Source organism: Mercenaria mercenaria, chromosome 2, assembly GCF_021730395.1.
Source record: "Mercenaria mercenaria strain notata chromosome 2, MADL_Memer_1, whole genome shotgun sequence".
Classification (NCBI taxonomy): Eukaryota; Metazoa; Mollusca; class Bivalvia; order Venerida; family Veneridae; genus Mercenaria; species Mercenaria mercenaria.
Window position 1 is genome coordinate 7711642 of NC_069362.1, and position 267398 is coordinate 7979039.

The 267398-nt window shown below is 35.1% G+C and overlaps 7 protein-coding genes and 1 long non-coding RNA gene across 14 annotated transcripts in view; 5 read left to right on the plus strand and 3 right to left on the minus strand.

The window, feature by feature from the left end:
* The window catches only part of LOC123562543 (neurotrypsin-like), a 19401-nt gene extending 15949 nt beyond the window's left edge, over nt 1–3452 (plus strand). Inside the window, exons 7-9 of the mRNA XM_045355171.2 lie at nt 2239–2516; nt 2727–2866; nt 3238–3452. Coding sequence (XP_045211106.2) covers nt 2239–2516; nt 2727–2866; nt 3238–3432 — 613 coding nt within the window. The 3' untranslated portion in view covers nt 3433–3452. The remainder of the gene's footprint in view (nt 1–2238; nt 2517–2726; nt 2867–3237) is intronic.
* A 6522-nt stretch (nt 3453–9974) lies between these two features.
* LOC123562544 (kelch-like protein 24) lies at nt 9975–13299 on the plus strand. Its single transcript, XM_045355172.2, has 2 exons — nt 9975–10103; nt 10416–13299. Exons 1-2 carry the CDS (start codon nt 10101–10103, stop codon nt 12102–12104), a joined length of 1692 nt encoding a protein of 563 aa, XP_045211107.2. The 5' UTR covers nt 9975–10100; the 3' UTR covers nt 12105–13299.
* A 95-nt stretch (nt 13300–13394) lies between these two features.
* Nucleotides 13395–38345, minus strand: LOC123563115 (U7 snRNA-associated Sm-like protein LSm11). The gene is made up of 3 exons (XM_053524334.1): nt 37756–38345; nt 24547–24686; nt 13395–20483 (listed from the first exon to the last, which is right to left on the minus strand). Exons 1-3 carry the CDS (start codon nt 38135–38137, stop codon nt 19587–19589), a joined length of 1419 nt encoding a protein of 472 aa, XP_053380309.1. The 5' UTR covers nt 38138–38345; the 3' UTR covers nt 13395–19586.
* Nucleotides 38346–48485, plus strand: LOC123562546 (coiled-coil domain-containing protein 153-like). The gene is made up of 7 exons (XM_053529033.1): nt 38346–38569; nt 40504–40557; nt 41313–41367; nt 42094–42238; nt 43188–43267; nt 44042–44218; nt 47726–48485. The coding sequence occupies exons 1-7, from the start codon at nt 38424–38426 to the stop codon at nt 48017–48019; spliced, it is 951 nt and encodes a 316-aa protein (XP_053385008.1). The 5' UTR covers nt 38346–38423; the 3' UTR covers nt 48020–48485.
* An 8230-nt stretch (nt 48486–56715) lies between these two features.
* LOC123563116 (IQ domain-containing protein E-like) lies at nt 56716–130404 on the minus strand. Of its 7 annotated transcripts, XM_053529068.1 has the most exons (24): nt 130060–130404; nt 127777–127830; nt 127052–127129; nt 125054–125105; nt 118802–118840; nt 117407–117502; nt 115735–115806; nt 104190–104279; nt 102917–103057; nt 102110–102297; nt 96831–96952; nt 94304–94426; nt 92885–93039; nt 91532–91579; nt 80944–81002; nt 79874–79949; nt 77541–77694; nt 76844–76918; nt 73101–73380; nt 70216–70956; nt 62021–62205; nt 61271–61407; nt 59340–59377; nt 56716–57018 (listed from the first exon to the last, which is right to left on the minus strand). In XM_053529068.1, exons 6-24 carry the CDS (start codon nt 117432–117434, stop codon nt 56941–56943), a joined length of 2790 nt encoding a protein of 929 aa, XP_053385043.1. In that variant the 5' UTR covers nt 117435–117502; nt 118802–118840; nt 125054–125105; nt 127052–127129; nt 127777–127830; nt 130060–130404; the 3' UTR covers nt 56716–56940. The 7 variants fall into 7 exon arrangements, with proteins under 7 accessions (XP_053385043.1, XP_053385019.1, XP_053385016.1 ...); XM_053529044.1 differs by lacking the exon at nt 127052–127129 and having other exon boundaries at nt 70216–70953; XM_053529041.1 differs by lacking the exon at nt 127052–127129.
* A 162-nt stretch (nt 130405–130566) lies between these two features.
* Nucleotides 130567–180409, plus strand: LOC123563118 (sorting nexin-8-like). Its single transcript, XM_045355716.2, has 13 exons — nt 130567–130623; nt 130756–130880; nt 153012–153144; nt 153451–153644; nt 155689–155806; nt 160217–160338; nt 161730–161810; nt 165154–165314; nt 171332–171464; nt 172253–172321; nt 174009–174119; nt 174565–174753; nt 176095–180409. The coding sequence occupies exons 1-13, from the start codon at nt 130602–130604 to the stop codon at nt 176212–176214; spliced, it is 1578 nt and encodes a 525-aa protein (XP_045211651.1). The 5' UTR covers nt 130567–130601; the 3' UTR covers nt 176215–180409.
* Nucleotides 137939–144972, plus strand: LOC128550293 (uncharacterized). The gene is made up of 2 exons (XR_008368208.1): nt 137939–138500; nt 143167–144972. It is a non-coding gene; the product is annotated as an uncharacterized LOC128550293 (long non-coding RNA).
* Nucleotides 180410–201950: 21541 nt separating the features above from the next.
* On the minus strand, nt 201951–203492 carry LOC123561940 (RYamide receptor-like). The gene is made up of 2 exons (XM_045354602.2): nt 202761–203492; nt 201951–202371 (listed from the first exon to the last, which is right to left on the minus strand). The coding sequence occupies exons 1-2, from the start codon at nt 203490–203492 to the stop codon at nt 202036–202038; spliced, it is 1068 nt and encodes a 355-aa protein (XP_045210537.2). The 3' UTR covers nt 201951–202035.
* Nucleotides 203493–267398: the final 63906 nt, after the last annotated feature.

Genomic DNA, 267398 nt, shown 5'->3' on the forward strand with positions numbered 1-267398 from the left:
AGAAGGTATATAGTGCAATGTGAAAATGAGATTGTATCAAGCCTGTATTTTACTGACATATAAACTTACCATTGCGCATGACCACCGGAATGCAATGGTACGATGGTGAAAATGCGACGGTACGATGGTGAAAACGCGACGACACGATGGTGAAAACGCGATGGTACGATGGTGATAATGCGATGGTACGATGATGAAAACGCGATGGCACGATGATGAAAACGCGATGGTACGATGGTGAAAACGCGATGGTACGATGATACGATGGTGAAAACGCAATGGTACGATGATGAAAACGCGATATTACATCGACATTTCACCGTCGTGTCATCGAATCATCGCTATTTCATCATCGTGTTATTGCGTTTTCACCATCGAACCATCGTTGTTTTATCATCGTGCCATCGCACCATCGCGTTTTCGTCATCGTAACATCGTACATCGCGGTTTAGGATTCAATAAAATGTCAGATTGCCCAAACGGTACACCGTAATGAGAGCATGTCACTTCCAGCAGTAAAATGACCAATGAAAACAGTTTTTGAGTTTTCTATGTCTTACTGGCAGCAGTCAAATGGTTTACGATTTAAACATATTTTATTTCAAACATATGTGCATTTTACATTTTACAATTTACAACATCGATATTATACATGTTGAAAAAGGATAAGATCCGAAAGCTAAGCTTATAAAGGTCTTCTCTTAAATGGTTTATGAGACCAGTATACCAGTTTTTATTACATGTAACTACCAGCGATTAAATGTTTACAAGGCTCCTCTTACTGCTAGCAGTAAAATGCTTATGACAGCAATAACAAGGCTCATGTTACAGCCAACGAGAGCAATTTACCAGTTTCCGCTTTAATATGATAGTGCTACGTCTGGTCAGCCCGGTGTCAGTATAATGTGACTGGGTGGAAAATCATGCCACGTGTCTACGGCGTGATATCCAGTGAGGCAGCACTATAAAGTTGGGCATTGTGCTCACTGCTACAAGTAGACACCGTCTTTTATATGACTGAAGAAATGTTGAAAAAGACGTTAAACTCGAACACACACACACACGCACGCACGCACGCACGCACGCACGCACGCACACACACACACACACACACACACACACACACTGCGATAGATGGAGTCCTAAAACCTAGTTTAGTGTCTTTACGGAGCCAGGAAATTTGATTCCACAGCAAGCAACTGTTTGTTAATATTTATTCCTATCTTCACGTCAATAATCTTAAGATATATCTCATTGAATAGATATGCCTCTAAAATAGACGTACTCCTTTTATTTAGAAAACGTGCCCGGGCCAAATACGAAACCATAATTTATCATATATGTATCTATCTAGAAAAACGCGCGTTTCTCTACTTTCGTTTTCATAACATGCAAATCAAGGGAATTAATTACATCAAACTTGTTGAAACTACTTTACCATAGGCGTAGGAGCAAGGAAGGGGGAGGGGTGGGGGTGGAGGGGGGTAGGTAGTGCACCCCTCTCTCCAATTTTGTGCTTGAAATAACAGTACAAAAAGGAAACACTTAGATGCACTGAATGTACTAATATAGGGATTTATTTGATGTGATGTATATTGCAAAGAAGGTGAAGGTTTTAATTTACAAAAAATACTTGATGTCAGCAACATCATCAGACTAGTGTAACAGCTTATTAACTGCTGTAACTGCTAGCAGTAGGAGCAGTTAACTGCTGTAACTGTTGGCAGTAGGAGCAGTTGACTGCTGTAACTGCTGGCAGTAGGAGCAGTTAACTGCTGTAACTGCTGGCAGTAGCAGCAGTTAACTGCTCCTACTGCTGCTACTGCTGTACTGCCAACTTCACGCCGATCTTTGTTGACAGTTTTCATCTATTCTATACAAATGAAAAGAATATGTGGTAATTTGAAAATTGCACCAAAAGCAATTCGGCCATCCCGCTTAGCTCAGTTGGGATCATGCACATATACGGATCGAGGAGTCGTGAGTTTGATTACCGGGCGAGGTCATTTTCCCCGTGACCATTTGATAGATTACATAATGCCTAAAATCGATCATTGCCTACTTCTGATTCATCTGGAGATGTAGGCAATTACTCTTCGAGAACAGGGTTAGTACTGGTAAAGAATGTAGGATCATTTGGTAAGGTTAACTGCCCGGCGTGACATAACTGCAAAAATGTTGAAAAATAATGCTATTCATAAGACCCTAACAAGCAAAAATATTGAATATTCTTTACAGGTACAGGCCAAAATCTTCGTCCTTACGGGTGGTTGTCGGAGACCAAAATAACATCCATCGTGATCCTACGGAAGAAACTATTTTGATTCAGCGGGTTGTTATACACACAAACTATAATCCCGCAACACACGAAAACGATATAGCTTTGATAAAACTAGCACATTCTGTAGACACGAGTTCCTCCTATGTAAAACCAGCTTGCCTGCCAACATTTGGTGACAGTGAACTTGATCTTGCTTCCAAATGTTACGTTACAGGTTGGGGCGAAACAATGAAAGGTAACAAGCAAATTTGGTAAACTTATATTTTATAAAGATACGTTTTTAAAACAAATATGGATGAAATACAAGAATTTAAGTTGCCAAGCTTTACCTTCACAAAAGTTGTAACGTATTAATGTTTTAGGCCAACACTGTCAACTTGATTAGTGCCCCTTTCAAAGTTCCTAACCGTTATGTTCAAACTCCATACTTTGTATCGCATTTTAGGAACGGCCTGGAATGGAATGCTGCAACAAGCGATGGTTCCTTTATTAAATAAAACTCTCTGTAACAGGTGGTATAACCACACAGTAAAAGACGATATGATATGTGCAGGATATCAGTTTGGAGGCATAGACTCCTGTAAGGTAGATATATACATATATTTTTGTGAACGGTTTAATTTTGGTACCAGGCAAGTATATTATCTTCGTGTGTACAACCTACCATATAGATGCATTTGTATGAGGTACTACAGGGTACCATTTTTGCGGCGTTGATCATAATGCGCACGAACTATGTCCTGCACGTTAATTTGTCCATTGTTTGATGGCACTTATATAGCATTTTGGTAAAAGCAATCCTGCAGTGAGAAAGGTTACTTCGTGGCAAAGTTTTGTTCCAACCGTCTATTTCAATTCGCCATGACTATACCGTAACCAATTCACACTTGACATGTCAATCTCTGAGCTTTTGTATTACTTTTACTACGTACAACATTTCATAATATTTTTTTCAGGGCGATTCCGGGGGACCTTTGTCTTGTGAGAGAAACGGCCGTTGGTACGTTGCTGGAATAATATCATGGGGAGAAGGGTGTGGGCAGGCGCAACATCCGGGTGTCTACACAAACGTTGCACATTTTGTGTCATGGATTGCAGACGTTTTACAAAGAAACAATTATACAATAGATGCTCAGAATATTGTTGGGTGAAATAAAAGCAATCTAATCAAAATCTGTCAGTTACTATTTTTAAAGTACCTGTACTGAAATATACGTTTTTGTTACAGAAATATTTAGCTGAAATACTAAGAATTCATAACATACAAATGTGTAACATAAAAAGGACATTTCCCATTTTAGAAGTTGTAAATAAAGTTCTTTAAATATCATTCCATTCCCGGTTATACTGTCTATACTTTTCGGGAGTTTTTTTCCTCAATTTTTAAATGAAAGGAATATATTTCGCGTCATCATTTTCTCTGTATGTACATACGTCAACTCTAAATAGCCCCATCAACAAGAGCATGTTCCCATAGGTATGTATCAGCGTAAGCAGTGTCTCAACTATAACATGTGACAACATCTCAACGACAATTGTTACGGTGTCGCTCCGTGTGACCTTGTTGATTCAGTGTTAAGTGTAATAAAAGTTTGATTCTATGTTTTTATGAGTAAAAAGTGATTTTGATATGAGATAGATATATTGGCTACTACTAGCAATCTTGAAGATCGAACGAACCAATTACTAAAAAATTAAAAACTCTACACAAATGTTGCAAACTTGCAACGATAACAGAAAATATGTGACAGGTTTTCACATATGTAGTGCTATAAAGTCTAAACGTAGTAAGTGTCATTTTAAATGGTAGAAAATATATATGTAAATCTCCTCTTTACGTCGAAACCACCTCTTGGACACTTGCATAACTAGTTTGATGATGTTTGAGCAAGAAACAACAACTCAGTCAGTACGATTATTGTTTTCGTCGTTCGTATGCTGAACTGTTATTCTATGTTATAGTCATATGCAGATTGGATACTACTTCGTAATGTATGCATACAGATAAATTAAATAATATATCTATTCAGTTTAAGCATAAATTAAGCCATATCTTTAAAGCCCTACGACAAAAACAAATATAGTCAGGGGCTTGTAAAAATACTTCAATTTTAAAGACCATAGACTGCTGCCGTCATTGTCGGTGACTCCTGCACAAATGTGTTATAAATCTGAAACGTTGTTTTTACAATCAGTTTTAAACAGGCACGTGTCCAGGTGGGGGGCCAGGGGGCCCCCCCCCCCCCCCCCCCCAGCTGGCTGCCTAGTTACGATTTTTATTACTATGGGCCCCTCAATTAACAAATTTATACACCAGCGCAACTGGCTTGATTTGATAGCAATACACATGCTAAAGAGGCATAAAACCGTGTCCGGTAGTGGAAATTAGCCCAAGGCATGTCACAGGTAAAAGTTTATCTGTGCATGCTTCATTGATCGCTTGATCGGTACTTGATTGGGTAGTGGAGAAACTATTATGTTTTTTACTCTTTGGAAGTGTTATAAAATGATCAGAACATTGTTGGTTTTGTTAAGTAAATCTTAAAATGAATCTGAAAATTGAAACATTATGATGGTTGTATTTTGTTTCTACATTAAGGCACATTCCCCAAATTTATTAAATTGATCTTTTTATTTTACAACAATTTTGAATTTGAAACTACTGTATTAATTTTACTCTTTTGGGCCCAGTAACCTTACTTAAAAACTCTCATAGTTTTAAAAGTAGTTTCTCAGTAAATCTCACAAAACGCATCTAAAACTCGTTACTTATGAGGGGTTTTATACATAAAAATATCACTTAATATGTGCTGTGATGTTATAGTTTGTACAGTCAAAGAAGTATAAAATACACATCTATTTATTTTTATAGATCTTTGGTACAGTTAACAGTTCATTGTCATTTGAAATCTACGATGTAAATAGTAATTGTCATAATATTTCGTTTGTTTTGTTGGAAATCTAAAAACATTTGGCCATTTTGCAAATAGGATACCCTTAATAATTAGACTAGCCACTAGACTGATAATTACGACATTTCTATGATTTTTTTTCTTTTTTATGTTCATAGAGACAAAAGTCAGTCTACTCTAGAGATTTTCTAAGAAGACTGATGTTAAAATTGTAATATTGGACATAGTATATAGACTGGCTCAGTTCACTACATGAAATCATAAAAATGGGAAAAAAATATCATAGCCTAGGAGCTAGTCTTCTTAATAATCATTTTAAAACTTCAACATTTTTTTCAACTGTGTATCATACAGAAAAATAAGTCCATACACTGTGACTGTACAATCATACATACACTGAAAAAGGCTCGATGAAATGATTAAAAAGTAGACTTTTCCTTAAATATATGATACATTCATGCATCCTTAAAGGTGTTTCAGGTAGCAGGAAAATGCATCTATTCATGTGCCATATTAAAAAAAATTCGCAATCGGGAGGGGATACCCCTCCCGAACCCACCCCAGGTTGGGCCCCCCCAGCAAAAAAATCCTGCACACGGGCCTGTTAAAGTGCATGCTAGTAATGCATTTCTATGTTAAACTTTACATTTTACAAAGCGGGGGGGGGGGGGGGGGGGGGGGAATGAACAAAATAAGTTAAGTTCTAGATGGTGGTATTTGGGGGAATGAAAGTTTTGTTTAAAATTACTTTATTGGAGTTTCAGTTTTCAAATTAAGTCAATTTAAAGTTTGAATACTAGGTCAGACAACTAGATGAACTATCAAACTTTCACTGTTTCACTGTTGGTATTCGTGTTTATAAATTTCAAGCATTTCTTTAGCCTCTGATATTTGTTTTTATTTTACTGCGTTTCGTTCGCTTCCAATAACTACAAGAGCTGTCACAGGAGACAGCGTGCTCGACTATTTCGATGCTGGATAGTGAAACTGGGCACATCTGAGGAAACTAGAGCTGTCACTGGAGTGTTTAATGACTCCGATTGTGGATGAAGATATTGCACAATAGCCTGAGTCTCTGTCAAAAATATCAACTTAAAGTAATAAGAGAAGTAAAGATAAAATGTATCAAGTAATAGAAAGAGCATTGAAACTTGGGGGTAAACGATTTGTACGAGGGGGCATAGCCCCCGAGTATAAATTGTTTACCCGAGAGTTTTAATGTTCTTTCTGTTTTGTATCATAGCAATCCATATATGGTAGTTGTAGGCGTTCCACATTGCCATATACAGCAGTTCAGTGAGTACTTAAAACCCTTGCTTTACAAATGTGTAAAGCCCAGGTAAAAGAAACCAACGCTAGAGCAAAAAATCAATAAAATACACCTCGCTGTCCACTGTTCCAGACATGCTGGCATACTTTCCTATCCAACAGTGCGGTAACTAGCGTGCGGGTATTAAATACCTGCACACTTCAGTTACCGCACCCTGTACTCAGTGTATACGAATTGCCTGCACCAAATTTGTTAAGAAAAAACACCGAGCTATGATACAAAACACTATTTGTATCATAGCTCGGTGTTTTTTCTTAACAAATTTGGTGCAGGTAATTCGTATACTCCAAGTACAGGGTGCGGTAACTAAAAGTGTGCAGGTATTTAATACCTGCACGCTAGTTACCGCACTTTTAGATAGGAAAGTATGCCAGCTGTCTGGAACAGTAGACAGCAAGTGTATTTTATTGATTTTCTGCTCTAGCATTGGTTTATTTTACCTGGGCTTTACACATTTGTAAAGCAAGGATTTTAAGTACTCACTGAACTGCTGTATATGGCAATGTGGACCGCCTACAACTACCATATATGGATGGCTATGATACAAAACAGAAAGAACATTAAAACTCTCGGGTAAACGATTTATACTCGGGGGCTACGCCCCCTTGTACAAATCGTTTACCCTCGAGTTTCAATGCTCTTTCTATTACATAAATATGTCCTAAGCAAAAAGGGGCATAATTCATTAAATATTGGTGCCAGAGTTATGCACCTTGCAACATAAAGTGTGGGTGATGATGTTGAACAACTATTTTAAGTTTGCATCAAATCCATTCAGTAATAACAGAGACAGAGTGAAAGTGCATCAAAACTTTAACCTAAAATTCTAAGTAAAAAGGGGAAATAATTCATACAAAATTGGTCCCAGAGTTATGCACCTTGCATCATATGATAAGGGTAATAATGTTGAACAATTGTTTAAGTTTGAATCAGATCCATTCAGTAACAACAGAGATAGAGTGAAAGTGCATAAAACTTTAACCTGAAATTCTAAGTAAAAAGGGGAATAATTCATGAAAAATTGTGCCAGAGTTATGCATCTTGTGTTATATGATGTGGGTGATGATGCTGAACAACTATTTTAAGTTTGAATCAAATCCATTCAGTAATAACAGAGGTAGAGTGAAAGTGCACCAAAACTTTAACCTGAAATTCTAAGTAAAAAGGGGGAATAATTCATTAAAAAATGGTGCCAGAGTTATGCATCTTGTGTCATATGATGTGGGTGATGATGCTGAACAACTATTTTAATTTTGAATCAAATCCATTCAGTAATAACAGAGGTAGAGTGAAAGTGCACCAAAACTTTAACCTGAAATTCTAAGTAAAAAGCCTTAAAGGGGGAATAATTCATGAAAAAATGGTGCCAGAGTTATGCACCTTGTGTCATATGATGTGGGTGATGATGTTGAACAACTATTTTAAGTTTGAATCAAATCCATTCAGTAATAACAGAGATAGAGTGAAAGTGCATCAAAACTTTAACCTGAAAATCTAAGTGAAAAGGGGGATAATTCATGAAATATTGGTGCCAGAGTTATGGCCCTTATGTCAGATGATGTGGGTGATGATGAGGAATAAGTATTTCAAGTTTGAATCAAATCCATCAAGTAATTACAGAGATATTTTGAAAAAAGAGAAAGTGCACCAAAACTTTAACCAAGGTGGGGACGCGGAAAGACGCCGACGCCGACGCCGACGCCGGGGCGAGTAGGATAGCTCTCCTTATACTTCGTATAGTCGAGCTAAAAATCTGTAAATCGCACATATATCAGAATTATTTGGCTTTTATGTGTTTAAATGGATGTAAAATACACTGGTACTTTTTTCAAATCCATGAATCGCGATTCTAAGATGATTTACAAGAAGACCAAAATTGGGTGTAAATAAGAACAAGAGCACCGCCTTGCGGGTGCTGACGCTCATCTGATTTTTTTTGTATAGTAGAAATATTGTCCTACCCATGATTTTCTAAGTCTAAAAAGGGCCATCATTCTTGCAAAAAGCAGGATAGAGTTATGTTTCTTGATGTACAGTGTCCACTTATGATGGTGAAAAACTGTTGCAAGTTTTAAAGCAATAGCTTTGATAGTTTATGAGAAAAGTATACTTAAACATAATACTCAACCAAGAAAATGATTTTCTAAGTCCAAAAGGGGCAATAATTATTGCAAAAAGCAGGATGGAGTTATGTTGCTTGCTGTACAGGGTCAGCTTATGATGGCGAACAAGTGTTGCAAGTTTCAAAGCAATAGCTTTGATAGTTAAAGAGAAAAAGTTCACCTAAACATAAAACTTAACCAAGAAATCTGATATTTTCTAAGTCCAAAAGGGGCCATAAATCTTGCAAAAAGCAGGATGGAGTTATGTTTCTTGATGTACAGGGTCAGCTTATGATGGTGAACAAGTGTTGCAAGTTTTAAAGCAAAAGCTTTGATAGTTTAGGATAAAAGCTGACCTAAACATAAAACTTAACCAAGAAAACTGATATTCTAAGTCCAAAAGGGGCAATAATTCTTGCAAAAAGCAAGATGGAGTTATGTTTCTTGATGTACATGGTCTGCTTATGATGGTAAACAAGTATACCAAGTTTCAAAGCAATAGCTTTGATAGTTTAGGAGAAAAGTTGACCTAAACATAAAACTTAACCAAGAAATCTGATATTTTCTAAGTACAAAAGGGGCCATAAATCTTGCAAAAAGCAAGATGGAGTTATGTTTCTTGCTATACAGGGTCAGCTTATGATGGTTAACAAGTATTCCAAGTTTCAAAGCAATAGCTTTGATAGTTTAGGAGAAAAGCTGACCTAAACATAAAACTTAACCAGGCAACGCCGACGCCGACGCCGACGCCGACAACCGCTCAAGTGATGACAATAACTCATCATTTTTTTTCAAAAAATCAGATGAGCTAAAAATGCTTCTGTTTACTTAATAACAAACAAATTCTTATAGTTTGAAAAGTTAAATGTTTTAATTAATTTATGCTTTAAATGTTTTAATTTGAATGCAGTTGAATGCAAGAACACAAATAAATGTCAGTGTATTTGTTATACACGTAAGTGATCTCAGTCGATACCGTAACCAGTTGTAGTTGAGATGACCTACGCTTGAACGTACCTCTCCGGAGTGACTAACGTAAAAGTGAAGAGTTAAAGAAGATAAAATATTCAGTTTTCATATTTTCGTTAGTTTGTCAATGAGATGAATAGCTCATGATTTTTTGAAAGTGCTATGTGAGCCTATAAATAAAAGTGTCCACATGTTAAAACATTTTTTTGCTATATTTATAAAATGCCCCGTTTTTTTTCTGATAAAGGCAATGGGTATTACTAATTCGTAAGGTTCAGTAAGCCTACTACAAATGAAAGTACAATATATGCAAATGGTTTACCTGAAATAAAGTTAATATTACGTTTTAATATCGATTAATCAAACAGAAAGGAAAACTACAAATACACCCAGTGTTGACTTAACAGTTTTGCCCAATGTCATACATCTTAATCCGTTCAACACGACCAATGCAATAAAGTTAAGTGGTTGAAAGACATTTGGATTTGTATTAGCGTTATTTCAATATGGTACGTACACTTTCACTATCAGGCATACCGAAAAATGAGAAAGAAATGCAACTGTTGAACATTTACTTATATTCTTTAATTGAATTCATAATTACTTCCGATCGGCTTGCTTTATGTTCAATACTTCAGAAATTTTTTAATTAAGATAGACATCAGTTTAATTAAAACTCCCTTCGGCAATTTTAAAATATTGTAAAATGACGAAAGTAAACACATGAAACCTCAGATTTTAGTAAACGTATAACAACTGCGCATATTATTTTAATTACTTGTTTGTTCGTATTTTCATTGTTTTCTTTACTTTTTCACTAGGCATTCAGTAGTACCATGCGTCAAAGTATGGAAAGCACATACCGTCAAAAATATTTGGACAATCTTGCTAGAGGTGTGGAGGGGATGTGGTTAAAGCAGAGATATACCGATGTGACGGTAAAAGCGGGAAGTAAAGCGTACGGAGCTCATCGTGTGCTGTTGGGGTCCATGTCGAACTACTTCAAGGAGCTATTTATGCACAATCATGAGGATAACGTGGAAGTGTCGAGTGTTGAAAGTCAGACTTTTGAAATCGTGTTACAATATATCTACACAGGAAAAACGGACGCAGTGAAGGCTAACCTCGAAAGTGTGCTTTCAGCCGCAGTCAAGCTTCAAATTCCATGTTTACAAGAGATCTGCGAGGATTTCCTAGCTGTGAGGCTCACACCTGAGACTTGTGTGGGCATATTCAAACTGGCATCTGGTCTTGGGTGTGCATCTCTCACAAAACAAAGTCGGGCATATATGTTAGAATACTTCGAAAGTGTAGTGAAATGTAAGGAGTTTATGAATCTAAGCGCTGAAGAACTAACTGCAGTCATCAATGATGATGACCTTAACACGCCGTCTGAAGAGATCGTGTGCGAAGCTGTTTTGGGCTGGATAGCTGCAGATCCTGTTCAGCGATGTCAGTTTTTAGACAAACTGTTCAATGTTGTGAGGTTTCCTCTTTTTAGTGAGAAGTACTTACAAAATCTGAAGGGGAATGACATAATAGCTAAGTCTGAATCAGGTCAAAGAATATTAAAAGAAATCACTAGCTATATGAACACAGGACTTCCCGCGACAACTGTGAACCCACGACAATTTCACCATCGTACTGAAGAATTGATCTGCGTCGTCGGGACCAGGAGTAGACAGCCTAATCCAGAAACCACAGAGGTCAAATGCTTTAGTTTCAATAAAGAAATGGAGTATAATCTCGCTTCCATACCGGAAGAGCCCGGCGCGTGCTATGCCGTCTGCACAAACACTAACGACCTTTACCTCTCTGGGGGATATCTGGGTCAAAAACGTATGCTTCGTTTCCTGGCGACAGAGAATAAATGGAACCTATGTGCCGATATGAAAGAAGGGCGTTGGGGGCATTCCATGACTGCTGTTGACGGTTTGATTTACATTATTGGTGGTAGTAAGAAAATCCCCGAACCGATTGCTGCAATCGAAATGTACAACGCTGGTTCCGACACTACTTTAATAGTTGGTACATTAGAAATCCCAGTGTCTTTTGCAGCGGTAGCCTCATTGGGTGATAAAGTGTACATATTTGGAGGAAAACTAGAAAACAGGAACATTTGTGGGAAAGTACAATGTTTCGACACAGTAACAAGATCTTGTAAAGTCGTCTGCGATATGCCCCGGGTTGACTCAACAGTTGGTAGAACTGCTGTGATCGACAATATTATTTACATTTTCTACAATCAAGGGGAGGTGGTTATGTTCAAAGAAGATCACGCGCCAGAAATAGTAGCTTCCGGCGTTGCATTTGACCATTTTGGCGTGGTCGTCCACGGCGGGCGTGTCTTAATTGATGGTAGCTATGGTAACCAGTATTCAACGGTGGTATTCGATCCAGTTACAAGAGTGATAGAGCCTTACTCCCGCACAGTGAAAGCTGCCTTGTGTAATTTCTACTGCATGCCTATTGTGATAAGCAAGAACATACTGCAGTCTTCCATGAAATAAACGCATCTTTGAAGCTCAAAACTAAAGAGCATCTGTTAATGGTCATTTTTACTATTCTATCAAATTAGGTATTTCTAAATGATGAACGACCTTTGAAAATCCCCGTTATTTTTGAAACCAATTTAACTAGAACAGCTACATATCGTCATTTTGTTTCTCATCAGTTGTCAAACTAACATTAACAACTCGAGGCATGTTTTAAAATGAACTCAAATTTTCATTTTTTTAAAACAAAAAACGTAAAACAGTTGAAACTATGTGATCACCTGCGGCGTCGTCGTCTAAATTTGTACGCTCTCTTTCTAAAGCAGTTCTTATCAAATTTTCACCAAACTCGGGTCCTCAATATCTAAGGGTTTAATATCTCAGCCAAGTTTGATAACCATCCGGGGCCTGTCTCTCTGGAGTTATGGTCCTTGAATTACTAAAATTGGCGACCGCTCTCTCTTGCTTTATCAAATGTTCACCAAACTTGTTCAAAATGTTTAAGGGGATGACACCTCGGAAAATGTCAAATGCCAGCTTGATACTCTGTCACTCTTAGTTTTGCCACCGAATTACTTAAAATTGCAAAAAATGTGTCATCTTAATGACTTAAGCAGTCATCATCAAATGTTAAGCAGTCAATCTTTATGGACATAGTATCTGACCAAATTCGATAACCAGCCTAACAGCCCTTGAGTTAGTCGAAATTGAGAAGACTGACGAGTGTGCTTAATTAGTAAACTAATTTAATAGTTAAAAGTAATATGCTGTGATATATTACGACAGTTTGTCGGCAGTTTATAAATGCAAACTGTCGAAAGTGCACTGAATTACCAGTTTCTACTTTCTATTGCAATTACATGTACCAACCAATGAAACGATTCCTACATTTCGTTAACTTTGACATTAATCTGGCAGCATGCAGCTTTAAGTGGTTTTATATATGTACTGTTTCCACAGCATTAAAATATATACAATGGGTTTGTTTGTAAACTTATTTATAGTCGCCATCAGAAACACATATGTGCGACTCCTCCAGAAGACTGTTAGTGGGAGGCTGGTATAAGAAACAGACAAGGCTCGAATTCCACAAGCTTCCATGGTACTTTAGCATGCCAGTTGGAAAGCACCAATACACAGTAATCTTATCCCAAAGTTTGTAATTTTTAGTTGGAGGAGCGGGGGTTCCAATATACGTAGTCAGAAATGTTACAACTGAACCACTGCATCCGCTCTTGTTACATGTTATACACTGTGTTAAAATATATATATAATGGGATGAAGCAAATAATAAGAGATAATTAATTTTACTGTTTCATTTTTATTAACTTTTGTATGGTCATTTAACAAATCAACAGTTATAAAGCATAATTAACTGACATTATTAATAACAAGAGGACCATGATGGTCCTGAATCGCTCACCTGTTCCCACATGACCCAGTTTTGAGTATGACCTCGTTTTTTCTATAATTTGATATAGTGACCTAGTTTTTGAGCTCATGTGACCCAGTTTTGAATTTGATCTAGATATCATTAAGATAAAAATTCTGACCAATTTTCATGAAGATCCATTGAAAAATATGGCCTCTACAGAGGTCACAAGGTTTTTCTATTATTTGACCTATTGACCTAGTTTTCAAAGGTACGTGACCCTGTTTTGAACTTGACCTAGATATCATCAAGGTGAACATTCTCACTAATTTTCATGAAGATCTCATGAAAAATATGGCCTCTAGAGAGGTCACAAGGTTTTTCTATTTTTATACCTACTGGCCTAGTTTTTGACCGCATGTGACCCAGTTTCAAAACTGACCTAGATACCATCAAGGTGAACATTCAGACCAATTTTCATGAAGATCTATTGAAAAATATGGCCTCTAGAGAGGTCAAAAGATTTTTCTAATTTTAGACCTACTGACCTAGTTTTTGACCGCAGCTGACCAAGTTTCAAACTTGACCTATATATCATCAAGATGAACAGTCAGACCAACTTTCATACATATCCCATGAAAAATATGGCCTCTAGAGAGGTCACAAGGTTTTTTCATTATTTGACCTACTGACCTACTTTTTGAAGGCACGTGACCCAGTTTCGAATTTGAACTAGATATCATCAGGATGAACATTCTGACCAATTTTTATGAAGATCCATTCAAAAGTATGGCCTCTAAAGAGGTCACAAGGTTTTTCTATTTTTAGACCTACTGTCCTAGTTTTTGACCGCACGTGACCCAGTTTCAAACTTGACCTAGATATCATCAAGGTGAACGTTCAGACCAACTTTCATACAGATCCCATGAAAAAATTGGCCTTTAGAGAGGTCAAAAGGTTTTTCTATTATTTGACCTACTGACCTAGTTTTTGATGGCACATGACCTAGATTGGAACTTGACCTAGATATTATCAAGGTGAACATTCTGACCAATTTTCATGAAGATCTTGTAAAATATATAGCCTCTAGAGAGGTCACAAGGTTTTTCTATTTTTAGACCTACTGACCTAGTTTTTGACCGCACGTAACCCAGTTTCGAACCTGACCTAGATATCATCAAGGTGAACATTCTGACCAATTTTCATAAAGACCCCATGAAAAATTTGACCTCTAGAGTGGTCACAAGGTTTTTCTATTATTTGACCTACTGACCTAGTTTTTAACGGCACGTAACCCAGTTTCGAACTTGACCTAGATATCATCAAGGTGAACATTCTGACCAATTTTCATGAAGATCTTGAGAAATATATGGCCTCTAGAGAGGTCACAAGGTTTTTCTATTTTTAGACCTACTGACCTAGTTTTTGACTGCACGTGACCCAGTTTCGAACTTGACCTAGATATCATCAAGGTAAACATTCTGACCAATTTTCATAAAGATCCGATGAAAAATGTGACCTCTAGAGTGGTCACAAGCAAAAGTTTACGCACGGACGGACGGACGACGGACGCTGCGCGATCACAAAAGCTCACCTTGTCACTTTGTGACAGGTGAGCTAACAATACACCTACAACAAATGTATAACTCATCTAGTCCTTGACTGCCCTTTTACCAGTTATTCAAAGTTATTTTTCAAAATTTCACAGAAAGGGTATATTAGATTTACAGAAAAAAAACAGCCTCAAATTTGCTAAGTTTGAAAAGTTAACAACATGTAAAATTTCTTTGCTTTTATAACACCACACATTCTGGTAAAAAATGTTTAATGAAGATTAGGTAGAAAATGTGGGCAATATACTATTAACAAAGTTGTCCTACTTTCTGACCTAGTGACCTAGTTTTTCACCCCTTGAGCACTTTGTGCTCAAGTGAGCTAAAAAGGTACTTCTTATGAAACTTTAGACAAGTTTTGCATTTAAGCTAAGTAAGATATCTGGAAATTTTAAAACAATCCATTATCAAATAAAGCAGAAATTGATTTTTTAATACTTTTTGCGGTCACAAATTTAAATAGACATACCCTGTCATTAAGAAAATCACCTTTTCCAACAGATGAGTATATTTAGTTTTTACATCCCTAAGATTTCATTATTAAAACAAACTCAATTACAACAGACAATATGATTTCATACTCTGGATCTACACACATTTTTAAAAGTAATTCAACAATTTTAGTAATTCAATACCAGTCTGGTGACTTGTCAATTAATCTAACAATCTCAGATTTCTGACCTGAACTAACTTGTTGTTTGACAAGTAAAACCCACAACATCCCACCAAAGAAACCAAGGTGTACAATTTATCTTATGCCTAACCAATCTGCAAGCTGTCTAGGAGAATACTGCTCAACTAATGTCCTGACCCACAGACCAGTAAGCTTTAGCTTTTACATCTAACTGCACCACTCAGGCCAGATATGCTGAACAGGAACTGTCTAATGACAGCACGCTTGACAAACTGAAGCACTTCAACCTAATGCTAGCTTACATACACAAGTTTTAGAAAAATGTTTGAAGATGAAAAAAGTACATAATATCTAAGTTGAAAAAGATGCATAACTTTGCACCAAACATGTGTGGTGAATCTATAGTTGTAGTTCCTGAGAAACATGCTTACATGTAAATCTTTCACAATATTGAATTAAAATAAATTAAATTAACAAGAGCTGTCACTAATGGTGACAAATGCTCCTGCAGCACCTTGACCTTTGACCTTTGACCTGGTGACCCCAAAGTCAATAGGGGTGGTGTACTCAATAAGTACTATCAGCATGTGAAGTTTGAAGGTCCTGGGTTAAGTGGTCCACGAGTAAAGTGCCTTCATGCAAAAAGTTAACGTTGGCCCCTGTGACCTTGACCTGGTGACCCCAAAGTCAGTAGGTTGGTGTACTCATAAAGTACTATCAGCATGTAAAGTTTAAAGGTCCTTGGTAAAGTGGTTTGCGAGTAAAGTGCCTTTATGCAAAAAAGTTAACGTTGGTCCCTGTGACCTTGACCTTTGACCTGGTGACCCCTAACCCTAAGTCAGTAGGAGTGGTGTACTCAATAAGTACTATCAGCAGGTGAAGTTTGAAGGTCCTGGGTGCAGTGGTTCGCGAGTAAAGTGCCTTCATGCAAAAAGTTAACGTTGGCTCCTGTGACCTTGACCTTTGACCTGGTGACCCAAAGTCAGTAGGGGTGATGTACTCAATAAGTGCTATCAGCATGTGAAGTTTGAAGGTCCTGGGTGCAGTGGTTCGCGAGTAAAGTGCCTTCATGCAAAAAGTTAACGTTGGCCCCTGTGACCTTGACCTTTGACCTGGTGACCCAAAGTCAGTAGGGTTGGTGTACTCGTAAAGTACTATCAGCGTGTAAAGTTTGAAGGTCCTGGGTGAAGTGGTTCGCGAGTAAAGTGCCTTCATGCAAAAAGTTAATGTTGGCCCCTGTGACCTTGACCTTTGACCTGGTGACCCCAAAGTCAGTAGGAGTGGTGTACTCAATAAGTACTATCAGCATGTGAAGTTTGAAGGTCCTGGGTGAAGTGGTTCGCGAGTAAAGTGCCTTCATGCAAAAAGTTAACGTTGGTCCCTGTGACCTTGACCTGGGGACCCCAAAGTCAGTAGGTTGGTGTACTCATAAAATACTATCAGCATGTAAAGTTTGAAGGTCCTTGGTGAAGTTGTTTGCGAGTAAAGTGCCTTCATGCGAAAAAGTTAACGTTGGCCACTGTGACCTTGACCTTTGACCTGGTGACCCCAAAGTCATTAGGAGTGGTGTACTCAATAAGTACTATCAGCATGTGAAGTTTGAAGGTCATGGGTGCAGTGGTTCACGAGTAAAGTGCCTTCTTGCAAAAAGTTAACGTTGGCTCATGTGACCTTGACCTTTGACCTGGTGACCCAGTCAGTAGGGGTGGTGTACTCATAAAGTACTATCAGCATGTGAAGTTTGAAGGTCCTTGGTGAAGTTGTTTGCGAGTAAAATGCCTTCATGCAAAAAAGTTAACGTTGGCCCCTGTGACCTTGACCTTTGACCTGGTGACCCCAAAGTCAGTAGGAGTGGTGTACTCAATAAGTACTATCAGCATGTGAAGTTTGAAGGTCCTGGGTGCAGTTGTTCGCGAGTAAAGTGCCTTCTTGCAAAAAGTTAACATTGGCTCTTGTGACCTTGACCTTTGACCTGGTGACCCAGTCAGTAGGGGTGGTGTACTCAATAAGTACTATCAGCATGTGAAGTTTGAAGGTCCTGGGTGCAGTGGTTCGCGAATAAAGTGCCTTCATGCAAAAAGTTAACGTTTGCCCCTGTGACCTTGACCTTTGACCTGGTGACCCCAAAGTCAGTAGGGGTGGTGTACTTAATAAGTACTATCAGCATGTTTAGATTGAAGGTCCTGGGTGCAGTGGTTCGCAAGTAAAGTGCCTTCATGCAAAAAAATAACGTTGGCCCCTGTGACCTTGACCTTTGACCTGGTGACCCCAAAGTCAGTAGGGGTGGTGTATTCAATAAGTACTATCAGCATGTGAAGTTTGAAGGTCCTGGGTGCAGTGGTTCGCGAGTAAAGTGCCTTCATGCAAAAAGTTAACGTTGTGACGAACGAACGAACAAACTAACGAACAAACAGACAGTTGAAAACTAATATGCCTCCCTTCGGGGGCATAAAAAAAATTAAATTAAATTAAATTAATCAAATTAAATCAATTTAATTAAATCAAATCAGATTTCGACACCCCAGAAATGATAGGGTGAAAACAGTACTTTTGAAAAAAAATATTCCTTTTGTAGACTTCTTAACAAAATTATCCATATGTTGTTTTTCAACCTCACAGGTAAAGCTTAAATTCTTACAGTACTGATGGTAATGTATTTATCCAGATGATGATATTTAAGGAATTGTATATACATGTGCGCCATTTTACAGTCCCCAATAATGGAAGGTAGTATCTGCTACTTACGACCTATTTACTATATAATTGTTGTATCTAAAATCACATAATATGCAATCTTAAAAGGTTGTAAGTGGCAGATACGACCATTTTCTTCATTAGATATTTCTAAAACTGACCAAAAATGGGTCGTAAGTAGAAGAAATGACCTTATATTATTAACAAAATGTCATTTTTGGTTCAATAAATAAGATCACACCATAATGATTTTCTGTTCATATTAAAGCCCTTTTAATGCAGTTTCCAAAAAAAAATATAGGTCAAATAAGGTCGTAAATAACAGTTATGACCTTATTTTTCTGGGACGTCCATTTCTATGTTAAAAAGGTGCATAATTTTAAATAAATGCAAGACAGTTATATAACTTGCACTATAAGGTCATCACATGATGCCAAACAATGGCATTAAAAAAAATTTGAGCCATGCCATGAGATAACCAACATAGTGCGTTTCCGACCAGCATGGATCCAGACCAGCCTGCGCGTCCGCGCAGTCTGGTCAGGATCCATGCTGTTCGCTTTCAAAGCCTATTGCAATTAGATAAACCATTAGCAAACAGCATGGATCTGCAGATGAGCAGGCTGGTCTGGATCCATGCTGTTCGCAAACGCACTATGTTGGTTTTCTCAGGGCGCGGCTCATTTGGTCTAGTTATTTTAAAGAAACCTGCATACATCAGGGTTTTTTTCCGGCCGTTTTATAGCCGTTATTCGGCTACATTCCCAATGCCAAAAAGTATGTATTTTTCCCAAAATGTGTGCAAAAATTCCCAATCTACATTCTGAAAAAAAAATTTCATCAAAATTGCACAAACATTGACCAAATTATGGACAATTTTGTAATGGAAGAATGTAAAAAAGGTTGTACAATGTGAAACAGGTGTATGAGGAAGTGCTTTAAACACATCCTTACTATATCCTATGTGACTAAATATTTCCCAATTTGGAACATTTACGCGTCAAAATTCCCAATTTTGGGGGTATAGGCTATGTTCCCAAATTAGCTAGAAAAAACCCTGTACATGCAAAACTTCTGTGATGCGAGCCCGAACCCTGACAAAAGGTGACAACAAAAAGCTCTATAAAAACTTAAAATTAGTCAATAAATATCAAAACTTTTATAGCATTACGTGCAACTCATAATCAACAATCTGCTAAAGAAACACTAACCACATTATCTCCCCTGATGAATAGCTGGTTTACATGCCGAGACAAAATTTCGTACTCCGCATAACATCTAGTCTCTGTCCACTTTTTATACAAAGGCCAAAATGGCTGGAAATGTTTTTTCAAGTTTTTATCCAACCTTTTCTGTCTGTCAGAGGACTCCAATTTGGTCTCACTGTCTGATTTTGAACTGTTTTCTTGCAGTCTTTGATGCTGTCTTTTAACATAAATATTGCTATCTGACATGTAGTTTTTATAATGATCCTTGAAATCTCTTGACCGTTTGATCTCCGAGCTTTCTAACTGTTTTTCATCTGGCGATTCTGAATGTTCAGTTTTTACTTTTGACCTTGACCCTTGATTGTAAGAGTCATCTGAACTAAACAATTTTCTTGCATCTTCCTGCATCCCTGAATGTCTACTTTCTGATGTATCTACACTTGACCATGAACTTTTAGAATCTCTTGGCCTTGACCTTTGGCAAGTTTCTTTTGCGCTTACTTTTGCACCTTTTGACTTTGACCTCTCTGAATCAGAACTTTTCTGCACTGTTTCCTTTGAACTTGATCTTCCACTAGATGTTTCACTTGACATAGCTTTTGAATCACTGTGTCTGTTTGCATCACTGACTTTTGACAGTTTTAATTTCTCTCTGAGATCAAAAACTTTATCATCTTTCCTTTTATCTGAATGTCTGCTATTTGTATTCCTGCCATGGCTTCTGCCTCTGGTATCACTTGACTGGACTGACAACTTGTCGGTTTCCTCAGCTAGCAATTTCTCCTGGGAGATACCTTCTTCCTCATGTTTAATCTTCTTCTGAAAGGAAGTGTTTACTAGAGTTAATATTAATTTAGCACCATTGTGAACATACTAACTGAATAACTCTTAAGTCTACTTCCTGATAAAACCAAATTACAAGTTAAGGCCTAAAAAATTCTTTGTTTCAGGTAACATACTAAAAACAAGAGGACCATGATGGTCCTGAATCGCTCACCTCTTCCCACATGACCCAGTTTTGAGTATGACGTCGTTATTTCTATTATTTGACATAGTGACCTAGTTTTTGAGCTCATGTGACCCAGTTTTGAACTTAACCTAGATATTATCAAGATAAAAATTCTGACCAATTTTCATGAAGATCCATTGAAAAATATGGTCTCTAGAGAGGTCACAAGGTTTTTCTATTATTTGACCTATTGACCTAGTTTTCGAAGGTACGTGACCCTGTTTTGAATTTTAACTAGATATCATCAAGGTGAACATTCTCACTAATTTTCATGAAGATCTCATGAAAAATATGGCCTCTAAAGAGGTCACAAGGTTTTTCTATTTTTATACCTACTGGCCTAGTTTTTTACCGCACGTGACCCAGTTTCGAAACTGACCTAGATATCATCAAGATGAACATTCAGATCAATTTTCATGAAGATCCATTGAAAAATATGGCCTCTAGAGAGGTCAAAAGATTTTAATAATTTTAGACCTACTGACCTAGTTTTTGACCGCAGTTGACCCAGTTTCAAACTTGACCTAGATATCATCAAGATGAACATTCAGACCAACTTTCATACAGATCCCATGAAAAGTATGGCCTCTAGAGAGGTCACAAGGTTTTTTTTATTATTTGACCTACTGCCCTAGTTTTTTAAGGCACGTGACTCAGTTTCAAACTTGACATGGATATCATCAAGGTGAACATTCTGACCAATTTTTATGGAGATCCATTCACAAGTATGGCCTCTAGAGAGGTCACAAGGTTTTTCTATTTTTAGACCTACTGACCTAGTTTTTTAAGGCACGTGACCCAGTTTCAAACTTGACCTGGATATCATCAAGATGAACATTCAGACCAACTTTTATACAGATCCCATGAAAAATATGGCCTTAAGAGAGGTCACAAGGTTTTTCTATTATTTGACCTACTGACCTAGTTTTTGAAGGCACGTGATCCACTTTCGAACTTGACCTAGATATCATCAAGATGAACATTCAGACCAACTTTCATACAGATCCCATGAAAAATATGGCCTCTAGAGAGGTCACAAGGTTTTTCTATTATTTGACCTATTGACCTAGTTTTTGATGGCATGTGACCCACTTTCGAACTTGACCTAGATATCATCAAGGTGAACATTCTGACCAATTTTCATGAAGATCTCTTGAAATATATGGCCTCTAGAGAGGTCACAAGGTTTTTCTATTTTTAGACCTACTGACCTAGTTTTTGACCGCACGTGACCCAGTTTCGAACTTGACCTAGATATCATCAAGATGAACATTCAGACCAACTTTCATACAGATCCCATGAAAAATATGGCCTTTAGAGAGGTCACAAGGTTTTTCTATTATTTGACCTTCTGACCTAGTTTTTGATGGCATGTGACCCAGTTTCGAACTTGTCCTAGATATCATCAAGGTTAACATTCTGACCAATTTTCATGAAGATCTTAAGAAATATATGGCCTCTAGAGAGGTCACAAGGTTTTTCTATTTTTAGACCTACTGACCTAGTTTTTGATGGCACGTGACCCAGTTTCGAACTTGACTTAGATATCATCAAGGTGAACATTCTGACCAATTTTCATGAAGATCTTGTGAAATATATGGCCTCTAGAGAGGTCACAAGGTTTTTCTATTTTTAGACCTACTGACCTAGTTTCTGAAGGCACTTGACCCAGTTTCGAACTTGACCTAGATATCATCAAGATGAACATTCTGACCAACTTTCATAAAGATCCCATGAAAAATGTGACCTCTAGAGTGGTCACAAGCAAAAGTTTACGGACGCACGCACACACGGACGGACGACGGACACCGCAGGATCACAAAAGCTCACCTTGTCACTTTGTGACAGGTGAGCTAATAATTAGGGTAGGTAGGTTGGAAAATGTTTTTTTTGGGGGGGATTTTTTTTTTCATTTTGGAAAATATTTTTGTCAAAAAATGAATACAAATAAGGGGGTTATGTCTTTAGAGCATCAGTAAGTTGAATTCTTACATCAATGACCATGTTTAAAGCATAACAAGAGATCACAGGAGTATTTGGCCCACATGCTTTTTGAGTGCTCAAAAGTTTCAAATTTTGCTAAGCTCAAGGTCAATTTTATTTCAGTACACAAACTGTGCATGTGGTCCGAATCGAAAGCATGTATTGTTAATTTGACAATCTTAGTAGAAGACACTAGATGATTCACTACAAAATATCAAACCCTAGCCTGTGGTTTGGACAAGAGTTTTTCAAGTTTTTTCGCCTATATAAGTCCTAATATAAAACAGTGAACCTCGGGGCGGTGGCCATATTAACCCCAGGGAATATTTCATCAATATTGGTAGAGGACCACTAGATAGAATGCTACATACACAAATATCAAAGCACTAGTTCTGTGGTTTTGGGCAAGAAATTTCAGTTTTCTATAAATCTAAGTAAATTATAAAATAAACCAAAGGCCATACCTCTAAAATTTGAACCATCATTTTTCAGGGACAAAACTAAGACAATACTCATTCTGACAAAGTTGGTCAAATCCCCTGATTCTGAGGAGAGCGATAACAGAAATTGTTAACGAAAGGACGACGGACGAGTCGAATAAGACGTACCACGACGCAGAAATGATTTGAATAGCCACCATTGATGATGTGGGCTAAAAACGTGAGTTTTGCAACTTTTTGTTGAAATGTTGAAAAATATTTCTTAGCCCAAACATTTTTTTATGCCTTGAAACAAATTTAGACAGTCTATCAAGGAACATGATTGTAATTTTGTTTAGAGACCGAACAATCTACCATCAATCAAGCTTAATGCCATGGTAGAGCTTGCTTCGAGTGCGGAGTGTGTTGAATCCACGGATGGTACAGACATGAAAAGGACTGGCATTAAAGGAAACTGCTCTTCTCATACCCTCTAGTGATGGATTCATCATAATGAGTTCGAGTGATCATTTAATTCAGACTTGCTACATAGGCGCTACATAAAAGTATTAGTAAACAAATCTAAGTTGTGGCTGTCTAAATTTAGTTTAGAATCTAAGTCAGATTGTACATATGCTGTGCAAGAACTTATCCTAACTAGCACTCTCAAATTTTCGTACAACAAGAAACTGGCAATAACATTTAACTAACCAACCTAAGATACAGAAAATTACCATATACCAGTTTCATAATATAAATTGAATTTCAAGAAACTTAACAGCAATTGATGAAGAAACTATTTAACTCCTTTTCTTTGAACTGCCTGATATTTCATCACATCCATTATGCTGAAGGAAGACAATTTTAACCATTCACAACTACTTATCTTATGAAATCATGGTGAAGACAGTGTAAACCTATCTCACAAGTAACGTGCAACTTCCTACTATCTGGCTAGACAAAAGTGACTAAACACATAACATGCACTCTACATCATGGTGAACAGAGTGATTCTAACCCCACAGTGACATCACAAATAGGTATCCAAGAGTCAACCTATCTCTACAAGTAACTAGCGGTGGAGGACAAGAGTAACCTATCTCTACAAGTAACTAGCGGTGGAGGACAAGAGTAAACCTATCTCTACAAGTAACTAGCGGTGGAGGACAAGAGTAAACCTATCTCCACAAGTAACTGAAAAATTTCCTACATAGATCAGTCATAAGGGAAAATATATGCTGTGTCTAGAATTTCAACAACTTCCCTCTGTATTGGAATTCTTGTGTTGTTCTATCTAAACAGTTTATCGGAACTGAAACTTACTTGCATAACAAATATATAAACTTGTCTGTCAAGACTGATGTGAATGTCCAGGAAACTATCAAAATATAACTGAAAAAGTTATAAATATCTGGAAATACTAACCAAGATTTTCTTCTGCATAAACAGCTACATGTGAAAAGAAAGGTAGAGACTTACACAAACTGTAACCTTAAAAAATTAAGTCTAAAAATAGTAGTATTACCATGTTAAAATGTTTGTCGAATCCTATGACATAACCTCGACATCGGCTCCTAACAGCCACAGCAGCACGTACCACCACTATAACACGCAGTCTCTCTTCCACACATTTCCTCAACAAACTAAGTGGACCCTTCTTGTAACCTGAAAAAAAAACTAAATCTCATGTAACTGTAATTTATTAAAACAATTCACACACAATGAAATACTGAGAAACACAAGTGGATTTCACTGCTGTTTCAATCCACGAATTTAATGCTTTATTAATTTTTTTGTTTTGTTCTTTTCTGGGTTTAATGTAACACTGACACTGTTATAGGTCAATGGTCATGTGGCAACTTTCCAGCTTTGATGGTGAAGGAAGACCCCCAGTTGCCCGCCTGTGATTAAATAAACCTACCGACCTTTCATAAGCAGGCTGAATGGCCCCACCCACCCCTGAGTGAGGCTTGAACCCACATTTGTGTGGTGCAAGTGATTTGAAGTCAGTGACCTAAACCACGGAGGCCCCTAAGAACCCTTAGTATCTGCAAAGAGTAAAATTGAATACTTCTTTCTTTGTAGAAATACTTCAATGCTAAAAAATCTGTTTAATCAAACATGATTACACTGTAATGAAATGTTCTATGAAATTTGGTTAGTTACCTTGGCAACTACATACTTTTTTATTGAAAGACAAATCTGCTTTAATTTAGTTCTGTTCATTTCCATATAAATTAAAATTGGATTTTATCCTTGATAAGATTTTAATGACATCAAATTCAATGATATTAACAGTCTGCAAAGCCAGTGAAAATGCAATGATCTAGCATCAAGATAAATTAACAAGATAACAATAATGTTCTTATCTGGTAATGCAACAGGTTACTTACAATACATGAAGTATAATTAGAACACAGTAAACTTTGATTGCTCAAAGTGGCAAAAGGATTCAATTCAATGTCAGCAAAGCTACTGACATGCTGAAACTCAGTGAGCTCAATGTATTGGATGTGAAAACAACAGTAAATCACTAACTGAATTTCACAGGTATCACTTAAAGCAAGCTAGCACTTGTGTATTACCGCTCTATATAGGACGACTGCTTGCCGAGTTAGGAGCACGTATATTTTAGAAACCTGTAGGTGAACTAACAAAGACAGCCATGTGTGCAAATTTACTTAAAGTTTAAACTGATCCCAATTATCTTTTGAATGTGCAAAAGAAACAATTCATATTACTAGAAAAAACAAATTAAACAATAACAAGATTCTTAAAAGCCGATCTAAAAATAGACTACGAAAGCCGTCCTTTTCCACAATTTGTTGTATACAATAGACAATTCATGAATATGACTGACTAGCTATGACGATTAATAGTCCAATTAATTTGATGCGATCCTTTAAAATAATAAATTATTTTTCTTATAATTATGGATTTTTCCATCTATAATGTGTACCTGTATATGTCAAAGTTAACCTATATACCGTTCGACTTGGGAATATGTTCTATACCTTCACTGTTTTTTGTTGTTGTTTTTACCCATAATTCCCGGAACTGCGCAATAGTTTTCAGGTCAGGACGACATTTGATAAAATAAAATTGCTTATGAACGATCCGGCGCCACAATTTGAAAACAGATTATTCTACTGAGTTGAAAATTCGCGGTATTATTGGAAATCGGTGTTATTCGGGTTTCAGTATGACTGTAACCAGTTTATGGATGATTTAAGCGACCCGCTTTTTGTTTCCAATATTGAATAATAATGTAGGCTACATACTAGCAGTGTTTGAATAACAAAATCATTGCTAATTTCAGGCCTCCTAGCAGGCCTGAACAAAAGTAAAGGTTTTTATAAAGGCTCCAATCTATGGAAATAAAGGCCTTTTAGTGTAAAATATTAAAAAATAAAGAGTAAATAAAGGCTATTTTTGTCGGAATTCTCATTTAAAAAACACATAATATATATAGGTATTTACTACATGTATGTGGTCTGGTGAACACAACAGCATTCTGAAAAACTCAAGATGAAAGATACACAAGCAGTATCCTAACAACACTTAAAAGGGGGGAAGAAATACAGTAGTATAACCATTACTTGCTTTAAACTGGCACGGCAAGCAGTCTGAACAAAAATATAGGTTTTGAGTGAAAATTACAGGCTATTTGGCCGTTTTAAAGGTTTTTTCAGAAGATTTAAAGGTTTTAAAGGTTTGCTCTGAAATTAAAGGTTTTTAAAGGTTTTAAAGGTTTCACTAGGAGGCCTGTAATTTATTATTTTTTAATGTAGAAAAGCCAGTAATTTCAAAAATGTCAAAGTAAAACGAATTTAGACACACTGCCCTAACAAAATTTATTTATATACATAATTTTATCACCTAATAGTGTCACATTTCATCGTGGTCGATTGGTTAGTGTACATGCTTTCCATGCGCGAGGTCCGAGTTTGAATCTCGTCAGATGCTTGAAATATTTTTTTCTTTTTTGCTTAGGCCCAATTTTATTTTTTTATTTATATTTATCATAATTTTTGCAATTATTAGAACAGAAATCAAGATGTGTATAGTAAACCAATGTTCTGCCTGTAAATTTTGAACAAACTAGAGCTATCACTAAAGGTGATGAATGTACCCCCCGCATGCACTGACAGAGTACATTGCAATCTGACGCACACAAGATTGCATAATTATGTGGACTGTATGTATATATGGAAGGGAATCTCCACCAGGACATGCATGCTGCTAAATGACATTGCTATGTTATTTACTTACATATGCGTTCTGCAACATTGCAACTGCATTTTAGTTTCTTACATTTGCCTTACAAGAAATTCATCTTTAATGCTTCTTAATGCTAAGAAAACAGTCCTTTCATGAGTATAGGTTATTCTTGCATGTAATTGACAAGTGCGTTCAACCTTTTTGTTTGCTTACTGCAATATTGAAATGTATACTCATGCTATTACTAACTGTATTCTATGTTTTCTAACGCGTATTTGACGTTGTTGCTACTGAATGTAACGAGCTATTAACAACGTTGTGACTTGTGAATATTCCGAAATTTTCATAACTTGATTGTTACTGCATTTTGGATTTAACATTAGTGATGCTTGCAACCACTTGGTCCTTGTTTATATTACAGTTTCCCGGCAAAAATAATATACTAAAACACATGGCTTTAATAAATATTTAAACTTGCAGTATAACAAAAATTTAAGCACGGTAGTGCATTACAACATTACAGGGAACCAACAAAAAGCAAAAATTTTAGCGCAAATTAGTATACACGGGAGACCACTCTCGACAGCAAATTCACGTGTTCGGTAGTTTCCGTGGGTTAAACAGTGAGAGAGTCTATACCCGTGTATACTTGTGTTGTTTTCGGTGGAAATTACGTCCCTGGACAGCTGGAAATTATGAGTACTTTTTTTACTAAAACACCGTTCATGGTTCATTGATTTTACGCAAACTGCCGGAAATTCTGGTTCCCAGCTTTCTACGAATTTCTTATTACAAATGCTAAAGTCGTATTTGATTAACTTCCTGCTGCTCAGTGCTTACTTAGCACTGTTTTCGCCTTGCATAAATTTCAATCATTGCAATACTAAGAATCCATGAATTTAAAGTAGGGACCTATATACATAAAGGTCTACAACAGGGACCTATATATATCAAAAACAAAAAACAACGGGCAACAACTAAATGTTAACATGCATGTGCTAGTTTTATATAAGGGAGGAACGATTTAATCAATTTCAGAAAGTAAAACGTACAAAACACTTGGAACTTGTTCACATAAACATTTTAATATGCCACAGAATGGATGCATTTGCCATTTACATGCAAGAATATGCGTTTTACATACATGCAGTGACGAAAGATGCAAGGTATGTGCCACTAACGGATGGAAGGTAAAACAAAGATGCATAGATGTTGCATTTAGTTTAAAACGAATAACACAAGGCAACATGCATTTGTCATTTAGCAACATGCATGTCCTGGCGGAGATTCCCTAAAATGCAGTTGCAATGTTGCAGAACACATATGTAAGTAAATAACATAGCAATGTCATTTAGCAGCATGCATGTCCTGGCAGAGATTCCCTTCCATATGTATATAGACTGTATGTATACAGTATAGTAACAAAAAACAAAGTCCCATAACTATGCAGAATATTTATCTAAAAAAAATGTAACATGCACCATGCACAACTAGGGTTGGTACTGATCACTTGTGTGAAGTTTCATTAAATTGTGTGTAAGGGTTTGGTAGATTAGGCACGCACAAGATTGCATATGCAGACTGTATGTACATAGTATGTTAACAAGAAACAAAGTCCCATAACTCTGCAATTTTTGTCGCTGAAAGAACCTAACATGCCCCATGCCCAACTACTGTTGTTACTGATCACTTGTGTGAAGTTTCATTAAATTGTGTCAAGGGGATGAGGAGAGATGGTGCACACAAGATTGTGTCTATGTATATAGTATAGTAACAAAAAAACAAAGTCCCATAACTCTGCAAATTTTTTTTCTAAAAGAACCTAACATGCCCCATGCACAACTACTGTTGGTACTGATCACTTGTGTGAAGTTTCATTAAATTGTGTCAAGGGGATGAGGAGAGATGGTGCACACAAGATTGTGTCTATGTATATAGTATTATATATTAACAAAAAAACAAAGTCCCATAACTCTGCAAATTTTTTTTCTAAAAGAACCTTACATGCCCCATGCACAACTACTGTTGGTACTGATCACTTGTGTGAAGTTTCATTAAATTCTGTCAAGGGGATGAGGAGAGATGGTGCGCACAAGATTGCGTCTACGGACAGACGGCCAGACAACCTGAAACCAGTATACCCCCCCTTACAACTTTGTTGTCGGGGGGTACAAAAATTCGAAGGCATGGAAAAGCATATATAGATATTGCTTATCTCCCCTCCCTTCCACAGTCTTTCACATACATTGCAACTACTTTATCAAACAAGAACTGTCCATAAGATAGCGTGCTCGACTTTTCTCAGTGCTTGACTCTGAATTTGAGCTTTGTCAGAAAAAACTAGAACTGTCACAGGAGTGACTCATACCCCCACCATACGGTCTTGTCACAGAAAAATGGCAACCATAAGAAATCTTAAAAATACTTTGGAGTACTTCATCCTGGGCTTCCACTAAAGTAATACTAGTATAATACTAGTATAGTAATACTAGTAAATATATTAAATCTCTAATATTAGAGATACACTAAAAGTGAATACAAAAAGGTGTCTTACCGACCCATGTTACCACAGAAAAATGTTTTTACTTTTTACATAGGACTTACAATAAAAAAGTTAGAAAAATACCTAAAATATTGAAAATCTAAAAATAGGATTTCTAAAAATAGATTAATTCCTGGAATTTAAGGGGAAGAAACTCAGAACAAAAGTTAAAAAAAGGTTACTTCCCTTTGGATCTAAGCCAATCAGAATGAGATATAGTGAAAATACATCAAAATTAACCTTAAGTTCTAGGTAAAAGGGGACACAATTCAAGAAAAATTAGTGTCAGAGTTATGCATCTTGTGTCACATGATGTGGGTGATGAGGTGGAACATCTATTTTAAGTCTGAAACAAATCCATTCAGTAGTAACTGAGATATAGTGAAAATACATCAAAATTAACCTTAAATTCTAAGTAAAAAGGGGCATAATTCATGAAAAATTGGTGTCAGAGTTATGCACCTTGTGTCACATGATGTGGGTGATGAGGTGGAACATCTATTTTAAGTTTGAATCAAATCCATTTTGTAATAATTGAGATATAGTGAAAATACATCAAAATCAACCTTAAATTTAAAGTAAAAGGGGACATAATTCATAAAAAATTTATGTCAGAGTTTAGCACCTTATGTCACATCATCTGGGTGATGAGGTGGAACAACTATTTTAAGTTTGAATCAAATCCATTTAGTAATAACTGAGATATAGTGAAAATACAACAAAATTAACCTTAAATTCTAAGTAAAAGGGGACATAATTCATGAAAACTTGGTGTCAGAGTTATGCACCTTGTGTCACATGATGTGGGCACATGATGTGGGTGATGAGGTGGAACATCTATTTTAAGTTTGAATCAAATCCATTCAGTAGTAACTGAGATATAGTGAAAATACATCAAAATCAACCTTTAATTCTAAGTAAAAAGGGGCATAATTCATTAAAAAAAAAAATGATGTCAGAGTTATGCACCTTGTGTCATATGATGTGGGTGATGAGGTGGAACATCTATTTTAAGTTTGAATCAAATCCATTTAGTAATAACTGAGATATAGTGAAAATACAACAAAATTAACCTTAAATTCTAATTAAAAGGGGACATAATTCATGAAAACTTGGTGTCAAGAGTTATGCACCTTGTGTCACATGATGTGGGTGATAAGGTGGAACATGTATTTTAAGTTTGAATCAAATCCATTTGGTAATAACTGAGATAATATATTTCGGGACGGGACGGGACGCGACAAAACTGACTCCTATATACCCCCCTCAAACATGTTTGGTGGGGGTATAAAAACAAGAGCTGTCCATAAGACAGCGCACTCCACTATTCGGGGATTTGACAGTAAAATGAATATATGTCTGAATAAGAGAGGAAGATACACCAAGGGGCATAATTCCATTAAATACACAAATCTGAGTTATTAGGATTGTTACAACACATGCAGATGATGATGATAAAGATACATTTTAAGTTTCAAATCTTTATCTTATATTGCATTAAAGTAGTATCAAGAAAGTGAAGATTTGCAAAAACATTTAAGCACAAAAGGGGCATAATTATGTCAAAGACACAATTAGAGTTATGGGGTATGTAGCCACACATGCAGCTGATTATAAACAAATACTTTTAATGTCAAGTCATTATCTTTTAAAGTACCAAAGATATGTCTATAAACGAAGCTTTCAAAAAATTTTAACATGAAAATAATTCAAAGTATAACTCCTTGGTGACCTTGGCCTTGGGTATAATGGGCCAAGCCCCTACACATACTTTGTTTGTATGCTGGACAATGTTTATGTAAAGTTACAGTAAGATATAAGCAATAGTAACAAAGATATGACAGAAAAACAAAGGTTGCCGAAAAACTTTAACCTTAAAAATAACCTAAGTATAACACCTTGGTGACCTTGACCTTTGGCATAATGGGCTCAGCCCCTATACATACTTTGTTTGTATGCTGGACAATGTTTATGTAAAGTTACAGTAAGATATAAGCAATAGTAACAAAGATATGATAGAAAAACAAAGGTTGTCGAAAAACTTTAACCTTAAAAATAACAAAAGTATAACAGCTTGGTGACCTTGACCTTGGGTATAATGGGCTCAGCCCATACACATACATTGTTTGTATACTGGACAATGTTTATGTGAAGTTATACAAAATGTAGTAAGATATAGGCAATAGTAACAAAGATATGACAGAAAAACAAAGGTTGCCGAAAAACTGTAACCTTAAAACTGACCTAAGTACAACAGCTTGGTGACCTTGACCTTGGGTATAATGGTCTCAGCCCACATACATACATTGTATACTGGACAATGTTTATGTGAAGTTACAGTAAGATATAAGCAATAGTAACAAAGATATGACAGAAAAACAAAGGTTGCCAAAAAACTTTAACCAAGAAGGGTCACGCCGACGCCGGGACGAGTAGTATAGCCCCCCTATTCTCCGAATAGTGTAGCTAAAAATCCAAGTTAAAAAGGGGCATAACTCTGTTAAAATGCAAATTATAGTTGTGAGACTTGTGTCCCCTGGTGTAGACTTTGATAGTAAATAACTATTTTGTGTTTCATGTCAAAAGCTTTAATAGTAACAGAGATATTTGACTTTATCAAAAATTTTAACAAAAAAATCTAAGTTAAAAGGGGCATAATTCTGTCAAAATTCAAATCAGAGTTATGGGGATTGTTTCTCCTGGTGTAGACTTTGAAGGTTAATAAGTATTTAAAGTTTCAAGTCAAAAGCTTTGATAGTAACAGAGATATTTGACTTTATAAAAAACTTTAACTAAAAATTCTAAGTTAAAAAGGGGCATAATTCTGTCAAAATTCAAACCAGAGTTAAAGGAATTGTGTCTCCTGGTGTAGATTTTGATAGTAAATAACTATTTTGAGCTTCAAGTCAAAAGCTTTAATAGTAACAGAGATATTTGACTTTATCAAAAAACTTAACAAAATTTCTAAGTTAAAAAGGGGCATAATTCTGTCAAAATTCAATTCAGTTTTATGGGGATTGTTTCTCCTGGTGTAGACTTTGATAGTAAATAAGTTTTTTAAGTTTCAAGTCAATAGCTTTGATAGTAACAGAGATATTTGACTTTATCAAAAACTTTAACCAAAAATTCTAAGTTAAAAAGGGGCATAATTCTGTCAAAATTCAACCAGGGTTATGGGGATTGTTTCTCCTGGTGTAGACTTTGATAGTAAATAACCATTTTAAGTTTCAAGTCAATAGCTTTGATAGTAACAGAGATATTTGACATTATCAAAAACTTTAACCAACGGCGTAGCCGACAATAGTGCAATAGCTCTACATTTTCTTCGAAAAGTCGAGCTAAAAATCAATTCATTGACTAGAATTTTACACTTGGAAAACAAGAGCTCATCGAACACGAAATGTCCCCTTGATGCATTCAGTAATTGCCACAAGGAACAGAAATTATTTGCTCACTGTAAACAAAGTTCTACTGTTCTGGTTCAATGTGACCTTGGCCTTTGACCTATTGACCTCAAAATCAACAGGGGTCATCTGCTGGTCATGATCAACCTCCCTATTAAGTTTCGTGATCCTAGGCCCAAGCGTTCTCAAGGTATCGTCCGGAAAGGGTTTAACTGTTCCAGGTCAATGTGATCTTGACCGTTGGCCTACTGACCTCAAAATCTATAGGGGTCATCTACTGGTCATGACCAACCTTCATATCAAGTTTCATGATCCTAGGCCCAAGCATTCTCAAGAAATTGGCTGAAAACGGTTTAAATGTTCCGGGTCACTGTAACCTTGACCTTTTACCTACTGACCTCAAAATCAATAGGGGTCATCTGCTGGTCATGATGAACCTCTCTACCAAGAGGGTCATGATGACCCTGGATCGCTCATCTGAGTAATATGAGCTACATGTTTCAAATGTCAAACTGATGATGAAATATTAAGAAAGTCAGTAGGTCACATTCATGGTCAGTGATATTCAGTTTTACGATTTGTGTGCAAAACTGTGTATGTCATCAAAATTTCAAGGCTGTATCTTATAGGTCAGTAGGTCAAGGTCACAGTCAAGTGACATCATATTACTTGGGGTCATCAGGTAATTATAATTAAACAGTCTTGGAAATAGGATCAGATGATTTTTTAAGTATTTTTCCTACATAGCTCTCATAATAACTAAGTGACCCCAGGGTGGGGCCTCTTTTAACCCTAGAGGCATAATTTGAACAATTTGGTAGAGGACTACTAGACAATGCAACAAACCAAATATCAAAAGCCTAGGTCGTATGGTTTCAGACAAGAAGATTTTTAAAGCTTTTTCCTATATAAGTCTATATAAAACTATGGAGCCCCAGGGCAGGGCCTCTTTTCACCAGAGGGGTACAATTTTAACAGTTTTGGTTGAGGACCATAAGACAATGCTACAAACTAAATATCAAAGGTCTAAGTGTTGTGGTTTCAGACAAGAAGATTTTTCAACGTTTTTTCCTATATAAGTCTATGTAAAACTTGGGACCCCCGGGGTGGGGCCATATTTGACCCTAGGGGGATAATTTGAATAATCTTGGTAGAGGACCACTAGATGATGCTACATACCAAATATCAAAGCCCTAGGCCATGTGGTTTTGTACAAGAAGATTTTCAAAGTTTTCCCTAAGTAAGTCTATATAAACCATGTGACCCCCGGGGCGAGGCCATATTTGACCCTAGGGGGATAATTTGAACAATCTTGGTAGAGGACCACTCGATGATGCTACATACTAAATATCAAAGCCCTAGGCCCTGTGGTTTTGTACAAGAAAATTTTCAAAGTTTTCCCTATATAAGTCTATATAAACCATGTAACCCCCGCGGCGGGGCCATATTTGACCCTAGGGGGATAATTTGAACAATTTTGGTAGAGTACCACTAGATGAGGCTACATACCAAATATCAAAGCCATAGGCCATGTGCTTTTGTACAAGAAGATTTTCAAAGTTTTCCCTATATAAGTCTATATAAACCATGTGACCCCTGAGGCGGGGCCATATTTGACCCTAGGGGGATAATTTGAATAATTTTGGTAGAGGACCACTAGATGATGCTACATACCAGATATCAAAGCCCTAGGCCCAGTGGTTTTGGACAAGATAATTTTTAAAGTTTTTCCTTTCGGTTGCCATGGCAACCAGAGTTCGGCATGGAATTCAATTCTTTGAATATTTTTTGTAGAGCTTCACCCAAGGAACATTCCTGTGAAGTTTGGATGAAATTGGCCTAGCTGTTTATGAGGGGATGTCGTTTAAAATAAAAGTTTACGGACGGACAACTGAGGACGGACGAAGTGCGATCACAAAAGCTCACCTTCAGACTGTTAGGAGTTAGGTAAATTAAATTGGATTTCTTGAATTTCGATCAAGAGTGTTTGTGTTATAGATAAAATTCTGGTCAAGAACCTTTTAGAATGAATTTGAAATAAGAATTTTACATGTAAATGGTTGTTTGTCATTATCACATACAAGAGTTTTACCATAGCTGTATTAGTGTCCTAAGAGTGTCATTTGACAATAATGGCATTTAAAAGAATTGAAATAGTCAGTGTTTAGGATAGCAGGATTATGTAAGTTCCGGTATCATTACTACAAAACAATATCAGAACACGAAGTTGAGCGTGATGAGGCTTAATGTGTAAATTGTTGTGTGCGTGTTTTTTTTTTGTCGTTTTTAAAAACTATTTGTAACAAATTAACTGAAAAGAAACTGTGCATTCCCGGATTCAGAAATTTGTATTTATAGAGAAAAAAATTGACAGGAAAGGCATGACTGTTGGGGCGCATCGAAGAGGGTATACTGAACAGTTTTAAATAGAAGTACATGTACTTGGTGACTTACTGGTACTGACGACAAACTGGAACTGATGATAAAGTCGACCACCTTGTAATTATTCGATTGCAATCGGTTATTTATATAACTGAACACACCATCTAACAGCAACCACTTACAACACCAACTGGTGTAAACAAAAACAAAGTTGGTAATATTCTGTATAAATAAATGACTTATTTATTTGTATAACAAAATATTTATCCAAAATTACTGGGGAAAGAGGGTGTTTTTTACTCATGCTCAGTCACTGTCAACACATAAAGGCCTGACATTGGGTCACTTTCATTATTTGATCTAGAATGACTGTTGCATCAATTTTAGGAAAGTTTCAATATAATACTATGAGGAAAATTTTGTAAATGACAAAGTGATCGAATTTATCATCAGTCAACATTCGTACAGCCCCCATTTTACATACCCCTTTCAGGGCCTCACTTCGCGTGAGTTTGCTTACTAAATATAAATTTGAATTATGTAAAGTTTTCAGCAAATGTTCAGCATTATTTTGATACCAACCACTGATAACAATTTACAGAAATAAAAAAGTTACAGGTAAGGAAAAACCTCATTTTCTGTCCAGGTTTATCACCAGTACCAGTATGGGTGCATTTTGGGACTAGATTCTGTGCACCCAAATATCACTATTATCTTTAACTTATGAACACTATTTTCCATTGTCTGTCTAGTCTTGACACATTTAAACAAAATTTCCTTTGTTAATTTTTATAACAAGAGCAAAACCATCTAACAGGCTTACTGTAAAAACTGAAAGCCAAACTGAAAATATCAGGAAGAACAATTTATGCAGAAAAAAAGAAAGAATCCGTATGACTAGGCAGCGCCTAATTTCATAAATATGGGCAATATCTCTACTCGCGTCAAACACTCGAAAGACCAAAATAGTGGAGAAAATTTACGATGAAATAATCACTGCTGCTGATTTAGGTTTAAATGCTGATTTTGTTGCGAATATGAGATAAATTCAAATAAAACTTAAATGTGTCAAAAGGGGATTAATAGATTTCTCATTGGTTTATGTAAAAATGATCAAATAATTTCCAAAATTACAAATTTTTTTTTTTTTGACTATGGCGATTAGGAACAAATGACAAAGGCTGTTGTGTCCCCTTCTGTTTCACTGACACGGCTACTGTGTCACTAACTGATTATTCAAATTCAAAATTTTAACATGTCCAAAACATTGCGGAATGATACTTATTTCACTTGGGTATTGATTACATTTTACTCGGACTTTATCACAGACTCCCTGTGTAAAATCTCAAACTTACAACTAAAATAAAGGTATTACATTGATATTTATAATATTTCAATGAAACTTCTAAGTTTTGTTGTTTGTAGCATCATCTGGGGCATGTGCAGTGAAAAATCTTAATTTGATTTCTAAAATAATGTGATGTTTATTTGTATAGTCACTATATGTTCATTGCAAATATACCTCGTTATACTCAGGTGGAAACTGGCAGGTACTTGAAAATGCAGCTCTCTGATTGGTCAGTTAGAACCCCTAATGTACTGTGTAATGTCATAATAAAGTTATGAATGGCTGACGTGTAAATAATTACTTCGAAGAAGCTATGCAAAATTTGCACCCTAGAAAAACCCTGCATACTCGCAATTTCCTCTTAGACATTCAGTACTTTATTTCATACAAGACGAGACATAATTAGTTGAAACAACCAAAGAAGTATAAAATACACAGAATGGTAACTGGCTGTAATCTCGCGTGTTCTCGTGTCAGAGCGTGAATCGGCCTTATCTTAGTAAAAACAAACATCGGCGAGCATGGAGTTACAACTCGTACCTTTAAAACTACATTTAAAATGCATGTTACCTTCTAAAACAACATTAGTTTAATGTGAAATAGTCTTAAGACACAGAGTACGTACACGTTTCTTACCATCAAAAGAAGCGTGGTCATATGGTGGTAATTAATTTACCGATGAAAAATTGCTTTCGCTTACAAAATGGCGCATGGAGAACGCGCGACTTCTGGTAAACGAGATCTCATTCAGTTGTCACGGGATGTTGGCGAGATTTGCTCTATATGCCTTTCAAGTTGCCGATCTATTTATTTTTATAGCTCTTTGAAACAACATACTTTCCATTCTTGTGAACACTGTTGTACTGCGGTTTCGCCTTTCCTGGGTTTTTGAACGTTCACTAGGACCAGCATTTTTTGCCATAATTGCAGCTTTCCTCACCGCTTCCTTGGCTTGAGCTGCTGCCCTAACTGCGATGATACCTGGCAATTGCTCTTTCGGTTTTGCCTTCTTCTTTTGCAATGTTTTGGCATCTTTACCTTGCAGATAATTTTCAAATTCTGCTAAATTATTGAATTGTTTTGCATCTGGTACTGGAATAGGAGTATGACTGTCATACAATGCGCGTCTTGGATCAAATTTAGGAGATAATGGGTTAAGAAATTCGGGAACTTCGTCAGAAACTGGAGATTTCTGTTCGTTTTCAATGGGAGCTGCCATTTTGGAATATTGCGGGAAATAAATGATCAGTGTAATCGTGACGCAAATACAGACTGAAGAAATATCAAGCGTCCATATTTTCTCGATTTAGTTACGTATGATTTTCTTTTATTTCCATGTTGTTGATAAAAAAATCATTAACAGTTTTAATGCATTTATTATGAAAAAATATAAGTATGATAACATTTAATAGTTTTGTACTTTGAATATGAGGATGTACTAAATAGTTGCTGCGGCTCAATTTGTTACTCTTGACAACAAGGACGCCATCAACAGGTGCGATAAGATGCCTCCAAAAAAGAAAGGAAAGGGAAAGAAAGGAAAAAAGGGCAAAAAGGGGAAGAAAGGAGGGAAGGGAGGAGAGGACGGTGGTGCAGATGGGGAGATGGGAGCTTCAGAACCATCTCAGAAGGAAACACTTCTCCAACAAGAGTAAGGCCCTTAGCTGCTAAGTGCAATTGAATTTGAACATGTAGAACAGGTCCCAGAAATGTCACAAATTAGCTATATTATAGCTAAATCTAGCTATATGTAGCTAGAATTATTTATAAAACCAATATCAATAATGTAAAATATGTCGAAATCAAAAGCAAAATGGTCATAATCGCATTCCAATGGTTTATAAGATGAAAGCCAATAACAGAAATCCAAGATCTTTGCGGTCACATTTTCAATAAATGCAGTAATATTTTGCAATAAATCATTGAAGAATGTGTCACTTGTGACAATAATTGTTGTATTAAAGCTTAATTATCATTACGTTTTGAGAAACAAAAATCAAACAACACCAAATCATAGAAAGAAAGAGTTGTTTAACATGAAAATTGAACAGCATGTAAAACATGTGTATTACTTTATGAAACAAGTGTCAGTATACTGATATAAACATTGAATTCCGGAAAAGGACTGCCGAAAGGGGCCCTACTTCCTGACAGTCAAACACCTTTAAAAACTCACCATTTTCAAAGAGCTGTTACACATGTTCGTTGATGCATTTGCAATAGCGAGTGGTGAAATTTCACATAACAAGGAGGAACACAGTTTTCAGCAATTGTTTATCTTTATTTCTTTACAAATGGCATTCATTTTCAAAGGGAGACAACTTTTTCACGATGGATACTTAAGATAATCGGAAAAAGTTGTCTCCCTTTTCCGGAATTCAATGTTTATATCAGTATACTGACGCTTGTTTCGTAAATGTTTTACATGCTGTTCAATTTTCATGTTAGCAACTCTTTCTTTCTATGATTTGGTGTTGTTTGATTTTTGTTTCTTAAAATGTAATGCTAATCCTTAAGACAAATTTTGCAATGACTTATTGCAGAACTTCGCAACATGTATTGAAACTGCATCCCAGTAAACACCTGACGTTGGACCGACGTTGGATTTTGGTCACGACCCTGGCAACCTAAATCCAACGACTAACCAACTTCATATCCACGACGTCTAACAGACGTCAGACTTAGACGTCTAGGAGATGGTGGAATTAGGTTGGATAGAAAATATGTTGAATGTTTTTTTTTGTTATAAAATTAACTGGTATAATTTAGTAAAACTAGTACTGTTTAAAGATATTTATACTTATTTGCATGAAGACCCGAACATGCGCTTATAAATAATATTACTTTCGCACATCAAAAATTATAAATTATGTTACAAAATTGTTTTCAGAACTGGATTTTTTTCATGAATTTCTAAACTGTTCAGGAAAAAATGCATTATGTATACATGTATAAATTATTCTTAGATTCACTAAAGGGTCTTAATTCTTCACTTGTGTTGTCTATTTAGTCGGTACATTCGCGAGATAAGCCTGCATCTGTTTACACAGTCTTCCAGTAATTTGATATTTGTTGGAGGTTAGATGGAGCAAGTTTATTTACGGACATGCAGGATACTCATTGTCTGCACTGTTTGCTGTTCAGTCAGTAAATTTTCAGTGAAAATTCCTCAAATAATAAATGGTATTGCCCAAGTTGAATAATGGACCAGTCCATTTTAGAAATTTAGCAGGGTAAAGGTTAAGAATGCCAGATTGGAATTATACCAGGAAAATGAGATAATGACACTGTTCTAAATCGTTTTGAGTTTCTTATGCATGAAATACATTTTTACTGAGTCACTGCACAGCAAAAAAAAGCCAAATAACAAATTGTATCAGCTTTAATTTCAATATTGAAAATTGTATATATTTGTAATAGGAGCGAAAAAATGTTCAGCCTGATACAGGACTCAAACCTGCGACCTTCTGCTTGCAAGTCAGATGCTCTACCAACTGAGTTAATTGGACAATCAATATGAAAGACTAATTATATACATTATATACACACTAATACATATTCATATTTGACATTTTATCATTACAGATTGGAAAAAGTGACAAAAGAGCTTGAAAACGCGAAATCAAATGTTGAAGATTTGTATCCTTTTCATGCTAAGTACAAATTATAAATATAAAGTTCGCTGTTCAATTAAAAAACACACACAAAAGCATCTTGATATCTTTCTTTTTGTTTTGTTTGAAAAATTTGTTCTATTTGTTCTCAGATTTTTAAAAATTTGTTTCCTCTCTGTCTTTTCCCTGCAATTTGCATTTGTTACAGTTGTGTGTAAAGATTCATGAGATGTATATTATTTATATTTGCATAAATCACTGAGGATGTATAAAATTTATTTCGAGTAACATTGAGAAGTGAGTTGTTTATTAATGAATTTTTTATCAGATACTTTTAAAATAATGTACAAGTCAGTTGTTTATCAATGAATATTTTATCAGATACTAAATCAGAGACCTTACCTTATTTTAAGTTTGTTTTCAAACTATTTTTTACATGATTTATGAAGTCATCAACACCATAATTGAGCCGCGCCATGAGAAAACCAACAAAGTGCATTTGCAACCAGCATAGATCCAGACCAGCCTGCGCATTCGTGCAGTCTGGTCAGGATCCATGCTGTTCGCTTTCAAAGCCTATTGCAATTAGAGAAACCATTAGCGAACAGCATGGATCCTGACCAGACTGTGCGGATGCAAGGCTGGTCTGGATCCATGCTGGTCGCAAATGCACTATGTTGGTTTTCTCATGGCGCGGCTCATATATTATATGAAGCTAAATAACAGCAAATGTTTCATACATATCCATTCATTTTTGATATCAAACTTAACTCAATACAGACGAAAAGAAAATGAATGGCTGCAGCAAGAAGCCCAGAAAGTTCGAGTGGAGAGTGTGAGTATAGTTATATTCATGATTTATTCATATATATATATATGTTCTGAACCTATATACACTCGAAGACAAAACAAAGTGAATTGATAAGTCAATACCAAATTCATTTGACAGAAAGTTGTATTGTAAGATATTTTCAGAACATTTGTTAATGTTAACATCTCAGGAAGGTATGCATTTTAACAAGTGCTTAATTTGACTGTCTGTTGTGTTGAGGTATAAAATTTCTATAGAATTCATAGCATTTCTGTAGAATACTAGCCTGGCTCCCTGGCTGCATGGTTATTTTTTTATATAAATACTGCAAGCAAAATAAAAAAAATTTTAACTCTAAAATAGCACATTTTATCTGATGGCTGAACCATACATGTTTGGAGCCAGGGGCAATAAAAAATGTCAATGTAGAAACAACCTGCTGGAGTTACTTCTCTCTTAATGAATAACATATACACATGTCTATGTAAATAAGAACAAACATAGGGACGGGAGCCAGTCTAGTAGAATACATATATCAGTATTTTTGTAGAATATATTTCTGTAAAATACCTGTCAGTATCATTGTAGTCTAGAATACATATCAGTATTTCTGTAGAATATGTATCAGTATTTCTGTAGAATACACATCATTATTCCCATATTCTACTGAAGAATACATGTCAGTATTCATGTAGAATAATAACAGTATGTATTTCTGTTGAATACATTGACATTACTGCCTCATTTCAGCATGAATACATGAGCTATATGGAAAAGAAGACAACAAAACGACAGACCACGATTATAACTCTGAGTGACCATAACAAACAGGAGATCAGAAACATCCAGCTACAGAGAGAAATCATGGATGAAGAATACAACGATAAAGAAAAAAGTATTTAATTTATTTTTGTCCTTATTTCATTATTCTTGGTTCCACCATATAAAATACAAGTTCAAGGACAAACTGTTTCATTTTGCTGGGAATATAACTGTGAAATCATCTAATTTTGTGGACATATCATTTTAAAATGTTGTCTGAAACAGTTGTTTCATGCAGATAAAATGTAGAAAAGTGACTGTTTGTTGGTAGGGAGTTGAATAAAATAAAAAATAAAAATAATTTATGGTGGCAGACAGAATCAACATTGAAATAATGTTGCCTTTCTCTTTAAACCCCATGTAAGTTAAAGCATGTGTTTGTGGTTTTTATCATTAAAGTGTTGGTGTATGGTTGATATTTTTTAAGCAAGAATAATAATCTTACCTTTTTAGCTTGACTATTCAAAGAATAGTCTGAGTTATTCTACTCACCCACGCGCTGGCGTCTACGTCACACCTTGCTTAGTTTTGCATGCAAGTACATAGACTAGTTTTCATTTAAAGACGTACAGCTTTGGAAACTTATTTTTTTCTTTTTCTAGGTCAATCACCAACCTCACTGGGTCAATTCCCATACCTCTGACATGCATTTTGGCCAAATTATGCCACCTTTTGAACTTAGAAAATCCAGGTTAAGTTTTGCTTACAAGTTACTATCTCAAAAACTAATGTAAATATTGAATTGAAACTTCACATGTGTCTTCGAATTTATAAAACTAGGTCATAGCATCAAGTCACATATCTCTGACATGTATTTTGCAAAATTATGTCCCCTTTTGAACTTAAAAACTTCTGGTTAAAGTTTTGCATATAACTTACTACCGGTATCTCTAAAACTAATGCAGATACTGGAATGAAACTCTATAGATATTTTAACATTTAGGATAATATTCCTACTTCTGGGACAACAATTTGAATAGTTGAGCATTGGCTGTCTTACAGAGAGCTCTTGTTTGTTTCAGAATTGAAAGATTTGCTATTGGAGAAACAAAATTTATTAACAAAGACAACACAAGAACTAAGCGAACTTGGATCATATAAGGTACAGTAACACGACAAAATCATTGTTACTTGATGGGGTGTAATTTCAATTTTTTCTTAGTTGCATCTGACTGAAAACTAAACTGTTGACAACTTTCCTTGCATATAACATTATGATCATCTGATCTGCTTAAACAGGCAAGTCAACAATTCAGAAATTGCTGTTTTTACAGGAACCAGGATATTTTATGCTTAACAAAATATTGAATGACTTTACAATAGTTTTAAATTACAGAACATAGCTGAACATATAAAAAAAACAACTTAAATATAATAATGTACTGGGTTCAGCTATAAAAAGAGTTCTTAATTTTATGAATGAATGCATATGATTTGAAAGTGTGCATGCTTGTAGAAACAAGATTGGTATTTACACAGATAGGGTAAATTACTGTTGTAAAAGTATTATCTATTTTAATTGTTAAATTGTTAGGAAGCTCGGAGTTCCTTCTTGCAAGGGCTCACGTATATGTTCCGTGTCTCACTGTTATCATATTCTCACACCATGTGGTATATCATTGCCATTCTTGTTGTATATTTGTTGTCCCTTTACAAAAGTATAAATATTTTACTTTATTTTTCTCTATTTGTGTATATTTTTTTTTCTTTTTTCTTGGAAGTAATTTTTCCCATCTCAAATGCAATGAAGTACCAAGCTTACTAGCAAATTCAGGTATCATTCATTCTAAGCAGTATATTGAAATGTTTTCTCTTCTTTGCTTTTCATTCTAAGAAATAGCATTGTTAATGACTTTGATTTAAATTTGATCAATAGAATTTACAAACTGAGCAATTAAACAAGATACAAGACCTTGAGAAAGAGGTGATGAAATTACGCTCCAAACATTCAGAAACAATTCAGCAACTGAAGGCACAGTTCCTGCATGACAAGAGAGAATATCAACACGATTCCGAGAGTAAAATATCTACATTACAGAAAAAAGCTAATAAGGTGAGAATACAGAAATACCAAACTGTCAAACAAAAATCATAAAGAATGTTTTAACATAAAATGGATAGGAATGGTACTTATTTATTGGACTTCTTGGAATGTTAGTTCCCAACAAAAAGCAGTCCCACACAAAATTAGTCCCACTACGTAAATTATTTTTCCTTATGAAAATTTGTTGCTCACAAAATTAGTCCCTCATGAAGATATTTCATGAAAATTAGTCAATTTTGCAGTTATATGATAAAAGCAAAGAACATTGCCTGACCTGCATTTTTGTTCGACTGTATGAAGTATATGTAGAGCTGTCCTACTCACCCTCTCCCAGGTGTCTGTTCAGCATTCACACCTTGGTTAAAGTTTTGATGAACTTTCACTTTATCTCTGTTATTACTTAAAAGATTTATTTCAAACTTTAAAATTATTCCTCATCATCACCCACATCATAGGACACAAGGGGCATAACTCTGGCACCAATATTTCATGAATTATCCTCCCCCCTTTTTAACTTAGAATTTTAGGACAAGGTTTTGGTGCACTTTCTCTGTTATTACAGAATGGATTTGATTCAGACCTAAAGTAGTTGTTCCACATCATCACCCACATCATATAATACAAGACCCCTGTCTCTCACACCAATATTTCATGAATAATCCTCATTTATACTTTGAATTTTAGATCCTTTTGATTAATTTTAAAGAATTTGAGTCTAACTTAAAATAATTGTTCTACATGACCACCCACATCATATGATACAAGGTCTGTAGCTGAGACTGGCACCAGTATTTTATGAATTATCCTCCCTTTTTACTTAGAACTTTATGGGAAAGTTTAGATATTAAGAAGGGACCGATTCTTTAAAATATTTGAATGACATCATCGCTCACATCATATGATACAAGGGCCACAACTCTTATGCCAATATTTTATGAATTATACCCCTTTTTCCTTTATATTTCATGTTAATTTTTATGGACTTTCACTATATCTTTATTATTGCTTCATGGGTTTTATTCAAACTTAAAATAGCTCAGCTCCACAAGGTCTATAACTCTCGCTCAAATATTTCATGAATAATGTCCCCTCTTAACTTATTAAAATTACAGTTTAATTTTGATGCTTTTCATCTTGTCTCTGTTGTTACCAAATGGATTTGATTTAAACTTAAAATGGTTATTTCACATCATCTTCTGCATACTAATGCCATAACTCTGGCATGAATATTTTATGAATTATGTCCCCCTTTTTGCTTAGAATTTCGGGTTAAAGTTTTGATGCACATCAAATTTTGCTCCATCACAGTTATTACCTTACGGATTTGATTCAAACTTTAAAAAGTAGTTTTGCATTATTAGCCACATGATATTACACATGGTGCAAAACTCTTGCAGAAATGTTCCATGAATTATGTCCCTTTTATACTTTTATTGTTTTTATACGTTTCCACCCTATTTCTGTTATTACCTAAAATATATTTGACTTGGACTTAAACTATTGTGTAGTATTGTCACGCATACTGGAGTCATTAAACATCCCAGTGACAGCTCCAGCTTTCTCATATGTGCCCTGTTTCACTATCCAGCATCAAAATCGTCAGGCCTGCTGTCTCCTGTGACAGCTCTTGTTTATATGAGTCACAGTTTAATTAACAATAAGAAAAATGCAATTATAGAAGTGAAAGCCTAGCAGATTTTACTTTGCTAGGGCCATATAATGCAAAAATAAATGTGACTCTGCCATATAATAACCTGTATTAAATTTAGTTACACATGTCACGCGTTAATGAGCTGCTGTTGTTGATTCTACATCCATAAAGCCTTTCCCATCTGCAGTCTAAATAAAAACAATTAGTAGGCATTCCCATCTTCAACGTAAATAAAAACTGTTAATGGAAACAATAGCCTTTCCCATCTGATCATAATAGCAGAAGTAGAAACGGTCAATAGATTTTGTGATCTTTAATTAGCATAAATAAAGACAGTCTAAATAAAAACAATGTAAAAATAAACAGTAATTTCAGTAAATAGCCGTTCCCAGCTTGATTGTTGATAAATACATTGTCCATAAAAACAATTAATAGCCTTTGGCGTCTTCAGCATAGATAAAAACATCTGAAATTAACAGTGGATAGCTTCTGCCAGTCTTGAGCATAATTAAAAACAGTCGACTAGTAAAAGTATTATTAGTCATTTAATACCTATATTTACTTGCTCTATGAACCATTTTTGTTGCATTGTTAGCTCATCTGATTTTTTGAAAAAAAATGATGAGTTATTGTCATCACTTGAGCGGTTGTCGGCGTCGGCGTCGGCGTTGCCTGGTTAAGTTTTATGTTTAGGTCAGCTTTTCTCCTAAACTATCAAAGCTATTGCTTTGAAACTTGGAATACTTGTTCACCATCATAAGCTGACCCTGTATAGCAAGAAACATAACTCCATCTTGATTTTTGCAAGATTTATGGCCCCTTTTGTACTTAGAAAATATCAGATTTCTTGGTTAAGTTTTATGTTTAGGTCAACTTTTCTCCTAAACTATCAAAGCTATTGCTTTGAAACTTGGAATACTTGTTCACGATCATAAGCAGACCCTGTACATCAAGAAACATAACTCCATCTTGCTTTTTGCAAGAATTATTGCCCCTTTTGGACTTAGAAAATCAGTTTTCTTGGTTAAGTTTTATGTTTAGGTCAGCTTTTCTCCTAAACTGTCAAAGCTATTGCTTTAAAACTTGCAACACTTGTTCACCATCATAAGTTGACCCTGTACAGCAAGAAACATAACTCCATCCTGCTTTTTGCAAGATTTATGGCCCCTTTTGGACTTAGAAAATATCAGATTTCTTGGTTAAGTTTTATGTTTAGGTCAACTTTTTCTCTTAAACTATCAAAGCTATTGCTTTGAAACTTGCAACACTTGTTCACCATCATAAGCTGACCCTGTACAGCAAGCAACATAACTCCATCCTGCTTTTTGCAATAATTATGGCCCCTTTTGGACTTAGAAAATCATTTTCTTGGTTGAGTATTATGTTTTAGTCAACTTTTCTCATAAACTATCAAAGCTATTGCTTTAAAACTTGCAACAGTTTTTCACCATCATAAGTGGACACTGAACATCAAGAAACATAACTCTATCCTGCTTTTTGCAAGAATGATGGCCCTTTTTAGACTTAGAAAATCATGGGTAGGACAATATTTCTATTACACAAAAAAAAATCAGATGAGCGTCAGCACCTGCAAGGCGGTGCTCTTGTTTATACTTTAAAGCAGGACATGTTAATGTTTTACTAAGAGTGTAAAAAAATCTCAAAACAATGTTTGTCTCATTGTTATAGAACTTCCTTGATAAAAAAATCAGGGGAGGTAATGAGACAGGTAATTAAGTTAACATAAAACATTCTATACTTTTGTTTTCATCATTGTTTGTCTCGTTGGAGGTTAAGTACAAGTTATATCTAACTATGTCATTGTAAAACATTATGTAACAACTTGTTTATCAATTTATATTCAGGAAGCAATAACGTGCCTTACAGACCACACAAATAAAATAAAGCTAGAAAACAGACAGTTAAGAAAAGAGCTTTTAGAGCTTATTAGAAAAACTCGAGCTCTTCAGGAACATAAACTTGAGCTTGAGGATCAGAGAAGACAGTTGATTCGAGAGCAACAGTATTCTGGAGATTTGAAGAAACTGCGGACAACAAGACAACATAAAGTGTTTAAATCTTTTGGACTCCTGGGAGAACGCGAGGAGGAACAAGATGCTATAGAGGATGGTAGATCAACTGCAAGTTCTCAAAATTAAACTTCCATTTCATTTTTTCTGAAGCATGTTTTTATAAGAACCTACATGAAATAATGTTTCCAATGTAGGATTTCATTGCACCATAAATCATATTTCTAAATGTTGTGCTCAAGTTTTTCAATTAATTTTTTTTCTTTTGCATAATTTTGAAAACATCTGAAATTGCTGCCTTTGATACAGAAAAATGCTCAAAGTTTTTACTCATATTTTTTGAATCCAAAGTTTGTCTTATATCCTTATGATAATCAGGGATAACCAACACTGGTATTTCCTCCCTTCCATAGGTCAGAACAATTGTGTATTCTAAATTTACCCTTTAATGATGGCAGTTTTGTTTATACAATTGTTGAATATATTAAAACGGAGTTTAACATGAAAGCTGCATTTACATTATCATCAATTCATTATGACATTTGGTATTGTTTGTATGATTGCAATGTTTGGTAATAAAAGATATTGTTATTTATTGATTTGGTTCATTTCTTTGAAAATATTTTGTTCATGTAATGGCCATTGGTTAATCTACCGTATCTAGTCTATACTGGTACTGACTGGTCCTTCACAAAGAATTAATTCCCCACATGAATCAGGGGCAGAAGACGAAGGACTTCTGACTTATTGCAACAGAAAAACATTTACCTCCCATGAGAATCAAACTTGAAGAATACACCCCTCATATTCAGAAAAAATATAATCTGGATTAAAACGTCATATTAAGTGAATGCTGGCTGTGATATGATTGTTGAAATTCTTTCATAAGTAGTTTGATTTAATGTATATCCTGAAAAAATCTTTTCAGAAAACTTGAGTAAATGCCTCTCTTTCTTTAAAATCATTGGGATGCTACCTACAGAGGCTTCATTCAAATGATCTAAACTGTAATGAGAGAGGTGTTGAGTGCCAATCCAGATACTGTAGATAACAGTCTCACCTTGCCTTGCCATCCTCAACAAGTAATCACAAGAAGCTGATTGGTCAGCTGGATAGCTTCCTCGCATTGTTTCAAACCAAGTTCTTTGTGTAGAAGTGAGAAGCAAGTCATTCGAAGGTGGTGACCTTAACAACTCGGCAACAGATTAACAAAAGATCTGAAGTTTGTTTGTATCTACTCTAGACTTTGTTATAGTTGCCACTGGTAACCCACAAGGGTGACTCTTCCAGAAGAGTGTTAGTAATTAGTTAGTAGGATAATGGGAGATACTGAAGAGGCCAGTTTTAATAAGCTTCCCTGGTTCTTTAGCTTGCCAAGTGTAAAGCATTCATACATGGCACTTTTATCCCAATGTTAAGACTTTTACTTGGAGCAGTGGGGTCTGCGTTTGGTCTCTCTTAAGTAAGACACCAGGCAGATAACGAAGCCAGAGTGATCTCCTTGTACATTCAACTAAAATTAGAGCTATCTAAGTTAGGGTGATTAAAATGTCCAGAAGCCACTTTGAATACAGAAAAATGTTGTGGTCATGACCTTTGACATTAAAGTGTGGCCTTGTCTTTGAACCTGGGATGTGCACTGGACAGGTTAACAAATGATGCTTGTTTTATGAAAATCCTTCAGGTGGTCGAGAAGATACAGAGCAGACACAAATTAAAGCTATGTGATCTTTGACCTCTAAGTATGATCATGACCTTTGACCTAATGACCGGAGTTGTGTACATCATTTGGAGGAGATTAACAATTGGTGCTAGTTTCATGAAAATCCTTTCTGTGGTTTAAAAGATACAGAGTGGACACTAATTTAAGCTATCTGAGCTTCAGCCTCTATTGTGATCTTGACTAGACTTACTGACCACAATGTCTCAACAAGATGAACAGCTGATGCTAGTTTATGAAAATATTCCAGGAAATTTAGACTATTTTGGAGGGGACATCAAGTTAAACTAGAGCTGCTTTTGAGAAAAGCGCATGTCTCCCACACAACTGCCTAATCATCTAGATAGTAAGTCAGTCTTTATATAAAGTTTACTCAGTACATATATGAAAAGTAAAAAGGCTGATTATGGGCAATTCAAGGGCCATAATTCTGAAGTGCCTAGGGCGATTTGGCTAGTTAATGAACTTGGACGAGAAGTTATGGTCAAAAACATTTGGTTTAAGTTTGGTAAAGATCGAATGAGAAGCGCGGACAAGAGTAAAAAAGCCGATTTTTGGTAATTCAAAGGCCATAATTCCAAAGTGCCTGGGCCAGTTTGGCTAATTATCGAATTTGGCAGAGGACTTGTGGTCAAACACATTTTGTTTAAGTTTGGCGAAGATCGGATGAGAAATCTTCGACTTGGAGCGCGGACAAGAGTAAAAAGGCCCATTTTCGGTAATTCATGGGCCATAATTCCAGAGTACCTCAGCTGATTTGGCTAGTTATCGAACTTGGCCGAGGACTTATGGTCAAACACATTTTGTTCAAGTTTGGTGAAGATCGGGTGAGAAATGTTCAACTTAGAGCGCAGACAAGGTTTGTGACAGACACACACACACAGACACGAGTAAATCAATATGTCTCCCACACCAATGTGTGGTGGGAGACATAACTATTTTACCTTTGACCTCCAAGTGTGACCTTGGGCCCAGTGACTTGGGTTGTACACTATGCATGTCATCTTGTCAACACAGGCATAGGGGTGATTTAAAAATTGGTGGGTGCCCCAAGGGGAGGCCGACCTGGGCCCAACTTACCCACATTCAAAATGTTCTTCAAAATGTTGACAGTAGACACCGCATTAAATTATTACCAGTATTCAAACTTCATTTACTATTATTTCTGTGAAAAATCAGTTTAAAATTTATGGGCCAAAATGTGGCTTATACTGAAGATTTTAAATTGCTAAATTTCCTTTTTTGTCATTTAATATTTACAGTAGTTTGTAATTAAACTGCAAGAATGTGTACTCTGCAAGAAGACAACTCTGCAAAGTTTCATTAGTATCCATGTACATAAAGGATAGATATATTAATTTTACTAGAGCAAGTTTCAGCCTTCAAAATTTTTAATAGGTTCGAACCATGCAGGAAAATCTCGGGTCCTGTGTGGCTATAATTTCAAGCACAGGTGGACCCACTGATACAACTACAGACCTTCCACAAGCCAGATGGAGGACAGTGACTTTTCCCCTGACAACCCAAGGTGTTAGAAAATGTAGGGTAAGTGATTTGAAATTTGGGACCTTAACCATTCATCCACACTGAGGCCACTTACATGGAGGTAAAGGAAAGTCACACTATAAGGGTTTTGAAATTTATTCAACTATGGAAAAAATATAACATTTGAGAAGAAAATCTGGTCAGTTTCTAATATCTATAAAAGCATAAGATATAATTTCTACCAAAAAATGTAAAAGATGCCTTGAAGTTATGGACGGACAAGTTACTGCCATTGAGTAATACTAAAATGTCCCTGATTATAGTGGTCATAGGAACTGCTGAAAGAATTAAGCTTTCAGGACTTTCCTACACACCATGACTGTTTGTAAGTGTTGAAATTAAACATATCTTAAAGGGGCATGCCTTCAGTTATATGTCACAATATAATAAAAATTTATCAAACCAAAACAGAAACATAAACTGAATGTAAACAAGAGCTGTCTGATGACAGCGTGCTCAACTATTCGAAGAATTGATTGAAGAATGGGGTCAAAATATTTCCACAGATATTCAGACAAAAGAAATAAATAGATTAGACAAACAATGTTCCTGTATTACTTTGATTTCGATAAGTCTTGCACTAAATGGCAATATATGAGCCAATTTCAAAGTCCAAAAAGGGCCATAATTCAGTCAAAATAGTTATGTACTCTTGCCTACAGATGGAAATCATAATGATAAACAAGTGTTCAAAGTTTAAAAGCCATATGTCAAATAGTTTTGACAAAACATGGACTTGTATGAAAACAGAACCAATTTCAAAGTCCAAAAGGGCCATAATTCAGCCAAAATAGATGACAGAGTTATGTTCTCTTTCCTACAGATAGAGACTATTATACTAAACAAGTGATAAAAGTTTCAAAGCCATATGTCAAACACTTTACAAAAAATATGAACTGGTACGAAAAACTTAACCAAGATTTCTAAGTCAAAAGGGGCCATAATTCAGCCAAAATCCTTGATGGAGTTATGTACTCTTGCCTATAACTGGACATGGTGATGGTAAACAGGTGTTGAAAGTTTCAAAGCTTTATCTCAAAAGACTTTGTCAAAATATGAACTGGTACGAAATATTAACCCAGATTTCTAAGTCAAAAAGGGCCACAATTCAGCCAAAATCCTTGATGGAGTTATGTGCTTTTGCCTATAACTGGACATGGTGATGGTAAACAAGTGTTGAAAGTTTCAAAGCTTTATCTCAAAAGGCTTTGTCAAAATATGAACTGGTACGAAAAACGTAACCATGATTTCTAAGTCAAAAGGGGCCATAATTCAGCCAAAAAGGACATAAATTTGAAAGCATGCCCCTTTAATATTACATGTAGTTTTCTTACAATGACTGAAGCATTGACACTGAACTTCCTCTAAAAATGTCAAATAAAATTGGATATCAGTAACAAAAATTTACAGACATGGCTAAAATTGGATAAAGATACAACTTTAAAAATAATGTTTAAGCATTTTCAGTTTAAAGTTCTGATGAAATTAATTTGATGAGCGTAATTACTAACAATAATAACAAAACAATAATAAATACAGCAGATCTACACATTTCAATATCTATTATACAATATATACAACAATTTACACATCACTGACCTGGACAGACCTTGAGCAACATTTGAAATGGACAACAAAAATTCTAGAAGTTCAAACATTTTCAAAGGCAAACCATAATTACACATTTATGAAATTAAACGGTATGTTTCTTTAGCAAATACACACATTATTTTTTGTTAGTAAAATGAATTACATAATTGGTATACCACTTGAATCTTCAGGTAAGATGTTTTCTAGAACCTGGTCAGTTCAAAACCTTCTTCTTCATAACAAAACAGAATTTTTTGCTCACAGTAATCATCAGAAATACATTTTTATGTATGAAAATTCTAAAAGCACATTTTTTAACAAAGAATATCAACAAAAATCATGAGACACTGGATCATAGAATTTTTCAAACCAATGTTAATTATATAACTTTTTTTTTTATCATATACAATAAAAGTTTTATACAAGTTTTGTGTGATATGTTTGTTTTTCAATAACACAAACAGTTTAGGTCATATAGTGATGCAGATTATACAATCTCCAGTAATGCTGAGATAATCCAGTCCCTTCAGCTATTTTATACAGCTGAGTCTGTGAAGAACACCTTGCTTCAGGCAAAATGAAGAATGATTCCTTCAAAGAAGGATCTGACCGAAAGACAGAAACAAAGGGATTTAAGCCAATGACTAAACCACAATACAAACAACCCCTCCTATGTAGTATCCTGACTTGTTTTGACTTTTTGACATTACTGAACGCAATAATTATTAACTCCAATAAACATCAAAAAAAAAAACGTTTAGAAAAATTAAAGTTCTAGGGCTTTTTCTCTAAAAGATAACTGAGCAATTTGCAGCTTTAAAGCAATAAACATTAAATATCTATACTTCCGTTGATGATACAAAGTAATACATGATTCAATGTTAATTCTGTCAATGGCGTGAGAGGTCCATGGCTCCTTTCGAATCTAAGTAGTGACTTTAAAAAACTTTGATACTGTGATACCATTTATTGTGAGTAAAAATGTCATGGTTTTGCAAAAATAGATATTTGCATAGGTCTACATTCAAATTTCAGCTTAGGAAAAAAGGGAATTAGTTGTTCTTGATTAATTCGTGGACTAATGGACCCAAAATCTGTATAAATCAAAGATTTCCATTACTTCCATATCTAGAATAAAGATTTACCCATAACACATAAATACCATAACATGTAATGTACATTAGGTTAATTACTATTTTTATGGCATTAATGTAATTATGACTTCTAACTAAGTTTTAATAATCTTGAAAAATTCTATGAATCCAGGTCTCTAAAATATCACAGACATGTTGTGAGTTCGATAATCAACAATAAAACAGATCCTATAACCCTTACCATGCTAAATTTCTATAATGAACTTGTCCATCTTCCAACTGGGACAGTACCATTAACTGTTAAAAGGGGTGCTTACCAAAAAGATACTGGCTGAATAGCAAACAGTGCAGATCATGATCAGACTGCACAGATGGGTAGGCTGATAATGGACTACACTGGTTGCAAAGGCAAAAGAAATCGTGTCCAGCATGGTAAGGGATACAGTATGAGACACAAATGGACGCTGATGATTATCAGAAACAATTACATTTTTTCTACAACTAGAAGTGTAATTTTGTTAACTTTCTAATATAAAGTAGATGTAAATTGTCTTATGTATGTCAATGGCATCTAGTTTTCATTCTCGTTAAAATTTTTACAATATCACTGAACTGCTGCCATTATTTTAGCAAATATACATGACATGTATTTACATACACTGAAGAAGGCTGCACATAAATATCATTTCATTAACAAAACTAACAATTTTGAATATGCAGTCATGGATGTCAGCTTAAAAATAAAATTTGCTGCACAAAGTGATACAAAAAGACAGAATCCTATGCTTGCTTCAACATTTCTTAAGCATTACATATGCTACTGTAGAAACAGACTGAGACAAAATGTCCAAATATCTACGTACATGTACAATACCATGTTCTAAAAGGCAGAAACCTGGTGCAGTTATGTTATTCTTTATATATTTTGAGTTCCTTGTTCATTATTCATCTTTAGCGTACCGGAACACAACAGTGTTATAATTATTAATAACACAAATACAAATAATAAAAATATTTAACGAGACATTCTTCCAAATGTACATCAAACATCCAAGTTTTTAGAATGGAAAGTTATGTCTATGAAATATCTAAAATTCACTTAGTCTAATAAATATTACTGAAATTGATATTTTTTTTTTTATTATTATACAAATTCAGCTTAATTCCTTTGATTTTTCATCAAATTTATGTTGCCTGACTTAAGCAAGAAATATATATTACAAAGTACAAAGGTGTTTTTATCAATAAATAAAAACAATGTCTCCGATGAAATATGAGTCAAATATCTGGGGAAAAATGTCTTCTCCAATTTGTTGTAGCAAATACTCTACACACGCTAGGCTTCAATAAAAGACTTTGCTTAAACTAAAACTGGGTCAAAGGTTATAAAACAAACATTGGAGACTAATCAGTCTCTTATTTCTATCATTTAATTGGTCGTTTCCAAGCAAAAATTTGAAATTGACCAATCAAAAGGCTAGACTCCAAAACTAGTCTCTAGATACTATTTTATAACCTTGAACGCAGGTCTAAGAATCTGGTTATATATAACACATTTGATTTACCCTTATAATGGAGAGTATCAATCATTTTTTTAATTTCTCTATGACAACTACAACTTCCTGTTTATTTAAACAAATATTCCTATGACATTGCACTTCTATAACATGATCAGAAAATAAGCTGTCATTTTTTCCTTCTCATATAAAGAGTGTATAAAATCACACTTCAGATATCATTTGTGTTCATTATCACTTATACTCTTGTACATCATAATTATATATCATGAACTACTTTATATTTCAGTGGCAGACTAATTTTTTGTAGATTTTATGGTTGTATCAACCAAGAAAATTAAATCTCGACAAATATGCAAATTTTCCATGCATTTGATCTAAAATCTGACATTCATTTTTGTAGCTGTTTATACTTGTAGAGATATTGCCATTCAATTCACACAATAATATCTCTATAAGCATATTAAATAATCAATATACAGTAGTCTACATTCAAGATATAACATAGATATTACACTATGCAATATGTATCTTTGTATGAACAAGATCTGAAATACAACTCTGCTCTGAATGAGACCAAAGATATTTGAAAATTGTAAACTCAGAGATGTTTATAAAGACGATATTTTGACTATTAATGTTCACGTCTTGACACTTTAAGCATAATACTCAGCCAGTGATGATTTCACAGCTGTTTAAGTTCTTGCAAATCTGTACGGTATTACTATCTTTGCAAGTTTCGTTAACTTATAAAGCATAAAATCATTTCTAGGTTAACAGTAATAATGTGTTTACATTAGTGAATAAAAAATGGAATGATGAATGCATAATACAGACTACATACTAGTAAATGCATCACAAAAATTCCAATAATATGTGTGCTCCAATATCTTTTATGATTCTGTGTAAATATATTAAGAAGAAACTGTAGGACAAATGCCGTTTTAGCTAAATGAAATAAGATCATGACAGATTTATATTGCAAACAAACTGCCGTGTGTCGGAATAAAAAGCAGCTTCTACGAAGCATGGACATATACTATACAATACAATTATCAAATTGAAATGGCATGCCTTACATGGTTACTGGTAGATAAAATCTATATTTGCACGAGAGTGAATACACAGAGTGCTAATATTGTTTTATGAGTGTCAATTACCAACACCACTTTAATCATGAAACTGCTGTTTAAGGAGTAGTATATTAAATAACTAAACGTAACCTCTCGTGATTGGCATGGCACATGGCATTCCAGTAACGGATTGTTTTGTTACTATTTACAATATGGTATATATAAAGACAGTATATATATCTTTTACTGTTTGTGTTATAATAAACTGTTTCATATACTATTAGACTGTTTTGCATATCAAATGTGTCAGTCCTTAAAATCTGTTTAGTGCCAATCTGATGAAAAAATTATACTTAAATACTACCATTATAATACTACTAAAAATAAATTTATAGTAAATGCGTGGTCAAAGATTCTCGTGGGTTTGTAAAAAAATAAAACAACTGCAAGTTTATAACATGTTATGAAATAAATCAAGTGCATCTCTGATATGTGAACTGCTTGTTTAAAATCAAAAGTCATCATCGTCATCTAGATGTGTAGAATAATTTGCCCTTGCTCTGTATGATGAATTATATGCTGATGAACCCTGAAATTGAATGAAAATTATACAGTCGAACTTCGATGGCTCGAACTCGAGGGTCCCGTTGAAATAAGTTCGAGTTTTCCGTTGTTCGAGCCATCCAAATGGTGGCCATTTAGAATTTGGGAATTCGAGGGCATGATTTCTTACAAACCTTACATCGTAATATCTTGTCATATTGTACCTACATGTGTGTTTTTTGTAAAAACAAACGCTGAAATAGTCTTTATTATTTATTTTCAAACATGACATTGATACGAAAAAAAACATATATTTTGTTTCTAAAGTTTTTGGATCTTATTTTCATTTTGTTCCTTGCTTTCGAATAGCCGACTTAGCTATCCCCCTGTTTCCGGGTCCTTTACTAAGTTATTCAGCCATGCTAAAGCAGTATGAAAGTTAACATCGTATCTCCCGTTTTTATGCAGACAAAATAAAGACAGACATTGCTCAATTATTTTATTTGTATTAACGAAAGCCCATTAAAGCATTGCAGTGAACGAAATTCACTTAGTTTAATTTGTTTGTCGTATACCGACGCTAATTACATAGGCGTGTGAAAATTACGCACGCGCCGGTTAAAGGGGAAGTTTGGCGAATGTCAGGCAGAGGAGTGAAAATCTTTGTAAACACAAGCCATTCCGGCGACAAATAGGCTGTTCGACTGAATAGGTGTAATTATCACTGTAATTGAGCCGAAGGGACCACCAAATGAGTTCGAGAGTTCGAATTTTCGAAGTTTGAGCGATCCGAGGTAGAGCTATATAGAACAAGAGCACCGCCTTGCGGGTGCTGACGCTCATCTGATTTTTTTTGTGCAATAGAAATATTGTCCTACCCATGATTTTCTAAGTCTAAAAAGGGCCATCATTCTTGCAAAAAGCAGGATAGAATTATGTTTCTTGATGTACAGTGTCCACTTATGATGGTGAAAAACTGTTGCAAGTTTTAAAGCAATAGCTTTGATAGTTTATGAGAAAAGTTGACTTAAACATAATACTCAACCAAGAAAATGATTTTCTAAGTCCAAAAGGGGCAATAATTATTGCAAAAAGCAGGATGGAGTTATGTTGCTTGCTGTACAGGGTCAGCTTATGATGGTGAACAAGTGTTGCAAGTTTCAAAGCAATAGCTTTGATAGTTTAAGAGAAAAGTTGACCTAAACATAAAAACTTAACCAAGAAATCTGATATTTTCTAAGTCCAAAAGGGGCCATAAATCTTGCAAAAAGCAGGACGGAGTTATGTTTCTTGCTGTACAGGGTCAACTTATGATGGTGAACAAGTGTTGCAAGTTTTAAAGCAATAGCTTTGATAGTTTAGGATAAAAGCTGACCTAAACATAAAACTTAACCAAGAAAACTGATTTTCTAAGTCCAAAAGGGGCAATAAATCTTGCAAAAAGCAAGATGGAGTTATATTTCTTGATGTACAGGGTCTGCTTATGATGGTGAACAAGTATTCCAAGTTTCAAAGCAATAGCTTTGATAGTTTAGGAGAAAAGTTGACCTAAACATAAAACTTAACCAAGAAATCTGATATTTTCTAAGTACAAAAGGGGCCAAAAATCTTGCAAAAAGCAAGATGGAGTTATGTTTCTTGCTATACAGGGTCAGCTTCTGATGGTGAACAAGTATTCCAAGTTTCAAAGCAATAGCTTTGATAGTTTAGGAGAAAAGCTGACCTAAACATAAAACTTAACCAGGCAACGCCGACGCAGACGCCGACGCCGACAACCGCTCAAGTGATGACAATAACTCATCATTTTTTTTCAAAAAATCAGATGAGCTAATAAAGAAGGAATAAATTCGGGACCGGGCGAAGAGTTCGAGTGATCCTGGGTGTTCGAAAGATCCGAGTTCGAGCCATTGAAGTTCAACTGTACTTCAAGTAAATTCCCACAGTAAATGATGTGATTTTGTAATAATCTACAGTATATGCTATAAGCACCAAAGACAAGGACAAACAATTTTATTGAATCAAACTGGTTTATAGTTTTGCATTGAATATGCCTGCCCCATCTTCAACAAAACAGCTTACTGTTTTTGAGTTTAGAAAGATGGTGATTTTTGGTTAACTACAAATAACTGACATCTGCCACAACTTCAAAGGAGCAAGTTTATTAATTTTCAAACAGGCCATGAGTATGGTCTAGTGACTCTAATGTGCAGTGAAACAAAACTATTTAAACATGTGCAGAACGTGACACAAGCATGTTACAAACCAAGTTTAGAGAACTGCTGCACCTTGAAATGTTGAAAGAAAGATTCAGAGAAAAGTTATGTCTTTTTTTCTGCTACAAATAAAAGCTGAATAATTCAGACTTACCTTGCCTGATGCTGAACTTATTGATGACCTGGATTTACCTGAAAATATTACAATTATATTTAAGCTGTGCTTTCCTTGCTTAGAATCTGTTCTGTCTGAATGTTCTAAGCAAAATATCTACACAATATCTCTACGTCTCTACTCAAAACTTGAGACAAACAGCTGTCTGTCATGACCTGGCAGTATTGTTCTAGGCCATCTAACAACTGAACTTTAATATAAATGTTACTTCACCTCAAAATTTTTTTCTCATATAGATAAGAGTCTGCCAGATAGTTCTTTTTTAATCAGATAATTCACATAGACAATACAAATTTTACATCGAGACTGTACACAACACAAAGACAAATACTGAACCTAATTTGTTACCAAAAATGAAAAAAAAAGAAGAAAAAAAGCATATTTCATACATTTATATAGTTTAACATTGAAAATTTAATGCATATTTTAATTCATGATGAACTGAGCTTTCAATGGTGTTGGTTAAAAATGCAGTATATGTATAGACACTACGTGTGATGTCTGGTGAAAAAGCTGCATTAAAACTTCTAATTATAATACTACAATGTACTGAATAATGCATAAAAAATCATCTAGGTCCCTATCACAAGAAATTAAGTTTGAAATTCTTTGAAATTTTAATGAAAGGTAAATGAAATTTGAAATTTACAAATAAAATATTCACTTTGCAATAATTTTGTTTTCAGTAAACTTTGCTGACCTGAATGTAGACATATACAAATTTATGTAAATATGAGTAGACCATGAACTTTTTATAATCTTTAAAATTTAAAACAAGACTTTAATTCTTGTGAAAATAAAACATTCAAGTGATTAAAGGCCCTTTTCAAGTTAAATAACAATTTCTTCAAATGATATTCTTTTGAACCATTAAATCAGATTTAATTTACTGGTACATCAACTATGAGGTACTATCTCTAAGCAGTATACACTATGTCTAAAATGATACCACATTGTATAAATTCTCACCTTCTCATTCAAAAAAGTTCCCTAAAATTAAGCAAAAACAAGAAGCCGCGTTCAATAAACGCTTGATGCCCCCATTGGCATCCTTGTCGATAGATTTTGCACCTATGTCCAAAACGAGGTCAAGGTCAAGGTCAAACTGAGGTCAGGTGATGTTTGAAGATGAGGAATGGTCACAGTTTACATCTGTATTAGTATCAATTCAGTCTTGTAAGGGGTACTGATGCTAGATGAAACGGTCCCATTTGGTTAACCAAGAGATGGCCCATATAAAGCAACCTACGTCCAAAATGAGGTCAAGGTCAAGGTCAAACTGAGGTCAGGTGATGTCTGAAGATGAGGAATGGTCACAGGTTACATCTGCATAAGTATCAAGTCATTCTAGTAAGGGGTATTGATGCTAGACTAAACTGTCCCATTTGGTTAACCTCAGACGGATGGACGAACGAACGGACCAACAGGACAATCACTATATGCCTCCCATGGGAGCATAAAAAAACTTCATTTTCTAAATCTATTGCATCAGCACACCATAACAATATGAATAGTAACAGTATTCTGTTAACTTAAACAGAAATGTCTGATTGAATATCAAAGTCTTGCTTCCATCATTATTTCTAGGATTCTTGGAAAACAAAAAGAAAAGATTTTTTTACTGGTAATACAGAAACAATTTTGTGTTAGTTTCGTCTTTCAATAAAGAAGATGCATAGAGGCGTACAACAATTTGAATTTAATTCTTGATATACTGGTACATGGGCCAGCACAATGACAAACTTTTTGAAGAGAAAGAAGTTTAGCCAAACATTTTGTTTGTTTGTTACCAACACAAATGTAAGTCATATGGTGACATTTTCATCTTCTGAAGGTAGGGCCGAACACTCAAGGTACCCTTCAGCCATAGAGCCAATAAATCGAGGTTAGTCAACTGTAACTATTATTACCTGACTGTGGTCTGGATCTGTGTATGGATGGAGATGGTGGACGGTTTGACCGATATGATGATGATAAACGACGTTTAGGGCTTTCTATAATATCAGTGTCATCATCGTCATCATCTTCTTCCCCAGTTGATGATAAACTGAAATAATAACCAGTGATACATGTTACAATGTTACCTGTCTGTCTTAGCATCTACAGCCACAGTCTATACCAGAAAAGGATGTAAATTCTAAATTCTTTTAAGCATAAAATGTTCTTATTATTCAATTTCATCCACAGGAGTTTTATTTCTGAAGACACTTGCAAGTTATTCCCCTTGACAAAATGTTTTATAGAAAATTCTATTTGTTTCTTTTTTTCTTCTTTTTTTTTGAACGCAAGTTTTCTGTTACTTCAAATCACTCCAAACTTCATTCTTACAAGCTTGTCTGCTCACTCTGTGCATTTTGTGCTCAGGTGAACCAAAAATGACAAAAGAAACTTTGACGATTAGCTTTTCGGCAGACTGGGTCATATCCGCAATGGATTTAATTATTCCCCAATGTTTGCAAACAGATTAGCACACAAGCTCAAAAGATTTTTGAATAGTAAGCAGCATTATTCCTATAAATAATTTTATCTCTCTAAACAGAAAACTAACAACACATGGCAATTTTCTTAACAAGGGGAATATACCTATAAAATCACAAAATAAAAGTAACTCAAAAATTTCACGATCTACAGTACTACCAACAGACAAGTTATTTACTTACTGGAAATCTCTCATACGAGTTTTACGTTGCTGATGCCCCAATAGTGAAGACTGTATAAGGTTAACACACTCGTTATATTCTTCATTGTCTGTCATATAGTCATCTTCTGTGTCGTCATCATACATTGCCATCTGTTGTCGTCGCGTCGTGTGACCCATCAACGCAGAACGAATCAACTCTGAAGCCTGAAATTATAGTGGTGATGATATTATTTGATAACTGGAGACTATACTGCCATTTTCATATGTATCAGTAAGCGAATGTCAAGAATGTCTTTTATTCAGTCCAAATGTCTGGTTCAATACTGCCGATATAGTAACATACAAATTAATGAACATTTGATTCTATTAAAAGAATTTTCAGTATTCAGCTAGAAATACATATATGGATAAATGTTTAAAATTGAATAAAGGGGTTGCATGTTTTAATTTTCATTGCAGTTACTATAAAAACATTTAATCTGGCAGACTAGAAATGTTTTGGTCTCAGCACAAAGTTATATAATTATACTAGCATACATAAAGTCCAAAACAATTTTTTTTACTTGGGTTTTACGGCGCACCAACACAGTATAGGTTATATGGCACCAAACAGGACTACAAATTTTGTTTCGTTGAATAGCTCTCATTTATACAATCTAATAGCATAAAATAGCAAACAAAACTGCATTTTAAAAACATGAAGTTAAAATTTAAAAGGGTCCGAGTCCATCCATCTTTAAACCAAAAGACGAAAATGATATATATCAGTAAGATGCTGGCAAGCATTATCTTAAACAAAATTCTATTCTAGCTAGATTACTGCATTTAAAAGCTTGAAGCAAATCTGTGTACCTGAAACACGTCGAGCTAAGAATTTAAACTTTGCAACAATGATATTATTTTAAGAGTTTAAATATCACAGTAACACAATAAAATATTTGGAGCTGGAACTGAACAGAACAGAAAAGAAAATTACATGGTGTAAACACTTGTTATGCTGTGCATTTGTTAGACTGTGTAAACAAACATTAATACATTACAGACTTGTTTTAAAATTTACTACATGGGTTTTCTTTTTGTTTTGTTTAATATTAAATTGATGGTGGGGAATACCCAATGTGCCCCTCCATCCATCATTTTATCAAGGGAGGGAACCTGGGTAGAAATAACAACCTTCTGTAAGCCATAAGGATGGCTTCCGCACATGAAGAAATCAATGCCCCAAGTGAGGCTAACCCACATCTTAAAGAGGAAAGATGAGTTGATTTCTAATAATTATTCACATACCCTAAAGTTGCCTAAATTGTGATTATAACAAAATTCAGTGATAAAGAATTGTCTCTCATCATTTTTGTAAAGTTGTGTCAGAACATTATGATAATTAAGGTATGACCCACCAAATGGTGAATATTTCAAATGTTTAAATTAATGTTACAGCAATTTAATGTATCCAGTGAGAGACCTGTATGCAAAATTTAGACATTTTTTACCATGCTGTTTTTTGTAAATTTTGTATAGTTTGTGATATTTCCTCGAGCTCATGTAGAGACAAATTTTAAAGTGATGGCCACTGTCCAAAACATTTGCAGAGAATTCATAATTTCATTTCACTATCAATTTTGACAAAAGAAACTTTAAACTATTGGTATACAATTATAAAACACAAAATAAAACTGTGAATATCATTTTTTTTCTAGGGTGACTCAAGTAAAAGGATTTAATGAGACAGAATTCTAACTCCAACATTGAAAAATAAAGGTCAAGTCCTGTGGGACTGTTTTAAATTTTGCTTACTTCATTCAAAAATAACCTTTGGGAAGAAGTAAAACCTACCTAAATTTTTTCCACAATATGTAATCTAAAGAGTGAAGGCAAAATAGAGAAGTTTTACCGCATGTAACTCAGTATTTTTAAAGATGTGTAACTCTGCCCCCTTCTGTTTCAGAGGTAAATTCACTTTAAACAGCAAGAAATCACTTATAAATTGAAATTTTTTCACTTTTGTACAATAAATCAATAATAAGTCTTGAAAAAGTAAAAACTTACTAGAAACAAGAGGACCATGATGGTCCTGAATCGCTCACCTCTTCCCACATGACCCAGTTTTGAGTATGACATCGTTTTTTCTATTATTTGACATAGTGACCTAGTTTTTGAGCTCATGTGACCAAGTTTTGAACTTGACCTAGATATTATCAAGATAAAAATTCTGACCAACTTTCAAGAAGATCCACTGAAAAATGTGGCCTTTAGAGAGGTCACAAGGTTTTTCTATTATTTGACCTACTGACCTAGTTTTTGACGGCACGTGACCCAGTTTCGAATTTGACCTAGATATCATCAAGATGAACGTTCTGACAAATTTTCATGAAGATCTTGTGAAATATATGGCCTCTAGAGAGGTCACAAGGTTTTTCTATTTTTAGACCTACTGACCTAGTTTTTGAAGGCACGTGACCCAGTTTCAAACTTGACCTAGATATCATCAAGATGAACATTCTGACCAATTTTCATGAAGATCTTGTGACATATATGGCCTCTAGAGAGGTCACAAGGTTTTTCTATTTTTAGACCTACTGACCTAGTTTTTGAAGGCACGTGACCCAGTTTCGAACTTGACCTAGATATCATCAAGATGAACATTCTGACCAACTTTCATAAAGATCCCATGAAAAATGTGACCTCTAGAGTGGTCACAAGCAAAAGTTTACGGACGGACGCACGCACGCACGGACGACGGACACTGCGCGATCACAAAAGCTCACCTTGTCACTTTGTGACAGGTGAGCTAAAAAAAGAAAAATAAGGAGTGAGGCTTGAACCTTAGAATGCCCCCTGAAAAATTAAAGTCAAAGTTGGTTTATTGTAGGAATTCAATACTCTTCAAAAGGAGGTACATTATTACATGGGTCATACCTTAAAGTGCCAAAACAAATTTTATCAGATTTCTGACTAAAAATACATAGGTTTAAATACTTCTTAAACATAAATATGACACTAAGTGTTAAAGATTTTAGAAAATAAAATCATAAATGCTATATGCCAACTTAAGCAGAAAAATGCTTTATGCAGAAATAGGGGTATGCAAAAAATGCTGAAAAAAACCTAAATGGTAAAATTTTATAATAGACCTGTAATGTATGGTGGTCAGTAACATATGAAGCAGACATTGTTTTGAACAATGCTGTAGAATTAAACACATAATTCTGGCCCCAGGTTTACAAAACATTTTTCGGTCTCTGCTGAGTTTGAGATTGAAATTGTTATAATAAATTTTACTAAGGCCAGAGTTTTTTTATCTTTCGTTTTACGGGAGATTTTTGAAAAATGAGCAGGGGGAGGAGGGAATAAAAATAAAAATAAAAAGCTTGAAAGTGAGCATCTCGGAAAAAAATAAAAATAAAATAGAATTTTTTAAGATTTTTTTTATTTTGATGAACTTTCGTTTCAAGTTTTGTTTACTTGTGTTTGTGTCCAGTATTTAATATTGTGATGTATTGTTATGTTTTAAGACTATAAAAGCCATTTAAACAGGATGAACATTGAATAAAATTTTCATGCATGCTTGTGAATAAACTGCTTCAGGCACTGTAGCTCACACTGGCAAGTCTTTAAAATTCAGAAAGCTTGTTTTACTTAATTTAAGTGGAAGACAAAAATTATTTTATCTGTTACAACAGCCACAGTAAATTTCAGTGACAGCAAGTAGAGACTAAACACATCTGGTATAAAGTGGCCCAGTAGTGTAGTGGTTTTGGTGGTTTGGTTTGCTTGCATCTTCTGCTGTGTAACCTCTGCTTTTTATACATAATGTTTACTTATTGTATCTTTCACCAATATCATCTTTAACCAGCTAACTTTACAGTTTATGCCAGCTCATAATATACTGGATTTTATAGCAAAATAAAGTATTTAATAACCTTGAATAACAGTCACAGTGCAGAGGGCAAGATTTTTTTTCAGTGATGAAAAACGAAAGATAATCTAGCAAAAAGTAATCTGAAAATTTACCTGATTTAACTCTGTAATTTGCACCTTTTTATAATACACTTAGTTCAAGTACTGAAGTTGCTTCTGTAATTTGCACCTTTTTATACTACACTAAGTTAAAGTACTGAAGTTGCATAACTTTTTGTCAAAATATTGTCTCTAATAAAAAATATTCTTTATTATTCTTTATACACTTATGCATTCTATTGAAGTTACAAAAGAAATGGACCATCTGTCTGAGATTTTGCCAACACTACCAGCTGCTTTATGCCAGACAGTCCCAAGCCTGTGTAAAGTGTGAGGGGTCACCATTGAAATAAAAATGTAAAAAAAATCTGCTGTTACAAACATTTATTTGTTCTGCAAACAACTAATGTTTTGAATAAAATTTAATGTCAAAGCACCTTTGATATTGTATTACCTTTCAAACTTGTAAGTTTAATCTATTGAAAACAAAATGTGAGTAAGACAATCTTTAGACAATTTAATACTTTTAATACTGTCACTTTTATGAAAGGAGTATTATGTACAATAGTATTATTTCCCGAAAAATATATATTTTGAAAAGTGTCTAAAAATATTTGGACACAATCATCGTCCATCCACCCGTGTAGAAAGAGAGAAAAAAAACGAAGATTATCGGTAATTATTCAGTGATAAACTAAGTAATGTTGACCTTGTTTTCATGACCAATTTACACCCCCTCTAAGAGCTAAAAGAAGTGTGTCAGTAGCGGAGATCAAAGCGGTATTTTTGCTCGAGATTGTCATGGCATTACGTCATGTTTTCGCGCCATATGACATATCACTGTCTGATCGTACCACAACGGTTCTTAAAATTGCTGAGAAATAGAAATCAATAAAAAATTTCTTCTTTAATTTTTTATCAAAAGCGAATGTGCTATATCCCGTATAAAAGGTAAATGTCTCAAACGATAGTTACTATAGTGGATATCCTACCTCTGTGACATATTAGCCCTCAAGGAATTTACATTATTGTTTGACAAGAAAAACTTTTAAATTGTTGGTCAAAAAATACATGTACAAAGATTCATTTAAAACTTACTAAAATCCGCAGTGACATCACATTGCTTTATTTTAAAATCGCAGTTCTACTTACGTTCACGAGGTCACGTAACCTATTCTGCCGCACTAACAGAAATCTGTTTGCCAAAAATCGTCTTACTCCATGTATTGTAATCGCAGCCGCTTTTTCATTATTTAAGATTTTTTTATTCTGTTTTTTGTACTTTCTGGTCAAAAGTCTGAATTTTAAGCCCATAGTATTCATCATTTATTTACTTTTAGAAAGAAATAAGTAACTAAGATCGCGCTGTTTGAATTTTTACAAATGATTATATGAAAATTCAACCATTTTTATAGAATTTTGCCTACATTTCTGTCGATATCTTATTAAAATCATTATAGAATTCAAAAAGTATTATTTCTCAAAGGGAGTTGAAAACTTGAAGCGAAAATATTAAAAAATGAATGCACTATGCACGGTTTCTGTGTACGTGTCGATGTAAATTAGATGTTACGATAGGTCACACGTGCTTGTGGAATGGAAAATTACCGGCATGACGTTTTGATATCTTTACGATTCGCGGGTAAATTCCAGTCAATCCAGGTAGCGACTGAACCATCTCAAAGTTTGTTGACGTTTTGTAGATGTAATTTCTGAATTTTGGTAAAGTAAGGACGTAAAAAAACCACTCGCCCGATCGGTTGAGTACACAGCGAGGTCCACTCGTTTTACTAAGACTTAACTCGCCAATGCGAGCAGGCGAGTGGAATTTTACACCCTGTTAATGCCGATAAATGTACGGCAAAACACGATATTTTGCACGCGTTAAACTCCCTTCCTGTGAAATTACGTCCAGGTGAAAATACACTAATTTTATTTTCTTTGGGGCTGTAAACAACCGACCGGCGGAAAAAATAAAATAAAACTCGGGAAAATGAATTTTAATTTTATTCCACTTTTGCAATATTTAGGACCGGCGCTCCCGTAAAACGAAAAATAAAAAAACTCTGGCCTAATACTACAAGATTAAATTCCATCCAAGACTGACAATCAGTACTGAATAGTCATGTAAAAATACCGGTAGTCATTAACAAAACATTTGACTTCAAACATGCAATTTGGATAAAATGATAAATTAGTTTCATTATCAAACACAGCTAAGACTGAAAATGTTTTGTGAACATGGGGCCAGGTGATTCTGCATAACTACAAAACATACAAAGCACACACTTTGGAAGCTGTAAAAACAAACACTCAGCAAATTACATGTGTTAACATCCAACTATTAAGCACTAACTTGGTACAGATGTATATTAAGCATACACTGTGGATTTTGTATACTTTCAACAGAATTTAGCACACCTGGTGATATGTGTAAACATCTTAAAAACAAACTGATGATAATGTGTAAACACAGGAAATTCAGCACACACAGGTAAAAGCTCTGGCAACACAAGAACATACTCTACCTGGTCCCTCTCATGCTCATGTTTTTTATACTGGTACCCTGTCCATCTATGCTGAATTGTTTTCGCAGCATGATTTTCTCGGAATCGTTCTACTTTTTCATTTTGTAATCTCTAAATGCGGATGGGTGCAAAATACAAAGAGAAATGATATAGCTATGTGCATGCTATAAATAACTAAATATATAACAAAGTGATGAAAATCAAGTCTAACAACTGTAGTAATACGAACAAATTTACTGTTTGAGCCACTTAATCTGTAACACACTGAAAGTTTTCATTAATTTCTGATCTATTTTGCAAGATCCTGATAAAAGTTTTTAATCATTTTACAGGTCTCCAAGGGAGGTAATAGCATTCATTTGAATCTGAAGGATATCAGATATCTGTAAAAAGTGCAATTTTCACAGGAAAATCTGTTTTATTTTATGGTCTTAAGTATGAAAAAAGACTTTTCACATTTGTTTTTGGTTTACATGTTTATCTTGTTTCTTATGCTAAGTAAGATATTCCAAAAGTTTTATATACTGGTAGATAAAGCAAAAATCAAGAGTCAAACTTGTCTTTTTTTAAAAAAACATTGATGGCTGAAATGTGCTCTATGCAAAATTTAAAACTTACTGTGAGAATTAAAATTCGAAAGGTTTGTATTACAATCCTTGGAGTTATCTATGTTTAAAGAAAAATCAAAGACAAACTTCACTGTAGAAAAGGTAAATCAAACAATATGTGTAATGGTTCAATATAATATGAAAACTTCTATGCAAAAGCATGCTTCCATCCATAGTTCTTCAGCCAACTTTTTCAATGGTTTTGTTTCGATTGTTTTTTTAAGACTGTAATTAAATCAGGCCATTTTGTGAAAGTTTTTAAACTGCATTTTGATTTTTTCGTTTGTTTTGGGTTTAACGCAGTTTTTCAACAGTATTTCAGTTATGTAACGGCGGGCAGTTAACCTAACCAGTGTTCCTAGATTCTGTACCAGTACAAACCTGTTCTCTGCAAGTAACTGCCAACATACCCCCCACCCAGGGATCGAACAGGCGACCCCGCAATCCATAGACCGACGCTCTCCCTATTCAGCTAAGCGGGCAGGCTTAATACTACATTCTGACCATTTTCACCTGCAGGTAGCATTTCAGATATGTACAGGTTTGAAAGAGTATGTTAATGAGGTTCACCAATCCATTTTTCATTGATTTTACACCAGTACAAGATTGTTCTCCACATGTAACTGACAACTTCCACACATGAATCTGAGATGGAAAACAATAGTTATACTGTCTTCCATCAAACTGTCACAAAAATCATTGCTTCACTAGGAGATAAAATCTGTAACCTCTTTACTGTTTCAAATAGTATAGTGTACAAACTGAAACTTGTGGATAATGGTTTAAAATTTTTGACAACTTTTTTGCTATCTTAGAGTGAGGCTGTACAGCTACTGAAAATGATAATGATGATGATGACGACTTTTATGTAGTTGAATCTAGAAATGACGATGGAACTATTAAGAATGACATACAGAAAAGGAAAACTTGAAAGAAATTTCTTTTTTTGACTTCAAACCATTCAAATGAGTAGAATGTTACTGAAAAACCTTAACCAGAAAGTATGCACAACAGAGTCACCGGAATCCAACATACACAAGTTCAACCCTACCCTTTTGTGCAGTGAACACATCAGACATAAAACCCTGCCTAATATCGAGCAATGCAGTGCAATTATTTACAGAATCTTCGATCTTTAGACTATCGTCAGACAAATGTTCCTCATTTGAACTTTTCCCACTATTCTGGTTGGTCTTAGGTGACTGCTGTAATGACACAGCCACCCTAACCTCACGCAGACCATGTCCACTCCCATGCTCTAGCTTTTCAGACTTTGCCAATACTGATGCAAAATGTTCCCCATTCTGACTTTTCTCATGTGTATGGTCCAGCTTACTGGAGTGCCTCAATGAAGAGCCCAAATGCTCCTCATGGGGACTTTTATCATGTGTATGGTCCAACTTACTGGAGTGCCTAAATGGAGAGCTCAGATGCTCCTCATGGGGACTTTTTTCATGTGTATGGTCCAGCTTACTAGAGTGCCTAAATGAAGAGCCCAAATGCTCCTCATGGGGACTTTTCTCATGTGTATGGTCCAACTTACTGGAGTGCCTAAATGGAGAGCTCAGATGCTCCTCATGGGGACTTTTCTCGTGTGTATTGTCCAGCCTAATGGAGTGCCTCAATGGAGAGCCCAAATGCTCATCATGGGGACTTTTTTCATTTGTATGCTCTGGCTTATGTGAGTGCCTTAATGGCAAATGTCCCTCATATGGACTTTTCCCATTGGTATGCTTTAAGTTTAGAGATTGTCCTAATGGTGATTGATGACTTTCTTGATTGTGTACTGCCTGTTTTTGCAGCTCTGTGTGTCTGAATATTTTTTCTTGATCCTTCGTTTTTTCATCATTATCCTTTTTCTTCTTTAAAGATGAAAGACAAAATCTTTAGGTTATACAGATGTGCATTTAGTTGCTTGTGTTAGGGTATACTTTTATCTTGCCTTTACAAGTTATGAAAAAGCAATTAAAATAGTAATAGCTACCTACTTAATGATTTAAATGAAACAATACTCGGTGAGTAAAAAAACAAGAGGGCCATGATGGCCCTATATCGCTCACCTGTTATCATTGCACTTGAGGACAAGAAGGTCCTCAGAAAAAATATCTAAGTCCAAAGGACAGGAACAACAAAGGGAAGAAATTTAACCAAAAAGAAAACAAAATTCTTACAAGGTACAGATATGTCAAAATACACCTAAAAATTGGAGGTACCATCCATGTTGTACCACAGAAAAGTGGTCTCGGTTTGTCCCTACGGCCAATAATAAAAAAGTTACTAAAAATAAGCTATTTATAGTAACGTAAAAGGGAAGTAATTAAAAAAACAATTATTGTAAGTGAAAAAAGAAGGATCTGCCAAATAAATCAGTTGACATAAATGAAATTTCAGATCAGTATCTTCATTAGTTACGGAGATATACCCATTTTAATTTGAAATAAAGGGAGGTAATTTGACATAAAATCAGTCCATAGTTATCTACCCTGATTAGCTCAGTTCGGCTAATGACAATAATGAAATTTCAAATAAGTCCTATAAGTACTTACTGATATAAATCCATTTTGATTACAATCAGGGGAGGTAATCAGATATAAAATAACTCTGGAACCTACGATTGGATCTGATTTGTCATGGAATCCAAGATTTATTGTTGTTGAAGATATTTTGGAAGTTTGTATCAAATAAAACCATAAATGAAGTATCTATATGGCTGCAAAAGCCAAAATAGCCAATTCTGGACCTTTAAGGGGCCATAACTCTGGAACCCATGACGGAATCTGGCCAGTTCAAGAAAGGAACAAAGATCTTGTGGTAATACAAGTTGTGTGCAAGTTTGGTTAAAATCAAATCATAAATGAAGCTGCTATTGTGCAGACAAGGTCAAAAAAGCTAATTCTGGCCCTTTCAGGGGCCATAACTCTGGAACCCATTAAGGGATCTGGCCGGTTTAAAAAAGGAACCAAGATCTTATGGTGACACAAGTTTTGTGCAAGTTTGATTAAATTCAAATCATAAATGAAGTTGCTATTGTGCAGACAAGGTCAAAATAGCTAATTCTGGCCCTTTCAGGGGCCATAACTCTGGAACCCATGATGGAATTTCGCCAGTTCAAGAAAGGAACAAAGATCTTGTGGTAATACAAGTTGTGTGCAAGTTTGGTTAAAATAAAATCATAAATGAAGCTGCTATTGTGCAGACAAGGGCCAAATAGCTAATTCTGGCCCTTTCAGGGGCCATAACTCTGGAACCCATATTGGAATCTGGCCAGTTCAAGAAAGGAACCGAGATCTTATGGTGATACAAGTTGTGTGCAAGTTTGATTAAAATAAAATCATAAATGAAACCACTATCGTGCAGACAAGAAATTGTTGACGGACGGACGCATGCACGGACTGACGACGGACGAAGGGTGATCACAAAAGCTCACCTTGTCACTATGTGACAGGTGAGCTAAAAATATATGGAAGTTTTCAATCATTCTAGTCTTAATAATGGGAAGAAATAATTATATGAATAATGGCAATATGAAAGTATGTGTAGTAATCAAACTATAATTTACTATTAAAGGCAATAGAAAGTACAACTTCAGTTTCTCATCCATACAGTACAGACAGTTTCAAATCAGTTCAATAACATTTGAAAATCAACCCTAATGCTGACCATATCTAAAAATGTCACAGTTAAACTAGCACCAATGTCAAACATGTATGTCATGACCACACATGAATTATAATCAATACAATATTCAGTGTTAGTTAAACCAAACACATACTCCAGACTACCAAGTACCAAAACAGACTACTCCTGTAGGCAAAGTATACAACCCTTAATGTCAGCATAATCAGATGAGCTCAAATAATTACGAGCAGATTTTAAACGCTATAGTCTGTAAATGTTTGTGTATATCAATGCACTGAATTCAAATCTAAAACTGAGGTTGGAAGCTGAACGTTTACTTTCTACTGCCTTAGACATAACTATATCTACAGATATAAATCGTTTATACCTGTTGGTCTTGTCTATGAGATTTCCAGTGCCTCTGTATAGTCTTTGCCGATCTGTTCTCCTGGAAGTCTCGGATCTTTTGTTTCCGTGATGCTGACATGCTACTCTCTAACGACGGTCTTCTTTTAGCACTTACTGGTCGCTTTTCTGTTCTACCACTGTCAGGGCGTTCAGGGCGCCCTCTAGGTGTTCTGTCTTTGGCAGTAGGTGGTCGGTCATCAGATCTTGCACTAGTTGGTCTCTGACCTCTGGTGCTGGTAGTACGGGCACTTGGAGGTCTACTGTAATATAAAAGGAAAGAACATACATGTACATGCATTCTGAAACCCATAACAAAACTAAAGATAATGACTAAAATAATTTATGATTTCATTTAGGGTTTCGTAAATGAATGTGAAAGCAGTCAAACCTGTGTTAAAGACAACCTCTGAACAGAGACCACCTGGCTCTAAAGACCACATGTTTTGTTTCCCATTATAACATTTACAGTGTATTTTAACCTGTGAATAAAGACCACCTCCCAATAAAGACCACATTTTCGCTCTCCCAAGGGTGGTCTTTGTACACAGGTTTGACTGTACTCGGTTTATTGATGTTATAAAAAAAATGTTGCATTGGTAGCTATTTTTTAGACCTCCTGTTTTTGCATGTTTCTTCAAAATTTAGAGTTGGAATCACAATCTTATGATGAACAAAAGACCTTGATAATGATGAATCTGAAATTAAAATCTTATTGGATATCATGATGATTGCATTAAATCTTTCATAGCTATCACCAGGGTTATCACAAGGACTGCATTACAATTCTATTGGCTATCACAAGGACTGCATTAAATTTTTACTGGCTATCAACAAGGAGTATTAAAATTTTATTTAGGATCATGAGGATTGCATAAAAATTCTATTGGAGATCACATGGATATCATTGAAATTTAATTTGTTATCAGGAGGATTGCATAACACTTTAACTGGCTTTCATAAGGGTTATGTTAAGATTTTATTGAAGATCACTTGTATTGCATTAAAATTATATTGGCTATTGGCTATCACAAGGATTGCGTTAAAATTTCACTGATGATCATGAGGATAAAAATGCACATAAAATTTTAAGACCTCACCAAATTCAAAAGTTGTTCATCGGATTTGCCGCTCGTATATTTTCAGAAACAAAATTTGTTGGTGTGCTACTTTTTATGGACGTAACAGTGTACAAATGCTTATAATTCCAGTCCAAGATTGTTCTAAAATGGACTTTAATCACAATAAATCATGATATTTATATTTAGTTGCATTACAATTATGCAGTTACACCATTTTCTTCGAATGTTTACCAAACTGAGTTGCTACAAAAATCGGACTTATATCATTGAAAACTGGATGAAACAAGAGGGCCATGATGGCCCTATATCGCTCACCTGTTATCATTGCACTTGAGGACAAGAAGGTCCTCAGTAAAAATATCTAAGTCCAAAGGACAGGAACAACAAAGGAAAGAAATTTAACCAAAAAGAAAAACAAAATTCTTACAAGGTACAGATATGTCAAAATACACCTAAAAATTGGAGGTACCATCCATGTTGTATCACAGAAAAGTGGTCTCGGTTTTTCCCTACGGCCAATAATAAAAAAGTTACTAAAAATAGGCTATTTATAGTAACGTAAAAGGGAAGTAATTCAAAAGAAAATTATTGTAAGTTAACAAAAAAAGGATCTGCCAAATAAATCTGTTGACATAAATGAAATTTCAGATCGGTATCTTCATTAGTTACAGAGATATACCCATTTTAATTTGAAATAAAGGGAGGTAATTTGACAAAAAATCAGTCCATAGTTATCTACCCTGATTGGCTCGATCCAACTAATGACAATAATGAAATTTCAAATAAGTCCTGTAAGTACTTACTGATATAAATCCATTTTGACTACAATCAGGGGAGGTAATCAGATATAAAATAACTCTGGAAACTACGATTGGATCTGATTTGTCATGGAATCCAAGATTTATTGTTGTTGAAGATATTTTGGAAGTTTGTATCAAATAAAACCATAAATGAAGTATCTATATGGCTGCAAAAGCCAAAATAGCCAATTTTGGACATTAAAGGGGCCATAACTCTGGAACCCATGATGGAAACTGGCCAGTTTAAGAAAGGAACCAAGATCTTGTGGTGATACAAGTTGTGTGCAAGTTTGGTTAAAATCAAATCATAAATGAAGTTGCTATTGTGCAGACGAGGTCAAAATAGCTAATTCTGGCCCTTTCAGGGACCATAACTCTGGAACCCATTAGGGGATCTGGCCGGTTCAACACAGAAACTGAGATCTTATGGCAACACAAGTTTTGTGCAAGTTTGATTAAATTCAAATCATAAATGAAGCTGCTATTGTGCAGACAAGGGCAAAATAGCTAATTCTGGTCCTTTCAGGGGCCATAACTCTAGAACCCATAATGGAATCTGGCCAGTTCAAAAAAGGAACCAAGATCTTATGGTGATACAAGTTGTGTGCCAGTTTGTTAAAAATCAAATCATAAATAAAGCTGCTATTGTGCAGACAAGGTCAAAATAGCTGATTTTGGCCCTTTCAGGGGCCATAACTCTGGAACCCATAATGGGATCTGACCAGTTCAAGAAAGGAACCGAGATCTTATGGTGATACAAGTTGTGTGCAAGTTTGGTTAAAATAAAATCATAAATGAAACCACTATCGTGCAGACAAGAAATTGTTGACGGACGGACGGATGCACGGACACACGACGGACGAAGGGTGATCACAAAAGCTCACCTTGTCACTTTGTGACAGGTGAGCTAAAAACATATTAAATTATTTGATAACATCAATCTACATTATTTTGGTAAGGGTAAATACGTATTGATGCATGCCACTTTTCTGTTTTCTTTTTTCCCTGTCCAAATGATCAGCATTTGACAATGTATACGAAAGTGGGTGGGGTAAGGAATTTACATTATGAGTTGTGTTCAGACCAATTTAGATCTTCAAATTTTCCAATCCTTGAGTAGAATAATGTTAATGCATGTTAATCTCCTTTTCAGACCTTAATTGAGACTTTGTTTTCACAAATTTAATACGTTAAGAAAGTTTAAAGTTAGAACAAGAGCTGTCCGTAAGCAAAGAAGTATAAAATACACAGAACGGCAACAGGAGATAATCTCGCATAAGCTCGTGTCACAGTGTTATCTTACTGAAGCATCTGCTGACTTGATCACTCGTAATTAAATTAACAGACGCTTATTACGGTATTACACTGGCTATTGGGTCGGCATATAATAAACCGAATCGGGTCCAATTTTCAAATGACAACTGTTCATTTCTCAGACTTCCAATCATAAATTCATTCCTCCCTGTGTAGAAAATACTAATAACATTAAAAAAAAAAATACCATTTACACTATATACAAATGATCTGATAGGAAGTTTTTCACAACACAAATTTTTTTCTTCGTCTGTCTGTTTCATACACTGGTAAAACAAGATCTCATTCAGTTCCCACGTGATAATGGCAAGATTTGCTTTATATGCCTTTCAAATTGCCGATCTATTTATTTTTATAGCTCCTTGCCGTAAGACAGCAAACTCAACTTCTCTCAGTGCTTGACTTTTTTTACTTTTCAATATGGTGTGGCCTAAAGAAAGCTTGCTTAAATGCATTCCCTATGTAAACTATCATATAAAGTACAGAAGTGATACATGACTGACTTGAACAATGTGATAAGCCATATATACCTTGACCTGGAAGCCTTTTCTGTTCTTTCATCCATTCTATAATCATATTCACCATTGCCAGAACCTATCAATTTCCTGAAAATATGTGAAAATACATGTAACAGACATTCTCCCAAATGTATAAAAGACATCATACTTTTTCAGTAAGCACCTGACCCCTTATTATTCAGAACATTGCAATCTTCATGCAATTTACCAGTACACATTTAGAATGTATGTGTAAAACATAAATCTCAAGTTTTGAACATATAATTTATATGAAACAAGCAATCTATATAAATGTCACATTTTTCAACAGACTGCTTATTACATCATACTTCAGGATTTCTGAAGACAGTATTTTACAAACAGATCTGGATACCTCCATCACTCTATTCTCATATATTATCAACAGATCATTAAAAACAGACTAATTTATATAAAAAAACACCTACAATCTTCATAAATCTTCCACACTAAGCAAACATGTAATACTTCAAACCAATTTATTTCCGGCACTATTCAGAAAGAAAATGGTATAATGAACCTGCTTCAAAAAACCTTTGACCTTTAACCAAGTTATTCTAACAGTGTATAATTTTTATATTCAATTCTTTACAGAATGTACAAAAAACATCTTAAAAAAAGAATATGCGAGGTCCTTACTGCTAAAAAAATTCATCAAAAGATGATAGGTAGAAAAAAACGTAGTACTTACTCCATCTCTTCACATCTTTTCTTCCATCTATTTTTCTCCGCTGTGAGCACTTTTATTTTCTCATTTTTCTTGTCTAACATTTCCAGTAACTCTGACTCTCGTTTGTCTAGCTGGTCTAATCTGTCCTCAAGGCTTCCATCTAATGCAATTTTCCCTGTAATTAATAAATATGTGTATCTAGTCTTATAATCAAAACACACGTGCTTGATGAAACAATTCAAACGTACTTGTTCATTGTTTGGATAAAAAAATTCTAAGAAGAGAGAACTGGCATTTAATAATTCATGGCTTCTGCCCAAATTCATTGAATCTGTTACAATAATTTGTAATGACCTGTAGAGTCCCATACAGAAAACTGACTTGATCAACATTTTAAATATCTCAGACATTTTGTTTCTTTTGAATCACTGTTTTTGTATTTTACAGGGTTAATTTAATTAACTTTTACTGATTCATAACTCGTTGACAATTCAACTTCCATGAAAAACTTATAAGAATTTCAATGAAACAAGAGCTGTCCGCAAAACAGCCAATGCTCGACTATTCCAATTATTGTCCCAGAAGCAGGAAAATATTACAGCCTAAATGCTAAAATATCTATAGAATTTTAATCCAGTATCTGCATTAGTTTTGGAGATAGTAACTTGCATGCAAAACTTTAACTAGAAGTTTTAAGTTCAAAAGGGGGCATAATTTAACCAAAATGCATGTCAGAGTTATGGGACTTGATGCAATCAACTAGTTTTATGACCTCGAAGGCACATGTGAAGTTTCAGTTTAATATCTGCATTTGTTCAGCAGATAGTAACTTGCACGCAAAACTTTAACCAAAAGGGGGCATAAGTTACCCAAAATACATGTCAGAGTTATGGGACTTGACCCAGTGAGGTTGGTAATTGATCTAGAAAAATAAACAAGAGAACCATGATGGTCCTGAATCGCTCACCTCTTCCCACATGACCCAGTTGATAAACATTCAGACCAACTTTCATACAGATCCCATGAAAAATATGGCCTCTAGAGAGGTCACGTTTTTTCATTATTTGACCTACTGACCTACTTTTTGAAGGCACGTGACCTACTTTCGAACTTGACCTAGATATCATCAAGATGAACATTCTGACCAATTTTCATGAAGATCCATTCACAAATATGGCCTCTAGAGATGTCACAAGGTTTTTCTATTTTTAGACCTACTGACCTAGTTTTTGACCGCACATGACCCTGTTTCAAACTTGACCTAGATATCATCAAGATGAACATTCATACCAACTTACATACAGATCCCATAAAAAATATGGCCTTTAGAGAGGTCACAAGGTTTTTCTATTATTTGACCTACTGACCTAGTTTTTGATGGCACTTGACCCACTTTCGAACTTGACCTAGATATCATCAAGATGAACAATCAGACCAACTTTCATACAGATCCCATGAAAAATATAGCCTCTAGAGAGGTCCCAAGGTTTTTCTATTATTTGACCTACTGACCTAGTTTTTGAAGGCACGTGACCCACTTTCGAATTTGACCTAGATATCATCAAGATGAACATTCTGACCAATTTTCATGAAGATCTCATGAAATATATGGCCTCTAGAGAGGTCACAAGGTTTTTCTATTATTTGACCTACTGACCTAGTTTTTGACGGCACGTGACCCAGTTTCGAACTTGACCTAGAATTTACCAAGATAAACATTTTGACCCATTTTCATAAAGATCCTATGAAAACTGTGTCCTCTAGAGATGTCACAAGGAAAAGTTTACGCACGGACACACGTACGCATGGACGATGGACGCTGCACGATCACAAAAGCTCACCTTGTCACTTCGTGACAGGTGAGCTAAAAATAAGTTTCAAATCTATAAGCCTTTAAGTAATAACTGTAATACTTGCACGCAAAACTCTAACCAGGATTTTCTAAGTCCAAAAGGGGGCATAATTTGGCCAAAATGCAGGTCAGAGTTTTGGGACTTGATGTTATCAACTAGTTTTATAACCCCGAAGACACATGTGAAGTTTCAATTCAATATCTGCATTAGTTTTGGAGATAGTAACTTGCATGTAAAACATTAACCATGATTTTCCAGGAAGTCCAAAAGGGGGCATAATTTGCTCAAAATACATGTCAGAGTTATGGGATTTGACCCAGTGAGGTTGGTAATTGCCCTAGAAAAACAAAGACAATTTTCAAAGGTATATGCCTTTAAATGATAGCCATATGTACTTGCATGCAAAACTTTAACCAAGGTGTGGCGCTGATGCCAGGGTGAGTAGTATAACTAGACTATTCTTCGAATAGTTGAGCTAAAAATAAAGCATGTAAGCAGTACCTTGTACTTGAGCAGCCTTGCTTTCATATGATACAATAGAAGAACCTTCCATATGTCTCTCTGCTTTCTCCAATCTCTGCAATATATCAAAAGAATTAGATGCCAGCCAAATATTATACTACACAAACCATTAATACCATACAAATATCATGGTTTTGACAGACACAACTAAGTCCTTAGGAAATGAACTCATGATGAATTACACTTATGGGGATTCTATTTCTACATTGATTTGATCGAGGAATACCTTTAAAATTTATTGTTTTTTTTACAGTAAAACCATTGTCAGAACTTTCTGAAGCACCCTCATACAGTTCAAACATCTCCATTTATATATACAAATTACTAGTTACAGTTTAAATCCCCCTCCAAGAGTGGTGGGGGTTATAGGAATGGTCTCTGTCCATCTGCCTGTCATTCTGTCTGTCCTTTACAATTGTGTCTGCTCTATATAACTTAAACCCCTTGAAGGATTTTCATGAAACTTGGGTCAAATGATCACCTCATCAAGACATTGTGCAGAACTCATGAGTCAGCCATGTCAGCTCAAGGTCAAGGTCACAACTCGAGGTCAAATGTTTGAGCCTTCCATATTGTGTCCGCTCTGTATGTCCTAAACCCCTTGGAGGATTTTCATGAAACTTGGGTCAAATTATCACCTCATTAAGACGATGTGCAGAACTCATGAGTCTGCCATGTTGGCTCAAGGTCAAGGTCACAACTCAAGGTCAAAGGTTTGAGCCTTCCATTTTGTGTCTGCTCTGTACCTCCTACACCCCTTGAAGGATTTTAATTTGACTTTGCTGTAATGTATACTCAATATTCTTTTTATATGCAATCTCTCAGCATATTGCTTGGAACAAATTCATTTATGTCATCATACATGGACTATAAAATATACTTAACAATGTCAATTCTTCCACCCAATACCATCAACCCTTTCAATATCCATAACAGTGGCGGGGGATATAGCTGTCTTTCAGACTGCCTTGTTATATCTAATTAAAAGAATGAAATATAAAACTTTTAATATTCAACTGAACCAAAAACTTAAATTAAGTTTTTAATACCTTCTCTAACTGTGTGATACTCCGTAACAATTCTTTTCTGTCCATATCCTCATAGTCCTCTGAAATAGTAAATAAAGAAACAATTAGTTTATATAAAGGACAATAATACAAAACACTCATATATTAAAGGCCCGTAATGCCTTTTGTTCAAACTGTGATGCACTAAAGAGATGTGTAATTTGCCAAAATTAATGAGGCTTTGGATAAAAATTGTATCAACTTACACCTAAATATATAAGATTCTGTATTTTCAGCTTGAGAATCTTGCCAGTTTTTTATACTGGATACTTTAGATTAACTCTACTTTGTAGTTCTGGCCTTGAAAACTCATCTAAAACTTTGTAATAAATGTTTTTTATGTTAAAATAAGAGCTGTCACTAATGGTGACAAATGCCCCCGCAGTGCCTTGACCTTTGACCTGGTGACCCCAAAGTCAATAGGGGTCGTGTACTCAATAAGTACTATCAGCATGTGAAGTTTCAAGGTCCTGGGTGCAGTGGTTCGCGAGTAAAGTGCCTTCATGCAAAAAGTTAACATTGTGACGAACGGACGGACAGTTGAAAACTAATATGCCTCCCTTTGGGGGCATAAAAATCTCCATTAGGACTACATCTTTATCAGTTTGGCATATAAGAAGAAAAATGCTTTGAGTGTGTATATAAATATAATCACCCAGTCACTGCGATTGCACTTCAAGAAAACTATCTTTCTGTGAAACTTGAAGTGATAAAAATATATGAGAGCCATGATGGCCATAAGTCACTAACCTGACCATCACTCTTTGATTTAATTACCCTTTTATTTATATACACATATACCTATTTCTGCTGTTATATCACCTAAAATGGACTACAATTTTTGACAAATAAGGCTGAATACTCATTTGAAAAGGTGATCTTTCTGATGAATGGAATGTAACAACAAGGACAAGTAGTCCAGCAACTGAATATTTTATCATATCAGATGGGAGCTGAATACAGTGTTTTTTATTCATTTAATTTAGTGAAAAGCAGGCTCACTCTCAGTATTCAGACTAGGTTTGTAGTTATATAATAAAGACAAATATTCTGACCTGGTTTAATATCAATCAGGTAGAAAATGTTGGCCTCTAAAGTGTTATCAAAGTTTTCCTACAATTTGACTTAGTGACCTAGTTTTTGAACCCAGATTACACAGTTTCAAATTTGTTCGAGATTATATTAAGAAAAACATTCCAACCAAATTTTATTAAGATTGGGCAAAAACTGTTACCTCTAGAGTGTTGTAATGAACCGATCATGGAAGCAAGACGATTAACAATGAATCATTCACCTATACCAAAAGTTCACGCTGAACCTCAGGTGCGCTTACAATAAAAACAAAATAAAATAAACAAAGCAAATCTAAGCTAAAATATCGCATGAATAAAAAAATAGATAAATAAATAAAATGAAATGAAAATGAAATAAAATAAATTTTGTTTGTTTGTTTGTTATGGGTTTAACGCCATTTTTCAACAGTATTTCAGTTATGTAATGGCGGGCAGTTAACCTAAACAGTGTTCCTGGATTCTGTACCAGTACAAACCTGTTCTCTGAAATAGATAAATAAATAAACAAATAAATAGGACATTTAAACAAAGATGTTTGACAGTTGATATTGCTTCATAGGCTTATAGAATGTGTTGTTTAAGACTGTACATCATATAGTTGAAGTTTTTTTTTGAGTTTATGGCTGTTACTTACTTGCACGGATATGATTCTAAAACATCTCAATTTATTTTATAAATTATATATCCCAGACTGTGATTTTGTTGTTTTAAAAATCATTGACTGGAGTTGAGATGTGAAAGAATCATATAACAAGCATGCAGCCTAAGAGATATAGTAACACACTTATGAATGACAAACAGTAAATTTATTCAGGATAAAATCATTTTTACATTCTTACAGGATTATCAATGATTACTATCTAACTCCTTGACGACATGTACCAAATACTGGCCTGTTTTATGTGGTTTTCTTTTCTGCAGACATTAAAAGTTATGATATAATAAGTGTGATGCACAAACAGTGATTCTGTTGCTTAATAACATCACTATTTCAGTCTTCTTTGTTTAACGGAAAAAAACAATCTGGTTGTAACTGAATTTGAAAACGACCTTTTGTGCTTAAAAATTCTTTGCATAATGATAATATATTTCTGTTAACTGCATCTCTAGAATTCTAAAGTTATGAAGCTTATATAAGTAATGAAGTATACAGATGACAACATATGTCTTCTTGTGACATGTTGTTAACAAAATTATGCAACAAAGTTCTGCTACTTCAATAATTTTAAGTTGCATGCATAGAATAATATAAATTATTTCCTTAAAATAATTTCATTTATTCCTTGAGACTTAAAATGTTTGTTAGTTGCTAAGGATTCGGGATTAATCGGCCTTTATTATTCAGTTGAACTGGTTCTCGTTTTATTAATACAGTACTGATGTGCATGTTCAGCGAGCCGAGAACACAGCCAGTTGTTCGATATAAAAGCAAAAAGCCCGTGCAGATTTCTCACATTGCGTCTGAAAGGGCGAATAGACCGTTATTATACACTGACAGAATCTACAGTTCTTCTACATGTCGTTCAGTAAAGATAAACTTAAAGTAATCTTAAATTGAGATGCCGCATGAACGTGTTAGACCTAAACGACAAGGCTGGGAAAGGAAGGACGAAGGTCACAGGCAAAATGTAAGAGCAAAATCGTCAACAACAGGAATATCACCATAGGACGAGAGGAGAGAAACAAAAGGCCGGCCAGGAACGAGGTGCGGAATCAGATACCTCCACATGACCTTGGAGCACGAGGGACCGGTAATTGTGCAAATGATATCGAGAAAGAAGAAACAGACAGTTACAAGATAATGCTGGTGGGTGTATTAATAATATTATTGATTTTTTAAGTATTTTGCATGGTTCGGGTATTTCACAAGACTATGTCATGGTTAGAGGTAAAATTTCAAGGAGGGTGTGGCGGTGTAAGTGTATAGGTCATCTATACTAGGCTCGTCTGTATGGTCAGCATGTCTAATATTGAACAAAAAGTTACAGTCTGTAGGAAGATGCGCAAATTAAATCATACCTTCTGTTAGTCTTACCAGTGTCTTATTGGCGGCACATCTGCTTTCCTCCCTTGAACAGATTTTCAGAGACGAATATATCAATTTGGCATATTGCCGGTCAAAGGGGGCATTTAGTTATCAAAACTTTTTTTGTAAGAAAGACATTTTAGACTGTCTACCGACGGTCAGGCTGAAAACACTCGGGCAGAATTATTCTATATGCAGTGGTCGTAAACGTTCATTATTTATGCGGCGACATATCTAACCAATCAGTGATAAAGTTCAGAAAATGCTTTGTTACATGTACAAGTTTTAGCATGGCGTGTGCTCGGTGGGCAGTTTCAGTTGCGTCGGGTGATATCGCCCGCATCCTGGTCTTAAAACATAACAGACTTGTGGTGGCGATGTGTGCAGGTTAATGACGCAGCGGAAACGGTTCGGGCGAGTACACGTCACTGCATGTGCAATTACTTCATTAATATTCAAATTTTCCATAAAAAAGCACATACTTCGCTCCACATTCGGGAGTGTCCTGCAGTCAGTATAACTTTTCAGTGAAGTATCAAAACCCACATCCCGGGATAATTTGCAAGTAGAACATTTCAGAGACATTTTAGGGGTCAAGATTGGGGTCGCGCCCGGAGATGAAGTTCAAATGAAATTTCGTCTCAGAGCTCAAAAAAAAAAAAAAAAAGAAATATTGATATAGTTAACTTAGCAAATTCACCGGTCAAAGTAGACTATATCGACCCAAAATAACAGCTGTTAAATTTCTAAAATAGGTCAAGATCTAGGTCAAGGGACTTGTCATCAAAAAACGCAAAACGCATACCGTCTAGTACGTTTAATAGTCTTCTCTGCTAACACAAACACTGGACTGACACAGAAAGTTTTTATTTTGATACAACACTTCCTTTTGAGGAATGGATAACATTGCAAAATTTGCTAGGATTTAAAGATACGCCACAAAATACCTGTATTCTTTTGTATTTCCACGACGGTAGTTTTACATGATTTGCATGAAAAGATTGAAATATACAAGTATTTAGTAACAAGTTGACGGTGACATAGATTAGGCCAAAACAAGGCGTTTAATGACTTAATACTATATTTAATCAATGTAACAATATGTACAGAAATTAGTGTATTAAGTTAAATTTCGAACACATTTGGTTTCTTCAATGTAAAGTAGTCATTCTATGCTATGCTCTTAAAACTATGATGATAAGAGATTGATTGAATAAGTTTTTGCATACGAAGCTGTAAAACTCATTTATTTAAGGAAGGGGCCCTTGATTATCCATCATGGCTGTATATTACTTGTAATTTAAGAATGATTTTCATGAAGTTTCCGTGGTTAAAAAGAAAAGGTTACTAGGTCGTGGTGGCATTTAAGAATTTTGTGTTGAAATCAAACATGAAATCAGGCAAACAGCAGAACTATCTAGACGATTTTACTGGAGGTGGTTTTGCGGCTTTAAATGTATTTAAGGATTTGATAGCAGTTGGCAAACAAAAAAAACAAAGCAATAATGATTGAAATTTTGGGGTTCAGAGCCTGATTTGTAGACCTACAGATGGTGATCCGAATTCTGACCACTACACTTCAGAAAGTAAATTAAAAAAAAAAAAACAAACAAAAAAACGATTGTTTCACAGAATAATTTTTATTCAGGACTGCAGATGTATGTGGATTGTTTCGTCTCTGCTTCATCCGGCTCATTCTGTTGATTTAGCAAGCCTATCACCACATAAGGGTTGAGATTTATTTAGATTTAACAATACTAGGATTCTTGCGATATTACAGTCGGTATACCCGTTTTTTTTTTTTAGGACTATTTTTGGATTACCAATCAGGGTAAACAGTTGTTTTTTCTGCAAATGCTTGGGGTGAAGGTTTGGATTAAAGGTCATTGGTGTCACGCAAACTGTTGCCTGACACGTGGCATAAATGTGGCATAACTTCCGATAGAATTGTTCTAGAACTATTATATTATTCCCCATTTATCTGGGGTACCGACTTGTCGAATAAAGAAATCAAATTCAGTGGCGATTATGTTTGGGTGCCTTCATATAAATATTTTATTCAAAACCAATCACGTGCCTGGTCGTTTTAATGGCATTTGAAATGGCTGCTTCGCCTTCAAATTGAAAAGTTCAAGACATTCTTTATTTAGAACAAAAAAGTATAAAATACACATTTTATTTCATTGGTCGGAAATCTCTACCGATTCTCTGATAATGTGTAGCACTGCTTTTATAAAGCATTTGAAATATTTCGACAATTATAACCGGTAAAAGTATAGCCTATACTTAGTGAATACGTCATCATGTTTATTCATGACGTATGGTTTAGTGTAAGGGTTCTCATCAAAGTTTATCATACCTTACGAGCATTATTTTCATTAGTTTTTATATGAGAGTGTTTTAAAGTAATCTATTACAGGGTTGTCATACGGAATCAAATTCATTTTTGCGGCGGTAGACATAAACCTCTTTTATTGCAGATTTATTATAACTACGAATAAAGGATGTTTACAGTTGTTTTCATATTAGCCTATTTTGGCAGGCCACCTATTCAGATTAATTAAGTGTACTGGTAGATTCAAGCGTCGGTGGGATCCGGTATTTAGAGAAGAGGCTGACCTGTCTTTTACGGACAGTATTTGGTTATACGTTTAATAAATTCTAAGACAAATCAGAAAGGGGATTTTATTTTGTTGAAAATACAAAACGAAACCAGTGTAGCTTGCCCATAATTCAATTAATTTAACGCGATTCTATGAAATATTAAGATACTATTTTCTTATGGGCAATATCCCCCGAGTCAAACATTCAAAAGACCAAATAGTTCAAGCAGTTTCTGAGAAAATGTTCATCGCTACCGACGCTTTACATGCTAGAGTTTAAATTTATGACAATTATTTCACAATTTGGACACAAATTCAAATAAAACTTGTGTGTGCCAAAGTTGATACAATTCTTCATTGATTTAGGTAAACTATTAAACAAATATCCGAAATTACGAATTTTTGGTGATTTGAAACTATGTATGTACTTTTACCATGTATACACGCAAATAAAACAAATAATTTTTCATGACTACTTACTGTGATTCAGAAGTTCTGACGTCACAAATAACCTAACATCGAATTATTTTGTTAAGATCTAGTTTGCCCAAGATTTTTACGGTTAACCAAATCACACTATAATGTGTTATGCCACAGCAACTTTTTTCCAGGTAAAATGTTGTTCAGATTTATGCTATTAGGGATAAGTGCATCAATACGCTTAATAAGTTTTTCCTGTACGTACTGATCATTCGTATTAGAAATATTACAGTATCTTTCGGTAACACCGCGTGATATTTTCGACTCCAGCGGTTGGCTGGCCGTGTGGATTGAATGTTTACCTATATTTTATGCGTTCGCTATAATTTCTTTCGCGCGGATTCATTGCATTTTACTTGAGATTTGCCGCGGTCACAGAGATGCTTTAATAGAAATTGTAAATGTTAATATTTCTTTGTGTTGATTTTTTGGGGATAAATTTTGCAAAATTTATTGTGGCGGAAAAATCAATAAATCGAGAGGAGACGGGACGCATGGGGTTTGTTAAACAGCTTTCTAGCACCGAGTGTTTGGTAGCAGCTCTTGACTTGCTTCGTGGCATCGTTTTGGTGCGGAGCCGTGGTGAGCTGAGGTCTGCTGTCATACATTCGGGTGTGGTCCGTGTGCTGGGTGCCGTCTGCGGTTTTTAGGGGTCATCGCATCGCGTGGTTGTCTCATGCTTGCGCCTGGTCTCCTCTCGCTTGAAGATAGAGCGGCAAAAACATGCCAACTTAACTTTTCAATGTTTTTCTCAGATCTATTGATGCATTTACCTTAGCAGATGTAGAATATATTAATTTAGAAATCAAGTATTTTAAGTCATTTGTTCGTCATAATGTGTTATATGATCTTAAAACATTTAACAGTATAACAATGAGATAAATAAAAGACAAAGAATGGTACATGTTCTATTATTTTATGTCGAGTAATATGGAATAATATAAATTATTTCCTTAAAATAATATCATTTATTCCTCGAGACTTAAAATGTTTGTTAGTTGCTAAGGATTCGGGATTAATCGGCCTTTATTATTCAGTTGAACTGGTTCTCGTTTTATTATACAGTACTGATGTGCATGTTCAGCGAGCCGAGAACACAGCCAGTTGTTCGATATAAAGCAAAAAGCCCGTGCAGATTTCTCACATTGCGTCTGAAAGGGCGAATAGACCGTTATTATACACTGACAGAATCTACATGTTCTTCTACATGTCGTTCAGTAAAGATAAACTTACCCTCCCGCCACACCCCTAAGGTTGCTAATGCAGTAGTTTTTTATGGTTAACTTAGTTTTTTTGGTGAAAGACCTGACATTCTGGAGAAATTTGTGTCAGATTTGCTGCGTTTTGTATTATACTTTCAGGGTACAGATTTCTTATATGGCGTTTATTGAAGATGTCAGTGAGCTGTTAGTGCAACGTACACTGTGAAGTCTCCGATATCCCAATTATAATCATACTCAAAGAAGTTACGAATGAATGTTCTGTGATAGAAGCCAAGTCGAAGAACTTCAAAGTACCGTAGATAGATAATTCCTGGAAATTAACTTTTGGATAGTTCCCGATTTATGGAATTCAGGTGTATTGTGTTGATAAATAACAGCATTCGTTAGAATGTTTTTAACTGGAGCTGTCTGCTTTTTTAGGATATCGGAAATTAAATTAATGTTTAAGACATTTTCTGTAAAAGAATATATAGGAAAGAAATTACATGAACTTGTGTATTACTTTAGCTTAGGTATTTTCATTTATATCTTAGCTTCTAGATAAAAGATAAGGCTCACTGGGAGTTATTTATGTGTTTTGTAATTTTTATGAATCGGTAATTATACCTTAAATGTTAGGACTGTCGCTCAAATAATGTTGAATTGAGGGGATCAGGCGAGATATCGAGTTAATTAGATTGCTAAACAATAACCGGTTGGGTGTTTGTTTGTGGCGATTTATACGGTAGACGCCGAACTAGAGATATATCTATGCGTTTGGTGTGATGAATTTTATTCGGAACAGTTCAGTGTAATTTGCGTTGTCGTCTGTCAGTTATGGACACGGTCCGCTCAGTTTGGTGAAGCTATGTTTGCCTTTATCGGGCTATCACAAGGGCATTATTGTCTTAAACAGTGCACCAAAGGTTTTTCATTGCAAAAGATGCACCTTGCTATTTAAGGTTGGTTGACCTGAAGTTGCTTCGGGTCACTAGGATTTCGTCCTTATAGTACTGGCGAGTCCTAGATTGCATTGCGTTGCGTTGCGTTGCTTGCTTGTGAAGTGGTTGTAGTGCACCACTATAGGTTCTGGTGATGCCTAGGTTGCTTTGCTTTTTTGCGTAGTGAAGCTTCTATAGTGAATAATTACAGTATTGGCGAAACCTAGGTTGTGTCTGTAATGTATCACTATGGTACTGGTGAGGCCCAAGTTGCATTCCGTTGTCCGTAGTGCTTCACTATAGTGTTGGTAATGCCTATGTTGCGTTGTTTCTTGCGATATGAAGTGTTGTAATGCATCACAATGGTATTGGTGAGGCCCTGGTTGCATTCCGTTGTCTGTAATGCTTCACTATAATGTTGTGTGGTGCCTATGTTGCGTTGCTTCTTGCAAGGTGAAGTGTGTCTGGGGTGCATCAGTTGGTGTTTTGTGTGGTAGGCCCGGTCAGTCCGTATTTTAGTTTTACTAGCTGAAGAATTGGGCTGTCTCATGAATATTTAACGCGTGCCGTTTTCGTGGAAATAATGCCAATATTGTCGTTCTTGTTTTAGCACAGACATATATCAGACAGCTTTCTAGCACTGAGTGTTTGGTAGCAGCTCTTGACTTGCTTCGTGGCATCGTTTTGGTGCGGAGCCGTGGTGAGCTGAGGTCTGCTGTCATACATTCGGGTGTGGTCCGTGTGCTGGGTGCCGTCTGCGGTTTTTTAGGGGTCATCGCATCGCGTGTTGTCTCATGCTTGCGCCTGGTCTCCTCTCGCTTGAAGATAGAGCGGCCAAAAACATGCCAACTTAACTTTTCAATGTTTTTCTCAGATCTATTGATGCATTTACCTTAGCAGATGTAGAATATATTAATTTAGAAATCAAGTATTTTAAGTCATTTGTTCGTCATAATGTGTTATATGATCTTAAAACATTTAACAGTATAACAATGAGATAAATAAAAGACAAAGAATGGTACATGTTCTTATTTTATGTCGAGTAATATGGAATAACGACAAAAACTAAGTTTTTCTTTTAGCCAGACTCAAACTCTTGTTGCTCTCACCAAGTGAGACTTAAACCAACAGCAGTCAGGGACAAGTGATTCAGTATCAGCAACCACACAACAATTAAATCTTCCCTGAATATATGACAAGTTAAATTCATTTCAAAAACATGCATGATATACAAATATAAATTATGTGAAGCATGTGACAGTTACATGAAAGTTTTTAAAGAAAGTTATAACTCCTCCTCTTACATCATTCTGTCCACACAGTTATGCAAATCTAGCATACACTACCATGTGCATTAAACAATAAGCATGGTATCACTAAATTTTCAGTCCAGGAATCAAGGACATGGAAGTGTGTGTCCTTTGAATAATGGCAATATGACAATGTATTTACTAAGTTCAGTCTTGCACAGTGACCTTGACCTTTTAAGCTGTCATCATGGTTCTTGCATACAACATATCAGCTTACTTAATGATAATTTAGGCTTAGATATTTGAAAATCCCACAATGCACTATAAATTTCCTGAGCTGTTAACACTATAGTTGATGTAAGAAAATAAGCTTATATGACAAGCAGCCAGAGTGACCTTGAAGTATGAGTCAGCAATGTGTTTCTTCTTGCCACAAATCATCCTACTACGGTGGTCATCTGAGCCAAGTTATGAGGAATAAATCCAACTATGCATGATAAAGTTCTTTGCCGGACACAATTTTCTGAACACACCCTTGCCTTAATTGAGTAGCAGGGGCATAACAAGTTTTTACCATTAACTATCTGTCAACAGGGAACTTCTTTTTGATCCATCTTTTCTGTAACAAGGTTTTTCCCTAATTTCTCTTTAAATATAAAACAGTACCACTGGTTTAAAAATTCTAAAAGATCCTACACTGTTACAGATTAAATAGATCAAACAGAATGTGCTCTTTTATTAAAAACTAGGATCATATTACCTTTCAACTTTTAAATTTTCTCATTTTTTTTCAAAGTGTACCACCAGTATTCCTTTTGGCAAATAAAAGCAAATTCATAAACATGCATGATACATGTATTATGCAAATATATGAGAGGTTACATGACAAAAATGTAAACAGCATCAATAAGACAGCCATATCCTACACCTGGCCACACATGCAATACCAGCATACAATACCATAAGTATTACACAATAACTGTGCGTTAACTAACTTTTGAGTCCTGGAATTGTATAAATCTTCCTGGGGCTGTTTGTTTTACCTGTTAAAATGAGTATAGCAATCAATGCTTAACTTCTCTGCAAATTGTGATGCTTTTCTAGCTTTTCTTTTCTTTTTAGCTTTTTTGTCTCTCTAATACAACATATATTTATTAAAGGCACTGACCTCCGTATTTTGACTAAAAATGATCTTTCTTTAAAACTGAAGTTTAGTCATATTATCAACATTAGAATATGAGTTTTTGTTCCTAAACTATCTTAAAATTGCCAAATGAAGAAAAAAAAGATGCCCACGTTGGGCACTGAACCCGGGCCACTGCGGCAATACAAACTTTTCTGCTATCTTTACTAATACCGCCGCGGAGAATTACATACTAAACGCGTTAAATATAGATATCTATACCTAAGGCAGTTTACCTGGCATAAAGCATTTTGATTTTTATTGTAAAAATTAGGTTAAGCAACTAATTCTCATAACCATAACATTTAGTCTGTCAGTAATTAAGTTTCAAAGCTTTCTTAAGAAACATAGCATTAATTTCCAAATACCTAAAAAAATGTTTTGTCATAAAATCTGGAGGCCAGTCCCTTTAAGTACATGTGTATACAAAGGTTTCCATAAATATCCTCAACAATGTCCATAAAAATCATTTTCATGTCTGGCCTGGTAACTTAAAATAAATTCACAATATTCTGGTAGGTGGTAAAAGCTTCTCTACAGCACGGATAGGTAACTTACAGATCTATCACAACTCCAAATGATAAAACAATACTTATAGGTGTGCTTAATAAATCAATCCAAAGCAAAAGAAAATTTGTGGTTACAATAATTTTGTATATCACATACAGTGCTGCGGACTTCTATTTTTTATTATACGTAGTTTGACAATCATAAACTTGTGTTTTTCCTAAATAAATTGTGAGTGATCAGTTTTATATAATTTTAATACATATATCACACAATAGTAATTTCATTATCAAAATTTCTTTCCATCATTAGCACCCTATGTTAATAGTTCCTACTATGAGTTATGACTATGCTCTATTAAAACTATTAGCCTGCTGGTGGTAAGTTATTCTGCCTTTGCGACTAGTGCAGACCAAGATCCATGCAGGCTGATCGTGGTTTGCACTGTTCGCTATTCACTCAGTAATTTTTTTAGTGAACATCACTTTGAATAATAAGTGGAATTGCCCAAATAGAATAAAGGACCAGTCCCTTTTAGAAATTTAGCAGGCTAAATGTAAATCTGACAAGAGGCATCCTCGTAATTATAAACTATAATACCAAATTTTAAATTTACATTTCCTGTTTTGAGCAAGAACACTAACAAGGTTCTACTTACTTGCATGAGATCTGCCACCATGATCATCCATTGCATTTTTGAGATCTTCTTTCAAACTCCTGTTCTCTGATTGTAGCTGCTCGTTGGATTTATTGAGTCTTAAAATTGTTTCATTTAAAGCCTTGATTTTCACACCGCCTTCCCGACTTGTTGGCCTGAAACATATTGTTGAGATAATAGTTTAAAATGTCAATAGCATTTTATGTCTTCCATTAAACATTATTGTTTTGAACCTTAGATAGTTGGAATCTTTACCTTTAAGTTATATGAGCCGTGCCATGGGAAAACCAACATAGTGGCTTTGCGACCACCATGGATCCAGACCAGCCTGCGCATCCGCGCAGTCTGGTCAGGATCCATGCTGTTCGCTAACGGTTTCTCCAATCCCAATAGGCTTTAAAAGCGAACAGCATGGATCCTGACCAGACTGCGCGGACGCGCAGGCTGGTCTGGATCCATGCTGGTCGCAAAGCCACTATGTTGGTTTTCTCATGGCACGGCTCATATATCTTGAAAGCATTTATCACAAGTTAGGACTGAAATCTGGCATTTACTGCATATGAGGTAACTTGAAATGCACATAACTTTCGCTAAAAGCCAGAAAATGCTGAAATATCATGTTTTATTTTTGTTTTTGTTTGGTTTAACGTCCGACACAATTTTAGGTCATATGCAACTTTCCTGGGTGCCCCTCCATGCATTATTTCATCACTGGTGGGCACCTGGTTAAAACCACCAACCTTCTATACGCCAGCTAGATGGTTTTCTCAATGCCACAAGTGAGGCTCAAATCCACACTAATGAGGGGCGACTCGAAGTCAGCGACCTTAATTGCACAGTCACGTAGACCCCACAATGAATATGTTATCTGCCAAATATCATTACTGCTGCACTACCTTAAACAATTACTATCATGGTGAGTTCTATCTATTCTGGGGCAACAGCAGTTTTAAATATATATCCTTTTCAATATTTGTTTTACAAAGAGATATACAAAGCTTTTATGTTTTCTTTCAATTATATGGATGTTAAACAACATGAATACAGATCTATCTATATTACTCTGACCTATATATCAGAATGACCTTGTAAGATTACAGTAAGTTAAATTTAGGCTCATCTCTACTCTAAACCTGCCATTAGAATATAGTCCACAATGTATCAGAAGTGTGGAATAAAAACTAAAAATAAAAATACTTTCAAATCAAAATCATTAAAAACAAACTAATTGTTTCTTAAAGTTTGTTTTTTATTATTGCATGAAAATTTATCATTACAAATACTCTGACATCAGCAAATTTTCAGGTAAAATAATTCAAGGCTTAATTGAAAACTGAACATTTGAAAGATTTTGGTCACACAAAAATTACTGAAATTGAAGTATGAAGGTTTATTTGCTAAAAAAGAAAGACTTTTAACCTGGCAGATTTATCCATCCCAGTATCTTTAGAGTGCTGTAACCGGACTATCTCGTTATAGAACACCTCCATCTGTTGCTTCATCTCTTCAACTTTTGTTGTCTTCATATCACTCTGTAGTTTTCTGTGAAATTGGGAGCAAAATCAGATATAACCTCTAAATTATGCCACAGTTTGTTTGGTTTTTATAAAAAATAAGTTATCATCTTATAGCAAATTTACAGCTTTCAATGGTGGTGAAGTATCCTACATAAACCTCTGGGTGTTATTTATGGAACGGATGAGTAACTGGGTAGAAACTGCAGCTTTCCACAATTAAGACACAAGTGAGGCTCAAACCCAGAGGCGAGGGGCAAGTGATTCAAAGTCAGCAAGCTTGACCAGTTTCAGTGTAGATAAAATATTAAAACATGCAAATATAAAATACAATGAATAGAAATTGTTCTAACATGTTCTAAACAAGAGGGTCATGATGACCCTGGATCGCTCACCTGAGTATTATGAGCTACATGTTTCAAATGTCGCACTGATGATTTTTAGAAATTTTTTGGAAGATTTTCCAATGTACTATCAAGTAACCCCTGGGGTGGGGCCAATTTTACCTCGGGGGCGATGATTTGAACAAAGTTTGTAGAAGTCTACAAGGCAATGTTACATACCAAATATCTAAGATCTAGGCCTTCTGGTTTATTTTTAGAAAATTTTAAAGATTTTTCTATGTACAATCTAGTAACCCAATGAGGCGGGGTCAATTTGACCCCGGGGGGTCATGATTTGAACAAATTTTGTAGAAGTCTACTAGGCAATGCTACATGTCAAATATCTAAGATCTAGGCCTTCTGGTTTATTTTTAGAAAATTTTTGAAGATTTTCCTAATAGATGTAAAATCAAGTGACCCCTGGGGAGGGGTCAATTTTGACCCCAGGGATCATGATTTGAACAAATTTTGTAGAGGTCCCCTAGGCAATGCTACATGTGAAATATCTAAGCTCTAGGCCTTCTGGTTTATTTTTAGAAAATTTTTGAAGATTTTCCTAGTATGTAAAATCAAGTGACCCCTCGGGCGGGGTCAATTTTGACACCGGGGGTCATGATTTGAATAAATGTTGTAGAGGTCCACTAGGCAATGCTACATGTGAAATATCTAAGCTCTAGGCCTTCTAGTTTATTTTTAGAAAATTTTGAAAATTGTTCTATGTACAATCAAGTAACCCCATGGGGTGGGGTCAATTTGACCCCCGGGGTCATGATTTGAATAAATTTTGTAGAAGTCTACTAGGCAATGCTACATGTCAAATATCTTAAGATCTAGGCCTTCTGGTTTATTTTTATAAAATTTTTGAAGATTTTCCTATGTAAAATCAAGTGACCCCTGGGGAGGGGTCAATTTCGACCCCAGGGGTCATGATTTGAACAAATTTTGTAGAGGTCCCCTAGGCAATGCTACATGTGAAATATCTAAGCTCTAGGCCTTCTGGTTTATTTTTAGAAAATTGTTGAAGATTTTCATATGTAAAATCAAGTGACCCCTGAGGCAGGGTCAATTTTGACCCTGGGGGTCATGATTTGAACAAATTTTGTAGAGGTCTACTAGGCAATGCTACATGTGAAATATCTAAGCTCTAGGCCTTCTGGTTTATTTTTAGAAAATTGTTGAAGATTTTCCTATGTAAAACCTGGGGCGGGGTCAATTTTGACTCCGTGGTCACGATTTGAACAATTTTAGTAGAGGTCCACTAGGCAATGCTACATGTGAAATATCTAAGCTCTAGGGTTCTTCTGGTTTTTGAGAAGAAGATTTTTGAAGATTTTCCTATGTAAAATCAAGTGACCCCTGGGGCGGGGTCACTTTTGACCCCTGGGTTATGATTTGAATAAATTTGGTAGAGGTCCAATAGGCAATGCATCACACCAAATATCTAAGCTCTAGGGCTTCTGGTTTTTTAGAAAAAGATTTTTAAAGTTTTTCCTTTCGGTTGCCATGGCAACCAGAGTTCTGCATAGAATTCAATTCTTTGAATAATTTTTGTAGAGCTTCACCCAAGGAACATTCCTGTGAAGTTTGGATGAAATTGGCCTAGCGGTTTATGAGGAGATGTCGTTTAAAGTAAAAGTTTATGGACGGACAACGGACGATTGACGCCGGACTGCGGACGGTGAGTGATCAGAATAGCTCACCCTGAGCCTTTGGCTCTGGTGAGCTAAAAAGGAACAAGATGTGTAAGATCAATGTCAATTTCATATAAGGCCAACAACTATTTTATAGTACTATCTTGCTTAAACCCTTACCCTGCTAAATTTCTAAAATGGACTGATCCGTCATTCAATTTGGGCAATACCATTTATTATTCGAAGGAATGTTCACTGAAAATTTACTGACTGAATAGCGAACAGTGCAGACCATGATCAGCCTGCGTGGATCTTGGTCTGCAACAGTCGCAAAGGCAGAATTACTTGCCGCCAGCAGGCTAACGGTTAAGAAATATTCCTGAATATTTTCAATGAAGATGTATTAAAGATAGTTTACATGTAAGACGTTTCCTTGTCCCTCATCTGTGTTTCCAGTTTTAGGATTTTCTGCTTTAGGCTGTGTATAACTGAACCAGAATCTGGTCTCTTGTCTGTTAATGTCCTACGTAACTCTTCACTCTGAAAAACATTACAGTTAACATTTATTAAAGGTAGTTCTAATAAGTTTAAACTCTTTGTGAAACAACAACATTACACACATGCAAAAATCTGACTTTATTTTAATCTTTTGCTGGAACTTTAATTCTATGAAATTTATATTCAAATGCCAGGAATTTGGTACATTGATTTTAAACTTTATGGTCAATGCTATGTTTCTTGTCTTCTACTGATGGAGTTCTGGAAAAATTATTCAAGCCAAACCCGCAAAAAACCCAAGACTCTTATCCTAAAACTGAGACTGGTATAAAATTTGCATTTTTCTTTGTTTTGCATCAAGGCTTTCTGAGAAATGAAATGAAATGAAATGTTCATGCAATAAGCAGGTTTCTCCTTTATTTAGTAAAAACATTAGCAGTATTTAAGTCAGTCCCACAATACTTGCAAGACACTTACCTTTAAGCAAAAACAATTTAAAATTTTTACATCTTATCAGTATTGTGTGAATGCTGCCTTGGAGACGAAAGCAAATGTCCATGCAATTAGCATGTTTCTCTTCATACGTCAATGGAGTTCTTTGAACTATTCAAACCAAACCCACAATAATACTGAAACAGTTTTCTTGGACTAGTACTTAACCAACAAGAGCTGTCCATAAGACAGCATGCTCGACTTTTCTCAGTGCTTGACTCTGAATTAGAGCTTTGCTAGGGAAAACTTTACAAAACTTTAACCAAAAAATTCTAAGTTAAAAAGGGGCATAACTCTTGTTAAAATTCAAATCAAAGTTATGTTGATTGTTTCTTATGGTGTAGACTTTGCTAGTAAATAACTATTTTTAAGTTTCAAGTCAAAAGCTTTGATAGTAAGAGAGACATTTGACTATCAAAAACATTAACAAAAAAATTCTAAGTTAAAAAGGGGTATAACTCTGTCAAAATTCAAACCAGAGTAATGGGGTTTGTTTCTACTGGTGTACACTGTGATAATATATAACTGTTTTAAGTTTCAAATCAATAGCTTTGATAGTAATACTGATATCTGACTTTGATCAATGGTGATGGTGATGCTGGGGCGAGTGTAATAGCTCTACTTTTTCTTCAAAAAGTGGAGCTATAAAAATATTTATTTTAATGGGCTAACTCTGAGAAAATTCGCAAATGTCTGTGCCAGTAAGCTACAGACAAAGTTTGACCAAACCAACCAATTACATTCTGTTGAGGATTTAAGTTAGCTCCATGTTAGTGGACAGAAGGTGCAGTTACTTGCCCCTACCCTGTGTTGTTTTTTCTCAGCAATAGCACATCCAATGAATACATCATTCAACAAGAATACAACAGAATGATTTTTAAGCAGTTCAAAATTTTGTTCATAACAGATTACAGTCAGTTTAGTTTTAAACTGCTTCATTTATTCAAATATTTGACATGTTAATTATAAACTAGATGTGTGCCCATATAAAACGGATATAGTTAAAGTGATATTCCTGCAAGAGTAATGCACCATATGTTGTATCATGTGGTTAATAATGTGCAACAACAATTTTAAGTTTGAATAAAATCCATTTAGCAATACCTATGATATAGCAAACATTTTCTAAGTAAATAGGGATATAATTCATGAAAAATTGAAGCCAGAGTTATGGGTCTTGTGCCATATGTTGGTGATGATATGGAACAACTATTTCCAATTTGAATCAAATACATTCATTAACAACAGCTGTCCGTAAGACAGCCAATGCTCGACTATTCAAACTAGAAAATGCTTTTGTAAAAAAGCACATGTCTCCCCCAATGCAAAGTCCTATAGGCAAGAAGTCAAAAGGGGTCAGGAGCGAAAGTCAAAGAGACACTGATGGTTGGCTGCAATAGGGATTATCTACTTGGCATGTCCAGTCATCCCGCTAAATTTCAACACTCTTGGCCAAGTGGTTCTCAAGTCACTGTCCAGGCTTCTGTGACCTTGACCTTTGATCAAGTGACCTCAAAATAAATAGGGGTCATCTACTCTGCATGTCCAATCATCCTATTAAGTTTCAACATTGTAGGTCAAGTGGTTCTCAAGTTATTTCCAAAAAATGATTTTACATGAACAGGCCACTGTGACCTTGACCTTTAATAGACTGACCCCAAAATCAACAGGGGTCATCTACTCTGCATGTTCAATCATCCTATGAAGTTTCAACATTCTGGGTCAAGTGGTTCTCAAGTTATTGATCAGAAATGGTTATCAATGTTCAGGCCCCTGTGACCTTGACCTTTAACAGAGTGACCCCAAAAACAACAGGGGTCATCTACTCTGCATGACCAATCATCCTATGAAGTTTCATCATTCTGGGTCAAGTGGTTCTAAAGTTACTGACCAGAAATGGTTTTCAATGTTCAGGTCCCTGTGACCTTGACCTTTCACAGAGTGACCCTAAAATTGTAAGGGGTCATCTACTCTGCATGACCAATCATCCTATTAAGTTTCAACATTCTGGGTCAGGTGGTTCTCAAGTTACTGACTGGAAATGGTTTTCAATGGTCAGGCCCCTGTGACCTTGACCTTTAATGGAGTGACCCCAAAATCGATAGGGGTCATCTACTTTGCATGTACAATCATCCTATGAAGTTTCAACATTCTGGGTCAAGTGGTTCTCTAGTTATTGATCGGAAATGGTTTTCCATGTTCAGGCCCCTGTGACCTTGACCTTTGATGGAGTGACCCCAAAATCAATAGGGGTCATCTACTCTTTATGACCAATCATCCTGTGAAGTTTCAACATTCTGGGTCAAGTGATTCTCTAGCTATTGATCGGAAATGGTTTTCAATGTTCAGGCCCCTGTGACCTTGACCTTTGACGGAGTGACCCCAGAAACAATAGGGGTCATCTACTCTTTATGACCAATCATCCTGTGAAGTTTCAACATTCTGGGTCAAGTGGTTCTCTAGTTATTGATCGGAAATGGTTTTCAATGTTCAGGCCCCTGTGACCTTGACCTTTGACGGAGTGACCCCAAAAACAATAGGGGTCGTCTACTCCAGCAGCCCTACAACCCTATGAAGTTTGAAGGTTCTAGGTCAAATGGTTCTCCAGTTATTGCTCGGAAATGAAGTGTGACGTACGGACAGACGGACAGGGCAAAAACAATATGTCTCCTGGGGGAGACATAACTATTGTCCCAGATGCAGGAAAATATAACCCTGAATGTTAAAATATCTCTAGAGTTTCAATCCATTATCTGCATTAGTTTTGGAGATAGTAACTTATATGCAAAACTTTAACCAGAAGTTTTAAGTTCAAAAGGGGACATAATTTGACCAAAATGCAGGTCAGAGTAATGGGACTTGATGCTTTTAACTAGTTTTATAATTTTGAGGACAAATGTGAAGTTTCAATTCAATATCTGCATTTGTTAGGCAGATAGTAACTTGCATGTATTACTTTAACCAGGATTTTCTAAGTCCAAACGGGGGCATAATTTGGCCAAAATGCAGGTCAGAGTTATGGGACTTGATGCTATCAACTAGCTTTATAACCCCGAAGGCACATGTGAAGTTTCAATTTAATATCTGCATTTGTTAGGCAGATAGTAACTTGCACGCAAAACTTCAACTAGGATTTTCTAAGTCCAAATTGGGGCATAATTTGGCCAAAATGCAGGTCAGAGTTATGGGACTTGATGCTACCAACTAGTTTTATAACCCCAAAGACACATGTGAAGTTTCAATTCAATATCTGCATTAGTTTTGGAGATAGTAACTTGAAAGTAAAACTTGTACCAGGATTTTCTAAGTCCAAAAGAGGGAATAACTTGCCCAAAATACATGTCAGAGTTGTGGGACTTGACCCAGTGAGGTTGGTAATTGATCTAGAAAAAGGAAAAATAAGTTTCAAATCTATATGCCTTTTAGTAATAGCTGTATGTACTTGTACACAAAACTTTAACCAAGATTTTCTAAGTCCAAAAGGGGGCATAATTTGGCCAAAATGCAGGTCAGAGTTATGGGACTTGATGCAATCAACTAGCTTTATAACCCAGAAGACACATGTGAAGTTTCTATTTTATGGGACTTGACCCAGTGAGGTTGGTAATTGATCTAGAAAACGAAAAAAATAAGTTTCAAATCTATATGCCTTTTAGTAATAGCTGTATGAACTTGCATGCAAAACTTTAACCTGGATTTTCTAAGTCCAAAAGGGGGCATAATTTGGCTAAAATGCAGGTCAGAGTTATGGGACTTGATGCTTTTAACTAGTTTTATAATTCCGAGGACAAATGTGAAGTTTCAATTCAATATCTGCATTAGTTTCGGAGATAGTAACTTGCATGTAAAACTTAACCAGGATTTTCTAAGTCCAAAAGGGGGCATAATTTGCTCAAAATACATGTCAGAGTTATGGCACTTGACCCAGTGAGGTTGGTAATTGACCTAGAAAAAGAAAAAATAAGTTTTAAAGCCATATGCCTTTAAATGATAGCCATATGTACTTGCATGCAAAACTTTAACCAAGGTGTGACGCCGACGCCAGGGTGAGTAGAATACGGTAGCTAGCCTAAGACTATTCTTTGAATAGTCAACCTAAAAACAGAGATAGAATTAAAGTGCATTAAAACATGAACCTGAAATTCTAAGTATAAAGGGCAGATAATTCACGATATATTGGTGTACGAGTTATGGTCCTTGTGTCATATGATATGGGTGATGATTAGCAATAACTATTTTAAGTTTACAGCAAATCCATCAAGTAATGACTATGATAAAATGAAAGTGCATCAACACTTTAACCAAGTGTGGACACGGAACAGAGGTTGACAAGAGTCGAGCAGAATAGCTCTCCTTATACTTTATGTAAGTCAAGCTAAAAAGGACCTGCATATTCTCCTAATTGCCTACCATCTACAAACCAAAGTTCATGAATAAATCTCTGTTTCTTTTTAAGCTAATCAAAGAATTCATTTTTTAAATATTTTTCAACAATTTTTTGCCATGGCAACCAGATGGATTTGCATAATATATCTATCACCATACCAAGTTTCATAAGAACACCTTATATACTTTACAAGTGAACTCTGGATCCAATTTTTTCTTAGTGACATCGGAGAGAAGGACGACAAATCTATTGTCTCTCCCCCTCCCAAAGTTTTAGCCAGTAAAAGACAGGAAAAAGATGGACAGAAATTAAGCAGATACCTTTTGAGGATTCAGCAATGAATCAATTTCCTTTTCTTTCTTTAGATTATCTTCCTCGAGTCTACGTATCTTTGCTTTCATGTTATTTGAGTCCTGATTCAACGCCCCTACCTGCTTCTTATACTCTAGAATCTGTTCATAATATTCTTCTTGCGACTTGTATGCTGGTGTCCCTGGCGATGCTTTAGCTGTGGGAACATATTTAAACCTTTACAAAATGTTCAAATTCAATTTAATGTCATATCTACGTACTAAGTTGTTCAAAAGACACAACAGTGGATTCATTTAAAATTTTGATTTTCTGGACTTATTTTCTTCAATCATTGTTAACCTTTGGTGGCAAGTGATTCTGCCTATGTGATCAGTGCAGACCAAGATCAGCCTGCACATCCGTGCAGGCTGATCATGGTCTACACTGTTCGCTATTCAGTTAGTAAACTTTCAGTGAACACTCCTTTTAATAATAAGTGGTACTGCCCAAATTGAATGATGGACAAGTTCATTATAGAAATTTAGCAGTGTAAGGGTTAATACTATTATTCTAACAGTCTTCATTGAAGTATTATTTTTCAAAATATTGATTTCTTTCTTCATGATTAATTTCAAAAGTAAAGTTGAATATTTAGAGCCTTGATTAGATTTTTTGAAAAACTGTCTAAATATCCGTCCTTACAGAATTCACATAATTATTATCCTTTTTATTAGATAAGGTGTCTGATATTCTATGCTTAACCTATTGCATTGTTGAAGTGCATTACATATTCCTAAAAGAAAATGATGTTTAGATAGATCATGATGTGCACTTACACATGGGATCGTTTGATTTTGGCGGTCTTTCTGTACCAGCCATTTGTCGCAGGTAAGCTGGGGTACTCAAATATGGCATGTCTTTATCTCGTGGTCTTTTTCCACTAAAGGTGTTCATCCCTGTGCTCTCTGTGGTAAAACCTAAGATAAAAATAATAGAAAATAGATTTATTTTAAATTTTTAAGAACAACCAATACCGGAGACTCCCTTTTTATGTAACCATCTTACAGGACAAAGTTTTCTTGAGATAAAGAGATTGCATTTGTCACAGTTGAATTTCTGAATGCACTTCACAATGTTTCATAAATCTGCCAAAAAAAAAAAAACACCCAAGACTCTACTACATGATTCCTTTATAAGTAACAGCTCACAGTTCGGTACAGACACTTGTCAAGTAATTATGCATGATTTTTTCATGCCTAAGTTGTCTCCATTTTTTCCAGATCATTTTTTTTTCAGCTCAAATAACTCTTTTTCAGAAAATGTCATTTTGAGTATTTTTTCAGACTGTGTACTTTGATGCAGTTAGCTACACATATATCTAAAATAGATAGTGCTTACAAGAAGCTTGCATTTTTCGTTCCAATGTCTACTAAATAGTGTTTCAACTAAACTACAAAACAACGTAAGTATACCCTTTCAAATAATGCATGTGTACTAAACATTTCACTTAATATATTAAACAGTGTACATGTACTAAGCAATTTATATATACTAAGCAGTTGTAAGCAGTTCATGTGTATTAAAAGTTTTGTTTTGATCACGTATCATAAAGCTTTCGAGCTGTTTATGTATAGATAATTATCACACAGCTACTGTATAATTATCACTTGCTGAGCAGTTAGGTGTCTCCTATGAGCTTCAAATTAATAACAGCAGATTCCCAATCTTGAAATAGGGAGTTCCAGACTCCAGTACGTGATATAATCCTTGAGACTGCGGTAGTCATACTGTTAGTTACTTGCTGATAACAAATTAACCTTTAGCCTGCTGGCGGCAAGTGATTCAGCCTTTGCGACCAGTGCAGACCAAGATCAGCCTGCACATCCATGCAGTCTGATCATGGTCTGCACTTTTCGCTATTCAGTCAGTAAATTTGCAGTAAACACACCTAGTAATTATAAATGGTACTGCCCAAATTGAATGATGGACCAGTCCATTATAGAAATTTAGCAGGATAAAGGTTAAATACCAGCTCAAAATCAAGAAATTCTGGACTGGCTAATTTATAACTAAAATCAAAACAAGAAAAGCCAACAAACAAAATCTAACCTGTTCCAGTTTTCCTGAGCGTATCAATCCAATATTCACTGACAGTTTTGTGACGGGGGCTCGTTGGGTGTCTGTTTGAGGCTAATCCGACTGAAAAAAAAGGAATGGTTTCTTGTTTACAGTATTAGAACTGAATACAGATCATATAAAATGAGACATGCATGCCATTACATTAATTTTGTTGTTTATTTTTACTTTAAACTATGGTTCTCATTTCCTTTTTAATTTTAAAACTATGGTCCTGTCAAAGGATCAATTTCATATTCACAGAGGATTACATGTTGTGCTACTAAGTCATGAACAGGATTTTGACACAAAGAAATGTCCAAAACATGAAAACTATAATAATAGCCCTGAAGTTTCCAAACTTTCTTTGTGAACAAGTTTTTCGTTAATCATGATTGCCTTTAAAACTAACATATCATAGACAAACTAAACTGCCAGCACCATATCACATATGGAAATATAAGAGTAAAATGTCTGTTAAAAAGTCTTTCTGATTTTGAAATTTCTCTTGACAGATGCAATGACTTTTGAAAGATTAACAAATTGAAAACTTTATCCAAGTTAGGAAGAGTTAAATAAAAATGTGACTTTTAATATATACATTGTGATATTCATATATACATTGGCTAATGGCAATAAACTAGTATCAGAATTAACATAATATAACTGTGTACATTTAAAAAACATGCACGAAAAATAAAATTCTGTGACTTCAGTATGTTATATTTTTCATAATGAGCTTCTAAACCTATAAATGTATTGAAGAAAATATAAAAGTATTACAGGCAACAAAAAAGTGTATCTTTTGTTTTCTGAGATATATTTCAATAAATAATATGCATGAATTCAGGGTTTCCGCTGCTATTGGCCAAATATGCCAATGGCAAAAAAAAACAAGAGGACCATGATGGTCCTGAATCGCTCACATATCCCCACATGACTCAGTGTTGAACTGAGTATGACGTCGTTATTTCTATTATTTGACATAGTGACCTAGTTTTTGAGCACATGACCTAGATATCATCAAGATAAAAAATTCTGACCAATTTTCATGAAAATCCATTGAAAAATATGGCCTCTAGAGAGGTCACAAGGTTTTTCTATTATTTGACCTAATGACCTAGTTTTTGAAGGCACGTGACCCACTTTTAAACTTGACCTAGATATCATCAAGATGCACATTCTCACAAATTTTCATGAAGATCTTGTAAAAAATATGGCCTCTAGAGAGGTCACAAGGTTTTTCTATTTTTCGATCTACAGACCTAGTTTTTCACCGCACATGACCCAGTTACGAACCTGACCTAGATATCATCAAACTGAACATTCTCAACAATTTTCATGAAGATCCATTGATAAATATGGCCTCTAGAGAGGTCACAAGGTTTTTCGATTTTTTGACCTACTGACCTAGTTTTTGACCCCACGTGACCCAGTTTCGAACCTGACCTAGATATCATCAAGGTGAACATTCTGACCAATATTCATGAAGATCTCATGAAAAATATGGCCTCTAGAGAGGTCACAAGGTTTTTCTATTTTTAGATCTACTGACCTAGTTTTTGACCCCACGTGACCCGGTTTCGAACCTGACTTAGATATCATCAAGGTGAACATTCTGACCAACATTCATGAAGATCTCATGAAAAATATGGCCTCTAGAGAGGTCACAAGGTTTTTTTATTTTTAGATCTACTGACCTAGTTTTTAACCCCACGTGACCCAGTTTCAAAATTAATCTAGATATCATCAAGGTAAACATTCTGACCAATTTTCATGAAGATCCATTGAAAAATATGATCTCTAGAGAGGTCACAAGGTTTTTCTATTTTTAGACCTACTGACCTAGTTTTTGACTGCACGTGACCCAGTTTTCAACTTGACCTAGATATCATCGAGGTAAACATTCTGACCAATTTTCATGAAGATTCATTGAGAAATATGGCCTCTAGAGAGGTCACAAGGTTTTTCTATTTTTAGACCTACTGACCTAGTTTTTAATCCCACATGACCCAGTTTCGAACTTGACCTAGATATCATCAAGGTGAACATTCTGACCAATATTCATGAAGATCTCATGAAAAATATGGCCTCTAGAGAGGTCACAAGGTTTTTCTATTTTTAGACCTACTGACCTATTTTTTAACCCCATGTGACCCAGTTTCGAACTTGACCTAGATATCATCAAGGTGAACATTCTGACCAATATTCATGAAGATCTCATGAAAAATATGACCTCTAGAGAGGTCACAAGGTTTTTCTATTTTTAGATCTACAGACCTAGTTTTAACCCCACGTGACCCAGTTTCAAACTTGACCTAGATACCATCGAGGTGAACATTCTGAACAATTTTCATGAAGATCCATTGAGAAATATGGCCTCTAGAGAGGTCACAAGGTTTTACTATTTTTAGACCTAATGACCTAGTTTTTGACCCCATGTGACCCAGTTTCGAACCTGACCTAGATATCATCAAGGTGAACATTCTGACCAATATTCATGAAGATCTCATGGAAAATTTGGCCTCTAGAGAGGTCACAAGGTTTTTCTATTTTTAGACCTACTGACCTAGTTTTTGACCCCACGTGACCTAGTTTCGAACTTGACCTAGATATCATCAAGGTGAACATTCTGACCAATTTTCATGAAGATCTTGTGAAATATATGGCCTCTAGAGAGGTCACAAGGTTTTTCTATTTTTAGACCTACTGACCTAGTTTTTGAAGACACGTGACCCAGTTTCAAACTTGACCTAGATATCAGCAAGATGAACATTCTGACCAATTTTCATGAAGATCCATTGAGAAATATGGCCTCTAAAGAGGTCACAAGGTTTTTCTATGTTTAGACCTACTGACCTAGTTTTTAATCCCACATGACCCAGTTTCAAACTTGACCTAGATATCATCAAGGTGAACATTCTGACCAACATTCATGAAGATCTCATGAAAAATATGACCTCTAGAGAGATCACAAGGTTTTTCTATTTTTAGACCTACTGACCTAGTTTTTAACCCCACGTGACCCAGTTTCGAACTTGACCTAGATATCATCAAGGTGAACATTCTGACCAATATTCATGAAGATCTCATGAAAAATATGGCCTCTAGAGAGGTCACAAGGTTTTTCTATTTTTAGATCTACTGACCTAGTTTTTAACCCCACGTGACCCAGTTTCAAACTTGACCTAGATATCATCGAGGTGAACATTCTGAACAATTTTCATGAAGATCCATTGAGAAATATGGCCTCTAGAGAGGTCACAACGTTTTACTATTTTTAGACCTAATGACCTAGTTTTTGACCCCACGTGACCCAGTTTTGATCTTGACCTAGATATCATCAAGGTGAACATTCTGACCAATATTCATGAAGATCTCATGAAAAATTTGGCCTCTAGAGAGGTCACAAGGTTTTTTTATTTTTAGACCTACTGACCTAGTTTTTGACCCCACGTGACCTAGTTTCGAACTTGACCTAGATATCATCAAGGTGAACATTCTGACCAATTTTCATGAAGATCTTGTGATATATATGGCCTCTAGAGAGGTCACAAGGTTTTTCTATTTTTAGACCTACTGACCTAGTTTTTGAAGGCACGTGACCTAGTTTCGAACATGACCTAGATATCATCAAGATGAACATTCTGACCAACTTTCATAAAGATCCCATGAAAAATGTGACCTCTAGAGTGGTCACAAGCAAAAGTTTACGGACGCACGGACGGACGACGGACGACGGACACCGCGCGATTACAAAAGCTCACCTTGTCACTTTATGACAGGTGAGCTAAAAAAAGTGGTGTAAAAGTATTTTGCCGTAAATGTTTTTTTTAAATGTGTATTTCTTTGTCTAAAGTACTCTCTATCTAGCCTAAAAATCAATATTACCCACGGCCGTTCCGTTCATAATACACAATACACAGCATGTCACCAACCGAGGGATTAGCGATTCGACATCCATTACACAAAGCTGCTATGTGTCTCTCGATCTTTGACTTAAATTTAAACATGCGATAAACCAATGACGGCTTTGGATGTAGAACATGTGACGTATTTTATCGGCAAAATTATTTAGCTCCGCCTTCACATGTCATCGTTGACTGAAGTAATTACTGATATCGTCAAAGAAATTAAAATCATGTTTCACGGACTGACGTAAAAGGCCATGACAGGTGTTAATAACAAGAGGACCATGATGGTCCTGAATCGCTCACCTGTCCCCACATGAACTGGGTATGACGTCGTTTTTTCTATTATTTGACATAGTGACCTAGTTTTAGAGCTCATGTGAACTAGTTCTGAACTTGACCTAGGTATCATCAAGATAAAAATTCTGACCAATTTTCGTGAAGATCCATTGAAAGATATGGCCTCTAGAGAGGTCACAAGGTTTTTCTATTATTTGAAATAATGAACTAGTTTTTGAAGGCATATGACCCAGTTTTGTATTTGACCTAGAAATCATCAAGGTGAACATTCTCACCAATTTTCATAAAGATCCATTGAAAAATATGGCCTCTATAGAGGTCACAAGGTTTTTCTATGTTTAGACCTAGTGACATAGTTTTTGACCACAGTTGACCCAGTTTCAAACTTGACCTAGATATCATCAAGATGAACATTCACACCAACTTTCATAAAGATCCCATGAAAAATATGGCCTCTAGAGAGGTTACAAGTTTTTTCTATTATTTGACCTGCTGACCTAGTTTTTGATAACATGTGACCCAGTTTCAATCTTGACCTAGATATTATCAAGATGAACATTCTGACCAATTTTCATGCAGATCCCATGAAAAATCTGGCCTCTACCGAGGTCACAAGGTTTTTCTATTATCTGACCTACTGACCTAGTTTTTGATTGCACGTAACCCAGTTTGGAACTTGACTTAGATATCATCAAGATAAACATTCTGACCAATTTTCATGCAGATCCCATGAAAAATATGACCTCTAGAGAGGTTACAAGGTTTTTCTATTATTTGACCTACTGACCTAGTTTCTGACCGCATGTGACCCAGTTTCAAAACTGACCTAGATATCATCAAGGTGAACATTCTCACCAATTTTCATGAAGATCCATTGAAAAATATGGCCTCTAGGGAGGTCACAAGGATTTTCTATTTTGAGACTTACTGACCTAGTTTTGGAACGCAGTTGACCCAGTTTAGAACTTGACCTATATATCATAAGGTGAACATTCTGACCAATTTTCATGAAGATCCCATGAAATATATGGCCTCTACAGAGGTCATAAGGTTTTTCTATTATTTGACCTAGTGACCTAGTTTTTTAAGGCACGTGACCCAGTTTCAAACTTGACCTAGATATCATCCAGATGAACATTCTGATCAATTTTCATGCAAATCCCATGAAAAATATGACCTCTAGAGAGGTAACAAGGATTTTCTATTATTTGACCTACTGACCTAGTTTTTGACCGCAGTCGACCTAGTTTCAAACTTGATCTAGATATCATGAAGATAAACATTCTGACCAATTTTCATGCAGATCCCATGAAAAATCTGGCCTCTACAGAGGTCACAAGGTTTTTCTATTATTTGACCTAGTGACCTAGTTTTTTAAGGCACGTGACCCAGTTTCAAACTTGACCTAGATATCATCCAGATGAACATTCTGATTAATTTTCATGCAGATCCCATGAAAAATATGACCTCTAGAGAGGTAACAAGGATTTTCTATTATTTGACCTACTGACCTAGTTTTTGACCGCAGTCGACCTAGTTTCAAACTTGACCTAGATATCATGAAGATAAACATTCTGACCAATTTTCATGCAGAGCCCATGAAAAATCTGGCCTCTACAGAGGTCACAAGGTTTTTCTATTATTTGACCTACTGACCTAGTTTTGGACTGCACGTGACCCAGTTTCGAACTTGACCTAGATATCATTAAGATGAACATTCTGACTAATTTTCATGCAGATCCCATGAAAAATATGACCTCTAGAGAGGTCACAAGGATTTTCTATTTTTAGACCTACTGACCTAGTTTTGGAACGCAGTTGACCCAGTTTCGAACTTGACCTATATATCATCAAGGTGAACATTCTGACCAATTTTCATGCAGATCCCATGAAATATATGGCCTCTACAGAGGTCACAATGTTTTTCTATTATTTGACCCAGTGACCTAGTTTTTTAAGGCTCGTGACCCAGTTTCGAACTTGACCTAGATATCATCCAGATGAACATTCTGACCAATTTTCATGCAGATCCCATGAAAAATGTGACCTCTAGAGAGGTAACAAGGATTTTCTATTATTTGACCTACTGACCTAGTTTTTGACCGCAGTCGACCTAGTTTCAAACTTGACCTAGATATCATGAAGATAAACATTCTGACCAATTTTCATGCAGATCCCATGAAAAATAGGCCTCTACAGAGGTCACAAGGTTTTTCTATTACTTGACCTTTTTTTTTTTATAATTTTTTTTTTCTCTTTTATGACATACATCATACAAACACGTTACACTTGTTTTGTACAATTCTGCAGACATACTAAATAATAATAAAACAGAAATAATATCTTTGAGATACATAAAACAATTGCAATTATTTCCCCTTCAGTTTTGTTTATAAAATCGTTTTGTATGTCAAAAAAGATAAATAAATGTATCCACTTTGCATGATAAGACGCTTAATTTGAGAAGAAAGTTTACACTGTATAAAATAAAAGCAGAGAAAAAAAAAAATAGAGTATACCCATGTGCGCTCTTGATTACCTTTGAATTAGATTATTTAAAATTTTTTTTTTTTTTTTCATTTTTTTTTTTCTTTGTGTCTCAGTGATGTACGTGGTAAGGATGCATATAAAGATTAAAGAATTACCATTTTTTTAAAATGATAATCAATTTTGTTTTGCATTATTGCTATTTCTTTTTCTAGACAAATTCTGATATCTAAATAGGATAAAAACTATTGAATACGGGAAATTTTTTTCTATTTTTCATTTGAAAAAATAAAAAATTTCATCAAAAAAATCATAAAAATTTATGGTATTGCTTTTAACCCCGTTTGCACAGTGCCAAAACTTATACATTCTAGATTGAACAGGCACGATATTCCCTTTTCTGCAAGAAAGTTACTTAGTCTATTCCACAAATTTGATCATGATTACATTCCCAAAATAGATGTTCTATACTTTCCCACTTGCATGTTACAAAAATCACATAAGTTTGTTCTAGAAAATTTCATTTTGTACAAGTATTTATTTGTTGGGAAACTTTTGCATTAAAAATTTCAGCTGGAGTTTCTAATTTTGGTGTCTATCATTGCTTTAAAATTTGTCCATAAATTTTATTCCATTTTATGTTATTGTTTTCAACAGTGATCCCCATTTCTTTTCTGATTTTATTTCTGGTTTAAGTTTTACATTTAATTTTTTGGTGTATAGTTATTTGTTTGGTGCTTTTGCTGCTTAAATTTTTTATTAAGCAGGTTGTCTGTAGTATTGTAAATAATGTTTTCTTTTTTAAGTGATTCTTTTAGATCCGGGCTTAATGCTGGTGATAATTTTGATAATATTTTAGGAATTCATTATCTTCTAGACTGTATAAATTTACTTGAATTGTTCAAAAGAGTAAAAATCTTTTTTCTGTAATCAATAAGTGTTCTAAATATTTTATTCCTTTTTCATACCATTCTTTGTAATACAATGTTTTATTCCATTCCTTATGTCAGAGTTGTTCCAGATTATCTGTTTTCCATTATGTCATTTAATTCAACCTTCTTTAAAGGTATGCCAGGCAATAAGAACATCTTTGAGAAATGTGTTGTTTTTTCATATATTTTCAATGTCTTTATCATTTAAATTACATTCAAATACTAACTTTCCCCCTGCTGGTTTTAGAATTGTATTATAGAAAGTACCCAAATTACACTTTCACTGTTACACATAAATCGTTTTATCCAACAGGCTTTTATCGAGGTCAAAAAAAAACACTTAATATTTATCATTTTTAGTCCTCCTTTCTCGTAATCAAGTTGTAGTACATCTCTTTTGATTTTTTCAGGTTTATTGTTCTATATAAAATTATACATTATCTTTATTATTTCCTTTAATTTTTCTTCAGACGGACTTGGTAAAACTGTAAAGGGATATATAAGCTTCGGTAACGCAAAGGCTTTTATCACTGTAATTTTTCCTAGTAATGTTAGTTTTCTGTGTTCCCATTGTTTCAAACAGTTTTTAAAGCTATTTAATTTTGGGTCTAGATTAAGGTCTACATTTTTATTATATTGTTCGAGAATGTCATACCAAGTGTTTTTGCCGATTCAGATGTCCAATTAAATTTTTTATCATTACACAGTTTCATATTTGTATTTACTAAAGATCCCGCTCTTAAAATTGTTGATTTGTTGAAGTTAAGTTTTAGTCCTGATATGTTTCCGAAATTAGTGATGACGTCAATAAGTTTTTTGATTGAGTTTCTTTGTCCGTTGTTTAAGAAGGTTGCATCATCTGCAAAAAGTGTTTGTTTAATTTCTTTACCATTGATCGTCACTCCTTTAATAGAATTATCAGTGTTGATATAATTTGCTAAAAATTCAATGCTATTATGAAAAGCAGAGATGACAATGGACACCTTGTCTTACACCCCTCTTTATTGGAAAGGATTCGGACAAGTTTCCGTTATTTATAACTACGCTACTTATATCGTTGTAAAATAATTTTACCCATCAATAAAGAGACACCAAAGTTCAAGTGGTGTAAGCACTGAAACATGAAAGTATGATCGATGCTGTCAAAAGCTTTTTCAAAATCTGCAAACAGTAGTAGGCTGGGTTCATTTTTAGTTAAAAATGTAAATATTCCATAGTTTCAAATAGTAACCTAATATTTTCACCGATGTATCTGTTTTTCAAAAATCCTGTTTGAGCTTTATCTATTATGGAATTTATAACTTTTTAAGACGATTCGCTATTGATTTAGTTGCAATTTTATTAATCAAATTTAAGGGGATTATAGGGCGCCAGTTTGTTTACAGATAATGTATCATTTCCCTTTTTTGGTAGTAATGTAATAATTCCTTGTTTTTTGTAGGTCTGTTAGTTGTTTTGTTCTATAGGAATGTATTACTTGACCTACTGACCTAGTTTTGGACCGGACGTGACCCAGTTTCAAACTTGACCTAGATATCATCAAGATGAACATTCTGACTAATTTTCATGCAGATCCCATGAAAATTATGACCTCCAATTTGACTACTGACCTAGTTTTTGACCGCAGTTGACCCAGTTTCAAACATGACCTAGATATCATCAAGATGAACATTCTGTCAATTTTCTGAAGATCCATTGAAAAATCGGGGCCTTTTAGAGAGGTCAAAATGGTTTTTTCTATTTTTAGACCTACTGACCTAGTTTTTGACCGCACATGCCCCAGTTTCGAACTTGACCTAGATATCATCAAGGTGAACCATTATGACCAACTTTCATAAAAAATCCCATGAAAAATGTGACCTCTTGATGGTCCAAGCAAAAAGTTTACGACGGCAAACGGATGCGGGCGCGATCACAAAAGCTCACCTTGTACTGGTGACAGGTGAGCTAAAAAAACAACATCAGTTTTTAAATTTCGCGGCAATGTTTTAATAAGTGGAATCACAAAAGCAGTATCAAAGTAGCCATTTAAAAGTTATAATTTTAGCAAAACTTCGGAATGAACGACAGACGGAACATCCGCGATAATTTCCAATAATTTTTAAATCATGACCGTAGATTGATTTTGGCAAATTCCATTGAAAAACTGGGATAAACAAGCAGAAATCAATGGTAAAAAATTAACTCTGGTCATAGAAAATACGTCATAAATTTTCATTTTATTAATAACGCTACTCTTGATTGCCTTTTTTCGTTTGTCACACATTTTCACGACCATAATTTCCGATTAATTTTGGTCATTCAGAGAGAAGAAATGTGTTTTTTAATTTTTGCTGAGAAGTACCCTACTATTTTGGCAAAGGAATACTAATATTTTCTCAAAATTTAGACCAAGAAACACATCAGAGGCTACCATTCCATACCTGTATTTTATAATTTTCCAGGGGGGAAACCCCCTGACCCCGCACTCATAAAGAGGGTACTAACCCCTCCTTTACCTCAAAATTTTGGACCTAACAAGAGCTGTCTCCATAGGATGACACATGCCCCCGATGGCACTTTGAATGAATAGTTATGGCCGATGTTAGAGTTTAGGACCTAGGGAACTACGGAGCTGGGTCTTGCACGCGACTTGTCGTCTTACTGTGCCCACACATTCATGCGTAGTTATTTTAAAAATCCATGCATGAATGAAAAAAGATAAGGACCGGGACACGCCCATCAAGCCTATCATGAAAAATGACCTTTAAAACGTTAAGTGTGACCTTGCCCTTTGAGCTACAGACCTGGGTCTTGCGTGCAACACGTCGTCTTACTGTGGTACACATTCATGCCAAGTTATTTGAAAAATCCATCCATGGATGACAAGATATGGGACCGGACCGCCCATCAATGCACTATCCTTTAACGTCTAAATGTGACCTTGACTTTAAGCTACGGACTGGGTCTTGCGCGGGGACAGGGTCGTTTTTCTGTGGTACACATTCATGCCAAGTTATTTGAAAATCCATCCATCGATGACAAAGATATGGACGGACACGCCCATTAATGCATTTATCTTTAATGTCTAAGTGTGACCTTGCCCTTTTGAGCTACGGACCTGGGTCTTGCGCGCGACACGTTGTCTTACTGTGGTACACATTCATGCCAAGTTATTTGAAAATCCATCCATCGATGACAAAGATATGGACCGGACACGAAAATTGTGGACAGACTGACAGACAGACTGACAGATGGTTCAAAAACTATATGCCTCCCTTCGGGGGCATAAAAATGCACCAGAGGCCACCATTTCATGCCTGTATTTCAAAATTTCCCAGGGGGACAGCCCCCTGACACTCCCCCCACCTCCTCATCAAAAGGGTACTAACCTTTCCATTACCTCAAAATTTTGGACGTAAAAATGCACCAGAGGTCACCATTTCAAAATTTCCAAGGGGAGAGCCCACTAACCCACATCCCAATAAGAGTTTTACAACCCAAATTAATAATGAAGAACTGTAAAAAATGAAAAATTTTGTTGCAAACTTTGACAGGGGGTTGGAGAATAAAACCCACTTGACGCTCCCTCCCCCTATGTGTCATTGACTTCGATATTTTGTGGCGGAAAAAAAATTAGGGCCAGTGGAAACCCTGTGAATTTATCAAAATTTAGTGAAATATCTTAATGCATTTTCAACTGCTATATTTTTGCTGCAGCATCAAAGATTGTACTGAAAACTAGAATTGATGTAGAATGTTAAATGTCTTAATCTGTAAAATATCTGAAGAATCAGTAACTTGTAACATGCAAAAACTTAAACTAGTAACATTAAAGAACATGCTTTCTTTTGCCTCAATAAATATTCCAAGAAGAAATAAAACTTTGGTAAAAGATCAACTAAAACTGTGTAACACATAAATTAATACCTCTTTTAGATTTCATTATATTTTTGTTCCTTTTGTGTGCTTTACCATACAATAAATTCAACATTGAAAATCCTGTTTTTATAAAAGCAATGCAAAATGTCATTCCACATTTCATTCAACAGATACAGAAAAATGATCATTGTCATTCACAAAGCTCTACTAATGAATTTCTTTACAAACAAGAGCTGTCAGAGGACAGCAACGCTCAACTATTCAACTACCTTGTCAATTTAATGACCAAAAAAATTGAAAAAGGGCACTTTTATGTAAAACTGCAAATCAGAGTTACGGAACCTGTACAATGTAAGTCTGATAATCACAATGGAAAAGTGTGTTAAGTTTCAACCCATTCCCATTAGTGGGTATTGTCATAATTGAGATACTTGCATACAAAAACTTAACAAAACTAGAATGTGTCTGTATGACACAGGCTGTCCCCCCCACCCCCCACACTGGTACATTTGTCACAAAAAGGGGAAATAATTTCAAATGTTTGCAGTCTTAATGGGTAAGCTCAAAAAATTTTATGAAAAGGTTCATTATTCTAGGCCATTTACTTTTTGTGCTATGAGCATCATAAACAAAAAATCCACTGTTTTGGCTATTTCAAGGGCTGTAACTCTGTAATAAGCACTAAGATTCCCAAGCGAAGGCAGACAGAAGATAGAAGGTGCGCAAGTTCATATCATGCAAGGTTTAATAATTTTATATTTAATACTTTTTGAGATAGGCACGTCACAAGGTGAAAATGCGCATTTTTTGCTATTTCAGGGGCCATAACTCTGAAAATAGGGAGGTGACCCAGATGAAAAATAGGAAATGCGCAAGTTCATATCATGATTAAGACTAATGCAAGGTTTCATGAATATATATCAAATACTTTTTGAGCTAGGCGTGTCACAAGGTGAAAATGAGCATTATGACTATTTCAGGGGCCATAACTCTGGAAATAGGGGCATAGCCAAACAAAAATAGGAGGTGCGCATGTTCATATCATAATAAAAACTCATGCAAGGTTTCATCAATTTATATAGAATACTTTTTGAGCTAGGTGTGTCACGAACTTCGGATGGACAGATGGATGGACGGACAAGAGCAAATCTATATGCCCCCACCACTCATGGCAGTGTGTGTGTGGGGGGGGGGGGGGGGGGGGGGGGGGGCACAAAAATTGTTAAGTCGGAAAAGTGGCATAATTTTGTAAAGAGGCAAAGTAGAGTGATGGAACCTGTGCACTGCTGCATGTCAGACCATCAAAGTGTGTAAAGTTTAAATGCATTCCCATTACTTGGATGCTGACACCGGCACATTGGTGAGTTCAATAGCTCTACCTATTTTTCGAATAAAGGTTAAACCAGATCCTTCTCTTTCTACAATTATACGTAAAGGCTTATAACTGTTCAGATGTATTTCAATTTTTTTTTTAAAGTTTTAATAAAACCAAGCCAGGTTACAGGTTAAATTTTCTTATTCAGCAAATTGAATTAGTTTTGACAACTTTTTTTTCTTCAGGTTACTGAAAATTAGCTTTACTGCTGTCCCCATAGAGGAAAACACTCTAGATACCAAAATCTCTGGTTTTGTAAATTGGTTAACAGAAAGATTTTCATTGAGAAAAGAAAAATATAACATGTGAATTTGATGTACATGCCAAATTTCGGGATGTTTTTACCTGTAAGTCTTTGTTTGACTGCATTCATCCACAGATCATGTCCAGTCCGAGCCGAGGGGGCACTCTGGGGGCGCTTTTTCTTCTTCCCTGGAGTAACTACACAAACAACAGTTAATTAATACTTAAGTCTACTCAAATATTAATGCAGATTTTAATCTAATTTGGCATGTAGTTTATGACATAAATGCACATCATAATGAATGTATATAAAGTTAGGTAAAAGTCTATGTATCTTCTACAGAGCCCTCTTACTGTAAGTGTGTCAAACCCTAATTATAAAACAAGAGGGTCATGATGACCCTATATTGCTCACCTGTTAAACCTGGCCTTGAAATCATCAAGGTAAACATTCTGACCAAGTTTCATGAAGAGAGGGTCATATTAATGTGGCCTCTACAGTGTTAACAAGCTTTTCCTTTGATTTGAGTGGTGACCTAGTTTTTGACCCTACATGACCCAGTTTAAAACTTGGCCTAGGAATGATCTTAGGATTTGACTGGGTGATTTATTTTTTGAGCCCAAATGACCCAGTTTCGAACTTGGCCTGAGATCATCAAGATAAATATTCTGTGCAAGTTTGTATCAGATCAAAGCATAAATGAAACCTCTACATGGCTGAAAGGGCCAAAATAGAAAATTTAGAACCCATGATGGAATCTAGCCAGTTTTCAAAAGGAACCAAGATCTTATCGTGACTTAAGTTGTGTGTAAGTGTGGTTAAAATCAACTGTAAAATGTCATTTCTATCATGTTCACAAGGTAAAAATTAACAAATTTTGGCACATTCAGGGGTCAATCAGGAGCCGTAACTCTGGAACCTTTTATTGGATCTGAAGGATTCATCAAGGAGTCCAAGATATATTGTTGCTAAAGATATTTCGCAGGTTTGTATCAAATCTAACCATAAATGAAGTCTCTATATGGCTGCAAAAGCCAAAATAGCAATTTTTGGCCCTTTAAGGGGCCATATCTCTGGAACCCATAATGGGATCTGGCCAGTTTTTAAAAGGAAACGGGCTATTAAGCCAATACAAGTTGTGTGCAAGTTTGATTAAAATTCATTGCAAACTATAGTCTCTGTCTAGTTCACAAGCCAAAATAGCAAATTATGGCCCTTTAAGGGGCCATACATTTGTATTTCTGGAACCCATGATGGGATCTGACCAGTTTTCGAAAGAAACCAAGAGATTATGCCAATACAAGTTATGTGCAAGTTTGATTAAAATTGATTGCAAAATGTAGTCTCTATCATGTTAATAAGAAATTTTGAACAGACAGATGATGGACGACGGATGACAGGCGAAATGCGATCACAAAAGCTCACCTTGTCACTACGTGACAGGTGAGCTAAAAATCATACTTGAGGTTCTTGAAAAGGAAAGTTATATAACATACCTGGTCTTCTTGGTGATTTTTTCTTTGCACTAGCAGATGCTGAAATGAAAATATAATCTTTTAGTTTTATGTCAGCCATCAAATTAAAATGAATGATGTTGGACAAAGTTTGGTTCTTTTTTAATCATAAAATTTGTCTTATGTCTAATTTTTATGTAAATTATGTCTTCTATCTTCGTAAATATTATTGTATCATCAGTGCAAATAAAACCTCCAGAAATGTCTAGAAGTATTTAACCCATACCCTGCTAAATTTCTATAATGAACTTGCCCATCTTTCAATTTGGACAGTACTATTTATTAACTGTTAAAAGGGGTGTTTACCAAAAAGATACTGACCAAATGGCGAACAGTGCAGATAATGATCAGACTGCATGAATGTGCAGGCTGATCATGATCTACACTGGTTGCAAAGGCAGAATCAATCGTGTCCAAAATGATAAGGGTTAAGAATGCAAATATTTTCAAGATCTTTAAAAAAAACAGCAAGAATAATTATATAAATGTACGATGGTTGATTAATTCTAAAGTTTAAAAAATAAACAACTATATAAATAAACTTAAACAAGAGCTGTCTCCACAGGATGACACATGCCCCCGATGGCACTTTGAATGAATAGTTTGGCGATGTTAGGTTTTGGACCTTTGACCTACGGAGCTGGGTCTTATGGCAACACATTTTTACTGTGTCACACCCTTCTGCGTAGTTAATTTAAAATCCATGATTAAAGACAAAGATATTTTTTTCCGGACACGCCTTTAATGCACTATCATGAAAAATGACCTTTAAGTCTAGTTTGACCTTGTTATTTGAGCTACCGCCTGGGTCTTGCGCGTGACAGTCGTTTCTGTGGTACAAATTCATGCCCAAGTTTTTGAAAATCCATCCATGGATGACAGTATGGACTGGACCGCCATCAATGCATATCCTTTAAAATTAAGTGTGACCTTGGGCCTTTGAGCTACCAACCTGGGTCTTGCGCGGACACGTCGTCTTACTGTGGTACACTTTTGCCAAGTTATTTGAAAATCCATCCATCGATGACAAAGATATGGACCGGACACGCCCATCAATGCCCTATCCTTAATGGGCTAAGTGTGACCTTGACTTTGAGTCGGACCTGGGTCTTGCGCGCGACACGTCGTCTTATGTTTGGTTCACATTTTGCCCAGTTATTGAAATCCATCCCTGATGACAAGATATGGACGGACCCCGCCCATCATGAATATCTTTAATGGTCTAAGTGTGACCTTGACCCTTTGAGTACGGACCCGGTTTTTGCGCGCGACACGTCGTCTTACTGTGGTAAACTTCATGCCAAGTTATTTGAAAATCCATTCAATCGTGACCAGATATGGAACCAGACACGAAAATTGCGGCAGACTGACAGCCGACAGACTGACAGACGGTTTCAAAAAATATATGCCCCCCTTCGGGGCATAAAATTTCTGAAGCAAATCTATTAAGTTTTGTGTAAACAATTTTGTTTGAAAGTCTAAGATTAAACACCAATCAAAACAAGAGCTGTCGGAGGACAGCAATGCTTGACTATTCAACAGCCTTGTTAAATGAATGAATATTAAAGTCAGAAAAGGGGCAAAGTTTTGTAAAATTGCAAAATAGGGTTATGGAACCTGTACAATGCATATCAGCTCATGACAATGGACAACTGTGTGAAGTTTCAATCCATTCTCTTTAGTAGGTACTGAGATACCAGCTTACATACAACTAGAATGTGTCTGTAGGACACAAGGTGTGCCCCTACTTATTTGTCACAAATAAAGGGCAATAATGCAAACGTATGCAGTCTTCAGGGGTTATAGCCCCATCAAACATTTTATATAAAGGACTCATTATTCTAGGCCATATACTTTTTGAGCTATGAGCATCACAAACAAAAAATCCACTATTTTGGCTATTTCAAGCGCCATAACTCTGTATTAAGCACTAAGATTCTCAAGAAGAATGCCAAGTGTGCAAGGTCACATCATGATCTGGACTCATGCAAGGATTCATGAATTTACATCGAATACTTATTGAACTAGGTGAAAATGTGCATTTTTGCTATTTCAAAGGCCATAACTTTAAAAATAAAGGATAGAGCCAGACAAAAAATAAGAGGCGCACAAGTTTATATCATGATAAAGACTCCTGTAAGTTTTCATCAATTTATATCAAATACTTTTTGAGCTAGGCACATCATGAACTTTGCACGGATGGACGGACGCACTGACAAGACCAAATCTATGGGGAGGGCACAAAAACTTAACAAAAAAACTGCTAAGTCAAAAAAGGGGCATAATTCTGTAAAAATGCAAAACAGAAATATGGAACCTGTGCAGTGTAAGTCAGTTTATCACAGTGTATAAGTGTGTGAAGCTTCAGTCCATTCCCACGTGTGGTTACTGAGATACCAGCTAACATACAAAAATTTAACCAAATGAATTGAAATTGGGAACGCAGACACATGGGTGAGTCCAGTACCTCTACATATCCTTTGAATAGTCCAGCTAAAAACAAATTTTATGTTGACAAAAATGAGAATTTCTCTGTGAAGTATTACAAGAACAGAACATATCATCCATTGCTATTTAGTGACACAAAAATAACAAATCCGTCCAGAATTTTATGTGTGATACCACAATTATCCGAAGCAATGAGACTTAATTAGATGATAAAACTAAAACAAGAGGACCATGATGGTCCTGAATCGCTCACCTCTTTCCACATGACCCAGTTTTGAGTATGACGTCGTTTTTTCTATTATTTGACATAGTGACCTAGTTTTTGAGCTCATGTGACCCAGTTTTGAACTTGACCTAGATATTAGCAAGATAAAAATTCTGACCAATTTTCATGAAGATCCATTGAAAAATATGGTCTCTAGAGAGGTCAAAAGATTTTAATAATTTTAGACCTACTGACCTAGTTTTTGACCACAGTTGACCCAGTTTCAATCTTGACCTAGATATCATCAAGATGAACATTCAGACCAACTTTCATACAGATCCCACGAAAAGTATGGCCTCTAGAGAGGTCACAAGGTTTTTTTATTATTTGACCTACTGACCTAGTTTTTTACGGCACGTGACCCAGTTTCAAACCTGACCTAGATATCATCAAGGTGAACATTCTGACCAATTTTTATGGAGATCCATTCAAAAGTATGGTCTCTAGAGAGGTCACAAGGTTTTTCTATTTTTAGACCTAATGACCTCATTTTTGACCGCACATGACCCACTTTCAAACTTGACCTAGATATCATCAAGATGAACATTCAGACCAATTTTCATACAGATCCCATGAAAAATATGGCCTTTAGAGAGGTCACAAGGTTTTTCTATTATTTGACCTACTGACCTAGTTTTTGACGGCACCTGACCCACTTTCAAATTTGACCTAGATATCATCAAGGTGAACATTCTGACCAATTTTCATGAAGATCCCATGAAAAATATGGCCTCTAGAGAGGTCACAAGGTTTTTCTATTATTTGACCTACTGACCTAGTTTTTGAAGGCACGTGACCCAGTTTCAAACTTGACCTAGGTATTATCAAGGTGAATAATCTGACCAATTTTCATGAAGATCTTGTGAAATATATGGCCTCTATAGAGGTCACAAGGTTTTTCTATTTTTAGACCTACTGACCTAGTTTTTGATGGCTCGTGACCCAGTTTCCAACTTGACCTAGATAACATCAAGATGAACATTCTGACCAACTTTCATAAAGATCCCATGAAAAATGTGACCTCTAGAGTGGTCACAAGCAAAAGTTTACGGACGCACGGACGGACGGACGACGGACACTGCGCGATCACAAAAGCTCACCTTGTCACTTTGTGACAAGTGAGCTAAAAATATCTCCATGACTTCTCATGGCAGTAAATTCATCATAATACAGTAAATGGTTGTAATCAATACAATTCACAGGTAATGAAGTCTAATTACTCACTTCCAAAGTATTAATAGCACAATGTTATCAGGATAAAAGCACTTAATGCCATTAAATATGCATGACGTTTTCTGGCTCAGGAGCAGGGCCCTCTCTACATTTTGGGGGATTGGGGCCGGGGCCTTTGGAGGGGGGAATTTCGCGTCGTTTTCAAGGGAGGGGGGAATTCACTCTGGAGATATGACATCTGATCATAACCCCTTAAATTAAGGTCAGTTGAGTATTACAGATATCAAACTAATGTGAATATATCTGAAGTATTGTACAGAACATAATCTATTAAAAACAGGCAACTTTTATTTTCTTTTATTAAATCAGTTATGTGATATCCAAGCGAGGTTCACATGTCGTCATTATCGGTAGCACTAGCAGTATCCACGGACATTGTCTCAGCAGCAGCCGGAGCAGGGTCCAAATTTTGAACGGTCCTTTTTCAAAATACAAGAGTCCTGCCCCAACACATCAATACAATTGACTATATTTTCTTATAAAGTAATACTAAGTAATTAATAGCTACTAAAACCAAGAACATGTTACATCATAATAACATAATAATAATTTCTGTTTCAGGTCATATAATCTGATATTGTAAATAAATTTTTATCAAAATTCATTTTAATTTGATGAGGTTTTTCTTCCATATTTTTTTTTTTGTTAGCAGAAAAGTGCTAAAACACTGTAAAAATGTATCCAAAAAAGTACTATCCGGATACTGGTACACTTTTGGAATGTCCTCTGAAATGTTGTTTTTGCCAGTAAACTTGGTCCACTAAGGTAAACCAGAGATAGTTCCTCAAATAATGATGCTACTTTTCATTAAAACTTGCACTGAAAGTCAAGTTTTTTTAGTGAATTTTGGAAAAATTGCATATGTCATCGGGTGTAATTAGAATCGCGAACGGACATTCTAAACTTATTTTTACTTTCCAAATCCATTTAAATTTGTGGATTTTCTGGTTGATATTAAGGTACAATCATTAAACAATGAGCTAATTTAAAGTTTGCATGAAGAAATCTCGGTAATCAGCTGGTCGCTTAATTACGATAATTTAATAATTGGCGCCTTTTTTGACAGTATGCAGGCTCAATACGGGTACCGCTTTATCAATTAATGTTAACACTTCATTGATTCTCATTACCTATGTTCACTCGCCGTGACGTAACTTGCTGATAAAGAAAAATCAGCGTGGCATGTCCACATGATAAAGAGCGGGAATTTAGCAGAAGATCAAAGGCAGGAGGGCATGACCGCGTGTGTTTATTTTGAATACACGTGTTTATCGTGGATATAGTTTTACTGTAGAAAATGACTGATAAGAGGAAGGAGTAAAACTTTATCAGGCTCATTAAGTTACGAGACGCTCCTAAGACTATCGGGTATCGATTTTTTTCTTGATTTTTTTTCTTTCGAGGGGGAATTTTTCTATACTTCGGGGGAAAAAAGCATACTATTTCGAGGGGGGAACGGGGCCGAATTTCGGCCCCAAAAATCGGCAAACGAGGGCCCTGAGGAGAGTATCAGTGTTAAAGAAGTGATCATATTTCTGAAAGATTAATTATCTTCTGTGGCAATAAAAGATCAGCATGCAACAACAGCCTCTACATCAATGTACATTACAGGCAGCTTTATCGCAATCTTTTTTTTTTTTTTATTTAACATCACACTGGCACAATAAATTATAGGTCTTATGGTGATTTTCCAGCTTCTGATGGTGGTGGAAGACCCCTGGTGCCCCTCTGTGACTTTTTTCATCATGAGCGGGCACCTGGGTAGAACCATTGACCTTCCGTAAGCCAACTGGATGGTTTTTCTCATTTGAAGAATTCAATGCCCCGAGAGAAGCTAGTACCAACATCGGTGAGGGGCAAGAGTTTTGAAGTCAGCGACCTATTTAACATTTGCTTTATACAATACAGCCAAAGCCATGTTAAGCAGCAAAATAAAGTAAATGGCCAAAATCACCGCAGGTAGTGGACCCTTAATGACAATTATTTGCAACTTACATATTTTCCATGTACGATTTTGGCATTCTCGTCATTTTTATGTAAAGTCGTGCGTGTTCAGCTACATTTATGAAATGGGAAATGGAAATATGCAATCACACGAAAAGTGCGAAGTGTAATTAAGGGTCCATTACCTTAAGACAAATGACCAATTAATGCAGACTGCTGTATAAATATGACTTGTGATTTTACCTAAAGTTCAAGAACCGAAGTACATTTTTACTTGATTCAACAGAGCAGCTTCTTTATTTATAAAACATTTTTTTCAGGTATTAGAGTAAAATATTTTCTACCTGGCCTTGATTTCTTTTTGGCTTGAGATGATGGTACCCTGTTTCTTCCAATCTGAAAACAGACAAATTCTTATTTTATTACAGATAATTTTCATAACCTCTCTGTGTGAATGCATTTTAGCTAAAGCGCCATTCACATTCCCACACAGTTTGATAATCTTTAAACCCAAAACTTCCAAACATAAATTAATTTTTTTCGATACAAACTTTACCTACTAAGGAGCAGTTTTATTTAAATCTAATTTCTATCAAATACTAGTCTAGATATATTTGAAATTTGGATGTCTGATCAGTTACACTTACTTATTTTCACTGAACATTTAATGTTATATTACAAGTATGTTTAACTTAGATTTTCAAAATTTGAATTTTTATCCTCTTTTTGCACAAGAACCACTTTAGCAAAAGTATAAATTTGATAAACATAATTTGCCTAAGCAATGATATAAGAACAATTCTATTTGCATTGACAATTATACATTTTACCCAAATTCAGTTGAAAAGCAAGTGTGTAAAATTATTATTACCTTCCTTTTGGTTGCAACCAAGAAAGATTGATTTAAATAGTCTAATAAGTATTTAATAGTAGAGATCCGATAACTAAAAATTCAAAATGTCACAAGTATGGGTAAATCTGAAATAAGTAAACTAAGCAATAAGCACAGGCTATTGGTGTTTTGTTATTAAAGAAATAATAATTAATGTAATTCATTCGACATTAAGCAGATTATATTGCATTTAACTTCATCAAGCAAACAAGCAGAAATTTCCTGGTATTGTACTTTATTAAAGCATCAAGCAGGTAAGCAAAGATTAGTTTGCACTGAATTTTAGATAATAAGCAGAGGTTTCCTTGCACTGAACTTTATCAAGCAAATAATCAGTAGTTATAATATAACAATTAAGGTAGTTCTGCATGTTTGGATCGAACTTTTTTCTACAATGTAGAATTTGATTAAACTCTGATTTTTCGAAACTTCAGAATAAACATAGAAAATTCAGCAAATAAAAATGATAGGGTCGTGTGCTTGATTTTTTGCTAGACCGATTTGAAAAATTTGGACATCATGCAATATTTCACAATGGGAGTCTATGGGAAAATCATAACTTTCATAACATTTTCGCGAATAGAATTTTTTCCACAATGTAGATTTTGATGAAACTTCTCACAGTTGTAAATAAACACATGATCTATAATTTGGTGAAATAAAATGTATATGTCCGTGTGCTTATTTTTGAGATATTTGACCATGATTAAAGTGAACCGGACATTTCACGCTAATTTTAAGACATTATTTTGAAATATTTAACGTGTCATATGTTTTCACATCATATTTTGACTTTAGAAATAAAGTAACATTGCCATTTAAATAAATTAACTCACAGGTTGTCATTGATTCATAAAACAACTTTCATGCCGAATCTAGGCTTTATTCTACGTTTTCCAGATAAATGACGTTATGCCATCACTTCCGGTTTATCAAACGTGCAGATACCTTAACTTTCAAGCAAATATGGCACATTTCGATACTGAGACTTCCTAGCATCTTACTTTCTTCAGTGTAAAGTTAAAACATAAATGATAAAGTTTAAGAAGAAAATAGTTCAGTAATGAGTCTAATGACTGTCTTGCATTTCAGTGTTAAAAGTTTTCATAAAAACTATGTACAGCCTTGCCTGAAAAAACTGATTAAAAATGAATTAAATGGAGATTCTTGCTTTCAAACTGGGAAGAAACTTACTATTTGCTATTGGGAATGGAAATGAACTTCAAACAAACACTGGCCCAGAAAAAAACAAAACACTGAGAATGTTATGAGAATGAGTCAATGACCTATTCTTAAACCAAATGTATAATTTTATATATAAATAAATACATATACAACATTACCTAACAAGAAAATTGAGGCAGCTGGGTTAGTATGCTTTTGGTCTTAATATACAATAGTGTGTATACAAAATTTAACAAAAGCAAATAATGTTTTAAAAAATTTTTACTTATCAATTCTCTATGTGGACAGTGTCTTCAAACTTCTGTCTCTAATAAGCAGAAATACTTGTTTCTTTCAAGTTTTCCTGGATCAAAGTAATAATTTGCATATTCTAATTATAACAATTTACCAACACTGATACAAATTCATACACTTTTCCCCCATAGTTTTTGCACTGAAATTTGATGTTCTGATTGAACATATGATTGTACAGTTCATTCAAATATTTTATTCTTCTCTGTATAAACTGGACGATTCATTCATAGCAGACAAAAGCCAAAAGATTATAAATACAAGAATAATATACAGTGTGATGGTAAGTAAATTTAAACTTATTTGAGACAGTTTTTGGAAGGAACTGTAACAACACAACAAATAAATCAAAAGGTTATGAGTAATTATGTTGATTCCTTCCTCTGTATTCCTAGTTTAAGAGAATAATTTCAAACTCAGAGCAAAAATTTAGCTTGTTTTAGGAATATTTCAACCAAATTTCATGGTCATCAGCAGAATTCTATAACTGTGGAAGTCACTGTTAGAACATAGTACATACCTGCGATATGATGCTCTTCCATTTTCAAACAATATAGGACGCAAAGACTGCAAGATATGGTTAAAATATTCAGAAACTGTTCAGGTAAACATTTTGCTCTATGACTGGAATTATTATCTAAATTGCCTGTTGATCGATTTACCATGAGAATTAGATGAAAAGGGGTAATTTATACGTACTAGAGTGTCTGTTGCTTCAAAATCATCAGACTCATATTCATCTCCATACTTGCTCTGAAATTAAAATGATACTTTTTAAAAAATGTAACAATATTTCTACCACTTCATTTCATGTTTCTTGACACCGAGTACTTTGGAGGTAAAAGTTATGCAGGGGAATATTAGACTCCTTATCTGGACAAAGTGGATTTGAAATCCCTGTGGGATTGAAATCTGACAAGCTGTCAGTATAATTAAGCAGTCAAGTTAAAAGTATCACATGTGTGTTCTATATTTTAAATTATAAGTATAACACAGTCTCAATATTTCTATCTGTTTACTGTAAGTCATATTTTTACAAACTTTATATAGTTATCACTTTAAAAATGAATGAAGGAAAATACACATTAAAACATGTTTTATAAAATCAGTCACAAACGCAGCATTTATACATATAATAAAATTATTCAATCAATCAATCAATCAATTTTATTAGCAAAATCGGCAATTAAATTTGCCTTTGACCATTTAACATACAACATATAATAAACATGGCAAACAAAAAATATATACATTGCATAAACATAGCATTATTAATTGTAAAATATTTTATTTGGCACCTTGGCTCCTTTTGTCTGGATCAGTGAAAACAGGGTCTTTCAAAAATGATGAAAATAATTAACATTATCTTATATGTTAATTGATTATAAAATATTTTGGTTCAGACTCAAAATTATGTGAAAAGGGCATATATGCATGATGCTGAAGCTAGGAAAGACTCTTCTTCTTCCAGTGGCGTGCAGAATCACATTACAACAGGCCGGCATATTCGCATGCCAAGCATTTAAAAAGGTGGTTGAAATAATTCAGTCATTACAGTCGATTAGTCAGTTCCGGATCACTAAGGGCTATATTTATTATTGAGCTTCGGAAATAAATTTTTTAAAACACATTTGTGCGCAGTGAGAAAGGAAAATCCTTTTGCTTTTTAAATCACCACATTTGGTTTGAAAATGCAAAGTAGATAATTATATTGTAGGAGCAACAGTGGTGTCACCACTTTGGTCAGTTACGGATCATTTTGGTCTATCTTAGATCATTTTAGAATAAAACTGTAGTGATAGTAGGTTTATAGGCCACTTCCAACAGCCTCGCTGTTGGGTTAACCCTTTAGCGACGTGGCTAGAGTGTCCGCCTACAGATCACAAGGTCCGGGGTTCGAGCCCCAGCTAGGACCTTGGGATTTTCTCTTCCAGGGTTTACTTTCAAACTAAAACGCACTGGGACATCTGTGAAATAATAATTGATTTCTCTTATCCGACCAAATCATTATATATTGGCAAGCTGGAAAGGTAAAAATATTTTCTTGTTTAAAAATAATTTCTTAATTGTGTTGTGTCCCTGTTGCGTGAGTTCCAGATCACATGGATTGACAAAATACAAATATTCTTTATATTCCAGCGATCTGCAAAACTTAAATTTTGATATGTTATTTCTCTTATTGAAGCAAATATTCATGCCAAGAACTAAACGATTATCTTTGTCATGTAAGTGTAAACTGTGCTGTGATCCGGAACACCCATGATCCGGAACTGACTAATCAACTGTACTAGTCCAAATAATTGTACTCGAGAGTTAAATATCGTAATATTTTTTTGACTTGTCGATATCCGCCTCCGAGTACAAACCAGAAAAGGTAAAGAATGTGATAGCACTGTCCTCTTCTTTGCGTAAGTAACACCCAATGGAATCTGTTGGGCGGGAATTATGTTATAATTATGCAACGGATAAAAAGAAGAAATACATACATAGAAAGCCTGTAATTTTTCCTTTTCAATGATGTATATATTACCGAGATTTCTTGAGAAAAATTCAAACTATGGCAGTTAAAAAAATGCCAAGGTTTAACACGAGTGTACTACATATTGGAAAATGGCCGATCACCGGTAAACACATTACTGCACGAAGCGTTTTCATTGGTCACGCCTCCGACCGCCATTACATGAAGACGACTGAAAGTTAGAGGTTTAAATTTTTTACAACAGAAATTCTTGATAAATATGCCCTGTTCTTATGTTTTTTATTTACTATTTATGATTTAAAACAACAGGTAAGTTGTTTGGGCTAAAGAAAAATCGTGACTACTGATAAATCGTAATTTCAATCGACCACAGTTTCCACCACAGTTTTGATTGTTTCTGGTTGAGACCTCTAGGTAGACAACGTAAAATACCAAAATGTAAAATCGGTCTACCCGAGGTCTCATTACTGTACATGATAAAGACAGATGTACATTAATATCACCTTGTATTTTCCTGGCATTCCTTTCACTTCCAATCTCTATATCAAGATGACAAGCATTTAATGAAAGACATCACATAATAATTGGAATGAATATTAAAACAGGTGCTCCTTTTCTCGACTCAAGTCCAAACTTGACAGAAAGAAGCCGGGGTTATTCTAGAAATTCAGACTTTAATTTGCAGTAGCAGTCACTTTTAATGATGCATATTGATGTCGGGATGTACAGTTTATCGTCTTTATCAATTATTTCGCTAGGATATTCTTAAAAATTGCCCTTTTCAAGTAAATAATGGGGAAGCAACACAGATGTAAACAAAGCAACCATTGCTAGTGATGTAATCTCTATATCAAAAATGTTTGAACAATTTATGTAAACAGTGTTTTGACCAATAAAAAGTAGTCTGCTGTATTGATACCAAATAAATATTAATATTTTCATTTCGAAAAATTAAATATGCGATACAACGCATAAAGTAGAAAATTCATTAAAAATACTTGGACTAGAGAATATAAGGGGCGGTAGGTCACATGATCAAAACAAAATGTCGGCCGACCTCTCATTCGGTAGGTGTAGTTGTCAAATAAATATTTTATTGGTTTTCACGAATAAGGGAACGCACCAATGTATGACAACGTTGCATACTTTTTCTAAAAACTTAATTCTTTCAGTTAAACTGCATAATTTTAATATTTCAGGGTCGGTGCCTCCATTTTACAGAGAAGTTTACGACATAGTCTGTCCGAATCAAGAGCATGTTGATCAAGATATGTTTGTGCAGATACTGGTGCAGTCCAGCCTGCCTCGTACTACGGTTATGCAGGTACTATATTGTGATTCTTTTAAAATATGACACTTGAAAAAAGCTTATAAATTATGGAATAATGGAAATATCTTCCTTTCTACTCGGAGTGACCGCACCCCTAGCTTCTTGCTTAAAGTTACCTCAGCTGGTAAACAGAGGCATTCCAGATGCAATTTTTTTTTCTCCCAACCTAGAACTTAGAAATTCCCAGTCGCTGCAATACTTTGCTTTTGTAGTAAACAAAAAGTACTTGCGTATATTTATGTCCAGAATTCCATAAAAGGTTATTTTTAATGGTTAAAGTTACATCATATTGTCAAGCACCTGGCTGAAAATAAATGCTGGTTTTATTTAATGATTAAAAGTAAAGCAATCACTTTGCAATGTATAATGACTTAGAATATCCATACACAAACACATGGTTTATATGGCAAGATTGTTGTTTTTTCGGATTTGTTATTAACTGAACAAGAACAGTTTCTATTGAAACAAGATGATAGCTAGTAGAAGCTATCCAACAATTTTAACATTCATCAAATGAAAGAAAATGTATAGTAACAAATCGGATTCAGACAGCTATAAAGATAGACATTTAAAAAAAAAAATAAGCAAATCTAGACACTATTGTTGGAAAGAGAAATTAAAAGTAAATCTTCTGTTGAAATGTCATTGATTTACACGACACTAAATGCTTAAATTTACCAGGCACTGTAAACTTAGTCAATTCTCAGTGCAGTTTTCCTTATTCTGCCAGTGTTGGTGGCATTCCCACAATGATGAAAGAAGGCCTGCACATAAATAATAAACAGATCAAATACATAGCCAGTCTGGACCAAGCAAGTTATTTTGAACCAGTATAGTACAAACAATTCATATTCTGACAGGTATACTTGTGCTAGATAAACCATAAATTATGTATGCATGATAATTGGTTTTTTTAACATGTATGAAAATCATTTCAGGAAGAGCTACATCATGGTAAAGAGGTTTCTTACTTTTTCAATCTGATCTTGTCACGTTTTGACAGTTTGTTCTGTAAATAAGACTAGAAGTCACCATGAAAACATTTTTAAGCTGACACATAATTTATAAATTTTGTAATCATGTGATAATAGGATAATTGGCAAAATACTGCTACAGAACTTACATCTGTCGCAATTTCTTATTCAGGAAAGGATATAGAACAAGGGTAAACACAGAGGTAGAACATTTGCATTTTCAGCAGCTTTTTCTTCTCATATCATATATTGTTTGCAACTATTACTCATTTTCAAATATTAGCTATTTCTAACCATGTAGCATTTTAATCAGTACAAATGCAGGTTACCTCCTCCACCAGCCAGCTTCATTTAGCTACTTTGAGTCATATTCATGAAAACTATTGAATCCCAAAAATTGCAGCATTTCTTCTTGTTTAAGAAAGTAAACATGAAAAAGCAGAAAATGTAGAATTTCACCATTAAAACAGTTATAAAATATTCTTGATTCACAGTAAGTTCTATAACCTGTATCTCTCTGTCAGAGGCAAAAATCAAGTCTGTGCTACTTTAAAAGCTTACATGTCATAGCATGAAAAAATACAAGATGAAAATGTACACGCCAAAAATCTTTTTCTGTGTTCATATTTTAGCAATTTTTATATTATTTTGATTTTTATGTTTTATATTGTTCATAATTATGGCCCATGTATAAATGTCAGAATATGGTTTGTACTACCTCACATGTTTTATATTGTTCATTTGGCCCATGTATACATGTCAGAATATGGTTTGTACTACCTCACATGTTTTATATTGTTCATTTGGCCCATGTATACATGTCAGAGTATGGTTTGTACTACCTCACATGTTTTATATTGTTCATTTGGCCCATGTATACATGTCAGAATATGGTTTGTACTACCTCACCTGTTTTATATTGTTCATTTGGCCCATGTATACATGTCAGAATATGGTTTGTACTACCTCACATGTTTTATATTGTTCATTTGGCCCGTGTATACATGTCAGAGTATGGTTTGTACTACCTCACATGTTTTATATTGTTCATTTGGCCCATGTATACATATCAGAATATGGTTTGTACTAATTTAGTACTACCTCACATGTTTACTCAACATGTGACCAATAAAACTTCTGGAGCACATCATGTAACAGTAAATCTTGGTTTCATCTAGATATTTTTCAATAAATATTTCAGTGGGTTTTAATTCTTTGTTATTGGAAGTGGATGAATTTTATACAAGCAGAAAATGTAGAATTTCACCATCATTCCTTTCATGCCACCCTTAAAACATAAATTTTATTTTTTGCTGCTTTTGTTATACTTTGTAAATAGGCAGTGGAAATCTTTAAAATACATGTGGCTGGTGCGTTATTCAACTGAAACAACACAACTGTCCTAAGTAAGATGTTTATTGGTTTGTCAGATAATAACGCCATCATGTCCGATAATACCCAGATTGACGTTATATCTTTGACTTTATTAGAAGTATGAAGTAAGACACTGCCTATCCTATACCTGTGGGAAAACCCTTTTATGTTTGGTCCCTTCTGTAGAGAAAGTTGCTTTAAGACTTTTCCTTAGAAAAAAGATATATTTAAAGGATTGATATCTCGGTGGAAAGGGGATAATTATAATCAGTATGGTAGTAAAAATACATGACTAACTGATAAAACAGATTTAACTTACATTTGCATGTACATTAACTATAACTGCCTGGCAAAACCCCAAAGCAAGCTATGCAATCTTGCCAAAGCAAGCAATGCCTTCTTGCATTTCCTGTAATTCTATATCCCAACTATTTTCATCTTGGCAAATCATTAAAGATACTTAAGGTGGTCCCTCATTAGTACATATCTTAAAACAGATATTGCCTTTACACTTGATGTACATCCATGCTGTGACAGAAATTAAACTTAAGTGTGTTTGTGTTTGACTTTTACCTACTCGTGTTTTTAGTATTTGGTAGGTAAACATAATTAAATGTTTAATTCCTTTCCATTTCTTGATTCAAAGTTAGACAGAGATCTCTGTATCTGGGTATGGTCATTTGACTCAGACTTACTTAGGACCCACATGAGAGTGGTTTCAAAATTTTAAGCCAGAAAGCTGTTCAGTTGGCTTGAGGAATACACAGACACTTGGGGTTCGGATCTCCACACACCCCATTCTCCTACGCCCCTGGTTAAGTTTAGCCAATATATTTTAGCATTTTACCATGTATTGAGCATAGGTGACGATCATAAAAAGCATTTTGTAACATTTCAGCGTGTTTTTAAAAAATGCATTTTTACCATCAATGCTCTCAATACTAGAAGATATGCAACTTCTCACGAACACTAGAGAAACAATAGCCAGTTAAACGTTTAAATGAACCCCTACCAATGAATCACTGGTATTAATCGTCAGATCTGTTACCATTCTGTTAAATGACACCGGTCCCGACAACTGTCGTTTGTATTCCGACGAGAAATCAATAAATAATATAAATCAATCTATCTAAATTCTATGGAACACTTCCTTGCGAATAGATCCCTGCTTTGAAGTGCGCATATTATTGCCGGGTACCAAAATCACACCCTGGTACCGGCACTCCCAAGTACAGGTGGCACTCACACATACAGCGCTCGATAAGCGATTTTAGAGGAGCGGTGGTGTAAGTATTTCTTATTGTATCTCCGGTAATTCAAGACTTTTCTTAAAATGAAAGATATCTGCGCCCTGATGAATAATTGGTGACTATGTTCTGTGAGTGTCACAACATTTCATCTTGAAATAAACAAAATACGGCGAGTTAAACGTGAACGTTTGACTCAAAAATGTCAAATGTCAAAACAGCACGTAAAATACTCGGTAAATACTCCAAATGTATTCATTTTTGATACAGTATCGTATAGCCATGTCTTCCTACAATACCCAGTTCAAATTCCAAGACTTAATTTGTTATATTTAAAGAATGACTCGTGTTTAAAGATGGTATGGGGTTTCAAAACGGCACTCACATCGCACAGGTGTTAATTTTTTTGGCGCTCAACAGGTACAGCTGGAGAAAAGTCTTTAGAAACGTAGACCTTGTTGTTGTTTACTCTCAGTGTGGTGCTTGTATGATCATAAATCTTTATATCGTTAAAAAACTGACTGTAGAAGTCGACCTTTCTATGTTAAAACTTACGGCGACAATATTTTAACATTATTTTTTATTAAAAAGCTTCTTGAAAACTGATTGATGCTAAATTTTGATATGTCCTAGGATTTCGTTGAAAAATGAAAAACGTGCTTCAAAACATTCATATGACTCAGTGGGATCAGTGGACGGTAAGGTTTGCAAGAAGGTATGTGTGTGCTTGCGTGCGTTTGTGCGTGCGTATGCGTTTGGTTAAACGCCGTTACTAAACAATATTTCAGGTCAATCTCAACGTTTTTGAATACCAGTATAATGCAGTGAGCATCCGTATGATATATATAGAGCCAGGTCGATACTTTTTTCGTTGGGGTGTGGAATAAATGTTTAATTATAGTTAATTAGAGTTAGTAAAACTCATTTATAACGGACTGACAAGTTTTCTATACTTTTCTTTAATTTTAACAACTTACCATACGCCTACATTGAATGTATAATAAATGTTGAACGAAAATATTTTACTTGTTTCATTAGATTTAAGATTCAGTAAACACTCATAACAGAAAAATAGAAGGTTTTTACGGTGGATGATTTATACCGTTTCATCAATTCGCCACGCGACCCCGTCGAGCGAAAACACGAGAATTTAAAAAGTAAAACGCGGAGTGGTTAGGCCTAAATTAAAATTAAGTTTGTTTGACCTTTACCGACCCAGTATTTTTACAGTGGGTAGGTAGGTAGGTAAATAATTTTATTAAATTTTAGTTTTTTTTAATGTTTGTTGTCTCAGTAATAATAAAAATTGAAGTCTATTTATTAATTCCTATTGCTTGTAGATAATCTTGGAAGATGCTCTGTTAAATGTATGCTTGTAATAAACCCCTAGCCCTATTCATGCACACACAATATGGGCACAGACTTAATTTGAACATAAGGCAAAGTAGTATCTTTCATGTCTATACTTTTTCTTTATATATATATATCAAAAATGTTTTCACTACATCTGCGCTTAAAAGTACAAAACGATATAGTCGGGAAAATATTTGGCATCTAAACACACTACAGCTTATTTTCAACGAGTGTTTGATGCTTAATTCAATAGCTTTTTATGAGTTTTAGAAGGTTTTTACAACGGTTATGGCAGTATGCAAGCAAAAGTGATCATTTTTAGCTTTAAGCTACTTGCACGTATTGGTCATGTTACTAAGAACAGAAACAAGATTGGGTTTCCCCGACATCAGACATTTATTATGCCACTGTCCTGGCAAAAGAAGTATAAGATTTTTATACCTCTTTGTTCTGGCATTACAAAATTAAAATATTAAAACTATCTAGCTTGTCATATTTCAAAACATTTACGTTCGTGTCAAATTCTTGAAATTCGGAAACTGAGATTTTCTCACTTCGAACAAATGCATTTCAAAACAATCTCTGATTAAAGACATTTTGAAATCAACAATTAAGTCAGTTCATAATATATTTTCACAGATAATCAAATTTCCCACCACTCGCCTGTCAAATGCCGTAATACTGTCACTGTTATGAAAGCAGTATTATGTACAAGCAATTTTCAGATATAACACATAGTAGACAAATAATAATCTCATGTACATTACGTTTCCTTTGTAATCAATCATATTTGTTCTTCTTAAATTTCGTTTTCACAGCAGACATTTTTCTTTCAGGGTATTTTAGTAATCACCACCACCTAGTTGCTCTCCATAATAACTGCATCGGTAGTAAAAATAATCACAGTCTAGCCCTTACCGTATTTTCCAAAAATGTTAGGACTAGTTATTTTCACTTTCTCAAGACTTATTTGCCGAAAAATGATTATTTTGTAAAGTGTCCCAAAAATATGGACACAATTATCATAATCCACCCAATGTTGAAAGCGTAATAAAAAGCGTAAACGATTATCGGTAATTAATCTGTTGATAAACTTAGTCCTTGTCCTTGTTTTCATCATCAAGTAACACCCGCCTCAAAGAGCTAAAAGAAGTGTGTAGGTATCACGGCATCTGAAGCGGAGATCAAAGCGTTACAGTTGCCCGAGATTGTCATGGAATTACGTCATGTTTTCGCGCCATATAACACATCACTGTTTGACTGTTGTACCGCCTCGGTTCTTTGAATTAATCAATAAAAAAGTTTCTTCTTTAATTTCTTAAAGCGAATTCAATAGCCTGTATAAACTGACAGTAAATGTGTCAAACGATAATTGTGGATATCCTACCTCTGTGAGCTATTTTGCCGCACTAACATAAATCTGTTTGCCAAAAGTCGTTTTACGCCATGTATTTAAATTGCTGACGCTTTTTCATTATTTAAGATTTTTTATTGTTTTTTTTTTGTACCTTCTGGTCAAAAGTCTGAACTTTATGCCCATAGAATTTATCATTTATTTACTCTTAGAAAGAAATAAGTAATTTTAAGACCGCACTGTTTGAAATTTTACAAAGAACTAAATTTAAATTTGACCGTTTTTATAGAATTTTGCCTACATTCCTGTCGATATCTTATTAAAATCGTTATAGAATTCAAACTATATTACTTCTTAAGCGGTGCTAAAAAAATATTGATGCGATAATAACAAAAAAATGAATGCACTACGCGCGTTTTTTTTTTTTTTTGTGTATGTGTAAACAAAAGTAACGTCGAGTGATGGAAATTAGATATTACGATAGCTCGCACGTGCTCGTGGAATGGAAAAGTACCGGCATGACGTTTTGGTTTCTTTACGTTTAGCGGGTAAATTAGATACTAGATTTGTAAAATTATGTCCTTTCGTCAGATTGCCTTCCGGTTATAAGCGGTTTGATTGTCGTCTGCATCCTATGGCCTTAGGCAACGTTATCGGCATAGTTGACACGTTTTCGGAATACACGAGATGATAAACAGTCCGCTTTATCGATTTCTACTAGCCGGCCGCGGGTTGCTTTCTCACTTGCCATAATATAAATTATTTCCTTAAAATAATTTCATTTATTCCTCGAGACTTAAAATGTTTGTTAGTTGCTAAGGATTCGGGATTAATCGGCCTTTATTATTCAGTTGAACTGGTTCTCGTTTTATTAATACAGTACTGATGTGCATGTTCAGCGAGCCGAGAACACAGCCAGTTGTTCGATATAAAAGCAAAAGCCCGTGCAGATTTCTCACATTGCGTCTGAAAGGGCGAATAGACCGTTATTATACACTGACAGAATCTACAGTTCTTCTACATGTCGTTCAGTAAAGATAAACTTAAAGTAATCTTAAATTGAGATGCCGCATGAACGTGTTAGACCTAAACGACAAGGCCGGGAAAGGAAGGACGAAGGTCACAGGCAAAATGTAAGAGCAAAATCGTCAACAACAGGAATATCACCATAGGACGAGAGGAGAGAAACAAAAGGCCGGCCAGGAACGAGGTGCGGAATCAGATACCTCCACATGACCTTGGAGCACGAGGGACCGGTAATTGTGCAAACGATATCGAGAAGGAAGAAACAGACAGTTACAAGATAATGCTGGTGGGTGTATTAATAATATTATTGATTTTTAAGTATTTTATATGGTTCGGGTATTTCACAAGACTATGTCATGGTTAGAGGTAAAATTTCAAGGAGGGTGTGGCGGTGTAAGTGTATAGGTCATCTATACTAGGCTCGTCTGTATGGTCAGCATGTCTAATATTGAACAAAAAGTTACAGTCTGTGGGAAGATGCGCAAATTAAATCATACCTTCTGTTAGTCTTACCAGTGTCTTATTGGCGGCACATCTGCTTTCCTCCCTTGAACAGATTTTCAGAGACGAATATATCAATTTGGCATTATTGCCGGTCAAAGGGGGCATTTAGTTATCAAAACGTTTTTTGTAAGAAAGACATTTTAGACTGTCTACCGACGGTCAGGCTGAAAACACTCGGGCAGAATTATTCTATATGCAGTGGTCGTAAGCGTTCATTATTTATGCGGCGACATATCTAACCAATCAGTGATAAAGTTCAGAAATGCTTTGTTACATGTACAAGTTTTAGCATGGCGTGTGCTCGGTGGGCAGTTTCAGTTGCGTCGGGTGATATCGCCCGCATCCTGGTCTTAAAACATAACAGACTTGTGGTGGCGATGTGTGCAGGTTAATGACGCAGCGGAAACGGTTCGGGCGAGTACACGTCACTGCATGTGCAATTACTTCATTAATATTCAAATTTTCCATAAAAAAGCACATACTTCGCTCCACATTCGGGAGTGTCCTGCAGTCAGTATAACTTTTCAGTGAAGTATCAAAACCCACATCCCGGGATAATTTGCAAGTAGAACATTTCAGAGACATTTTAGGGTCAAGATTGGGGTCGCGCCCGGAGATGAAGTTCAAATGAAATTTCGTCTCATAGCTCAAAAAAAAAAAAAGAAATATCGATATAGTTAACTTAGCAAATTCACCGGTCAAAGTAGACTATATCGACCCAAAATAACAGCTGTTAAATTTCTAAAATAGGTCAAGATCTAGGTCAAGGGACTTGTCATCAAAAAACGCAAAACGCATACCGTCTAGTACGTTTAATAGTCTTCTCTGCTAACACAAACACTGGACTGACACAGAAAGTTTTTATTTTGATACAACACTTCCTTTTGAGGAATGGATAACATTGCAAAATTTGCTAGGATTTAAAGATACGCCACAAAATACCTGTATTCTTTGTATTTCCACGACGGTATTTTTTACATGATTTGCATGAAAAGATTGAAATATACAAGTATTTAGTAACAAGTTGACGGTGACAAAGATTAGGCCAAAACAAGGCGTTTAATGACTTAATACTATATTTAATCAATGTAACAATATGTACAGAAATTAGTGTATTAAGTTAAATTTCGAACACATTTGGTTTCTTCAATGTAAAGTAGTCATTCTATGCTATGCTCTTAAAACTATGATGATAAGAGATTGATTGAATAAGTTTTTGCATACGAAGCTGTAAAACTCATTTATTTAAGGAAGGGCCTTGATTATCCATCATGGCTGTATATTACTTGTAATTTAAGAATGATTTTCATGAAGTTTCCGTGGTTAAAAAGAAAAGGTTACTAGGTCGTGGTGGGCATTTAAGAATTTTGTGTTGAAATCAAACATGAAATCAGGCAAACAGCAGAACTATCTAGACGATTTTACTGGAGGTGGTTTTGCGGCTTTAAATGTATTTAAGGATTTGATAGCACTTGGCAAACGAAAAAACAAAGCAATAATGATTGAAATTTTGGGGTTCAGAGCCTGATTTGTAGACCTACAGATGGTGATCCGAATTCTGACCACTACACTTCAGAAAGTAAATTAAAAAAAAAACAAACAAAAAAACGATTGTTTCACAGAATAATTTTTATTCAGGACTGCAGATGTATGTGGATTGTTTCGTCTCTGCTTCATCCGGCTCATTCTGTTGATTTAGCAAGCCTATCACCACATAAGGGTTGAGATTTATTTAGATTTAACAATACTAGGATTCTGCGATATTACAGTCGGTAAAACCCGTTTTTTTTTTGTTTTTTTTTTTAGGACTATTTTTGGATTACCAATCAGGGTAAACAGTTGTTTTTTCTGCAAATGCTTGGGGTGAAGGTTTGGATTAAAGGTCATTGGTGTCACGCAAACTGTTGCCTGACACGTGGCATAAATGTGGCATAACTTCCGATAGAATTGTTCTAGAACTATTATATTATTCCCCATTTATCTGGGGTACCGACTTGTCGAATAAAGAAATCAAATTCAGTGGCGATTATGTTTGGGTGCCTTCATATAAATATTTTATTCAAAACCAATCACGTGCCTGGTCGTTTTAATGGCATTTGAAATGGCCTGCTTCGCCTTCAAATTGAAAAGTTCAAGACATTCTTTATTTAGAACAAAGAAGTATAAAATACACATTTTATTTCATTGGTCGGAAATCTCTACCGATTCTCTGATAATGTGTAGCACTGCTTTTAAAAGCATTTGAAATATTTCGACAATTATAACCGGTAAAAGTATAGCCTATACTTAGTGAATACGTCATCATGTTTATTCATGACGTATGGTTTAGTGTAAGGGTTCTCATCAAAGTTTATCATACCTTACGAGCATTATTTTCATTAGTTTTTATATGAGAGTGTTTTAAAGTAATCTATTACAGGGTTGTCATACGGAATCAAATTCATTTTTGCGGCGGTAGACATAAACCTGTTTTATTGCAGATTTATTATAACTACGAATAAAGGATGTTTACAGTTGTTTTCATATTAGCCTATTTTGGCAGGCCACCTATTCAGATTAATTAAGTGTACTGGTAGATTCAAGCGTCGGTGGGATCCGGTATTTAGAGAAGAGGCTGACCTGTCTTTTACGGACAGTATTTGGTTATACGTTTAATAAATTCTAAGACAAATCAGAAAGGGGATTTTATTTTGTTGAAAATACAAAACGAAACCAGTGTAGCTTGCCCATAATTCCATTAATTTAACGCGATTCTATGAAATATTAAGATACTATTTTCTTATGGGCAATATCCCCCGAGTCAAACATTCAAAAGACCAAATAGTTCAAGCAGTTTCTGAGAAAATGTTCATCGCTACCGACGCTTTACATGCTAGAGGTTTAAATTTATGACAATTATTTCACAATTTGGACACAAATTCAAATAAAACTTGTGTGTGCCAAAAGTTGATACAATTCTTCATTGATTTAGGTAAACTATTAAACAATATCCGAAATTACGAATTTTTGGTGATTTGAAACTATGTATGTACTTTTACCATGTATACACGCAAATAAAACAAATAATTTTTCATGACTACTTACTGTGATTCAGAAGTTCTGACGTCACAAATAACCTAACATCGAATTATTTTGTTAAGATCTAGTTTGCCCAAGATTTTTACAGTTAACCAAATCACACTATAATGTGTTATGCCACAGCAACTTTTTTCCCGGTAAAATGTTGTTCAGATTTATGCTATTAGGGATAAGTGCATCAATACGCTTAATTAGTTTTTCCTGTACGTACTGATCATTCGTATTAGAAATATTACAGTATCTTTCGGTAACACCGCGTGATATTTTCGACTCCAGCGGTTGGCTTGCCGTGTGGATTGAATGTTTACCTATATTTTATGCGTTCGCTATAATTTCTTTCGCGCGGATTCATTGCATTTTACTTGAGATTTGCCGCGGTCACAGAGATGCTTTAATAGAAAATTGTAAATGTCTAATATTTCTTTGTGTTGATTTTTTGGGGGATAAATTTTTGCAAAATTTATTGTGGCGGAAAAAATCAATAAATCGAGAGGAGACGGGACGCATGGTGTTTGTTAAACAGCTTTCTAGCACTGAGTGTTTGGTAGCAGCTCTTGACTTGCTTCGTGGCATCGTTTTGGTGCGGAGCCGTGGTGAGCTGAGGTCTGCTGTCATACATTCGGGTGTGGTCCGTGTGCTGGGTGCCGTCTGCGGTTTTTAGGGTCATCGCATCGCGTGTTGTCTCATGCTTGCGCCTGGTCTCCTCTCGCTTGAAGATAGAGCGGCCAAAAACATGCCAACTTAACTTTTCAATGTTTTTCTCAGATCTATTGATGCATTTACCTTAGCAGATGTAGAATATATTAATTTAGAAATCAAGTATTTTAAGTCATTTGTTCGTCATAATGTGTTATATGATCTTAAAACATTTAACAGTATAACAATGAGATAAATAAAAGACAAAGAATGGTACATGTTCTTATTTTATGTCGAGTAATATGGAATAATATAAATTATTTCCTTAAAATAATTTCATTTATTCCTCGAGACTTAAAATGTTTGTTAGTTGCTAAGGATTCGGGATTAATCGGCCTTTATTATTCAGTTGAACTGGTTCTCGTTTTATTAATACAGTACTGATGTGCATGTTCAGCGAGCCGAGAACACAGCCAGTTGTTCGATATAAAAGCAAAAAGCCCGTGCAGATTTCTCACATTGCGTCTGAAAGGGCGAATAGACCGTTATTATACACTGACAGAATCTACAGTTCTTCTACATGTCGTTCAGTAAAGATAAACTTACCCTCCCGCCACACCCCTAAGGTTGCTAATGCAGTAGTTTTTTATGGTTAACTTAGTTTTTTTGGTGAAAGACCTGACATTCTGGAGAAATTTGTGTCAGATTTGCTGCGTTTTGTATTATACTTTCAGGGTACAGATTTCTTATATGGCGTTTATTGAAGATGTCAGTGAGCTGTTAGTGCAACGTACACTGTGAAGTCTCCGATATCCCAATTATAATCATACTCAAAGAAGTTACGAATGAATGTTCTGTGATAGAAGCCAAGTCGAAGGAACTTCAAAGTACCGTAGATAGATAATTCCTGGAAATTAACTTTTGGATAGTTCCCGATTTATGGAATTCAGGTGTATTGTGTTGATAAATAACAGCATTCGTTAGAATGTTTTTAACTGGAGCTGTCTGCTTTTTTAGGATATCGGAAATTAAATTAATGTTTAAGACATTTTCTGTAAAAGAATATATAGGAAAGAAATTACATGAACTTGTGTATTACTTTAGCTTAGGTATTTTCATTTATATCTTAGCTTCTAGATAAAAGATAAGGCTCACTGGCAGTTATTTATGTGTTTTGTAATTTTTATGAATCGGTAATTATACCTTAAATGTTAGGACTGTCGCTCAAATAATGTTGAATTGAGGGGATCAGGCGAGATATCGAGTTAATTAGATTGCTAAACAATAACCGGTTGGGTGTTTGTTTTGTGGCGATTTATACGGTAGACGCCGAACTAGAGATATATCTATGCGTTTGGTGTGATGAATTTTATTCGGAACAGTTCAGTGTAATTTGCGTTGTCGTCTGTCAGTTATGGACACGGTCCGCTCAGTTTGGTGAAGCTATGTTTGCCTTTATCGGGCCTATCACAAGGGCATTATTGTCTTAAACAGTGCACCAAAGGTTTTTCATTGCAAAAGATGCACCTTGCTATTTAAGGTTGGTTGACCTGAAGTTGCTTCGGGTCACTAGGATTTCGTCCTTATAGTACTGGCGAGTCCTAGATTGCATTGCGTTGCGTTGCGTTGCTTGCTTGTGAAGTGGTTGTAGTGCACCACTATAGGTTCTGGTGATGCCTAGGTTGCTTTGCTTTTTTGCGTAGTGAAGCTTCTATAGTGAATAATTACAGTATTGGCGAAACCTAGGTTGTGTCTGTAATGTATCACTATGGTACTGGTGAGGCCCAAGTTGCATCCGTTGTCCGTAGTGCTTCACTATAGTGTTGGTAATGCCTATGTTGCGTTGTTTCTTGCGATATGAAGTGTCTGTAATGCATCACAATGGTACTGGTGAGGCCCTGGTTGCATTCCGTTGTCTGTAATGCTTCACTATAATGTTGTGTGGTGCCTATGTTGCGTTGCTTCTTGCAAGGTGAAGTGTGTCTGGGGTGCATCAGTTGGTGTTTTGTGTGGTAGGCCCGGTCAGTCCGTATTTTAGTTTTACTAGCTGAAGAATTGGGCTGTCTCATGAATATTTAACGCGTGCCGTTTTCGTGGACAATAATGCCAATATTGTCGTTCTTGTTTTAGCACAGACATATATCAGACAGCTTTCTAGCACTGAGTGTTTGGTAGCAGCTCTTGACTTGCTTCGTGGCATCGTTTTGGTGCGGAGCCGTGGTGAGCTGAGGTCTGCTGTCATACATTCGGGTGTGGTCCGTGTGCTGGGTGCCGTCTGCGGTTTTTAGGGGTCATCGCATCGCGTGTTGTCTCATGCTTGCGCCTGGTCTCCTCTCGCTTGAAGATAGAGCGGCCAAAAACATGCCAACTTAACTTTTCAATGTTTTTCTCAGATCTATTGATGCATTTACCTTAGCAGATGTAGAATATATTAATTTAGAAATCAAGTATTTTAAGTCATTTGTTCGTCATAATGTGTTATATGATCTTAAAACATTTAACAGTATAACAATGAGATAAATAAAAGACAAAGAATGGTACATGTTCTTATTTTATGTCGAGTAATATGGAATAATTATGTACGTATTTGTTAAATAAGATAATCGCCAGTTGCAAGCACCAAAATAAGTTTTTCCCTTTGATAAGAAAATAAAAATATTTTTTTTCTCTGGAATGCAATAAAATTATTTGAGTCGGGGCAATTTTTTCGGGTCGGTCGGTAAAGGTCAAACAAACTTAATTTTATTTTAAGCCTTAGCGAGCAAAAATTCGATAACATGAGGCGACGCGGAGCGAAAACACGATTATGGGGATGGGGGGGGGGAGGGTGAGGGGGATGCTGGCGTTGAGTGAGATTCAAGATGTAAAGCGGCTGGGTGCCCGGGTGCCCACCAATGTTATGCCTTTCAAACCTCAACTTCTTGCTCGGAGCCCGCTGATCAGCCAGTTTTCGCTCGACTCCCCCCGACGATTTACATATTAAATCTAAATTTTTTGTCTGCGATTCTCCATACAGAAAATACTAGGAATAAGAAAGGGCGAGAGCATGGATTGAAAACATGATAATTAGTGGGGCGCTGAGCGAAAAGTAGATATTTACGTTATAAATCGGCGCCTAAAATTAGCGGAAAGACGGAATGGCATATATCAGCCACCAAAGAATTTGTTAAAACGTCTGTTCGGAACAAAAGACGCTCATATTTTAATATCTTATTAATTCAAGGAATTTATCAATTAATGAGTTCTTGTTTGGCTCTCTCAGGAATCGATGCGAGTCATTCCGATTTAATAGCAGACATGAGACGTAATGACTAGTTCCATTAACTACTGTTTAATCCAACATCAAACTGTTCTTGGTGGTGTAATCTCTGCCACACATAACTAACCAGTCCGATTCATCTCTTTTCCGTTGTAGTTGCCTTAGAGCTGACGACTTCTCCACATTTCTGAAGACCTTTCTCTAGCTGTACTTGGTGAGCGTCAAAAAAAATGCACAACTGTGCAATGTGAGTGCCGTTTTGAAACCACTTACCTTCTTTAAACACGAGTCATTCTTTAAATATAACAAATTAAGTCTTGGAATTTGAACTGGTTATTGTAGGAAGATATGACTATACGAAGCTGTATCAAAAATGAATACATCTGGAGTATTTTCTGAGTATTTTACGTGATTTTTTTTACATTTGACATTTTCAAGTCAAACGTTCACGTTTAACTCGCCGTATTTTGTTTATTTCAAGATGAAATGCTGTGACACTCACGGAACATAGTCATCAATTATTCACCAGGGCTCAGATATCTTTCATTTTACAAAAAGTTTTGAATTAAGAAATACTTACACCACCGCTCCTCCAAAATTGCTTATCGATCGCTGTATGTGTGAGTGCCACCTGTACTTGGGGGCGCCGGTACCAGGGGGTGAAAATTGATACAGCTTCGACTGCATTATAACCGGATTATCGCTTCACCAGGTGTTACACGAGGTTTGTTTACATAAAGAAGTGATGATCTGGTTTAACATAGCCGTAAGAGTAACAATTTTGGTTCCCGGTTTATGACATGCACTACACAAAGCGAGGGTCCAGCGCAAGCAAGTGTTCCCATTGTTCGTGAGAAGTTGCATATCTTCTAGTATTGAGAGCATTGATGGTAAAAATGCATTTTTTAAAAACACGCTGAAATGTTACAAAATGCTTTTTATGATCGTCACCTATGCTCAATACATGGTAAAATGCTAAAATATATTGGCTAAACTTAACCAGGGGCGTAGGAGAATGGGGTGTGTGGAGGTCCGAACCCCAAGTGTCTGTGGAGGAATATTGATGGTTCTACACAAGTGCCCACTTGAGCAGTACAAAATGCCTGCAAGCTTAATAAAAACATCCAGAAGTGTATATAATTATGACCTTTGTCTACAACATAATATATCTTTCTGATAATTATGCCTTTACCATTTGTGAGATATATTTTATTGGTCCCACTATAAAACAAGAAAGTTGAAAAAAACACATGTATTTGTTTTAAGGTGTACCTCTAATAATTCTAAGATTTTTTATTAATCTTAGCCTTTGAAAATATTGCATTAAATTTTGCAGTTGTTGCCTGTTTCTAAATTTTATGCTTGTTGTGACACACCAGTGTGATTTATAACAGAAGATAAATATTTTTATGTATTATGAAAATTGCGCAACTAGAAATTTGTTATACTGAGGTTAAGGAACAGTAAGGGTTTTAATGTACAAAAGAATTTAGTTTGCATTTACCTAATTATGGGACAAGTTAAAAAACTTTTTTTATTTAGTAGTAGTATTATGTCAAAATACTTCTGTGTCAAGTGTTCACTTCCATATAAAAGAAACCTAATTAGATTATTTGGGCTAATTATAGACTTCGTAGATTAAGTAGGCAGGATACACAAATTAGAAAAAAGCATGTGTTGAGATTTGCAAACTTAGAATTGCCTCATGTCCAGGGTCAAGATAAAAAGTGGGTGTCTTATGTGATGTGCCCTGGTTTAAGAAGTTTTAGAATGGGAGTCTAGTAGAAAATCACAATTTTGGTAACATTTAATTAATATGCTAAAAATTGTACTATGTAAAATGTGGGTCTGGGACAACCTGTGTATGAAATGAACTAGAATCTGTCTTACCCTTTTATGATAGGAAGAGGCAACTATAGTAGGGTCTAAATACTTGGGTTTGCTGTATCTCTTTGATTCCATCAGGTATATAGAGAATATTAGGTTACTGTCTGATAAATTTAAATTTATTAGGCGAGTTGAAGAAAATATATTAGGCGAGGCTCTGCCGAGCCTTATATTTTTCGCAGACAAGCCTTATAAATTTAAATTCTTCAGACAGTAATCTAATATTCTATTTATCCTACCTGCTCAGAAAATTGGGAAAAGAGTCATTGGAAAGAGCAACTGCATGCAGACTAGATGTCATCATTATATGACGTTTGTAAAATTAATGCAATTCAATTTGTGGATAAAGTTGAAAAATTGCAGGAACTTTTTTGTTCCTGGATAAATACTTTTGATATTACCACTTATTTTCTTAGTTAGAACATTTCCAATACAATGATAACAGTTTCACTGAAAAATTCGGAAAAAAAGTGTTTTCAAAATTTCCGGCTGAAGTGCTGTAAAAGTGAAAAATATCAATAACTTTTTTGTTTCTGGATAAAAACCTATGATTTGACTGCTCATTTTCTAAGTTCAAACATTTCCAATACAACTGTGACGGTTTCAATGCAAAAATTTGATAAAATATGTGCTGATTTCAAAATTTCCTGCAAATTTAAAGTGATATCTTGACACTGACTAGATAAAGCAAAGTTTATTAGGCAGGCCGATTTTGTGCTATATCTTGTATGAGGGGAGGATAAAAAAGTTTTGTTATTATATTTTATAGATTTATTTTGATGTTAATGAGATGTGAAACAAAACATTAAAGTCCTGTTTTGCACTATAATTATAACCTGCTCTGTGTTGGTACACTGAAAAACCCATATCGGCAAATTAGCTCATAATAAATGGTTTCTCATAACAAGTGGTCTCACATAACAAGTTATCTCTAATAACAACAGGTTGAGGACTGAGTGCAAGACTTGTATCTTGTTCTTTACTAATACATGTATATACAGTTACAGTACTTTTGTGCTTGACCTTTGGCTCGTGGTGTCTCTAAAAAGTGGTCTCTCATAACAAGTCGTCTCTTGTAACAGGATGTAAGAAAAAATGGTGATCTTTCAAGGCAGGTTGTTGTAGTTTTGATATTTATGCACAGGTCTTTTATGGTAAAAGGTCTTATCCTGCTAAATTTCTATAATGAACTTTTCCATCTTTCAATTTGGACAGTACCATTAACTGTTAAAAGGGGTGCTTACCAAAAAAGATTCTGACTGGTCTGCACTTGTCGCAAAGGCAGAATCACTTGTGGCCAGCAGGCTAAGGGTAAAATTGTACTTATTAGATGATGTAGAAGTGCAGCAGTGTTTGAGTAATTGAAATGATTCATTTTTCTGAGATATCATTTCATAATTATGTTCATGGTGCAGAAATTAACAACAGACCCACACACATATTAGTAGTCTGTTACCTATCCTTACTGATGATTAATCCATCATGGTTCTTTAAGGTAGTTCTGCACGTTTGGATTGAAACTTTTTCTACAGTGTAGAATTTGATTAAACTCTGACTTTTCAAAACTTCAGAATATACCTAGAAAATTCAGCAAATAAAACTGATAGGGTCGTGTGCTTGATTTTTTTCTAGACTGATTTGAAAAATGTGGATCTCACGCAATATTTCATAATGCGAGCCTATGGGAAAATCATAACTTTCATAACATAGAAATTTTTCTACAATATAGATTTTGATGAAACTTCTCACAGTTGTAAATAAACATGTGGCCTATTATTTGGTGGAATAAAATGTATAGGTCTGTGTGCTTATTTTTGAGATATTTGACCATTATTAAAGTGAAGTGGACATTTTAAGACATTATTTTGAACTTTTTAAAGTGTCATATGTTTTAATAACATATTTTGACTTCAGAAATATAGCAATAGTGCCATTGTAATAAATTTACTCACAAGTTTCGATTAATTCATAAAATGATTTTCATTTCTGTACGCTGAATCCAGGCTTTATTCTATGTTTTTCGGATAAATGACGTTACGCCATCACTTTCGGTTTATCAGACGTGCAGAACTACCTTAAAGAAATAATGAAAAAGTCACAGATTAACCTCAGATGATAACAAAAGACCACAGTAATACTACTATTTAGTAATTTAAAAGCTGACACTTCATAAACACAATTTGAAGAAATGACTGTTGTACAATTATGATATCAGAAAATTTGAAATTTAAGTGACTTGCTGATGTTTTCATGGTAAAAAGAAAATTACATCATTATTAGGTACTCTCCCAATTTTACAAGGTACACAAATAGGGGCACTTAGAGAGATGTTCCAAAATACCTTCAGCCTGCTCCAATGTCTGTTTGTGTTTTTCCCAATCTGACTAAAGTACTTGATCTTCTAAACGAAGATCTGAGAACGACCCATTCACATTTGTCTTCTGTATATTTTGGATTTCCAGTATTGCTATTTTTAGCTCGACTATTCGAAGAATAGTCTAGCTATTCTACTCACCCTGGCGTCGGCGTCGGCGTCGGTGTCGGCGTCGGCGTCACACCTTGGTTAAGTTTTTGCATGCAAGTCCATCAATTAAAAGCATATAGCTTTGAAACTTATTTTTTCTTTTTCTAGGTCAATTACCAACCTCTCTGGGTCAAGTCCCATAACTCTGACATGTATTTTGAGCAAATTATGCCCCCTTTTAGACTTAGAAAATTTTGGTTAAAGTTTTACATGCAAGTTATTATCTCCAAAACTAATGCAGATATTGATTTGAAACTTCACATGTGTCTTCGGGGTTATAAAACTAGTTGATAGCAGCAAGTCCAATAACTCTGACCTTCATTTTGGCCAAATTATGCCCCCTTTTGGACTTAGAAAATTCTGGTTGAAGTTTTGTGTGCAGTTACATACAGCTATTTCTAAAAGGCATATAGATTTGAAACTTATTTTTTCTTTTTCTAGATCAATTACCAACCTCACTGGGTCAAGTTCCATAACTCTGACATTTTTTTTGAGGAAATTATGCCCACTTTTAGACATAGAAAATTTTGGTTAAAGTTTTACATGCAAGTTATTATCTTCAAAACTAATGCAGATATTGATTTGAAACTTCACATGTGTCTTCGGGGTTATAAAACTAGTTGATAGCAGCAAGTCCCATAACTCTGACCTTCATTTTGGCCAAATTATGCCCCCTTTTGGACTTAGCAAATTCTGGTTAAAGTTTTGCGTGCAAGTACATACTGCTATTACTAAAAGGCATATAGATTTGAAACTTATTTTTTCTATTTCTAGATCAATTACTAACTTCGCTGGATCAAGTTCCATAACTCTGGCATGTATTTTGGGCAAATTATGCCCCCTTTTGGACTTTGAAAATTCTGGTTAAAGTTTTAGTTGCGAGTTTCTATCTCCAAAACTAATGCAGATATTGAATTGAAACTTCACATGTGCCTTAGGGGTTATAAAACTAGTTGATAGCAGCAAGTCCCATAACTGATATGCATTTTGGTCAAATTATTCCCCCTTTTGAACTTAAAACTCTTTTGATATTTAACCTTTTTAGGTAATATTTTCCTGCCTCTGGGACAATATTTCGAATAGTCGAGCTTGGCTGTCTTATGGACAGCTCTTGTTATTTTATCCAGTCAGACGACTTGTTCGAATGTCAAAGTGTAAGAAAAATGTGCAGTCATTCCAGGGCTCGAACCTGGGACCCCTCGCTTACGAAACAAATAGCCTGCCGACTGAGCTAGCCGGCTATCTGATACATTACGACAATCAAAAGTCAAGGCTACATGTAGATTTGCAAGATGTTGTAAGTTAGGCTCTGATTGGCTAGCGAAAGGGTCGTCAGAACGAGGCTATTAATAGGTCGTTCTCAGATCCTATGCGTAGCGTTATAGGAGATGTACTTTAGTCAGATTGTGTTTTTCCCACCGATTTATAAAGACCTAAGTACCTTAGTATAGTGTTTGAACTGTTTGTCACCTGTTACACTAATTTATGTACTTAACATTTATTTTCTCTGGAACTTCATCTGGAGCATAGCATGGTCCTCTTCCAAAATTGCACACTCTCTAGCCTGTTTAAGCCCTGAAATTCAGGTGAGCAATCTAGGGCCATCATGGATCCCTTGTTATTCCATAGAATAATATCTCATTGGTTATGATATATCTTGTGAAAGTGTTGCTTTAATTTTTACTTGGACATGCATTTAAATTGACAATAAAAATGCAGTACATAGTAGTTTTCAGTGTTTTAGTCTAGGCTGACTCATGCAGGCTTCTTCTGCAGTTAAACAGCTTGGTGAATCTTTATTAAATATGGCCAGAATAATCTGTCAAGTTTGTTTAAACAGTTCTTCTTGAATACAAAAGAAACTACTACAGAAGAAATGAGAAACTTCAGATAACTTTTGTGCAAGAACCTCTCTGTGGATGTTTTGTGACATGAATCTCTTCCAGATTGGTGCAGATTGTTTGGCTGTGATCGACTTTTGGGCAAAAGGACCACCATTTTTACTTACAGAATTGTGTCAGGAAAACATTTTAAAATTTTAATCACTTGGTACTCAGCATTAAGAGGATAGCACTGAGGATTTTTCAATTTGATGTCAGTGTTATGTGACTGGTTAGGGTATCATAGCACATCTATGGCATATTATTCCAGTGAAGCAGCACTATAAAGCTGGGCATTGTGCTCCCTGCTACAAGTAGACACGGTCGTTTATATGAAACACATCGTTGAAAAAGACGCTAAACCCAAACACATACGCACACACTGTGTTAGTATTAAGTCCCGAAGCAAATTCAGTTTATGACAACTCACAGCTATAGGAGTTGTCTTAATTCACATATTTTGATGACTTCTTCTACTTGTCATTCGCAGCACGTTGGTGAATACCGGGTGGCTGTGTAGACATAGCGATATTGCATGGTGCTGTGGTTCGTTAAGAGAGTGCCAATGGCCCAGCACCTCTGTCTTCAACTCTCTAGGTTTCTTTTGGGGTTACCTCACCCTTAGTTCCGAGATAAAACCCTATCCTGGGAACACAGGAGCTATTTGTCCCATAGCTGGGGGTCTGTTCATAGGCATCAGGGCGTGTCCACACACCGGTGGGCCTGGCATGCCACATGTCTGGGGGCAGACCTCCTCCGAGTCCTCTGCAGTTCTACCTGAGGCCGCAAGGTGCTCAGTTACCGTGTGGCGCCAACTCGGAGGCACTGCAAAAGGGCTTGTCTGCAGAGAGGCTGTGTACTGGCAGGGAAGACTTACGCACTCGGCTCCTTTTTCACCAGAGGGCTAGCCAGCGGTGGAGGCTGAAAACGGAAGGTGACAAGCACACATCACACAGCACACCACACTTGACGCATCAGCAGACCAATTGCCACACATTTTGATGACTGAGTGATATTTATATATTTCAGATATGGGAAGCAGTTGATAGTAAGCAAGGGTTTCTGACAAGGAATGGGTTATATAAAGCATTAGCATTGACAGCATTGGCACAACAAGGGAAAAACATTAATGACAAACTGCTGGAAACATTCTCGGGTCAAGGTCAGTATCATACTTCCAAGTTAAGTTTATTCGCTATGTTACATGTTCCCGAAGGGAAACATTTTGTAACCACCTTCTATCAATGTGTATCTTAGTATTGGCCAAAATGCTATATGTCTCGACTGTAAATTATTCCATCCTCAGATAATAGTCTGTTTAGTCTTAAATTTATCAAGAATGTATGTAGTATCTACTACTTCTAGTTATACTCTTTAGTGTTTCATTAAAATTACATGCAGTTCTTTTGTAAGAAATAAGGTTGTTTTAAATACTTTCCCTGACTGTTATTTGTTTTATACTGAACAGAGTTGCCAAAGCCAACATTAGGTGATCTATCAGACTTACGATCAGCCAGTGTCCGACTGAGACGAGAAAAGTCACCAAATGTCCTTGGATTTGCATATAATGAGCTGCTAGAGCTTGATACAGTCAAAGTTGAACTCCTGCCAGAAAAGAAAGGCCTTATCTTAAAACATGTGGAATATGAAGTTACTAGTCAGGTATACATGTTACAACTTAAATTATTGTATTGTTTAAAAATTAATGATCATTTATTGCACCAAAGCTTTGTGCTGAAAGTGAAGGAATGCCAAACCATTCATAAGTTGATTTTATATTTAATCAATCATCTAGCGATTCATAATGCTGAAAGAATTTTCAAAACTGGACCAGTATTCAAAAAGGAACAGCATTTTGTAATTTAAGAAAAAAGGTACCAGCAGTAAAATTTTAGTATTATGACACTTAATAATTTAATTAGCAATTTGAAAATAACTGTTGAAAAATATTATTATCTGTAGGTTCTCTTGTTTAAGTAAATAAAGTAAAAAATTCTACTGGCTTAAACATATGCATGTCTGTCACCAAGTCACATATTTGGCGGTTTAAGACTAACATGAATACAAATATGTTTTTAAGAGATGCAAAGCGACAACGTTGAAACTGAAACCTGAAACTGAAACTGCTTTATTTGATTAAAGGCCTTATTTTACACATAAATATTCACTGGCGTTGTACATTAAATTAAAAAAAGAAAAATTATGATAAAATATATACATAATGGTATCAAACAATGAAACACGACATATTTGACAAAATTACTGTACAGTGCAAATTACAATGTTACGTAGATACAATGATTTTCTAATTACATAGATGCAAAGCGACAACGTTACGTAGATGCAATGATTTTCTATTTACAGAGATGCAAAGCGACAACGTTACGTAGATACAATGATTTTCTAATTACAGAGATGCAAAGCAACAACGTTACGTAGATGCAATGATTTTCTTTTTACAGAGATGCAAAGCAACAACGTTACGTAGATACAATGATTTTCTTTTTACAGAGATACAAAACAACAACGTTACGTAGATACAAAGCAACAACGTTACGTAGATACAATGATTTTCTTTTCACAGAGATGCAAAGCGACAACGTTACGTAGATACAATGATTTTCTTTTCACAGAGATGCAAAGCGACAACGTTACGTAGATACAATGATTTTCTTTTCACAGAGATGCAAAGCGACAACGTTACGTAGATACAATGATTTTCTTTTCACAGAGATGCAAGCGACAACGTTACGTAGATACAATGATTTCTTTTCACAGAGATGCAAAGCGACAACGTTACGTAGATACAATGATTTTCTTTTCACAGAGATGCAAAGCGACAACGTTTACGTAGATACAATGATTTTCTTTTCACAGAGATGCAAAGCGACAACGTTACGTAGATACAATGATTTTCTTTTCACAGAGATGCAAAGCGACAACGTTACGTAGATACAATGATTTCTTTTCACAGAGATGCAAAGCGACAACGTTACGTAGATACAATGATTTTCTTTTCACAGAGATGCAAAGCGACAACGTTACGTAGATACAATGATTTTCTTTTCACAGAGATGCAAAGCGACAACGTTAGTAGATACAATGATTTTCTTTTCACAGAGATGCAAGCGACAACGTTACGTAGATACAATGATTTTCTTTTCACAGAGATGCAAAGCGACAACGTTACGTAGATACAATGATTTTCTTTTCACAGAGATGCAAAGCGACAACGTTACGTAGATACAATGATTTTCTTTTCACAGAGATGCAAAGCGACAACGTTACGTAGATACAATGATTTTCTTTTCACAGGATGCAAAGCGACAACGTTACGTAGATACAATGATTTTCTTTTCACAGAGATGCAAAGCGCAACGTTTACGTAGATACAATGATTTTCTTTTCACAGAGATACAAAGCGACAACGTTACGTAGATACAATGATTTTCTTTTCACAGAGATACAAAGCAACAACGTTACGTAGATACAATGATTTTCTAATGACAGAGATACAAAGCAACAACGTTACGTAGATACAATGATTTTCTTTTCACAGAGATACAAAGCAACAACGTTACGTAGATACAATGATTTTCTAATGACAGAGATACAAAGCAACAACGTTACGTAGATACAATGATTTTCTTTTCACAGAGATACAAAGCAACAACGTTACGTAGATATAATGATTTTCTTTTTACAGAGATACAAAGCAACAACGTTACGTAGATATAATGATTTTCTAGCATTTCATGAGCTCCTGTTAATGAGATTCCCATACAGATCCATTCCAAGACTACCACCTAAGAAAATGATGGGAGGTTAGTAATATCTACTTCAGCATGTTATATTCAGTAAGGTTAGGCATTATGGTGAAATTTTACCATAAAAAGACATTACTGTGATCACTTGATATCCGTCGTCTGTCGTCAGTTTGCACTTAGCTTGTGTATGCAATAGATGCTGCATTTTTTACTTGATCTTCATGAAATTTGATCAGAATGACCGCTTAATGAAATCTAGGTCAAGTTCAAATATTGGTCCTCTTTGGTCAAAAACTAGGTCACTACATCAAATGTGTATGCAATAGAGGCTGCATTTTACAAAGGATCTTCATGAAATTTGATAAGGATGTTTGCCTTGATGAAGTCTAGGTCAGGTTTGAATATGGGTCATTTGGGGTCAAAAACTAGGTCACAAGGTCAAATCAAAGAAAAATCATGTGTATAATAATAATAACAATAATAATTATAATGACTTTATCTATTGAGGCAACACTATTAGGCATGCCCAATCTTCCAAGTGGGCCTCAAAATTATGTACAATATTTACAAATAGATTTCAAATACAAATTAGACAATAGCATGATTACAACATTCTAAGCATATCTTATGTTGTTCATTTTCCAGTTTGTTAAATAGGATCTTTTGAACTGCTCAAGACTGTTAGAATTTTTTATTTCAAGAGGTAATGTGTTCCAGATTTTTGGTCCCGAGTATTCAAGGGATTTTCTGTACAGTTCTAAGTTTGGTTAAGGTACTTCAAGACATTTATTTGATTCTGATCTTAAATTAATGTAAGGATTATGTACAAATTTAAATTTACTTTGAAGATAGGATGGACTAAGATTGTTAATTGATTTAAAGACTAAAATTGCTTTCTTATAATGCAGCTGTTCATTGAATTTCATCCAGTTCAGCTCTTTAAACAAATCTTCAGATGGAAAATCAAAATGATGTATGCAATAGGAGCTGAATTTTTAACTGGATCTTCATGAAATTTCATCAGAATGTTTGTCTTGATATGAAGTTTAGGTCAAGTTTAAATATGGGTCATCTGGGGTCAAAAACTAGGTCACAAGGTCAAATCAAAGAAAAAACGTGTATGCAATAGGAGCTGCATTTTAATTGGATCTTCATGAAATTTCATCAGAATGTTTGTCTTGATGAAGTCTAGGTCAGGTTTGAATATGGGTCATCTGGGGTCAAAAACTAGGTCACAAGGTCAAATCAAAGAAAAACCATGTGTATGCAATAGGAGCTGCATTTTTCACTTGATATTCATGAAATTTGATCAGATGTTTGTCTTGATGAAGTCTAGGTCTAATCAGATATGGGTCATCAAAAACTAGGTCACCTGGTCGAATAAAAGCAAAACCATTTGTATGCAATAGGGACTGCATTTTTCACTGAATATTTGTGGAATTTGATCAGAATGTTTGTCTTGATGAAAGCTAAGTTAAGTTCAAAATGGGTAATCTGTGGTCAAAATGTAGGTCACCTGGTCAAATCAAAGAAAAACTGTGTGTGTGCAATAGGGGCTGCAATTTACACTGGATATTCTTGAAATTTGATAGAAACGATCTTCTTGATTAAGTCTAGGTCAGGTTTGAATATGAGTCATCTGTTGTCAAAAACTAGGTCACTCAGTCACATCAAAGAAAAACTTAATGTGTGCAATAGGGGCTACATTTTTCACTGGATATTCATGAAATTTAATCAGGATTATTGCCACGATGAAGTCTAGGTGAATTTCGATTATAGGTCAACTGAGGTCAAAAACTAGCTCACTAGGTCAAATCAAAGAAAAATCTTGTGTATACAATAGGGGCTGCATTTTACACAAGAGATTCATGAAATTTAATCAGATTGTTTGTCTTATTTAACAGATATCAGTTGTTATCTTGAATAATTTTACCGTGACCTACTGACCTAGTTTTTTGTTTTTTAAGCTTTGGCAAAGAAATTTGTTCAAGCAAGCAACTAAACTCAGGCCCTCTTGTTTCAGATTATTATATAATTTATTCTATACATGTGGAGGTTGTTTGGTTACAGATGGCATTTATAAGTACCCATGCGGTGGTCAGCAGTTATAGAAGGGATGATTCAAGCTTTTGCAGGTTACATAAGGATCCTACATGTATATCTGAAAGGTGTATTATCAGATTTGTGAACTCCACGACCCCAAAGTCTACAGGGCTTGAGCTAGCGGGCGACTAGTGCAAGATAGTCACTTTGGAGCTCCCTATTTTGCTCTATAATCAAACATCAAATGGAAATTCAAGTCACCTGATTTTTTTTATCCACATTTTCCTAATTACCCATTATCAGCCTGTTGACACTTCTAATTCTAATACACAATGGAATAATTTAAGCTCAGCTTACTTCAGATATATGTGAAATTTTCTAGAGAAGTGTGAAGGTGATTATATCTTGACACTTGTTTATTAACTGATTGTTTGATGTAGTAAGCAATAGGGCTTTATATAACATTAACATATACATACATTCTCTTTTGACCTTTTCAAAAAGTATCTTATCTGGCACAATTTCATTAAATCCACATAATTTTTTCTGGTATTTTCAAAAAATGCTGTAAAACATTATACCGACACTTTCTGTGACACCTACAACAGAAATTGGACAACTTTTTCTTTTAATTCATGCCAACTGTAGAGGAATGAAAGGAACATTTGGTTTCATTGCAGTTGACATGTTGATGTATTTAATTCAGGGCAGTGCTATACACATTTAATATTAGAAAAGACAGTGCAATGCTTTTGTGGGCTTTCTTGGTTTAAGTTTTAGTGCAATTAGCACTTAAGTCTTGGTTTCTTTTTTTCTGAGCCAATTTTAGAATATGAAATGTACTTTTTTTGTAAATCTTATTCATTTTGGTTTGGGCACTGATTAGGCCAGACTGAAAAATATACATTGTACATTAGATTCACAAGAATAAGAAAATAGATTCACATTTACATTTTCATAATCAATGAATTTGTTATTTACTTTAAATAAATAGACTAAAACAAAGACAGGAAATTATGTAAAAAAACAGTTTATTTAGTTGTTTTATTTTATTTTATTTTGACTTGCATGTTGTGGCACTAAAATCTCTCCACTTCCCCTAAAATCTCTCCACTCATTCTCCCTAAAACCTTTACTGTTCTCCCCTATCTAGGCTGAGGGAGAAGTGACTTCTCCCTAAAGTCTAAGCCTAGATTAAGCCTTGAAACAACAGAGAAAATAAAACAACACATTTGACTGTAAACTGAGATGATGATTATTTTCATTCATACGTAGGCAAACTTCTCTGTAAAGACAACCATTAGGAAATGAAAAAAAAGTGATCTTTGTTCACAGGTAGTCCCTCAACAGGAAGAGAAAATAATGGCCTTTATCACCATGAGAAGGTGCTGATCAAAATATCAGACTCTTAAGTAACTGTTTTTGCAGTAACTTGGCAGAGCCTCGTTACTGCCAGGTCAGCTACCCTTGAGACAGATATTTCAATCTGCAACTTCAACCAGTGAAAAAATCTTATAATATAATTATGAGAATACAAGTTTGTCGAGAACACATTATGCGAGGATATAATAAGAATTTTTCTCTGGTTGAAGGTGCGGATATGGGTTCAAAACAACAGCAATCACCTTCGAGTGATATTTATATAATAATAAGGAAGGTCTGACTCAATAGTTTTCAGATTATTGTATAACTTCTTCACTACATGGTTACCGAGGACATTTATATGTACCCATGCTGTGGTCAACAGTTATCATAGAAGGGATGACTCAAGCTGTGAAGGTTACATAAGGTTCCTATATGTATATCTGAGAGATGAATAATTATAGGATTGATGAACTCCATGATCCCAAAGAATCAAGAGAATGAAGCAACACTGAGTTGACAGTACTTCTGACTGTAAACTAAGTTGATGATTGTTTTCCTTCAAACCTGTCTGTAACGACAACCCTTGTGAAATGAAAAAGTGGTCTTTGTTGACAGCTAGTCTCACAACACAGATAATTTTACACTGTCTGTGGTTAACCCTTACCATGCTAAATTTCTAGAATGAACTTGTCCATCTTCCAATTTGGACAGTACCATTAGCTGTTAAAAGGGGTGCTAACCACAAAGATACTAACTAAATAGCGGAAGTGCAGATTTTGGATAGACTGCATGGATGTGCAGGCTGATCATGATCTACACTGGTCGCAAAGGCAGAATCAGTCCTGTCTAGCATGATAAGGGTTAATTAGGAAGAGGAAATAGTAGTCTTTATAAACAGGTGGTATTCATAAGAAGGTGGCATGTTGCACTAGTTTGATAGTATAGAAGTTTTTAAGCATGATGTTCAGGCAAAATGAAAATCAACATTGCAGAATGAGTTTGACTTGTTAAAAAATGTTCTTCCATTTTTGATGTTTTACTGAATGATGTATATTTCAGCCAACAGAGAATTTATAGAACAGAGGAGAAAATCATTAAGGCGGTATTTGAACCTTATAGCGAGACACCCACAGATGCACGATGACAAACTAGTCCAGTTCTTTCTCTCATTCAGTGGTTCTGTAAGTCTTTCATAATGTGTCTGAAGCTCGAGCAAATAAACAATAACCAGCAGAATTATAAATGACTGTATTCTTGTAAAAACTTGTATCCCCCTGATACATTGATTGAAAGCCTAGACACTTATTATAAGTAAAGAATGGAGAAAGCGTTTTCTTCAGTAAATAAATATTTTGTTATTACGAGATTTCACGAGATTTCACTCTTTCCCAATTCTTTTGAGAGTTTCAGATCTATTTTATACTGTTTGTTTGATTTTTCAACAGTATTTCAGTTATTTAACAGTTGGCAGTTAACCTAACCAGTGTTCCTGGATTCTGTACTATTATAAATCTGTTCTCTGCAAGTAACTGCCAACTTACCCACACTAATCAGAGGACAAATGATTTCAGACACAATATCTTTTATCAAATTGTCATGTAGAACATGTACCTTGCCTGGGGATCGAACTGAAGACCATGCAAACCATAAATCTGCCCTCTCCCTATTGAGCTAAATGGGAGGGGGTTTTTTTACTCTGTAAATTGTATAATATTTGAAATGATTTGAGCCGTGCCATGAGAAAACAAGCATAGTGGGTGTGCGACCAGCATGGATCCAGACCAGCCTGCGCATCCGCGCAGTCTGGTCAGGATCCATGCTGTTCGCTTTTAAAGCCTACTGCAATTAGAGAAACCATTAGCGAACAGCATGGATCCTGACCAGACTGCGCGGATGCGCAGGCTGGTCTGGATCCATGCTGGTCGCAAACCCACTATGTTGATTTTCACATGGCACGGCTCATTTTATTTTGGCGAATTTTCATGAAAAACACCAAATCAAATATGGAATTCAAAATGTTTGTGAATATTTGCATTGTCACACTGAGTCCTAAAACCCAAACACTCACAGGTTGTGACTTCTTAACAATGCTTATGAGACTGCTAACCATAGAATCAATAAAACTTTTAAGCATACATGTATGTCAAAATTACTCACTCTATATACCTTTTTTGTGGTGGTGGGTTGGTGATTCAGAGTCAGCAACCTTAACCGCTCGGCCACAGTGGGCCATGGATCTGGATACACTTTCAAAATTCTGAAACATATGGAAACATCCTTCAGGCATAGGATAAGTGGAAATTAGTGAGGTAGCCCTGAAATTTGTGATGTGATCATAACTTCTGTTGTAAGTTACTGAAAAAGTGTACCAATACAATGTATACCATCCTATTATAACAACACAATTTTACAAGGAAAATGCTATGTAATGATTTATCACTACAACACCCTAACCCATGACCAGCTGGTTTCAAAATACAAAAGATAATGAACATTACATTTAGATCAAGTAAGCTTTATTCCATGGCAGAAAGCAATTCAAGCTTTAAGAGTTGTAATATCTTAATTCCAGGATGTGCAGCATAAAATACGAGAGACATTCAGGGGTATACCAGATGAATTTATGACCAGTAACTTAGCAAGCAGAGCAAAGGTAAGAGTTGAGAAAACATTATTTTGCCAAGATTTTTACGGCCACGCTTTTAAGACCAGAAAGGAATCATATTGTTTGAACTGTCTGTCTGTCAATTAGTCTTTTCATTTTGTCTGTCTAACTTTGTATACATCATCTGCATGATGTGGGCATATACATATTTTTGGGACTTATATGTCAGATTATATTTATTAATGCCCCGCCGTGGCGGAGGGATTATAGGAATGGTCTGCGTCCGTCTGTCCGTCCGTCTGTCCGCATGTCTGTCCTTCCGTCCGTAACAAAATCGTGTCCGGTCTGTATCTCCTAAACCCCTTGAAGGATTTTCATGAAACTTGGGTCAAATAATCACCTCATCAAGACGATGTGCAGAACTCATGAGTCAGCCTTGTCGGTTTAAGGTCAAGGTCACAACTCAAGGTCGAAGGTTTGAGCCTGCCATTTTGTGTCCGCTCTATATCTCCTAAACCCCTTGAAGGAATTTTATAAAACTTGGGTCAAATGATCACCTCATCAAGACGATGTGCAGAACCCATGAGTCAGCCATGCCAGCTCAAGGTCACAACTCAAGGTCAAAGGTTTGAGCCTTCCATTTTGTGTCTGTTCTATATCTCTTAAACCCCTTGAAGGAATTTTATAAAACTTGGGTCAAATGGTCACCTCATCAAGAGGATGTGCAGAACCCATGAGTCAGTCATGCTGGCTCAAGGTCAAGGTCACAGCTTAGGGTCTAAGGTTTGAGCCTTCCATTTTGTGTCCGCTTTCCTAAACCCCTTGAAGGATTTTCATCAAACTTGGGTCAAACGATCACCTCATCAAGGCGATGTGCAGAACTTATGAGTCAGTCATGTCAGCTCAAGGTCAAGGTCACAACTGAAGGTCAAATGTTTGAGCCTTCCATTTCGTGTCCGCTCTATATCTCCTAAACCCCTTGATGGAATTTTATAAAACTTTGGTCAAATGATTACCTCATCAGAACGATATGCAGAAATTATGAGTCAACCATGCCAGCTCAAGGTCAAGGTCACAACTAAGGGTCGAAGGTTTGAGCCTCCATTTGGTGTCCACTCTGTATCTCCTAAACCCCTTGAAGGATTTTCATCAAACTTTGGTCAAATGATCACCTCATCAAAAACTCATGAGTCAGCCATGTCAACTGAAGGTCAAGGTCACAACTGAAGGTCAAAAGTTTCAGCTCTGTATCTCCTAAACCCCTTGAAGGATTTTCATGAAACTTTGGTCAAATGATCACCTCATCAAGGCGTTGTGCAGAATTCATGAGTCAGCCATGTCAGTTCAAGGTCAAGGTCACAGCTAAAATCAAAGGTTTACCCTTTCACTATCCATAGCAGTGGCGGGGGATTTAGCTGTCTTTCAGACTGCCTTGTTTTGTCAGAACTATACCCATTTTAACATTTTGCTTAAGTTTTGCATGTTAGCATTTTTCTCAGGACTTACTTGTCAATGACCAGGTAGTTTCAGACTCTTAACATTTCTTTTGCATCATGATCATAAGACCTCATTTAGCAAGTTTCATAACTCTGGCTTACATTTTAGCAAAGTAATGCCCCTTTTTCAACTTAAAGTGTTTAGATTAAAATATTTAAATCTACCCTTACCTTTTATCTTGTTACAGCTTTTGTTTGTAAGCTAGTGTTAGATGGTAGTGTTAGATGCTAGTGTTAGATGGTAGTGTTAGATGCTAGTGTTAGATGCTAGTGTTAGATGCTAGTGTTAGATGGTAGTGTTAGATGGTAGTGTTAGATGGTAGTGTTAGATGCTAGTGTTAGATGCTAGTGTTAGATGCTAGTGTTAGATGATAGTGTTAGATGGTAGTGTTAGATGCTAGTGTTAGATGCTAGTGTTAGATGCTAGTGTTAGATTGTAGTGTTAGATTGTAGTGTTAGATGCTAGTGTTAGATGCTAGTGTTAGATGCTAGTGTTAGATGCTAGTGTTAGATGCTAGTGTTAGATGGTAGTGTTAGATGGTGGTGTTAGATGGTGGTGTTAGATGGAAGAGCTTCAAATATTTTGGTCTTGTTTTGAATCTTTACACTATTACAACTACATTCATTTTGTATTTTGTTGACTCAGTCCTCGATCCAGTTTATCATCAAGTGCACATGTGCATATTTTTTGGAGTTTCTCTGATTTAAGCCCACTTTATTCCCTGGATTACCTTAGTCCTCAGCTGTTCATAAAGTTTCCATCCTAATTAACATTCTTAATTGTCAAGATAAAGTTGATATGGATATGTTATCAGGAGTTTCAGTTTTGAGTTAGCCCCTTTTCAGATTTCATATTGTTATTCCATCAAGAATATTTTGGTTGCATTTGTTGCAGTACAATGTTGATACATTCTTGTTTTTAAGGTTTTCTAGTCTTAATTGTCAAGACTGTTAGGCAATGCTGCCTTGTAAGCCAAACAAAATCACACTTTGTTAATGAAACCTGTTGCTATGATTACCAAGATTAATCAGCAGGATGACTGATCTAAATGTGTGTGAGATGTTATTTCCATAGTTTAAGCAGTGTTTAGGGTTTTTTTCATGGTGTTGCGACTTTAGTTATTCAGAGTGCATTAGCACTTGTCTAACTTGACAACAAGTTGTGTCAGAAATGTCTGTCACATTAGAGAGGTTTGTATGCTAGAGCAAGTCATATAGAATATAGCTTCTTGAAACATGTCTCACCAAATGTTCAAGGGAAACATTGTTTCTTGTCTGTCTGTCTGTCTGTGTCTGTCCGTCCGTCCGTCCGTCCATCCATCCATCCATCCATTTATCTACCTATCTGTCTCCAAAAAATCATATCTGCTTTGTATCCTTTTACTGTTTTAAAGGATTTTCAAACAAATTGGCACAAAAAGTTGCCAAAATGAGACAAAATACATCTTTCAGTAATGATATATCCCTGATGATGGGCTAATGTGGCTTAGAACTAGATTGATTTTAAATAAAGTTATTATGTTCCAGTGTTTTGCCGTGTATTCCACCATTTTATGAATTTTGAGTAAGTCAAGTCAATGTTTTAAGTTCAATTGGGCAGGATCTTTTGTCCATTTTGTATCTTTATTACCATTGTTGTTTCTATTACTGAATTACTATTTCCCTGAAAAATTGCAGAAATGATGCAGAAAACTTTATAAAAACTAAAATCTTTTGCATACTGTAAACCGAGTTTATAAATTCAATTGTTTGGTACATCTCATTGAATAAGCATTTGAATACAAATGTTACAACATAATTATTTAAACATGTGTTTACTACTTTCACAGACGAGCAAAATCGCGGATTCAATGCTGTTTCTTGCAGTTTTATTTTACTGAACTAATACTTTTCAGGAATTGGTTCCCATGGATACTCAAACACAGATAAGCAATAGCAAAGATCACATAAAAATGTTATACAATAGTTTATCAAAGTTAAAAGATATCACAGAGAGAATGGTACTACGTGCGACTGGTTATGCAAGTGATATGTTACAATTTGGCAGGGAACTAAGGTATTCAGTCTTGATTCTGAACACTTTAAAGACATATTTCTGTGTATAAACAGTACTGCTTGTTTGGTTAAAATACGTAGGACACTCTTTAATGAATAGATAGTACGTCAAAACCTGATTTTGTATGGCACTAAAAAGCTAGATGTTTTTTTAAAAACAAATGACTGTTTAAATTTTGATTTAATTGTGAATGAAGCTTTAATATTCAAGGCTGGTTAAATACATTTGATTAGAATTTTCTACATTTCAAGTTAATATCTAACGATAGAATATTTGAGTGAAAAAATGTGCATGGTGTCTCTTACACCAGTATATTTTAGATTAATTTTATCACTTAAAGACTTGTTTTTGCTGCTAGTGTAATTGCTGCCTGTATTTAGCTTGCTTTTTAGCTCACCTGAGCACGAAGTGCTCAAGGTGAGCTTTTATGACCGGTCATTGACGTGCGTGTTGGCGTGCATCGTCAGTTGCGTGTCATCCGTCAACATTTGTCTTGTGGACACTCTAGAGGCCATAGATGTGACCCAATCTTTATGAAACTTGGTCAGAATGTTTGTCTTGATGATCTTAGGTCAGATTCGAAACTGGGTCATGTGGGGTCGGAAACTAGTTCAGTAGGCTAGATCAAAGGAAAAGCTTGTGAACACTCTAGAGGCCACAGTTGTGACCCAATCTTTATGAAACTTGGTCAGAATGTTTGTCTTGATGATCTCTAGGTCAAGTTTGAATCTGGGTCATGTGGGGTCAAAAACTAGATCACCTGGTCAAATGAAAGGAAAAGCTTGTGAACACTCTAGACGCCACAGTTGTGACTCAGTTTTTTTAAACTTAGTAAGAATGTTTGTCTCGATGATCTCTAAGTCAAGTTTGAAACTGGGTCTTGTGGGGTCAAAAGTTAGGTCACAAGGCCAGATCAAAGGAAAATCTTGTTAACACTCTTAGAGACCACAATTTTAGTTCGCAACTCATAAGAATTTGTCAGAGTGTTTGTCTTGAATACCTCTAGGTCAAAAAAAAGTTCGAATCTGGGTCATTAGGGGTCAAAAACTAGGTCATCTGCTCAAATCAAAGGAAAAGCTTTTAAACACTAGAGGCCATAGTTATAACTCTTTATGAAACTTGGTCAGAATGTTTGTCTTGATGATCTCTAAGTCAAGTTAGAAACTGGGACATGTGGGGTCAAAAACTAGGTCACAAGGCCAGATCAACGGAAAATCTTGTTAACACTCTAGAGTCCACAGAGTAAGTTTGAAACTAATGAGAATTGGTCAGCATGTTTGTCTTAGTGACCTATAGGTCAAGTTCGAATCTGGGTCATGTGGGGTCAGAAGCTAGGTCATCTGGTCAAATCAAAGGAAAAGCTTGATAACACTCTAGAGGCCAAATTTATAACCATACCTTCTTGAAACTTGGTCAAAATGTTTATCTTGATGATCTTTAGCCCAAGTTCGAATCTGGTTCATCTGGGGTCAAAAGCTAGGTCGCCTATTAAAATCAAAGAAAAACCTTGCGTATGCAATAGGGGTGCATTTTTCATTTGATGTGCATGAAACTTGGTCAGAATATCTGTCTGCATGAAATCTCGTATTATTTTTAGCTCATCTGATTTTTTGAAAAAAAATGATGAGTTATTGTCATCACTTGAGCGGTTGTCGGCGTCGGCGTCGGCGTTGTCTGGTTAAGTTTTATGTTTAGGTCAGCTTTTCTCCTAAACTATCAAAGCTATTGCTTTGAAACTTGGAAAACTTGTTCACCATCATAAGCTGACCCTGTATAGCAAGAAACATAACTCCATCTTGCTTTTTGCAAGATTTATGGCCCCTTTTGTACTTAGAAAATATCAGATTTCTTGGTTAAGTTTTATGTTTAGGTCAACTTTTCTCCTAAACTATCAAAGCTATTGCTTTGAAACTTGGAATACTTGTTCACCATCATAAGCAGACCCTGTACATCAAGAAACATAACTCGATCTTGCTTTTTGCAAGATTTATTGCCCCTTTTGGACTTAGAAAATCAGTTTTCTTGGTTAAACTTTATGTTTAGGTCAGCTTTTATCCTAAACTATCAAAGCTATTGCTTTAAAACTTGCAACACTTGTTCACCATCATAAGTTGACCCTGTACAGCAAGAAACACAACTCCATCCTGCTTTTTGCAAGATTTATGGCCCCTTTTGGACTTAGAAAATATCAGATTTCTTGGTTAAGTTTTATGTTTAGGTCAACTTTTTCTCTTAAACTATCAAAGCTATTGCTTTGAAACTTGCAACACTTGTTCACCATCATAAGCTGACCCTGTACAGCAAGCAGCATAACTCCATCCTGTTTTTTGCAATAATTATTGCCCCTTTTGGACTTAGAAAATCATTTTCTTGGTTGAATATTATGTTTAAGTAAACTTTCCTCATAAACTATCAAAGCTATTGCTTTAAAACTTGCAACAGTTTTTCACCATCATAAGTGGACACTGAACATCAAGAAACATAACTCTATCCTGCTTTTTGCAAGAATGATGGCCCTTTTTAGACTTAGAAAGTCATGGGTAGGACAATATTTCTATTACACAAAAAAAATCAGATGAGCGTCAGCACCCGCAAGGCGGTGCTCTTGTTTATCTTGGTCATGTGAGGTCAAAAACTAGGTCATCAGGTCAAATTAAAGAATAAGCTTTTTTACACTATAGGGGCCACATTTTTATTCTACCTTCAAAAAACTTGGTCAGAATGTTTGTTATCATGAAGTCATGGATTATTTCAAATCTGGATCATGTGGGATGAAAAACTAGGTCACTAGGTCAAATCAAAGGAAAAGCTTTTATACACTCTATATGCCACTTTTTTGCTCCAATCTTCTCGAAACATTGTCAGAATGTTTGTTTTCATGAAATCTTGAACAAGTACGTGTGGGGTTAAAAACAAGGTCACAAGGTCAAATCAAAGAAAATGCTTGTTTAAACTCAAGAGGCCACATTTTTGGTCCAATCTCAGGTGAGAGGCCTAGGGCCATCTTGGCCCTCTTGTTTCTTATTATATCTGCTAGGTATTTATACTCCCACCAAACATGTTTTAGGGGGGCTATATAGGAGTCATTTTTGTCGCATCATGTTGCATCAAATCGCATCGTGATATCTATTATCTCAGTTACCGTATTACTAAATGGATTTGATTCAAACTTAAAATAGAAGTTCCACCTTATCACCCGCATCATGTGACACAAGGTGCATAACTTTGACACCAATTTTTCATGAATAATGCCCCCTTTTACTAAGTATTTAAGGTTAATTTTGATGCACTTTCACTATTTTAATATCTCAGTTATTTCTAAATGGATTTGATTCAAACTTAAAATAGATGTTCCACCTTATCACCCACATCATGTGACACAAGGTGCATAACTCTGACACCAAATTTTCATGAATTATGCCCCATTTACTTAGAATTTTAGGTAAATTTTAATGCATTTTCACTATATATCATTCTGATTGGCTTAGAGCCAAAGGGAAGTAACCTTTTTTTAACTTTTATACCAAGTTACTTCCCCTTAAATTACAAGAATTAGTCTATTTTTAGAAATTCTATTTTTAGATTTTCAATATTTTAGGTATTTTTCTAACCTTTTTAGCTCACCTGTCACAAAGTGACAAGGTGAGCTTTTGTGATCGCGCGGTGTCCGTCGTCCGTCCGTCCGTGCGTGTGTGCGTGCGTCCGTCCGTAAACTTTTGCTTGTGACCACTCTAGAGGTCACATTTTTCATGGGATCTTTATGAAAGTTGGTCAGAATGTTCATCTTGATGATATCTAGGTCAAGTTCGAAACTGGGTCACATGCCATCAAAAACTTGGTCAGTAGGTCTAAAAATAGAAAAACCTTGTGGCCTCTCTAGAGGCCATATATTTCACAAGATCTTCATGAAAATTGGTCAGAATGTTCACCTTGATGATATCTAGGTCAGGTTCGAAACTGGGTCACGTGCCGTCAAAAACTAGGTCAGTAGGTCTAAAAATAGAAAAACCTTGTGACCTCTCTAGAGGCCATATAGTTCATAAGATCTTCATGAAAGTTGATCAGAACGTTCACCTTGATGATATCTAGGTCAAGTTCGAAAGTGGGTCAAGTGCCATCAAAAACTAGGTCAGATAATAGAAAAACCTTGTGACCTCTCTAAAGGCCATATTTTTCATGGGATCTGTATGAAACTTGGTCTGAATGTTCATCTTGATGATATCTAGGTCTAGTTCGAAACTGGGTCACGTGCGGTCAAAAACTAGGTCAGTAGATCTAAAAATAGAAAAACCTTGTGACCTCTCTAGAGGCCATTATTTCATGAGATCTTCATGAAAATTGGTCAGAATGTTCACCTTGATGATGTCTAGGTCAAGTTCAAAAGTGAGTCACGTGCCTTCAAAAAGTAGGTCAGTAGGTCAAATAATAAAAAAAACCTTGTGACCTCTCTAGAGGCCATATTTTTCATGGGATCTGTATGAAAGTTGGTCTGAATGTTCATCTGGATGATATCTAGGTCAAGTTTGAAAGTGGGTCACGTGCCTTCAAAAAGTAGGTCAGTAGGTCAAATAATGAAAAAACGTTGTGACCTCTCTAGAGGCCATATTTTTTATGAGATCTGTATGAAAGTTGGTCTGAATGTTCATCTTGATGATATATAGGTCAAGTTCGAAAGTGGGTCACGTGCCCTCAAAAAGTAGGTCAGTAGGTCAAATAATGAAAAAACATTGTGACCTCTCTAGAGGCCAAACCTTTGAATGGATCTTCATGAAAATTGGTCAGAATGTTCACCTTGATGATATCTAGGTCAAGTTTGAAACTGGGTCATGTGCCTTAAAAAACTAGGTAAGTAGGTCAAATAATAAAAAAACCTTGTGACCTCTCTGGAGGCCATACTTTTCATGGGATCTGTATGAAAGTTGGTCTGAATGTTCATCTTGATGATATCTAGGTCAAGTTAGAAACTGGGTCAACTGCGGTCAAAAACTAGGTCAGTAGGTCTAAAATAATTAAAATCTTTTGACCTCTCTAGAGGCCATATTTTTGAATGGATCTTCATGAACATTGATCTGAATGTTCACCTTGATGATATCTAGGTCAGTTTCGAAACTGGGTCATGTGCGGTCAAAAACTAGGTCAGTATGTATAAAAATAGAAAAACCTTGTGACCTCTCTAGAGGCCATATTTTTCATGAGATCTTCATGAAAATTAGTGAGAATTTTCACCTTGATGATATCTAGGTAAAGTTCAAGACAGGGTCACGTACCTTCGAAAACTAGGTCCATAGGTCAAATAATAGAAAAACCTTGTGACCTCTCTAGAGACCATATTTTTCAATGGATCTTCATGAAAATTGGTCAGAAGTTTTATCTTGATAATATCTAGGTCAAGTTCAAAACTGGGTCACATGAGCTCAAAAACTAGGTCACTATGTCAAATAATAGAAAAAAACAACGTCATACTCAAAACTTGGTCATGTGGGAAGAGGTGAGCGATTCAGGACCATCATGGTCCTCTTGTTTATTATTAGTCCTAAAGTATGTAAAAAGTAACTACATTTTTCTGTGGTAACATGTGTTGGTAAGACACTTTTCTGTATTCTTATTTAGTGTATCTCTAATATTAGAGATTTTTATATTTACCTCATCCCTCATCCTGGGCACATAGTAGTATTACTTATATGTGCCGCGGAAGCCCAGGATGAAGTACTCCAAAGACAAGTAAAAAAAATTTTTTTTTAAGTATCAATTTTTTTTTACGTTTTATATTATTCTAAGTATTTTTAAAAAAATTATGGTTGCCATTCCTCTGTGACAAGACCATATTGTGGGGGTGTAAGTCACTCCTGTGACAGTTCTACTGGTAGTTCAAATTTGAAAATGATTGTATCTGGTCTCCATAGTTCTTTTATCTATTTCTATCAAAATTTTATGCAAACAAAATTAAGCCATTTCAAAGTATTATACCTGAAAGTGTGTTGTTATTTGACCCTTATGTTATAGATCATTTTTTTCAGTGCAATGAGTAACGACGCTACCCCAGTATCCTCCTGGGCTACTGGCTCAAATGATTCATGGTCTCATCTTAAAAAGGGATTTAAACATCTGTCAGTAGAATATGCTGCCCTAGGAGACAAAGCTTCTAGGGAGGTAAGATTCTGTCTTCTATTCATCATAATGATCTTGTATTGATTTACATTTCAATTGTTAGACAATATTTCCCCACATAATATACTGTTAATGCCTTTTTAGCACACCCAAGCACTAAATGCTTAAGGGGAGATGTTGTGATCACAAGGTATCCATTGTCATGCGTCATTCACAATTTTATTGCTAATATTCTAGAACTGTCAATTTTGACCTAATCTTAATGAAACTTGATCAGAGTGTTTGTCTGGATGAATTTGAATCTGAGTCATCTGGGTCAAAACAAGGTCAGATCTTAGAATCACATTTTTAACACCCCAAAGTTCATATTTTTTACCTAATGTTCATGAAGCCTGATCAGAATGTCTTTGAAATCTAGATAAAGTTTTAAACTGGGGTCAAAAAATAGGTCTGCAAGTCAAATCATAGTTAAATGTTGTTAACACTCTAGAGGCCAAATTTTCTGCCTGATCTTTCTAAAGCCTTGTTAATACTCTAGAGGCCATACTTCTAAATTGTCTTTATGAAACTTGGCCAGAATGTTTATTTTTGTAAAGCCTAGGTAGGTTTTGAAACTGAGTCATTTAGGTTAAAAACTAGGTCAATAGTAGAATCAAGGAAAAACCTTGTTTACACTCTAAGAGGCTACATTTTCAAACATGGTCAGACTGTTTTCTTTCATGTAGAATGCATTAAAGAGGTTTGCTTATGGCATGTAATAAAATGAGAGTAAAGTTTCATTATGACTTTCAAGAACAGCACATTTTTGATGTTGATCTTTTTTTTTATAGGCAGCTGAAGAAGAAGAAACCGTTGTAGAAAAAGTGTCATTACTTTTAGATTTAATAACTTCATATAAGGTGAGTAAATTTCACAGGAATTGCTATAAGGATTTTAAATGCCATGAGTTATAGAGTATGTTTAAGCAAAGAGGAATTTATGGAGATCAAGTTCACCTACAGAGCACTGATATGATAGAGATTCTGAAAAATGTCTAAATACTATCAGTTTTCATTTGTGCAGATTTCATATTATCGTTGATTTAACAAGAGCTCGTAGAACACGAAATGCCCCCCTTTGATACATTCAGTAATTGCACAAGAAACAGAAATTGTTTGCTCACTGTAAACAGAAGTTCTACTGTTCTGGTTCAGTGTGACTTGACCTTTGACCTACTGACCTCAAATTCAACAGGGGTCATCTGCTGGTCATAATCAACCTCCCTATTAAGTTTCATGATCCTAGGCTCAAGCATTCTCAAGTTATCGTCCGGAAAGGGTTTAACTGTTCCGGGTCATTGTGACCTTGACCTTTGGCCTACTGACCTCAAAATCTATAGGGGTCATCTACTGGTCATGACAAACCTCCCTATCAAGTTTCATGTTCCAAGGCCCAAGCATTCTCAAGTAATCGACCGGAAATGGTTTAACTGTTCCGGGTCACTGTAACCTTGACCTTTGACCTACCGACCTCAAAATCAATAGGGGTCATCTGCTGGTAATGATTAACCTCTCTATCAACTTTCATTATCCTTGGCCCAAACATTCTTGAGTTATCGTCCGGAAACCGTTTAATTGTTTCTGGCCAATGTGACCTTGAACTTTGACTTAATGACCGCAAATTCAATAGGGGTCACCTGCTGGTCATGACCAACCTCCCCATCAATTTTCCTGATCCTAGACCCAAGTGTTCTTGAGCTATCGTCCAGAAACCGTTTTACTGTTCCTGGTCAATGTGTCCTTGACTTTTGACCTACTGATCTCAAAATCAATAGGGGTCATCTGCTGGTGATGACCAACCTCCTTATCAACTTTCACGATCCTAGGCCCAAGCATTCTTGAGTTATCATCCGGAAACCGTTTATTAAACTGTTCCGGGTCACTGTGACTGTGAACTTTGACCTACTGACCGCAAAATCAATAGGGGTCATCTGCTGGTCATGACCAATCTCCCTATCATCTTTGATGATCCTAGGCCCAAGAGTTCTTGAGTTATCATCTGGAAACCGGTTAACTGTTCAGGGTCACTGTGACCTTGACCTTTGACATACTAATCTCAAAATCAGTAGGGGTCATCTGCTGGTGATGATCAACCTCCCTATCAACTTTTATGATCCTAGGCCCAAGCGTATTGGTCTACATTCCAACCGATCGACTGACATCTGCAAAACAATATACCCCTCCTTCTTTGAAGGGGGACATAACAAAAGCGGCCTCCAGGGTCAAGTGGTTACTGACTTTGAATCACTTGCCCCTCAACGATTTGGGCTCAAGCCTCGTTTTGGGCGTCAGCTTCATCATGCGGGGAATCCATCCAGTTGGCTAAAGGATGGTCAGTGCTTCTACCCAGGTACCTGCCCAGGATGAAGTATTACATGGATGGGCACCTTGGGTCTTTTTGCAACATCAAAAGCTGGAAAGTTGCTACATGACCTATAGTAGTGTTGGTTTGATGTTAAACCCAACAAAGACAAAAAATTAACGGAATAAGTTTTCTCAGTAGTTTTGTGATACATTATAGCTTATACCATTCATTATTTCCTTTCAGGACCTCTGTGATAGACATGAAAAAGGGGTTCTGCAGGATCACCAGAGAGCTGTACAGAAAATGGGGCAATATAAGAAGAAAAGAATGTCAGCTACAGTTCAGAGTTCAGAGGTTAAATTTGCCTACTGTAGATTATATACTGAAACAAAAGAGAAATAATTATATTTACTTTGCCTCATTTGAATTGCGAATCATGTTTTTGTTTTTAAGATTGTCACATTGTAATTATTGAAACCTATTGGACAAGTTGCCTTCATTAATGTTTTTTATCTTGTCAGATGTAGTTAAAGAGATTGTCTTGTTTTATTTGGTACTGTAGACTGAGTGATATTCGTGAAGTTTTCATTTCGCTAATATTCGCAATCAGAGTGACATGCAAATACAAGACTGTTTTGAATATTATGAAGTATTATCTCCCAAAGAATAACAACTACAAAATATGAATTCTTAACAGCACAAATAAGTCGTGTCTTTGGAGATCACAAATTAAAAATGATGCAAAAATTACCAAATCTATCGTATTTAATGACTGATTTAACATGCCCCTTTTTTCCAGGTTGGCCAAGTAGAACAGCTTGAACAGAAAATTTTAGAGCAAGAAGGTCAAATAGCAAATATGGAAAATAGGAATTATTACAGCTTACACTGCCTCCAGATGGAGACACAGTTAATACATGCAAACTTAGACATTCTTTATGATATTTTGGCAGCTATGGCTGAAGTGCAATCTACTTCACACGAGGAGGTAAGTTTAGTGTTTGCATACATGAGGCAAATGTTGTCCTCTATTAAATCACTTGATTAAAATAAAGATTATGTTACTATAATTATGTTGTACAAAGAAAGAAAAATTATCCAGGACCACTCCTGTATACAGAGTTAGTCATGTATTTATCATATATCAATCTTGTGGTTGAGTATACTTAAAGTGGCATATGCATATATTGCAAGTGTTTCTTGCATATTTTTTTTTCAATTCTTTGAAATAATGTTATTTCATGGGGGATAAAATGTGTTTAAAGCCAGAATTGCTAGATTTAACATTTAAGAGTTCAGAAAGAGGAGAAATATTTTACTTCAGTTAGGTTTAAAGTTGGTCTGTTGACGCAGCTATGAACGTTAGTTCCTCATCGATAATAGTAATTTCACAGTACTTCAGTTTATCTTGTATATGCCTATAAAACTTGGTTTCAATAGCCTTTCAAAATGGTCAAGTAGATGGCATTAATAATAAGAAAATAGTTAAATTATTAATTGTATTATGTAGGAAAGAGTTATGCCTCAGATAAGTGGATAGTCACAACTCTTACATGTCTAATTTACCTAAGGATATAGTATGCATTGTCACCGTCCTAGTTTCAAATTGATTGAAACATTGCAATTCACATTACTTCATATAATTCAGGTTTTAAGCAAATACTGCATCCTAAATTATTTTTGATCTGGAAGCTGTGCCTTCAAATCTCTAATTAAGAAATGTGTTTTTCTAGTAGCTTGAATTCCATAATCATTTTATTCAAATAGTCACCTAAGAAAAAAATGTGTTAATTTAAAAAATGTAAGAAAACTGAAGTAATTTTAGAAATCTGTAAGAAGGCTGTAAATTAATTCACACCAACTTTTATATGCAGAACTATTTGATTTATTTAGATATACACTGTTTATTACATTTGTCTTTACCAAATGCATGAGTTTCACATGCTCTAGATTAGATGATAGTTATATTGATTACACTTCATGTAGCATATTTCAAAAACATTTTTTCAATATATGCATATGTGAAGATACTGTCAACAATTTTCCTTGCTCACATTTCCTCTCTAAATGACGACAATATTTCCTTTCTGAAAGTTTTACCATTAACTTTTAACAAGACATTAGATGTTATGTCTATGCCTTCTATTATGGTACTCAGAGTTCAGGACAATGTTTTACTTTCAAGAAAGATCAGTCTAACTTTAGTCATTACAAACAAAACAATTTAAAGAAATTGTAGTATGATAAATTTGTCAATCATGCTTAAAGTTTTTCCAGAGTTGAATGTAATTTGAGATAGTTATGACCGATATAAAATTTGTGTTTTCAGTTATGCAAAGTTTGGAAAGCAATAGGACCAATAGTGGAAACTATTCGAGGAGACAGCACATCAACGCCTAACAGAAATTCCTCATCTTCACCCATCAATAACAACAAGATTGTGATTTAAGTAGTTACTTGTTTACCATTTGAGCCACGTCATGAGAAAACCAACATAGTGCGTTTGCGACCAGCATGGATCCAGACCAGCCTGTGCATCCGCGCAGTCTGGTCAGGATCGATGCTGTTCGCTAACAGTTTCTCTAATTCCGATAGGCTTTGAAAGCGAACAGCATGGATACTGACCAGACTGCGTGGATGCGCAGGCTGGTCTGGATCCATGCTGGTCACAAACGCACTATGTTTGTTTCTCATGGTGCGGCTCATATCATTTTTTTCTGGGATAACATATTGGGTATCTTCTTTGTATTTGCAAAGGTCTTCTTAAAGGCAACCTTCTAGCAAATCAGTTTGTGAATGTCTTTCACATAATTATGCTTTATCACAAAATCTGTTCACTACACAGGGCTCAACAAAATTCTTGAATACAAGTCATTCTTCAGGACAAAAAGCTTCTTGTTTTGTTCACTGAAATGTTTTGAATTTCCACTGCTCAATTTTTAGCAAATTCATTGTATTTTTTTGGTTTAAACATGCAGCAAGTTCTGCTAGCTATTTGCCGATTTCTGCTTATATTTTAAAGAAGAGAAATGGAGTTTTTGAGCCCTGCTATAAAAATTGGGAATTGAATCTTGTTTCATTTTTGTTTCAAAAGCTAAAAGAAACATGAAGTTGTTGTATTATAGTAAAACTCTAACTTCTGCATTTGTTGTACACTTCCTCTTCCTCTTCAGTTCTCTTCCTTTACTCTTTGTTGAAAATTTGACAACATTCACGCTTTTTTATGCAAAATAAATCAGGTAAAAACTAAAGGATACCTCTATAAAGTTTACTTGAAAACCTACATTTGCTCATCTATAGGATCACAGATGCCATAGTGAGATCATTTGTACAAACTTTAATTGTTATTTCCTCGACAACATTCCATTAGATTATAAAAAGGGGTTTTTGAGAGGATACACAGAATTTTCCCTATTTCAGCAAGGCTACATATCATCAGGTCTGTAAGCAATGAATTTTTAAAAAATGCATTATCGTATCAGCATGAACATTATTTGACAGATCTGTAATGACCAGCCATTACAAGTTTAATATTGACAAGCTCAGTGGTGTGTTTTATTTCTCATGATGTGTAAGTTTTTTATTATCATGTATATAGATAGAGAAATTTAAATGTGATCATATGATAATATTGTCAGTTAATGTGTTTTCATAATGACCCGGAAATAGATTCGTGTTCTGTCATATCTTGGCTGATGACCTTGATTTTGATCTATCACAGAACCATTATGTAGACTTCTGTTTATTAACCTTTAGCCTACTGGCTGCACGTGGTTTTGCCTTTGCAGGCTGATCATGGTCTTCACTGTTTGCTGTTCAGTCAATAAATTTTCAGTGAACACCCCTTTGAATATGAAGTGTTGCTGCCCAAATTGAATGATGGACCAGTCCATTTTAGAAATTTAGCAGGGTAAAGGTTAAGCTTATAGTCAGATAAGGGAATTAACTACAAACACATTTAATGGCAGCATTAACTGACATAGGTACATGTGGGAAAGAGGCACGACTTTTTCAAAATATTTTAGGCATGTTGATAATTAATTGAAAAGTAATATGTTCCTAATTGTTTTTCAAAACAATTAGGAAGTGTTAATTGAAATGTAGATATTTGAAGTTGATTTGTCAGTACGAGAGTCAACATACATGTAGTTTAGGAACTCAGCTATCATGTTGCTATGGAGATGTGGGAAGTTTTTCTAACATATTTTCATATTTATCTGTTTGGTAGTAAAAAAAACAGTTGTTGTCATCTAATGTATAATGGTGCTCAATGATTGCATACAACAGCTATAAAGTAGAAATCTTAATTCACTGTAATTTGTTGTTTTAGAAGTTGTTAGCTAGATTACTCTTGGTTGAAATTAATGCAGATTATGGCCCTTTTTAGCTCACCTGAATTTTGTTCAGGATGAGCAATTAAAACGATGGATGGTGGATGGTCAGGCGTCAACCCATTGTCAATCATTCTCTGTCCTGTATAAGTATTTTTACTTAAACATCTTCTTCTCTGAAACTACTGGAATGTTTTGTCCGTTATTGGTTCAAATGAGGGCATTTGGTCCCTATAAGAGGAAGCTATAGAGCTGTAAACAGAAAAAAAGCTTAAAATTGCATGGTGAATCTGCACTAAACTAGGTCTGTGGCAACCTTGTAAGGTACTCTCTTAAATTTGTTCAGTTGGGACAGAAACCTGTTTTATGTTTTTATTTATATGATATAGATATATTAAAGGTAAAATAGTCAAGGTCAGGTGAACCACACAGGTAGAAATTTGAAATATTCATAAACAATTTGAATTTCCTATGATACAGTGATCCTTTTTAGTTCTTATGAAGTTACATTGAACAGAGTATTCCAGAGGCCACAGTGTCTAAATTAGCCTGGGCTTAGATACATCTCATTGGTTAGAAAATGTGTGCATTTTACCAGAAATTACCCACAAAAAGCTTATGATGTGATGTAAGAATTGTCCCTGTTCCAACAATTACTGTTCAGTTTTGTCATTTTAGAAATTTTATCGTTAGATTTATGACAAACTGGATAGATGAAAACAATGTAAGAGAAGAAATAACACTAAAAACTAAGATACGAATCTTGTTTTAAGTTAGTTTCATTCCGGTATGAATTGAACTGGTTTGTGTTGAAAGACCAGGTTAAGACGTATTAAACAGACTCATTTATTTCATGCCTAAATGGAAGCTACAAAGCGGTGATTTCATTTCTGATAAGAAAACGTTTTATGTTAGATAAACATTTGTCATAAGTAGAATGCAGAATATAGTGCATATACTAATAAAGAAAGTTGCCATATTTGTTTTTCAGAGATTAAAGCGTATTTGTGAGTGATTGTTCCCCTCCCTGTGCAATATTGTTGGTAACAATTTTGTAGAACTATTTGACTTAAGTTTTATAATGTGTTTCTCAGAAGTGCATTGAAATATTATGGCGGATTATATTCATTTTGAAACTTTCACTTTTTCAAACATTGGAATTATCATTTTATATTTTTTTATTTCACTGTCTTGACTCCAAAAGAATATGAATTATTAGAAATTGGAAATTCCTTCCATAATATAGCGACATTAAACCCAACAAAATAAATAAACTTTCCATAATATACGTCTGTAATGATATTAAAGTTTCAGAAGTATATACATACCTACAAAAATATAAAGGTTGGTACTCCATCATATTAAAATGTAAATCAGATCTTCAAAGCTCATAAAAAAATATTGACCTATGTCCAATATCAACATCATCATGTTATGATTTTGCATACCTTGTATGGGTAAAAATCTGGTATATTTCAGTAAAATTCATTTAAAGACATGAAATAAAAAGAAAATTTGTTTGTTTTACAATGATGTGAAATCAAAATATCTGTCATTTGTGATCACCGAATTAAAGATTTGCACTCTTGGCTGAACCTTTTTAGACAACATCGCATCTGATGGTCACTTCCTAAAGGATATTTCGAACTTACACTGAAACAGACAAATCATCTTTATTGCTGCAACTTACATGTGGTACAGAAATGTTTGTTGCAATAGATTGCAAACTGTTTCTTAGGTTGATCAGGGAAAATCCTTTTTAAAGCATAGATGTCACCAGTTCACAACAAATCTTGGTAATCAGTTTTTAGCTCACCTGTCACAAAGTGACAAGGTGAGCTTTTGTGATCGCGCGGTGTCCGTCGTCCGTCCGTCCGTCCGTCCGTGCGTGCGTCCGTCCGTCCGTAAACTTTTGCTTGTGACCACTCTAGAGGTCACATTTTTCATGGGATCTTTATGAAAGTTGGTCAGAATGTTCATCTTGATGATATCTAGGTCAAGTTCGAAACTGGGTCACGTACCGTCAAAAACTATGTCAGTAGGTCTAAAAATAGAAAAACCTTGTGACCTCTCTAGAGGCCATAATTTTCAATGGATCTTCATGAAAATTGGTCAGAATGTTTATCTTGATGATATCTAGGTCAAGTTTGAAACTGGGTCACGTGCGGTCAAAAACTAGGTCAGTAGGTCTAAAAATAGAAAAACCTTGTGACCTCTCTAGAGGCCATATATTTCACAAGATCTTCATGAAAGTTGGTCAGAACGTTCACCTTGATGATATCTAGGTCAAGTTCGAAACTGGGTCACGTGCCTTCAAAAACTGGTCAGTAAGGTCAAATAATAGAAAAACCTGTGACCTCTCTAAAGGCCATTTTTTCATGGATCTGTATGAAAGTGGTCTGAATGTTCATCTTGATGATTTCTAGGTCAAGTTCGAAACTGGGTCAGGTGCCATCAAAAACTGGGCCCAGTAGGTCAAAAAATTTAGAAAAACCTTGTGACCTTTCAGAGGCCATATATTTCACAAGATCTTCATGAAAATTGGTCGAACGTCCACCTTTATGATATCTAGGTCAAGTACGAAACTGGTCACATGCCATCAAAAACAGGTCAGTAGGTCAAAAAATAGAAAAACCTTGGGGACCTTTCTAGGGGCCATATATTTCAAAAGTCTTCATGAAAATTGGTCAGAACGTTCACCTTGATGATATCTAGGTCAAGTTCGAAACTGGGTCACGTGCCACAAAAACTAGGTCAGTAGGCCCAAATAAAAAAAACCTTGTGACCTCTCTAAAGGCCTATTTTTCATGGGATCTGTGTGAAAGTTGGTCTGAATGGTCATCTTGATGATATCTAGGTCAAGTTCGAAACTGGGTCACGTGCGGTCAAAAACTAGGTCAGTAGGTCTAAAAATAGAAAACCTTGTGACCTCTCTAGAGGCCATATATTTCATGAAATCTTAAAGAAAATTTGTTCATTATGTTCACCTTGATGATATCTAAGTTCAAGTTCGAAAGTGGGTCACGTGCCATCAAAAACTAGGTCAGAAAGGTCAAATAATAGAGAAACCTTGTGACCTAACTAGGGGGCCATATTTTCCATGGGATCTGTATAAAAGTTGGTCTGAATGTTCATCTTGATGATATCTAGGTCAAATTTGAAAGTGGGTCACATGCCGTCAAAACTAGGTCAGTGGGGTCAAATAATAGAAAACCTGTGACCTCTCTAAAGGCCATATTTTTCAATGGATCTTCATGAAAGTTGGTCTGAATGTTATCTTGATGATATCTAGGCCCAAATTCGAAACAGGTCATGTGCGGTCAAAACCTAAATAGAAAAACCTTGTGACCTCTCTAAGGCGATTACTTGTGAATGGATTTTTCATTAAAATTGGTCAGAATGTTAACCTGGATGATATCTAAGTCAAGATCAAAAGGGGGTCACGTGCCTTCAAAAAGTGGGTTTCATAGGTCAAATAATGAAAAAACGTTGTGACCTCTCTAGAGGCCATATTTTTCATGGGATCTGTATGAAAGTTGGTCTGAATGTTATCTTGATGTATCTAGTCAAGTTTGAAACTGGGTCAACTGCGATCAAAAACTAGGCCCTAGGGTCTTGAAATAGAAAAACCTTGTGACCTCTCTAGAGGCCATACCCTTGAATGGATCTTCATGAAAATTGGTCAGAATGTTCACCTTGATGATATCTAGGTGAAGTTTGAAACTGGGTCACGTGCCTTAAAAAACTAGGTAGTAGGTCAAATAATAGAAAAACCTTGTGACCTCTCTAGAGGACCCATATTTTTCAATGGATCTTCATGAAAATTGGTCAGAATTTTTATTTTTTATAATATCTAGGTCAAGTTCAAAACTGGGTCAATGAGTCAAAAACAAGGTCCCCTATGTCAAATAATAGAAAAAACGACGTCATACTCAAAACTGGATCATGTGGGAAGAGGTGAGCGATTCAGGACCATCATGGTCCTCTTGTTATTGTATAGAGATGGGACTTAAGCTCATATTTTTTATGTTAAAACGTGCTACAAATGTATAGTGCTATCAATTGTCATATTCAGGTGTATGCTTGCCTTATTTTTATGTTATTTTTGATGATAAATTTTCTGTTATTTTAAATGAATATCTGCTTTGCCTTCCGAAGTTAACTACTGATATAAGAAGTAAGAAGTTCTGGAATTGTAGAGAAATTTGTTATATAATATGCCTGTTAGTTATAGCATGTTTATTTAAATGTTTTCTATGTAATTACATATATTTAATAGGTAAGTAGGTGTATCAAGATGTTTATTTTACTCAATTGTTTTACTGTTTTGGTTTACCGATAGTATAGGGGAAATGTTGAAAGCTAATTTTGTACAACTATCACTGTTTTTTATGTGTTAGTTAAAACTCTTAGACTATTCTGTCTCTGTCATCAACTAGTGCTAATGGTTTGTTTTCCCTGTGGTCAGCTAGAGCTAATAGTTGTTTTCCCATTCACCAGTAAGATCTGATGGATTTATTCCCCTGTGACCACCCGCACTATTAGCTTAATAGGGAGAGCGCTGGTCTACGGATCGCGGGGTAATGAGTTCGATCATCGGGCCGGTCCTATATTCTTCGTGACGATTTGATAAAAACATTGTGTCTAAAATCATTCTTCCTCCACCTCTGATTCATGTGGGGAAGTTGGCAGTTACTTGCGGAGAGCAGGTTTGTATTGGTACAGAATCCAGGTACACTGGTTAGGTTAACTGACTGCCATTACATAACTGAAATACTGTTGAAAAACAGCGTTAAATCCAAAACAAACGAACAAAATTTCCCTGTGATTAGCTGGTTCTAATGGTTTGTTCTCCCTGCCATAAGCTAAAGCAAACGCTTTGTTTTCCATGTCATTGTCAGTATCTAAGTTACCTTGTTATCTGAGGGATTTGTTTTAGTATTATACCTATAATTTAGATGTCATTGATTTTGCAAACTGAATGCTTAGTCTTAAAATTTGTGTTGTAATAACTGACAGAGCTTTAAACTTCCACATGTTAACTTGAAAGAGTACCCAAACTCAGACAGTCTGGCTACATCTCTTGTTATTCGTTGTTGTAGCAAAAAAATAAGCAACGACAAAAGTCTTGACTTATATTCAAGTAAGTGTAAGAAAACTAATTTAAAGAAGGATATATTTTGGTTGTTTCTAAGATGAAATCTTGTTTAAGGATAATTTGTGTAGTGACTTTTCTTTTGTTTTACCTTTTCTTTCGTGGGGACCCCATTGTTCTAGTTTATGTATATGTATTTTTGTACTGTAAATAGTTAAGGCCTAAGAAAAAAAATTGATGTTTTTTTTCAGTTATGTGGATATAGTCATCATGGTATTGTTTTCATTATTGTTATCGTTAACAATCAAACTGTGCTTTCTGCCAACAATCATTTGAATGTTTTTTTTACTGGTCATAATGAACATTGTGTTCCTGCATTTTCATTTAACCTTTTGCATCAATCACTTTATTAATCTTTCTGTTTATCATTTTTCTCATCATTTTCTCATCATTTCACTGCTGTTGACACAGCAACCACAGTCAGTGATGATTTCTTTCAATTTCATAATAATCATCAGCAATTCCATTCAATCATCATTCCTTTCAGTACACATGTGATAATCACACTATTTTATAGTCATCATCATCAGTGTGATTTCCCATATCTCTACAGCACCATGAAATTTACTATTATCATTTGTCTCTTATCATGTCATCATCTTTTACCATATATATTTTGAGACGCAACAGGTCGAGTATTTTTCCATTTTGAATTAATGTGTTCATTACTAGTTATCACTTTATTTGCAAAAGAGAATAGTATAATTTCTAGACACTTTGATGTGTTGGTAGAAACATTTTCTACTGATAATTGAAAAGTCTGATTAAAATGTTCTTATTGACATTGTCAGTTGCAAGCTCTTTAAAGTTTACTTAGAATACATACCATTGTGATGCTTTGATACTCGAAGCTTGTGAACAGTTGCAGCAAAAGCATTGATAATGCAATAATGGTAATGGTGTAAAGGTAATGCCATAAGTGAAATACTGTAATTGTAATGCTGTACTGATAATGCAGTTATGGTAATGCTGTATAATGGTAATTCCTTCTGTTTTATGTTTTCAAATGATATTGCTTACACCTATTGTGTTAAAGGTTAAGTTTCTGTTACAAATGTTTCAAATTAAGATTTTGGACTTTACAAATTTATTGTATAATATATTTGTTTTGTTTTCTGTATACAATATTAAATTTATACTACTGTTTTATAGTTTTTTATGCCCCCGAAGGGAGGCATATAGTTTTTGAACCGTCTGTCAGTCTGTCGGTCTGTCAGTCTGTTGGTCTGTCAGTCTGTCAGTCTGTCCGCAATTTTCGTGTCTGGTCCATATCTTTGTCATCGATGGATGGATTTTCAAATAACTTGGCATGAATGTGTACCACAGTAAGACGACGTGTCGCGCCCAAGACCCAGGTCCGTAGCTCAAAGGTCAAGGTCACACTTAGACATTAAAGGATAGTGCATTGATGGTCGTGTCCGGTCCATATCTTTGTCATCGATGGATGGATTTTCAAATAACTTGGCTGAAGGGGTACCACAGTAAGGGCACATGTCGCGCGCAAGACCCAGGTCAGTAAACTCAAAGGTCAAGGGCACACTTAGAATTAAAGGATATGCATTGATGGGGGTGTCCGGTCCATATCTTTTTTCAACCATGGATGGATTTTCAAATAACTTGGGATGAATGTGTACCACAGTAAGACGACGTGTCGCGCGCAAGACCCAGGTCCGTAGGTCAAAGGTCAAGGTCACACTTAACGTTTTAAAAGGGCATTTTTCATGATGTGCATTGATGGGCGTGTCCGGTCCATATCTTTGTCATTCATGCATGGATTTTAAATACTACGCATGAATGTGTGGCACAGTAAGACGACTTGTCGCGCGCAAGACCCAGCTCCGTAGGTCAAAGGTCCTAAACTCTAACATCGGCCATAACTACTCATTCAAAGTGCCATCGGGGGCATATGTCATCCTATGGAGACAGCTCTTGTTATGAAATGATGTAGAAATTTTAGAAGTATCAAGGTAAATGCTTTGAACCTTTTTGAGAAGAAAACGTTCAGTTGAAAATGGAAAATTTGTTAAACAAGTTCAAAACAGACATTTAAGGAAGAAAACAACTGCGAAATTCATTTTTTATATTGGTTAATTTCATATACTGATAGATCATATGCATTGGCATATACTTTGTTTTTTTTAAGATTCTTAAAAGAAAATATCACATGATAAAGCTATACGAAACTCCCTTCTTATTTCCTGTTAGGATAGGTTTCTGATTTTTAAGCACTTTTATTACTTTAAATGTGGCTTCAGTTAAAGTTCCTATTGATATGTTACTAGAAGAATTCTACTGAGAAAACAACTTACAGTTTATCGAATACAAAAATTGTACGAGGCTTAATTATATTTAAATTTACACTCAAGCCTACTAGTTCTGTGCTCATTTTTTAGCATTTTTATTACATTACTTGGGCTAGTTTTACTAGATAGAGGTTACTATGACTTTATATAAAAACTTTTACTTGATTATAACGGCTTTATATTTTGTAATTGGATGGTTGTAAATACATATATGAAAATTAGTTCTATTGAGACAGGCAAACTGACCAAGATATATATTTGAAACATACACATTTCATTTAGTTACAGTACTTGCAGTCTGCTTAAAGTGCAAAAATATACAGATATACATTTACAACAAATTTCAGAATTCATTATTTCTTTCTCCAGTAAATATCATCTTTTGTTACTATTTAGTATATACACAGAAAATATAATCATTCCAGAGGTGTTACTGTATATGAGCCGCGCCATGAGAAAACCAACATAGTGGCTTTGTGACCAGCATGGATCCAGACCAGCCTGCGAATCCGCGCAGTCTGGTCAGGATCCATGCTGTTCACTAACCGTTTCTCTAATTGTAATAGGCTTTGAAAGCAAACAGCATGGATCCTGACCAGACTGCGCAGATGCGCAGGCTGGTCTGGATCCATGCTGGTCGCAAAGCCACTATGTTGGTTTTGCCATGGCACGGCTCATATCTGATTTATATATCACATACATGGCAGAGAGACTTGTTATGTTCAGTTTAGATTATGTTGATGTATTTTATTATTGTTGACAAAAATGTATATCGGTCTAAATAAAGTACAATAAGAAAGACAGTTATCTTGTCCATTTTATTCTTAATACAGCCTACATATTTGCATATTTCTATAATTAAATGTTGTTATTTCTGTCATGTTACAACACGATTGAAATGACTATTTAAAATGTTCAGGATGAGCTATTGTCTGGCATCTAAATGTCTGTTGTCCACAATTTTTATAAACATCTCCTCAGAATTACAACAAACTTGGTCTGTAGCATTCTGGCAAGTTTTCTTTTCAGATGGGGGACTTGGCCCCTTTTATGGACCTCTCACAAACAGTGTGTTGGATCTTCATCTGACATGATCTGTTGTATCATTAAAAAGTCCTCATACAAGTTTGTTCTAATTGGGACACTTGTCCCCTTAGGGACACTTGTCCCATTATAGGACCTGCCAGAGCTAAAAATAGAAAGAAACCCTTTGAACTACTTTTTTAGCTCGACTTTTCGGCGTCGGCTCCACACCTTGGTTAAGTTTTTTGTACCAGTCCACTTTTTGACAAAGTCTTTTGAGATAAATTTTTTTAAACTTTCAGCACTTGTTTACCATCACCATGTCCAGCTATAGGCAAGAGCACATAACTCCATCAAGGATTTTGACTGAATTATGGCCACTTTCCACTTAGAAATCTTGGTTAAGTTTTTCGTACCAGTTCATATTTTGACAAAGTCTTTATGAAACTTTCTACACTTGTTTGCCATCACCATGTCCAGCTATACACAAGAGCACATAACTCCATCAAGGATTTTGGCTGAATTATGGCCCTTTTGGTTAAGTTTTTTGTACCAGTTCTTATTTTGACAAAGTCTTTTGAGATAAAGCTTTGAAACTTTCAACACCTGTTAACCATCACCATGTCCAGTTATTGGCAAATGTACATAACTCCATCAAGTATTTTGGCTGAATTATGGCCCCTTTCTACTTAGAAATCTTGGTTAAGTTTTTTGTACCAGTTCATATTTTGTGTAAAGTGTTTGACATATGGCTTTGAAACTTTTATCACTTGTTCAGTATAATAATCTCTATCTGTAGGAAAGAGTACTAACTCTGTCATCATTTGGAAATTTGTTCTGTTTTCATATGAGTCCACGTTTTGTCAAAACTATTTGACATATGGCTTTTAAACTTTGAACACTTGTTTATCATCATGATTTCCATCTGTAGACAAGAGTACATAACTTTGACAACTATTTTGGCTGAATTTCAGGCCCTTTTTGGACTTTGAATTTGGTTCACACATTGCCATTTAGTGCAAGACTTATCGAAATCCACAACTACAGGAACATTGCTGTCTAATCTGTTTTTTTTTCTTTTGTCTGAATATCTGTGTTAATATTTTGACCCCATTCTTCAATCAGTTCTTCGAATAGTCGAGCGCGCTGTCATCAGACAGCTCTTGTCTCAAGAACCATTTGACAGATTTTAATCAAAGCTGATCTGTAATTATATCAGTATAAGATCCTGGATTAAATGTATTCCTACAGTGGTACTTCACAGTGCTTAGATTAGCCATCTGTGAAATATTCATCAGGCTTGGTTTGAAGCATCATTATAAGGGTCCTCACTTGACTTCGTTCAAATTAGGGGCTCTTATTCATTTAGGACCAGTAAAGAGGAGAAATACCTCTTAACAATTCATGAAGCGATTGATGAAACTTCATCTAAGTTGGTCTGTAACATTCTTATAAAGTGCTCTGTGAAATGTCATCTGATGAGGCCCTTTGTTCCTGAAAGCGGGAACTAGAATCCAAAGAAGAACTATTCTTACATGACTTTTTCCTTTAAATACTTAGCGGATCTTTATGGATGAAGAGAAAAATATGTCGTCCGAGTTTTATAGTACTCTGTCATCATTCCTGAATAATGTGTTCTGATGCAATTTTGTTTGTCATTGAGCTATAGCAAACAAAAATAAATTACGACGTCATTAGCGAAGAATTTAGGTAATGTTCTGCTCTTCAAAATAAACCGTCAACAACGAAATTGCTTTAATTCCAGGACTTAGTACACTTCAAGAGTCAAATTAGGGGTGATACAGAAACTGACATATCATACACCTACATTAATTCGAGAATTAATCCATTTGATATGATCATTCCTATCACTTCTTCTGACAGAGCAATTCAAATAAAATAAATTTTGTCATTTTTTTAAATATATTGCTATAAATTAGAAAAAAATGAATTTGCAGAAAGAATAGAAATAAAAAGTTATGAAAATGTACACAGATTCAACAAAATCCCAAGAAAATACACATTTTTCTTTTTGTGTTTTCAATTATGCAAAATTTGGAAAACAATATGGCATTGACCAGTAGTGGAAAGTATTCGAGGAGACAGCACATCAACGCCTAACAGAAAATCCTTATCTTCACCCATCAATAACAACAAGTCATGTAGTTATTTGTTTACCATTTCATGCTTTTGAGATACCATATCGAAAAACTTTTGACTCTAAAGGGTCTTTTAAAAAGCAAGCTTCTAGCATTTGTGAATGTCTTTTTTCAGGTATGCCTTATAATAAAAGCTGTTCACTAAACAGGACTCTTCAAAGTCATTCTGCAGAACAAAAAACTTCTGAATTTGATCGACCGTTCACGTTCCATTTTTATGGAATTAATTATATTTTTTTTTTGTTAAAAGATACAGCATATTCCACTAGCTATTAGCTGATGTCTACATGTAATTTAAGATAGAGAAGTCGATTTGTCAAGCCCTGCTATAAAAATTTGGAAGAGAATATTGTTTCATTTTTGTTTCAAAATCGAAGAGAAACATGAACATGTTGTATCATAGTTAAACTTTATCTATTGTTTTTGTTGTACACTTATTCATCCTTTACATTTTCTCTTTCTCTGTACTTACTGTTGAAAATTGTGACAACAGCCACGTTTTCCTTTATATAAAATAAATCGGGTAAACAAAATGGTACCTCTGTAAACTTGAAAACCTACATTTTGCTCATCTGTAGGATTTAAAATGCCATCGTGAGATCATTTGTACAAACTTCGATTGTTAAAATTATTTCCAAGACTACATTCCTTTAGATTTTGAAGAGGATACAAAGAACTTTCACTATTTCAGCTAGGCTACATGATCAGTTTCGTTAACAATGATTTTTCAGACAAATGTGTTATCATACCAGCGTGCCTATTATTTTGACAGGTCTGTAATGGTCAGCTATTACGTAATCCATAATGCCTAGCTCAGTACTGTGCTTTATTTCTCATGATGTGTATTTTTTTCAGTGTCAGAAAAGATACTATTGCTTGGCTGTTGCAAGCAAACTATTTCATTGTCATGTATTTGTTTGTTTTGGGTTTAACGCCGTTTTTCTACAGTATTTCAGTTATGTAACGGCGGGCATTTAACCTGACCAGTGTTCCTGGATTCTGTACCAGTACAAACCTGTTGTTCTCCGCAAGTAACTGCCAATTTCCCGACATGTAAAATATCTCACAAAGTTTCGCATACAAAAAATACATGTGTATTATTTTTTGAATGTATCAAGTAATTTACATTTGCAACATTATTATTGATAAGGGAACTACTCATTAGCACATCGGTTTGTTTTGTTGTTGATTTTCGATGTCAGCATTAAGGTAGTTCTGCACGTTTGATAAACCGGAAGTAATGGCGTAACGTCATTTATCCGGAAAACGTAGAATAAAGTCTGGATTCGGCGTACGGAAATGAAAATCATTTTATGAATTAACTGAAACCTGTGGGTAAATTTATTACAACGGCACTGTTGCTATATTTCTAAAGTCAAAATATGGTATTTAAACATATGACACGTTACAGAATTCAAAATAATATCTTGAATTAGCGTGAAATGTCCGTTCCACATTAATAATGGGCAAATATCTCAAAAATAAGCACACGGACCTGTACATTTTATTTCACCAAATTATAAGCCATTTGTTTATTTATAACTGTGAGAAGTTTCATCAAAATCTACATTGTAGAAAAATTTCAATTCGCGAAAATGTTATGAAAGTTATGATTTTCCCATAGACTCCCATTATAAAATATCGCGTGAGGTTCAAATTTTTAAATTCAGTCTAGCAAAAAATCAAGCACACGACCCTATCTTTTTTATTTGCTGAATTTTCTACGAATATTCTGAAGTTTTGAAAAATCAGAGTTTAATCAAATTCTACATTATAGAAAATTTTTCGATCAAAACGTGCAGAACTACCTTAACTGACACAGGCACACCTTTGAAAGAGGCTCGACGTTACGGAATGTTTTGGGAATGTTAATGAAAGGCTTGTGTAGCTAATTGTTTTTCAAAACAATTAAGAAGTGCTAACTTAAATGTAAATATTTCAAGTTGGTGAGTCTGTATGAAAGTCACCGGAGCTCAACTGTTTGATAACATATTTTCATATTTATCTGTTCGGTAGTAAAAAACGTTGTAATATAATTCTAAGAAGCTTAATGATTGCATACAACAGCTATAAAGTAGAAATCTCCCTTCACTGTATTTGTTTTCTTAGATGTTGTTGGGTAGATTACTTTCAGTTGAAAGTAATTCAGATTATGGCCCTTTTTAGCTCACCTGAGGAATGTCTGTTAATATAGCTGGATTGTTAGGCGTCTGCCCATCGTCGATCATTCTGTGTTCTGCATTAACATTTTTACTGAAACATCTCCTTCCAAGAAACTACTGGCACTGGTCCTGACTCTTATTTGTTCAAATGGAGGCACTTGGCCCCTAAAACTGCCTAATATTCAGCAAATAAAAATGTGCATCTTGTATTTTGTTTTGTATTCCTTTCTTTAAGATCAGAGTTGTGGTCTTTGACTATAGTGGAAAATATGCGTAAAGGGCCTCATGTATCTCAAAAAGAATTTGTCCTGGAGTCATGAAACTTTATAGAAATGTTATTCAGCAGATGAATCTACACGCCATGTACCCGGATAGTATTAACTCTGTTCAGCGACCCTAACTCAGTGCCAACATGACTGACGGAAAGACGATGTATGTAGTTAATTTCCTTGTCTTTTTTCATGTTTTTATATGAGTATGCAATGTTAGCGTTAAAGGTCCATTACTAAGGGAAAGTGAGTTGACAATTTTTTTCATAGCCAGTGCATAGACTTCTGCAAGACACTAAATAATGAAGATTGGCAGGTCAAAATTTACAGAAGGTCTTTGGAACCCAAAGAAATGTATGTGTATTATGTTGAAATTTCAATGAATCGACAGAATGACCCCCCAGGTTTTTTTTAACTGTCTTCATACTTCTTAGAAAAATAATTGTACATATACTGCGATTTATTTCGAATTTCTGCATACCAACTTTCATTTTCCAATAAAATGAAATAGTTTCTGTGCTTTTTAAAAGAAATTAAGATGTTCACTTTCCTTAGTATTGGACCTTTAAACTTTTGATAGTCATAATATCCTGTATTGATAACATGTTTTGTGTACTAAATATTTTAATTGAAATGTCACATTATGTGGCTGGAATTCATTAAAATGTACTCAAAAAAGTCTTCAAAATGAACATGTTTTATGTTTCTAACTGTTTTAAAGTACCAGAAATTGCAGTATGACCTTACTTATTAAATGTATTAGTTCCATAAATATCTCTTTGACAATGTTTAACAGTATCAAAGTTTGAAATTGATTTTTATAGCTTAAAAATTGTATTGATTATGAGGTAGGTTTAAATTTGGGGATAATTCCTAACTGGTATAGGAAACAGTGCTGGATAAATACAAAGTTAGAATGGATAAACACCTAACCAAACGAAAACGGCTGTTCGTCTGTGCTTTTTTATGGACTGTTGATGCTCGATGTTCTTTGATCTACCCACCCCTGCCGGGATGTGGGATTCCTATGTCCAACTTATCCGACTCGTGATTTTTTGCCGGCGGACAAGTGCATTTTTCATTCTGTGTGTCCGCGGACAAGCATACTTTTTCAGGTATAAAATGAGAAAACATAAAATATCATTTAGATTGTGTGTTGCTTCAAGTGTATGGAGGTGATAAAGATAATGGGTTCTTTGACTAGGTCTCGCGCACACTGTAACTCGGACTATGATAAAACATCAGAGAAGATTTAGATACAAGAAGATTTAATTAACGTCGGATAAGTATAAACATATAACACTAGCTTAAAGCTATTTTCCGACAAACACATGTAAATAAGCTCAACATAAGTAAAATAGCTGTAATAAAATGCAAATATGTTAAAGCACATTAAAGCATCTGGCTCTAAGTAGATAAGAAACAAATCACAAATTATCACATACATGTTACAGCGCATTAAAACAAAATAGCACATAGGTACTTGCAAGTAAAAGGAAAAAGTAATTTACCACATACAGATTTAGCACATTTAAAGCAACATAAAAAAGATTAGCTGACACTACACAAAAATAAGAAGAGTCACATTTTACAACATGCATTTAAAAAATAAAAACATAAAAGAAGAAATCATACACATGCTAAAGGGAACATAAGAACTACTTAAAGAAGCTGAAGAAAAATATTTGCATCATCAGCATATAGCATTCTGTAACTAAAACTAAAAAAGGAAAACAAGCATATGGGAAAATTAGACCCATCGTGAAAATCACCACAAAAGCCGATAATACGTTTGGCCAGGTAAATCGGCTGTCGAGACTGTTCGCTAGTTTTCGGCCTACTCCGTATTTCAGGCCGATGTTTAACCCTTCTTCGCCAATGTACCGTTACATTAATACTTTTGATCATATTGATTTAGGGATATTGTTAAGTCTAATTTACAGTGATTGCAAAGATAGATTAGAAAATAGAAACCTAAATGGCTGTTGGTGGTTTAATCAGAATACCATTTATAACGGTATTCTCAACAAACACATTATTATAAAACCAAACAATGACTTTCCAAAAGTAATTTCTACTTTCTTACAATCAGATGGAAACTCGCTTTTATAATACTTTCTTTGATGTTCATGATTATGAAATAAAGATTTTAAGTAGTTTTTTATGTAATCAAATAACTGCACATTTATTATTATGTCGTGAGCGGTGTCCAACCAGCTTAGAATTTTATGCCAGCTCGAAGATCGAAATTCAACTTCATAACTTATCGAATTTTGATCCTAAGCTACACCTGAAGGTCAAACAACGTCAAATTGCAAAATAGCTTTTAATTTCGGGCCAGCTCAATGATCGAAATTTATAATATTCCAAAAGCCAAATTTCGATCTCGTATTGAACGAACAGCCTGTTCCAAGATTGATATTGAAATGAAAAAGTCAAATATCGAGCAAGCAATTAGTGTCGAGCCATCTCGAAAATCGTACTTCTAATTTTGAAAAGCTGAATTTCAGTATAATACTGAAACTGCGATCTGCTCAAGATTCAAAGATTAAAAATCGTGCATGATCGGATATATCGAAATTCAAGTTTTTATGCCCCCGGCATCTACTGATGCGGGAGGCATATAGTGATTGTCCTGTCCGTCCATTCGTTCGTCCGTCCGTCCGTCCATCCGTACGAGGTTAACCAAATGGGACCGTTTCGTCTAGCATCAATACCCCTTACTAGAATGACTTGATACTAATGCAGATGTAACCTGTGACCATTCTTCATCTTCAGACATCACCTGACCTCAGTTTGACCGTGACCTTGAACTTGACCTCGTTTTGGACTTAGGTTGCTTAGTATCGACAAGGATGCCAGCGGGGGCATCAAGCGTTTATTGAACACAGCTCCTTGTTAAAAATCTAAATAGATTTTCCTTAAGTACTGTTAGATGTTCAGACTGTGGATCGGAGTTTTCTTCGGGAAAACACTATTCTCGGTATTATATTTCAAGCATGCTCGAATTTTCAAAGCAATCGAATTTAAAACTGGTATTGAATGTGAAACTATCTTTTAAACAGCCAGCTTACGGGAAAACCCAGTACTGGTGTCATATGAGAAGTCATGGTCGTGACCCCTTTCACGGATGCTCGAATCCACGACCCCTGGGTTGAGCGACCGACACATTATTCACTGGACGACCGCTCCCCTAAAAATATTTGAACTTCGGTCATCCTGTTGGATCTAATTTCAATTCTGCCTCGAAATTCGACAAATTTTTTTTATTCTAATTTCGATTTCCGAGTCTGTGCGAAATTCAATATATTAAGCGAAATTCAACATCATCCTTTCAAAATTTGAATTTTGATTTTTCTACTTCTAACTTGCCAAAAATATGCCGCCTAAAATTTCAACGTTTCTTTTTTAAATTTTAAACTTCGATCCTCAAGCTGTTTAAAATTGACTATTGGCTGTAGACAAATCATATTATGGAGCGTCCACTAATTTATAAATCCGTACATGTGTGCTGTTTAGCGGGTGAGAAGATATCAGTCTTTACCGTTAAGGAGCTTAAATTCCGTAAGAATTGACGGAAACATACGAGAATGTTCGAGTCTTTCCGATAAGGAAAAAAAACCTATTCTCATCTGCAAAATGCTTAAAAAAGACCATTTTCTTCTTCACCTAGAAAACTGAAATTAGTATGAAACAATAGCTAAATGAATATAGATTACTAAGTCGTTTGCAAAGGTCTTAAAGCACACATAAGAATCTATTTATTCTTTGTTAAACAGAAGAAATTTCAGCAAATTATCCATATTTTACTATATTTCTAATTGTAGATAGACAGACATAAAGTATACGCAAAAAAGACCATTTTCTTTTAAATTCATTTTTAAAATAAAATATTCATAAGAAAGACAATGCATTGAATATTATCACATCATTTGCAAAGCTAAAATACCTATGATACTTTTTCCATGAATTTAGATAAAGTAAAAGGCTCCTTCTTTGCGCTATATCAAATATTTTCACTCGTGTGAAAAATCGATGGGTCTAATTTTCCCATATGGGTTACACACAGAGAACTAAAAGGACATTTAAAGACATCAGAAACGTAAACAACTTAAAAAAAGTATTATGTAAGTAGAATTCCAACTGCTGAGACAAGAATTCATCTGGCTTTGCACCATTGCGTGGGCAGTGTTTCGGGCATGACCCCAAAAGATCCCGAACACTGCTTACGCGATTTCAGACTTTTATAAACGTTAAAAGGCAAATACTTCAACAGCTTATTTTTTACCACTGTTACTGTGCTATGCTTTTCTATTTTATTGTCCTAAATAAAGAACTCGATCTCCAGTCTATTTGCGCTTTCATGAAGGTTTAATATTACAAATCAGAGCAAGACTATGGACAAGTGGGTTTCTAAGTGTCCGTGGACAAGTGAAAAATGTAAGGATACCCACACCCCTGTCCCGTCAGTCCATGCATCACTCCCCCTATCACACACACACACACACACACACACACACACACACACACACACACACACACACGAGCGCACACACACACACACACTTTTCTTCCCTATTTACCATCTGAAAAATATCATATTTAATAATTAATCATAAATCTAATCCATTTTATATAATATCAAAAATATTCCATTAGCATATATAAAAATCTCTTACACTATACGATATACAAGATTTGAAACAAACACAATTCTTCTGAAACAGCATGTGTGTGTGCGTGTGTGTGCGTTTGTGTGTGTGTGTGTGAGAGAGAGAGAGAGAGAGAGAGAGAGAGAGAGAGAGAGAGAGAGAAGGGGGAGAGAGAGAGATGGAGGGAGAGAGGGTTTGGGACTACATAACTTCGAACATCGGTGGTATTAAATAATTTCTTATATAAATATGATAATTTTGACTTTTATACTGAGTTATTTTTGAGGGTTTATCCAGATTTTTCCAAACATTGCTATTTGCATATTATCAAAATTATGAAAAAATATTTGACTGTAGTGGGCATACATATAACATGTTGTAAAATTAATGACAAAGTTTGAAGACAATACCGCTTATAAAGTAATGTTTACAATAACCAGACCATGTACATGTCAACTCATTCATTTATATAGAATACTAGTCAGTTAGGTGTTTATCCGTCACGCAATTTCGTGTAAGTTAGGTTTTTATCCATTCCTCATATAAACTGAGTTCGGTTTTTATCAAATCAAAGTTAGGTTTTTATCCCTTTTCTCGCTGTCAGTACATTTGAACATGTATTGTGTCAACATGTAGTGGGTTAACAACATAGTGTAAACGGGCCTATAAAGGTATATCTTTGCTTTCAATCAACAAAATAGTCGAGGCATCAAAAGCGTAGAAGTATTTTTAAAGATTTTTTGTAAAAGTTTTCATTGAAAAAGTTGCCTTGTTCGTCGTTTTTCCACCTGAAAACACAAGGATTGATATATTTCACATGATACATTTTGAAATAAATATATACTTGATCAATGGAGATAGATATAACAACAGAAATTTACTTAATACGTCGTAATTACACAGAAAACAAAGTTGTATCGGCTTTACATCCGCCATGTTGGCACTGAGTTAGGGCCGCTGAACAGAGTTAAGATTATCCGGGTACATGGCGTGATCTATGCATCTGGGGTTTTGTTTGGGGTTTTGCTCAGTATGACTGGAGTTATTTCTCTTGACTTAACCTAAAATATGCATAAAAGATCTGAAAACATGTGACTCCAGTATCTCAAAAAGTGTTTAACTTAGATTCATAAATTTCTATATGTTGTTCAGCAGGAGAAATTCTTCTTTAGTTTTGTTTAAGATATCAATCAGACAAGAATTATGGCCCTTTACTTAGCTGCATACATGCATAAAGGGCCCAATCGTTTGCGTTCCACATATTTAAAAATGTATTCGACCTAGAGTCATGAAGCGTTAGGATTTAAGAACCCAGTCATCTTCTGCCCATGAAAATAAAAGTTTTTTACTTTACCTTGTTTTTCAATTTCTTGTGTTTCTTAATATTGTTCTATAGCATCCACCACTCCCTTCCTATTGAAAGTTATCTTAGTCTTACATTGTCAACAAGTAACATATGGCATTGAAAGTGACCGTAAGTAGGTGTACATGTGATTTCGGAAACACGTTTAGTTGCAGTTGTGAGTTTAAAGGGTGCAGGGACTTTATGAATATGTATGATACAGAAATTAAGAACTGTGTTTGCAAGACTCTATCTGATTAGAAGTACACAGGTAGATATTTGAGATAGTCATTACCCATAATTGAGCCGTGCCATGAGAAAACCAACATAGTGGGTTTGCGACCAGCATGGATCCAGACCAGCCTGCGCATCCGCGCAGTCTGGTCAGGCTCCATGCTGTTCGCTTTTAAAGCCTACTGCAATTAGAGAAACCGTTAGCGAACAGCATGGATCCTGACCAGACTGCGCGGATGCGCAGGCTGGTCTGGATCCATGCTGGTCGCAAACCTACTATGTTGGTTTTCTCATGGCACGGCTCATATGTCATTGAATTTTTTTCTGTGATACAGTGATCGTTATTCAGTCCTTTTGAATAAATGTGGCGAGATGCCTCTATCAGGATGTTTGATATAATTTAGTCACCGCATACCTTATGATTCGTACCTAGAATAGTTAGACCCAATCATATTCGAACCGCCGATGATCCGTCATAATTCAATATTTTAGATGATAGACTAAATGAAATAAGCACTAATCTTTCATGAATTCGTAGAAAAGAAAGTTCTATCTACTGACCCGTTAATTACGACAGTTTTAGACTCTAATTACGGAAAATACACAAATTAAGGACAAATTACGCACTTCCATGATCATTGTACTAAGGAGCTTGATTTTGTCATAATCACTGAGCGCTCATTAATTACAGTTGGATGAAACTTATAAATACGCGGCCAGCACCACGAAGAGATGAGAACCTGCCTGGCTACCGAGGAGTCAACAACGTCAAAGTAAATATATTATATGAATCTGCCAAGCTGCCGAGCGATAATAAATAAGAAATAATTATCATATACTATTGGGTTCTTGACCTCCTGTCATAGTCTGAGTTCTTACTCAAAACATTGCGTTTCGTTTAAGGGCCACGACGACAGGAACTTGACATCTAGTAGTATTTTGGTAAAATCTTAATGTATGGTATTCACCTCAGGCATTGTTTGTTGTGAATCTCCATACTACAAGATCCCATCCACTAATTTTGAGTGCTCGTCATCAGTTAAATTGAGATAGATTGATTAGCATTAATTATTTTATATTTCACCAATCATTTTAAGAATCATTTGTTTTCCAATCATTCGGCAAGGAAGCCCATAGGAAAATTATATTATATTTAATATACTGAGCTAGACCGTGCACGCTACATAACATTGAACAGAGTATTCCAGAGATTGCAATGTCTAATTAGCCCAGGCTTGCGTAGATACATCTCATTGGTAAAGAAATGTATATATTTTACCAGAAATTACCCGCACAAAGCTTATGATGTGGTGCAATGTTAGAGTTGTCCCTGCTCCAACGATTAAAGTTTTTGTCATTTTAGAAATGTGTCCTGTGTTTGAAATATACTTGCAACAACGACAATGCTTTAATGCAGGACTTAGTATATTTCAACAGAAAAAAGGAGTGATACATGTACTAACAAATCATACACTAATTCGAGAATTAATCCATTTAAAGAGAGCTTTCCAAACACTTCTTCCGATAGAACAGTTCAACTTAAATAAATTTTGACTTTTTTTTTTAAATATTGCTATCTCCAAAAAGTGAATTTGCAGAAAAAAAAATAAACTGAAAAGATAAATAAGGTATATAGAATTTACAAAATCACAAGAAAAAACATTTTTGGGTCTGATTTGACCAAAATGTCGAAACTTGCATACAGCGTAAGCTGCCATTCAGGCGTCGAATTATGCTGGTTGACGTCTGATGCAGTACTGTTTCAAAAGTGTTTATAAAGTATTCTGGTAGATTTATGGGCATTGCGCATGTGCAATAAGGCTGCCTGAAATTCTTAAAACCAAAGAGAGAACAAAAAGAAATGATCAATCCCAATTGCGAGCATCTAAGTATCTAGAATACAATGTATTTAGATTTGTTTTTGAATGTACCGAGTTATTTACATTTGCAACATTATTATTACCACTATAGTCAGATAAGGGAATTACTCATTAGCACATCAGTAATGTTTTGTTATTGACTTTGCAATTTCAGCATTAACAGACACCGGCACACCTTGGAAAGAGGCTTGACTTTTCGAAATTGTTTTGCTGTTATCGTATTTAAAACAATTATAAAAAAATCAAAACAATGCCATAAAGTCTTAAATACAGTGTCTTAAGATTTTGTTTGAATGTATCAAGATATTCACTTTTGCGTAATGCTAACGGCAGTTCATTCCACAGTTTTGGACCAATAGTACAGAAAGTTCTATCATTGAGTGTTTTGCACTTTTTGTATGGAACAACATAACGACATTCTGAATTTTCTGGCGATCTCAAACCTTTTCTACTAGGAACATACTCTGTAAACAGTTCTGTTAAATATATATGTGCTCTGCCAATGTGACAGCTGTACATGAAAGGAAGGATCTTAAACTCAAAACTTGCTTTGGAATTGTCAAAATTCCTCCTGTTAAGGACAAGTTTTGCACAAATGTTTTGAAGACGTTGCATCTTACGCGCCTCACCGTTAACTACGCCATACAGTATGACATTGCAGTAAATCAGATACTAGTATGAAATAACTAGAGACAGAACTAAGATTTCAGTGGCTGCTTTGGTTAAATATTTTCGGATGTTCTTAATTCTTACGTAGTTCAACATGGCTGTACGACATTTGCGATTTACATGATCTTTAAAGTTTAAGGTTTCACCAAGAAATGCACCAAGATTCACGTTTGATATCATCACCAGCAATGTTAATCGAATTTGTAAAACATTTGTCTGCTACCAAACATAATAAATTCTGTTTCTGAAGTGTTTATTTTCAGTTTGTTTCTATTCATCCAGTCATTGATTGATACTGCGCACTGTTCGAGATCTCCGACCGCTTGTGATTCTACAGAAGTATATGTGGGACGAAAGCTTTTATTTGCTATATGATCATAAGCAAAACCGTAGACTGATATGAATTTGGGAATGGTATGAGTTCCAGCATAGGTGCGATACAGCCACGGACCAGGGCACACTGCATTCAAGCTGGCGGTCTGATGGATATGCATTGTTGCAAGTACGAGGCCTTAAGTAGAAGTTTACCTATTGAAGAGCAGTTTCACAGACACCATACTGTGCTTTTAGGACATCTAGCAGAATGTCGCGACCGACAGTGTCAAACGCTGCACTTAAGTCAATTGCAATAAGGGCCGTGACTTCCTGTTTCTACATACCACTTGGAAGATCATTAACCAACCGAAGTATCGCAGATTCACAGGAGTGATATTTCTGTATGCAGACTGGTTTTTAGGTTAAAGAATGTTTGTTTAATCTGTAAAGAACAGATTTATCAATAAGTTTTGACAGAAATGATAAGTTACTCACAGTGAGTGTACGCCAGTACATTTCTATAAAAGAAAATATTTGTTTCTTTGTGGCGGGACACACATTATTTGAATTGACATAATCGGTTAAGTGAGCACAAGAGGCCCTTCAATATACATACAACTGAACAATTGCGTTAAAATAGATCAAAAACAAATGAATTTATTACATTTATTTATTTGTAATACAAATGCTTTACTTAGTATGCGGTCGGCTGTTAACCTGTTATCTGTCTTTCTTTCAATATCATTGCTATGTCAAGATATTCTCCATAATTTACAAATATTTTTACATCCTCGGTGTATGCAATCGCTATAGCTTTTTCAACAATCAAAAACATGTACAACAATATGACTTAAAACATGACATTAAAGTCGAAATATCAACTACTAGTATGCATTTACTTTTCTTCATTCTGTCTCAGTAAATGCATAGTTGATATTTCGACTTTAGTGTCATGTTACTTTTCTTCATTCTGTCGCTTAACTCAGTAGGGAGAGCGCAGATCTACGGATCGTGGGGTTGTGAGTTCTATCTTCGGGCGGATTGTATATTCTCCGTGACGATTTGATGTAAGACATTATGTCTGAAATCATTCGTCCTCCATCTCTGATTCATGTGGGGAGGTTGACAGTTACTTGCGGAGAACAAGTTTCTGCTGGTACAGAATCCAGGAACACTGGTAATGTTAACTGCCCGCGTACTGTTGTAAAAAATGCGCTGAACCAAGAAACAAACGCACATTATGTCTCAAGTACTATTTGTGTTGCCGTCTTAAAAGTTTGATTACTACTATTTTTTCACTTTTCAAGATACAAATCATGTCTATTGCAATAATATTGAGTATTCGTCAACATTTTTAGCCATAGCAGGTTTTCAAACCTATCGGTTGTAAGATTACAAAGAAATATTGTGACTAATATAATCTATTTACTGAAAAACAATCTCTTTAACAGTAGCCATTTCCTACAATATCTAATAAATGATTAAGGCACTGATAAAATAATCACACCATCATTACAACAGAAACCAATGACTTGTTAATTTAAAAGTAAACGTCGTTGTATCCAACAAATAATAACAATAGTAACCAAGGCATCTCTCTCTCTCTCTCCTCATCCCCCCCCCCCCTCTCTCTCTATCTCTTTTTCTTTACAAAAGCACAATGTCTTTCACACTAAACTCATTAAAACAAATAAGACTAAAAATCGAACACAAGGCAGATTTGATATGGGGCACTGTTCAAATGGTCTCATTTACACGGCTGGTGCTGATAGATCCTTATACGCTTGTCTCCTGTGTGCTTCTACGTTTGGTTATTCTTGACATTAACATCATGAACGAGGCTTTGCGCACCGGTATACTTCCTTTACGATCTGAGTTTAGTGAACAAACTTGTCTCTTGATTTTTGCTGGCAATTTTCTTTCGGCAGTAAGCACAATAATAGGACTGATCGCGGAATTGCTGACGGCAAGGCATTGAGCGAACAGCCAGAGAATGTGCACCAGCTTGCTGTCGTATATTTGTGGGCTGATATCGCCAGCTATCGTGATTGCGTGGATTGGGAGCCAGCAAATAGCATAAGCAAAGAATGCAAGAAGAAACACTCTAATTGTCTGAAAAAATATATATAAAAATATGTCACATGGCATACTTTCTAGTAAACAGCGAATAAAGTCTTTACATAACATGATATGATAATTACAAATTCTTTCATTTATCATTTAGCTATCGGTCATACTGCAAAACGTATTGTTTCATCATAAAATGTAAAAAAGTAAAGTGATTCAAAAATGTAACTTATGGAAAATCCGGCATGGCAGACTACTCTTTACCATTTGTATAGCAAGTCAGTTACTTACATAACTTTAAAGGTAGTACAATATACATGTAAATAAGGACTTGTTGAATTAATTGAACAAAATATGAGACTCTACGCCAAAGGTTAGCCTGATGTATACGACATGATGTTTGACATGGTGCCATTTTTTAAAAAATTTCTTACCTTTCTTTTAACAGCACGACGTCTTCTCATCAGTTGTTCATATTCCTCGCCAGGTGGTCTGACATCTAAAATAAGAATGATATGTCCGTATGTCAAGGTTAATACCAGAAGAGGGATAACGTATGTGGCAATGAGGAGAGCGGTGCTAAATGCTTGTCTGAAATCATCTCGTGGCCAGACCTCTAGACATATACCGGAAGTATTCTCATATTCGTCATAAACCATGTCCGTGAAGATGGCGACCGGAACTGGGAAAACCAACGAAACAATCCAGATAGCGGCAATAATACCAGCAACGACCAAACATGGCGCCTGTTCCTTCAATGGCCAGCGAATTGCTAAGTATCTGTCGACTGAAGACGCTACAAGCGTAAAGGAACGCTGAATAACACAAGCTGTCTGGATATAGCTCACACTTGAACACATGAAATGTCCAAATATCCAGTGGTAGTTGACCAAGTTGCTAAACACTGTGAATGGTTCACACCATACTGTCAGTAGAATGTCACTAACTGCCAACGCCACCAAGTAGTAGTTTGCATTCGTTTTGGCTCTCTTGATGGAGAGGAAATATATCAGAATGATAGCATTCGCTATCAAACTTGTGCATACCAGGACAATATGGAGTCCTAACAACGTGTAAGTAACTGAGTCTGGTAATGCGTATTCTTCAGAAATGTAATTTTCGGAATGTTTGTCTGTCAAACGTTCCGAGTCATTTAAAAATCTCATTTTGAACAAGAGGTGTTTGCGACAGAAGTAGAGAATGAAACCGGTAACTTGTAACAAGCTTTAAATACCCATTCTGCCGCCCGCCGAGAAACACTGCTAATAGACCCATTCTGAGATTTACAGAAACGTGTTAATAAGGACTGGCTAAAGCAAACAAACACTTTGCAATAAGAAACCAGACCAAATAGCTTTACAGAATATTGAAATTCTTTTGCAATATTTTGCAAAGTAAAATATTTCATATACAACAAAAAGGACCGAATTATTGGAAATTAGGGTAAGTATGTATATTTTGGATAATGGTACAATTTATACATAAAATGACATTTAATTTCAACCAATACTAAAATACTAACATATTTAGAGAATAAGCCATTCTCAGTCTGGTTGAATAAAACAGCGATGTAATTACTGTAATATGCATAAAAATGTTAAAACTGTTGATCAAAAATATTCTTATGCAATTTTCAACCACGCCTCATGTCGTATAACCAGATAATAAGTCATAATACATCAAATAATATCTTGTTCATGATTATCAAGCGAAACAATTGTCGGAAAAAAATCCTATATTTATATGCATCAGAATATAGTAAGGTGCGACGTCGGCGGGGCAACACACGTTGGGGCGATGTTCGGCTGGGCGACATTCAGCAGGGTGACGTTTTGCGGGGCGGCATTTAGCGGGGCGCCATAACGACGATTGTCGTTGTGTCGCTATGACAGAACGAAATAACGAAATGGTACAAATCAGCCACCGTAAGAGACAGAGGGCTATATCCGTGCGTCCGTCCGCTCGCCCGCCCGCCCGCCAGACCGTCCGTCTAATTCTTGTCCAAATGATAACTTTGTCATACATTGGGGAAATACTTTTTGCCCGCCTCAGTAGATGGATTGTCTCCAGCAAACACCAGATCTCTATTTGAAAGGCCAATGTCACTCTTTGATGAGGGGGTTGGGCTAGGCTCATGTCAGATGTTATTGAACAGTTACTTTCGTAAAGTACACTGAGTCTCGTAGAGTAATCCATTTGTTTTATTTCCTATTGTTTCTGATTTGTGCCATTGTCCTCTGTCTATCTATATGTCATGAAGAAAACCCTATAATTCAAAAGTCACACATCGTGTCACTGGTGGATTAAATAATTAAAAATGGTTGATGGGTGGGGAGACGGGGAGGAGATGGGAGGGGGTGGGGCAGGGCAAATGTAAGCAATCTCTCTGATAAAACACTTCGTTAGGAATGATTAAAATCTTACTACCATTTATCACAAATTTGATTAATACTATCATATCATTTCAGAAGGCGAAAAGACGACGGTTTATAAGGGAAATAAATGTCGAAGGAGTTTATATGCATCAGAATATAGTGCTGGGCGACGCTCGGCGGGACGACATTTGGCGAGGCGACATTCGGCTTGGCGGCATTCGGCAGGGCGACGTTCGGCTAGGCGACGTTTGTCGGGTCCACGTTCAGCGGGGCGACGTCCGGCCAGTCGACATTCGGCGGGACGGAGTTTGGCGGGGAGACGTTCAGCGGGGCGAAGTTTTCAAGGCGCCATAACGACGTTCAGTGGGGCGAAGTTTTGGCGGGGCGACGTTCAGTGGGGCGCCATAACGACATTTGTCCTTCTGTCGCTGCGTCAGAACGACATAACGAAATGACACAAATCAGCCGCAATAGTAACAATTTTTATTACAGATCTGACAAATGTTAAACAAAATTTCTATGATATTTATACTTAAATGTACAACATTTCACCTACATTTTACACGCTAAGTAGCCTCATTGACAATTGGAATGATTTTACTGCCGGTAAAGCTCTAGATAAATACTATATTTTGATGATAATTAGAAATGATGGCTCTTTTGATTTTGAAGTAAATTGCTGCAGTTAAACTATGAAATAATCATTCAAATTTTGTTGACAACTTAAGCATGTCTTTAAAGTAAATTGTGTATTAGAGTGTACAAGAGGCAATATAAATTGTTATCATTTTGTTATTTATTTGTGTTTGGTAGAGGTGTGGAAAGGAATTGAACAGCAAGACTCAAATAGGTTTGAAATGCAAATTGAAAGGAAGATATAGGTTTGAAATGCTAATTGAAAGGAAGGTATAGGTTTGAAATGCTAATTGAAATGAAGGTGAAGGTGTAAGCGGGTATGTGTGTGTAAATATTCAAGAAATGAATCTCGGTTTCGGTATGAAAAAATGTGAGGTGATTGTATAAAGATAAAAAAAAAAGTTTTTAAAAAATCAGTGCATTTTATACTCGATGAAAAGTACTTCATCCGTGACTCCTGTCTTACAGTTCTTGTGTTCCTTACAATTTATGGTATTTTTAATGAGCCAGTTTCCACACTTTTGTGAATAACGCTGAAGGTAGTCGTTATATGTCGTCGGGCCACATTGCACGCTTTGAAAGCTCGCTAGGGAAACGCTATAATTCATTATGAGACAGCTGCTCCTTCAGTCTTTTAGAAAGCAAATAATTGTTTTTTCTGTGCAATATGTTTTTACATCTTTGATGTTGCGACGTCGTGACAGTCTTAATATAGATATTATGAAAGTGTAAAAACAGAATTATGAGAAACTTTAGTTTTCGAATTAGTTATCAAATTATCAAGACCTTTGCATTGTTTATCGTATGATTTACCATGGACCAAGTTCAGGACTGAGTGAAGGAAGCTGTAGTCCGAGTGGTTAGATATCCAAGCACCTTAACCATGGTACATAATAAATCAAAAGATAACCCACAATGTCTTGCTTGTTTTCATTCTAACATGCTTCATAAAGTACCATTTTATAAAATATACTGAATTTCATTTATCAAAGTAGTAATGAACTGGATGTCATGTCGCAGCTTGACGTCATAATTGACGTCAGAATGTCAGGCGTTGTTTATCGCTGGTGGCTTTCATATATATTAACTTTTTGTCAGGGATTCATTGCTTTTCAATGAAAATTACCCTTTCCTCCAACATCTCAGGAAAAAGGCAAAAATTCAGCGAACGTTACACATTCATCTGATCTTGTGCGATAACAGGACCGATAACAATACCATAGGAAGTCTATCAGTGAACACTATGGACCTCCCTAGTTATATTTTAGTTAAATTATATAATTTTTGTTTGTTGTTATATTTCTGGACTGATTATGACGTCATCATTTACATATTTTTTTCTTAAATTGCATCATTCATTGCTTTACTATGTCAGTCGATATTGAACCGTTCGGTTGCATCATTGTTTAGTCTGCTTTATTATACGATATTTAAATATGTAACATACTGATTCTGTTCGTAAACAGGTAGATCTAATGGATTGTGCTTCACCCATCACGTCCCCTAGCTAGCATGTTAATTGAATGCATCTTTTTCACGCGTAAATACACGCGTGTGTTAACCATTACACGTGCATTTAAAGTGCACATCTTGATCCTCTACAGTTTAAATTATGAATTGTTGACTATTTAGAGGCGTATTGGATCATACACATTATTATGATACTGTTACACTAATTTCAGAGAAGAACAACATTTGATTTTTTTGCAAAAAGCAAAAAACAACATTACTTCATTTGATCTAGTAGCGATAGCTCTTTCAATAGTTACACTTACGTAATCGTTATAACCTAAATGCTATACGTGCATTGCTAAAACAAATATTTTTACCACATAAAACTCTTTATTGAAGTTATAAAGAAGAGAACAGAATAGAATACAACACAAATTTATTAAATTAAATCATACAATACATGATATATGATTATACAATGAAAAAAGTAACCTTTCATATAGTTTCAATGATATGGTAAAGATGTGTACAAAAACATCAAGTACAATCTGTCGGTTATTACAAAAGGTTAGAAGAGACATGAAATAAATAAAGAAAATGAATGAAAATCAAAGGGAGAGAAACCCTGATGAAATTGTTTGTATCAGTAAACAATTGTTATATTATGTGCAGACTGCGAAATGGGGGAATATTCTCTGTATATGAAAAATGCACATATTCACATATTCCACCTGATTTCCTCATGCATTGTTACTTTCTTGGTTCACTTTTAAAATCATTATTCAAAACAGAGATGCTATAAGCGGATTCTTATTTAGTTTCTGTTACAAAAAAAAAATAGATCACTCTAAATTAAATAATCTGCAAAATCACGAAAGTTAGCTTTACCTATGAGGCCGAAAACATTTCCAAGGTATGTGTAACACTTAGATCGCTGCTTTTAATGTTCAAAATGTTCCTGGACTGGGATATCCCTCTATATTCCTAAAGTCCGGTACCAGTAGACACACACAGGTCGGAAGTCCACCGGATGCCCCATGAGCAATCGGTGGATTCAATTCGGGCGTCCGTTGCTCCGCATTCCGCTGTGGGTCTGAAGCTGTCTCATTGCTTGACTATACTCGTTCATAGCGGATACACTATCGTAATCATTTAAACTAATCTCGTTTTCGCTTGATATTTCCGAGTTCATACATATGCAGGTCGTTGTCGGATTACATTTGAACTCTGTTGTCAATACTTATGTCTGCTTTTTGAACACCAGGAATTTAATCGTAATCACATCTCAAATCGAACAATTTGACAAGTGTTTCGTCCGTTGATAACAGCCTGAATTTATCCTTTGTAAAATGTAACTAGTATATGATTCATAGAATATTTTAGATCGAGAAGTCCCATTTGTTGATATTCGTCCTTCCTTTCTATGTGTTACCTCTGTAAACCCACCCGCGTCAGTTAATATGCCGCGATAACTGTCATACTGAAACAGATTTTCATCGGAACTGAATCTCTCCTTAAAACCAGTATTTATTTTTTTGCCACTTTTGCACGAACAGTCTCGTTAACGTCCGATCATAAAATTCAACTGGTATTGCTCGAGAAATAGTTAAACAATCAGAATGTCTCGGAGCACGAAAACGTAACTTTCAACCATGCCACGTGATCTCGAGCTAGACTTATTCAGCCTTTCCTCAAGGTGCAGCAAAAATCTTGATAAACTTTATGATCACTCTTGTTTAGATAGTAAAACTATAATAGAGCCGCATCATGAAAAAAAACACCAACATAGTGCGTTTGCGACCAGCATGGATCCAGACCAACCTGCGCATCCGCGCAGTCTGGTCAGGATACTTACTGATCGCTGACGGTTTCTTTAATTGCAATAGGCTTTGAAAGCAAAACAGCATGGATCCTGACCAGACTGCGCGGATGCGCAGGCTGGTCTGGATCCAAGCTGGTTGCAAACGCACTATGTTGGTTTTCTCATGGTGCGGCTCAAATTTCAATGACAATGACCGTTATGGTATGAACTGAAGCATGATTATCGAAAAAAAAAATATTGATCTTCATTCACAACATCGTTTACAAAGCTTCAAATAAGTATACATGTACGAGGGTTGATCAAAATGTAATGTCACTGGAGTTGCCATGAAAATATGTGAAATGAAAAAAAAAATCCTCACCCAAGTACTTTGATGTGTTTGCAATATTTTTGAAAATATGAAAGAAAAGGTATTGCTTACTTATTTCCATATCGTCATCTATAGAAAGCACGGTTACAATGATGACCACACGTCACTGACGTTACTGACAACAGAATTTGATATTTTGTCATTAAGTAATAGCTTTAAATTGCGAGAATGTATAGTGTTCACGATTGAAAGACATAACTTCACATTATTGTAATTTCATATTATTTCGAAAGTTATTTTGGTGTCAACTGACGATTGTCTTTGTTTGGTTATTTTTTATCTGTTTATGCTAGGAACGTTGTTTTTGCGTGAGACGAAATGTCGTCCAGGGCGAACTTTAAAGTTCTGAGTATTTAAAACGAAACAACACTAGGAAATTATATTTACCTGAGTGTAAACCTAACTGAGATAGCTTATATCTTGATAATTTTTTTTATAATAATATAACGATAAATAAATATGTACTGGATTCAGTTACATTGCTTCTGGATCAACCCTCGTATGAAAATCTGCATATTTTAATGATATATTTATCAAACAAGATGAGATTATAGACTGTACAACAGGTAACAAAATGTAAAGCGGCATACAAAAGTTATTTCTCAACATTTCAGCGAGTAAAGTCATTCACAGAGGCACCTTGAGTTCTACAATTTCGTTATATTTCGACCATGACTTTGAATGAATTGCCATTAAACACATACTTATTCAAATAAAAAAAAATAATTTAATAAAACTATTGTACCAACAAGTCAAACAAATGACAGTTCTGCTGGAAATTACAGTTAACGTTAACTACTTTTAAACATTATCAGCAAATTTCTTTTTTTCTTTTCTTTTTTCTAGAACGCGGCTATCCCTATTGTAAATTCATTACTGCTTTTCGCCATTCCGCAAGATCTTCTTTCCATCACCATCCCATTATTTATATCTTTCGTGAAATTAAGATGTTGTTTTGATCGGTATTTGAAGCAAAGTCGTCTGTTGTATCTTTCCACTAAAGATTCAATCTGTAGTAGTCCTACTTCGCTTTGTGTTACTCTGGCTATGTTTGCTGCGACCTGTGCTTCCAGGGAATCTACCCTTACCTTTCATTTATTATATCTCTTAATGTTTTGTAAAAATATGCAGTTGTATTTTACTGTTAAACGCGTGTATTACACTTTTTATTAGTTAAAACCATTCAAATATAAACATGTATAAGCTTCTGCCAATAAACTATTTCACTTGACTTCTAAAAATATCTTATCTGTTGAAAAATAAGTTATAGATTTCATTTCCATATCAACCTTTAAAATTGACCTGATGGTCTCACCATTATAACTTTAGTTAATGCAGGCCATTTACTTAAAATAATGTAACTATTGCACATACAATTAACTTCCTAACATAAATATTTATGATATTTTTAGTAATCTATTTTATACATTTACTCGTAAATAAAAACAATTTATGTATAATTCTATCTAAATTTAATGTTTCCATTAGATTTTATGTCATTGCAATAAACTGCAAGCTGTCTTGCATGCTATTATTAATTTTGAAATTATTATTTTCTTACGTAAAAAACCCTACGTACATGTCTTTAAAATGACATAACCTGTTTTTATTTTATCGCTAATGAGAAACAAACCATAGGTATGTTAAAATCTACACGAGAAGCTACAAAATATTTTTACAACAATGAAACATGTAAAAAGCTGGACCCATAATTCAATTGATACCTTGACAATATTTTATTCAAACTTACAGTGTCCTCATATTTTTATCAAATCGGCTAATGGTATTATACAGGTTTACGGTTGTAACAAATAAACTAATAATTACTAGGATGTGCATTTAACATGTCAAAATGAGGACATGTTACAGAAAAGCCAAAAACAACATCAAGATATTTTAAGGAAGCTCTGCACGTTCGGATGGAATCTTTTCCTACAATATAGAATTTGAATAAACCCTGTTTTTTTCCAGAACTTAAAATTCGGCAAATAAAAAAGATAGGGCTCGATTTTTTTTGTTAGACTGATTTGAAAACAAGAGGGTCTTTGACCCCAAAGCGCTCACCTGTGTAAAAGGCTTCAAGTGTGTTCGTATAACTTAATGGTACGAGTACAGAGTAAGGTTTATATAAATATCAAGGCCTTAGCTATTATGGGTTCAGAGAAAATAAATCAAAGTTTCTTTTATATTAGTCTATATTATATTTTGTCAAACACATGGACATGGCCATTTTGAAACATAATAGGGCAATAATTTGAATAATTACTGTAGACAGTCAAATCTTGATATCACACGCCGAATATCAAGGCTGCAGCTAGGGGCGTTGCCATTTTTGACCCTAGGGTAATAATTTGAACATTTATATAGATCTTTTAACTTCTCACAGTCGTTTTTAAACATATGATCCAAAGCTATTCAGAAATAAAGTGTATAGGACCGTGTGCTTGTTTCTGAGATATTTGCCTATGATTAAAGTGTACCCCACATTAGACGCTGGTTTTATTTAATCTTTAAAAAGATGGTAACATTGCCTCTTTTAATACATTACCCACGGGTTGTCATTACTTTATAAAATGGCTTTCATTTACGCCTACCGAGTCTAGGTTTTATTCTAACTTATCCGGATAAAAGGCATTACACCATTACTTCCGGTTTATCAAACGTGCAGAGTCACCTTAAAACAATTTGAAGTGCACGTATTTCATTTCTGTATTGTGTTAAATATATTAAGGACTGTTTACATCTTTTCTTGTGGTGCATCCAAACTTTGCTTATAACCTTAAACCAACGTTATACAGTCTCTTGATACATTTTCAAGTCATGCAGCGTGAAGAGGAAAATTTAATGTATACGAGTAAAAGGTTTTTAGTACTTAAATAATAGTCTAAAGAAGAATTATTTACTACACAATAAATATGACAACATCAGTCCAAGTGAAACACCGTCAAAAACAATGTCAACATAATTGTTATAATATACAATAAGGATACAAATTTTATTTGGTGTAAAAAACACGCGAGTGTCTCCACAAATTTCCACCAGTCTAACGTTAACGCTTAAATCTGACTTTCTTCATACATTTTCTTCTGATGGCGTCGGAAAATCTGTAAACAGTTAAACCTATGTGTTAGTGAAAATATGGAAATGTATATTTGCACCATTTACATATATTTAATCATGAAGAATCTATAAAATAATGATAATAAAAACATCTAGTGTATTCCTACCTCACTCTGTCCAATTTTATATAAATATATAAAAATATTTCAAAGCATTATGTGTAAATGTATGGTATTGTCAACGTTTTATATACCGATCCACCCATAAAAGGTTTAGACAGTGTTTGGAAGAGCGTTAGTTCGGGTAATGGACCCGTAATGATGATCGACAAACTACGTATTCCCCACATGCGATTCAGGCATTCTCCTTTTTTACAGAAAGCCATGTGCGCGTCGAGGTACGTTCATCGTGAATACGCAATCACACTGATAATATTACTGATTGTCGTTTTCGATTCATTACCTTAATATAATTTTTTGGCGTTTGGTAAAGCTAGGAAACATTTAGTCGATATCCAATAAGTACCAATAATTGTTATGATAATAGAACTGAACAACAGCAAGTTTATGTTTCGACATGCGCCAAGCGGCTCGATCAGTTTTTCGTCCATCCCCTCCATTTACTTCTGAAATGCTTATTTTGGATTTTCATTCCAAAGGTCGCTTTCGACTACAATTTTTTGTCCCTTAAAGCTATATTGGGCGACTCGCAAATTGTTAAAATATATACCAAAGACCATTTTCAAAACAGGTGTATTTTACAAAGTCTGAGCCAACTCAAAAGATGTGATTGCTTTTAGACTTACGGAAGAAATGTTTAGGATCTTTAAAGACTCTGACTTAAACTGCCATTTATCGAAATAGATGGTTATATAACCACGTCGTAAAAATACTACTGCTTACCGCTGATATCTGGTGTCGAAATTCGGCTCAGTGCAGTTCGTATCTCTAACAAAATTTCCTTTGAGCTTACTTCACGATTTAGTCGCCATTTCAGACTGTTTGGATCAGTTTGCCGATCTATCATGGTTGGCGGTTGCCCTACAAGACAAAATTCAAAGTAAATGCATCGAAATTGTGGTAATACAATAGTATTGCGTTACGTTACAGCAACTGCATTTCAGTCTTCCAAGATTTCTTTTTCTTGATGATTCTTGATTGGAGGAGATCTATTAACCGAGCTTTGACAGTGTTGTCAGATTTTTGAAAAAATCTATAAGAAGATCCTTTGGAAGCATATACTGCAATCAAGCAAAATAATAGCAGACTTGCTTTGATTGAGATTGTTGATAATGAAATGTGCCCCTCACAACCCCTAGCACTGGCTAAAGCGATATTCTATATAATTAAAGTAGATATTCTCCATGACCAAAAAGGGCCAGAAAATGAAAATATAACAACACTAAGCACGGGGTAAGTTTTTACAGACACCACACGGGCACTTAAAAGTTACTGCGATAAATTTATAAAAATCAACAGGATAGTAATCACTTTCTTTTACTTTTGTTGATATAGCAGATTAAAATTTGTCACACAATCAAAAAAGTATTGTTGTGTTTATGGAATTACCTGATGACAAACGGTTGCTGCGATATCCAATCAAATTCTGCAGTTTGTCAAGAATAAATCTCACCACTTCATTAACGTTCCCTTTGGTACTTTGTTTATGCGCTTCGTCAATGGCGGCACATAAAATATTGAAAAATATTGTCATCGTCAGATAAACCACACCACCAACGAATAACATGAAGTAGACTTTTGCCATAACAGGATCGGTTTCATCTATCTCTGCAAAACGACTTTTCCCAAGTATGCTTACGAATAATGTCTCCATTGCTCTGACAACTGTCTTGTACGCTCTAATATTTGATCCGAAAAGGAGATAACCAAGGGCTGAATACGAAACGAAAATGAACAGAAAGAATGCAGCGAACGAAATCAGATCTTTTGCAGCATTCGAAAACACGTTTGCTAAAATACGAATTCTTTTCGAGTATCCAAATATTTTCAGCATCCGAACTACTGCCATGAAAACGAGAATGCCAATAAACAGCACAATCATCTGATTCCAAATTGCTACATGATGAAAGTTTACGAATTCTTTTTTATCTTTTCTGAATACTTCTAAGCTTTTGTTGGTGAACTCGAGTTGTATTATATACATGGCAATCGCGATGTACCCTATAACTGTGAAAATTAAATCAAACACCTGCCAGCTGGATTTGAAAAACGCTTTCTTCTGTTTCAAAATCTTAAATGTAATATTTATTGTATATAGAATAAGGTATATCAGAAATATTATTTCACATGCTATTGAGTACATCCCTAATGGTCCGAGGTGAAGATACACACGTAACGGAAAAATTGTATAGTAAGGAAAAGCGCCACCGGTTTCCGGAAATTCAACCATTAATATGTTATATGTGAAAATGTTTGTATTAGGACTGAACAGTGTGAACTCAAATAATACCGCTCTAGTTTTCCTATCTATCCACGTATTTCTATATAACTCGTTGACTATCATTTGAGATACTTGTCTATTTACGCTGAATTTTGCGATATAGCCACCGCCTCCGTACGTAGAATAGTAGCCGCTAGTTGGCAATCCCCAAATATCTACAGAGGATGTACGTTTCCAAGCGTTTGACGAATAATTGTATAAAGGTTCCTTCGGATTACATTCTTCATTTCCCCAACCGATGCAATACGATTTGGTGTCTTCAGAGGCCAAACTATACGCTTTAAAGCAATCTTCAGACCCCATATATTTATTCCAACATGATTCTGAAAGATGAAAATCAATTATCTTAATGCCGTAAGTGTTTGCTGTAAAAATTCGAAATTTATTTTAAATTAGTGAATATGCTCATGTATAATAGTTAAACATACATGTCAGACTCTGTAAAACAAAGACGTTTACTACTACTTTATCTGTATTGTAAAGAGCGTCATTGGAAAACGTTTTCGTGTTTTCACTGTCAGAAAATGTAGCGGGTACGTTATCGCTGAGACAAATGTATGGATAACGCGTGTTTTATCATGCTATAACGCAGTATTCCCGTAAGGTTTCTTCAGATGCTTCAACGGGAAACAAATATGTGCCATAATTGTCGTTTTAGTTTAAAATGTGTAAAATCCAAATGAAATGAATGTTCAATTGATTAGCAAAATAGAAAAAGTGGAAACTCCACAGGTCGCTCAACACGACAAAAACGAAAATGTTGCAGGCTCGGTTTGATTGAGCCTGTTCATGGACGGCAATGGAAATGCATGCTACCGTCCACGACTTCTAGCCACGGGTGAGCAGAACTCAACATTTACACATGCTACAAGTACAAAAATAATTTAGAGACATCCGCAGATGTGTTCATGCGGCTGTGCACATGGAACCTTCGATGATACACCTGCATGTAATTCCATGAAAAGGGCAGTATAGCCCCAAGTCAAAATAATGGGTAGACTTGTTTTAATTATCCGTAACAGGGATTTTATAACTGTACATTTTGCCAAGCAATGCGCATATATAGAATATTAAGTAATAGCACAGACCATTACCCTGTACAAACACGCTTTGAAAACGACTATAACAACAGTTTTATGCTAGTATGTTATAATATTAATTTATATTTAATACAAATACGATTATAATATCATTGCAATTATTACACTGTATATGAAAAATAGCTTACGTTTCGTGACTCGTAGCTGTCTCAGTCGCGGTGGTCCAACTCTAAACAAATTTCCACCTTCAATAAATAGGCGTTCTCTCCAATGCAGAGGTGTCTTTGCATCATCAATTTTTATCTCCGGAAATGCCTTTATAATGGCGGTTTTATTTAGCCATGTATAAAATTCACTGGTGCTCTGTATCTGCAGTGAAAGATAATTGAATTACACTAGATGGCATTTCAAAGTCATATTATGGAGGTAGAAACATAACTTTTAAAAGTAAGGAAAGTCATGAGAAAAAATAAGCACAAAAATTATTTCGTATTATTTCAAAATAATTGAATGTTCTGACCAAAATGCATAGTGTGACAGTCGAGTATTTTATTGAATATTTACAGCAAACATCACACAAACCCAAATTAAACATTAGATAATGGTGTCTATACATATTTTGAGTTTGCGAACATATTCCTGAGTAATGTACACATTTTCATGCGATGCTTATTTTACTATGTGATAATTATATCACTAATATAGTAGTATAGTTTAAGTAAAATGCAATCTTACTAAATCTAATGTTCTTACCTTTGTAAAAGCAGGTGAATCTAGCGGTTTTATGAATGTATCTACCGTCTGCTGGTGTAGTTTGTATGATCGAGTATCTATCATACTGTTGCTGATACTCATTAATATCCAGATCAAAATTATTGATGAAATACTGTCATAAAGTCTACCAGCTACCTTTCTCTCCTTTTCCCGTTTTTGAAGTGCTTTCTTAAGCTCAGTTTTATCAAACTCTGGTGCGGGCAAACGTACACCATCTAAAATGAAAACATATATTTCAGTTTATTGCACATTTAAAAATTTAATAACCGCGATCGTAAGATACACGCTTTCCCTTATCTCTAACATGTCTATGTACCAGAAAAAAGCTAAACTGCATGTATTCATTAACTTTAATATTTGAGTTTTGCATAAGCCTATATGTAACTTAGTGCTCCAGAATGAACATTTAATTTTAGATATATTTTCACAGGGCTGTCGACTAAATGAATAATATAAGTTACTCAGTTATTCATTTGAAAATGTATGTTATGATTTTATATGCGCGCATTTTCTGTGTATTAAGACCGGCAGTAGCTCTGAGAAATGTCAGTGACATAGTCCAGAGGGCTTCTTTCAACTGTTAATTAAAAACTAACGATTTGGGCGATTTTGTTGCATAAAAACATTACAAAGACAATTTATAATTTCTATAGATGTGCCTATCCTATTAACCCGTATGCTTGTTTGCACTTAAGCTCTCATCAATCGAGTCTGCAATTAATTTGCTTGGTTGCGTTATACTTGAATGGAAACACCATATAATATCTTTATTTTGAAAATAGCCAACATTTTTGGTGGTAATACATGACTGAATAGTATGGACATTAGTAAGACGACACCAAATTAATTTCTTGGTCATCGGAATTTTTCCAAACAAATTAGGAGCGAGCGAGCGAAATAAAAATAAAAATATTTGTTTTTGGATTTCACCAACTTTTGGAGCGGGCGAGGAGCGATTTGAAGAAAAAAAATAAAAACCTTGTCACAAAAGTCAACAAGCACAGCAAAAACATATCAAAATGGCTTGAAAATACATAAAAGAACCAAAGATCTTTAAATGTTGAAGGTTTAATTACAGACTGTTTCCAAAATACATTACAAACATTTAGACATTTAACAAACTGGATGGACAACAGACGGATACAAGAAAATCTCAATTTGACCGTATTTCTAGCGTATAGAACTAATGTGTTTGCTAAGTTTTATCCTAGGTAAGCCAGTACCCTGGCCACTTAAGGGTTTTGCCTTAGATTCTATGTCACTACATAAGAATGAGAAAGCTGTTACTCTCATGTAGTGTATAACAAAAATCATTATATATATGGAAAATTCTGCAATTACCTCACCAGTGCATTAGGTATACTCATGACCTGAATATCATAGTGTCTGTCAACTTTCAATGCACTTTCACAAGATACCAGGAAATTCCTCATCCACTGATGGCCAAATTCACTTTTAAATTCAATGACAAATTTAGCACTTTCTGTTGTTCTTTGATTTCACAATTAACTTTGGCAAATAAGGAAAGACTTACTTTTGATGATGCAAGTCTTAACAATAAATGCATTATCATCTTCAGTTTCTTTTTGATAAATAGATCTGATGGTACCCATTAAACAAATCTGAAAAAGGATCTATAAACAGTAGTATAATATTCTTGTTTTTCAACTCTACTTGAAAAATAAAAAAGTAAGCCTTTAATGCATGTTTTCTTGGATTGTGAGTTTGTAAGCTCTTTAGGATTCCTTTGCCCTAATAAACTTCCATGTGCGTACCCCTTCTCCGCAAGAAAATTGTGCTGATAGAAGCAATGTTCCAATCCTTAAAATCAAAGTTATTTCAACAATACATTATTTATGATGTAACACTGTATGTAAAGTCCAAACTGAATACCGCCTGTTCGTCATTTAAGTACTACCAAATTACTGCTGATATATGTGTATAATTTTAAGGATTGTACCAAAACGTTATTTTAATCACCAGCCATTATTAAATGACACTGTTTTAATTGATGAGAAATTGATGTTCATCTTGAGAAAAAAAAATGTTTTGCGGAAACTCTTTCTTTGCTAATGATCTTTCAAGGATTTATTTACACAAACTAACTGACATTTCGGCTGTCAGTTCTGCAAACTGGGGCAACACAGAGCCTCAAACATGTTCTTCTGGTGTTTTAATAGACGATTATTTAATTTTAGGAATTACTGTCGCTTCACAGTGATAAAAAGGCCCCTAAACTGAAAAACGCCCGCTCTGAAATTTTGAAATCGGTCTGCAAAAACTGAAGCGAGCGGAAGCTGATTTAAAAAAAAAATATTTGTTTTTGATTTTGGAAAAAAATGAAGCGGAAAATCCGTTGACCAAATAATCAATTTGGTGTGGCCTAAAGTACATTTTAGTAGAAAATTATTTTCTCAAAATGTTCAATGATCTTTGCGGGACAAACTTGGAATAAGCATACCATTCATAGTTTCGATACGACGAAAATATTATTCCTGAACTAACAATTGCAAAATCGACATGCTTTTATCGGCTAAAAAGATGACCTTCGGCAGACGTGCGGAGGGTATATACCAATAGGAAATATCTAGGTAAACGAAAGCTACTGTAACGGTACAGAGGCTTGGTAATTGTTATGCTACAAAAATATGAAGCTAAACGAGCCTTGCATTCCTGATATTTATTTGTTTGTAAATATTACTGCTTTTGCACAGCATTTGAAAAAAAAAAACAGACATCCACAGTAGGTCAACCGCTGTATTAACATATATTTTTGTTCCGTTTATAATACAAATTTCAATCCAAAGAAAAACGTAGTCCTAAAGCAGAAATATTCTGTGTATCATGTTAATATTCTGACAAAAAGTTTCTTTATTACGGAAAAGCTTACCAAATCTACCCCGAAACGATGAGGAATAATATTTTAGGACGTTGCTTCTGAGAACTGAGTCGGAAGTGTCAGACATCTTTCGGAAAATCATAGCAAATATAACAGCTATCAATATAACCTAGAATAGAAGTGATTGACAACACGTGATAAAGGACATTCATAGTCTAAACCAACATCGTAGTTTTAATTTCAGTATTGTCCTGGAATGTAATTACATAGAAAGTAGGACTCTAGGTATAATACTTTCTGAAACTGCAATTTTACATGCAAATACCGGACATAATTATTACTAGGCTTTATAAAATGTTTTATATCAGACAAGATCTGTTACAGAGTAGCAACATTTCTGTTTCTGATAATTAGCATCATAATCCTTAAAATGATTATTGAAAATAAGTTTATTCCAGATATCTACATCTGATTGTTGAATAAGAAAAATATGGTTATTTTATTTTAACCTTAATTGGGTCCAAGCAAAAGATGGACTGAAATATAGACAATAGCAACACTGAAACCCATTCTTCTGATTTTTGCTTTCCCCACTCCATACTATAGAGAATGACATGAAATGCTGAAACAACTGTCGTCACCACAACAATCACCCATGCCAGATAGACACACTTGCTAGGCAGCCTAAAACCCTGAAGAAAAGCAAAACGAAAGATGCGATTCCGATATATACAAAAAGCAATTAGGCTGATGAGAATTTCAGATAATATTATCTTTCCTTTAAGCGTAGCTATTAGTTTTAGAGTAGAATGGTTTAACAGTTTGCTTTGTAAATACAGCAGCAATAATGCAGAGCCTGAAATGACACTTTCTTAAATTTCGAACTGTTTCTTGTAAGATTGAACAAGCATATCATTTTTGATAAAAATACCAAAACGGTTAGTGCACTGTACTAATATACCTTAAATTCTGGATAGCCTTTTTGGAAAAGCGTTCTTTCTAACTGTACACTTCTTAACTGTTCTTTCTCCAACCATGTGTCAACAACAGGGATTCTGCAGCAGTCGGATCTTTTTGGCGGTTCAAACAATACCTGATCGTCATTCGGTTGGTATCTTGACAATTTAAACACACAGATCACTAGCAGTGTTGCCGGGGTAACGATAAGAACCGAAATAAGTGCTTCATAGAGCTAGAATAATTGAAAATAGAAAAAGAATTAGAGCATTACTGAATGAATATTTATATTCATGCATGAATTACACATGAACGATTGTGCATGTTGTAGTGTTATACAGAAGTATTTTTCACATAGTGAAAACCAAATGAGCCGCGCCATAGGAAAACCAACATAATGGCTTTGCGACCAGCATGGATCCAGACCAGCCTGCGCATCCGCACAGTCTGGTCAGGATCCACGCTGTTCGATTTAAAAGCCTATTGGAATTGGAGAAACTGTTAGCGAATAGCAGGGATCCTGACCAGACTGCGCGGATGCGCAGTCTGGTCTGGATCCATGCTGGTCACAAAGCCACTATGTTGGTTTTCTCATGGCGCGGCTCAAATGTGTTCCTGTTATAATTTTACTTGTCGAAGTAACACGTTTACTCATATAAGATATGGGTACATGATTATATCAAAACCGTTCACTCTATCAGTCGTAGTGTAATATTTTAAATCCTTTAATACAATTTAAATCGTACTTCCTTTACGTGATACTTAAATCGTCAGAAATGTTATTAATTCAATTTTCCGTACTAGAAAATAGCTACAGACGTCGATTGAATATAATAAAATCTTACCTGTTGTAAAGAAAGTCTAAAGGGACCGACTTGGAATTGTGTCGGGAGTTCGTAATTTTCTTCGTTAGAACCTCTAAAGAACATGGCGTTTGTAATCATAGTTAGCATGACGAATATTAGAGCACAAGATGCACGTTGTTTTCGTGTAAAATTGCTAGACTGAGGCCGGTACGCAATAGACAGCCACATATGACTTTCTGAAATTGAGACTGGTAAGTAGCATCAGTGACCGATCAATATGAAAGGATGATTATATATGGGTGCCAAAGGAATTGAACTAAAATCTGTGATTTCAAATGTCAATATAAATTAGAAGTAATCATGCCTTAAAACGTTAGGACTTAATCGACATACTATTTCGTCTTGTTAACCACCAAGGTCATGCGAGTTGCCCTAACCTTAACCCTATTGTATTTTCAAATACTAGTGCATTTATTTAACTTTGCGTTACATAACCAGGCATTTTGTAAGTTGTATACATCATACGACAACACTTCATAAATTATCAGATTTAACCAGTAATCTGGTGTTGTGCGTCTGTCTTTGGAACGTCATAACGTCATTTTTATTTATGGATGTCAATTTCCAACGCTTTGTTGAAATACTGTACTGAAAGAAAGAGTGCTGCAGAGAAATTTCGTTTTGCTTTATTCATTTTATAATATATAGAATAATGTTTGCAAAAATATCAGTAGTCTTGGCTGCATTGGGGATATTCGGCTCTCGGGTAACTGTTTTGGTGGAAACGAGGGCCTTGTTACCGCTCAAAAATTACCATCGACCATATTTACCAATCTACATCACACCCAGTGTCAGATTATTCTAATATGAATAAAATAATAACTCGAAAACTTCAATTTATAGCGTCAATGACGAAATTAAAAGAAGATAACGTGTACAATCTGTCTGGCTATTCGTCGTTAATTTTCATATCTTTATTATTTTATTATTGAGGTCTTTTTACATTTTTGTCTTAATTCAAACTTATTGTATTTTGAAAAAAAAAGTCTTTATCTAACAAAAATCATTATCATTCTTTATCTTTTACCAGCTATATTTTCCTTTAAGTTTTCGAACATTCGATTCTTGAATTTATTCAGACTGTCTGCCCTTGTGACTGGAATCATACAATCCAACCGTCCGTCATCTTCATCAATGGCAAGCCATCTACCGACAAGGAAAGTATATCTGTAATGAGAGATATTCATGACAGTATGAGCCTTTGAACTTTTCCACATTTTCCGCATGATGTTTAAAGAACTTGAAGTTATGGAACGAAGGAATGACATATGGTTTTGGTTTGGTATCCTTTCCGTCAGTGTGTTTACATTAGGCATGGAGGGAGACCAACGGCAATATATACATTATTCATACCAAAATGAATATAACTACATTTCATTCCATATGCTGGAATCGTATGACAAGTATTTGAAAATGTACCAAAAGAAAGAAACAGTAATTTGAATGTGGCTGTTTCAAAAATAAACATAAACGCGTAACGAGCCAATAAATCATAGGCAATCAAGATGAATTTCGAAATCAAGTTTGCATAGCTATGCTCGTAAAAGTAGCAGATTAGATTGCATGCGACCCCTTTTGAACATTTTAGTGTTTGGACTTAAGTTTTTAGCTAAGTCCAACCGGGAATAATTTTAATCGTTTTACAAGGAGAGGGGACTGAAAAAATCCGAGAGATTTGGATCCAAAACAACGCGTTTAAATCTCAGTGTCCTTTTCTAATGGTCCACAACCTTTCAAAAACACCCTTTTCCCAACGTCATATGTTATGTCTGTGTTTTATATTCGTTGGTTTATCCCGCTCCCGCGTAATGTTTTTAATTGATTCGTGTTTGTCTGCATGTTGAAAACACATATATTATATATAAAATAACTTAAACATCGACATTACTTTGCATTTAGTTCTTCAATTTTCCTCAGATGCCATGAAAATATCACTCTAACTATTCAGTTAGTTAAATATTTTTAACTTCATTAGAGCTCAGGTATCATGAAAATATAAGTCGTACTTTTTTTAGTGGAATATCTTCTCTTTTAGTTTAGCACAAGTGCGACGAAAACATTAATCTTACTTTTCATTGAGTTGAAAACTTCGACGTCAGTGTACCTCAAGTACAAAGAAAATATTTCTTACTTTTCATTGAGTTGAATATCTTCGACTTCAATTTTGCTCAAGTACCAGGATGCATAACTTCCACTGCCAGAGTTATCATGCCATATTCGTATACACTCTAAATTACCAAGGCACAGGGATGTTGACATTAGATACTTCATTACACTTCCCGTTGAAAACTCCTAAAACAAGGATTACGAAATTTATAATATACAAAGTATAGCATAGTATGAAAAGACAAAAGCACTAGCAGAAATGTTTTTATTTTAAATATGTTTGACATTGAATCTGGCTTCAAGATTACTTTATAACAACTGAATGTTTGCAGTTAATTGTTGTTATTCTAAATGTATAACGCATTTACATTTCTGACACCATCCACAAGTTGTCGCCTACCCGTGTCATTGTCATCTCCGGCTATTACCATGCTTACACGTGACCTAGTTCCGGCTCGAGGGCGCATGCCCGTGAATATCTTGATGACGTAAAAATAGTTGTCATCTGGGAAGTTATCACTCATTGGTGTAATTCCCCACTAAAATATAGACAGAAATGTTCAAAATTGGCAATTCAAATGAAGCACGAGGTAATTGAGTATCTATTATTTTCAATTAGAATACATGATAATGAACACTTAAACACATTTGTAAATGGATAGTTATTTGAGTTATTACATCTTCAGAATCCTAACGGGCTCGGGCACCAACGTATCCCTCGGGATTTTGCTAACATGAAACAAATATGTGTTAACGTAACTCTAGTATAAAACGTGATAACCTTAAAAAAATATTTTGACAAGCGTCAGTAAATCTTCACCAACTTTTCGGGAATGTCGACATTTTCTTTCAATTTTTCTTGAATTATTCTTTCTAGGGCCGTGCATTGTTTACGATGTCCATGGAACGAGCATATTTAAAAAGAAATTTTAGTTGCACGTTTTCGTGAGAATCGAATTTCTCTGTTAACACATGTGTACTCTCCTGTCAAATAACGTCAAAACATGATAGAAGCAGCTTTTAATCTTAAAATGACAGTTAAAACTGTATGTACAGAGTTGAAATTAGTTTTTAGATTGTCCTCTCATCACTTTGAAACTAGTAAACGTACGGGAATTGTCCGTAATATATTAACTATCATAAGTAAATAAATATAAACCTTCAATAGATCTGTCCTGTCCTTTTTCCTGGCCCAGCATATAACTAAGATATAAGTGCCAAATATCACACAAAGTACACCAATCACTGCTGCTTGATTCAGGGGAGAGAACTTTAGGAAAACGGTGTTGTAATCTATTTTGTTTGGTGCTACGGAAAATGAATTTGCAAAAGTCATCTCCTTCCTGACGTTACATTTACACCGTAGCTCACTCGCCTGTGGTATCCAAGTACCCTGCAAAGTAACAATTTCAGGTTCATAACAAACTTCGTTTAAATAACAGCTTCATAGCATAGCAAATAAGGCAGTCCTGAAATACACTGGATAGAAACTGTCAATTTTCGCGATTTAGAGAAAATTCAATGGTCATAACTCCACAGTGATTTAGATGATCTAAGTAGATTTCAAAAATTAAGAGAACGCTGCCTGCCACCGCAGGTGTTTGCATAAAAATATATCTTGTGTACCTTGCATTCGTCCGTTCTCCATGACCTAGAAGAGTAATCCCATGTCATACAGCCCCCAGTTACAGTTGCAAAGTTGTAAGCCGGATAATTAACATCCGTACCATTCGTCCCTTGTTCTTCTCCACCATCTGAACGTTTGAATCTCTCAGCATTAAGTGACGCTATTATTATATAAAAAAACAAAACTGCAATGAGATGCTTTTTATGATATACTTTAATAATGCGATATTTCTACCTATATACTATAATCATGGATTGCCTCTCTCTCTCTCCCCCACCCTCTCTCTCTCTCTCTCTCGCAGCTATCGACATCAACAGTTGTAAGGTTTATTACCAGTTTGTATAATTATCTGTATCCAAACATAAAAGCAAATTTGGGAATCTATTTGTTTATTTTTTTTCTCAACACGTAGTTCTTAATGTTCCTTCTTACCTTTGAAAATTGTTTCTATTCCAATTTGCCAGACTCCGGTATACAATCCCCTCACACCCGGTGGAAAATATGCTGTGTAGTAGGGTGGTCCACTTTCCGCTTTGGCTGTATACTCTATTTTAGATACACGCTTATCCTCGTCCTGCTATGTGTTGAGAAAAAGGCGTCAAGTACAAATTGAAGAAAGAAAGAAAAAAGAACAACAACAACAACATTAGTCGGCTCATATGCTCAAATGCTACACACTTGTGAATTTTAACTTTCGGAATAAGATATGATAACAGTTCACTACGTGACACGACGGTCCATAGTGTGTGATATATGACCGGTTTATAACATATTAACTGGGGTAATCAGTCAAAATTTAACAGCACGGACCTCCACATTTGGCTACAAATGATATTTCTTTAAATGTTTGGTCATATTATGAACATTAGAATATGAGATTTTGTTTCTAAACTATGTTAAAAATGCAAAATCAACAAAAAAAACCAACAAAAGATGCCCAACGCGGCAATGAAAACTTTCTCGATGCCTTGCAATCATTAAATATAGATATTTATAATGAAGGCAGTTTATCTCGAGTAAAGCGTTATAAACGCTTTTCAATTTTTAAGATATAACAAACAGTCTGTCAGCAAATAAGTTTCTAAGTTTTCTTTAGAAACATACAATTAATTTCTTGACACATGTACCTAAAATGTTCTCTCTTTGTTGGTCGTATGATCTGGAGGCCAATGCCTTTAAAACAGAACTGTGAAAAAAAATTATGATTGTTGTACAAACTTTTGTTGAAACTCAAAACTTAATTTGTTACCGTGTAGAAGATATAGATCATGTATTTCTCGACCCTTTCCGACAAACGTTCAGCAAGGACATACAAGTCGTCATATGACTTAGAGATATGTACAATATAGTAGTCAAACTTGGAAGGATCTTCAGGATGAATTAAAGGAAAGTGAACTACTGGTTCCACGTGAGATATCTACAAAAATAGATCATGTTAAAATTTACAAAAGTAATGAAAATGAAACGTATCATTTGAACGTTATATCATTTAATATAGTCATTTTTATTTCTGTTTTCGTATATCCATTACAAGTAACACTGTTTAATATCTGAGCCAAAACCCAACATCATATGAGGTATTATTTCTAAGTTTTTGTGATATTATGTCTAGTTTGCTTTGAATTATTAAACGATTAAATGCTTAGTTGTTCCGTTTGGAGCTGGATTTATGTAAACTCTAACCGTACAGTGTTTGAATTCACTTCGCATCGTGCCATATAAAATGTTGAAAAATAAAAACCTGGTGCATAAATGTAACTGTGTCTGACAAATCTACACTGCTTTCATTTTCGCCTTTTATTATCATTTGCTTTTGATTTGAAGTTATCTTTGCTGCTTTGCCCTCCTTATCTAAGTTCATAACAGATTGTGTTTCCATCAGCTGGTGAAATAAAAATATTAGAATCAGACAAAAAAGTTTCAAAGATGAATTATGCCAAATTCAGTATGAATTAGAGAAAAACAAGGGAGGTAGAATATCATAAAGCGATAAAAACTATACTCATCAAAAGTTGTTCTGACTAGACCCCCTAACATGTGCAAGCATAATTTCCTCATATAAGCATAAAAGAAAATGAAATTGCCACGCTTCATCTTTGTTTACCAACATCCATGCCGGTTAAACTACAGTCAATTTAATTCAGTTAGTTCAAGTATTGTATTTGCAGCTTTGATCTCAATTACTGTCGGAATCAAAATTCACAAGAATTGAACTTTTAAAGAACGCCCCTTTGAACGAAGAAAACTCACAATTTTGAACATTGTTAAGGTTCATTATCAAAGAAGAGATTTTATTGTGCTTACTTAATATCTGTTACCGTATGGAAACAAAGACATACAGTAAAACATCACAAAAGCAGTAATTTATTGAAGTTCGGACACAAAACAAGTCATGAACATTTAAGGGTCTAGTTAAAACATTTGTTTAGTATAGTTCAATGCCAAACAGGTAATGCAAAATGTCTAGGTTTTTTAACTGGTTCTGCTTCTCTTTTCACAAAAAAAAAAAAAAAAAAAAAAAAATAAAAAATAAAAAAACCGGATGCTAGTTTATTGTCAGAATTCTACTAGGTATAATGAATTAACTATTTGGAAATAAGAAAGCTTTTAAAGCTTTTGTTAAACCCTTAAAATGAAAAAAGTGAATATATGCCGTTTTCCACTGAACAGTTGAAAAATTGACAATTTACGAAGTTTGAATTTGACACTGATTCTAATCAAAGCTGTAAATTCATACTTGAATTCATTTGATTGAAATGCAAATTTTTGATTATGCAAAGTTTTTTTTATTCTGTTTGATGCATATTTGCAAAGCAAGTCATGAACAATTTATTTAGGGGCTAGCTAGAACATTTGTTCAGTATAGTTTAGAGACAGGGTAAAAATGTTTCCATATACAGTGCTTGATACTAATCAACTGTCGGAAAATGACATTCTTTCCTTGTTTGTAAGCAGATCGTTAAAAGATAGGTTCATACAAAAGATAAAAGGTAAAGGTAGATTTTCTGGAAGTACAGAGCACCACAAACACAGCCACAGAGCCACGCATTTGCAAAGTAGGCATAAAGATTCCAACTTGATAAAAACAATACGTCTTTAGTGGCTTTCAAGACTTGATTACATTAGTGACATTTTAGGGTTATTGGAAGGCAATTAGCTTTACAAAAAAATGAATATCAAATGGCGGTTCCTAATGCGATACTTGTATGATATATTTGATAAGACAAGAATCTAAGGAACAATACTGTAGATATTACTTACCATAATGAAATACTGAATAGCAATTACCTTAATGTGATACTTCTACGATAAGCTAAAAATTATGAAAGTGATGAAAACATGAACACAAATGTCAAACTATAATTCTAACATGTTTTCAAATGCCAAAACCGCCCATTCTAACGGGTTGAAGAAATTATGTCTTTTGATAAGGAAACAGTTAAAATATGTAGCTAAACACATTTTAACAGTCTTTAAAATAGAACCAAATCAAGAAATCTAATCTGATATGTCAAACTAAATGTAGGAGAGTGCATTAGAGGAGGTAAAAGTTTCGTTATCTTTTAGATCTGTTAGCATAATCAGGCTATTAATAATTTAAGAAAAATACTTCTGTTCCCTATTTTTTCTCTAGACTGCCTCAAAGCGTTTCGAATTTGACATTTTAAGTGGTTTGTAGATAGCCTTATAGTGCTTTAAATGTTACTAGTCCCTGGCGAACTATAGAAGGACAACTTACTGTTAATATATTTTTAAAATACTAATTTAAAAAGTAAGATTTACAGATGATTGGATCACGAGTTATTCCAACATCAGTGAACGGCCCGCTATAAGTGATATGATATTAACAGAAAAGTAATCTAAAAATATTTGTATATTTATAATATTTCAGTCATAGAATTAATAGAATTAAGAAAAATACAAGTAAATAACTTTTAGTATAAGCCTTTAAGAATGAACATAATTATTAAAAGGAATACTTGAAAAACTGAAGGACGATTACTTTCCTTCACCCTGGTAGACTGCCAACACTAGCGTCATCGTAATCGCGCCAACAGGGCACAGTGTAGGCCCGAACTAGTATATGGATGATTGTTATATATAGGGCGCAGCGATTTAAAATTATTATTCATTAAAGTTCGACTCTCGTTACGAATCGAACGTTTTCGACGCGCGGGTAAATAGGTATAACTTTGTTAAAAGCATTGAAAATACACGAAACTGTAAGTGTTTGTTTTACTCGTGGATATCCGATTTTACATTTTCACTCGTGACTTTGACACTTGTGAATATATTGTTTCTGTTATCGCATCCCACCCCATCTCGATATTGTATTGCATTTTCTTTCATACAACGATAAAAGCATTATGAAATTCGCACACGTTTAGAACTTTCTTGCACATCGTGCTAGCTTTTCCGGTAATTTTACCAATTCCTTCTAAACCCATCTTGCATCTCCATGCCAGATGAAATTGTACTCTTTATCACAATTTCCGATTCATGCATTGGTAGAATGTTGTAAAATTTAGTTTAGTTAATTTTGTTAATCGACTTCAGTTAACTTATCTGAATATAATCCACACTGACACTGTTCCTGTACGTCAACAGAACTTCATGACGCTTTGTTTACGAACATTAATTTCCTGCGCTTTGTTTATTTATTGTAAAAATGAGTGCTGCGAGAAGAGAATTTCGTTTCGCTTACTTGTTCTATCATTTGTAAAGTACGATATGCAGGAAAAGCAATCTACATTGATAATGTATCCGGCTTTAATCAGATATCTCCGAACCTGATATTGCAATATGCATCTACAACCAGTGACAGATTATTATAATCGCAAATAATATATAGACATTTCAACAAAATCGAATTCTGTAATTATATCATTTTATTCATTTTCAGACTGCTATCAATCTTTAAAAAGTAAAAACATGTACCTTAATGTTATGTTTTAATACACGTGAAACTGTCATTTATAAGGATATAAAGTGGTAGATACTGAATTATTTCTGATATATGGCTTTTGCCTTGATTTTTCTGCAGTATAGCAAAATTCGTCCATTTGCTTATTATAGGCATTTACCTGCATTTTGCCACTTTTTAAAATTGAAAAAAGAACAAAAGACATTATAGCGTTTTATATGGGAAAACTTGATATTTCCCTTCAAATCCCCATGGAAAACCAATCCAACGGGATTCCCATTGGATTCCCGTGGGAACGGTTTCCCATGGGAAAATTTGCAATTTCTTCGTTTTTTATAAAATAATGAAAAGGCCTTAATTAAATGAAAACTGCGATGATTTATTTATTTTAGTTGAAACAAAAATTTCTGCATAGGAAATTTAGATGGGAAAATTGGATCATATTTTTCCAAAGGGAAAAACGTTCCCATAGGAAGGTGCTTTTCCCATCGGAAATGACCGTTTCCCATGAGAGACAATATCTCCAGTAATGATCGCGATAGGACACTGAAAATACTTTTTGATCTACTGTAGCAACAATCTACATTTGAAGCCTTATTTAAGTTTAGAATTTCTCTAGGCGTTTGTGCTAAATTTTGTTCATGGCAAATTCAAATTGGCGGCTATTTAATTTAAGATTTGAACGTTTTTTGACATTTTATTATAAACAGATGAGAAATTTCATAAATATGTTATTTGTAATTAGAAAGATATTGCATAAGGAGGCGTTAGTAGTTACGTATATATGTCTTGTCCGAGTAAGTTAAGAAATGAAACGAGACTATGCTTTACATTAAAACGTGCATTATGAAAACAAAATTATCAAAAGCGCTGATATTTAAATGCGTATAGAATACAATAATAGGGACAATTGACTAGATTGCATTAAGTGTCTTTGAGGGGCTCAGTCGCATTTTCGTAAACGCTTATCTGTTCATATTTCCATTCATTGACTTATATACTTGTTTCCGGGCATGTGTATTACTTTTAACTCAAAACGCAATTATTGTGCTTTTCGCATATTTTCAAAAAAACATTATTTTTGGTTGCGGGTTTATCCCGCTACCAAAGTTAAGTGTATTTCTGACAATCATGTAGCATCTTTATTTAATCCCAAATCACATCCATAGGAATTTATTCATGTGCTACACAAAGTAGTCCCATTCATGAACAATGCGGATGAATGATCAATGATCAAGCAGTCCTTATTCATCCTCTATCCATTCACCGTTCACACTGGCCATTTAGATTATATAAGATCTGTCAATGATTAGGTATTCCAGCCCATGCTTACATCACTGACTTCCAGCTGTTCTTGTAAGGTCAGGCAGAGTTTATCTTAGATTGAGGCATATTAGTATTTGTTTCTTATACGTGTGTATTTATAGATTGGCATTTAAAATGAAAATAACTCTAGCAAAACCCGCAACCACCAGACATCTCAAGGCTTTGATTTAATACAGTGTAATGTTATCTTACTTACTCCAATTCTAAGTATGGTATTTGATGACGGGTCTAGTCCCTGGAAGTTAACCAAAGTTGTTGCTGAAGTGATTTTCTTATTAGCTAGATTGTATGTGAAATCCGACAGCATTTTTGCATAGGACTTAGTGTTGCCGATCACAGTTTCTGCGCCGTAACTGATACTGGAGTTTTTGACTAGTGAAGTATAAAATGGCATAACCATCTCTGAAATATCTGTGACCTGAAGTAAAATGATAAACTCCTAAATATTGCTACAGAATACATTTATTATCTATTATTTCTTTGTAAAAATGTAGGTGCTTTATAAACAATGTAACTGAAACCTAACTGTTACTACAACGGATATTGTACCTCAAAGATAGTTATATGCTATGCAGTTATATTAAAGTCTTTTGATTTCGGACTACATGCGCGGGTTTCTCATTGCTTCTATTATAATAAAAAATAAAAAAGCATAGTATCAGTGATAATTTAATTGTAGCTGTAATAATCCTACCTGTGTTTACCTTTTCATCTATATGAAACCGGATGAAAGGAAGAATGACCTAACTATATGATTATATACCGGGAGTTAAGTCTTTTCGTTTAAAAGTTTGTCAGAGTAAATATTTGAAATTTATTTAGTGTTTATTCTATATCACGTGATATGTTGAACAATAATATCTGAACATTTTCTTATATCTAAATCTGAGCTGCGTTTTACCGCTCATGGGATATTATTTCGATTGGCTGCGTTCATCGATTCTAAAGGATATTCTCAAAAAATTCCACTTTTTAAAACATACTGGACAAGGTATACAGCAAATATCGGCACCGTCCCATATGAGCACCATCAGGTATGTGTAACTTTCAAACAGTAGACGATTTATATATACATGTAGAGAGATATTCAGGTCGATCAAAAGTGACGAAATCAGGTTAAAACTATTTATTCTTATGCAGCTTGATAGTATATAGATTTATATAATGTAGTATAGAAACGTACCAAATCATGCTTCTTTTCTACTGCAAGTTTTATTTTTGATAACTGTTTTGAATAGTAGAACACCCTCTCTTCTTCAAACATAGAAGCGTTCTTTTCCATGGTTGTGATAAAGTCATCAGACGCAAATCTTAACGCGTCGGCACTTCTTTGTCTCTGTGCTACTATGTTTGTATCTACTTCCATATTTGACAATGTGTCCGGAACGACTACATTAACCAGTGAGTGAATTATAGCGACACAAGCTGAAATGAAGCTGACGATCATTCATACCCATGCATTATTTTGCAACTATACACATTCTTTGACAGAGATTATACAAGTATTAAAAAACAAAGACAAATATCAAACAGGGAATGCCACGTACCAAAATCGCAGCCTCCCCAAAATGAGACCTACAGCACGCAGACGTGCACACCACAAACACACACACACACAAAGCCTACACAAGAGGCTATTAAGTATGTTAATGGATGCCAAGACAACTCTACTTTTTACAACGTGTAACTTACAATGATTATTGCAAAAGCACATACTAATAATCATGCAAGAGTTCACACTATCAATTTAATGACGAGTTAATATATTTAAATGAGTCGATTTAAAAAGTGAATTTTATATTTCTTACTTTCCTTAATTTCTTCTGTAAGAGGACTTTCATCTGTCAGATTTTCAGCCACATTGAATATATATCTGGTGATATTTACTAGCATTTCCTGAAGTTAAGGGAGAAACGAAGCGAAAATACAAATAGACAATTAATCTATTAATATGAATGATTGTTATAAACATTATTTTCATTTGATTCATTCTGTATAAATATGTTCAATAAAGCATTCTTCGTTATGTGTATTTATCAAGGATATATATACGCCAATAGTAATATAAACTTCTTTTTCATGAAATGATTAATCTGCAACCTGCAACTTGGTACAGTGATCGAGCAGCTGGTAACTGATCTTGAGGCCGCTGTCTATGATCCAGATTAGAGCGAATTAGAACGCGATCTAAAAAATTCTATGGCGTGAACACTGATATTAAACCCTGACAATATTTATAGAACTTCGAAGATGTAATGTCCCAATAATCTATCTAAATCAAATATGTTTCAACTGGAAGGAACAGATGCAGAGGCAGTAATTGATATCTTAAAGTGAGTACAAACCAGAGTTTTGTCGTTAAAATTAATTTCGTCCTGAGATGTTATTAGTAGGACAGACTTTGCAATTTGCAAAATCTGAAGAAGGTTGTGTTCATCAGTCACATTCAGAGCAATCAGAGAAACTTCATACAAACTGCTCACAATTTTGCCGTTTGTCTGCAAGTAAAAACCAACTTCTTATAAGTTGTATACAGCCTTGCCAATTGTTTTCAAGTGATAACATTTTCGTACAAGGTACATACAATTGTATCGTTTATCTGCAAGTAAAAACATGCTCCGACCTTGCCATTTATCTTCAAATTAGAACACTTTTGTAAAATAGTATATACAACCTTGCCGTTTGCTTGCAATAAAAACGCCTATTGCACACAGTCTTGCTGTCTGTCAGCAATTAAAACAGTCTTCTACAAATTGTAAACAACCTTGCCGTTTGCTTGCAATAAAAACGCCTATTGCACATAGTCTTGCTGTCTGTCAGCAATTAAAACAGTCTTCTACAAATTGTAAACAACCTTGTAGTTTGCTTGAAAGAGAATAATGTTTCATCGACATGTATCCTACGTCAACTTAAACAACATAGAATTGATACTTACGAGTCTCAATCAAACCGAGTCTGCTATTATTCTTCTTGGTTGCATTCTGTGCTTCCAAAGGATCTTTTTACAGATCTTATTATTTATCGTCAACTGTTATTTTGTCATGTTCGCGAGTACTATACTCGCAATATCAAAATCATTTTTTAAAGTAACAGTAAGAATAGGAAAGCAATACATCAGACATTCTGTAATAGTATGTAGGAGAGGCTGAAGACTAAAGCAACAAGGGGGTTTCGGTGAGATGCGTCTATTGATAATATATCGATCATAAAAACATACTTCACGCAGTGCCAGAACCATGGGATCAATTTGCCGTTCTTCTAATTCATTTATGATATCACTAAATGACAAAGCAGTTCCATTGGGTAAAATGTCCGTCAGACCTCCAGTATCGGGGTCAAAATCTGTGTATGCCATCATTGGGGTCTCTTCCAATAACTAAAATTTAGAATTGGATATTATAAAGAATGTGTACCTAGTACATCTCAGATTCTATATATGAAATAAATAACACAAAAATCAAAAAAATCTGTGAAGCATTCGATGAAGACAACAAGTCAAAACTGGTGCTAAATCAATTGAAAAGAATAATGTAAGGGACTACATAAACCTGTGTATTGATTTCTGCAGTTACTGTGTTGACAGTATCAGTTAGAGCAAGCACGTCGTGTAGTTCCTTGGAACTATTAATTTCTTTTAGGAAGGCGGCATACAGTGTATGTACATCTGCTGCGCCAGCGTCCCCTCTTCTTATTTGCCGGTATTTAATCTGAATAATAATTAAGAAATAAATCGCGGTTTAGTTGTTTACATTTTTATCAAATATATGGGCATATTTAAGATGTTTTATACATGACATGTATATAATTATGAAGGTTTCATTAAGGTCATTGCCATTCTTATGACAAAATTTACTCATAATGTCTAAATTATAGTTCCATAATTTGTAGCCAGAAAAGAATTTATACAAAAAGGCTCTTTTATAAACACTTGAAAAATTATATTTACACAACTATTTATATCATTTCCTAGATAATCCAAGTTTTCGTTAATTCAATTTCTGATTATTTTTCATTATTTGTACGTACCTGTTAGTTTTTATGCAGAATACACAGCAGCAGGTACGCACAAACACAGTAACTATGATATTAGTAGGAACATGGAACATACACTTTCCTCTTAATAATAATATGCCATGACTTCATTATTTTCAAGAATCATGATAAACTGTACTTACCTTTATATCATCAAACTTAATCTTTGCGTATGGTTCCTGATATTTTTCCATTACTCTAACTTCAATTCTTGTGTAGTTTGACTCTGTGTTTGGTGGTCTTAAAATAGTAAAACATCGATCGACGACAGCTGAAATCAACATATATTCATCAAATTAACATGTTTAAAAGAAAAAGAAAAAAGAATTGAATGCTACTTTTCTGTGCGTTTATACGGGTATATACCACTTTGGACTTCTTGCAAATACATGGACCGTCCTTGATATTGCTACGCCAATGTTGTTTATACGAAAATAAGCGCTTTTTCTTTCCATACAAAATATATAGTGACTGTAAAGACTTTTATAAAAACACACCTTTAGTGCATTTGCTCATGGCATTTGACATCGTAATATCTTTTGATTTGAATATTTAGATTCTTATTTGTTTCACATTCATTAAAGATGGTTGAAAATTTAAAAAAAAAAAAAGAACGATAACTGGTACATTAGGCAAACATTTTGGAAAGCGTACACTATCATTTTACAAATACACATCTAAATTATGACTTCTTGCACAAATAAATTCAACTTGAAAACACTTTAAATATGTGAAAATTACATAACATTTAATGTTTCCGAATATAACTTAACCAGCTTTTAAAATGAAGTCCAAATTTAAATGTTTGCCATGCTGAACATGTGGTGTCGCGGTGTGTTAAACCTCTATCTAATGATAACAAAACATGCGTTACAAACACTGACTACTTACAAATGTATTTTAATTACAAAACAAAATATATATGAAATGAATGACGAATATGTTCTTATCCCGTATCCACAGCCTGCTACTAATGTAGTTTTACTGGGAAAATGGTAATTTTGATTTACCTAATGGAGCGTGTATTATTTCAGGAATACTTTCGTTCACTTGCCCATCACTTTTTAGAAAGATCTGCACGGGTGCGAACAGTAAGGAGCCTCCATTATCTTCAAGTGGTGTGCGTTCGTGATTGATACCTTCGTCTTCGTCTTTCCAGTCAAAACAATGGATACAAATTTTGGTCTCACCAGTGACCACTGAAAATGCATCGGATTATAAAGTTTAAACAAAAGTCTTAAAGTAGTAGTTTAAATGGAAAAATACACCATACTTAATTTAATACATTATTTAATTGTTTAGCATATTCACCAATCACCTAGCATGTGTACCAAACATCTAGCTTGTTTTCTATTTCTCAATGACGTATCTGTTGAAATCATATGCAAAATTCTTACAGCATAATTATGCAGTAAGTATGCGTATAAACGATTTTTTTATTATTACGCTATAAAATATTACCTGGTGTGTCTTCTACATTCAGGGAACAGTTGCCATTATAAGGTGCTTGGCTCATTGAATAAAAATTGTAAATTGTTACTTCACTATAACCAGGCACGTTTACTGTACAGGAAAGTATATATTTGGTGCTAATCCACTTCTCAAATATCCCTTTTTCAACTTTGTACCCTGGCCCTGTTCAAATAAAAAATAAAATATATTTTATAACCTAATGATGATGTTACACTAATGTATGTAAACACCAAGTGACGTATAAGGTACACAAATGAAAAATATTATATAATGTTACTTTAAATTTCTCATATCCAATACTGCCATAGAAATACATGTACCACTGTTAGACATATCCACAATGTCAGTGTTTCCGTTTTCCAGCTTTTCAAATTTCCATATGTACGAAATATAAACTAGCTCTGATGCGTCTACATGTACTAGAACGTTTACTTGAAGATCGGCAAGAATGAGTTTGTCGAAGTTCGATGGACCTCTTTCACAATTAGAAACACACCTGTTAAAAAAAAGAAACACATAAGATTAGTCATTAAGGTAAGATTTACTTTCCAACTATATTGTTACTTCTTTAAAAAAAATTGCAATATGTGTTTCGTTGTTTTCTGATAAGCATATTAGATAATTGATGTATGAATATTTACATTTTTTTTATAAATTTATGTGATGTATAACAACGGTTAAAACGTACGGATATATTTATTTATCGTCATTTCTATACAGATGTTTAGCGAATAAATGATTAATTCTTTCAGAAAAAATATTATTTTACGGTTCAGTAAAATTCTCTCTTATCTCATGGATACGAATCATTTGGATGTCTATTTCAAGAGGAAGTATAAATGCAAAAGTAGTCAATTACAATTTCGTATAAGTCTTTCATTTTTGCTAACCTTTACATCGAATATCGGTGAATGGTAAAATTTAATTTACATAACGCAAATGCAGAAGATAGAAAAAAAAACAACAAAAAAACATTTACATGCATGAATAAATACCAGTGAAAACCTCTTAAATACCTTTAATTCCGTTACAAATCATGATAACGCGATTAGTGATAACTCTTCAAGATATTAAATCAAAATTTAAAACAAATGATGTACAAATGTTTACTGAAATTCTAAAACCGGAATTTCCATCTCTGTTAGTTGTATAGCCTGAAATATCCTTGCGCTCCTTTGTCCCCGATTTACTGTTAGCGTAAATATGTACCATTGGTTTAATGTGATTTTTTCTGGAGCAACACTAAAACTGTCGACATCTGCAATTAAAATGGAATTAGTAAACAGAAAAAGGACATTGTTTTCCTGTTGCATCGAGTCCGTATCGCTCTATTTTTGCGCCAACGTTTGTTGAGTATTTTGAACTGATCTTATGGACATATATATAAAAAGTAAATTTTAAACAAAATTACTTTATTAATCGTGATTTAGTTCTCTTTTTTTATTTAGTTTTTAATGGTAACAACACATTTCTTTCGCCTAGGACATGCTTTGATTATCTATCTATTTATTCTTACATTTACATGCTTTTGTATATATCATAATTTGTCCGTAAAGTTACATCTTACTTTACAGAATATTATGATACAGAAATTGTTCTTCTTGTTTATCAATTCATTGCTATTCACATCTGGCTAAAACCTAAGCAAATTACTCAATACATGCTGCATGTCAGAAGTTTTTAAGAATTGTGCATTATTCTTGCATAAAAACTACTTTTTTCACTGAATCCGCCCATGTATAAACGGGAGAAAAATCGTGTGCAAACAAGGCAATTCACGTGCTGTTAATACATGATTTTTATTTTTGAAATGCTTTGCCAGGGACGTATGTATGTATTTCTGCGCAGACTGATATTTGGCATCTGCATCTTGTTTCTTCCATAATAACCTCTTCTTGTAGCATTATAGATACAATGCAATCCATAGTATGTTTAGCTATATTAGTTTCCAACCCCAAACGTACTGCCCCCATCAATGTACGTTCTAGCTTCTCTTAGAGTTTACTCCCTTTACAAAGCGTCTGTTCAGTTATTGTAAATAACTGTGAATAAATAAGTATCGCGTGTAACTTGTGCTATTGTCCGGTTTTAGGTATTATGTTAATGATTTTTGTTAGTATCAGTGTGTTTGTTTTTACCTGATTGTTCGCAGAATTCATATAATAAACCTCGAAAGCTAGTCACTAGCTTCGTACTCATCCGTACTCTGTTTGTTCGTACTCAAAATAATTCGAATGTGAAGTTGTTATTCTTAAAATAATTGTGTTCCTGTTTATCAAATTTTTAAGTTATATGCAAAATTATGTGTAATGTAACATTTGTAATAACTAAAAATAAAAATAAGATGCTCAAAAACCTTCAAATCACGCTTTTAGTAGAGTTGTTGTTATGTGTGCCTCGGTTATGGATATTTAAAACATGTTTACCGTTCCTAAGAACAACAAAAATGGTAAATAAAAATGTACCGGAATCGTCAAGTCATCACATATGAAAACAATGCATTTAGTCGTCGTGTAATGTTTTTTTATGCAAGAATAGAAACAATACACGTTTGTTTTGTATATTAACGCCTGCAGAAGCCCTTGGGCTATGTTTGTGACCTCGACCCTCGGTCTCGGTCACAAACAATCCCGCGGGCTTCTGCAGACGTTAATACACAAAACAACGTGTACTATCCTTACATTAAAGAAGTATATTATATTTGAATTATTGTTTAGTAGATATTTACTAACCTGCTGGTATAAGTTCAGTACAAGGTTGAATAACGCCTGCAGCACTTTCACCTTCAATGATTTTCAAAACATCCTCTTCATCCCAATCAGCATTTGTTTCACAAGACATTGTCTTGGTCATTGGTACGGACGCCACAGAATTCAGTCCCTCAGCAGGATCTATCGTATCTCGTGTACTTATTTCAACGAGATCATTTTCTTGTCCAATGGCCAGCGATATTTTTCGCACATAATTGTTTATATTATTGACAGTTATTTCCGGAAGTAAGTCAGGGATGGTGAAGTTTAGATACAGGAAGTCCGACGCTGATATCAATTTATCGTTCACAGAAATGTTCACTGTTAATTCTACTTTATAATGCCCTTCATCCATTGTATTCGCACGAAATGTTTTCGTTACTTGAGATGTGTCAGAATGATGTGATACGACACTACCTTCGTTCACGCCTTTAAGAGCATATACCGTCCATCGGGTTTGGATAGGAGGGGCGCAATCATCACTAAATTCCAATGTAGCAGTTACCTTGAGTTAATATGAGAAATATGCTGGTATATATAATTATGCGTTTCAAAGTGATAGGATAGAAATAAAGTCAACTATTTCATCCATATTAGAGAAATTATCCAAGTAGGAAACGAAATTATATATTCTACGCATAGACTTATTTTAAATCTGGAAGCAAAATAAACAATATGTACGAAATGGTTTTCAATATATTCTTCCGGACACCGAGATGTTTTGACCACGATATTTTACATGATTACGTGCTATTACTTGTATCTGTAACAACTGGTGTCTTTCTAACATTTTTTATCAATTATTTAAATATTTGGTTACTCGTACGTTTCAAAAAATATAATGAACAGACAATATTTAACCAGTTGTGAACAAATGCAATATATTGACAAAAAGTCTACGTAATTGTGAAATATCTGATTATAAATACTTGCATTCAATAAAATAAAGATATACTAAATACCATTTTTGCTGCGTTTGTTTTTGCTGTCTGAGCATTTTCAGGTAATTTGTAGAAGTTGTCAAAGAAATTTCTCTCCCAGCATGTATAAACAACAAAGAAGGTCTGATTTAGAATCTGATGTGAAAACCGATTACTGCAGTTAACTGTCAACATAAATTCGCCGTCTTCGATTCCAGATAATCCTAAATCTATTGTATGTGTTATGTTACTTCCATTGGTTAAATCGGCCCGTAATTCAAATTGTCTGCTTCCATACTGGAACATGCAGGTAGTGTTTACAAGAGGAGGGTCTGGTTCAGGTAAGGAATCCGGTAGGTGAATAGAAATTGATATTGGGTCCGACCATGGATGGTTACTGGCATTAGGACTGTTATGTGCGAGTTCTAAATCTTTGATGATCGTGAACTTGCCAACGTAAATCCTCTTGCGAGTTGCAATAAAATCCATGCTTCCGTAACAGGACATGTATATGTTAAAGTCTCCAGCGGGTTCGAACTCTGTGATGAACTCATGCTCATTTGTGTTGCCTGTGTTATAGATTCTTGCTACGTTGTCTCCGTCATCGTCCGTATGTACGAGACAAGTCAAATCGTCAGATACTCCCTCGAATGTGTTAATGATCAAAGATTCATTGTTTGTACCGTTGGCCTTAATATCTGTGGCGACAATGTCTAGAGTGGCCGCATTATGCTCTGTAAAAAATCACGAGAATTTTGTCGGAAAGAGAGACAAGAAGAAGAGAAAATAATAACCAAAGAGATTAGTACTGACATAAATCTAGATTTAATAAAATGAGTCAAGAAGACAGAATTAAGTTCTGTATTCAATCGAGTGAAAATTATCCAAGTTCTATAAGAAATCAAGGGATTTGTTTTACCAAATATCGACATAGATATAATTATGTTTGAAAGTAGGTGAAATTTTAATTGCACTTTCAAATTTCTCATTTAAGTCTATCATTCATAAATTTACAGATCAGTATTAGTCAGTTTTATAGTTGATATTTCGAAGGGCAAACTCAGTTTTTTCTTTTGTTCACTTTTTTCAAAAGAGTAATATCAAGCCTAAACCTGATATGAATGTAAAGGGTAATTGTTATTTAAGTTCGTATCGTTGCTAAATTCAATACATGTATGAAGAAAATGAAATTTCTACTAATATTTCACTCACCTTGTATTAGTACAAGTACTGTTAACACCTGGAAAAATATATATTTTAAATCCATGGTCTTTCCTAGACCTGTTTGCAATATCTGAGAAACAATTAAGCCCTAGGGTAAGTTATAGGTGATTGAAAATTCATGACGTCATAATTATTCAGCATGGTTATAACAAACGCTGAAGATAAGATATCGGTTAAAATAATTAGACAAACGAATAAGTTCTTTACAAAAAGGTCTTAAATATTTATGTAAGATATGCCTATTTGTTTTGAATTATTCATGTGACCATTAAAACGTCTTGTTATGGCACATATTAGCATATACGTTGCTAATACGCATGTAACCAGCAATAAAATTATATCTAGTACCACGCAGCTGCACGTAGCACCGTATCCAGTCTCTACATGTAACGCATGAACTCAGAAATAAGTTGTAATTCTATCACACATGAACAAGTATTTGTTGAATATATTTATACAAACAAGTTTAAATCTACAGCGTGTTATTTAGTTTGGCTACTGCATAAACATTCGTTTCTTTTAAATTTTCAAAAATGAAATAAAATATAATTTAAGTTTGAAGCTGATATTCACGTGAATGTGACGTAAGCAACACAAAGGCAATTGCAAAAGAACTTGAAATATCTTTAATGTCACATGAAAAATGTATTAAATTAGGTCACCAATAAAAGATATAAGGATTGCTTTTGTATCTCGTTTTTCAAAATAAATTATATGTTACTGTTGCTCACAATATCAAAATGGTAACAGCTCTTTATAGTTGTATTACTTCTGGCGAATTTATTGCAATGTGGAACTCAGAATTCAATGCCTGAAATATATTCAGTGCAGGACAATGTGGCAAAACCAGTGACAAAACCAATATTCAGAATTTAACCACTAAAATACATAACGCTTCCCCTGCTACAGTCCACAAAAATGCAATGTATAGTTTCTTATAACTACGCTTATAAATCAATCGATGAAGAAGTTAACCATTAACATGAGGTCATTGAAGGTTATGTGAAAATGGAATCTTGATATGAAGAGGTGACAAGCAAATGGAACAAAGATGGATATTCAAAAGGAAATGCTACGTTCCACAGTAACCCTACAACGTAAACCACAGCAGCGCAGACACGCACGTACAAAAGACAAAAAAAAAAACACATACACAAACACACATAACTAACTTACATAGATAAACAAACAGAAAAGTAAAATATAACAACACTGTAGGGCACCGCCGAAGACGCACAAACACACACATGCACACACATAAGCAGGAAAAAGAAAACAATCGGGCACCGCCTTAGGATTTCGGCAGCCAAAATTAAGGTGGGCACGATAACTTACTCATAGTAAATGGAGAGGGGAGCGCAAATGCAGGGGGAAAGGAAGGGAGGGGGCGAGGCACTTTTATTGATTTATAGTTAACCTTTTTGTACAGGTTTTAAACGTTTATATGAATGATCATTTTATTTTATAGTTGTTTTCTTCTCTCTGTTTGATATTTAATAGATATTTAATAAGAATAATTGTGTAATACGTGGATTTGCTAAAATGATGTTTATTTCCGTAATAGCCATTGACTTTTGAGAAAGGTCCCAGATATAAGTACAACATCATAACATCCGTTAAAAGATCCTTTGGAAGCACTGAACGCAATAAAGAAGCGTAAAACAGACTCAGTTTGATTTAGTCTGTCCAGGAAAGGTAATGAAATGTGCAGTACCCCTAAAGCCCCCTAGCACAGGCTTAACTGGAAATATTTCATAGAAAGATTTGTGTGATTTTAGCAATAGTTTGTAAATAAAATTGCCAAATATAAAGGCACCTTAATATATCACGATACAGAAGTATAGCCTCGAAATAAATTTGCGCGTTTAAAGTGTGTTTGGAGCTACTCGCGTACTTACGTACGCCCATGTTTGGAGCTCCTCGCATACTTACGTACGCCCATGTTTGCAGCTTCTCGCGTGCTTACGTACGCCCATGTTTACAGCTTCTCGCGTACTTACGTACGCCCATGTTTGCAGCTTCTCGCGTACTTACGTACGCCTATGTTTGAAGCTCTTCGCGTACTTACGTACGCCCACGTTTGGAGCTCCTCGCGTACTTACGTACGCCCATGTTTGGAGCTTCTCGCGTACTAACGTACGCCCATGTTTGGAGCTTCTCGCGTACTTACTTCACCGTTACGTCCCATGTTTGTGTAGCTTCTCGCTAGTACATCTACGTACGCCATGTTTGGAGCTACTGCGTACTTACTACGGCCCATGTTGAGCTATGTACTTCTCGGCGTATTACGTACGCCATGCTTACGTACGCCCATGTTTGGAGCTACTCGCGTACTTACGTACGCCATGACTGTACGTACGCCATGTTTGGAGCTACTCCGTACTTACGTACGCCCATGTTTAGTACCCATACTTACGTACGGCCCATGTTTGGAGTTTCTCGCGTACTTACGTACGCCCATGTTTACGTACGCCCATGCTTACGTACGCCCATGTTTGGAGCTTCTCGCATACTTACGTACGCCCATGCTTACGTACGCCCATGTTTACAGCTTCTCGCGTACTTACGTACGCCCATGTTTGGAGCTTCTCGCGTACTTACGTACGCCTATGTTTGAAGCTCTTCGCGTACTTACGTACGCCCACGTTTGGTGCTCCTCGCGTACTTACGTACGCCCATGTTTGGAGCTTCTCGCATACTAACGTACGCCCATGTTTGGAGCTTCTCGCGTACTTACGTACGGGCATGTTTGGAGCTACTCGCGTACTTACGTACGCCCATGCTTACGTATGCCCATGCTTATTTACGCCCATGTTTGGAGCTTCTCGCGTACTTACGTACGCCCATGCTTACGTACGCCCATGCTTACGTACGCCCATGTTTGGAGCTACTCGCGTACATACATACGCCCATGCTTACGTACGCCCATTCTAACGTACGCCCATGTTTGGAGCTTCTCGCGTACTTACGTACGCCCATGTCACGTACGCCCATGCTTACATACGCCAATGTTTGGAGCTTCTCGCGTACTTACGTACGCCCATGCTTATGTACGCCCATGTTTGGAGCTTCTCGCGTACTTACGTACGCCCATGCTTAGGTACGCCCATGTTTGGAGCTTCTCGCGTACTTACGTATGCCCATGCTTACGTACGCCCATGTTTGGAGCTTCTCGCGTACTTACGTACGCCCATGCTTACGTACGCCCATGCTTACGTACGCCCATGTTTGGAGCTTCTCGCGTACTTACGTACGCCCATGCTTACGTACGCCCATGTTTGGAGCTTCTCGCGTACTTACGTACGCCCATGCTTACGTACGCCCATACTTACGTACGCCCATGCTTACGTACGCCCATGTTTGGAGCTTCTCGCATACTTACGTACGCCCATGCTTACGTACGCCCATGCTTACGTACGCCCATGTTTGGAGCTTCTCGCGTACTTACGTACGCCCATGTATTTTATTAGAAATTGGAAAGTACTAAATCACAAGCAATATCAATATCTTCTAATCTTAATCTACAGTTTTGTTTTTATTTTGTTTAACATTGTTTTAATTCATACAATGTTGCATACTTTTTAAATCATAATTTCTTTGCAGCTATCTATAAGATTCTTAAAAGTAAATTTTACACTGTGAGAGAGAAAGAGGAATTGCGTGTTAAGTTTTGAATCATATCGATTTAAAATTTGTTTATAAATGCCTTTCTGGCGCATATTCAACTTAAACATTCATACCGGAGAGATGCCTCGTTTATTTTACATTTTAAATGTTGCATATTTCCGTATAGACCGAAGACTGAACCCACGTTGTAATCAATGCATCCGCAGATGAAAATTCATATTAAATACTTCTTTATACTTTTGGAGCGGAAGTACATGATATAGAAGAGTGACGAGGAGTTGTAAATCCCATGACTATTCAACAACAAAGATGGCTTAATTAAATATTCAGACCTATATCTTTTACTATATTTTAAATAATTGCCAGAAACAATTAGGCATAACTGTAGAGAACGAAAATCAGTCTGAAATTAATCTTGTAGGTATTTAAATGGAGACCATGTTTATACTGCGATGTAGCAGAAGCGGTTAATTGGACGACAATAGATAAATATATGTCTGACTACCACTCATACACTCGTAACAGCATAACACGGCTATAGTTTTCACTTCCACATCCCATTAAGAAGTTCTAGCGCATGCACACGTATGGAGTGTGTTCGTAAACACGTGGGAACAAGATACTATCTAGTGGCCACAAGAAAACCAACTCACGTGATACTTTCTTGGGCCACGAGATTCTGACACGTTAGAATAAAATACTAACTCGTGACCACGAGATAAAAATACACAGTTGTCACACTGGGGTTTATTAGTATAATCATCACGAATGCGAAAGTATCTTCGTTTCAACAGTAATGGCCTATCATTGACTAGCTAATTTTCGTTATGATATATCTTTGTAACAACAGACATATATACTGATACTTGCATGGGCAGCCTTGGGGGATAAGAAGTTTATTCTTCCACAAACTGACCTTCCTCGGCCCTTGAAAAAACGTACGTAGCTCATTGACTGTTTTCGATCTCTAAACGAAAGTCAATAACATCAATACATAAAGCGAAAGGAGTCAATGGGTCTAGCGTGACATGTTTGTTCTATGTTTAGCTCGACTATTCAAAGAATAGGTACAGCTTTTGGACTCACTCGTGCGCCAGTGTCGGCGTCCGCATCGGCGTCTGTCCCGATTTGGTTAAGTTTGTGTATGTAAGCTGGTATCTTAGTAACCACTTATGGGAATGGATTGAAACTTCACACGCTTATTCACTGTGACTTACATTGCACAGAAAATCCTGTACTGTCAGAAAATGTGACAAATTTTGTAATGTGTCATTACTCGGCAGAGGTACAGAACAATGTTTTGACATTTATATTTCGGATGAATTCGATTATTTAGAACTTTATTTGTGAAAAGTTTGAGATAATGTTTTTGACTGTTTCAAGCTGTTATTCAGCTCTTCTTAATATGAATACATGCACTATTTTTCCAATATACATGCGGTATACTTGCAGCATAATTTTAATATTTGAGACGTACACAATATATGCTGCAATGCCTATTGATACATGTACTGGAATATATAGGTTTGCAGTATCGCTTGCATCGCAGCATAGAGTAGTCAGTAGAGTAGTAGTTGTATATATGGCACTTTTAACAACCTGGCTATAGATTTAAGATTAACATTTCAGCGATATGATTATAGTATTTGAAACAGATTGCAAGTTAAGGAGCTGTATCAAAGACCGTAACATATTGTATTACCAAGAGACAAGATCAAATATTGCGATAGTACTAAGATAGCAGTTGGTAGTTTCCAGCCTTAGATGCAAAATCTTAAAATAAAGGTATGTTTCAAAACTGAAGGCCCTGTCTTCCTTCAAAATGACATTCAATGCGGATTTTGTGCTTTGGTGCTGTAGAAAGGACACGTAAAAACTTCTGACAAGTATTCAGCTGAACTTAACGGAATAAAGATTGATCAGATGTTACACCGCGAATGTTATTATTTCTTAATTGCTTTTATAATTAAGTGATATATAAAAATGTAGATCTATTAAAAATTCTGATTATACTTGTCACATATGGTATACAGACTTCATTAATATAAATGTCTGGGATATGGCTATTACTTTTTTTATGTATTCTAGATTTTATAATGTTTAAGTGCAAAACTACTTTTTAAACGATTATCGATTGATTATTGTTTAACAGAATTGTTTATGTGTAAATCTTCAGGCAGACCATTGATCTTATAAAGACCTAGACTAAGTGCTTAATATTTAGTTTTCGTAAAAGTGCTAGTGAAACTTGCTGCCATAATATAATTGCTTATTGGGCGGAAGAAGAAAGAAAATTTGAATTCAAATATGGCAATCAATGCTTAATATATTACAAACACAAGTAAATGTTCGCTATTGCCCTCATACAGCAAAGTAAGTTTTTTAAGGCGTACGCTAGAATTTCTGAATATGTGATGGGCGAAAGTTTTCCCGATAATAGAATTTCTTCAAACTTTGCATATTAAAGGACAATCATCTATGAAACAAAAATATGCAATAAATGTCATAGGTCACCGGTATTGAAAAAGAGTTATTTGCCCTTTAAAACGGTTGTTATGGGTACTTCTTTCAACTACACTACGAAAATGCTACATTATAACCTAAACTCTTATTAGAAAAATGAATTTAACGACCCGTTTTACCCGAAAGCATGCCTAAATTCGATAAAATACTGCCAACCGAGCGAAATAAAGGCAAGAAAACGTATGATCAGATGTAGGTGTCAGACAGAACATCTTATAATCAGAAATTGGTGTCAGTAAGAACCTTCCCTGCGAATTATGTAGTTTCAGACAGAACATTTGTGGTCTACCCATCCGACTTGAACACCTCGTATTTTCGGAAGTAATAGGGATTTCGCCAGGATATTTGGCAGATGAAGAGATAGAATGCTGGGTTTTTTATTGAGGGTAACGCCAAGCTTGTTGCCTCAGAAATGAGAAAAAATCCAAAAGAATGAAAATGATTAGCCATCTGTGTGATTATTTGGTGTTTTTTAATTCAGAAAACATTCCTTTAGATGCCTCTTTCTATCCTCGAAACCTGGTAGGAATCTGATTTTCATTGAAATTCACGAGCGCTATGCGCTCTTGAAAATATTTGAAATGTTCTCACTTCTCAGTGAGATATATTCCATATTCACTCAAAACAAACAAATATCCTCTACATATACGTCTGAAACAAATATGAAGCAACATTTCAATATTCACATAACAAACACATCAACATGTGTGTTCATGTAGTGATATGTTCAGCCCTTACCTTAGATGCATTATCACGGGTACTAAACAGTGCCTGCGGTACTGCCTGTGCCGACGAGGATTGAAGGCACTTCGCTTCCTGTACCGCAGGTACTTCGTCAATGTTTACAAAACGAGCGAGATCGGTGAGTGATTTTTGTCATTTTTATCATTTTGTAACTGCATAAAGCATTTTTTCAAAAATCGGGGAATGTAGCAGGGTGTAGATGTATCTTATCTACATATCCGTGCTAAAATTTGTGGCAAAAGATCAAATTCCTAGAAACGTAAGGACAAGTAAGTTGGGAATGAAACCTGTTTTTTTCACATCAGTGACTGTTTAGACTCGATTTCTTTTCGCTGACCCAAACGATGTCGTCTCTGCCGTCGTAAATTCGACGCCCCAGAATTAGAAGGGCGTAAGTGGAAAATCATACTTTTCGGCAAAACGAAAAATACTGTCTATGACAGATACGCCCTTCTAATTCTAGGGGCGTAAGTGGACTTTTCTGGTACAACAATTAAGTGCAGATACGCCCTTCTGTTACTAGGATTCTGAAAAACTTTTCACTTACGCCCTTTTATTATTGGTGAATTTGGTCAACACAGCAGTTTGTGACGAAATTTTTTTTTACAGAATTATGCCCCTTGGTGTGTAGTTTCAAAAAATGTATGATTCATAAAAGGGCGTAACTAACACTTACGCCCTTCTAATTCTAGGGCGTCGAATTATATTTATAAATGACATGTGATCTGCTAAAACATAAAATGTTTCCAGAAAATTCCGAATTTGAACGTTATGCCAATTTTGGAAAAGTGCCGCAGGCATTTCGACGATGCCGCAGCCCCTTCGAGGTGCCGCAGGCACTTTCAAAAAGTATCGGGACATAAATTTGGCCGAAACTAGACAAATGGAAGACTGCGACAGAGAAACAGAAGGGCAGAAGGCAGAAACTAAATGCACCCATGATACTGTAGTAAATTGACTTTATAGTTGTAAAATAAAAGGGACCAAACCTTTGTAACGCTTTAAATATCAGTCCATTATGATGGTATAGGCTATATATCAATAAAAAATTTCAGATAAAATTCAGCTACTTCAGAACAATTTTGTTACAGTTTCTAGATTTTCACTCCGTCGTAGACCTATTTTCCACAAGATACCTGTACATTTCCTTCGAGTAAACGAAAAGAAAAAGGGATGTTTAATAGTACGCAGTGAAATGCAAGTCAACTGAAGTCAGGTACCCTCATATTGCCGCATTTCAGAAAGCGGTCAGCAGAATAAAAACCCTACTTTGTTTTCACGTAAAACAACTCGAAAACATGCGAGTATTAGCATGAAAAGTGTCCTATTTTATTTAAAATTCATTCCACGAGTGAAATAATGCTCATTTGGCTCCCGATTTACGCGCAGTTGCGCGAAAAATGGAAAAATTAGGATCTATTTACTAGAGACTTCTTTCGACTACACCACGGAAGCACATTTTTGACCGAATTACTGCATTATAACCTCTGCCATGAGATAGGCAGGTAGCTGTCGCGATACTTTAAGAAATTACCGTGATAAAGCGAAGTTTTCTAATAAGAGTCTGAATAGTCAGAATTTTCCTGTAAATATTATTGCGATGATTCACATTATAATCTCGATACCATTTGTGTAAGAGCCCATTGTGGACAGCTAACACTTACTAGCTAGACAGTTATTTCGGTATAATATCCGAAACTATATTGATGTTGAAATTTTCAGTAGTTATTTTAATAGCCTAACGTTTCCTGGAAATGTTAAGTATATCTACAAAAAAAATATATATATATTGTAAAAATGTTTTCAGAAAATTGGAGAACTTATATAAGTATAGCTCATAAACGATTAAACTGGAGAATTTTTACATGTACGTAAAAACCTATTCGTTTCCTGCAAACAAAACTTTGAAAAAAAGAATAACATATCGGGCAGCATAGGACGGACAGAGAAGGCAATTTTCAAAAAGCATAATGTTTGGGAAATTAACTGACCGGAACAATCGCGTACTAGAGTTTAAGATTACCCGCGAAGATAAACCGATTGCTATACTTTTTTATATTTGTGAATATAAAATTTAATCGTACGGATGCGAGTTATTTGAGATTTGGTTAGTTATGGGTCAAATTTATGAAACTTTTAGAAGTGCCTGCGGCACCTCGAAGGGGCTGCGGCATCGTCGAAATGCCTGCGGCACTTTTTCAAAATTGGCATAACGTTCAAATTCGGAATTTTCTGGACACATCTTATGTTTTAGCAGATCACATGTCATTTATAAATATGATTTACGACGGCAGAGACGGCATCGTTTTGGTCAGCGAAAAGAAATGAGTCTAAAAGGTCCCTGATGTGAAAAAATCAGGTTTCATTCTAAACTTATTTGTCCTTACGTTTCTAGGAATTTGATCTTTTGCCACAAATTTAAGCATGGATATGTAGATAAGATACATTTACACCCCGCTACATTCCCCGATTTTTGGAAAAATGCTTCATGCAGTTACAAAATGATGAAAATGACAAAAATCACTCACCGATCTCGCTCGTTTTGTAAACATTGACGAAGTACCTGCGGTACAGGAAGCGAAGTGCCTTCAATCCTCGTCGGCACAGGCAGTGCCGCAGGCACTGTTTAGTACCCGTGATTATATAAGAATTTATTTTGATGTATAATCAATTGTTAAATTGATTTGCTTGACATAAGATTTTCAAAGTTATTAATGTTTGGCCGATGGCCATAATTTATAAGGCTTAGGAAACTGGGTGCGAAGTTTTCTACACTTGGGACAAACTTGAAAGAAATGATGTTCGTTTTCTATAACATTCCTTCTTCAGTGTACGCATTTTCTTTCTTCTTGTCTTTTATTTGTATATAGTCCGATTTCTACTGCCAGATCATGAGATGAGAGACGAAAGTTTGACAAGTCTATTCTATATTTATTTATATGTACACTATCCATATATGTTTCAAGTTCGAAGTCATGCTTAAATGTCGAATATGACGACAGTCTGTTAGAACTATTGATATTGGAGTACTCAGTTTGCTTATATGTATATCCAAAATACATTGTTCGATCAGATTGAAAGTTACATTTTCTGCAGTTTGGTTTCGCCAAATATCAGACATTCCTATCTGATTAATATTTGATGAGTCCAGTTCATACCTCTGTGTGTTTCATTACTTTCGGCATCTTATAGTAATGATGTATAAATTGCTTGGCAATGCGTGGGTTATGTATTCCAATTCAGTATTTTTTTCTTGGAATTTGTCTTGCTATATTAATTGATTCTCTACTTAGTTCTCCATAAAGATCATCTACGAGGGGTGATCGCGAAGTTCGTATAAATGTACTGTGATTTGTGTTCTATAGCTAATAAAGAATTGAAAAATATACCACAGGGCTACACATTTCTGATGCCTCGCAATCCACTTGGTAAATGTCTCCCGGTACCAGTCTGTGTCAAGTTGTGAAAATTTACGATGGGTTGCCAATGTCAAATCAGCAACGTCTTGGAAGCGTTGTCCACGGAGAGAAGTCTTAATCTCGGGAAACGTTCTGAAATCCAGGAGCTGTAGGGAGGGTGTTCCAAGAGTTCAAATCCCAATAAAGTAATCTCTGTGTATAGTTAGCCCTATGTGCAGGAGCATTATCCTGGTGCAGGATTACCTGATCCAGGTCCAAAGCCAGTCGTCTCTTCTTCAGAGCTTTGACGAGATCCCTTTTTAATTTTATATCTTTATATTTATTATAAAGTTATTAGTTACATGCGTGGGTTGCATAGATATTTACCGTTGCGTAATAATCAGCATTCACCGTTCTTCCGTCTTTGACTCTGCGCTGAAGGATCATCCCATAGCGATCCATGAAGAAGATGCACGTCTCTTTTTCGCAGCTTCTTTGCACCATAGCTTTCATTGGTAGCGGTGTTCTTGGAGTTTTCCATTACGACGATTGGGCCTTTGTTTCCGGATCATAGTGATGAAGCCAAGTTTCGTCTGTAAAGTCTGTTCCATTCCAAAGGTTTACGCCAACTTTGGTGTCATATGACAAAACTACGACACTTACCGGCAAAGTAAACATGGTTTGATAAACTAAAAAAAAGTCACCCTCGAGAAATTTAACGATTTTTTTCTGCTTTGCCAAATATCCAAATAAATGACAAATTTATATTTTCAACGGCAGTCTCATCTTGTAATTTCTTGTCGCCATTGGAGTTTGCTCTCTAAATTTAAGTATAACGGGAAAATTCACGTGAATTTTATCGGGAGTGACTCAAAACTCTGTTGTGTCTCATTTCGTTTATAATTCCCTACATGTGAATGCATTGAGTGAACTGAAATTTTGTGTTTAAAAATGTTATATCTAAGAAACAAGAGGGTCATGATGACCCTGGATCGCTCACCAGAGTAATATGTTTCAAATGTCAAACTGATGATTTTTAGAAATCTTTTGGAAAATTTTCCAATGTACAATCAAGTAACCCCTAGGGCGGGGCCAATTTTACCCCGGGGGTCATGATTTGAATAAAGTTTGTAGAAGTCGACTAGGCAATATTACATATCGAATATCTAAGATCTAGGCCTTCTGGTTTATTTTAAGCAAATTTATGAAGATTTCCCAATGTACAATAAAGTAAACCCTGGGGCTGGGTCAATTTGACCCTGGGGGGTCAAGATTTGAACAAATTTTGTAGAGGTCCACTAGGCAATGCTACATGTCGAATATCTAAGCTCTAGGCCTTCTGGTTTTTTTCAGAAAATATTGAAGATTTTTCTATGTACAATCAAGTAACCCCATGGGGCGGGGCCAATTTGACCCCGGGGGTCATGATTTGAAGAAATTTTGTAGAGATCTACTAGGCAATGCTACATGTCAAACATCTAAGACCTAGGCCTTCTGGTTTATTTGTAGAAATTTTTTGAAGATTTTCCTATGTAAAATCAAGTGACCCCTGGGGCTGGGTCAATTTTGACCCTGGGGTCATGATTTGAATAAATGTTGTAGAGGTCCACTAGGCAATGCTACATGTGAAATATCTAAGCTCTAGGCCTTCTGGTTTATTTTAAGAAAATTTTTGAAGATTTTCATATGTAAAATCAAGCGACCCCTAGGGCCGGTCAATTTTGACCCCGGGGGTCATGATTTGAACAACTTTAGTAGAGGTCCACTAGGCAATGCTACATGTCAAATATCTAAGCTCCTGGGCTTCTGCTTTTTGAGAAGAAGATTTTTTAAGGTTTTCCTATGTAAAATCAAGTGACCCCTGGGGCGGGATCAATTTTGACCCCGGGGGTCTGATTTGAACAAATTTTGTAGAGGTCCACTAGGCAATGCTACATGTGAAATACCTAAGACCTAGGCCTTCTGCTTTATTTTTAGAAATTTTTTGAAGATTTTCCTATGTAAAATCAAGTGACCCCTGGGGCGGGGTCAATTTTGACCCTGAGGTCATGATTTGAACAACTTTAGTAGAGGTCTATTAGGCAATGCTACATGTCAAATATCTAAGGTCTAGGGCTTCTGGTTTTCGAGAAGAAGATTTTTTAAGATTTTTCTATGTAAAATCAAGTGACCCCTGGGGCGGGGTCAATTTTGACCCTGTGGTCATGATTTGAACAAACTTGGTAGAGGTCCACTAGGCAATGCTTCACACCAAATATCTAAGCTCTAGGGCTTCTGGTTTTTGAGAAGAAGATTTTTAAAGTTTTTCCTTTCGGTTGCCATGGCAACCAGAGTTCTACATTGAATTCAATTCTTTAAACAATTTTTAGAGAAGACCATCCAAGGAACATCCCTGTGAAGTTTCATCAAAATTGGCCTGTTGGTTTAGGAGGAGATGTTGTTTAAAGGAAAGTGTGGACGGACGGACGGACGGACGACGGACGGACGAACGCCGGACGGTGAGCGATCACAATAGCTCACCCTGAGCACTTTGTGCTCTGGTGAGCTAAAAATGTAAATCGACTCACTTTTAACCTATCAAAGTTGTAAACACTCCACAATTCTTCCAAGTCCTCGGTAGCTCTATCCAATCCTCAGTGAATCAATTGTAAACAAACAAGTTCATTTTACAGTCGATGAAATTCAGGCATCAATCGCACCATGCCCTTGAAACGATGACTTGTTCAATTTAACATCATTTCCAAACGCATGGTTCAAAGATAACCTGTAATTTAGCATCCTTACTGAAGTATTTACAGTCCGCCACATATCCAATTTCTTTCACAATGGTCAGTTTTCAAAAAAATAATATTAACCATATCGAGTCCCGGTTGTGTATGCAAGAGAATTTAGATTCTTTCTCTCCGAAAGAAACTAATGACGTATGAGATAAATGACGTAGTATTGCTGGCATTATGCAGATTTATTCGAGGCGCACAAGGGAAGAATTACACAGGTGTATATACACAATCAGCCGATAGAAGATAGACATCTTGACGTACTGTACATCACGCTAGAATTAAACTTTACTTTTTGAAATATATGTTTAAAAAATGCTTAATTGCTTATCATTTCATCAACCTATCTGTTTTATTTTTTTATTATATTAATTTTGCTGTTTAGGCCTATATGGAAGCATCTCTTTTTTAAACCTGTGACTTACTCTTGATCCGAAGGCTGCTAAGTTAGATTTCTTTAAAAGCGAAATCGGATCGCGAACACATTCTCCCTGTTTATTAAATTATTATTATCATCATTATTATTATAATTATTATGTAAGATTTATATTTGACTTACAGAGAAGTAGAGAAGTCATAAAGCGTAGAATATTGTTATTTATAACCGCCGGTTTCAATTATGAAATATATCCCAGAACTATCATTTTATCAACTTTTATTGTCCACCGGAGCTACGATGTCCAGGAACAGATCTAAACATTCAAATACTATTTTCAGATCATTCAAATGACATGAATAATTAGCAGTAATGTGAGCTGAAACTTTTTTCCGTTAAAGTTTTGCTTTAGTCTTACATTATTCTTGAAACTGCCAGTCAGGGTTTTTAACAAAGGTTTGATATTTTCTTTTTGTTTCTGTTCATTATTTTTTATATATCGTAGATCTACATTTCTGTTGAATTTGTAGGCTGGAGTATGCTTTTAAATTCCACAAGGTATGTGCGTAATCGTCGCGAGTGTTGCGTCACTTCAGTTTTCTACTGTATTAAACGAGCATAGATTAATTATTGTCTCTGGCACAAAGTCTTGTTGATAAAGTCCAAGGACACCGATTAATAATTCTTTTTTTCGGCCTGTGCTCACACGTGTATCATAATTGGCACGTTACGAGGCGCGCAATCGAAGAAAATATGATAGAATGTTCAAAATGATAAGCAGAACGTGTAACATAGGCGTAGGAGCAGCGGGACCGTAAGGACACCCACAAATATGGTGTACAGCATGTATTTTGTTTGTCACCCCCCCCCCCCCCTCTCCACCACTCCTCGTCGTTCCCCGCACTTTTAATCAAAACAAGAGGTTTTCCCTAGAACTAACGGAAAAGCCAATTAGAGAGAGAGCATTTCCATAAGAATTTGATGCAACGCAAATAGTCCAAAGATTATAGAAACATATTGTTCTAGTGTAAGGAACTTTGAGAGAGAGAGAGAGAGAGAGAGAGAGAGATTTTACATAACTATGCATACCAAACCTGAACCTGAAAAAATAGAATGCTTTATAGCTGACGACGGTTTTCATATATACTCCGAAACCTAAACCAAAATAAAAGCATGCACGTCGGGGGCCTAAATCGGGCTGAATATGATTAAAAAGGACAGTTTTGCTCATGCAAAATGTATGTCAAATAATCATACAGGCTTTTTGCCGTGCAGTTTCGCGGAAATTAATATCTCTATGTATATGTATTTGTTATGTGTTTTATGTCATCCGTTCCTTATTTTGGCGGGAAAACTGCACGTGTTTTTATTGCGCTCCACCGGTTCATTAGCATAAAGTTTCATGTTGCCGCCATGATTTTATATCAACAGAAACGATTCTGATTTTATTATAGAACGTAATCTTGAATTATTCTGTAAGTTTACCAAATGAAAATGCGCGATTCTGAGCCTGAATGAATTTCGTTTCTGTACGACGGTGACTATATATAATGCGTTAAACTTCCAAAAGGACGTCAAGTTGAATTACAAAAAGACCTTTCACTTATTCTGGCGGACAAAAAATTAATTGCCAGCTGAACAATGTTTAATATATCCCTGTACATCTCGTAGTCTTACAACTTATACAAGCTCATATACTCTCCGTTTTTTGAGGACAAGCATGTGTAAGATACGGATCGGAATGGATATGATTAATCAATGTTGCTATTAAATGTTATTTTAATAATAACAATACAAAACGTTAAACTGTTACCTTTGAAAAAGAGGCCATGGTCCGTTCTACATTTTTTATCCACAGTGGTGACTAAAGGATTTTACATGCAACATAATTATGGAGTCTTGAAGAAAAAAATCTTTTATTTTATTTATAAAGTTATTGTTTTTCTGTATGATTTCCGAATACTCACTGGTCAGAGTTTAAAATTTGGTGTTTCAGTGGAACATTTACATAAACTGATATTTTGTTAGATCTGGGTCCTAGATATAACTTAAAAATACAGAAATATTAACAAGATTATTTAGGAAAACCCAATATTTCTATTTCTAAACGGTCACGATGGTTTTTTGTATGTATGAAATTATTTTAACGCAAATATTTCGAATTGTAGACATCTAACCCTTTTATGTTTGAAATAGTTTTTTTCCTTGCCCTGTCCGTTCAAATTAATGCGAGGTGTTAAAGGGAATATCCTGACGAACTGCGAAGTTTAGTTTTCACTTTAATTAATTAAATCCATAAAGATACTTCCGAGAGGTAATATCTATTTAGGTCACATCAACTGAAGTCAAGTTATATATAACTTTCTTTCAACGACAGAAAACATGATATAAGGAGAATGGCCATGTGCTACTAAAATATCGAGACGTTCGCACGCACATTTGTTTTTCTTTTTAGAATGTCCTTGTTCTTTTGTGTTTGTTTGTTTCTTTCTATTTATTTATTTATTTATTTATTTTTATGTTGAGGTGGCCTGACCTGAATTTCCCCAAGAATTATCATAATACGATAACAAACATAGTCGTTTCAAATATTAACTCGGGCGTTTTAATTTTGAGTTGACCCCTAGTTTATTGCGCTACGGGCGCCGCCATATTGGAAAGTCGGCGTAACGTCATATAGCATTACGGTCTATGGGGAAAAAAGAAAAATCCAAGATTATATCTTTAAAATACACTTTACTGAAAAAATGAAAAAGGTCTACAGATATTGATGTATGGTATATAAATATGTTTTTTTTTGGACGATTTTACCGATACTGATAATTCAGAAACGAGGTAAACGTAATAGGTGGAACAGACTTTAGTCACTATTCTATCAAGGAATTCGTCACCTTCTGCAGCGTACCGTTTCAAGAATGCAGCTGAACATCTTGCACACGTCTGCTTTTCTTCATCTGATAGCAACTTCGGGACCCAGCGCGCACTGACTTTCGACATAACTAGCTCTTTCGTAAGGATCCCGTTCACAGTCGAAGGAGATCTGTCGAGTTCACTGGCAGTCTGTCTCAACGTTTTTTGTCTGTCTTCCCGGATAATATCCCTCTCTTTTTCTCGAACACTTGGAACCACTATCAAAGGCCTACCTTCACTCTTATCGTCTTCAATTGATTTCCTGCCGTTCTTGACTCTTTTGAGCCATTTGTAGACGAATGCCGGGCCAAACTCCTTCAAATTATCGCACGTTTTCATCATTTCAATCGTTTCAGCTGGTGTCTTTCCTTTTCGGACACAAAGTTTAATGACGCTCCTTAATTCAATGTCTCCAGTTGACGTCTTGACGCTAAAGTCTGTTCCATTCCAAAGGTTTACCCCAACTTTGGTGTCATATGACAAAACTACGACACTTACCGGCAAAGTAAACATGGTTTGATAACCTAAAAAAAAGTCACCCTCGAGAAATTTAACGATTTTTTTTTTTGCTTTGCCAAATATCCAAATAAATGACAAATTTATATTTTCAACGGCAGTCTCCCATTGTAATTTCTTGTCGCCATTGGAGTTTGCTCTCTAAATTTAAGTATAACGGCAAAATTCACGTGAATTTTTTCGGGAGCGACTCAAAACTCATTTCGTTTACAATTCTATACATGTAAATGCATTGAGTGAACTGAAATTCTGTGTTTAAAAATATGTTATTTAGATTTAACAAACATGTAACTTGACTCACTTTTAACCTATCAAAGGTGTAAACACTCCAAAAATCTTGCAAGTCCTCTGCAGCTCTATCCAATCCTTAGTGAATCAGTTGTAAACAAACAAGCTCTTTTACACACCGATGAAATTCAGGCATCAATCGCACCATGCCCTTGAAACGATGACTTGTTCAATTTAACATCATTTCCAAATGCATGGTTCAAAGATAACCTGTATTTTAGCATCCTTACTGAAGTATTTACAGTCCGCCACATATCCAGTTTCTTGCACAATTTTCAGTTTTCAAAACACAATATTCGCCATATCGAGTCCCGGTTGTGTATGCTTCTTTTTCTCCGAAGGAAACTTATGACGTATAAGATAAATGACGTAGTATTGCTGGCAATATGCAAATTTATTCGAGGCGCACAAGGGAAGAATTGCACAGGTGTAGATACACAATTAGCCGATAGAAGACAGACATCTTGACGTACATCACGCTAGAATTAAATTTTACTTTTGAAATATATGTTTAAAAAATGCTTAATTGCTTATCATTTCATCAACCTATCTGTTTTTGTTTCTTTTGTTGTTGTTGTTTTTTTTATATTATAATTTTGCTGTTTAGGCCTACTGTATATGAAAGCATCTCTTTTTAAACCTGTGACTTACTCTTGATCCGAAGGCTGCTAATTTAGATTTCTTTAAAAGCGAAATCGGATCGCGAACACATTCTCTCTGTTTATAAAATTATTATTATCATCATGATTATTATAATTATTATGTCAGATTTATATTTGACTCAGAGAGAAGTCATAGAGTGTAGAATATTGTTATTTATAACCGCCGAGTTCAGTTATGAAATATATCCCAGAACTATCATTTTATCAACTTTTATTGTCCACAGGAGGTACGATGTCCAGAAACAGATCTAAACGTTCAAATACTATTTTCAGAGCATTCATGAATAATTAACGGTAATGTGAGCTGAAACATTTTTCCGTTAAAGTTTTACTTTTGTCTTACATTATTCTTGAAACGGCCAGTCAGAGTTTTTAACAAAGGTTTGATATTTTCTTTTTGTTCCTGTTCATCACGTTTATATATCGTACATTTCTGTTGAATATGTAGGCTGGAGTATGCTTTTAAATTCCACAAGATATGTTGATAAAGTCCACGGAGACCGATTAATAATTCTTTTTTTCGGCCTGTGCTCACACGTGTATCATAATTGGCACGTGACGAGGCGCGCGATCGAAGAAAATATAATAGAATGTTCAAAATGATAAGCAGAAAGTGTAACATAGGCGTAGGAGCAGCGGGACCTGAAGGACACCCACAAATATGGTGTACAGCATGTATTTTATTTGTCCCCGCCCCTCCACCACTCCTCGTCGTTCCCCGCACTTTTAATTAAAACAAGAATTTTTTCCATAGAAGTAACAGAAAAGTCCATTTGAGAGAGCATTTACATAAGAATTTGATGCAACGCAAATAGTCCAAAGATTATAGAAACATACTGTTCTAATGTAATGAACTTAGAGAGAGAGAGAGAGAGAGAGATTTAACATAACTATGCATACCGAACCTGAACCTGAAAAAACAGAATGCTTTATAGCTGACGAAGGTTTTCATATATACGCCGAAACCTAAACCGAAATAAAAGCATGCACGCCGGGGGCCTAAATCGGGCTGAAGATGATTAAAAAGGACAGTTTTGCTCATGCAAAATGTATGTCAAATAATCATACAGGCTTTTTGCCGTGCAGTTCCGCGGAAATTAATATCTCTATGTATATGTAATTGTTATGTGTTTTATGTCATCCGTTCCTAATTTTGGCGGGAAAACTGCACGTGTTTTTATTGCGCTCCACCGGTTCATTAGCATAAAGTTCCATGTTGCCGTCATGGTTTTAGATCAACAGAAACGATTCTGATTTTATTATAGAACGTAATCTTGAATTATTATGTAAGTTTACCAATTGAAAATACGCGATTCTGAGCGTGAATGAATTTCGTTTCTGTACGACGGTAACTAGATGTTTATGAAAATTTTCTTGCGGAAATATTAATATTTTGATTATGCGTTAAGCTTCAAAAAGGACGTCAAGTTGAATCACAAAAAGACTTTTCACTTATTCTGGCGGACAAAAAATTAATTGCCAGCTGAATAATGTTTAATATATTCCTGTACATCTCGTAGTCTTACAAGCTCATATACTAGACATAGTACTAGTGCCGATTTACACAATCGAATACCGCCGGAAGTAGAACATTTATGTCAACACCGGTTTCGTATTTTCGCGTGAAATCGGCCGAAAACTGAGAGGTTATCAACAAATTATAAGTTTACGGGTACCATGAGGACTTTTCATGCATTTAAACGGTAAGTATAATGTTTATGGATTATTCAATATAGTATGAAAGTAAACTGTTCCGCTTTAAATGGAAATTATGAAAGAAAAGTTGATAAGAAAATATTTTAAAACTTTCTACTTTCGCTTTCATTGTCGCTTTTTAAATTGCCCAAAATGTTCTTTCTATTAATTTGTTTTTTCTTGTTTTTTGTTTGTAGATACATAACCCTATAGCAAATTATTGTGTGAAATGACAGCTTATTTAAAGCATCTGTGATTAACTGGGCCTAAGTTTACCGATTTTTCCTTTTAGGGTGACCTTTGACCTTATAATAGCTTATAGTCTGTTCTATGTATTTTTAGCTGTAGTCAGAACAGAATGTAATTGAGATAAAATGAATTTTCGAAATAAACTGTTGCAAATTGTAGGAAAAGAATAACATAATATATTTATAATTATAAGTTACTGAAATATTATAATTACCTCATTTCAGACAGAAGTACAAGCGAACAGATGACACATTGAAGTGGCTGCAGAAGCTTGAAAAGTTAGATAGAGCAGGGACAGTCAAAACTGTGGGATAATACTTCTATGTATTTTCTTTTTAAAGGCAATTTATACAGGATGTAAGGGTATCTCATACAATGTTTTACAATTTACATGTAGTTTTATCTCTCTTTATGATGTTGAAACAAGTAAACAATTCAGTGACATCTAATTAACACTTGTAAACTATTGACAGTTGATATATATATTAGACAGCATTTGATAAAATGCAATTGCCTATCAATATTAAAAAGAGCAAACAGTTGACAATTAACAGGCAGGTCATTCTTTTAAATGACACCATAAATAAACTTTCATAATTTGTTTTTCTTCCAACTTCTGGATTTAGACTGGAATCCATTCCAAACTATGAACTGGTAAATTACATAAGAAGTCATGTAATGACTATGGATGGGATACATTGTACTTTTATGGACAATAATAATTTGAAATAATGATATTTTTTTTAGGTTAAGGTGATTTTATAAAGATGGTCTTATGGTTTTTGCATGATGAGTCTTTTAACAGATTTTATCATTTATATATTTCAGGGTGTCCAGCATGTCTAGTCAGGTTGACAGAAGTGAAAGATGGTCTGATGGTACAATGATGTACAAATGATACTCTTTAACAACTTTAACTTGCCAAAGGTAATATAATGCCAGTTATTAAAATTACATTCCCATAAACATTTTACAGATACACATTGTAAATGTAGTTAAAAAGATTTTATGAAGTTTCATGAAGGATGGTACAGCCAACCATTTTGAATCAAGAAATTTTGACTTAGGTAAAGATATCTATTCAGACTCCTTAACTCTTAGCCTTTCATATGATACAGAGATAAAAGAACTACTATTGTCGGCCACTAACCATGTTTCAAAGCTTTTAAACACAGTATAGCAATAACCATTTTGTTTAAATATCTTTAATGCAATGTTTTCTTGATATCTGTCACTTCATGTTTTCAATGGATTAGAGTCCTAATTTAATGTAAAGTCTGTAAATTTCAGTAATGGAAGTACAAAATTTGTAGAAAGTTGTTTCTTTATTTCAGTGTAAAATGTTCTGTGGATTCATATGATGAGAATGCCAATGTTGATCTGTATGACTTAATTAAACACAGATATTTATACCTTCAGGTAATTGTTTACAATATTCAAAGAGTTACAATGTAATTCAGTTATTGATTTGGCATATATCACTTCAAGAGGCTTGTGTAAAGTTTGTTTCACATGAGACCAAAAGTCAAGTATGATATATAAACTTTATACTTACAAAAAGAAATTATACAGTATCAGATAATTACAGACTTATGAATGTAACTTTCCAAATATCTTACATTTTCCTCCTAAAATTAATTAAAAAGGTAAACACAATTCTATTGTTATAAGCTTACAAAGGTGAATGTAAGATATAACTTATGAAATGTCAAGTATAAGGTGTGTATTTTCAAAGTATTTAAGATATAGAATAAAATATAGCCTGCCATCATAATATTCTAAAATACATAGTGTGTCATACATATATTTTAGGTCAAATAGTAAGGTCAAGTGAGTGACTTAGGGTCACTATTGGCCTCTTGATATATTCTACTAAAATGGGTCTTATGCATAAGATATGTTGAAGGTTTATTAATCCAGTAACACTTTTATTCTACCTGTTATTCAGAAATATACATATTTTGAATATTAAAGAGCTGCAGACACCTCGAATACAGAGTTACTACATTATGCATTTCTTTCTTCAGATATATACCTGTGAAATCTTCAGTGTCACCGTTCAGCTATTGTTCAAGATCAGTGTCTGCAGCTTGCACAGTTTAGTATAGAAGAGCCTTCTGAATCAGTTTGTTACATATTTGCTGTTATTGTAGGACGCATATGTAGAGAGCAACAAGTCCTGTCCAACTGTGCATGTAAATGTGATTCAGAAACTTTAAGAATATGTAAACATTACACTGTTATAATTTACAAAATACTGTGTCTTGTAGTGTATCAGTACTGTTTTGTCTCAGTTTATAGCACAGTATGTTCACAAATCAAACTTAAGATCATAGTTATCAGAATTATTAAAATCATTAATTATTTGTATGGTGACAAAATTTAATTTCATACAATACCACAGTAAAACGTTTGATAATTTTCGTTTTTAAAGTTGTAAGTTTAAAGTTGGCATAAATTGTTTTTCTCCTTCATTAATCTAAAAAGTGATTGGTCATTATAATTGCAATATCATTTTAGTGTGACAAAGTTTATATTGAACTGAAACGCTAATGTAAATTTTTGAACTATCCAATGCATTTTCTTCAGTCTTAAAACATATGTTTATCGTACATGTCATGGCCCATAACTCCTCCATATTACTTGTGTTTTGTCCTTTTTCGTTTCACTGAAGGATAGGTAGAAGTATTGCACATCCATTTTTTAGCATCCTGATTTTGTAAAGTGTTGTATGTAAGGTTTTATCTCGGAATTATGTCTCATCTAAAGGTGGGGAGAGGTATTGTTTATCCCTTCTCGTCTATCCGCATTAAGCCTGTCTGGCTTTAAGAGGACAAGTTGCTGGCCAGATTTTGATAAAACTTCACAGGACTGACCAGTACCAAGCATAGTGTTGTGCATATCGATTGCACGTTTCGTTTCGATGCACTAAATTGCAGCCAGAGCTAAAAGTAGAAAAATCTTGTCGGCTTTCACAGGTCAAAACTACTTAACAGATTTTGATGAAACTTCACAGGAGTGATCAGTATCAAGTATATTTTTGCATATCAGCGACACTTTCCATTTTGCTGCACAAAATAGCCGCCATAGCATAAAGGTATACATAGATGGGAGACATGTTTTGTCATAAAATACCTAAAACACCTTCCACTTTGTTAATGAAAAATGTATTAAACTTCTTACAATTGCAAACTGTAATAATCTGACATTAAATGCACTAGTTACATAACTGCATTCGGCTTTTTTCATAATTATTGCCCTTTTCTTACCATAGCAATATTTTGTGTAACATGTTACCTCATTAAGCATCATAAGATCATAAAGTTCTATGACTCAGAAATGTTGGCCCTTTTGTACTTGTCATGAGTATGTTTTCAGTATTTTATATTGTCATTACTTTTTGTTGTGCGAGTTTACGGAAATGAAGACTTAGTTGTCCAAATGGTGTGCCTGTGCCTGTCCTGATTTGTTTGTCTGGACAATATATTATTAATTAGTCTTCACGAAACTTTGCAGGTTAATTTCTTTAAGTTCCCTGTCAACTCTGATAGTGGCATGGTTACTTTAAAAGTGATGTCACCACTGTACTAGTCAAACGTTTTGTATTTCAGATTTTATATCACATTACAGGCTACTGGTCTTTAGCAGCCTTCATAAAACTTATAAAAAACTCATAAAAGTTTCCAATAATGTTGTATTTTGATTTGAACTGGCATTATTCAAACATTAAGAAGTAGTACTACAAGGCAACATTTGACCTCTTTTCCAGTACTTTTTGGTTTTCTCTGTTACTATGAAGTTGCCTTTTCCTAGAAATTGGTTGGCTTATTTGTTATTATCTTATGTTTTTAATGAATTGTAGCTATATGTTCTTTTTCTCATGAAAATGTCCATTTTTATATAATTCATATTTTTTACTATCAACAAAGTGCAATACCACATACTTATCACTTTATTAACATACTTGTACTATTTTCATAAAACATTATATAAATCATTATATTTCATATAAACAGAATTAAATAAATATTTAAGAACATCAGTGTTTTCTTTGATTGCTACATGAAACAGACCATAGTACAGGCTGGGGTTAATTCTGACACTTTATATGCAATTGATAAGGGAGATAACTAGTACTGTCTTAAGTAACCAATATTAGGTACACAGTTACCTTCCCTTTACACAGGTAGGACTATTTGTTGTTGATCATCTTTTGAACATTATTCCATTACTGATGACAGAACATTGAAAATAAAAGTTGTTGTATCATGCAATGGCATCATATATGACAATATTTACTTTTTTATTTCATTTTTTAAATATTCTTTAAATTAGGTACAATGCCTACATATACTCTCCGTTTTTGAGGACAAACATGTGCAAGATACGGATCGAAATGGGTATGATTAATCAATGTTGCTATCAAATGTTATTTTAATTAATAATTAACAATACAAAACGTTAAATTGTTACCTTTGAAAAAGAGGCTATGGTCCGTTCTACATTTTTTATCCACAGTGGTGACTAAAGGATTTTACATGCAACATAATTATGGAGTCTTAAAGAAAAAATCTTTTTAAGTTATTATTTTTCTGTATGTTTTCCGAATACTCACTGGTCAGAGTTTAAAATTTGGTATTTCAGTGGAACATTTACATCAACTGATATTTCTTTGTTAGATCTGGGTCCTAAATATAATTTAAAAATACAGAAATATTAACAAGATTATTTAGGAAAACCTAATATTTGTAATTCTAAACGGTCACGATGGTTTTTGTATGTATGAACTTATTTTAACGCAAATATTTCGAGTTGTAGACACCTAACCCTTTTATTTTAAAATAGTTTTTTCCTTGCCCTGTCCGTTCAAATTCAGTAATGCGACGTATTGAAAGGGAATATCCTGACGAACTGTGAAGTTTAGTTTTCACTTTTATTAATTAAATCCATCAAGATACTTCCGAGAGAAAATATCTATTTAGGTCACATCAACTGAAGTCAAGATATATATAACTTTCTTTCAACGACAGAAAACATGATATAAGGAGAATGCCCATGTGTTACTAAAATATCGAGACGTTCGCACGCACATTAATTTTGTTTTTCTTTTTAGAATGCCCTTGTTCTTTTGTGTTTGTTTCTTTCTATTTTCTTATTTATTTATTTATTTATTTATTTATTTTCATGTTAAGGTGGCCAAACCTGAATTTCCCCAAGAATTAACATATTATGATAACAAAAACAGTCTTTTCAAATATTAACTCGGGCGTTTTGATTTTGAGTTGACCCCTAGTTTATTACGCTACGGGCGCCGCCATATTGGAAAGTCGGCGTAACGTCATATAGCATTACGGTCTATGGGGAAAAAAGAAAAATCCAAGATTATATCTTTGAAATACACTTTATTAAAAAAATGAAAAAAAGGTCTAGAGATATTGATGTATGGTATATAAATATGTTTTTTTTGGACGATGTTACCGATACTGATAATTCAGAAACGAAGTAAACGTAATAGGTGGAACAGACTTTAGTATGCTTTCCTTGACTGTTCAAATACACAAGTTGCTATTTTTAAACCGGATGTAGTAAACAACGTTGATTTTTATGGAAATGACGTCATGACGTTGACGTTTAACGTGTAAGATTTGCGCGGATTTTTGCTGTTAAGAAAAGTGTAAAAATGGCATTATTTAAGGTGAATGAATAATAAAAAATATACACATTTTGGCGTGCGCCGACTAGGGCCTGTTGCGTTGCCAAGGATACAGTTAATTGTTGCTATAGTTGGCCGATTATTATTTCGCTCAATTTTTATCTGCAATTAAATTGATCTTTTTGATAATGCAGTTTCAGATGTATTGGAATAGAAATAAATAAGATATGAGGAATTTATACGAACTTTGCGATCACCCCTCGTATATATGTTGATTTTTAACAGTATTTAAGTAGGAATTTACAATAAAGTAGTTCAATATCCCCCGACTCGTAATTTCCCCTCACCTCGACACTATAATTTAATACATATCCTACCAGACTATCAAGAAGTTTACATTTTTCAATATTTTTTTGTCTTTTTTTTGTGAAATTTTAAGTTCCGAGTCATTTCAGTGTATGGTGTTTCTACGAATAAAGACAGCATCATCAGGAAACAGAGGAACAAATAGCTTAATGTCATTGTACGTTATATTCTATTCTAATATGCTTTTCTCTGTTAAAACGCTCTTACGCTAGAATGACGTCACGTTAACGTGCGCTGACGTCAATGTTTTTGTTG

What these genes read in the sequence shown, in the direction of transcription:
- LOC123563115 (XM_053524334.1), bottom strand. Translation starts at nt 38,137, where the DNA reads ATGGCAGCTCCCATTGAAAACGAACAGAAATCTCCAGTTTCTGACGAA. An exon ending in AGTGTTCACAAGAATGGAAA is followed by an intron (nt 24,687 to 37,755) that starts GTATGTTGTTTC and finishes TTTTTTTTTCAG; the next exon opens with GTTACAAGAAGGGTCCACTT. An exon ending in TCGACAAACATTTTAACATG is followed by an intron (nt 20,484 to 24,546) that starts GTAATACTACTA and finishes TTATTCAGTTAG; the next exon opens with TATGTTCACAATGGTGCTAA.
- LOC123562546 (XM_053529033.1), top strand. Translation starts at nt 38,424, where the DNA reads ATGCCTCCAAAAAAGAAAGGAAAGGGAAAGAAAGGAAAAAAGGGCAAA. An exon ending in GCGAACTTGGATCATATAAG is followed by an intron (nt 43,268 to 44,041) that starts GTACAGTAACAC and finishes TTTGATCAATAG; the next exon opens with AATTTACAAACTGAGCAATT. An exon ending in TACAGAAAAAAGCTAATAAG is followed by an intron (nt 44,219 to 47,725) that starts GTGAGAATACAG and finishes ATTTATATTCAG; the next exon opens with GAAGCAATAACGTGCCTTAC.
- LOC123563116 (XM_053529041.1), bottom strand. An exon ending in CAAAAAGAAATCAAGGCCAG is followed by an intron (nt 118,841 to 125,053) that starts GTAGAAAATATT and finishes TTTTCATTTCAG; the next exon opens with CATCTGCTAGTGCAAAGAAA. An exon ending in AAAATCACCAAGAAGACCAG is followed by an intron (nt 117,503 to 118,801) that starts GTATGTTATATA and finishes TTGTTTGTGTAG; the next exon opens with TTACTCCAGGGAAGAAGAAA.
- LOC123563118 (XM_045355716.2), top strand. Translation starts at nt 130,602, where the DNA reads ATGTCGGCCGACCTCTCATTCG. An exon ending in GTCGGCCGACCTCTCATTCG is followed by an intron (nt 130,624 to 130,755) that starts GTAGGTGTAGTT and finishes TTAATATTTCAG; the next exon opens with GGTCGGTGCCTCCATTTTAC. An exon ending in CTACAGTTCAGAGTTCAGAG is followed by an intron (nt 174,120 to 174,564) that starts GTTAAATTTGCC and finishes CCTTTTTTCCAG; the next exon opens with GTTGGCCAAGTAGAACAGCT.
- LOC123561940 (XM_045354602.2), bottom strand. Translation starts at nt 203,492, where the DNA reads ATGAGATTTTTAAATGACTCGGAACGTTTGACAGACAAACATTCCGAA. An exon ending in GTCGTGCTGTTAAAAGAAAG is followed by an intron (nt 202,372 to 202,760) that starts GTAAGAAATTTT and finishes ATATTTTTTCAG; the next exon opens with ACAATTAGAGTGTTTCTTCT.